Below are 288,358 nucleotides of genomic sequence, written 5' to 3' on the forward strand. Positions count from 1 at the left end.
TACGCGTCTGTGACGTGACGCGCGCAGGCGTTTCCATCAACACGGGTGCATGTTCATCATACACGTCCAAAAACTGCACGTCCGAGTGTCAGCTCGTGTAATTGGAGGAAAGGGCCTTAGCGCGTACACGCGTAAGTGATGCTGTACGTATGGGCCGCTTTAAAAGGTACGTGTAGGACCCCATTTCCTTGTATGTGCTTTTTGTGGAAAACGAGTGGGTGAATTCTGTACTTCTTGTCGGTTCACACGCGATTACTTCACAGCGTTTCAAGTTCGTACTTTTTTGTTGGGCCTGTTTCCTCAAACAGCGTACAATTCTTCTTTTGGTGGGGCTGTTGCCAACGCGCACACGCGCGTTTTTTCATGTTCTTTTTCCAGGCAGACGGTGAGTCGTGCACGCATTTACCAACTGTGCTTGCCCCGTGTGTCGCGTACCCCTTCAGAGGTCATTGTAGGCTGCGTGTAACAGGCGTACGCTTATTTTTGTGTTCCTGTGTGCCACAGCGTAGTGCGGGTTCATTTTTCCACGCACGTGGTCTACAAGGGGTTGCGTGCATGTTATTTTTTGTTTTTGGGGTGCCTGTGCATTGCGTGACCCGTCATCTTCCCCCAGGGGTCACAGACAGCCTTTCTAGAGCACTAGGGTATGAATTCCATCTAGAACCCTACCCCTTTCACCCCCAATTGCTCAGGACAATCGTTTACTGCTACTCCCATACGCACAACAACCTCAGTGCCATGGGCGACCAAGCGGTAAGGGAGGCAAAGGTGGCCAACCTCCAAAAGGTGGGCGTGGTGGGCGCGGTAGGGGACGTGGCCAGGATTTGCAGGGTGCCCCTAGACCCCCATGTGTGGAGGACCAATCAGGGACACCCATGCCCCCCCCATGGTTGTGGGAAACGTAGCTGACACGATCCCAGCTCGGCCCTATTTGGACCAGCCCATTGTGGCACCTGACCCGGCACATGATGACTCCCAGGCTGACTTCCAGGTCAGCAAGTCTAAGCCACGTGTGGTGGTGCAAGTTGGTGTCACCAGGCCACATGGATCTGGGGCAGCGATGTCATCTGCTGCCCCAAGTAGGCAGGGTGGGGAGGCTGCAGGGGCAGCTTCAGCTCTGTCAACCCCAGCTCTGAGTCTCCCAGTCGGGACAGTGTCGGTCCAGGTCCATCAAACCGACATTGCCGCTGCCAACATCACACTTCAGCCAATGCCTGCACCAAGACCTATGGTCATTGTGCCTTCGCACACTCGTAGTACCCAGTCCACCGGCGCTTCTGCCCCTACTGACCAGGGTGGCGTAAGCCACTCAGGCTCCGCTCCACCTTTGAAAAAGAGGAAGAAGGGTGCTCTGGCACTACAGGCTGAGACCCCAGATACGGCTACACACTCTGGCACGTCAAGGAAGCCTAGCTTTAATGATGCCGAACTTGATGCACTTGTGACCTATGTGTCGGCACATAGCCGCGAAATGGTGGTGACTGAAGAGTACAAGACCACACCTGGTCAACGTAGGGCACACTGGCAGACCATCGCGGACCGCATAAGTGCCCTTGGATTTGTGAGGCGCACAGCTGATGATTGCTACAAGCGTGGAATGACCTGAAACGCAGAGCAAAGAACAAGCTAGCCTCAAATCATGCCTCTACTCTGGTGACTGGCGGTGGGTCTCCACCAGAGGACAACAAACTCACTGAACATGAGTCTGTTGCTGGGACCTTCGTCACAGAGGAACAGATCCAAGGCGTGGGAGACGTACCTGATTACGACGCATTGTCCGGTGAGTGCCCATGCATGTGTGTGTAATCCATGTGTATGTTGTTTGGGTGACGGATGCTGATTGAGTGCCAGGTGAGGGTGTGTACTCCTGAGTGTTATGGGTCACCCATGTGCTTCCTCCAATACATTCACGTGCCTTTGATTTGGGTATGACAGTATCCCTTCTGCCCACAATAGCCAATTAGCCCCACATTACTGCTGTTGCCCTTGTACTATCATCTTGCAACAACATTGTTCTGATTCTTTCTGTGTTCATTCAGGCTGATTGTTTAGATCATCCCATTTTTTATATGCTTTTTTCATCCTTAATGCCACATATGTGACATGCTTCTGTCATTGTTTACACCCCACATTGTGCCACTTTAGTTACCTGGTTGTGTGAATGATTAGACCATTCAGGGCGAGGGAGTATTGGCCTGCTGAAATTTATTTTTAGGGCATGTTTGCATGTGGAACATGATAGTTGTTTCCTGTCATGTTGAAGTGACCAATCATTGATGTGTACATCTGCCTACAATCACTGTCTTATTGTACACTGGATGTGTTGCAGTGTGTGGCACATGCATATTTTGCAAAACTGTTCTGCATTAATCTTCTCATCATGTCCATGTGACATGGATGTGTGACAGTACTCATTCACTGACATATCACTGTAGTTGTCTAATTTACCATGGGTATGCTACATGACATCTGTGTGCTGGTATGTGTCATGTATGTGTATTGGACATGCCACTCAAAGGCTGATGTGTGATGCCAGTGCTACACAACATGCTGCAAATGTGTTGCTTTTCCATCTTGGTGTCCTCATTGTCTGCCTTTTTGACTCCCCTTCAAACTCATTGACAGTGCATGCATGCCAGGGTTATAGTCATGTGGGACATGTGTAAACCATGTACAAGATCTCTGTCTTGTCAGGCCTAAGTGTTGGTGTGCTATGGTGCTCATGTCTGTTTCCATTTCTTGTATTTCATGTTTTTGCAGGTGACGATGCACTTGATGCTGGTGAGATTCAGGAGATGGTGCAGACCCAGGAGGATTCTCAGCCACGACCAGGCACCAGTGGGGGACGTGGTGTGGTGGTGGGTGAAAACACTTTGGTACTGTAGACCATACTGTCGAGGGGTGTCTCTGGGTGCAGCTCCCCAGACCTCTATTCAGGTGCTGAGTCGGATGATGAGACTTATGTGCTGTCGCAGGTCAGTGCTTCTGACAGGGATTCTGTTCTGTCCAACCCACCTGCACCAGGGGTAGAACCATCAATGGGGATGGCAGTGTTGGTAGGTCCACCTTTGGTGGTTACAGATGCAAGGTCACGCTCCACAGCATCTGATCTTGTTCCTGAGCCAGCAGATCAGAGGGGGAATGCAGTCCTGCAGCCTCAGGCAGTGCCAGCACAGCAAGGTGCAGATTGCCTTCCCCCGAACAGGTGTGGTGCCCGCCGAAGCGGTGGCCGTGCGCCACCAGGCAATACTGTATGTACGGTATGGCAACCCAACAGGCAGCATCAGTAGAAATGATGGCTCAGGCAATGGAGAGGGTGGCCACTTCCATTATCCCCCCTGAAAGGCAGATGGAGCAACAACAGCAGGCAACAGACTCCATTTGCCAATCACACAGGGAAGACATGTTGGCGTCCAACAGGGACCGATGGGCGGCACTGGAGACTCTGCGGGAATCCATATCAATAGAGTCACAGGGCCACAGGGAAGCCCTGAGGATAGAACTCCATAACCTCAGGCAGAGTCTGCTTGAACTTGAGGCTTCCTGAAATGTTAGGGCAGAACAGCAGTTGGAGCAGCTCACACGTTCGCTCTCAGCTGAGCTGCAGGCAACACGTGAGGAGATCCGGGCATCCCGCGAGGCCATGAGTGCAGAAGTGCAGGTAACCCGTGAGGTGCTGCATGGGGATCTCCACACTTTAATCCTCCAGAATCAGACCTTCCAGACCTGCATGCTTGCTGCCATGGAGGACCATACCAGGGCTTTGCGTGGGCTGCCTCCCATAGTGCCACCACCTCCTGATGCAGCAGCAGAGGGTGAAGAGAGCGACAGCAGTTCTTCCACACTGGCATAGCCGTGCAGGCCATGAGCCCATGGAGGTATTTTTTTTCTCGCAACATCCACGCAAGTGGGTGTTGGTGTGCACCCTGTCCTCGAACCTCCTGGGTGGCCCCCACATGGCCATTTTTGATATTTTTTTTTACAGTGTGTTGCCTTGTGTGGCTCCCGTGGGCATCCACTGTATTCCGGCTGGGCAAATGTAGGCTTGTCTTGAGTTTGGGTTAGATGATTGGGTTCGTGACACACACACCCCTCCTGCTTCCCGTTTCCATGGGCTTGCAAAGGGTGTGACCAGGTGACAGTGACTTACCCAGTCACATTGGGCTCCCATGAGCTGTGTGGGCAGTCTGTAGTCAATACTATGTGGACATCCCTAGTGGGTATTGTTGTATTGTACACTGCATGGTGTATTGATATGTGCTTGTGCATCCATGTCTTCCTCATAATTTACAGGTTCCTTCCTCATGTCTTCACAAGGCCATCTCCTTTGCAGATGGAGTTCATGTTGTATGCAGTGCACTGACACATTTGCGTGGCAGCAACACTCTACAGTTGGAAGGGGTTGATGTGCTGGCTTATTCAGGTTGTAAGACTACCACTACTTTGACTTAGTACTGTCATGTTTTTGCAATGTTTCATGGTGTGTTGCTCTATTGTGTTGGTGGTAAGTATTTTTTCATGTGTGCTCTTTGTTATTGATTACTGGGAGCATATTGTCTGTGGGCAGTTTCCATTTGGGACAGTGCACTTTGTGACACTTGTGTCAGGTCTTGTGCATTGCTTTGTTTGCTTTCACATTGCATGACATGCCATGGTGTGTTGGGTGGTGGAGCTGGGGAGGGGTTGGGTGAAATGGTGCTGTTTTCATGTTGTATTTTGCAAGGGGGTTATCAATTTAGCAGCATAGATGTATGTCTTATAATGAGACTGCATTGGTGGTGTTTCGGTAGGTAGGGATGCACACAATGTAACACTTCCAGGTGACCAATCTCAGGCTGAGATGGTTGTGACAGTTGACTGTCCCTTATGTCATCATCATTGATTGTCAGCTGGTATGTGCCAGGGCTGTGTGCACTCCACAGGGGTGTGATTTTAGGTGAAGTAATTAGCCACCAGCTGCGTACGGGCTGCCTCACCACATGCCCTTTCCCCTCCCATGCGCAGCGGGCGTGCATGTGGTTGGGGATGTGGGGGCACCACCATGTCCACCGGTAGGCCCCAGCGTGTTGCAACGTTGTGCAGGACACATGCTGCCACTATGATCCTGCACACTACTGGGGGAGCATGTAGCAGCTTCCCACCAGAGCAGTCAAGGGAGCGAAAGCGTGACTTGAGCACTCTGAATGTGCGCTCCACTATGCCCCGGGTTGCAATATGGGCTGTGTTGTATCTTACCTCGGGTAGTGTGGTGGGGTTCCTAATTGGCGTCATCATGTGGGTGCTCAGAGGGTAGGCACTGTCCCCTGGGGAGGTGGTGATGGGTATCATTAGTGGGTTTGTGACATTACTCAGTATCTGACATGCATGCATGCATGTGCAGTGGCATTATTATTATTATTATTATTATTATTATTTATACTCACCAAGCAGCCATGTATCGCCATGCCGCCCAGCTTCTAGGTCCCGGTTTAGGGTTGACATTCTGTAAATGAAACTGTCATGGGTGGACTCTGGATAGTTAGCATATACTGAGGTGATGATTCCCTTGGCATCGCATACTACCTGCAAGTTGATGGAATGCCAGTGCTTGCGGTTTCTATAGATGTGCTCCGTTGCCCTGGGGGGACGTAGAGCCACATGGGTGCAATCAAAGGCACCTAGCACTTTGGGGAATTGTGCCACCCCATAGAAATCCTGGACAGCAGCCTGCCTTTCTGCAGTTGTTCTGGGCAGGTATATGTGCCTGCAGACTGATGGGCGTGCAGTCATGATGGCCAACACCTGGTGTAGGCAGCCTGACTGCGTGGCCTGTGACACCCCCCACTATAGCACTTGTCTGCTGAAATGATCCATTGGCCAAGAAGTGCAGTACATTAAGCACCTTTTCAAGGGGGCTCTAGCTTGGGAGCACAGGGTGGGTGATGTGAGGTCATCCTCTCACTCACTCACCAGGTCGAGTATTATGTGAGGAGGAAACCTGTACCTCCCATACACCTGGTCATCAGGCATCCCAAAAAGGCTGGTTCTGGTTGTAAAAATTCTGGGCCTGACTATTCTCCTCCTCCTCCTGCGGTATCCCACGACCATTGCTGCAAGGAACGGTATATTCATCTTAGCGTCTGAGCTTGTTTGTTGTTTGCGCACACTTTTATGCTGCGCGGGTCCACATATGCCTGCTTCCTGCTGGCGTACGTGTTTCAGGATTAGCGCGTCTTTTTTGGTGCACGCATTAGCCCCGTTCGATTCCATGAATACGTGTTGTAGGTGCGCGTGTGGGCGCTCCGCGTATTTGCCTCCTGTACTTCCCCCGTGACACCCACATTTTTACGCGTTGTTCCCCATTCCGCGTGTTACGCCCCGTGTCACGCCAACTTTTGTTGTGTGCGCTGCGCTATGTGCGCTATCGCTGTGCGCGTAGCGCACGCTGTTTGAAGACGTGTGCGCCAGCGTTCGCCACACAGGATTTTAGCGCACATCCATGGATTTACACGCGCACGGACTTCCATGAATCGCTGTGCGTGGGTTTCGCTGCGATTTTCGCACTTGCCCTGCGATTCGCACGCTTTCGCACGCTTGCGCAGAAATTTTCAGCGCACATTAATTCCATGAATCGGCTTGTCAATTTGGCAAACTGATAATAGATCTAGATATAAATGTTTTTGCGAAGTTTGGTTGGCTTTTGTCAAGAGGGAGCAGAGTTAGAGGGGGGTCCCAAAATATTGTAAAGTCTTATAAATGTGGTGCCATTTGACAAATATATACAAAGGTTTGCAAAAAGATTATAGATCTAGATATAAATGTTTTCGTTAAGTCTGAATGGATTTTGTCAAATGGGGGCTAGGTTATATCACGATTGTATGTGCATCCATCCAACACTTTTGAAAAAATAAAACATGGGTGGGTTTCCAGCAAACTTGTGTAAGGAGCATTGGCAAGGACCTGAAAGCATGGCTGCAAATGTGCCAGTGTTTTATTTTTTGACAAGTTTCATAATGTAGGATCAAAAAAATAATGATATATCTTTGGTGACTGAGGTGTAGCCTGTGGCCATGGGCAGCGGTCAGATTGTCCAGGTCATGGAATAAGGTCATGATCCGGACAATCTGGCTAGGCCATGACCACGAGGGACAACATATGGGATTAAAGTGGCCATGTCCACCTGGGACTGCCTTTGTGGTGAAGTTATTCGAAATTGGGATAGATTTGAAAGGGAAGAAAAATGTGCTTGTGGTAATAAGGTCATAGGGTTCTCTTTTCACCTTCTACAGGCTTCCATGGAAAGCGAAGAGGGGTCCTGAGTGGAACTCTGCCTTCCCTTTCCATGGTGGCCATCTTGGAAAAGGATTTTCCTTCCCGGTGTAGGAAGAAAAATCCTTTTTTTCAGTACCCCTGGTTCCCGCTTTGGGAACCTTGGGTGCTAATGGCATTCATCCCCCATTACAGGGGCTGGAATGGGGGGATAATGGTCCACAAACCTCATTATCCCCCCTTCTTTGCTTGGGCTGATAACTTGGGCTGCCGGGCCGGTATCCACCGTTACAGCACTGGAATGGAGGATGCACGCCACAATATTCCCATTACCATAACACAAAATGCAAATGGAAATGTTGGAAAATCTTATTGAGTCTATGTACTTTACTGAGAAATATATAGTAGATGGAGTCTATGGGCCTCATTACGACCCTGGCGCTAAGTGACAAACGATGGCGGTAAATGCTTACCGCCATCGTTTTCCGCCAGGTCCGATCATGACTCCTGACCGTAAACTACGATGCCAATAGCGGCATCGTAGTTAACGCTGCCGCTAACTGCGCTAAGGGTGCGCGCACGCGACCGCCCACACCGTACTTAGCGCCATGGCGGAAAGGCACGCAAATGCCGACCCAAGCGGACATGCACCTAACGCCATCACCGAGGCCGCAAAGTACCTTACCGCCATGGTGCAAATAACGCCATCGCGAACCAACCGTAAAGGGCCAATTCAAGTGAATGCAGCTGCCACAGGTGCACAGAAACAGCACAGGTGAAGGCAATACAGACTCAGGGGAGTACAAAAAGAGCACACCCCACCCCTACCCACACCCAGTCACACTCCACAATGATGCCAATACGACTAGCAATGTTGGGGCTGGAGGACCTGATAGCAATGCATGTGCTACTACAACAGCAACAACAACAACAACAACAGGCAGCACAGAGGAGACGCAGGAGGAGAAGGAGGGCAAGGCAGGCCCAGCAAGCCCCACCAGCACAGCCAGTGCCACCACGCAGGCAGCCCCCAATCCCACGCATCAGAGCCAATCCAAACAACCTCACAGCTGAGCAGATCCACACCCTGTACCGTTTGGACCGGGACACCATCACCGCCATCGTAGACATGATACACGACGACATCGTCAGCATGATAGAAAGTCCAACCGCCATCCCCCCCCTACTGAAGGTAGTGGCTGTACTCCACTTCCTGGCCACAGGCACCTACCAGCACACAGTGGGGCACCTGCATGGCATTTCACAACCATTATTCTCACGAACACTCATCCAAGTGCTCGATGCCCTCCTCAAGCACACAGACGACCACATCTCATTACCACGGACTGCCCAGGAGATTGCAAACACCAAAGTGGGTTTCCATGCACTAGCCAGCATACCCGGTTGCATTGGTGCCATCGACTGCACCCATGTGGAATTGGTGGTTCCACGTGCCATGGAGGTACCGTACCGCAACCGGAAACAGTTCCACTCTATCAACGTGCAAATGGTCTGTGACTCCAACAAGATCATCACACATTGTTGTGCCCGATTCCCCGGATCAACCCATGATTCCATGATCCTGAGGAACTCCACAATACCACGCTACATGGAGCGACATGCAGGCCCAAGATCCTGGCTACTCGGTGAGTGCTATGTCATGGAAGTGGGCATGGGAATGACGTACCAGTGCATACTCCACCTGGCAGAAAGGGGGGGGGGGGATGATGCATACTCCACCTGGCAGAAAGGGGGGGGGGGATGATGCATACTCCACCTGGCAGAAAGGGGGGGGGGATGATGCATACTCCACTGGCCTGTGAGTAACACAGAGAACGGATACAGAGGAAGGGCACTCACAATGCACAAAACCCCTCTGCATACATAGGGTGATGGCATGCAAAACAGGCCATGGCAGCAATGAGCATATACTGGTTGCATAGTGTGAATCAATTAGTGCATGTAGAAGTGAGCCAAGGTAACAGTTCCATGCCAGCCATGGTGGAACATCATGTTCCTGATCAGACAACATGACTGACACATACATTCTCGCCTACATACAGGTGATGCAGCCTACCCCCTGAAGAGGTGGCTCCTCACGCCAGTCCGGAACCCGCAGAACCAGCACGAGGAGGACTTCAACCGTGCACATACACGTACTCGTGTGGTCATAGAGCAGACATTCGGCCTCCTGAAGGCACGGTTCCGAAGCCTCAGCAGGTCTGGTGGGGCACTCCTGTATGGCCATGAGAAGGTGGCAAAGATCGTCATGGCATGTGTCATGCTGCACAATATGTGCGTCAGACGGAATGTGCCCCTGCCCCCTGACGCAGAACTGCAACCACCTGACGATGAGGATGAGGATGAGGAGGGTGCAGATGGGGCGCCACCACATGGAGGAGGCGATGTACAGGAGGGGCGTGCCATGCGCCAAAGTATCATCAACCACTGCTTCTAGCACACACGGCTGGTGTTCATCGCATGGAGACTGCACTTGGGGCACTGTGTGTCTCTGGGGCATGCACACTGTGGACTGTACACCAATAAAGCACACATACGCAATGAAAATGTCCACACATTTCCTTTTTTTGAAAGAAAAAAGTGTATTGGAACCATGAACTGTCGTGTCACACCCCCTCCCCCCTCCCCCCTGCACACCCCAACACACCCCCTCCCACCTCCCACCTCCCCCCTGCACACCCCAACACACCCCCTCCCACCTCCCACCTCCCCCCTGCACACCCCAACACACCCCCTCCCACCTCCCCCCTGCACACCCCAACACACCCCCTCCCACCTCCCACCTCCCCCCTGCACACCCCAACACACCCCAAGTAGCTGTCAACAGATGCCTGTGACAGTGTCCACAGGCCGTCACAAGCCCCCTCTCCCGGCACCCGGGGCACCCCTGGCTGTGGAGCGCAGGTTGCGTCCGGAACGGCGCACGGGGCTGCTCTGCGCAGAACTGGCAGTGGAGGATGTCCCTGGCTGCTCCTGTGCATGCACGTCCTGTCGTGTGTGGGTGAGGCCAATGACCGCACGACGCAAGGCCGCAAGTTCTGCACAGATGTCCCTGGACATGGCCTGCATGGCATCCCTGAGGGTGGCTGTGCTCTGCGCCACTTCCGCCCTTAGTGTCTCCGTGGCCTGTTCAATGCTACACCTAGCCCCCACACATTCCGCTGCATGCTCATCCAGCATTGCGGACAGTTGATGCTGCCGTTGAGTGATGTCCTCGAGGGACGGCTGGCCGTGCTGGCCCATGGCCAGTGCAGGTGGAGTGATGGAGGGGCTGGTCCCCTCCTGTGGAGTGTGGACAGGGCATGGGGTGGAAGGCCACTCCTCTGCCTCAGTGTGCCCCTGTGTGTCGCCCTCATGGGGGCTGGCGTCTGAGAAACAGGGGGAATGTAGTTGGTCAGTGGGGCTTCTGACCTCCTGCTCCATGTCCGAGTCAGAACATGCAGCTGTTGCAGCTGTCTCCCCGATGTTGCTGCTGGCCGCTGACCCCCTGCCTTCTGTGGCAGGCAATGTCGGTGGAGGTGGAGCAGCAGCTGCTGGCCTGCTGCCAACAGGGGTGCTTGCCGGTGGGACCTCCGGTATGCCTGCAGTGGGACCTGCTTGTCGTGGGGTCTGCCTCACTGCAGCTGAGGTTGAGGGTGCAGGGAGGTTGTTGGTGGACTTCGCCCTCTTCGGCGCAGGGGTCTCCTGGTCCTCTGGGTGTGATTCAGTGCCTGTGGTGGAGCAAAGGTGGGAGGGCGTTATTGATGGGTATACGGACTTTTGAATGACAATGGTTGACATTATTTTGGCCAGTGGATGAGGCAGATTTCAGGCAGTGCCATGCAGGTTGTCTCCTTTTGGTGTGGCATGTGGATGCAGGTATGCGGGTGCCAGCAGTGTATGCAGGGTGGTGCTCGCATGTGGCTATGGGCAGTATTGATTTGTGTTGCATTTACACTCTAGGGCAACCTTGTGCTACACATGATTGGACTGCTGTGTCTTGTATGAGGCACCTACCTTCATCGCCTGATGTCGGGGCTCCCCTTTCCATCCCTCCAACGCCTTCGATGGATTCCATGCCGATGGTGGCAGCACAGATCTCCTCCCACGGTTGGAGTTTCAGGGGGGATTCTGACCCTCCACCGGTTCCCTGGGCAAGGTTGCGGTTTGCCGAGATGACGGCTCTGACCCGTATGCGCAGGTCATCCCAGCGTTTCCGGCACTGCTGTGGGGTGCGGGGTACGGTCCCCACCGCGCTGACGCGCTCAGCCACCAGGGCCCAGATGGCCTTCTTCTTCCCGATTGCTGTCCGGCTCATTTCAGGGGAGAAAACAACACCTGCGTTGTCCTGCAGGGTCTCCGCTAGCATGCAGAGTTCCTCCCGGCTGAATCGCTCCTGGCGCAGGCGGTCACAGGCCTTTTTCACGCATTTCGGCATTTTCGGGAACTTGGGTGGGTGGGTGTTTTGTCGGGACAGGTGTCAGGGTTGGGTCTGGTGTTGTTTGGTAGGATGGCGATGGATTGTGTTTTTAAAGATGGCCGACAGGCTGCTTCCCGTTCCGGCGCGATGACGCTATTTCCGGTTTGGCCTTTTACGGCCACCGTAAATTACGGTGGCCGTAAATTACGCTGGCCGTAAATTACGGTGGCCGCTACTTACGCTGGCGGATGGGCACCTTGCTCGCTTAGCGATGGCGGTAGGGGCCTTTTCCGCCATGGCGTTATTTGCATTACCGCCATGGCGTAATGCTCGTGCGCGATGGGTCGTGATGTGGCGCTCTTTACGCCATCGTCCCACGGCGTAAACGCTCATTACGCCATGGCGTTAATGACGGGCGCTTACCGCCAGGGTCGTAATGAGGCCCTATATGTTTTTTTTTTTTAGTTCTATTTTTTAACTGTGAAAGGTGGTTCCGAAAGGAACATTTCTTTTGTTTTTTTTTGATGTATTTATTTTTTTGGCAGGAAAGTTAAGAACGAAATTTGGGGAGGAAATGAGGGAAGAGGCACCAAACACTAATATGGAGGGGTGGGTAGACAGGGGAAAAGGTTGAGTGTGTTTATTTCTAAGGTAAGGGGCAGTGTTTCTCATGCTCCTTGATGAAAGCAGTGGTGGTGGCTCTTGGGGAGAAGGGATGGCAACAACTGATGCCATTTTAAGATAAATAGCGGTTTTGCTAAAAGTATGTACTGTGTACTAGATTGCTAATAGATAATGAGTAGGAAGAGGTGTTAGAGATGTGCAAGGGACATTTTTAAGTTGAAAGTTCCTAGATCAGGAGAAAAGGCAGTTCCGAACTGTCCGCGAAGCACGGATCTTATCATGAAGTTCAGACGGGTGCTCGGACAAGTCATCATGTCGCGGGCCAGCGTATGGACATGTGGCACTGTCCGGAAGTTCCGCAATGAAGTCAGATGTTCATAGACGTCCCCGGATGCAAAACTAGTTGAAATAGTTGCAAAAAGTGTATAGAAGTGTTAAAAATGATTCTAGAAGGTGGGAAATGGCAGAGTTTTAAGGTGACACTTTGTAAATTGGACACAAATATTGCTATATTGGGTAAGTATGATATTAGTAAGTTGTAGGAAAATAGCACGCACTGGTAAAAACCCATGAAATTCAATGAAAAAACTTTGTTAAAGGGACGTTATGGTTAAGGTGCGCTGATAAAAACCTATGAAATTCAATAAAAAAACTTTGTTAAGGGTATGTTATGGTTAAGTTGCACTAATAAAAACCTTTGAAATTCACTGAAAAAACTTTGTTAAAGGGACGTTATGGTTAAGTTGCAGTAATAAAAACCTATGACATTCAATGAAAAAACGTTGTTAAAAGGATGTTATGGTTACAAGTAAAATCGAAAAACCCCTGAAATTCGTCAGTTATGGTAAGCTAAGCAACCATAACTCGCGCCACCACCGTGCACTGCTAAGACTAACACCCAGGACATCAGGGCAAATGTCCAGGAAAGCAAATAAGGTAATGGATGCTCTGCGAGTTTGGGAGGGTACATGTGATATGACATCCGGATATTAGGTATGAGGAATTTAGCTTGCTTAGGGAAGACTGGGTACAACACATTATTATTAAGACTACCAAACAGGTATCCACACGCTTGTGTAACACCCCCGTCCCCTGCTCACCTATAATAAATGTATTCCAATTAACATTTTAAAACTTAGTTTGTAGTCTATTATAATCAAAAGAATCGCTCAAAAGTTTTTTTTTTTAGAAAACAATCTTGATTGTTTATAAAGTTCAATGATGTACAAAATGTATTTTACAAACATGTTTTACAAGACAATGTTACATTTTTACACATAAACAAGTCATAAATCATTTGCTCTAAGCGTTTCGGGAAATCTTTTCCCTTCCTCAGGAGCTTTTCTTCATACTTTTTGTTGGCCAAGCCGCATACTGATCTACAAAACTTAAAATAGAGAACACACTTTTTTTTAAGAGGGGGTGAGGTATATACATCCGTTTTATTTATTACATCAGTTAGCTGTTTATTATGGTCTATGGTAATTATTTTTTGGCGGTGGATATGGCCCCGGATATGCTGACCCCTCAGGCAGCCTGTTTAGCTGAAGTGGCACACAGTTAAAGGGTTACATGCAGTTGTCAGCATTTCGAATTAGAAAAAAGAAGAGGCATCAATGCCTATGCTTTGTTCTAATCAGAAGTGCCAACACCTGCAGGTAGCCCTTTAATGGTCCAGTGTTTCAGCTAAATGGCCTGCTTTTGGGTGTTGGCTCTTTACTCAGAAATGAAAGGAGAGGCAGGGCAACCCAGCCCTCCTTCTGTTTCTGTGTAAAGAGCCAACACCCAGCAGGCAGTACTTTCATTCAAGGTGCTGTGTGGTTAAAGGGTTGCCTGCAGGGCTAAGTGACCTCCCTCGGCCTCCCCCCCAGAGGCAGCCCTTTAACCATGTGGCTCCTTGAATTAAAGGGCTGCTTGCTGGGTTTTGGCTCTTAATTAAGACACACAGGGAGAGCTGGAGCGCACAGGTGTCATACCTTTGGTGCTCCCGGCCTCTCCTTTTGTTTCTTAATCACAGGCTCATGATTTGGAATATAAAGGAGGGGCTGGGCTCTCCTGATCCTATGAGCCCTCCCCCAATAAGTAAGTGGGGACCCTTGTTAGGGGGCATGCCTGAGTACACCCACCCATACTTAGGCCACACCCTCTAACTAGAGCCTCGCCTCGATTAAGCCTCCCACTAAACACTGCATACAATGATTTAGGTGGTTTAGCTACATCCTTACCACTATCTTGTACCATCAATAAATAATTCAGCCACTCTCCAAACTCAGGACAGCCTGGTTTCCTGTCATAATTTATGAGATATCTGGCTTGTCAAGAGAGGCAGAACCATAGTCTTGGTGTCAGGGTTTTTTGCCAAATGCAAATTCACAGCATGTTTGAATAAATCGGCTGCCTAGGGGAGATACATTTCAATTTCGCTGGAAAAACTCTTTGAGCGTTCAAGCTTCCTCCATCATTTTGGTACATGTCACCTGGATATATCAGTTTTTAGTGTTAATTAGTCTCCCTTAGTGAGGGAGCATATGCTCATAAATTGGTCCTTTGCACGCTGCATCATAGAGAACTGAGCTCTGCCTCATTGATGAAGCCCAATAAGGCCAAAATGTGTTTACATTGCTTGTTCTTCTGCGTAGATGGGAGATGACTTTCAAGTTTGGGCTGGTCTGCTGCAATTGGTGACAGGACCAAGACTAATTTGCACATGGTTGGTCACCTCTTATGATGGTACATATAGGCTGAAAACTGTACTAGCGGTCACAATTAATTCAAAATCATCCATCCATCACTTTTTGATTTGACATGATTCCCTTGCTCTCTGCACTATTGGGACTCAAGCTGGGCCTGAAGGTCAGAACATAGCTATAGCTGCTTGAGGTCCCATATTTATTTATTTTTGCGTTTGTTAAGCGCTCTAAACCCAAGGGCATCAAGGAGCTGGTTATGGGCAGTGGTATCAATTGTGACGCTTATAGAAGAGTAGGTACATGTGAACAATTCAGACAATAGGCCTCTTCGAGGAGAAGAGTAGAGTTAAGATGTTTCCAGTAAGATTGTTCGCATTTCAATGTCAGAAGTAAGGAGTTCCAATTCTTGGAGGCAATGACCGAGAAGCTAGCCCCCCACCGCCCAATCTCTTTCTCCTGAATCTCGGGATGGTAAGCTGGTGGGAGTAAGGGGAGTGGGTGCGTCTTGATGATTCAGCTGTAACAGGGGTCCTCTGATCCTATCATACAAAAAAAACGTAATCCGAAAAGGAGCACACACCGGCCAAGAATCAACGCTGTTTATTACTGCTGGTTGAGCACAAATCAAACAGAACAGTGGACTAGAATTGATTGATGAGAGCTGACATCTGTGCATGCAGCGAACATTAGTTTTATACTTCAAATACAATGGTCAAGGCATTAGAAACAGTTGCAGCTCAAATGTTAATATTTTTCACCGTTCCTATGAAACTCATTGGCTTACCGTAAGAGCTAAGCGTATGTTAGTGGAGCATGATTGGAGCAAGCAGGTCAACAGTATGCCAAAGCATTGCCTCCCCATGTGGTGCCACATCATTTCTCACACCTACTGAAGACAATTTGCAATTAGCAAAATAACATTTTGCTGGCTGCTGGGATTTTTATTATTCTGCCAGGGGTCAGCACCATTGTGGAAGAAACATGAGACGCCCTGCTTCTGGTGGTAAGGGAGACATTCACACGGCACCTGCTCGATACTGGCATTCGCAGACCTTGTGCTGGATATTCTGGAGGTCGACCACTTCTCAGGGACACAGAAACGTCCCGTCTGATTGGTCCTCCCAGGCATGCCACTCTGTGCAGCTTCCCCATTCCCATATCCACCTGCCAAAAGGCATTTGTAGCTATGTGAACAGTTCTCTGGCTCAGGTCCACTTCCCCTCCACCCCCAAGTGCCCATGGGATTGTCTTGCCACTGCGTCATTACATCGTCCAGTGCTGTCTCCGCTGCTTCGGTCTGCCTGTAACATGCAGCCTGAGCTTCGTCTCCCTCCTCCCCAATCCGTGGTGAGTTGATCATGTATTCAGGGCAGGTTTTCCGGGTGAGACCCAACCTGGGGGAATCCCTGCTACCTGTGTTTACCTGGGATTTTCCCTATCTCGTAGTAATATGCATAAGCTCCCTGGGCCGATGGCATACACAGTGCAACCCTATATCTGCATTTGCCTAGGAGGCCTTCATTCATGGCTTTACTGCAGATAGTTTGTGTACTTGTGTTTTCCCCCCTAGGAGGTGCCCCATCCCCTCTTATTTACTCCCTCAGTGTTAGGTGCGCCCCAAAATCTTGTGCTGAAGTAGCACCTTTAATACAGAGCGTTGGTGAATTTTTGCAAAAGGTACCTCGGGGCAGAGTTAGAGAGGCATTTGTGAGTAATGGCTAGGGTCTTGAACATAATACACTCACAAATAGGTAACCAGTGTGCATTTCTTCCTGCCGCTGAGATGTGTTCCCTCTTTGGTATATTCACTGCCACTCGGAGGGAATTATTTTGAATCAGTTGGATCGTATTGATGTTGCTCTCAGAGGTCCCAGCAAATAAGACATTGCAGTAGTCCAGTCTTGAGCTAATAAGTGCTCTGGCAATGGTGAGGCAGCTGTTGGCAGTAAGGAAGGGTCTACAGGCATACATTCATTTGGTAGTATAGGCCATGGAGGAGGCGATATCATTGACCTGCCTTGAAAAGGGCTGTGTGGCATCTAGGTAAATGCCCAGAGTCTTGACATCATTGGAAACATGGATTGTGATACCACCAATGGTGAAAGAGCTGTAGGCTTGGTCAGGTTTACTAAGTGAGGGTTGCGAGCCAATCAAAATAATTTCTGTCTTTTCATCATTTAGGCAGGTCTGGATGGTGTGGAAGTCTGACGGCAGGCTGTTGGAGTCTGTAAGGCAGTTTCCAGTGAGAGGGAGAAGGATCTGTGTGTCATTGCCGGAGTTGGTGTAGGGAATTCCCTGGTCATCTAGTAGGTCGAATAGCGGCTTAGTAAAAACGTTGTAGAGGGTCAGAGGAACACAAGATCCTTGCGGGATGCCACAGGTGACAGGGGCAGGCAGTGCCGACGCATTGGATGAGAACACGTTCATGGATCTGTCTGAGAGGAAGGAGGAGATCCAGGAGATAGCTTCAGGAGAGACGTGCGCTGCTAATTTAAGGTGATAACACAGGATTTGGTGGTCGACAAGATCAGAGGCTTCAGATAAGTCTAGAGAAGGAGGAGGGCAGAGTTACTTGCATTCTTAATCTCATCCATTTCTTTTTTTAGGTCCAGCAAACTGATTCCATGCCATAGTCTGTTTAGAAGCCAGATTGACGCAGGCCGAGGAGGTTGTGAAATTCCAGATGAAGCTGTCCGCTCTGTCCAGTATTCTAAGGAGGAAGGGAACAGTGGTGATGGGACGGTAATTTGTAGGTATGGCTGGGTCAAGTGTAGTTTTTTTTTAGAAGGGGCAGAACTCAGGCATCATTGAGGCTATTGGGAAAAGAACAATGGGAGAAAAGCATTAATAAGGGAAGTAATGAAAGGTGTGAGGGGTTCTGCACAGTCCTTAGTGACTGCAGCTGGGCAGATATCCCCCTGGGACACTTTAAGGCATTTGATAATCTGAATGAATTCAGTTGCTGAGACCGGTTTAAAGTTAAATAATGGTGATTTATGGGGGTGGCTTGAAGCTCGCTAGACACAGGCACATTTGTGCTCAAGGATATCTTTTTTGTGAGGATTTTATTCTGGAGTGAATAGATTTTATCTATACAGGCATTTTGGATATTCTCAAACCAGATGCTGTATTGATGGCCTTTAGAAGGTGGTGGAATATGAGATTCCAGCTTGCGCAGTATGCTTAAGGGCTCCCTGGCACTGGAGTTTGCATTCCTAAATCTAGTGTTGTAGGGAGGGCTTTTTTCCTGTAGGATTGCTTTTTTGTAAACGATTGCTGCCAGTGTGAAGCACGATTTGTTAGGTTCAGTGGGGTCATTCTTCATTTTGTTTCCGCCTCACATTTGAGGAGGCGGAGGGCTTTCAGGTCAGCATAGAACTAGATATTCAGATGCAAAGCAGCTTGGGCTTTTTGCTGGGTGAGGGGAGCCACTGTATTGATAACCTGTGTGAGAGTTAGGTTGTACAGGTCTACCAGGTTAGCAGGGTTGTTGACAAGTGACTGAGAAACAAAGAGCTCATCCAACAAAGGTAGAATGCCCATTTTGGTAATGTTACGTGTTCTCTGCATTGAGAGAGGGGTAAGGGTGAACCCATAGTTGGAGGGAGGCTGGTCACTGGCATATTAAATCAAATAATGCTATGATCAGTCCTGGGGCAGGGCAGGTCGGAGGAGATGTCAGTTTTGCAGTTAAGGTAAGCTAGCCAGTCCAGGAATCTGCCTTTAGATTGCATAGGGTTAAGGATGCATTGCGCAACGGCAAGTGCTTCGCGGGAACAAGCTAGGGAAGAGAAATTTGTGTCAGCCTTGTTGCTGAGACCTAGATTAAAATCACCCAGTAGGATAGACTTGGAGGAAGGTTTGTAAGAGGAGAGAAGGTGCAGAATGTCCTCTTCGAAGGAGTGGAGGTGGCCAGGAGCACAGTACACAACGTGGATGTTAGCTGTGGAGGTTGCGAGAAAGGCTGAGTTTAGTCAACAGGTGTTCTCCAGATGAAATGGAGGTGTTGCAGATTTCTTTGAGAGGTAGAGATTCTCTTACTATAAGCCGCAACTCCACATCCTCTGGACTCTACTCTGTCTTTTCGATAGATAGTGCATTTAAGCAGTATTGCCAGAGCTAAAGAGGGGCAAGAGGCCTTGTAAAGCCATGTTTCAGATATGCAAGTAGGTCAAGGTTGTTGGTTGTGATTAGGTTGGCAATATCCAAGGAGTGGGCAGTGATTGATCTTGCATTGGTCAAAGCTCCTTTTAAAGGTAATGCGGTAGGCTTAGATGAAGGTTTATGACATTTGACAAGTGTGCTAGAAGGAGAGAGGGCAATTTTGTGGCTCTGCATAGCAGTGTGAGAGATCTGGCTAGGAGTGGGAAGAGCACATGGAGGTGCAGCGCTGTTGCAAGCTTGGGATTAGGTTATTTATAGTCCTCATCATATTTAATCATTATGCTGGTGTTGTCATGACTCTGGCAGTTGGTGTGAGTAATCATAGTAAAACAATGCGGCAGGAATGATGTATTAGATCCAGGGAAGACCCTGTTTGATGGCAGAGGTGGGTGCACTGGCATTTGTTCATTTTCTACTAAGCTAGGGGATCAGGTTGCTTTAGGTTGCATGCCCATAATAGGGCTAGGTGACTGGCTTTTATCAGTGAAGTTTGAAAGGCCCAAAAATGTGTTGGCCAGGGTCTTGGTCTCCAAGAAAGGGATAGTAGGGCACAGTCACCCAAACATTGCAAAGTGTGGTGGAATTATATAGCTACTGTTGTGTGTAGCCTGAAGAGTGGCGCGAGAGCCTGGCAAGTCCTAGGCAATACATCAATGTTCAGCAGGCAGTGTTGCTTAAGCTGATAAAGACATTGTAACACTGCAGCTTGGGGTGAGATGGATAGAAGTATCAAAGCCTGGAGTCAGAACGACACTATAGCAGAATGGAGTGATCCTGACAGGGACTGCATGGGGGTCGGCTAGCTTAGAGGAAGATGCATATAGGGTTCAATGGGCAGGCATAGCAAAGCAAGGTGGTATGAAGGAGGACAGGGGATTTCGTCATGGAGTGGCAGATTTTGCGGCACAATGAGGTTAACAATAGATCCTGTGGGGCATATAAGGACACACCTTAGAGCAGGGATCTCCCAGGGGTCATCATGCAAGGCCTTATAATTTGACCTTTAAAGGGGGCCGGCTTCGCCTGCTGGCTCTCAGGAGGAAGTGGAATTTCAACACTAGGCAGCCTATTGGTGGCTGGCAAAGGCAGGCATTCAGGCAGACCTTCTTCTGGAGGGCTGGTCATCCGCATCAAGTATTAAGTGAAAGCCCAATTGGGCCTACCTAAAATGTAAAAAGAATGTGTCATAACTGTTCGATCCAGACTACTACCATTTCTACTGACTAAAAACAATGTCATGGAAGATGGTACATCACGTTTTGGTTTTCCCTTTGTCACACCTTCATTGGAGTAACTCTTGCAGGCCTTGTCCATCCTCCACTTATGTGGCCGAAAGGATAATGGATTGAATTCATGGAGACAAATGTTTGACAAACAAGTACCACAACTTTCATGTACAGTTATACAGTGTCACAGACAGTCAGGAGTGGTTGTCTGATGGCACGCCCTACACAAATAATCTTGTGCAAAGATAGATCTGGATTCACGATAAAACAGGGAATCTTCAAACCAGCGACTGGTATTCTGCTGACATCGAAGCCCATATAAATCCTGACAAGTATACCATAATTCAATAAATCAATCAGGATAAAATGTCAAAAGTGTTCATTTATCGAGGGTAAACTGGTATATTATGTCACAGCTTTTAAACAGGATTTATATATAAAAGTAAAATATGAGGATATTGAACACAGACCTAGTTATCATCCTGTACAGGAGGGCTGGGTGACCTCTGAACGGGCCCTGAGATTCAGAGCTCGCCCTCCAGTAACTTAAGACGACATAGCTGCACCTTGAGGAAGATGGGGTGCAGGATCCTCTTACTCCAACCCCAATCAATAAGGACAAGTCAATGGGTTGGCAAAGGGAAGTCCGTTTAATGACAAGTAGAAAAAACGGGGAAACAAATGGAAACCATCAGAGCTGCGATTGCCTGTCTCGCTTCAACTTCCAAATTCTTCATTCAAGCAGCAATAGTTATAGTGCATTCTAATCATCGTTGATGTGTTACACTCATAAGTTTATCATGCACTTCTATTGGTTAAAAAGATAACTTAAGTATAGGTACTATATCTGTATATGGTAACAGAGTGTGGGGATTTATTAACTCTTATCGGGTGGGCGTCTACGCCCATCCCTCTACATCACTCGTGATAGACGTCACTACAAGTACGACGTTTCCTTGGTTCTACTAGCTATAGGACCCTAGATTATTTGGTTCGTTGTGATTGGGTCGGTTACAGCCCTAGACATAAATCTCCACTTTAATTAGCAGCATGCAGAACGGTCGCACAGGTGCGGGATGGCCCAAGATTCACCCTGCCTCCCTTCCATCAATCAATACCCTTAGGCCTATGTGTCAGTTAGTTGGCTGAGAGTGGCCTCGAACTGTAGCTTCTTATCCAGAAAAGGTATGGCATCCTCTGAGTTTGGATGACATCTGTCACGCTCACCTGAATCTCTGCAGCAGCGATGGATTCCTTCGACCTCTGCTCTGCTCTCCCCTCACCTGGAAACCAGCTCTTACTTCCTTCACTGCGGTTCTATCTGTGAGACAAAGAATGGGTTTAGAATAGTTCCCAGACCCAGAGACCCTCCCTTGAGACTCCCCATTGGTTCAAGTGCAGCGTCTAACGGGGAGGGCCCACCTCTTGTTTTAGGAAGGTGGGCTCTCCGTCCTGGCTCTGCAGGGGCGCTATGTTGCGGGCCGGATGGTTGCAGTGCTGACTAGAAGCTGTTCTCCTTGCTTGTTCTGGTGATGCTGTTGAAAAGAATGGCTCAGCCGTTCCCTTTATGTGTGGCTGGAAAACGTTCAAAAGTCCCGAATAAAGTTCCAGGGGCAGTTACCTCACTGACCCTTAGTGCGTATAATGTCCAATGTCCTCGGATTTCCCAGTTGCTTCACTGGGTTTTGGGTTTGAAAGAAAGATGTGCAGGTTTGTATTGTCTTTGTGATTCCTGCTCACCGATTATCTATAAAGACTAACCTGTCTTTCTCTGGTGTTTTCTTTTCCTTGCAGATTGCCAAAGGAAGGTCCAAAGGGCGGTGAAGATCTGAAGACCCATAACCCGGACGGGCGTTGACGATCAGAAGGACCGCAAGTGAAGAATGAAGCTGCCGACGCCGTCGGAAAGCCGCGGAAAGGTGAGTAGAGACTGGCGCTGTACTAATGCTTCTGTTTCTGTCTCTTTCAGATGTGGAGCTCATAGTAGCGAAGATGGAGGCCCAAACCGGACACCGGATCAGGTAAGCGTGTGCTTGATGCAACAGAGGAATACACGAAGCAAGTCTTGTTATTTGGGCGTGGCTTTTATAGGGAGCCTCGCCCAAAGACTAGAGCGTTGCCTTTGTTTTGGATTGGCCAAAAAGGGGTCCATGCTAGTGGAACAGGAAGTCTCATGTTATTCTATGGCCGCAGGGGTTTTCATTGGCTGACATGGATATTAACCCTGTTTCTGCTCTCCATGCTTTCACCCACAATACACCTGCCTGTCTTCCCTTCTGCCTACCATGAACTGGATATGAGGGCGACTTGATAATGTCCCCTAGTCTGGTGCCCATGACAACATCAGATGTGGGTACCTCTCCGTGCCATGCAGGTCACGTGTCAGTACACTGTGAATAGGCTTCATTTTCCCTCTATTTGTGTATTTGATTTTTTGTTCGGCCTCGCCACCTTCTTGGGCCTCCTTATCTCGACCTTCATGGGGCAGGCTTCTATGCTCTTAAGTTTCGATTCTTCGGAGTTGCTGCTCTCCTCCCTTCCTTGGGTTGACCTCGAATTCCTGGCCATGAGCTGCTTCTTACTGAGTTTCGATTCCGCTCTTTCGTCTGACTTTGATCTAGTTTATGAATCCTGGCCTATTTGTCCTCTATCATCCTAGGCTTAATTCTGTTTTTGTAAAATGGAGTCACACTTGTATAATGTGCTTCTTGAGGTAGATGTATAGTTGGCGCTTGCCGCTCTATCCTTCTACTAAGCATTGCAAGCAGTACCGTTTCCTTTGCTTCTTGCGTTCAAAGCCTATTTACAGGTATTTAGCCAGTTACATGTTTCCATCCTGCTTTCAATGGTTAAGTTTCTTTAAAGTTCAGCATTGTTTCTTCTTCTATGTCCATTACATCATTATTCGCAACATTTCGTCTTTGTTTATCACCTTTTTGGTTGTCATTTCTTTCATCTGAATGTCTGTCTGGGCCATTGTGTCGTCACCATTCGCCTCCGATTAGGGCCCTTTGGGTCTCTTCAGGGACAGTTTATAAGTATTCTTCATTTTGCGTCAGCTGCTGGTATGGTTGTCTCAATGGGTACCATGCTGCCCATGGTTGTCTGGTTATTGGCACTTCAATAGGTATACAAGTCCTTCTGATGGGTACTGGACAGAGCCCCACTGTGGCTCTCTGATGGTTTATTTGCTCCTTATACGTCACATATCTTGGTGAGTATGCTTCTGGTATTTCAAAATGGGTGGCTGGAGTGGAGGCCATATTTGGGGCCTCCTCTACAATCCTCTACAATCCCACCGCATCTTACACATGGGCATCTCTGTACCATAGATCATGAAACTGCCAGACCTGGAGCTGAGCTGTAGAGTCAGATTTTGGTAACATAGGCATGGCACTGTAACTGACAGGAAAGCACTGACCTAAACTGAACTTGCAATGTGTAAAGTCAACTTGAAGTAGAGCCAAAGCCTCACTGCATCTAGGTGCTTTACCTCTCCACGCAATGTTTCCAGGCACATCACAAATAGTGTTCCTTCAGTGATTCTCCCTGGGAAATTAGCAATTGCATCACTCTGCAAAACCTTTCTCAAGAAAAATGCCTTTTTCTTCCAAGAACTGCAAGCGCGTGAATCTGGTGTGGAGTCCAACTCAAGACTCATGAATCAGGTGAGCATATTTATTTAGATATTGCTTTTTTTCCTATTAATGAACTGCACTTATGGTAAAAGCTTTGTTGAGCCTGGCGAGCAATTAACACTTAAATGCATTGGAAACAAATAACACCCCGTAAAACGGTTCCAACTCTGCACTTAAAGCCAGTGTAAACGTTATTTAATTCCAAATGACGTCAGTGGTACATAAGGTACCTGCCAAGACTGTCTCAGGACAGCAAATATCCTTTCCTAGGCTGTGAGTGATGGTTCTACATCTTTGCTCCAGCTGCATTCCCGGCAGCGTGCTGACGCTCTTCACCCATTGGAGAAGAGGGACCCTGTGGAGCACGTGACACCCGTTGTTCCCCGGTGGAGATTTGGGTGCTGCACCCCAGACCAGTGAGCCGCAACAGGGAGCAGAGTGCCCCCTTACTCTATATATAGTATTGCCGGCAAAGGTTCAGTAACAGTGGGCGGTTGACACTGTTTTATGTTCCCCGTCCACCCACCCTGGTAGTTTTGGCTTAGGGGTAGTTTTGTCGGGTTGGTGTACTGAGAAGGGGAGGAGAGTATTAAGGGAGAGAGGGTGGCTTTTTGTGACAGGTCAGGGCGGCAAGGGGTGGGGTAAACTTTGTATTTCGGTGTTCCTTTGTTGCTGAGGTTGCAGGTCAGCCAGGCTTACAGGCGAGAGGTAGTGAGTTGGAGGGACTGAGAATATTGGGGAGAGTGTATATGTTTGAGCAGGTAGCCAGGGACACAGTCAGTTAAATGAGGGTTGGTTGGAGCCGAAGGATTATTATTGCGGTAAGGAGGGTGGTTAGTACTGTTTGGACAGACCTCCTAGCCCAGGGTTACAAGATAGGGCAAGAGGTAGGGAAGAAGGACGGGCGGTGGACTGGGGAGAGGACATGGATAAAGTTGGGAAAGATGTTGGGGAGTTGAAGGGGGAAGGAATATTTGGAGGGAGGGAATGGGGAAGAGGAAGCAGGTTTACCTACTTGTTTAACGTTTTGGTTAGTGTGTAAGGCAGAGGGCCCAGGTTAGCGTAGTTTGTAAGCTGTGGCCTGCTACAGTAAAGCAACCTTTTTCCATTAATGGCGAGTCTGGGTATTTTGTGCAGTTTAGCCCAAAAGGGAAGTATACCCATGCTCTTATGGATATACAGGGCCACCTCAGAAATCAATTCAGAAAAACAACCGACAGTTTCACTAAAATCCCACTATTCTATGGTTTTTCCTCTTCCCTTATAACTAAAGATCATCTAAAAATGTAAAATATGATAACGCATCGTTTGGCTATTAGGTAGTAGTGTATACCTGTGGGGCAGAAGGCCTGTATTCTGTGCAGGGAGAGCCAACATAATGCTTAAAGAGTGATTGCACCATCAGGACACAACAAATGGATGCACCGGAATGCACAACAAAAGAAAACTGCACATACTCCGCTACTTTTGAATTTAAGCGTTGGTGTCAGGGAACTGAGCTTAACAAGCGTGGTATTATTTCTAGTTCCACATCTGCTCAAAGGTCTAGATCTGCTTCCACACGTTGTTAGTTAAAGCTACACATAGCAGCATTTCAAAGAAGAAGACGGCCCCAGAAAATTATTGTGAAAAGCCCCTGATATTGTCGCTGCTAATCAGTGGCGTGTCTAGAATATTTTGAGTGGGTTGGCCCAAGTGAGGCACTGACTTATGCAGGCGTGGCATGAAGTACAAGCGCACGCGCGCACGCACGCACACACACAAGATAATGGGGTGGCACCTGGGGTCGCCAATCAGATTCCAGGATTAGCATGTGCTCTGCAACTAAGAGACATGCAGACACGCCAGTCACAAGGGTCTGGTGATCGTAGGTCCCTTCCCTGTAATACCATTTCTAAGTCTTCTGAATTCACCATGAGGCAGCCCTGGCACCTCTTACCTGATTGTCGCTCATGGGTATTGTATGCACAGATGTAACACAGACACTCCTTGAGGCTGGTTCCAGGGAAACGGGTTTGAACCATGTCCGTGAGAAAGGGGATGTGTTTTCTAAGAATCCCACTACCTAGAGGCTGCCAAAATGCCAGACGTCATGCTATACAAGACCAAGTTACTTTACTTTAGCCAACGCCATCTCTTACTGAAAAACAACATTACCCGTGAAACTCATAATCTCTGTTTGGCATGTGGCAGAGGCCATCATACCTACTAATTGAAATAAAATTGTCCTTTTACGCAGACTTAACGGTCCAAAACTCCCTGTTTGCTATGTGCAGTGCCCTCTGAACCTATTCATTCATATAAAGTGGTCCTCAAACACAGGCTTAACACTACAAAACTGCCTTGCTGCTTCACTTGGCTCTCATTTGATTCTGATGCTTTTCCGTGAACCTGATCTCTTCGGCCATTCTCTGGATTTCCCTTGGATTTCCCTTGACCAGTTCCTCTGTACTTTGATATCAAACTCTCCTCCTGCACCTGTCCTTCAAAATCCTGGCAATCATCAGAAACTTTTCCTCGTACCATCAGGACAGGATTTGGCAAAATCATGCCATCTGGCACGGTTGTAACCAAGTGCCATCAGATGGGATTTTGCCTATCCTTTGGAACACAAATAGCACATCTGGCAGTGATGCTGCCTCTTCTTTGTCTACTTTCCACCTTCCTTCCTGTCCTTTTGTAACCTCTTCCAGGATTCTCAGGTATATTTCCTTCTGTTCAGTTTGTTAATAGTCTAATAATATTATTGCCATATTGATTTCTATTTTTCTCCCTTTTACAGCCCGGGTGAGCCGCAATCGCGAAAACAAATCCCAGGTGTTTAGATGCCGATATTGTTTTTATGTCTGAAAAAGGCACTTTGATTTGGATATGTGTGCGTACGTGGTTTGTTCTTCACATAAATGAAGGCACCACAGAGTAAGAGCAAATTGCAGGATGCTGCAAGGAACTAAAAGTTCTAGGAAATCCCCAGCCATATAGATTAAGTAATGCATACCTGTGTATTTAATATGTGATTTATTTATTTATTTATTTATTCACATTTGTTAAGCGCACATCAGCCCGAAGGCATCGTGGCGCTGGTTACAGTGTTTCTTAAACTTAGTTACAAACAGTTGAGCCCTTGGTTACATTGGGCAATGGTTATGCTTAAATACATGTACATGGTGAATACGTGAGTAGTCAGGTGCACTTGTTAGTTGAAGAGAGCACTTTTAAGTTGTTTCCGGAAAGAGAGGAGGGATGTTCTGCTCTGAGGTTGGTGGGCAGAGTGTTCCAGAGCTTTGGTGCCAGGTAGGGGAAGCCTATACCTCCTGCTTTGGATCTATTAATGTGTGGTATGGTGAGATGGTTGCTGTATGTAGTTCTGGTTGGTCTTGTGGACTGGGATCTAGACAGGGTGTCGGATAGGTAAGATGGTGCTGTATGGTTGATGCATTTGTGCGTCGTGGTGAGGATTTTGAAAGTAATCCTATCCTTAACTGGGAGCCAATGGACAGCTTTCCTAGCTGTGGTGATGTGCTCTCTTTTTGGTATGCTGAGTGTTGCTCTGAGCGCGTTATTTTGGGTGGTTTGGAGCCGTACTAGGTTGTTCTTGGATGTGCCGGCTAGGAGCGCGTTGCAGTAATCTAGTTTAGCTCCAATGGTGGCTCTTGCAATGGATAAGCAGTTATCTTTTGTTAGGAATGGTTTTATTGCATTGATGAGTTTGGTGCTCAGTGCCGAGGCCGAGACTATTGCACTTACTTGTTTATCCATAGATAGGGTGGCATCTATGTGAACTCCTAGTGTTTTGACTGATGATAGGACTGGGATAGCACAGTTGTCAATGTTAAAGTTAATGTAAAGTGGGTTGAGATTGGCGAGGGTGGGCTTCTCGCCTAAGATGAGGATTTCAGTTTTGTCCCCATTCAAGCAGAGGCCGTTAGTGGCCATCCAGGCTTGTATGGTGGAGTAGATTAGTTGGAGGGAGGTGGAGTCTTGATGATAGTTACCAGTCATGGGCAGGAGTACCTGTGTGTCGTCAGCGTAATTTGTGTAGGTGATCCCCATAGAGTCCAGTTTGTCGAATAGGGGCTTGGTAAAGAGGTTGTATAGCGTTGGGGCCGTGCAAGAGCCTTGAGGAACCCCGCAGTGGATGATAGATGTAGCTGCATGAGCTGTGTTGGAGAAGACTTTCATCGCTCTTCTCCAACACAATCAATCAATCCTATCACAAGTTCCGTCAAAGCATCACTAGTTGGCTCAAAGTTGCAGACATCTAGGCATATACCTTGCTGACTTTGCCCGGCACCTCTCTCTACACCGCATGCACCAACCACTGTGCAAAACTATGCATGCCATCAATGTACCCGCCTGTATATATCGTAACTTCATTGTGCCAACATGTAACCAAGCGGCACTTGCACATAATTGTATTTTACATGTTGTAACCAAGCTTTGAATATCCTTATGCCTTGCGCCTGACTACCCTCGGGTCTGGAGCGCAATACAAATAATAAACTAAACTAAACTAAACTAAGCTCTGCCTTGTAGGAAGGAGGTTACCCATGAGGCAGCGTCTTTGGAAAAGTGTGCTTCATGTGTTAGATGGTTGGTGAGAGTGTTGTGATCTACTAGGTCGAATGCTGCAGATAGGTCGAGGAGGAGGAGGAGAGCGGGCTTGCCTTTGTCGAGGATGTTGGTGATTTCGTTTTTTAGGTCTAGAAGGGCGGTTTCAGTTCCGTGTCCCTTAAGGAATCCAGATTGCCTTTTACCTAAGATTGCGTTGGATTCCAGGTAGTTATGGATCTGTACATGGGCGGCTTTGTCAAGTAATTTTAGAAGGAATGGAACTGTGGTTATTGGACGGTAGTTGTTGGGGTTCGCGGGGTCTAGTGTAGGTTTCTTTAGGAGGGGGCGCACCCAGGCCTCTTTGAGGGTGTCTGGGACTATGCCTGACCTAAATGATGCGTTAATGAACGCAGTGAGGAGAGGTGCGAGCTGCTCAGCACATTCTTTGATGATTTTTGGGGGGCATATGTCACCCTTGCAAAGTGAGGGTTTGAGATGTTTAAGGATGTTGATGACCTCAGTTATGGAGATTTCAGTGAAAGTGAACTTGGGTATGTTGTTGGCTTTGACACTATGTTTCATGTGTGCGTGTGAACTTTGCTTGGGTAGGGAGTTGTAGTGGTGTGATATCTTTTTTTGGAGGAGGTTTATTTTTTCTAGCATGGCTGTTTGTATGCCTGTGCACCAGGCCTCGTCCTTGATGATCTCGTCTGGGCAAGTGGGAGGAATGGTTAGTTCTTTAAAGATACAAAATAGCTCTTTAGATTGAGAGTTAGCTGCAGTGATGCGTTGGTTGTAGGCTTTGGATTTAGCTAGGAAGATGGCCTCTTTGTATTTTTTGGCTATAGTTTTGAATATAGCTTTTGTGTTGTTGCAGGGATTGCATTGGCAGTTCTTAAGCGCTTGGTGTTTGTCTGTGCGCATTGATTGGAGATCCTCTGAGAACCAGGAGTTGGAGTGGAAGGATTTTTTTTCCTTTTTACTTTCTAGGGGGGCGGCAGTGTTGACTGCCTTTGTGATAGAGTCTTTAAATATTTCAGCAAGAGTATTAGGGTCTGATGAAAAAGGGGGCTTTAGACAGGGCACGTTAAGTAGTGCGCTGATATTGGCTGCTGTGAGTTTTTTGGCACTTCTAGCTAGAGTGGCCGCAGCTTTGGTGGGCACTCTGCTGCTCGTAGTTCTGGGGATATCGAATAGGATGAGGTTATGGTCTGTCCACGGGAGGCTGGTGTTGGTGGTGATTGCTATGTTACAGTTGTGGTCAGAGATCCAATCTAGGGTGCGTCCTTTAGCGTGTGTGGGCGCTACGATTCTTTGAGAGAATCCTATGTTGTGGAGGTCCTTGGCTAGAGATAGGGCAGCTTTGTCCTTGGGGTCGTTGAGTCCTAGGTTTAAGTCACCTAAGAGGAGTGATTTCGTGGATTTTTTAATGTTGTTTCCTACGAGGTGGTTAATTTGGCCTTGGAAGTTGGTGGCGGGGCCAGGTGGCCGGTAGATAGTATGAATATTGATAGTACAGTTAGGCGATGGTGCTAGTTTGATAGATAGGATGTCAACATTTCCCTCCTCTAGGTGCGGTACGGTTCTTATGGGTAGGGTTTCTTTGTGTATAAGGGCAACCCCCCCTCCTGTTTTGGTGATTCTGTCTTGTCTGATGATGGCATACCCTGGAGGTAGGGCTAGAGCGATGGCAGGGCCAGACGCTTGGTGAAGCCAGGTCTCGGTAATGGCCAGCATGTCTAGGTCATTGGAGGTTAGTAGGTCATGTACTTCTATGGCGTGAGCATTGAGAGATCTGACATTGAGGAGAGCGCACTTGTATGGGGTATGGCTGGCGTTCTGTGGTCCTTGGGTAAGAGGGTTTGGTGTAGCGGTGGGGTTAATTGGGGCGCAGGGATTACTGCTGGGTATATTGACTGTAGACTTACTACTGTGATATGGGGTAGTGTTCCTTTGAGAGTGTGATGTATTAGCTTTCATGGTACGTGAACTAAGTCTGTAGTTTCTGAGTGTTATGTGTGCAGTATTGGCCTGGTGTAGGAAAGGAGCTGTGCGGGCTCTGAGTCTGCCTGATCTGAGGTTCGTGTCTGGTGTCAGTGCCTTGAGTTGTAGTGGTGGTGTGGGCGTACGCATATGGTCCATTATATTAGGGTGTCTCTGTGATTGTTGGTCGTGAGAGTGGTGCTCTCTGTTGTTGCTGAGTTGTGTGAACATGAGGATTAGTAACGCACTCAATAGGCAGGTGTGGAGGAGCGAGGAGAACACACTGAGCGTGAGTTAGATTGAGGGGCAGACTATCGCAGTACTGGCAGGCTATCACAATGCTGGCGGACTATCACAGTGCTGGCGGACTAACACAATGCTGGACTATCACAGTGCTGGCGGACTAACACAATGCTGGACTATCACAGTGCTGGCAGGCTATCACAATGCTTGCAGATTATCACAATGCTGGCGGACTAACACAATGCTGGCGGACTAACACAATGCTGGCTTGGGCAGCGCTAGGCATTAACATTAGCAGGCAGCGGATGTGACTTACGATTGCTCTGCATTCCGTGTGGTAAGACTGTGCGCATTGTATCCAATGGTTATTGGTTCAAATGCCAGAGTTCAACGATGAGTGGCTTCGTTAGAGGAGTGCAGGACTGCAAGAGGATGCTAAGTAAAATGCATTAAGACATATGCCAAAATCGTTTATGATGGGATTATCAATTGGTTTGATTGCTCTTATTTATTTATTCACATTTATAAAGCGTGCAGCAGCCCGGAGGCATCGTGGTGCTGTTACAGATATGGTTGCTGGTTACAGGGTAAAAACTTGGTTACAAGACAGAGCAAAAAGAAAGATAAGATAACAGTGGAACAGGAGGAGAGGGACATGCTGGAGAGAAGATGGGCGAGAGGAGGAGGGAGGAGGGGGATGGTTTAGTTGAGGAGAGTGGTTGTGAGTGTTTTTGGAAGGTGGAGAGGGAGGATTCTGCTCTGAGTGCATTGGGTAGGGCGTTCCATAGTTTGGGCGCTAGGTAAGGAAAGCTGATTCCCCCTGCTTTGGCTCTTTTGATTGTAGCAGTGTGGCTTAGTGACTTCTGTTTGGGCAGGAGGAGGTGTCTCTAGAGATGGTTTCGGAGAGGTATGAGGGGGCGGAAAGGCTGAGGCATTTGTGGGTAAGAGTGAGGGTTTTGAAGTTGATCCTGTCCTTAACTGGGAGCCAGTGGGCACCCTGTCTAGCCGGAGAGATATGGTCTCGTTTGGGGATGCTGAGTGCTGCTCGAAGCGCGTTGTTTTGGACTATTTGTATCCTGTATAAATTTTTGGCTGAGGTGCCGGCAAGGAGAGCATGGCAATAATCTAATTTGGCTTCAATGGTGGCACGAGCGATGGAAAGGCAGTTTTGGCTAGTTAGGAAGGGTTTAATGGCATTTATTAGTTTGGTGGTGAGTGCAGCGGCGGAAGCATTGGCACTGACTTGTCTATTGATGGAGAGGGTGGAGTCTAGGAAGACTCAGAGGGTCTTGACTGATGGGGAGACAGTTATGATGGTGTTGTCGGTGGTAAAGTTGCCGTATTTTAGGTCGAGCTTGGGTAGTATTTCTTTGGGGCCTATGAAGATTATCTGTTTTGTCCCCATTTAGGCAAAGTTCATTGTCTGCCATCCATTCTTGGATGGCTGTGTAGATTTGCAGGAGGGCTGCTGCATCTTGGTTGTAGGATCCCGTGAGAGGGAGGAGTACTTGAGTATCGTCAGCATAGTTTGTGTAAGCTATGCCGAGAGAACAAGTTTGTCGAAGAGAGGCTTAGTAAATAGGTTGTAAAGGGTAGGCGCTGTGCAGGGTCCTTGAGGAACTCTGCAGTGGATGGTGGTGGGGGCTGCATTGGCTTGGTCTGATTATACTTTCATGGCTCAGTCTTCTAGGAAGGAGGTGATCCATGAAGAGGCCTGTTTAGAGAAGTGGGCTGCATTGGAGAGGTGGGCGGTAAGGATGTTGTGATCAGCGAGGTCAAATGCGGCCGAGAAGTCCAGAAGCAGCAGGAGGGCTGGTTTGCCGTTGTCCATTATCTTAGTGATTTGGTTTTTCAGGTCCAGGAGGGCGGTTTCTGTGCTGTGACCTTTGCGGAACCATGACTGCCTCTTCCCAAGGATGGCATTGGATTCCAAGTAGTGTTGTATTTGTGTGTGGGTTGCTTTATCTAGGATCTTGAAGAGGAAAGGGACAGTGGTGACAGGGCAGTAGTTGCTGGGGCATGTGGGGTTAAGGGCAGGATTTTTTAGAAGGGGCGGACCTATGCTTCTTTAAGGCTGTGAAGTACAGTTCCTTTGGCAAACAAGGCAATGCTAAATGCTGTGATGATCAGGGTTAGTGAATGTGTGCAACCTTTGATGATGTCAGGTGGGCAGATGTCTCCTTTGCAAGGGGAGGGTTTGAGGCGCTGGATGAGATCTGAAACCTCTGCTTCAGTGACATCTCTGAATGAGAAGAGAGGGCTGCATGGATTGTAAAGAGGGGTGTTAGGTAGGCTATGTTGGTTGGACTTTGGTAGTGCATTTCGTTGTGCTTTGATTTTGTCCCATAGAAGTTTGATTTTGTTCAGGGGTGTTGCCTGTATGCCAGCGCACCATGTTCGTCTTTAGTAATATCATCAGGAGTGGAAGAGGGTGTGATGAGATTTTTAAATATGGGAAACATTTCTTTGGATTTGGAGTTGACATTTTTTAATCCGTTGATTGAAAGATTCGGATTTTGCTTGGAAGATAGCTTTTTTGTATTGCAATGAGAGTCTTTTAAATTCTTCTAGTGTGGAGTCGTTGGGCTTCGACTGCCATTTGGCTAGGGCAAGACGTTTGCAGGAGCAGAGAGCTGATAGCTCTTCCGTAAACCATGAGTTGGTGTGCATGGTTTTATTTCCCTTTTTGTCTTCCAGTAGGGCTATGGCATCTATAGCTTTGGAGAGGGTGAGGGAGTATATGTCGGCGAGGGAGGAGGGGTTGCTTAGGAATGGCGGTTTGAGTTCTGGGATATCCAGGAATGGAAGGAGGTTTTGTTTGGTTAATTTCTTCAAGCTTCTAACCTTAGCTGGTGGGGCGGATGTAGGTACTTTGGAGATGGGTTTGGTGGGGAGAGTGAATTGGATGCAATTGTAATCCATCCATGGGAGGGCAGTGATGGTGGTGATAGATGAGGAGCAGTTGTGGTCAGCAACTCAGTCAAGGGTGCAGCCTTTGCAATGGGAGAATCCTAAGTCAGCAAATTCCTTGTCAAGGGCTGAAGCTGCTTTCTCTTTGGGGTCATGGAGACCTAGGTTGATGTCTCAGAGTAAGATAGTTTTAGTGGTGCTTTTTAGGTTGTTTCCTAGTGTGTGGAGGAGGTGTCCTTGGAAGTCAGGGGCTGTGCCAGGCGGTCTGTAGGTGATAAAGATATTAATGGTGCTTGTGGGGGATAGGGACAGTTTGGCTGCAAGGAGGTCAGCCTTGCTATCCCAGAGGTGGTTACATGGCCTAATGGAGAGTGCTTCCCTGGAAATGAGAGCAACTCCTCCACCTTTATATAGTTTACGGTCTTGGTGCAGGATGGAGTAACCGTGGGGGAGTGCAAGAGAGATGGCTGGGCCTGATGCTTCATGGAGCCATGTTTCCATGATGGCAAGTAGGTCGAGATCTAAGGTGGTGATGAGGTCGTTGATTTCGATGGCGTGGGTGGGAAGTCAACGCACATTGACTAGGACACATTTAAGGTTGATGTGGGGGATGTTCTGTTTGATAGTGGAGGTGTGGGGAGGGCAGTTAGCAGGACTGTGCGGGTGAGTGGGTGAGCGTGAGCGGGGGAAGGTGGGTTTGGTTTGGGGGGGGTAGCTAAGTAAGGGAGAGTGGTGTGTAGGGCCTGGGGGCTTGGCTGGTGACCAGATGCTCATTGGTGGTGCAAGGGCATGGACTGGATGAAGCCAGTAGGGTTTGGAATGATTGGTGTGCGGGAGCGTAGTCTGGGAGTTCTCTTATCTGTAGGGATGGGGAATCTGGGGAGCGCATGGGGCTTAGTGCGTGTCCTGAGCCTGGGGAGCCTGGCGTGTAGGAGTGGAGGAGTGCAGGGCCAGACCGTATGGTCGTTGGAGTGAGCAACATCAGCTGGGGACGTGGGGTGATGGCCGGACTGTGTGGAGAGAAGTGCGCTTGTGGGCGGCATGGTTTCGGGGTAACAGAGGGTGGTAGTGATGAACGCTATTATGATTAGGAGGTGCCGTGAGGAGGTGGTGACGGGTGTGCAATGTTGAGTGAGCGTGTGGGTAGGAGGATACATTGGTGAGTGAGGGAGGGGTATGGGGAAGGTGGAAATCGAGGTGGGCGATGTTCTGGATTTCAAAGGCGAGAGCAGATACAATTGGTGCAGCTAATCAATATTATTGTGTACACTCGAGCAAGTGCCCTTTGCAAATTAACCCATATGGATTAATGCACCTAAAAATCATAATTAATCTAGGTTCTAATGCAGTTAAGTCACAGTAGTGTAATAATAGATGCAGCATTGCTTGAACTATGTTCAAACAGAATATACAGTGGGTTCAAAATGGATGTCTCTTACCTTGTAGATGTTGTAGCCCAAATATCAAGGCCTGCCTTGGGCACCCAGGGTGAACAGGCGCGAAAAGGCAATGGAGGTTTCCTCAGGAGGTGCACTTTGCCTTGCGGCCCTTAGCCAGCTGCTTGGGCAAGGCTGCCCTGGGGTTCTCAGTCCTGGAAGAAACCGCCTGTCAGGGAGGGGGTGGGCATAGGAAGGGAGGAGGAGGGATGAGCTGGGGGAAGGCCAGATAGGCACTGATGCCAATGAAAGCTAGCATTGTGTACTCTAGTGAGCCTACCAGCATGCTAAACTGTAAGTATAAGCAATGCCTGTTTATGGCATGGTGGCTACTGGGATCACAGTTATACACCCACAGGAGTGGGGCACCATTAGTGTCAGCATGGAAAGGTAACACAGTCATGACAGGGGTGATGGGCATTAGCTGTTTGCCTGGGTGTCTCCATAACAACCATGTAGGATCCAGATTTAAAAAACTCGTCTCTTTGATAATCACTGCCCACCCAACCCAAAGGGGGACATCGTCCTCCAGATCTCAAGTCAAAGGAATGCAAACAAATGGAGAGTGTGATTGGGGCGGCCAGTCACTCGTCTGACTAATGAAAATAAATCTGAATGAGCCAGGAGACCTATGCAAATCAATTTCACAAATGACAATGTGAGGGGACATAGACTCACTAGGTGGCCATGGTGCAGTCCTACATACATGAAACAAATGCTAGGAGCCAGGTTCTATTTTCACAATGGAAAATACCAAAATATTGTTTAGCCACCCAAAGGCCAGTCATGCACAGTGACACTTATTCGCCATGTACGGCAAACAAAGCTGGTCTGCAGTACAAGTCAAATGAAAGGTCCAAAAACCCTCATACTCGCCAGCAAAGTAGAGTTCCATGCAAATGGCTCTTACTCTTCATAAAGTCTTGCTAATACAAGTGGTCCAATAGATTTTGAAAACACTTATTACATATTCATTGCACAGCCATGTATACTTTAATTCCAGTTCCTCGCGTGGAAAAAACCAACAAGGTGTCTGGTGCATTTGGATTTGCGTAACATCAAATAAACCTTGGGGCCCAGTTTCCCAAGACGACCACAGGCATGTCATTAGCCCATTGAGGTCTTTCTGCTTTGTACAGTGCCGGCGGACATACCGGAGGGGTGTCATTTGGCAAACCACAATGCCTGAATAGATGGTGCTCGCGTGTGGCACTCTACTACTCCAGGGTAACGCAGGCTTACTCTGCTGTGTATGCCACCTATCGTAGTCCTTGTGACCAAGCCTCTGGTGGTTCAGGCGTGTAATCTGGCTAAGAGGATGAAGGCCCTCCTTTGCATGCTTCGTTTGATTGGAAACTGATCCTGCCAGATTGATAGAAATTATGACAATTGCCGAGTAGCTGTGACAGGAATATCCCATGTGTGGGATTTTAACCCAAAGAACTTCACATCAGTTGGGCACATCCAGGCAATGCATCCCTCTGATAAATTTGAATAGACCATGGGTTTGGCCACAAACAGGATTTCGTAATGCCCACAAACATCTTTTTGTTTAACCTTTACCACCTCTCCAATTACACCACATTCTTGTCCCTTTCATTTAACAGTTGACATGGCAGGCCCGGGCCATTTCCCATGTCCGTGCTAAGGCCAACCCAAATACATTTTTGCTGTATGTGAAAGCCTTCCACATTATAAAAAGGCATGCACAAGTACTTCTTATGTCCATCACACAAACATGACATGACTTTATAATGACTTTATAATTTGTTGTACCACTTTCCAATGTACTAGAAACCACCATCACTGGTCAAGCAAACTGTCAGTGTATGTGATAGGATGCGGAAAATGGGTGGGACTCAACATCTCAGGCTAACAGCTATCATGACATACATGGACTCATTATGACTGTGCAGGTCCAGAAAGAAATGCTGGAAAGAATGCCGATAATTCCGGCTCTGGCATTTATTTTTGGACCGGCACAGTTCAAGTTTGTCGGTGGGGGCCACGGATCTCCTGGCAGCGCTGACCTGCCAGTAGGTCAGGCCCCCACTGGCAGAGAAATGCCTCAATCACTGGCATCATTAACAGCAGTTCCGATGATTCAGGATATCCCATCCCATATAGTCCTATTGCACTCCATTGGAATGGGAACTTACTGGCACTCTTCTGCCCGTAATATCCCAGTAATATCCCCGTAATCCCAGAGACGGTAAGGCAAGTTTGCTGGTATGCCTCTGGTAATACCGCGGGATACCGGTAAACCTGTAATGAGACCCTTTGAAAGATACTGGACAAATGGAAAGGGTTATGGAAAAAGTCAAAGAGTAAACACATGGGAAACACAAAAGCTTTCGAGCAAGGACTAAAAACATGGCATCAAAGCCAGAATAGGAAATAGGACTGGGACAATCGGTCATGCTAAAGTCTTGAAAGGCGACTTCGGAAAACTCATATTCATTTGGAAATGAATATGAGTTTTACGAAGTCGCCTTTCAAGACTGCCAAAATCAGCCATAAAATTCCATTGGGGGGGTGAGCAGATTTTCCCAAAGGAACCTGGAAACAGAGAAGTGGGAGAAATGCCGATTTTTCCTTCTAGCTTTTGGGGCAGAACACCAACCAGCCATCTAGATTGTAGGTTTTCCAGTAGTCATGGCACCTACTTCTGCTTTTTCCAGCCAGCTGCTTATTTCCATCTTCAGTCAGCTCCTGTTGATGGGAACTGTTGTTTCTCTCTGGTCTTCTCTCTGCTCCAATCTGTTGCACCCGAAAGCATCATACTAGTCTAACCTACTTGGATCCATTCTTCAAGATAAACCTATCTGGATCTATTGATTCTGCATTTTTGGATTGGTTTTTTTTATGCCATTGCTTGGCTTTTCCCCCAGGAGGCTATTCTTTCAGCGGTCCGTTCTGCCTAGCCTTGACTCTACATAGGCAGGCGCTGTGGCCTCTAACAGATCTATGTCGGAATCAACCTGCCAGGATCAAGGTGAGCCAATTACTGACAGTCCTGAGATAAGACCACTACCGTGGTGATCGGCGTTTTATCCCTATTGTATAAAATAACATAAATGGCAGACCATATTTGTGGATAAAACGAACCCAAATACCATTAGTGCAAATAGTAAAAGCGTGCATGTTTAAGATTCACCTTGCCATAATGTATCCACGTGTGCTGGATGCATATTCACACTTTGTGGTTTGCATGCTTCAAGTCGTTGCTGAATTGGCTCTGTTGGATGCAGTAGCGCGCCTCCTTCAGAAATGAAAATAATAGTGGTCTATATAGAGGCGCAAATGCTTTTCCTACAAGGTTCTGAGTGTATGCATGGCTGAGATGTATAGATTTGCATGTATAGATTGGAAAGGGGTGTGTGTTCTCGTTGGGTGCTCAAATAATAGGACTATGTCATCAGTGAACTCTCACTAAATTACTGGTGTAGAACATGAGTGTAGGACATACACACACACCTATTGAAAATGTATATTTTTATTAGAACTTTCCCCCACAGTTTATCCTCTCTGGAACTCTTCCCCTAAACAAATATATTCAAACGGAACTGTGGTGAGTCTTTGCATTGTTCTAGGTTCCAGCCCTCATCCTGAGCCTGTGCATTTCCCCCCTCCTGCGGCTGTGTGCTGTTCCCTTCCTTAACCAGTGAGCAGCTCCCCCAAACGACCCTGTGCCTTGTACCTCTCCTGAGCCTATGCAGTGCCACCAGTAGCAGAAGCTGCTTATGGTGCAGGGGAGAGGGAGGCAGCTAGCAGAGCACCAAACGGGAGGCTGTGGGGCACACTGGGCACCAGGTGGGTGCCGGGGCAGTCACCCCTCCTTACGAGCCACTGAGTGCTAAAACCCTTTCCTAATGCATTCATTCTGTCCTTCTCAACCCAGCCTGTCTGCTATTCTCCATCAAAGCCAAAGCAGCTGATAAAGCAGCTTAGGCCTTATCTTATACAACCGTCGACTTATAAAAAGCGTATGCACACTGGGAAGTGCTGCTGCTCTAAAAACTGCACCAAGAACACTGACAACAGTAGGGCGTATTTATCCAACATCATTAACACCTTCAGATCCCTGACAATGATATCCTTTGTTTGGACTACCCTTTGTGATAGTGCAACTAACATTCACAGTAATCTCTCATAATCCTTCCAATCATAAGGGGTTTATGTTGCCTAAATCAACACACGGGTTTGATTGTTTGATTGTTTATTTGCATTTTATCATTAGCTGTCTCTTGCCTACATTGGTCATCACTTGTGCTAGATCTTCTACTTCCACTATGCAAGGGACCCCACTAGTGAACAACTCCTGATGGTTTCCATCTGACAACTCTTTACATGAAACTGAAGTTCCACTGCTCTTATGGTAGTATGCTCAATCTAATGTCTCAACTATAGCCTCAACAGTCTTTAGAGACTGCTGATCATCAGCGACCCTTCACGCCAGAGATTTCCACTTGGACTCCACTGAGGGAATCGTGTGTGTTATTTCAGCTCTAGTGGTGAGGTCAGCATGCATTGCATTGGTAGATTACATGAGGACTAACACACCTCTGGGCATGTATTCCTCCACAAAGGAATCTGGCTGAAGGCCACTCAAGGCACGGGTTGCCGAGAACCAACTGGCATTGTAAAGAAGCTATCTGTAGCGTCATTATATGGTTCTGTGCCCTGATGATCAAATACTACCAGTGCCGTCACCAGCTAGTCAACAGTAGAAGGAGCAGCTTCACCATGGAATCCTCCAAGCATCCCGAACGAATGTCAGCCTCCCATACCTTTCAATTAACTCTGTTGTGGAAGCTCGGCGGGCAGGACCTGCCAGTACATTCAAACGAGTCTCTCACTCTACCAGTGTGCACCACATTTCTTTCAGTATCTCCATACAAGCACCTAACTGTCCCCCACATCATCATCCAGCCCAGCGCCACTCCAGTCTAGTCGCAGTACACATGCATTCTGCACAGTCTCTGCCCAGGCCCACCTCCATCCATGTTGCAGTGCTAGCGCACGAGGTGCCTCCTCATTCCAGTTCAGCATCTGTGCATGCGTGCGCCACCTGCCATATGAGGTCTCTGGAATGGTGCGGTGGAGGGGGCAGCCCAGGTCATCTGTAAGCCACAACAGCTAGCAGAATGCTGGGCCTTCACCCTCTATCTTCTCAGCAGAGCCTTCAATACCCCCAAAACATTGAGTCTGTGCATTAGGGATCCCCTGCAATGTCAGTGAAGTGAAACTTGTACTGGGAGTAAAAGCGCCAAGGGAGTCTTCTCTAGGATTGGCAAGCTCTGTCATGTCCGCATTATCTTCACACTTGAAAGCATTGCAAGAACTTTGCAACCAACCCTTCTTTATAAAGTTGAGACCATTTACAACATTACACCTCACAATGTGCATTTAACCATCATTTATGAAATACTGTGAAACCTGGATATCTGTCTTCTGATCAATACATCAACCTGATTAGAACCAATCAAAGCTCTGGATAGATCTCAGATTAATTCCCACCCACAACAAGTCAGGCGTTAAGGGTTTAACGGCGCCGTCGGCGCCGTTAACCCTTAACGCCTGATTCACACTTTAACGCCTGCTTTTTGCAGGCGATAAAGTCCAAGGCGCTAAGCGACCTTGGTGCTAATTACGGCACCATAATTTACGATGCTGTAATTAGCGCCTTCCCCATCCCCATTATGCCCTATGGGGCAAAAATGGGAATGGGGAAGGGCAAATGGTGAATGGGGAATTACCGCCCACTCACCTTGGAATGGGGCGGTAATTCCGCCATCCACCATGGCAGAATCCGGCATGGACCATGGTGCTAATAGCACCATGGTCCACCGCCTGACTTGTAATGAGGGCCATAGCACTTTATCAGGTCCTAGCCTTTCTCCTACAGGCCATAATCAACAGATTTCACACAGGGTACAGTCACACAATTTAAAACAAGACGTAGCCCATCCTTCCTCTCCTAAAAATGACTAATACAAATATAGAACACGTGGCCAACAAACAGGCTGATTTCTGATTTTAATCTTAAACTTATTAACATCCTGGAAAAACGACATGTTGGCTTTACTCCTTCTCGCGGCACTGAGGCAGTACTTCTTTTCTTAGACACGCTAAAATGACGCACAGAAAGCTGACCGTTTTGCTTCAGTATTACGTACGGTGGGCCATGTAACTTTACTCCAGAAGCTCAGGCAGATCACAGGGTCCAGCCAAGAATTGGAATAAATCACCTCTTTGGGAAAAACATAGATACTCTGCTATCCCTCTTTCAGCATTCCAGTCTGTATTTCACCAGTTGACCTACGGACTCCCCCAGATGTTGGCATTATCACCCCTCTTGAAAATATACATTACCCTTCTGATGTCTCTCAGGAGCTTCAGCATTGAATTTACTATGCAACTGTTCTATTCCAGGGCCTTCAAGTAGTCCAGTTCCAGGGTTTACAAAAAGCAGTGCTTAGAATTGTTCTTTGAGTTAAAGAGAGAAAATACATTATACCCTCTCAGCGCGTATTGTATTGATTACCGGTAGCTTCAGAAGCTGGACTTTCTATGGCAAAGGCCCCACTTTCACCTATGAAAAAAGTAAACCTTCGGTCTCCTTTAGAGCCCTCAGACCGTATAAATCAGTCTTAATACCAACACCAAAATGCATCCCCTGCGTATTCAATGCACCCCTTTGCACCTGGGAAAATGAAGTATTAAACCTTTCTACCCATGCACCAGCGGTGAGAGGCCACAAATCATGATTCATAACAGAAGAAACATAAACATGTGTGCTGTGTTTTAGTGTGTGTGTTTTTGCATGCAAGGTGTGGAAAGTGCGTTGTGGCTTGTGAGTTGTGTTGTGCAATCATATTTTGTAGTATTAGTATTTGTTTGTTTGGGTGACACTTCTACCAACAGCGCTGTACACAAAGCAAAGATACAGAGAGTGGAGGCAGTCCCTTCTCAGGGTACCTTTAGAATCTTTCACTGATCATATTGGTGCAGGTGGGCCAGATAGTGGAGGGGAATATCGTTCGTGCATAATGAAGGGGCCATTTGTCACCATGAGACATGCATACATGTAGTGTACATTTTGGCCATGAGACAGTATTTGCATGAATAGAGATTGCATATGATGAGCGGGTTTGCATCGGGGTAGGGCGGTTGGGGGAGGACAATGGGATGCAGAGGATGCCCCTTCTGTGGTAGGCGGTAGCTCTTAAGACTAGTCTTAAACAGTTATACCGTTTGAACTGATTTCATGTCAGGACAAGAACCTTCTAATGATGAGGAACCAGCAAAGAAAAAGGAGCTAAAGTGGGTGGCAGCACTAGAGCCGTGGGGGAACAGAGATGTTGAAATTTAAAGAATGGAGAGCTTGAGTTGAAGAGTAGAGGGAGATGCAGACTGCTACGGAGGATGAGAGCTACTCCATGGATAGGCTGGAAGACAATAAGAAGACACTTGAAGAGGGAGTGATTTTGTTTTGAGAGGCACTGAGCATGCTGTTAATAAGCGGAAGTGAGAGGATTTTGGTAGGTTCTAGAGGGTACTGGTAGTAAAGGTGAGTACTTTGTTGAGGGGAGCGAAGAAGTAGGGGGGAGGCAAGGGAGCAGGATTGGACAGTATTCAAGTTTGCTGAAGGCCAGGGTGGAGGTTAGAGTTTTAGAAGAGTCATTGGAGAGTTGTGTGTGGATTTCCTTACAAAAGTGGAGGTGATAGGGTGATTTTATTGAAATTTACAGTCAAGCAGCACAACAGACATCCACCTGGATGAAGGAGTGATGTGGTCTAGATAAAAGGAGATATGGGGTCAGAGAGTGGGGTTGACATTAGAGGCTGCAAAGAAGATAACATCCATTTTACAGGAGTTTAACATTAGGCAGCTTAGGAGCATCCAGTGGCAGATGGTGGCGAGGCAGCTGGTGATGAACTCCGAGATGTCAGATGAGGAGGGAAAAGTGCAAAATATTTGGGTGCCATCAGCAAAGTGGGCTCTGGACAATTCCTTTCGGGGCACACACAAGAAGAAGGGCGTGGAGGAGGTGTTGGAATTCCAGGTGATGGAAAAAAAACAGTATGAGAGACAAGACACCACCCAGTCAAGTACAGTGTCCTTGAAGCCTAAGGATGAGGAAGTTCAAAGGATGAAGAGACGATCTAGAGTGACAAAGGTGGCAGAGAGATTCAGTAGAATGAGGATGGAGTATTGGTAGGCAGTAGTATGAAAGTTGAAACGGTCAGAGGTAGTTATTTTCAAGGTGAGGGAACACACATCTGCCGACTCCAGAATAAATGGTTTTTATTAAGAAAACATAAAACATTAAAATAACACATTGAATAGGAATTTGTTCAAGGTGGCTGTAATATAAAGGTTCTTGGGAAAGGTAGTTCTTGGAAGCAAGATTATATTTGTAGGACGGCAAAAAGAAAAGGTGTATAGAAAGTTCAAGGCCGGAAGGTCTAATGCATAGTGATATTTAGAGCTCAGTTCTTATACTTTCTTTTGGGGGCCACAAGGTCTCTCCACAGCTCTCTCGATTTTAGGCCTTTGTTCCTTCCCAAAGTGTCCCACAAACCCACCCACTCATGGGGCTCTCCTTCTCTCCATTACTTACTCCCCACTTCTGGAATCAACTTGCAATCCACCTCTGTTACAAAGCCCTTCTCTTGGCGATCAAAGTCACTCTCCCTTTCTCTCTTTGCTGTAGCATATCCCTCTCCTGGACTCATGGGGCTCTAGTCCCTCACACTGGAGCACATCCCTCCACTCGGGTTCAAAGGGATTTTCATTTCTTGTACACATTCCTGCCTTCTCTTGGGTCAGGGAGCCATTTCTTCTGTTCTCAGTGGGCTCTCCACCCACACTTATTTATGTATTTGCATTTCTAAAGCGCACTAAGCCCTGAGGCATCAAGGCGCTCGTTACAGGTTTCATAGAGACATTTACAGAAATAACAGATTATAGAGTACAAAAGGCAATCTCTCTTAAGTAGTAACTAGCAAAGTCTTGAGGTGTTTCTTGAAGGTCCAGTATGAATGTTCAGATCTGAGGTGGGGAGGGAGAGCATTCCAGTTTTTTGCAGCAGGGACTGGGAAGCTGGAACCTCCAGCATTGGTTCTCCTGATTCTCGGGATGGTCAGCAGGTTAGTATATGCTGAGCGAGTGGGTCTGGACACTTGTGATTTTGAGAATTTTGCTGAAAGTTACTTAGGAGCTGAGTTGGATAAGCACTTGTGCGTGATGGCTAGTGTCTTGAAGATAATGCATTCCTTAATGGGTAGACAGCTTGCGTCTCTACTGACTGAGAAATATGTTCCCGCTTAGATATGTTAAGTGCTGCTCTGAGGGCATTGTTCGGAATGATTTGACGTTATTTGATGTTGCGACAGTAAGTCTCCACAAAAAGGGCATTGCAATAATCAAGCCTCGAACATATAAGTGCTCTGGCGCTCGTGATACAGTTTGTCACTGACAAGAATGGTCTACATGCATTGAGTAATTTAGAGTTGTGTGCTGCAGAGGAGGCGATTGCGTTAAACTGTCTTGTGAGGCATAGGGAAGCATCCAAGTAGACTCCTAGTGTCTTTACTCTGCTAGAGACCTGAATACAGTTACCCTTAATGGTAAATGATTTGTAGGCTGGGATTAGTTTCTTAAGTGTAGTGTCTGATCCGACTAAAAGGAGTTTTTTCATCATTAAGATTTAGATTGTGAGAAGACATCCACATCTGGATGGTGTGGTAGATGGTAATTAGATTGTAAGAGTTCATAACATAGTTGCATGTGAGGGGGAGGAGGATCTGCGTGTCATCTGCATATTTCGTATAGGTAATTCCTTTGTCATCAAGCAAGTCGAATAAAGGTTTGTTGAATATGTTATAGAGTGTTTGGGAAAGAAGCACAAGCCTTGAGGCACACCGCACAGGACAGGGGCCGGTGGGGCTGCAGCGCTATATCAGAAGACCCTCATATTTCTCTTGAACCGGAAGGATGAAATCCAGGCAATAGCCCCAGGGGAAAAGTGGGCTGCTGAGGCAAGGTGTTGGCACAAGATTTGGTGATCCACCAAGTCAAATGCCACAAACAGATCGAGAAGTAAGAGGAGGGCTGTCTTGCCCACATCTTTTATATAATGTAGTTGAATCTTTAAGTCCAGAAAGGCTTATTCAGTACTGTGGCCTGGGCAGAAACGAGATTAACAAGGGCCCAGAAGCTTGTGTGTTTCTAGGAATCTCTGGATCTTAAGATAAGCCGTTCTATCCAAGATGTTTAGCAAGAATGTCACTGTGGTGATAGGACAGCAGTTAGTGGGTAAGTTAGGATCTGGTGTAGGTGTTTTTAGGGGAGAGAGGACCCAGGCATTCTTGTGACTCGTAGGCACAGGGCAAGCGGTAAAGGAGGAGCTGATATGAGTAGTGAGGAAGGGAGCAACGTCTTCTGCACAGTCGATAATGACAGCTGCTGGTCAGATCTTTCCCCGGCAGCGAGAAGGTTTGAGGCCATTGACAATTTGGGTGGCCTCCAAAATAGAGATCGATTTAAAACTGAAAGAGGCAACATCAAGGGAGAGGGCTTGTGGTCTGGCGGAACTGAGAGCAGGGGTTGCCAGGACATGCCTTTTATCACTGATCTTCTTGTGTAGTGTGTCAATTTTGTGAAAGAGGGCATTTTGGATATTGCATCACCAGGTACTGTCTTGGGTGCAATTGGGGGACATTGGTACTGGAGAATCAAGCTCTTACATGATGGCAAAGAGCTCCCTAAAGCTGGATTTTGCTTTCTCAAACCTAGTGTTGTAGGCTATTTTTTTCTCTAGAATTATTGCTTTTTTAAAGGTGTTAGCTGCCAGAGTAAAGCTGGTTTTGTTTTCATCCATGGGTAAATTGTTCCACTTAGCTTCTGCCTGTCGTTTAAGAAGGTGAAGGGCTTTAAATTCTTGGGTGAACCATGGGTTGTGGTGCAGGATCGCTTTAGCTTTACTTTGGGTGAGGGGTGCTACAGTGTTAATGGCACAGGTGAGATTGGTATTGGAGCTATGCACAAGGTAGTGTCAAAGATCCCATAGGGGCGTTGATTAGCTCTCCAAGCAAAAACAGGAAGTGAGCTTTAGAGATGTTTTTGGAGCTGCAGGTAGCCGTAGGAAGGAGTGTGGGTATGGCTGAAGGCGGCGGGTTAGTGTGAGGTATCGTGAAGGAGATGATATAGTGCTCCGCCCACGAGCAGGGCTGGATGGAAGTAACTGTAATGCTGCAGTTCATGTCAGCTAGCCAGTCAATAATTCTGCCTTTGGTGTGGATTGGAATGAGAATGAGCTGAACCCATACCCATGTCTATCAGTGAATTGGCAAGAGAGAGTGCTCCAGAGTCATCAGGACCATTTAGACCAAGACCATTTAGGCCATTTAGGCCAGGAGCACAGTTTTAGATGTGGTTTTGGAGTTGGAAAGGAGATGGAGGATTTTCCTCTTCAAAGGCAAGGATATGGCCAGGGACCCAGTAGACCAGGTGGATGGTCACCGTGCAGGTATGCAAGATACTGAGCTTGGTGGTGAGCAGTTCGCAACAGGGTAGTGAGGGAGGTAGCGATTTCTCTGAGTGAGAGGGCACTTTTAGCAATTAGGGCCACCCCCTCTGGCATCAAGCCTATCTTTGCGAAGGATAGTATAGTTAGGTAGAATAGCCAGAGAAAGTGTAGGGCCAGAGGCAGAGTGGAACCAGGTCTCAGAGATGGCTAGTAAATCAAGGTTGTTGTGGGTAATAAGGTCTGTAAATTCTAAAGCATTCCCCACTAGCGATCTAGCATTACTAAGGCACATTTGAGTTGTATCTTCATAAGGTGGCTTGTAGGGGAGTTGAGGTTGTTTTGGAGAGGGTTAGATGGAGGGTTTTCATCGGGTTAAGTGAGGTGGCAAGGCAGTGAATCCCTGGGTGCTGCGGGTGGTGCAGGGGGCTGCCAAGCTGTGAGTTACTAGGAGGTTATCTCTGTAGAGCTGGTTTCCATATCAACAGGACAGATATGCTCCTGTGAGGTAAAGGGCAGTGCAGACAATGAGCAGTCAGTGATGCGCACTTCATGAAGTGTAGAAAGGGTGGTGGGCAGGGAGCATGGAGTAGTGATGGTGGTCTTAACCCTGTTAAGGGAGTCAATGGTTGAGCAGGAGACAAGGGAATTTGCAGCGTTGGTTAAGTTGCAGGCAGTGTTTTCTGGAAGGGTCTCAACATTGTTGCACATGGGAGATAGGCCTTGCTTTTGCACTGTAGTGTGGGTGCACATTTTTAATCATAGTGTGAGTTGATTGTCGCCAGCACCTTTTGAGGCATTAGCATGGGCGCGTGAGAGGGTGGAAGGCATAATCCTGTTTTGGGAGTCTGCAAGGCCCTATTGCGCTCAGCAGTGACCCTTGGACACAGTGTGTGCGTGTGGATAAGCAGAGTCTCCGTGCATCACCTGTGCAGGCCTCTGTGATACAGTATGGGTAGAGTGTTTGTTGCGCTAGGGCAGGTGGTTGGGTGGCAGTGTTGAATGTGGAAGGTTTACATACCTCCGATGGTTGTGTGGTTTGGCGTGGGGTGGGCTGGTTTTAGAAGTGCTGGGGGCAGTGGGCGGCAATAGGGGCGAGTGGTGGAGTTGGACTGCGGGTAGTGATACAATAGGAATCGGGACCTGGAACATATTGGGAAGTGATGGGGAAGGAGGGATTGCACTATGGGCCGGCAGGCAGGGAGACATTGTGAGGTTAACTGTAACAATAGGTGAGGGCCGACTCACATATCTTTTGTTTTGTTGCTTCTTTGGACCATCCCAGGCCGGACAGGGCCAGACAGGAAATGGCTTGAGAGTGGGCCTTTGGAGGGGATCAGCTTTGCCTGCCGGCTCCCCAGGATTGGGCTACAAATATCCTGATGCAGCCACCCCTAGCTGCAGTCTGTGGGCAAGTTATCACTCTATGCTTCCAAACTTATGACGGCAGCCATTTTTAAGAGGTGCAGGGTCCCTGGGGTCAATGGATATAGTCCAGCACAGCACTTGATCACTCCCCTCATCTGGGGTCCCACGGACTCACCTATCCCACACAGGAGCACACCCTTCTTCTGCAGTTCAGGGGGCACTTCTCCCCCTTCTTCGGAGGAATACCCTCTTCTGTGGTTCAAGGAGCTATTTTCCACCTTACTGGAGGGCCCCCTCTTCTTTTTTTACTTTAATGTTTATTGGTATTCAAAGAAGATAAGCAAAAACATATCAGTAGAAAATGGAACAGCCACTGTTTTCCCCGTATCCCCTCCGCCACCTCAATACCAACCCCCTTCAATGCAGACACAATAAACATTCCAGGAGACTTGTTGAAGTGGTCACATCCACAGGCAAGGTTGCCCTTTCAGGCCTAGGCAAGGGTTCCACCCGTTAGTCACTGAGATCATTGCCAAACTGCCCTAGTAAAGCGCTCCCTGGGAGACAAAGCAAGTAGTTCCAGGGGTCACTTCAAAAGCTAACGTTACCACAACCCCATTTCAACATAGAGGGTCCCCACTCCAGGGCGAACACCTTCACACGATCATTGGCCATAGCTGCCCATGATGACCCAGAATTTCGCCATCAGCTGTTCCCTGGTAGGGGTACCTCTGTCCTTCCAGTTTTGGGCCAGGGCTACTCTCCCTTATCTCAGCATTGAATCTATAAGTTTCGGGAGACTGAACTCTCCATTTCTACTGTCGGGGGTGCCCAGCAGGACTTGGAGGGGGTCCAGATTTGGGGCAATTCCTGCAGTGTTCCTGATCTCAGCCCACATGTGGAACCATGGCCCCACCTGACCACATTCCCTAGGACAAAGGGGGGAAGATCCCAGGAACATCTTTGAGAGTCTCAGGTTTGGGTAAGTGCCAGCAATGAAGGCGTTTAAAGTTGTGTTCCATCGCTGCGGTGTATAAATTACCCGAAAACATCAATTTGAAAATAAGTTTCCAAGTGGAGCCTGGGATTTCCTCTCCGGATTTTTCCACTCAGAATTGTTGGAAATCTCTGCCTCCCATCAAGCTCTGCAGTTACCAGCACCTTGCATAACCTGGATAACATACCCTTCCTCCCAGGGGCTTCACTAAGGGTATTCTCAAATGGGTTGAGGGGACGAGAGATCTCCTGGAGGCATTTAGGGTAAGACATGAGGCCTTTTAAGCACCAGTAGTCAAACACGGTTAGGGAGCTCTTGCCCAGGATTTCTTTAGGAGAGTCATACTCTAAAAAGGATCCACCCAGGAAGAATTGGCCAGCCATTGCCAGGATCATATCAGATCACGTTTGTGTAGAGCGGAAACCTCTGTGACCCAAGACAAAGGGCCCCCCCATACTGAGCTCAAGGGGGAAAGCCAGGAAGAGAGAGATAGGTTGGCTTTGTTTTTTTTCCATAGAAGTTTCCCATAGAAGCCACAGCACGGCTAAACCCGGGTGGGTTTTAAACTGGCTTAGGATCGGTTCTTTTTGGGACCACAAGGGGTCTCTTACTTTTTTCATGTGGGTAACTGTAAAGGACCGTAGGGGGGGTGTCTGTACTTCTGCTCTCTATGTGGCAGAGGAGAGGCACAGAGGACCTCAGCCAAGATTCTCTATTATTGGTACGTGGTCAAGCAATCAGGTTCTTAAGTACAGTGTAGTTCCCAAGCACCCACAAAGGAATGTCCGCACACTGTATTAGTTAAAACACAGTCTTTGTATAATTAATATTCAAGGTTATGTACAATATCATGATAACTCACTTTGTACTCGGTTATCTATAATGGCAAATATACAGTTCTACGTGGTACCACAATTACTACTAGATCTCTTTAAAGTGCATCAACTGTACGGTTAAATGGCACACAAATCAATTTGTAACGGAAACCAACAATAGAGGTAGGAGGAAAGCAGTTGGTGAGGACAATTGGCAGAAATACTGGTCACTACCGTTAAACACAGTTCTGTGTGGAGATCCCCCCACCTGGGCAACCTGTAGAATAAATATACAAGCCCAGTCCATATATTGTTCACAAGAGACTTCCCAATAGTTCTGCAACCCCAAAGTACCTGGCGTTGTAGCGTTCCTCGTCAGGGAATCGACGGCCCTTCTTGAGTGTCCTCCCTTTAAGGCAGGAGTCACGGGTCGTCGAACTGTCAAACTAGAAATTATATCGTGCCTCCTATTGCTATGAATATATGTATATTGGCCTATGCCAAGCTGCTAACAAGCTGCTTATAAACTACATGTGAATAAACTCGCATTGCAAGATCCTGACCTTAGAAACCATGTAAACTGTCATTTTGGGTCAAGCCGCCATTTTAGGTTTTCTTGCTCTTTAAAGTCACCATGTGAGCTAAAATGGTAGCCTATGTTATTCAGAACAGAACTCGATTGTCATGACCTCTGTACAGCTAATGTATAACTTGCCTGCAGGCCACTTGTTAGGGTCATGAGCTGAGACGTTGTCCTTCTGCTGACCTGTGTGCAATGGACTACCTGTATCACCGAAACTGATCTATAATTGAATGAGAACACCTGCTTAACTATATTGTATAAATTAAGTCCTGCATTGTAATGTTAGGCCTAGAGCATACATTATTACCATTTCTTCTCGTTAATGTATAAACCTAAGATGAACTAGATTTGACTTGGCAAGGGACCCTAGAGCAGTAACTTATTTATGGAATGGTTAACCCAAAGGAGGGCTGAACAGCAGGCTTGAAATGTATAAAAGCCTGGCTGTTTCAATGAATATTTGCACTCACTGAGCACACCAAACCACGCCGGAGTTCGCTGTGTTGTACTGAGGGTCGATAGCTATCTGAATTTTGTTCTGTTCTTTTGTAACTGGATTCAGTATAAAATAAAGTGCTTTGTATGTTCCTTTGTAACCTGTGTTTGGTGTGTTTCCTTTTTGGTTACCCTGCCTCATATTATTTCCTTGTTTTCACAGAACGTCCGACGGAGAACAGGGTGAGCTACGACAGTGAAGTGGCAGCTACGTTCCAAGCGGTGCTCATTGACGGGGAAGCGTAAACGTCCGGCAAGGAAGGGGCGTGCGGGCACCTCGGTGTCGATAGTTCTGGACCGCAAAGAGTTTGAAGAACGGTGGCCCAGCAAGGGCGTTGAGTCGTCGGCGTCTCTGTGGTCTTTGGGTGGCGGGAAACCCACCGGTGGATGCTCCTCAGCGCGTCGACGGTCAGGCCTTCTCCAGCAGGATACAGCGGCGATGATGCGGACGAGAGCGTCCTTGGATTCGAAAGTTCTTAGGCAAATGGGAGCATGGCGGTTCCAGTCAGCGACGGCGGTCGTTGACAGTGGTGGACAACAGTCTGGGCGCTTCTCCTTGGGATTCCGCAGCAGTCCCCGTCTCGGGTCGGCAGCCTTTCGTAGGTCTGTCTACCAGGAAGCTTTGGCAAAGATCAGCTGTGCACAATGGTCCCTCGTAGCTCGGGAAGAGGGCGCCTTACCAGGTCCTCTCTGGGTCAGTCCTTGGAGACACAGCAGCTTTCAGATTGTGAAGGAGAGCAACAGCAATTCTTCTCTTCCAGCAGGGCTTCAAGGTCAAGCGTCAGTTTCACTCCAGTTACTCTTCCTAGTTTGGTCTTCAGCTCTGAACAATTCCGAACATGATTCCTAGCAGTGAGAGGTCCCCAGATATACTGTTGATCTCCCATTCATTCCGCTGGGTCACACTTAAACATCCAATCACTATGAATGGCATTCATGCAGGCAGGCAACCAATCAGGTGCATAGTGCATTCAGGCCATTCACTTCTCTCCAGACACAACAAGTTATGTATATTGGGACAAGTACCCAGCCATTCAACACTCCACACTGCATTCATACCAGTTTCTGGTAGGGCTGTCTCAGTCATTGTGTCAAAAACCAGATACTAGACAACCACAACTCAGAATGTGTATTCATCACACATTCTATTCACCCAGGTCCCACCCACAGGCGTACCCACAACATACGGTCGTTGAGAAGGCTCCACCCAGTGTGGTCGGCACTTCTCCACACTACCATATAAGGAACTTCCACCCAACAGGCAGTCAGGGGGAAGGGACAGAGTCAGGGCTTCCTGGGACTTCGGGAAGATCAAGGTAACAGGTGATGGAAGGCAAGGGGCCACAGGGGCCAATTTCTACCGATTCCAGTGACAGGGCCTGGGCATCCCAAAATGGAGGACGCTCAGGGCACCAGTCAATTCAGCACGGGGCTGCCACCAGCCCGTACCCTGCTCTGTGGGTAACACACAGGTGCCCAAAAACATACCCTAGGGGCACAGGGTTGTATCCCCACCCATAGGTGCCGTAAGGGTATCCCATGGGTTTCTTCACCAAACCAAAAGAGAGAGCTGCACTGCCAGGAGTCCCACACGAACTCCTGCGTGGAAAACACAACAGAACACACGATAAAAAGCAATAAAGGACAAGGATACGGAGGCCCTATCCCTCCGATGCATTTCCAGCATCACAGTCGCCCCCCCCAGACTGAGGTTAGGGTGCCTTATCTCCCACGAGATAGACAACCTCATCCAGACACTCAACATACCTTCTGGAAAAGCCATTTGCATTATCGTGACTCTTCCCTGGTCTGTGCTCTATGGTGAAGTCTAGCCCTTGAGAACTAATGGACCACCTGAGCAGTTTCGGGTTTTCACCCTTCATCTGCATAAGCCACTTAAGGGGCTTATGATCGGTTTGGACCTTGAAGGTAGACCCGGTAAGGTAGGGTTTAAAACGCCTAAGGCTCCAAACTATGCTAAAACATTCCTTTTCAACAGTAGCCCACCTAAGTTCTCTACCCTTGAGTTGTCTACTGATGAATATGATGGGATGTTCCCTCCCTTTGTCATCTAACTGGGACAAGACAGCTCCAATTCCGGTGTCTAAGGCGTCAGTTTGAACGATAAAGGGCTTGCTGTAATCAGGCGCACACAACACAGGTGCCCTACACAGACTTTCTTTCAAGCCATCAAAGGCCCTCTGACAGTCTTCAGTCCAATTAACCTTCCTAGGATGTTTGGGGGAAGTCAGAGCTGTCAGTGTTGCAGCTATGGTTCCATAGTCTGCCATGAAATTGCGATAATACCCAGTGAGGCCCAAAAAGGCTCTCACCTGGGTTTGATTAGTGGGAGTCTCCCAGTCATGTACATCCTGTACCTTACTGGGAGAGGTTGGATTTGACCCCCTCCTACCTCATGACCAAGATATGTGACTTTCCCCTGAGCTATCTGGCACTTGGTGGCCTTAATAGTGAGGTTAGCGTTTTCAAGGCCTGCAACACCTTATCCAGATGCGTCAAATGCTCTTCCCAGGTGGAACTGTAGATGGCAATGTCGTCTAAGTAAGCCACACAAAAGGCCTCAAGCCCACTGAGCGCATGATTGACCAATCTATGGAAGGTGGCAGGGGCATTCTTCAACCCAAAAGGCATGACCCTAAACTGGTAGAGCCCCTCTGGTGTTGAGAACGCCATCTTTTCCTTGGCATGGTCCGTCAGAGCTATTTGCCAATAGCCTGAGGTAAGGTCAAGGGTGCTCACAAATTTGGCAGCAGCTATGGTGTCCACGAGCTCATCAGCCCAGGGCAATGGGTGCACGTCAGTTTTGGTGACGACATTGACTCCTCGGTAGTCCACACAGAACCTCCAATCCTTGGTACCTGCCTGGGAACTTGCCTTGGGGACAAGGACAACGGGACTGGACCAGGGACTGGTTGAGGGTTCAATAGCACCCAGATCCAACATCTTGGCGACCTCAGCCTGGATGTGATTCTTAACTGTATCTGACATATGGTAGCAGCTGCTTTTGACAGGCACACAGCCACCAGTGTCAATCTCGTGCCTGCACCACGGTGTAAGGCCTGGTGTCAGTGAGAACAGAGAGGCATACTGCCGGAGCAAAGCCCTGCAGGCCTCCTGCTGCTCTGTCGTCAGATCGGTAGAGAGATGTACTCCCTCCAATGAACCATCCTGAGGGTTGCTATGCAGCAAGTCAGGACAGGGCTCACTCTCATCCTCTTCTTGCTCTGAAGCTAGCAAGAGACATGAGACTTCGGCCCGCCTGTGGAAAGGCTTGATCCTGTTAACATGGAATACCTGAGGGGCTACCCCAGAGGCTCCCATGTCAACCAGATAATTGACCTTGCCTATCTTGGAGATTACCCTGAAGGGTCCAGTCCATTTATCTGCCAAAGCCCGAGGCTTGGTAGGCTCCATCACGAGGACCTCCTGTCCCGGAGTCCAATCCACTTGCAAGGCTTTAAGGTCATGCCAGTACTTATTCAATTCCTGGCTGGCCTTGAGATTCGCTGTTGCCTGACCCATCATCTGTGTCATCCTCCGTCTGAGGCCTAACACATAGTCCCCCACTTGCTTGGAGGGCCCGGGAGGGGTGGCTTCCAAACCTTCTCTGATTAAGGCAAGGGGCCCCCTCACGGGATGTCCAAAGAGTAACTCAAAGGGGCTGAAACCAATACCCTCTTGAGGTACCTCTCTGTAAGAAAACAGCAGGCATGGCAGGAGGAGATCCCATTTCCTCCTTAGGGGCTCTTCCAAAGCGCCTAGCATACCTTTGAGAGTTTTATCAAATCTCTCAACCAGACCATTGGTCTGGGGATGGTAAGAGGTGGAGAACATTGTAGGTTACCCCGCACTCTTTCCACATGGTTTTCATGTAACTAGACATGAAGTTCGATCCTCTGTCAGAGACAACCTCCTTAGAGAATCCAACATGGGTGAAAATGCCCAGGAAAGCCCTGGCACCCACCTTGGCAGTTACAGTGCGAAGGGGTATAGCCTCAGGGTACCTGGTGGCATGATCTACCAAGACCAGGATGAACCGATGTCCACCTGAAGTGGGAGGGTCAAGGGGACCGACAATGTCGATGCCCACCCTCTCAAACGGTGTGGCAACCACTGGCAATGGTTGCAGTGGGGCAATGACACTGCCTCCAGTCTTGCCAGACAACTGACAAGTGGGCCAGGTCCTGCAGTGGGACTCCACTTCTACTCCCATCCGTGGCCAGTAGAAATGGGCAGAGAGCCTCTGCTTAGTCTTCTTGGTCCCAAGATGACCAGCCAAGGGCACCTCATGTGCCAACTGCAGCAGGAAGGGCCTGTAAACCTGGGGTACCACCAACCTCTTGAGGGCACCAGGTTCAGGCTTAGTGAGTTCACTAACAAGGAGCCCACCCTCCCAATAAATTTGGAATGTCCTAGGCACTTCTCCTTGTGCCTGGGACAGGGCCTGTTTCCTCAGACCCTTGAGAGAGTGGCACTCTCTTTGTCCCATACAGAAGTCTGCCCGGGAGGGTCCCCCTTCAGCTAACAAGCATTGAAGGTCAGGATGATCCTCCGGGTTGAAAACATCTCCCACGGGAGAGTCTTCTGGCCCTTCTTCCACAGGAGTTAAGACAGGGTTTATCACTGGATCAAGCCCGTCCGGAGCATAGATCCCAATGGGTGCTAACGGAACAGCAGGAAGAGCAGGGGCTCCCTCCACAGAGGTGGCCTTCTTGTTCTTCCGTTTCCTTCGTGCCTTGGGTTTCCCCGTCGTCGAGGGTACCGGGCTCACAGCCGGACCCTGTGTGACCTGCGATTGGTTGACCGCCACAGCAGCCTTGGGTAGACCATCCGTGATCCTCCCCAACTCGACCAAATCCTTACCTAACAAGATGTTCGCAGGCACGTTGTCCTGAACCAGGACCGGAAGATTCGCTGTCTTGTCTCCATTCGTAATGTTGACTAAGGCTACAGGCGATAATTTGGGAGGCCCACCAGCTAACCTGGTGGCTCTCAGAGGAGCACCTACATAGTCCTCTGGCTTGAGCAGGGTGCTGTCCACCACTGTCATGCTTGCCTCAGTGTCTCTCAAACCAGTAGAAGGCTGGCCATTCAAGAGGACACTTCTCAAAAACATACGAGTGTTTTGTGGGATAGTCGCCAGTTCTTCTGCATACTGGTCCCAGGCCCCAAGGGACACTAAGGAATTCTCTACAGGAGCACCGAAGGTGATCCCAGTAGAGGAGGGGAGGACAGTGGCCTCCACCTCAGATCCAGAGTAGGGGTAGGTCAGGCTGACAGCCTGGACTCCAAGTGCCTTACCCTTAGACTTGGGGTCACCCCTTCGGTGATCCAGAGCCCCACAATCCCAACAAGTGCCGGGCGTGCGGGGTACGGTACTGGAACCACTGGGATCCTGCTTTGCAGCAGGCGGACCACTACTCTTACTCCCACCCACAACAGACTTATCCCCACTAGGTTTTTGGGTCTTCGGAGAGGAAGGTTTTGGTTTTACCCGACTGTGAGTGCTTTTGGGACTCCTCAGCTTTCTGAGGGTACCCTTTTCTTTTTCCTTGTCCTTCCCACTGGAGTCCTTAGGGGACACCCGGTGGGAGACCCACTTGTCAGCCAACCTAGCTAGCTTAAAGGGATCCAAAATGTTCTGGTCAGCAACATACTGACGCAGCTCTCGTGAACAGGATTCTGAAAAATGCTAAAAAAACAAGAGGTGGGACAATTCAACAAAAGTTTTCACTTTGTAACCATCAATCCACCCCATCATGTTCATGTGCGCAGCACTCACCCAGTCAATCCAAGACACATTCTCTCGTTTCTTAAAATCCCTGAACCTTTTAAGGTATTGGGTAGGCGTCTTGCCAAACTTGGCAATTAAAGCAGACTTCATGCACTCATACTGATCCCTTTCTTTCACACTCAGTTTCAGAATACAGTCATATCCAGTTTGAAGCACTCTGCTTAACAAACAATTAGCCCAATCTCTTCTATCAACATTGTGAATTGCACAAGCTATTTCAAACGCTTCAATCCATTGGAGGATATCGGAACCCTCTGCATACACACCAACCAAATCTTTCATAAACTTGGTTGCTGGGGACGTGACACTCTCAACTGGTTTAGCTGAAGTCTCCACTCAAGCTTTCTCTAACTGGATTCGCTGATATTCAGTGTCCTTGTCTTTGAGTTCAAGATCCCTATTTTTGAGTTCCACTTGCTGTGCCAACTCTTCTTTCTTAAGCTCAGCATCTATTTCCAACTTGCGATTTTCAAAGGCCAATTTCATCCTTAATAACTCAAGCTCCAAGGAAGTGCTGGGGTTCGAAACAGAGGCAGCAGGAATGGTGGCATTCCCAGAATCAGATTCAGCAACAACCCTCGGGGTAGAGTGCTCATTGGTTGCATCCCCCCCTTCAAGAGTTTCACAATCAGTCTGGTAGTCCACCAGGGCAGCTATCAGCTCAGCCCTAGACTTGTCCACAAAGTCTAACTCCCTGGCTTCACAAGCACTCTGGAGAGCCTCTAAGCTCATCCGAGTCAATTTACCATTAGCAATAGATTCCATTGCTTGTAATGCAGTTATCTTGTACACAACTAAACCTTAATTTATCAAAGTGCAGATATCCTTCATAAGTGGCACGGTTATACACTGATTCTTAAAACCATAAGCATCCCACCTTTGCCACCAGTGTAAAGGACCGGAGGGGGGTGTCTGTACTTCTGCTCTCTATATGGCAGAGGAGAGGCACAGAGGACCGCAGCCAAGATTCTCTATTATTGGTACGTGGTCGAGCAATCAAGACCTAGCTTCTCAGGAGGTGATGCGGGCTGGTTCTTAAGTACAGTGTAGTCCCCAAGCACCCACAAAGGAATGTCCGCACACTGTATTAGTTAAAACACAGTCTTTATATAATTAATATTCAAGGTTATGTACAATATCACGATAACTCACTTTCTACTCGGTTATCTATAATGGCAAATATACAGTTCTACGTGGTACCACAATTACTACTAGATCTCTTTAAAGTGCATCAACTGTACGGTTAAATTGCACACAAATCAATTTGTAACGGAAATAAAACAATCGAGGTAGGAGGAAAGCAGTTGGTGAGGACAATTGGCAGAAATACTGGTCACTACCGTTAAACACAGTTCTGTGTGGAGATCCCCCCACCTGGGCAACTTGTAGAATAAAGATACAAGCCCAGTCCATATATTGTTCACAAGAGACTTCCCAATAGTTCTGCAACCCCAAAGTACCTGGCGTTGTAGCGTTCCTCGTCGGGGAATCGACGGCCCTTCTTGAGTGTCCTCCCTTTAAGGCAGGAGTCACGGGTCGTCGAACGTCTGACGGAGAACAGGGTGAGCTAAGACGGTGAAGTGGCAGCTTCATTCCTAGCAGTGCTCATTGACGGGAAAGTGTAAAAATCCTGCAAGGCAGGGGCGTGCAGGGCACCTCGGTGTTGATAGTTCTGGACCGCAAAGAGTTTGAAGAATGGTGGCCCAGCAAGGGTGTCGAGTCATCTGCGTCTCTGGTCTTTGGCTGGCGGGAAACCCACCGGCAGATGCTCCTTAGCTAGTCGACGGTCAAGCCTTCTCCAGCAGGATACAGCGGCGACGATGCAGACGAGAGCATCCTTGGATTCGAAAGTTCTTAAGCAAACGGGAGCACAGCGGCTGCAGTCGGCGACGGCGGTCGTCAACAGTGGCGGACAACAGTCCGGGCGCTTCTCCTTGGGATTCCGCAGCAGTCCCCGTCTCGGGTCGGCAGCCTTTCGTAGGTCTGTCTACCAGGGAGCTTTGGCAAAGATCAGCTGTGCTCGATGGTCCCTCGTAGCTCGGGAAGAGGGTGAGGGCGCCTTACCAGGTCCTCTCTGGGTCAGTCCTTGGAGACACAGCAGCTTTCAGATTGTGTAGGAGAGCAACAGCAATTCTTCTCTTCCAGCAGGGCTTCAAGGTCAAGCGTCAGTTTTCCTCCAGTTACTCTTTGTAGTTTGGACTTCAGCTCTGAACAATTCTGAACATGATTCCTAACAGTGAGCAGTCCCCAGATATACTGTTGATCTCCCATTCATTCCGCTGGGTCACACTTAAGCAACCAATCACTACGAAGGGCATTCATGCAGTCAGGCAACCAATCAGGTGCATAGTGCATTCAGGCCATTCACTTCTCTCCAGACACTCACAACAAGTTATGTGTATTGGGACAAGTACCCAGCCATTCAACACTCCACACTGCATTCATACCAATTTCGGGTAGGGCTGTCTCAGTCATTGTGTCAAACACCAGATACTAGACAATCACAACTCAGAATGCGCATTCGTCACACATTCTATTCACCCAGGTCCCACCCACAGGCGTACCCACAACTAGGGGTGTACCGAAATTCGGCTTCGAGTAATTAATCGGCCGAATTCCGGCTGAAATTAGCTATTCGGCTTTCGGCCGAATAATTAATTAATTATTACTCGAAGCCGAATGCTATATCATAAATCAACTCTGGGGAATCTGACCCTATGGTAACATAGCCGCCGAAAGCAAGTGTGGCGCATTAAAAAATAATACAGACCGCAGGCTTTAAATGCAAAGCAGTTAAGCAGTGCTTGCGGCGCTGTCATGTTTCTGGCAATTCAAGATTGAGGCGAGCTGACCCATCACCCAGCGTTCTGGCGTGTTAAATAAGAGGAATGCCTTGGAGCTGCACAGCGCATGCCTTGAAAGACTGCCGTTTCACATAACAGAAACTTGAAACGCCGTGCATCCGATCTTGCCTCCATTGGCAATGTCAGGTTAGCAGATCCTACTGAGAGCGAGGTGTGTGACCGGGCCACACACCTCCTATACACTTACCAGACATTTTCATTCCACGCTGCTGGAGAGATGCTTAACTCTGCCTTGAAAACAATAGGGAACAAAGGCCTGTGCGTTCTCGGCTGCAAAGGCTCTCTCTGTATTGTGCTGCATATTCCAATGACCTCTGTTGTTACTTTAAATATTCAGAGGGCCTTTTGTTGCCCACCTGCAGCAATAATTGAAATGCTAATGAGTGGGTCAGCCTCTCTTTGCATCACGTGTTAAGGGAGGCTGGTCCCGACATTTGTAGCAGTATTTATCACCGCTGGCCGCGCACCTTATTGTACATGTAAATAGATGTTTTCCCATCAATGGCTCACACCCTTGGCTGTCTGCTTCTAAGAGTGGACTTGGGTGGGGGTTTCGCTGAATGCAGAGCTGAGCTGGAGGTACCAGCACACGAGAGCAGCAGCCACACGCCCACACACCCCATGAATTATTGATGGCCATCTCTGCACTACTGCCTGGATCTGGACGGGACAGCCTTGCAGTGCTTTGGGTGAAACAGGCACATTTCAGGAGCCTGCATATTTGTTTATTTTGTATTTCTGTGTTGCTGGCAGTAAATCACACAGGCCAACTGGGATGTTCAAGTTGAAAGTGGATGAGGAGGCAGAGCCACGTTGCTCTGTGGATTTGCACTGCCCCCCACCGTCATCATCCATCCCGCAGCCTCTGCCAACATATGAAGCATTCATGCCTGATACTCACTCTTGCCGGTCTGTGTGCATTGATCCTGGTATCGTGTCACTCGATGCCACAGCCCCCCCTGTCTGTCTCGTGGCAGCCTGTAGCAGGGCACCCGAAGGGACCCTTCTGGACTGTGCAAGCATGCAAAGCTTGGGTTTTTGCAGCATGCACGTGGGATATGGGACTGGAGTACGGGTGGGTATGGCATTTGCCGCTCATTTTGCCGATGCATAGAGTAAAATGCCAATGTCGCTGTTTTAGGAGAGGGGTGTGTCTCCTGGATACCCACGAGTGGGTTGATATGCACAATTGGTGGCCGCAGGCTCAATGCATAGTGTAGGAATGGATGGGTGTGTGTGTGTTTTCCTTAATACACACACATCCACCATTGCACAGAAGCTGGGGTAGAGGAGGCACGTTCATACTTTTTGGCAGCCACTGGGCTTTGCTTACACCTGGCACCAGTTCTTCTCCATGAAACAGCTCAGTTGCCTCCATTTTAAAATGGCAGAGTGGGTGCAGCCCCAACCAGCAGTGATTTCCAATGTGCTGCGCTCTCACCGCGGCACTGTTATGCATATCTTTTTTTTAATTTTTTTTATTTTTATATGTTTATATAGCGCTGCAGCCCGCAGGCATCAGAGCGCTTCACAAATAGACAGACTGGAGTATAAAAACGGGACAGTCAAAATCACATGTAGCAGACACTAGAACAGAGATGGGCTAGTGTAATCTACTATTCGGTCACTATTCGGCTCCGGCAGAATACTTTTCTCAACTATTCGGTATTCGGCCGAATAGTAAATTTACTATTCGGTACACCCCTACCAACAACATACGGTCGTTGAGAATGCTCCAGCCAGTCTGGTCGGCACTTCCCCACACTACCATGTAAGGAACTTCAACCCAACAGCCAGTCAGGGGGAAGGGACAGAGTCAGGGCTTCCCGGGACTTAGGGAAGATCAAGGTAACATGTGATGGAAGGCAAGAGGCCACGGGGGCCATTTTGTCTCCATCAGGAATCTACCGATTCCAGTGAAAGGGCCTGGGCATCCCAAAATGGACGACGCTCAGGGCACCAGTCAATTCAGCACGGGGCTGCCACCAGCGCGTACCCTGCTCTGTGGATCACACACAGGTGCCCAAAAACATACCATAGGGGCACAGGGTTGTACTCCCACCCATGGGTGCCGTAAGGGTATCCCATGGGTTTGTTCACCAAACCAAACGAGAGAGCTGCACTGCCAGGAGTCCCACACAAACACCTGCATGGAAAACACGACAGAACACACGATAAAAAGCAGTAAAGGACAAGGATACAGAGGACCTGTCCCTCTGATGCATTTCCAGCATCACAGTAACCACGTCCTCCAAGTAGGTCCAGCACATGCCCTGATCATCTCTCAGATGCTCCAGGACAACCCGTAGCTGGGCCACCTTGTAATAAAGCCAAAAGTCAGGGAAGCCAAACCCGCCCTCGCCTCTTGGGAGGGTGAAATTAGTATATTTAATTCTCTGTCTTTTGCCCTGCCATACAAATATTACCATCATGGACTTCAGTTTATCGATGAAAGATTGCAGAAGGGGTAACGGGAGCACAGTAAAAAGGTAGACCAGGTGGGGGAGGACATTCATTTTAACCGTCACCATACGTCCGAACCATGACAGTGTAAGGGTGGCCCACCGTTCCAGATCCAACCTTATCTTTTCTGTTAGGGGAGGACATTTACCTCCTCAAGTTGTGAAGATGGACCCCCAAATATTGAGTGGCAGAGCTTTCGCCTCTCATCACCCAAAAGGTCTTTCTACCTGATGGTGGGGTCAATCTCGCCTATGGGCATGATATTGGATTTGGAAATATTTATTTTAAGGCCTGATGACACACCAAATGCATTCATCTGGTTGAGGAGTTCGGGGAGGGCCACTTCCACCTTCGTTAAGTAGCAAAGGTATCATCTGCAAACAGGGAGAGCTTGAATTCTGTTGCCTCACACCGGATCCCCGAGATGTCTGGGTTCCCTCTAATCATGATAGCCAGGTGTTCCATCGATAGGGCATAAAGGAGGAGTGAAATGGGACAGCCCTGCCTCGTACCTCTGGAGAGGTGGAGTGGGGCGGAGATCATACCATTACTGCCACTCTTGCTGCAGGGCCATCGTAGAGGGCCACGATCCACCACCTAAAGTAATTAATTACCCAAGCCCATATTTTAGAGGACTTTACCCATATAATCCCACTCAACCCAATCAAATGCTTTCTCTGAGTCAATGGAGATGAGGTAGGCCTTTGATCGTTGGCGGCGGGCTTCATGCATCAAGTCAATTGTCTTACGCATGTTATCCTTGCCTTGGCACCCCAGGATGAACCCCACCTGGTCCCTGTGAACAAGGGAAGTCATAAGGTGACTAAGCCTGTTGGCCAGTATCTTAGCCAAGATCTTAATGTCTGTGTTGAGCAGGGAAATGGGACAGTAGGACTGGCATTGAGCAGGATCTTTCCCCTCCTTGGGAATGACTACTACGAGGGCCAAGAGCATAGTCCTAGGGTGGGAACCCAATATCAGCATTTCGTTAAATAATTTGGCCATAAAATGGGCCAACGTGGATCGAAATTGTTTGTAAAAATAAACTGTGAAACCATCCTCCCCCGGTGTAGTGCCCCCTTTCATGTTAGATATAATTACAATGATCTCCTGTTCAGATATAGGTGCTCCAAGGGTTGCTGCCTTGTCTGGCAGCAGCCTGGGTATTGGCAGTGCATCTAGGAACCCGTCTACGTGGGATCCGTCGCAAGCATATTCAGACTGATAGAGGCTCTCGTAGTAAACTCTAAACTCTTCTGGGATGTGAGCATCATCCAGGAGCCGCTTACCCATATCAACCCTTCTGTTGTTTCTTTGTTCCCGTAGTCGCCAGGCCAGAATTCTATCAGCCCTCTCCCCCATCTCCATATATTTCTGTTTGAGTTGAGGAAAGCAAGCTTACTTCCGTTTGCCCAATCAGTAAGGCTTTAAGTTGGGCCTTGTGCTCCTGGAGTTTTCACAGGTCACCTGGGAACATCTGTGTTTTCAATTCGTATCCAGGTATAGGAGTCCACCACCCCCAATTCTGTGTTAACCTGCTGGAATCAAGCTGCTCTTCTAAGCTGAGACTGTGAGGCTGTGTGCTGGGTTGCTTTCTTCCTGTCGAGGGCGGGGCCTAGGACCATATTAAAATCACCCTCTATTATTAGGGTCCCCTCCACACTCCCCTAGATCTTGCTCCTGATTGACTCCCAGTACTGCTCCTCGTCCTCGTTGGGGCAGTATATAAAGACTATAGTTAGAGATCGACATCTCACAACTCCTTTCACCATCACAAAGCTGCCATTGGGGTCCCTCAGTAGTGCTTTGGGGACAAAGTTGAACTTGCTAGCAACTACCACCGCCGGCCCTTTTTTTTGGATAAGCAGGAAGCGTGGATCACATCCCCTATGGATTTTGCCTTCATGGAAGGTGCACTCTCCCTCCGCCAGTGAGTCTCTTGAAGAAACATAATATCTAACATCAGGCGGTTCAATTCATGAATGTTTAGTGATATTTTGTGGGAGGAGTTCAGACATCTTACATTTAGAGAACCCAGAACCGCATTGCCTATTGGATCGTACCAGCCCATTTTTGCTAGGACAGTCTCCTGGTGAATGGTTTGGAATGTAATGAACATGACAACCCTGAAAAATCCCTTAAACAGAACTAACTAACTAACCCCCCAACCTCGCCCCCTCCTCTCCCTCTGGTGCCCGGATTCCATACGAAATTAATGATGTCGCTAAACCGGACCACTTTCTACTCCGCCACCTTTGGGCTATGAAGCACAAATTAACACCTCTGAGCCCCCCTCCAAGCCCAACTCTTCAGGTGATCTCCACATTATTCCTATCACAACACAACCAACCACTGAAACCGGTGAAATAAAGATCTGGAGTTAGGTCTCAGGTTCTTTACATTTTAGGCCCCCAACCACCCCCAGAGTAATTAGCCACTTCTCCCTGTTAAACGTTGATGGGGGCAGAGGAGTCCCCATTTCCTGCGCAATTTCCTCTAACTCTTCTTAGAAAGCAAAGTGCAAGCGGACTGCCCCTCAAAGTTGCAGAGGGGACTCTGGGCTCAGTTTCTTAAATTTGCGATGACCCTTAACTCATTGCCTGTCGACAAAGCCTCTGGTTGCCGCTGCGACCCCATGGGTTTCTGCAGGGGTGGGAGGTTAGGGCTGTGTCTCCGAGGAGTTCCTGCGAAACTCTACGTATGTCATCCTCCGACACCAGGTGGTATTTGTAGCCATCGAGTTCTAAGGAGAGAGAGAAGCCGGAAACCCCATCTGTTTATGACTCCTTTGGAGCAAAGCCACTTTGTGAGAGTCTTATACAGCCTACTTCTAGAAAGGGTAAGGGCAGAGAGATCTTGGAACACGGTTATCTGCGAGGCCTCCCATTCCACTGGGCCCTTCTTTCTTGCCATTTCCAGGATTTTCTCTTTTCCGTATAGTATTGGAACTTGGCAAGGAATGTCCTTGGACCACGGGAGCCCCCACCCGCTCTGTGGGCCCTGTCGATTGCAGGTTCATTGGTATTTCATTGGTATTTCCCTGATTATTTCCCTCATTATAGAGCTTCCTAACAACGTCCTTGATGTCGGTCTGCGTTTCGCCTTCTCGGAAAGCCAAAGAACGGAAGATTGTTTCTTATCTTACATTTTTCTAAGTCGTCCATTTTTAATGTGCACTTATCCGCTCTTCTTCCAATTCAGAGAGGCACATGTCAATTGGAGACTCCAGAATGTCCACTGAGGATTGGTTAGCTTCGAGACCATGGATGTGGTCTTCCATGCTGTCCACTTTTTTGTAGAGCCCATCTAGTCTTTTTGTGATGTCTGCTCTGAAGCCCCTTATTTCTTCTAGGAGCGCCGTCATGCCCTTGCTCACTAAAATGGCCTCCTCCGGGGCTTGTGCAGCAGAATCAGACATGGAGACCTGTGCAGGGTGAGGAGACTGGTCATATTTGAATTGCTGAAGTGCTGAATGCCCAGCTCATGAATGTTCCTGTGGGGTCGGGCGGTCTGCGCTGAAGCCTCCCGGTTCTGGCTCTTTCAAGCTATAGCAATAGAAGAGAGGGAGTCCCCAGGGGCCCACTTGTCTCGCGGAGAAGAGGGCAGCAAGTGTCTCTCCACTCCCAAGGGGGCTTCATGAGAGAATGGCAACTTAAGTAGCTAGGCTAATGCTTGGTTTAACCTCTGCAGGATAGCCCACAATGTCATCAGGGGAACGCATCCCCCAAGTCTTCCCCACCTTGGCACCACTTGAGCCAACATAGCTGCATGCAGACAATGTCCTATGAGGTCAATCTGCTGGGAAAAACGACCACCAGTGGGGGTCCTGGGGTGCAGGTCTGGGGGCCCCCTCCGAGAACAACAAGCACTGAAGGGCAGAGTACTCCAAAGCTGGTGCTGATCGATGGGGCCAGTGTGCCTTGCAGCTGGCGTGAATGGTCTTGTAACTAGGCCCCATGTGGAAGGGCAGTCCAAGGGGTCTTGTCACCACTAACAGAGTGCGGGCCCCCGCTCTGTGGATCCTTCATGCTGTTTAGTGAGTTTGGAGCTCCCCAGGGGGGTCAACACACTATAGACATGTGTGGGCTCTGTGCAAAAGGGCAGCCCAAGGGGCCTTGTTGCTGCAGTAAGGCTGCAGTGTTCAGCTACGCAGCCCCTTTAAGTTTGTTTGCAAATTCAGGACTCCTCGGGGTGGGGACAACGCACAGCAGTCTCAAGGGGAGCCAGGAGCACCGTTCCTGACGGAGGCTGGGACGCCCCTCGCCCACTCTCAAGCTGGCACCGCCGCAAAGATCTGGAGCTCAGTGTGGGAGGGGGATCTCCGTCCTCAACTCACCTGCAATCAGTTTTTATGGGCACTGGCACCACTCCACTCAGGCCGGAGGGGGTGGAGAGGTAGCCTCTGGGGGTCCAGGGTCAGAGGGGTTCTGACCGGCCTGCTAATCGTTGGCCTCTGGTGGATGCAGGCTCCTACTGCTCCGGTGTTGCGTTTTGCTGTGCAGGCTTTCCGTGTGGTTCCCAGGGCCAGCGCTGGAGGTGGGCTCACACTGCTGCGAGAGCTCAGGGGTGAATCTTCCTTGTGCAGAGGGCTCTGGATGACGTGGTTTCTCGTGGAGACACCCCACATTGTGGCGCTCCCGGGACGGGTGTTGGGCTCCTCACTTTGGGGCTTTCAGTGGGGGCTCTGGTCCTGTTACTGATCCACTGGTGAGGAGCGATGCAGAGACCTGTCTACATCTCTGTGTCCCTAGTGGCCATCCGAGGGCACCCTCTTCTGGGGTTAAAGGGATTCTCCTCTCTCTCACAGGAGCACACCCCTCTTTCACGGGGCTGTTTTCTCCCTCACTGGAGAACACCCCTCTTCTTGTTAAGTGCTAATGTGTATTGTGAAGCATGCATCAGCGTGTAGCCAAGGGCTGGACTGGAAGTATGGAGTGCATGTTAGAATAGTGAAAAAAGGGATCTGAATATGAAAGGAAGGGATGTTCTTGTGAGTACCATATGGAGTGTGAGGGGTGAGGACAGTAGGAGTTGCCTCTTCAAGACATATGAGAAGCTGAACTAAAGAGATTGGAAAGTGGAGGAATCATATAACTTGCTGAGGCGTTGGAATGGTTCACCCCAATTGTTGTTGTTAGGAAATCCATGGGTTCTGTGAGGATATGCATCAACCTCAGAGAATTGAATAAAAATGTGGTGGCTTAGAAGTTCCCATTGCCAAAGATTGATGAATTACTGGTGGAAGTTTCTAGTGCACAGATGTTCTCATTGCTGGATTTCAGATCGGCATACCACCAGGATTAGCTGAATGCAGAGTCGATGGGCCTAACATCATTCATAATGCCTTTTGGGCTTTTCCACTGCAGGTGGATGCCATTTGAGCTGGTGTCTATCGCAAGTATGTTTCAAAGAGTAATGCACAAGTTATTGGGACGTGAAAAAGGAGTGATGTACTACCAAGATGATGTACTGATTTGGAGATTGTGTGAGTGGGAGCATGGTGAGAGAAAAACAGAGAGGCAGGACTTACTATAGTGTTGGAAACATTTAAATATAAGAAACCCAAGGTTAACAACATAGGATATGAAATGTCAGTTCAAGGCATTAAACCCAAGCATTATACGATTGTAGCCATCGCAGATATAGCTGAGCCAAGTAACAAAGTAGAGGTGGCCCCATTTTTAGGGCTAATTGAATTTTATGCTAAATTCATTAGAACCCTGTCTGCTAATACTAGGAACATGAGGCATTTCACGAAGAAGGGTGTGCAGTTTCTGTGGTCAGAGGAGTTTAGGAAGGAGTTTGTGGGAGTTAAAGTTGTAGGAGTTGGATACACTCATATTGACCGGATTCAGAGTGGAACATGAAACATTGGTATATAATGATGCAAGTGAGTCCGGGATGGGGGCAGAGCTGATGAAATTTGAAGATTGAGCGAAATACACAATAGAGTTTGCTTCAAGAACACTTAAGAATCCTTAAAGATGGTATTCGATAATCAAAAGGAGGCATTAGCACAAGCTAATGCCTCCTTTTGATTACCGAATACCATGGGCAATAGCAAAGTTAAAGACATATCTTTGACGAAGACCCTTGTGTTGAAAACTAATCATAGGTCTTTAGTTTGCATTGCCAATAAGGGTGGTTAGGACGAGTGTCTAGGTGAATAAAGAATACATACTACTATGGGTTTTGATTCACAAGAGTGCAAATGTTACAAAGTTCCAAAAGTAAGAACAGTTTACACAATCACTATTAAATGTGGGTAGCAAAAAAATCATCGTCCCTGCAACTAAAGTTTTTTCATTGAATTTTAAATGTTTTGTTACAATGTATTGCTCACCTAAAGTCCTTGCAACTAAAGTTTTTTGCTTGAATTTCAAGGGTTTTGTTATTCCATAGATTTGGCCATCCCCACCGTCCATTTTAAAACGCTACCAGACCACTAGCCATGGCCTTCGGATTTCAGGCTTTGAGAACTCACTATGTTTTTAGGTAATGCGCAGTGAGATTATATTGTTTGCCATGGAGCACACACTTTGGTTAAGCATCATGCTCCAAGCACTATACCCCTTTTCACTGCCATCATTTTGGCTCAGGCCGATTTGGTGTGCCCATTCCTCCACAAAAACCCATTTTGGCGCACGCTTTTCAGTGCCAAAGCCATTCCGGTGCTGTTATTTTGGTGCAAGGGATGTTTGGATGTGGCTGACATTACTGCCACGTCTAAACGTCCTCATGCCAAATAAGAGGACAGTAATGCCCTGCAACGAACCTCGCCACCTCCCAGTTGCGTTGCTTTTCTTTTAATTAAATTAAATGAGTTACATTTTTTTAAAATCATATAGCCTTAAACCCTGGTCTGCCATAGTTTAAGGCCTAGCATTTAACCACTAGGCCATAATGGGTTGAAACTTCATGGGGCATACATTTCATTTTTAGCCTATAATTTAAGATGTTCAATGATAAAAGGCTAAGTATGAAACTTGGGAAAATCCAAACAATAATATCATTGTAGCATAATGATTACGTGCTGTGTCTGAAACTCCTTCTGGCAAGGGTTCTCTGATTTCAGCATGAATGTTATTTTATTTTTCTGTTTTATAATGTTGCCCAGAGACGGTGTAGTCCTCTTTTTGAATATATGTGCAATTTCAGGGGGAATGTGTGGTGTGAGGGTGGGCATGTCATCTGAGAGTGTGGGCATGCAATGTGTGTGTGTTTGATGTCAGCGTGTGTGTGTCTACGTGGTGTGAAGTTGTTTGTGAGGGATTGTGCGTGCAGTGTGCATTTGCTCCATGAAGGCGAGTGTTAGTGTGTGAGCACGCGTGTGCACCCATGTATGTATGTGAGCATTGTGACATGTCGAGTGTGAGTTTTCAGTGTCAGTGTGTGTGTGTGTGTGCGGGTCTGCAAGCGATCCCAGGCTTTCTGGGGCCTGGGACCGCTCTGCCTCCAACATTCTCTTCCAAAACATCTTCCTTCTCGGGCTCTCCTCTCATCCACCTCCAACTCTCTGAGGGTCAGACGCTTCTCCAAGCAGAGAGTTGTGGGCAGATCTATCTCCTCGGCTGGGGCCTCCCTCTGGAACAGCCTCCCTGCCTCTCTCAAACTTGAGCAGAACCACCTCTGTTTCCGGAAGCAACTCAATACCTTCCTTTTCGCTTCTGCTTTCTGTCTTCCTCTCCGCTGCTGATGCACCTGACTGCTCCGCACACTGGTCATCTGGTAACCCTCTGAATTTGCGCACAGGCAGCTGCCGTGTGTTCTGAGATATTTAAAACTAAGCAAACACACTGCATTCAGGACTGTGGACTGTCTGTCATCCACGCAGTAACCAGGACTAACCCTGCTTAGTTTCAAAATGAGGAATGATCCAGTTCCCATAGGCCATGTTTCTATAAATGGTCTTGTAAGGTAGGCTCAAATATTAGGCAACGTGGCCTTAGGGAGATAAACCTTCCTCACTTTGAAGTTAAGCAGGGTCCGTCTCAGTTACTGCTGGGTTGAGAAACCAACTGTTGCTGTAAAAATATCTATATTTTTAATCATTATTGACTGGGAGACTACAAATACCAAAATGCAATTCAGCAAAAGGCAGAAAATGGTCTCTAAGTGCAAAACTTTCAAGGACTGATAGTAGCATGGTTTAAAAAAAAAAATTCAGATGCCCATCCATGCAGCATCGTGCTGCTTCTGCTTAGCTTCAAAGCAAGGAAAGGGCCGGCCCCCTCTGAGTGGTCTTGTAACTTTGGCTTATTTATCCTGCTGCATAGCCTGACGTGGCTGGCCCTTTCCTCACTATGAAATTAAGCAGAGTCTGTTCTGGTTACTGCATGGATGGGAGACCTGGATGGCAATCGAGTCGCTGTCCGTGGCCAGTGATTTTTCTCCCCCAACGTCACTATAGCTCTGTAAATATCTTTTTTAAAATGTAACAGCGGTGACTGAACTACATATACCCGCGGTTATACCTAGTCCTTTGTAACCTCGAATATAGTCGCGAATATCTGCAAAATAGCCCCAAAAAATGCTTTCATTCCCCCAGCACCTCACCAAGTGTCCCGCTCATCTGTGCCAGCTCCCCCACTCCACAGATGGCCTTCTCACCTCCCCTGCCCTCTCCCATTCCCCCACAACACATGCTGTTTCTGTGACACAGTTTGCTTTCAGATGTCGGCCATTAACGGTTATAGCCGAGGCTACGGAAGTCTTTGTGCTACAAACCCCCCTTCAACTCCACAATTTCACTTGGCGTTCTCTAGCCTCCCCCCCTACCTCTAGCCTGCTGGCATTTCCATGTTTATTGACCTGCATTTTCCCATATCCTCGGCCAATAGCCGGAATATCTATTGCATCGGGCGGTCATTTAATTTCTGAAAACCTTAATCCGGCAATAAACAATGGGAGATATCTCTATTTTTTGGGGGCACCCCCTTCTCCGTCTAATATTTAAATTACTACTGCACAGAATAAACCCAAAACAAGCAAAGCACTCTTTTGAATGCTTCATGACCAAGTTGTTTCAGACCTGGTCCAAATCCGTCCAGCGGTTCAGGCTGTGTGCTTTGGCAAAAATGTACCTTTTTTGTTTACGGGAAAATTAACGGGAAGTAGGCCGCACTTTTTGAAAGAAATTATTTTTTGGGACGCTTAATGATATGATGATATGATATTATATGATATGATATGGCATTTATAACGCGCCTATACACAAGTGTTTCAAGGCGCGACAAGGCAGGAGAGGGAAAACAGTGGAAAGACAGACAACGATCCTACTAGGCCAAGTGTCATTCTGATCGCACAAGTGCAAGGGTAGGGAGAGAGGAAAAAGTGCCTGGGGGAAGGGAGAGGGGGAAGTGCAGTACATGTACATATATAAATGCAAAATAACATAACAGCATACAGGAATAAATACGATGGTAAAGCGGCCTGTTGGTGGCAAGTGCAGAGTAGAGCAGACAAGTGCTGGTGGGGGGGGGCTGTAGGGATACAGAAAACAGTCCCTAAGTGCAGGGGTTTGCAGGGAGGCAGGGCAAGAGTCAAAGGGTGGGACCTGGCACCAAGGTCAGAAGAGTGTCCAGGTAACCAGCGCAGATTTGGCAGGGAATTTCAGCAGGGGAGAGAGGCAGAGAAAGCAGAAGCAAAGAGGAAGGTTTTGAGGTGTTTCCGGAACCGGAGATGGTTCTCCTCAAGTTTCAGGGAGGCAGGAAGGCTGTTCCAGAGGGAGGCCCCTGCCGAAGAGAGAGATCGACCACCAACTCGTTGCTTGGCGAAGCGGCTGACCAAGAGGGAGTTGGAGGCAGATGAGCGAAGAGCCCGAGAAGGAAGGTATTTAGGAAGAGAGAGTTGAAGGTAAAGCGGCCCCAGACCCCAGAAGGCCTTGTGGATAATGTAGAGGGTTTTGAACTTAATCCTTGCAGCCACTGGGAGCCAGTGCAGAGATTTCAGTCCTGGAGAGATACGATCCCAGGGCTTGAGGCCAAGGACAAGTCTCGCAGTCCTGTTTTGGATAAGTTGCAGAGGGCGGAGAGTAGAGGCAGGCAAGTTTAGATAGAGGCTGTTGCAGTAGTCCAGCTTAGAGAGAACCAGGGCTCTAGAGACGGTGAGCTTCAGAGGGAAGGAGAGGAGAGGAAGAATACCTCTGAGGAGGTGCAGCTGGTAGTGTGACTTCTTAGAGACGTCGGAGATGTGAGGAGAGAAGGAGAGTGTGGAGTCGAAGATGACCCTAAGGTTTTTAGCCTTGCAGGTAGGAGCAGTAAGAGGGCCAGGAGAGGCCGGCCAGAGAGCTGCAGGGAAGGAGGGAGGGGGTGTGCCGATGAGTAGAATCTTGGTCTTACTGGCATTAAGGCAGAGGTCATTTGCGGCACACCACTCCTGGATAGCAGACAGACAATCAGCGATGAGAGAAGGAGAAGAGGAGGCCGTGGGTTGCCTAAGGATGAGCTGGGTATCATCCGCATAGCACTGAAAGTAGGGGCAGAGAGCGGCGATGCGGTGGGCAAGGCGTGCCAGGTATTGGTTGAACAGCCAATTTAGCCTTGCAGGTAGGAGCAGGAAGAGGGCAAAAGGGGCCGGCCAGAGAGCTGCAGGGAAGGAGGGAGGGGGTGTGCCTTATTCATTAACAAATCTTTACGAAATTTTGCAGTCTTTTAATCACTTTTGAAATGTCTGTCAAATGCATTACTCAAATCAAAAGTTATTAACAATAGAATTTTGAGGGGTTCCTATTTGTCTCTGACTTACCTTAACTATTGCAGCCCTATAATATATATATATATATTGGTGCGATCATTCAGAACCTTGTCCCTGCTGTATCCTGTCTGAACTTTTCACACATTGTAAGTGATTTCAACCCAGCACTCCACCTAAGTCAATGCCTAGTGTGTGATGCCCAAATAGAACCCTTAATTATATATTTGTGTCTATAAGTTCTTTTATTTCTGAATGATGTACCCTTATATCACGCCCCTCTCTATGTATCCCACCCGGTCTCACTGAACCAAGAAGTAGGTTGTTTTGCAAAGTTAAAAGATTTATTTTATGAATTGAACAATATATATATCACACTTTTATGAATTTGAACAATATCTAGATATCACACTATTAATATTTATACAATGATCAGCGATTGGTGATATTACAATCAACAATCCCTTTAATCAATAGGTGTATGGGTGAGAAGAATACTGTAGCATAGAATAAAACTTTGTGTGGGTTCAATAAAATGCAATGATGGGAAATTAATGCAGCACAGAAATAATACTTTTGTGTGTTCAATCAAATGCAATGTAATCACTCTTTCCCCCTGATACTACTCAATCCCCCCTAATATGCAATATAGAGATGGAAGGAGAGAAAACAGGTTTCAGGAATATACAATCTTAACCAATATAGTTTCAATCCCAATTCCCCCCAGGAATCATAGAGAGAAACAGGAATGATTTCAAAACAGGTCAATTGCTTTTAAATGTGGCTTGTAATGAATGGGAAAAATGCTAAAAATGGATTTAATTCTCTAAATGGGATTCAAAACTAGTGGGAGCCGCTTTGGATAGTTCCAGGTAGACACTATCAATGATGGTTGAATGACTAGCAGGTTGGAAACTGAATTCAGCGGTTGAATGCAAAGAATAGCTGTTTTACATGGGATGAAATTGAGCCAAATACAGATTCACGGCAAACTTTTATGGAGTTGGAATGCGGTTAGTTCGTTTGAAAGCTGAGGATGTTAGCTTCAATTTGACACTTGAATTTCGCTTCTAGCATGTACGGTTCAGAAGTTATGAAGGTTTTAGTAAAGGTCGATTTTTCTCAAAAAGAGTTGAGATTTCAAATGAAAGATGCGCTTTTGAATATTACAAACAAGGATTGGCTTTACACTAAGGGGCTATGAAGATGCGAGATACCAACGGTACTGCCCGCCGTGACACTTGCTTTTCTTCAGCAACTATATTAGCGCAAAGATGATTGTCACTACAATTATCACTGGACTATATGGATGAGAGAAGGATTCAGGACAGACAAAAGAGGTTCTACAATGCAGTTCTGGAAATGATAGAATGGGTTGGATTGGATTACTTAAGGATAAGATTGGCTATGGACAGTTCTATGCTAAATACTCACAACTATGGTTTTGGAATAGGCCTGTCAGGATCTGGTCAAAGGGTTTTGGACTGGAATCTGCTAGCCACCGGACAGGATTCAGGCACTTGGTTCTGCACTCAGCAAGGCACTCTGGTCTCTGCACGGCCTCTAGTTCTGGATGTGATGGGTTGGTTCTGGGTTACAGCTCTGCTCTACTGGTTTGGATCTCTGGGGTCTAGCAAGAGCTTTTGGCAAGAAGCAGAAAAACAGCACAGCCAGCCTGTTCAATTTGTTGTGCCCCTTAGAAGTCTGGGGGTTAAAATCAGGTTGCAAGATTTTAAAGGCCAGCTGAGAAGGGTTCAGCTTTGGAATGGGCCTTCTGCTTTCAGAGTTCTGGAGTCTGGATCTGAATTCTCCTGCAGAGCGCTTCGCCAGTAAATCAGTTGATGGGCGAATCTGTGTGTGTCTCTAGGTCCTCAACAGTCCCTATTTATGTACTTCCCAAGTGGGTGGATAGGCTGATTATACTAAGCCCACCCTCTAGGAAACTGATTGGTCAAAGTATTCCCTCTCTCCTGATTTAAGAAGCAAACCAGAGTGTTATGATGTGTCATGATGATGCTGTGTTTATGGTCCAGGGAAAAACCTCCCCTTTGTTTCCACACAGCAAATATATTTTTCATATAAAGCATATTAACAATATCACCAACTTGCTAATAATACATAATCACATCACATATTTAATAGAACACGTATCCGTCCAAGTCCCATCTTCTTAAGAGTTTTGGTTCACAATTGACAGTTTTTTACGCTTTTGGTTGGTTACCCAGTGCCAGATCTGTACACATTTTTCCACATACATGCGCATAACATCTGGGCATAATCCTGTAAATTTTCATATTCCTAGCATTATCACAATTGCTACAATATCAATATTTTTAGTGGTCCGGTCTCTTGACATCGCACAAATTCCAGAGTACTTTCAAACTGTGAGCAACATTTTCATTTTAACAACCTATACATTCCAGATTTTTACCAGTTTGGCACAGTTTTCTATAAGTGTTTTTCTCAAAAATATATTTTCTCCAGTTCCAGATACACATTTCAGTCTAGTGCCGCCCCCAAGGTTTGGCTGAGCCTATAGCAACCTGAGCCTCTTCCTGCCAGCAGCTGGTTTCTGTTGATGCCCAAATTTGCAATTCCTTTCAGTCAAGGGAATCCTTTATCTCCTGTCAGAGCAACAGGCCAAAGTCCTCCTCCCACCTCCTTTCACAACTCCCTGCCAGTTCCTCAGCAGAGAGCAGGGGGGGAGATTCCTTTGTTTGGGAGAAGCTGTGGAATGTCTTTGAAGCCCAGTGTGGCTGGCTTTAGCTCACTTTTAAAACATTGTTTAAAATGGTCTTTTTCTAAAATACAATGTACATTCTTAACAAATATACCCACAAATCTCTTCATTTCAGTCTTTTTCAAACATAGAGATTGAATTGTAACAACCCATATTTTTTTTGATGGGAAGTCTCTTCTTTTCCATACTTTGATTTTAAGACACAAGTTTTAAATGACAGTATCAGTAAATGCCAGCTTCTGACACGGGCGAGCGGCTGTACTGCGCCCATTTCTGACATATTTTTCCCCTGCAAGCACCTTTGAATGTGGATTTTCTTATGATGAAATGTGCTTCTGCTGACATTGTGCTAAGGTGGATTCTTTAAATAAAGTGATGTTTAACACCCAACAAGGATGTTGGATCTTTTCTGATGTTTGGGAACCATGATTTTGCACTTTCCACAGCCAAGGAAAAACAGATTTCAAGCAGTTCTGGGTTTCCCTTGCAATGCAGCACTGCTTTTTCAAGTAGTTTCATTTTACTCTGTGGGCAGCCCAATGATAGGTTTTGGCAGTGGTCTCTTGTGTTACCACTGACATAGGCAAAATGGATTAACGGCCTATTTTTCAGGTTTCCCTGCGCACTTCTCAGAGATTTTTAGCGTATAGATCTTTTTAGCGGCCATCCTGTTGTGTTTGATGAAAACAGCACACAGTGATGTTGCAGGGCATAGACTAGTGGGTTAGAACATCCCACAACATCGATATACAGATATCACATTAGAAGTTTAAGAACCTTTAAAAAGTAGAGATAAGAGACATATTAATAAATACAACATTTCTTAAAATACAAATACAACACATGCTTAAAAACATAAGACTATTATGTCTTGATCTAGGAGTAACCTTTCAAGAATTTATCAATTGGAGGGACACGTGGCAGAGATAGCCTCACTAATACTCATTTGGTTATTGATACTCTGAGCACAACAAATTGCTCGTCTTCGTTCTTCTAAAGTTAGGAAGGTCGGTACCATGGGCCCCTCAGGAGATAGGTTAACAGCAGGGCAGTTTTCTATTATTTGTTTAACCACAGCACTCTCTCCCTGCAATTCCTGTTGACTAACCAGAAGTCATTTTATGAATCCCACCCAATTTATTTGCCCCTGAGTCACCAGGTCAGATTGCGTCAACAAACATACTGTGTATACCAATTGGGTCATCAATGGAAGTGTCCCTCCTGGTGTCGACCAATTCAGAGAAGAGCGCAGGCTTCCTGATACCACAATGGTCTGTGGACGACCGTGGGGTTGAAGATCTCTATCCCCACAAGAATGTGTAGCTGGAAGCTGGACGTCAACTGCTCTAGTAGGGGCAGGTAGGGTAGTCATATTTTGTACACAATTTGAAGACCCATTTGAGGTGTTCTGCCTATACGCATTTTTATTTTTCAGTTCCTTTGTCTTGTTTTGGACCGCTTTCCGTCCCTTTTTTGGTTTTCTTTGATAAAATATTAGAAATGATTTGCCTCTACTGGCAACTCCTCCACCACCACTATGTTACTTTCACCATTTTAAGACATTAACTCCTCAGCCACTCGCACAACACTTGCACTTGGTGGAGACAAAACGATTGGAGTCAATTGGTGATCTTCAAAAAAGCTTCAGTTTACAAGTGGAAGAGAAGTTAAAAACCTTTCTGGTCCCTTAATCTCCTCCTCTATCTCTACGGAAATGTTACCCCTATTCTAACATTCATCCGTTTGTTTTGGTACGTCCACCCCCACAATGACTGGCTTGGAGACTTCTTTAGTACCAATAATAAAACCTTCAATAAAATATCATACTTTCACCTAAACCTTCCAACTGCCAGGGTGATCTCTGGCCAGCCCAGCTTATCAAGGATGCAGCAAGGGACCTAGCTTCTTCGTATCCAAGCTTGTTAACGCATCATTTGCATCTGGCACCATCCCGACAAACCTCAAAGAATCTTGGGTGCTCCCATTACTAAAAAAAAAACACTTGATCCACTGATACCAACCAATTACCAGCCTATCACGACGGTACCTTTTCTTCTACAAATCTTAGATAAGGTCGCCTACACACAAATTCAAAAGTACCTGGAACTATACCACCGCCTAGGACACGCCAATCCGGTTTCTGTCCACAACACGGAACAGAAACTGCCCATATTAACCTGAAGACCCAAGTCGATGAGCTAAGGGATGAAGGGAAATCAGCCCTCCCTCTCCTCCTTGATCTCTCGGCTGCATTTGACTTTGTGGACCACAAGGTCTTATGCAGCCACCTAGATTCAGCAGCTCACTTTTCCAAGGAGGCCATAGTCTGGATTGAGTCATTTCTAAGTGACAGGACTATGTGGGTATTCTCCCCTAAAGCATCTGCAGACCCTATCCCCATCACCTGTGGGGTACCCCAGGGATCTTGTGTTTCTCCCACATTGTATAATATATTCATCAAGCCCCTCTTCGATGATCTGGACAATCTCGGTATCACCTACACTAATTATGCGGATGATACACAGATTCTCCTATCATTTTCAGGGGATTATGTAGAGGATTTGGCCTTGGTGAAATAGAGTCTATCTCATCATCCAGGCATGGATGGCAACTCATGGTCTATGCCTGAGTGATGACAAAACAGAGATCACCATTCTGGGTACCCCCACCAACCTCAAAAAACTAGGTCATGAATACTCTTGACTCATTACCGATGGCAACCTTATCAAAGTGGCCAGCGAGGTAAAAACCCTAGGATTCTACCTCGACTAAACCCTCTCATTCAACAAACAAGTCAATACCCTGGCCTCTACTACAGCTTACACCTGTAAACTGATTAGAACTGGCAAACCCTTTCTCTCTGACAACAACAGCATCATCTTGGTCAGAGCCCTCATTGTGGCTAGGCTTGATTATTGTAACGCCCTTTACATTGGCTCCAACAAAGCAATCATCAGCAAAATCCAAACACTCCAAAATAATGCCCTTAGAGCGGCCCTTGGAGTGGCTAGGAGAGACCATATCTCTGAGATCAGGCGACAAAACAACTGGCTTTCCACCAATGATAAAATCAAGTTGAAAACTTTGTCTCTCACTCATAAGTCTTTGAACAACGCTGCTCCTAGTTACCTCTCAGAGAGATTCCTTAGAAGAACCTCAATTAGACCCACCAGATTAGTCAATACCAACTGCCTCCGCATCCCCAGATTTAAACTATCTAAGGTGGGAGGTAGTAGCTTTCCGATCAAAGCGGCCCAGCTCTGGAACTCTCTACCAACCTCACTCCGAGAAGACCAATCGTACCAGAAGTTCAGGTCCAACTAGATTAACTGGCTGAAGTCCAATGATAACTAGGACCTCCTGGCTCTCGGTCCACCCTGTTGGCCACCTTGTTCCAACCTAGTACACCCTGCGGACGCTACCTCTCTTTGCCCACTAATCTTGCAACCCTCACCCTGACCTAGCCTCACCTCATCTCTGCTTACCATAGGATTGTTCACACAGTGTTTGTTTCATTTACTGCCTTGTATCCACTCTATACCTATATGTGTAATGTTTTTTGTATTTATTTATCTGTGTAATTAAGCTGAGAATTACCTCATAACCCCCTGCACCCTGATACCCTCCGGTCTGGAGCGCATTACAAATAATAAACAAACAAACAGGCAAATAAATGTGTTAGTCAGACAAGCTATCATTGAGCTTTGCTGACTTACAGCAATGCCTTTCTTGTCATAATATTTAAGCAGAGCAGAGAGAGCCAAACTCAAAGTATGACCCACTGAGGTCACCTCCTGAAATTCACCCGATTGTAGAGGTTTAACTCTACCCCCTCCCTCTTGTTTCGGGGGCTCGTCGTCTACCAAAGAGGAAGAACCACTGCAAGAGTTCCCTTGCCCACCCAACATATGCGACAAGGACACAATACTTGCCAAGGGCAACTGCGTTGTTCAAGATAGTTGGGAGGGGTAGAGTCACAAAGGCAGAGGCCAATAAAAGAGGACCAATACAGCCCCCTCCCAAAGTCACTGCAGCTCCTGTATCCATAGGCATCATCACTGAAGTTGAGGCCCCTACCCCTGCTACCGCAAAGCAATTTCTCCCCAAAAAATGTAGGGTTCAAGTTCGGCAAATAGGCTGGAAGAACCTGGGTTGCAGACTGTGGTGGCACATAGGCTGTGAAAGTAAACATTTTCGGTGTAGAGGCAAACTGCTGCACCGCATTGTTGGTAATCACAGGTGGAGCAGTCAGAGCCGGGGAAGAAACAAGGGTGGATCAAGAACCTCACCCGTACGTGGTCCTCCATTCAGATAAAATGGGCTACGTGTGTCATTCTGTCGGGCAAAACCACAGCGGGAAGAACTCTGAATAGTTGACACTGTGCACCCTTTACTTCGTAGCCCATAGTGAGGCATACTGCTGGTGTTCTCAGGGAATTTCAAGTCAATTAAGAAACAGAAATGAGCGATAACCTACCAGAGGCACAATGTTACTCTACAGTGGTGCACAATAAAATCCATTCACCCGCAGTGCCCGTAGCTGGAAAGAATAACACTGCTCAACATTGCGAAGACTGCAGAGACAATCTGGCACTCTGTGTTCTCTTCACGGGAAATACTGTTTTTTAACCCTTGTGCAACAGACAATGCAGTCCGTGCACCAAGGACAGAATCAGCTGGTTCTGCAAAGACACTCCAGCATAGAGAATCGAGCACTCAGCAATGCAGTAAATATCAGCATGGGGAAATTCATACAGTATACAGCTAGGTATAATCAGGCAACCACAAACGGCTTTTAAGGGGCTCTGAGGAAAGAACCAGCACAGAAAATGAGCTTACAGAGCAGCTCTGTGTGTATATATGTATGAAGGAAATAACTCCAGTTTAAAGTTGCTGTCTGCGCTGCCACCCTCCATGGACCACCGCAAACCGCACTGGTCTGCACATCCACCTCCGTGTGGAACCCCTGGCCGGATCAAGGTGAGTAACGAGTAGTGCAAGTTGCAGGGAAAATGCAACCCCTGTACACACGTAGCAGAACCATCACAGCACTTACCACAGATGTGCACAAGAGGCCCCCATACGTCCCCTGACCAGGGCGCATGGAGATTACTACCATGCCACTTTTTCCCATGTCAATAACCAAGTGACAGAATGACTCAAGTGAGAAATGGGCACCCCACACAAGAGAGCAAACACAAGGCCGACACCCGTCCGACACAAACTCACACTAGAAGAAAGAACATTTCTTCAGTGCCAAGCCGCACCGACCGCATTCTCATAATACTTTGTGAGTAACCTGAAGGTGTTATACCCGCTGTCCCCAGGGATTTGTCATTCAGATGGCAGGACATGGCCATCGCTATTGGAACCATTTCCTGGGGCTGGAAGTGGGACACCGAAGGGTGAGACGCGGCATTCCCTTTTCTGTAACACCTTTTCCTCATCCTACCAGGTAGAATACCTCGAATCTCAATCCCCCCCTTTCCAGACACAAACACTTTCTCACAGACAGTTCATTGTGAGCGACAACAGACTAATACCAGAGCCGTATACCTAACATGTCCCAACAACCTGTTAAGGCAAGGTCAGGAAATTACTAATCATTACACACACCTGACTCCCATCACACTTACCCACACACATAAAAGGAGAGTACGAAAGCACACTCTGAGGTAGGAAAAGCACACAAGGAAGCAGCAGTTCCAAGGTGGTGACTTAACACAAGGGGAAAGGCACCGAGACCGGAGAGGGTTCTAAGGAGGGAAGTTCCCTTGACCTCTACAAACCACTACTTTCACAAACATTGGAAAGTGAGAAGCCTAAGACTGGGTACTGAAGCTCATCAAACCTACACTGTGCATCAGAAGTATTCGGGGGGTGCTCCCATGTCGATAACCCAGGCCAGGAGGAGTGATTGCCGCCATGGTACTGTTCTTGGCTCCTGCAAGAAATCTGCGCCAGTAGAGGAAGCACAGCTGGTGAGTCAGAGAAACTGATGCAAAATAAGCTTGTGTTTGAACAAAGGTTGCAAGAGGCAACATTTTATGAAGAAATCCAAAAAGGACAGTGTTTGAAGCACATGTGATGAGAGGTGTGGACAGGTGGAAACTAAAGGAGTGAATATAATTTGAGAAGCCAAGTCAGATACCGTGTACAGAGTGGTCCGCCCCACGTGGATGCTCATTCGAAGGTCCCTGTTAAGTATCCAACTGAATGGCAACTGCATTATAAAAAAAGGAACTTTGTATCGAAGAGAACCTGCGACGGTTCAAGCTAAACCCTTTGCCGATTCAAAAGTCTTCAATAAGTATAACGTGAACTGCAATTAGTCCGAGTACGGCTGAGGGAGACAAATTGAATGTGAAGAAGGGATCTGAACCGTGAGTCACCCGAGAAGGAATAAAGGGATCTGAGCCTGGCTGAGGGGAATCCGGCATGAACCGTGAGTTATCTGCGAAGGAATATTTTGGGAATTGTAAAATAAAGAGATCTGAGCCTGGCTGAGGGGGCTCCAGGCAGAGACACCCAAATAATATAGTGCTTTTTGTTTTGTACATCAAGCATTCTGAATCAAGAGACTTTGACAGAAAAGAGACTTGAGCACAGAAGGCCCTGATGCTGGAATTGGAACTGTATCCTTGTGTCAAGGAAGCCAGAGTGTGTGCTTAGCTCGGGTGAACCGCCTTGCCCCGTGCTGAAAACGTGGGCAAGGGAGACCAAAGGCCCGAACATCCTGACTTATCATTTTGTGAACACTTCTTTCTTTTTTGGGAAAATTACCCCACACTATTTGTAAAGTAGCAGTTAGGATTGGCAATAGGTTTTTTAGTATAGGCCCTTTTATTTTGACAAGACTCCACTAGGACTGCATTATTATTATTTGATGGTCGTAGCTTGCTCCCATTTGTAGATTTAGGCTTAGATAGGGGTTTTTCACCCCCTTGTGAAAGTTAAATAAACACCCTTGAACCGTGGTCACTTGTGGCTGTCTTACTTCGATGCCATGCCTTCCTTAAAACGATCAGCTGCTTCCGACATTGAGACATTTGGAGATTTAAACAAAGGATGACTGTAGGGGATCTGGTCAGGACTCGATGGATACGTACTTCATCTCGGAGTAGAGAGGCCTCTCTTCAGGAGTCAAATGAATATTACATCAGTTCCAACCATCCAGACTAACTCCATTCCCACCCAATTCCTGCCCCTCCCAAACACGTCCTCATGGGAACTCTTTGAGCTTGCTTTAATCAAGACTTACTATCAAAGTTTGCTCTTAAAGTGCCTGCCATTGTTTTTCAACACTGGCGTAACAGGGCCCCCCGCACCACCTGTGGTGCGGGGGCCCCACAACCACATGTCCTGGGAGGGGGCCCCACTTGGAGTTTTAGAAAAAAAATGGTTTTACATTTTTTTTCTTTTTCTTTTTGAATACACTCTGCTTTTTTAAAGAAATTAGTTCTGTAACAGAAATTATTTATTTATGAAGGCAGAGTGAATACAAAAAGAAACTTTCTTTTTGAAGTGTGGGGGCTACCCCACCCCAGGCTGGAGGTCTCCATGTCATGGGGTGGGGGAAGCCCTATGACTTCAAAAAGAAAGTTTTATACTTTATTTTTTAAGTCACTCTGCCTTCATATAAATACATTATTTCCATTATGGTCCTTAACGGAAATAATGTCTTTATGAAGTCAGAGTGACTTCAAAAAGAAACAATTTATTTTTGAAGTATTATGGCTCCCCTCAACCCCATGACATGTGCTTGTGTGAGTGTATGGTGAAAGGATGCACACTTAAATGTATGGTTGGCTGCCTGGGTGTGCCTGTATGGAGAAAGGGTACACACTTAAATGTATAGGTGGCTGCCTGTGTGAGTGTATGGTGAAAGGGTGCACACAAATATATGGGTGGCTGGGTGTGTTTGTACGGTGAAAGGATGCACACTTAAATGTATGGGTGGCTGCCTGGGTGCGCTTGTATGGTGAAAGGGTGCACACTTAAATGTTTGGGTGGGTGCCTTGGTGTGTGTGCATGTATGGTGAAAGGTTGCACACTTAAATGTATGGGTGGCTAGCTGGCTGTGCCTGTATGGTGAAAGAGTGCACACTTAAATGTATGGATGGCTGGGTGTGTGTGTGTATATATGGTAAATGGTGTGTGTGCTTGTGTTCAGGGGTGAAACAAAACCTACATTTCAGGGGGGAGAATCCTTCAAATGTTGGGAGAGGCGCTAACTTCATGCGTGGTGGGGAGGAGCAAACTTATTTGTGTGAGGGTATCTAACTTCTTTAAGAATTTTAGTGAGACTATTCTAGTGCAGCTTCAATGTTATAAGCAGTTAACTCTCTCCTTTAAGTCTGAAAGCACCCACGTATGGACTGCTGTGAGAATCACTGGTCTCCTGTTCCCTCTCTACCCTTCCAATCACTCCCCTGGCATGCAAGTACTAAACCCACATCACAATTTCAATTGCTTAACAAATTTGGCATTTGAATGCAGGTACTAACAGTGAAATGCTGTACATTAGTAATTGTTGGGCCGGGCCCTTGTTAACAGCGAAACCCAGATTGCACAATAAATCATAATGATCGTCCATGTCCATGCTAAGCAGGCATGATATGTGGTATTAGTGGCTAGAGAGGCATTTTGTTACAGCCAGTCTAGTCATTCCTCAGTTTGGTATGACTTTTTTTAACTGGGCGTTTCTGATAAAGCAGTCCTGCTAAGTGTAATTACCTAGCTAGACTGGCATTTGGGTTCTGCCAATCTAGCCATTTCTTACTGCGGCACTGTATATTTTTCTGGACATCTGTAATAAAATTATATGATATGATATGTCATATATAAAGCGCCTATACACAAGTATTTTTAGGCAAGACAAGATAAGGGAAGGAAAACAGAGGGAGGACAAGACAAATGATCTTACTAAGCCTTTTGTCATTCAGATCGTGCAAGTGCGAGAATGAGAAGTGCAAGGGGAAAGGGAGGGGGGAAGTGCAAGGGAGAGGTGAGTGGAAACAGGGCAGCAATGCTCTGAGTAAGTACAGACAGGGCAGTGCGGGTCTGGGTAGTGCAAGTAGAACAAGTGACTGTAGGGTTACAGTTACAGCCCCTAACTGCGTGGTAGGCCCGGAGGCAGTGTAAGGTTGACTGATCAAGAAGGAGCCTGGACTCAGTAAGACTGAGGGCAGCCAAGCAACCTGTTGGTACAGCAGACAGGTAGGTCAGCACAGGAGGGAGAGAGAGAAAGCAGAGGAGAAGAGGAACGTTTTGAGCTGCTTACGTAACTTCAGGTGGTCCGGCTCATGTTTTGGAGGGGCAGAGAGGCCATTCCAGAGGGAGGCACCTGCAGGGGAGAGGGATCTACCCCCCCCCCAATCTCTGTCTGGAAAAGCATCTAACCTTTAGGGCTCGAGAAGGAAGGTATTTTGGAAGAGAGCTTTGGATGTTGTGCAGATCCCAGCCCCAGAAAGCCTTGCCGACAATGCAAAGGGTCTTGAACCGCCTTGCCCCGTGCTGAAAACGTGGGGAAGGGAGGCCAAAGGCCCGAACATCCTGACTTATCATTTTGTGAACACTTCTTTCTTTTTCGTAAAAATTACCCCACACTATCTGTAAAGTAGCAGTTAGGATTGGCAATAGGTTTTTTACTATAGGCCCTTTTATTTTGACAAGACTCCACTAGGACTGCATTATTATTATTTGATGGTCGTAGCATGATCCCATTTGTAGATTTAGACTTAGATAGGCGTTTTTCACCCCCTTGTGAAAGTTAAATAAACACCCTTGAATCGTGGTCACTTGTGTCTGTCTTACTTCAATGCCATGCCTTTCTTAAAACGGTCAGCTGCTTCCGACATTGGGACATTTGGAGATTTCAACAAAGGATGACTGTAGGGGATCTGACCAAGGGTCAGGACTCGATGGATACGTGCTTCATCTCGGAGTAGAGATGCCTCTCTTCAGGAGTCAAATGAATATTACATCAGTTCCAACCATCCAGACTAACTCCATTCCCACACAGTTCCTGCCCCTCCCGAAACACGTCCTCATGGGAACTCTTTGAGCTTGCTTTAATCAATACTTACTATCAAAGTTTGCTCTTAAAGTGCCTGCCATTGTTTTTCAACACTAACGTAACAGGGGCCCCCGCAGCCCCTGTAGTGTGGGGGCCCCGGGTCCACATGTCCTGGGAGGGGGCCCCACTTGGAGTTTAAAAAAAATGGTTTTAAATTTTTTTTCTTTTTCTTTTTGAATTCACTCTGCATTTTTAAAGAAATTAGTTCTGTAACAGAAATTATTTATTTATGAAGGCAGAGTGAATACAAAAAGAAACTTTCTTTTTGAAGTGAGGGGGCTACCCCACCCCATGACATGAAGACCCCAGGCTGGAGGTCTCCATGTGATGGGATGGGGGAAGCCCTATGACTTCAAAAATAAATAGTTTATTTTTGAAGTCACTCTGCCTTCATACATACATTATTTCCATTATGGTTCAGTCCTTAATGGAAATAATGTCTTTATGAAGTCAGAGTGACTTCAAAAAGAAACAATTTATTTTTGAAGTATTATGGCTCCCCTCAACCCCATGACATGTGCTTGTGTGAGTGTATGGTGAATGAATTTACACTTAAATGTATGGGTGGCTGCCTGGGTGTGCCTGTATGGTGAAAGGGTGCACACTTAAATGTATAGGTGGCTGCCTGTGTGAGTGTATGATGAAAGGGTGCACACAAATATATGGGTGGCTGGGTGTGTGTGTGTGTGTACGGTGAAAGGATGCACACTTAAATGTATGGGTGGCTGCCTGGGTGTGCCTGTATGGTGAAAGAGTGCACACTTAAATGTATGGATGGCTGGGTGTGCATGTGTATATATGGTAAATGGTGTGTGTGCTTGTGTTCAGGGGTGAAACAAAACCTACATTTCAGGGGGCGAATCCTTCAAATGTTGGGAGAGGCGCTAACTTCACGTGTGGTGGGGAGGAGCAAACTTATTTATGTGAGGGTATCTAATAACTTCTTTACGCATTTTAGTGAGACTATTCTAGTGCAGCTTCAATGTTACAAGCAGTTAACTCTGTCCTTTAAGTCTGAAAGCACCGACTTATGGACTGCTGTGAGAATCACTGGTCTCCTGTTCCCTCTCTACCCTTCCAATCACTCCCCTGGCATGCAAGTACTAAACCCACATCGCAATTTCAATTGCTTAACAAATTTGACATTTGAATGCAGGTACTAACAGTGAAAGGCTGTACATTAGTAATTGTTGGGCCGGGCCCTTATTAACAGCGAAACCCAGATTGTGCAATAAATCATAATGATCGTCCATGTCCATGCTAAGCAGGCATGATATGTGGTATTAGTGGCTAGAGAGGCATTTTGTTCCAGCCAGTCTAGTCATTCCTCAGTTTGGTATGACTTTTTTTAACTGGGCATTTCTGATAAAGCAGTCCTGCTAAGTGTAATTACCTAGCTAGACTGGCATTTGGGTTCTGCCAATCTAGCCATTTCTTACTGCGGCACTGTATGTTTTTCTGGGCATCTGTGATAAAATTATATGATATGATATGTCATATATAAAGCTCCTGCACACAAGTATTTTTAGGCACAACAAGATAAGGGAAGGAAAACAGAGGGAGGACAAGACAAATGATCTTACTAAGCCTTGTGTCATTCAGATCGTGCAAGTGCGAGAACGAGATGTGTAAGGGGAAATGGAGGGGGGAAGTGCAAGGGAGAGGTGAGGGGAAAACAGGGCAGCAATGCTCTGAGTAAGTGCAGCCAGGGCAGCGTGGGTCTGGGTAGTGCAAGTAGAACAAGTGACTGTAGGGTTACAGTTACAGCCCCTAACTTCGTGGTAGGCCCAGAGGCAGTGTAAGGTTGACTGATCAAGAAGGAGCATGGACTCAGTGAGACTGAGGGCAGCCAAGCAACCTGTTGGTACAGCAGACAGGTAGGTCAGCACAGGAGGGATAGAGAGAAAGCAGAGGAGAAGAGGAACGTTTTGAGCTGCTTCCGTAACTTCAGGTGGTCCGGCTCAAGTTTTGGAGGGGCAGAGAGGCCATTCCAGAGGGAGGCACCTGCAGGGGAGAGGGATCTACCCCCCCACTCTCTGTCTGGAAAAGCATCTAACCTTTAGGGCTCAAGAAGGAAGGTATTTTGGAAGAGAGCGTTGGATGTAGTGCAGATCCCAGCCCCAGAAAGCCTTGCAGACAATGCAAAGGGTCTTGAACTTGATCCTTGCAGCCACCTGGAGCCAGTGGAGAGATTTCATGGCTGGAGAGATATGGTCCCTGGGCTTGAGGCCAAGGATAAGTCTTGCAGTCCTGTTCTGTATTAGTTGTAGAGGGCAGAGAGTAGAGGAAGGGAGATTGAGAAAGTGACTGGTGCAGTAGGCCAGCCTAGAGAGAGCCAGGGCTCTGGAGACAGTGAGCTTCTGGGGGAAAGTGAGAAAGGGAAAAGTCCCTCTGAGGAGGTGCAGCTGGTAGTGGGACTTCTTGGCGACGTCCGAGATGTGAGGAGAGAAAGAGAGAGTGGAGTTGAAGATGACACCAGGAATACGCGATAGAGTAGAGCATGCTAAGGGGAGCATAACACTGAAAGTTAGAGGAGAAGGTAGAGATCAGGTGGGCCAAAGGGGCCAAGTAGAGGTTGAAAACCCATGGTGAGAGGATAGAGCCCTGGGGAATGGCACAGGTACAGAGAGGTGGCAGAGTGAAAGGGACCAAGTTGGACCTGGGAGGGGCGGTCCAAGAGGAGGGAGGTCAGCCACTCCAGGGCCTGATCCATGATGCCAAGGGTCTCACGAAATCGATTGATCAGGATGGCGTGGTTGACCGTTTCGAAAGCAGAGGAAGGTTCAAGGAGGATGAGGACAGAAGGAATGCTGGAATCAAGGTTAGAGATCAGATCTTCACAGGTGTTCAGGAGAGCAGTTTCCGTGCCTCTGGCAGCTCTTAAGCCAGACTGATGGTCATGGAGACAGATTCAGTGTAGAGAGTAAGCTGGTAGATGGCCAGCTTTTCCAAGAGATTGGGAGAGGGGATAGTTCCAGTGGCAAAAAAATGATTACAGAAATCGGCCAAGGCTGGAGCAAGGGTGTCAATGTTGTCCTTGATTGTTCTGGAGGAGCAGGCGAGCACCTGTTTCAACAACACTTTCATAGATGGGACTTGTCTAGAAACCTTGTCAGGTGTTAGAGAGAAAGAGGAGAAAGGAGGAGGAGAGGGAGAGATGGACAAAGGGGGCCGAGAGAGGAAGAGGGAGAGGAAGAGGAGATAGTGTACAGGATGTCCTGAGTTTTTGCTGAGAAGTGAGAGGCCAAAGCCGTACAGAGGGCCTGTTGAGTGAACAGGAGAGTAGAGACCGCAACAGGATTGGCCAGTTCCTTGCAGATTTTAAAGAGTTTGGCTGTGTTGTTAGAGGCCGCAGAGACGGAGGCTTGAATATGTGCTTCTTCCTGATGAGTCTTATTGCTTCGACTGGCATTTTGGTGCAACCATTCTCAGTATGTCTAAATGTGGCCTGGCATGCTTTACTGTAATGTTATTATGTGTCTACACTTGTCTGCATTGTGCAGCCAGTTGGACATGTTTTCATTGTGGCATGGCCTTTTTAATAGCAAAATATTAATGTTCATGTGCACTGTTAGTGACTTGCAGTATTGGATTGGTGTTACCCTACAAAACAATAGCAAACCCTGTGGTTTTTTTAGCCAATTTTTCTCATAAAGTGTGCTGGATACTGTATTAAAATACATATTTATATCTTTTTCTTAGTGCAGTGTGCGGCATACCCCTTCTGCAGCACGTTTGTGCATATTGCGCAAAGGTGGTTTTCTAGGCCCGCCCAGAGTGTGGCGCGACTCGTGATTTGTTGCCTAGTTGGGGCGGCCCTCTCAGTATGGCTCGCGGGCGGCCTCCAGATCTTGTGTTATGCCACTGTTTTTCAAAGCAGTCTTCTTAGAGATAATGGGCCTCATTACGACCCTGGCGGAAAGTGACTGACCGGACCGCAACAGCGTAAATAGCGTTTCCGCCATTGCACGAAGGAGCAAAGTGCGGCTAATTACGACCCATCGGGCACGAGCATTACGCCATGGCGGAATCCGAAAGGCTGCGATGGCGGAAATGACCCCAAAACGGCCCTTACCGCCGCCGTACGCTGCACCAGGTGCAATACCGCCACCCATCTTAGCGGTCACCGTAATGAGCGGTCACCGTAACGAGCGGGCACCGCAAATTACGGGCACCGTAAATATACGGAAACGGAAGTAAAAGCATGTGGCCGGAACGGGAAACAGCACGCCGCACAACTATAAAATCCGAATCCCAACACAACCATTAAAAATCCGACCCTGACACACATCCCAACCCGTTAGCAACCCCAGTTAAAAAAATAAATATGGGAAAGGTAGCCAAGAAAGCGTGTGATCGCAAGCGGCAGGTACACTTCTCCCGAGAGGAACTGACCGTGCTCACCGAGACCCTCCAGGAAAATGCCGCCGTCGTCTTCTCCAGTCAAATGACCAGGACGGCCCTTGCCAACAAGAAGGCCATATGGGCCCTGGTGGCACAGCGCGTAAGTGCGGTGGGGACAACACCCCGCACGCCACAGCAATGTCGCAAGCGGTGGGACGACCTGCGGATCCGCGTACGCAGCATACTTTCTGCGAACAGGAACATCGCCACAGCTACCGGGGGGGGTTCAGAGTCGCCCATCAAGTTGACCCCCTGGGAGGATATCTGCGCCTCCACCATAGGAATGGAGAGCATAGAGGGAGTCGGAGGGATGGAGAAAGGAGTGCCGACATCCGGAGAATCAGGTAGGTTGGCCAAGAGAAACAATGCGAAATCCACAAAACACGAACATGTGCAGTACCATGTGACCCCATAGTGCAATACATACTTTGCCCTGACAGCGCCCTCTAAAAGTCAGAATGAATAAACAAATCAATCAAGATGCCATAAACAACCCCTACATGTGCAGCATGCACCCCCTAACTGCAGGCAGCCAAATGAATGCATCCTCAATCCACACGAAAATGAGACCACCTCCAACGCCCAGTCCCAAATCAGCCTCATGTACCACCCCAATGCATTTGATACGTTGCCATTCCAAATCCGACAGACCCATAACTAACGCTCGCCCCTCTTTACTCCACCACAGGGTCCGATACCAACGACGAGCTGCAGGACACCCCTACCAGCACGCCTGCAAAGAGGGCCAGGACCAACGTCCCAAGAGCCTCCACCTCAGGTGCAAGGATCAAGACACGGCAGCAGCAGGAATCAAGTGGCAGCACACTGGAGGGGACTGCAACAGGCACCCCAGCAGCCAGCAAGTCCACAACCCCAGCACCACAGGTCCCCCCAAAGAACGTATCTGATGGCACTGCCTCTGGTGGTAGCAGCACCATAGGTGACACAGCTGTCATGCCAGCATGCTCCGACACGGAAAACAGTGCTGGCGACGTAGGTACCATCCATGACCTTTCCCAATCCCCCTGCATGTTCCATCCCCTACACCATGACGAAACCACGCAGGGGCACCCTGAAGACGACGACTGGCCAACCCCCACAAGTCCTGTGCCAAGGCAACATGTGTTGAGCAGCCCCCCTGTCACACCACCGCAAATGTCCATGGCCCAGCAGAGGCAACAGTCCCTCGACCTGCTGATCGAGCAACAGCAGGAAGTGTCCACGCTACTCAAGGACCATGCAAATGAATGCGGGGGTTCCAGGGCAGCCATGGAAACATCCACCGAGACACTCAGGGCACAAATAGAGAAAAGTAGTGAGAGCCTCAGGGGAGAAATGGAGAGAAGCACCGAGAGCCTGAGAGCACAAATGGAGAAAAGCACCGAGAGCCTGAGGGGGGAACTGCATGCGACGTCCAAAGACGTTTGTGCTGAACTTGCTGCTGTGCGCCGTGTGCTCTCGGAGCTCTCACAAACCCTCAGAGACATGCATGGACGCGAGCAGGCAGAGACATCATCCGTGGCAAGTTCCGTCCAGGGCAGCCCCCAACGCAGATCTGGCAGGAACCTGCGCTCCACGGGCAGGGGTGCCCCTGATATCCGTAGAGGGGGCTTGCAATAGCGTCTACCCACGGACAGCATGCATATTTGGACACTGGTGTTGGGGGGGGAGGTAGTAGGGTGGAGGGGGTGTGTTGGGCTTCACTGGGTGGCGGGTCCATAGGGTGTATAAATCAAATCACATTAACAATACAGCACCTCATTATCATCCAATGACATGTGTGGACATTGATATTTGCGTACGAGGCCTTCATAGGCGTACAGTCCACAATGTGCCTGTACTACACACACACAGTGCCACAGGTCCCCTTTCCGTGTAATAGGCACCATGCGTGGTTGCTAGAAGCATGCATCTATGATGCTCTGTCGGATTGCACGTGCATCCTGTGCCTCATGGACTCCTTGAGGTGCCTCCACATCCCCACCCTCATCATCATCATCATCTTCAGGTGCATGCAGTACAGCGTCAGGGGGCATGGGCACATTCCTACGTATGCACATGTTGTGCAGCATGACACATGCCATGACCATCTTAGAAACCTTCTCATGGCTGTACATGAGTGCCCCGCCAGACCTGCTGAGGCTGCGGAAACGAGCCTTCAGTAGGCCGAATGCCTGTTCAATGACCACACGGGTACGTGAGTGGGCATGGTTGTAGTCCTCCTCATGCTCGTTCTGTGGGTTCCGGATTGGTGTAAGGAGCCATCTCTTCAGTGGATACCCGGCATCACCTGTATGAGACGAATAAAGGGTGTCAGTGGAATGATAGTGCTAAGTAGCCCCCCCCCCCCTCCTGCAAGGTCATTGACGCATCAAATGGGCCACGATGTCATGCATGGAATGAGACTCACCGAGTAGCCAGGATCTGTGCCCTGCGTGTCGCTCCATGTAGCGTGGTATTCTTGTGTTCCTCAGGACCATAGAATCATGGGTAGATCCTGGAAATCTGGCACAACAATGCGTAAAGATCTTGTTGGAGTCACACACCATTTGCACATTGATTGAATGAAATTGTTTCCGGTTGCGGTACTGGACCTCCATGGCATGTGGGACAACCAATTCAACATGGGTGCAGTCGATGGCACCAATGCAACCCGGGATGCCGCCAAGTGCATGGAATCCCACTTTTGCGTTGGTAATCTCCTGGTACGTGCGTGGTAGTGTGATGTGGTCGTCGGCGTGCTTCAGGAGGGCATCGTGCACTTGGAAGAGTGTCCGTGAGAACAGTGGCTGTGAAATGCCATGCAACTGTCCCACTGTGTGCTGGTAGGTGCCTGTGGCCAGGAAGTGGAGTACAGACACCACCTTCAGTAGGGGTGGGATGGCGGTTGGGCTATCTATCATGCTCACGAGGTCAGCATGTGTCATGTCCACAATGGCGATTATGGTGTCCCGGTCCAAACGGTAGAGGGTGTGGATCTGCTCAGCAGTGAGGTTGAACGGATCAGCTCGGAGGCGTGGGATTGCGGGCCGCCTGCGTGGTGGTAGTGGCAGTGCTTGTGGGCCTTGCTGACCCTGCCTTGCCCTCCTCCTCCTCCTTCTCCTCCGTCTCCCCTGTGCGCCCGGTTGTTGTACCTGTTGTTGTTCGTCGTCTTCTTGTAGTTGTAGCACTTGCAGTGCTATCTGGTCCCCCAGGCCCAACATCGCTAGTCCTGCCGGTAGCATTTTGGAGTGGGAGTGGTTGTGGGAGGGGTTTGGGTCTGCTATATATGTGCTGTCGGCCTGTATGGCCTCCACCTGTGCTGATTGAATGAATCTGTGGCAGATGCAATCCCTTCTGGCCGAGCACGTCCCGCACGTAAGGCTGCATTTGGCCGCATGGCATCTTGGGATTGGAATCATGTATCAAATCCCGATGGCAGTGTGATGTACTTTGACTGATTTTCATGCTATGCTCCCATTGTTACACATGCTATAATTGCAGCCGCTTACATACCTGTGAAGAGTCAGTGGTATGTAGGGCTCGATCGATGGCCGACCCTCATGCAGCACAGTAACGTACTTCACCGACGGGCGTGGCATCCCATTTGTGATTGCAGCCAGTTAGCATTATGACACACAGCCGCACTACATTGATGTAATTGTGAATGCAAGCGTTCACAGAAGCCTTTTCGACGTAATGTTGCAAGTGAGGAATTCGAAGGCCAGCATTTTTGGTTTTGAAGTAGCGGCGAGGATACGCCCACAGGTCTGGCTGGAAATGTAACGTTCTATTGTAGAATGTCCTTGGGACATGGCCCATAACGAGCAAGCAATGAATGATATGAATTGAATGGGATGCGCAATAGCGTAGTGGACGATAAGGCAGGACGTTCCCAAATCCATCTTGCTTCACAACACTACAGATCCGGCCAGGAGCACAGTGGTTTTTGCAGACTGCATTACGCACAGACGCGATGGAAGTTTCACATATTATGTGAGTGAATATTCATGCGTTTTCATTGCGGGATGAGGGAATGATGAATGGATGCATGGACAGATGATTCCATTTAGGGTCTGCCATGTACATGGGTTTTTTGAATCACTCCCCTTCCCCTGCGCTATGTGATGCAAGGCTGCCATAGTGGGACTTACGTCTATCTGCCCTTGTCGGATCCTCCCTGTCTCGACGCGCCTTCATACACTTGTGTCTAGGCACGTTACTAATCCCATGTCATGGGTTCTATCTTGACGGACGCATGCACAGTAACCGACGTTGCCAATGGTGTATTTACCTCGATTGATTTCGTTATGATTCGATACTGATTTAGGGGTGTGTATATTCCTTTGGAGTGGGCTAGCATGCATATGGGTGTGGATTTGGTGTGTTGAATGAAGATTGTAATGCATCATGAGTCCCGTAATGCAATCGGTTAATTTGTGTTTCATTTGGGTGACAGGTATCTCCTGCCCTATTGCAGATGCCATCTCTACGCCACTCCTCCCGATGGGTTTTACTCTCGACACCTGCAGCTTCGGGTGAATCAGTGGAGCACCATTTCGATCTTATGGGACGATCGCCAATGGGCCACGTGCCCTTACGCTGTACTGGTGGCTAGGTGCAACATTTCGGCCTTTCAGCTCGACTAGTGCCTGCCTCATGGGACGGACCTGCGGTTCTTGCCGCTTCCATGTTGCCTTTTGGAACGTTGATGTAGGCCCTGTGTGCCATGATGGTACAGGGCGTCACACAAGTGGAAGCTGGTCAATTATTGCAGATGCAGCCCTCGGTGATGATGGATGTTTTGGTGTTATTTTGCAAATTGCTGTGGGGCCTTTGTCATTTGGATGTGCATTTAAATTGTATTCCGATATTTGTCGTGTTGCGTTATTCTTTGCAGGTGATGTGGCGATTTTCGATTTGTGGCGGTATGTATTGCGAGATGATCTGCATTGTGTTCCGCCTTCTGAGTTGAGTTGTGTGGTACAGTACTGGCCGCGTTTGCCTACGTAGCACAGTATGGTCACGGATAGGGGCTGCCATTGTGACTGTTTACATGATGTGCTGTTCAGGGGCGGGGGATTGGCTTTTGGCCGACTGGTGCCTGTCAGCCAGGTCGATTGGTGGAATGATGGGATGTTCAGAATGTGGCTGGTCACAGGTGCCTGTGTTTGCGTGCGTTTGTTGGAGGGGGACTGGGGTCATGTCCATTGGAATGGCTTCTGTATTCATGCCATCTGTGCCCTGCAGCTCCCATCGGCCCCTCTTGGGATGAGCCTGGCTGCTCAGTCACTCTGCCAACTTGTGTGGTACATGCTTCTGCTGATGGTTGGTTTGTTTACTGGCAAGAGTACAGGGCTGGTGCAATCCCCCTCAGGATGCTGTTTTGGATGTTGCCTTGCGCTGGTGGCAAGCGATGGGGGACTACTGTTGTTTTGTGTCATGTGTTCTTGATTTTCATTTTGATGTATTGTACCTTCACATGCCTGTGCTGCATCAGTACGGCTATGGTGACATGCCGTACATGGATGCCCACTCACGGGGCGCTTTGAGCCCCTGCATGCATTTCTACGTTGGCATGCATGGGTGAATTGTAGATTTCACTGGTTGCATAGTGTGAGTACATTGCGCCTGCCAGGAGTTGTGCAATGTGGCCAGGGAGTGGAGTACAGGCACTCAGTGGGCCATTTACGGTTGGTTCACGATGCCGTATTTCTCGCCATGGCGGAATGGTACTTTACGACGTGCTTGATGGCGTTCAGTACATGTCCGCTAGGGTCAGAATTCGCGTACCGTTGCGCCATGGCGGTGATTCCGGTTTTGCAAGGCGCGCGTGCGCGTACTTGGTGCAGTTAGCGTTGCCGTTCACTGCGGTGTCGCTAATGGCATCGTACTTTACGGTGACGGGTCATAATCGCAACGAGCGGTGTTCGATGGCGGTATTGCATTTCCGCCATCATTTTTCCATTTCCGCCAGGGTCGTAATGAGGCCCAATGTCTTATTCGGAGTTGTATACCCGCTACTGGGGTAATAGAAATGTCTTAACCAAGTCTAGATTTATAAGCACCATGCGTGTCTTCACTAAAGTCTTTTTAAAAATAAGCATTGGCAAAGCTAGCAGTTTTGGCTTGTTTATAAGTATTAGGCATTTTTCAGGCACTGCTATTAGATGCCCAGGTACAAGCATGATTTTGCACCTGCTACCTTTAATGGTCAGTTAATACCACTACTGCAGTACCTGGCAAATGCCTACACAAAAGCCCAAACTGTTGGCATTGCCAGTGCTTGTTGATTTATGGATCTGGGCCGGTTCCACAAATTTGACACCATATCACAAATGTTTTTAGATAAACTTAACTATAATCTTCATTTAACCAAAGGTGTTTTCAATAAATATATAAATCACACATATGTTAAACAAGCAATAGCACATTTAAAATTGATGCATTTTCTCAATTCACTAAATCAGATACATTTTGCAGTGAAATACGTGTGTACAAACACTGTCGAAAAGCTTTGAAGACCACATGATTCCTGTTATGTTATGGTTTTGTGATTAATACCATGCACCGCTGCCATTTTCATGGTCTCCTTGTGCTATAGCGGATCTGAAAAGGAAGGATGTTGAGGTTTAATGGGATTGAGAGGCAGAAGCGCAAGAGAGCTTTGATGTGCTGTTGGTAGCTTCAAAAAGACATTCATGTGTGCTGGTTTCCTTTTGGTTGGTCGACATTTTGTGGTGTTTGGTGCAAGGTTGTATATGGGTGGTTTATGGTTGTTTGGTTTAGTTTCCTGTTGGGTATTGTGGGGTGTCAGTAGAATGTCGGTAGGTTCCTGTGGTTTTTGTTTTTTGCGGCAGAGGTATTTCGGTTTGGCTTGTTCAGTTTTGGAGGGTGGGTATGCAGAGTATTAGAGGGTTTTTAGTAGGGTAACCCAACTGTCCTCCACATCTGTTTATGCAGGTTGGGTTGATCCGTTGAGTTAATATGTTTTGGGGTCAGATGCTTTATTTCTTTGGGTGGTCCTGGTTCATCGAATCAGGTTTTCTGTATTTTTATTGTGCTGTGTTGACAGTTTCCCATTACTGATGTTTCCTCTTTAGTTTGGTGTGCTGAAGAGCCATGTTTTAACAGTTATCTGAATGGTGTTGTTCTTATTTCCTTGGGGAGCAAATTCTGAAGTCTCACCGCTATGCAGGAGAATGCTGATTCCCAAATGTGTTCTTTGTGCATTGTTTCAGTTCCAGGCGAATGTCATTGCTGGACCTTAATGTTCGTTTTGGTTTGTAGATAAAGATGTTTCCCTGTATGAATTCCGCTCATTGGTCGTGGGTTGCTCTGTGTGTTATGTAGAGTGTTTTGAAGAAAATGTGTTTTTGATCCGGTAGCCAATGTCGTGTTCTCAGTGCTGTTGTAATGTGCTATCTCTTAGTGAGTCTGCAGAACAGTGTTGCTGCTGCATTCCATATTTGTTGTAGTTTTCTGAGAAGGTATTCTGGCATTCCAAGATAGATGCTGTTGGTCTAGCCTACTCTTGACATGACGAGAGAGATGACAGTGAGTGGTCTGTGTGAGACGGTGAAGAAGGTGAGTATCCTCTTGATTCTATGGCAAGACAAGAGGCTCCTATCATACATTTTAATCTTTACTCCTGAACCACAGCAGCAAAGAAAACATCTGTAACAAAAAAGTTGCAAATATAAAAAACTTATAACACAGTTCCAAACAGTGTAAGGGAATCCCCACAGTCCTAAATGGAGGGCAGGTCATGCCCTGGGGGTAACCAATGTGCTGAGAGCCAACCCCATAAAGGTCCATTCTTCTAGCACCAACTCCTCTTTCTTTGCTGCTGACGCCACAGCTAAGTCACACCTTCTAGTTGTTTCCTTAGGGATGCTAGTCAGTGTTTGTTGGGTTACTTTGGTGCAAGTGAATAATTCTACAGTGCTGTTTGCTCTGTGATGCAGTCGTTTTGTTCCGCGTTTCAGTTGAAAGTGGTGTTGTTTTTTTCTTTGAAGTATTTTCTTTCTGACGTACTCAATTGTACTTTCGTTTTCTTTGTGTCTATAGCCGAGCTGCTTTCCTTTCATGCGCTGGCTTTTTCAGGCTCGCATTCTAAGCTGAGCGGCGCCGGCGGTTTCCTGTCAGTAATTACTTAATTGCTTCTTGGGTAAATGCACGCGAGCCCAGGCTGAGCCACCGTGCGTTCACAGTTTCCCTGTTGCTTGTGACGCGTGCAGCCCCTGCAGGAAGGTTCTCGTTTCGGCCTGCCGCGTGTCTTCGCTGTTTTTCATGGCGCATTCTTGTTTTCTTTCTAAATTCATTGTAAGCTGCTCGCATATGCCCCAAATTCATTTGTATAAGTTGTACGCGGCTTGCTTCATTAACCTGTTACTGTTATATAATTATACACTGCTCGCGTATTTAACAGAATTGTTTAACTTTCTCATGCGCTGCTCGTGTGCTTAGCCTGTTAGGCTTCAGGCACTGCCTGTCAACTGGTCAGAGGTTTACATCCTCGTGGAGCTGCTACTTCTCACATCCTGCTTGGGTGCGCAGCTACAATATAAGCCTGCTCGGCTGTTTTACATACAGTAAAGCTTTATAGCTATCTTTTTTGCCTGTCATTAGTGCTCTTCACTGTTTTATTACAAACATACATTATTATTGTTTTTTTTCTTGAGTTTTGGTAATAAGAGGTTTAGTGCTGTCATGGAGCATAAAAGGCTGGAGGCTCCCTTATCTGCAGACGCCAGGTGCGCCCTGCTAAAAAAAGTGAAAGGTTGGGGGAGGGTGCGGGAGACCAGTCCCATCTTAACCAGTCCCTTCATAGCCTGCCTTCAGTGGCCCGGGCAATTCAGTCATCATTGGACATGGCCTTATCTGACCTCAATAGTACCCTTGCTTCAGCCTTTGGCAGGCTTATTGATAGGATTGCTGATTTTCACCGTTCCCAAGAAGCTGGTCCCTCTGTCGATGCTCCAGCTGCTAAAAAATGTACGAGTAAGACCAAGCACATTCAAGGACAACTGTCTGTCCCCTGTCCCGTCTCCGGTTTCTTCCCCATGGAGGGGTCAGAAACGCAGGTTAGAGGAGCTGCTTCCGTAACTTCAGGTGGTCCAGCTCAAGTTTTGGACGGGCAGAGAGGCCATTCCATACCCCTTGACCAGCCCTCTCACAACTTCCCGCTGCTCTGCCCACAATTCCTATTTCCACCTCTAATAGCTCGGAAGATCCCAATCTGCCTCGTAAGAGGCGCAAGAGGAAGGTGGCTCCTGCCCCTCCACAAAAAGGTCCGGTCCTAGAAGTTAATGGAGTCCTGTTTTTCGATCCTGCCTTTATCCAACACCCCAGGTCTGCCGAGTGGCATCCTTCAGAGGAGGTTTCCTCGTTTCTGGAGTTTTGGGTCAGGCGCCCCTTGCCTAAGGATGACAGGAATAAATTATGCTCAGAATGCCCTAGACCGGTGCTTCCCGACAAGGTGGCCCTTACACCTGAAATCAACCAGTCCATGGCCGCTTTTCTCTCTCAAAAGGGAAAGGACCCCAAGAAAGGGGTAGACAAAGCTTGGCGTAGCTGCCAGGATAAACTGTTGGACGTCTTGGGTCCAGTCACACAAATGTTTGAATTGGCTGAGGAGGCAGCGTCCTCTAATACTCCGGTGGACATTCAAGTCTTGAGGGGGAGGAGCCAACGAACGGTTTGCCTGCTCGGCAATGCAAATGCCTCCATCTCCAAGGAGAGGCGTAAATCCTTACTCATGAGGTTGGATCCTAAGCTGGAGGAAATGTCAGTGATGGAAGGGGGTCCTTCAGCCCAGTGCAATGTGTTCAGAGATCGGTTTTTGAAGGATCTCTCCGCCTATGTCCACACATTGACTGCTCTGGATAAGGCCCATGCAAACATCAAGAAAGTGTTTACCCCTAAGGTTTCCACAAGGCTGGGCGAGGTAGAGCCTGCTCCTCTGACCGTTTTTCCCAGGGCTCCTCCCGTCCCCGCCAGTACGCTTCTAGAGGCGCGCACAATTCCTCCTCTGCTCGGGGAGCGAATACCCCGTTTTACTCTCAGCAAAATTCAAATTGGAGAGGACGTGCTGGCAGAGGGGGTGGGAGATCAAGAGGAACATCAGGTACTGTCTCATGTGTTAAACGTTTTTTCCCACAGAAGTTTAGGGCGCAGACTGGACAGGCTCCTTCCACAGTGGGAGGCCCTCACCTCGGACCTGTGGGTGTTGCAGACAGTTCAGGGCTTTCGCATAGAGTTTTACTCCGCCCTTGCCAGTTCTCATATCCCCTTCCCATGGTGTTCGACATGGTCAAACAGTCTCTGATAGATGTGGAGGTCAGGGACCGCATTTCCAAGGGAGCGGTAGTCCCAGCCTCCTATACAGCCTCTCAATTTCTGATTACCATTTTCCTAGTTCTGAAGTCAGAACAAGGGTTTCGCCCGGTCATAAACCTGAGGGCCCTCAACGTTTTTGTGGTATACAACCAGTTCAAGGTGGAAGGGATCCATCTTCTCAGGGACATCCTTTTTCCGGCAGACTGGATGGTGAAATTGGACCTCAAGGATGCGTACCTAGTGGTTCCTGTGATCCCTCCTCACCAAGAGTTTCTTCAGTTCCAGTGGGGAGGTCGAGTTTGGCAGTTTGCCTCCCTTCCATTTGCCCTGTCATCCACCAAGTGGTGTTTCGCCAAGTTAATGGCTCTCCTCATGTCCAAGGGGATTCGGATCATAATATACCTGGATGATATGCTCCTTTTAGCCCAGAGCTCTCAGACTGTTGTCACGGCTCGCTCCCTTCGCTCCCGTTCCCGCCACTTGGGGGCATGTTTTGGGGTTTCTTCCCTACTGGACATTTCCTCCAAACCTTATGCTACAGTGTCCTGATGAATTGGGAGCGCTAAAACCTTATTTCCCAAATTACTTCCCTTCCGGATCCATTCCAGGTTTTTGGCAGCCAGCATGCTACTGCTACTTTAATCAAATGACTATGCTTCCCAGAATGCCTGGCTCACTGCCTCACCTCCTCCCTTGCAGGACAAGGCTGGGTGGAGGATAGGCAACACCTGTGGCTGCAGGTGCAGCAGGCGACACGCCTGAGGGGTGTGCTCGTTAAGCAGCTTTAAAAGCCTCAGTTTGCTTCAGTCCAGCGCTCGTCATTGTTGCAGCGTTCCTGTCGTGACTGGTCCCTTGTTCCTAGTTTTTGTGCCCAGTTTCTAGTTAGTGTTTCTTGTTCATTGTCCTGGAATTCGTATTTGTATGCCTAATTGATTTCTGCCTTTTGGAAATCCCTTTCTCCCTTTCTCTGTCTGCAGGCAGCCTTTCTCTGAGCTTTCCTTTTGCTGTAGCCCAATTGCCTGTGTTCACTGTTTCCTAGAAATTGTCCTTTGCTACTGAAAGACTTGTTGCATTAATCTTTCCTTTACAGGTTTAGTTTCCTGCCTTTTCACCTTGGATGGGTGGGAAGGTTTCCCTTTTGATATCGTTTTCACTGCTCCTGATCCTTGCCTTCTATTGGGATCCATGCCATGTTTTCCTTTACACTTTTACATTTATTTCCTATTTTATTATTAGGTGTGGGAAGCTGTTGTAACTAGCTCCTGTGTGATTATCTTTTGTTTTCCACACTGTACTATTCCTTCTTGCCTCTTGACTTGGGTTTAGGTATTTAGTTATCCTCACTCTTTGCCTTTACTGCCTTCTGGGTTCTTGTTTGATTTACAGGGTTGTGGGTTAGTACTGACTTTTGAGTGGTCTTTCCGGTCCTCGTGAATACGGACATCCAAGTGGTCTTTCCGGTCTTCGTGAGTACTGGCATTCATGTGGTCATTCCGGTCCTTGTGAGTACTGTTTCCAAATTCTTTATTCAGTACCGTCTAGAGTGTCAGCTTACAGATTCTGTCCCTGCTTGCCCTCTACGTGGGCTTAGCGCTGTCAGTATCTGTAATAGCATAGTGGGTAAGGAATTTGCCGACTTTCCTTTCATTCATAAGGAGGTTCTAAGTGCTTACCCTACATTCCTTTTCATATAGTGGTATACACGAGTCTTGGGTATTGAATGCACGTTGTTAGATTCAAGGTTGCTTACTGTGTATTTTGTGCACATTTCCCCTGCCATATCCATCGCCTTCTTCCTTTCCTGACAACTGTTCGCGCTCATCTGGAGTTTACAGTGGCACTTCTACAGAGCTTAGGTTTTGTCTTAAATGTCAAAAAGTCCATATTGAAGCCTACGCAGTGTATCCAGTTTCTGGGCTTCAATCATTTGGGGGGCACCAGGTCCAAGGCCCTAGCGGATCTGGCGAGGGAGTTTTGACATTTTTGCCTGGAGCGGAATATTGTGTTGAAAGCGGAGTATCTTACAGGGGTCAGCAGCGAGGTTGCGGATTGGAACTCCAGGCATCTGCAGGACAGAAGCGACTGGATGTTAGACAGGGCACTTTTTGCCTGCCAGGATAGAATCTCTCTGGGGTCTGTTTGAAGTGGATCTGTTTTCTTCGAGGCTAAACTGTCAGGTTCCCATGATTTATAGCTGGAGACCGGGTCCCTGTGCTCTGGCTACCAATGCGTTCCTCCAGGATTGGTCGGGTCTGCTGGCGTATGTCTTCCCTCCTTTTGCCATGATAGCCAGGGTGCTGGTTCAAGTACGCAGACAGGCGGCAACTCTGGTGCTGATTGCCCCCTTTTGGTCTTTTCAGGTGTGGTTCCCAGCCCTTCTGGAGTTGGTGATGGACGTTCCTCATCTTCTTCCTCTCTATCCCCAGTTGCTGGTAGATCCGGGTGGTCTCCCTCACGAGCTGGTCCTTCAGGGGCACCTCTCTCTTATGGCTTGGAAGATTTCAGCTCTTCCTGGTGCTTCCAAGGACTTTGCAAGATTCTGTGTCAGTCATCAGGGACTCCTAGGTGGCCTCTACTAAGTTTGGATACTCTTCAGCATGGAACCGCTGGGTTAGCTGGGGTGTGGCTAGACACCTCGATCCTGTTTCTGCCCCTCCAGTAGAGGTGGTTACATTTCTGGTGGAGTTGTTTAATGAAAGGAACGCTTATAAGGCCCATAAATGGTTTCAGATCTGCTATTTCAGCGGGACACCTTTTGGTTAAGGGGGAGCCCGTGAGTAGACAATTTTTGGTGCATAGGGCCCTAAAATGCATTCGTATTAAGGTCCCACCAAAACCGAGGTATTCGGTTCTTTGGGATTTTAATATGGCGTTGGATCTCTTCAGAGCCTGGCCTCCTAATGAAATCCTGTCCTTGCAACAGTTATTTTCCTAACTGGCAATGTTATGTCTGGTGTCTATTAAGAGAGTTTGTGATATCAGAGCATTGGATGTGGACAATTAGATGTTTACCCCTCAAGGGGTTACCTACTTTATTTCCCGGAGGACTAAATGCTTGACTTCATCAATATCCTATCCAGCCTTTCCAGAAGATTGTAAACTATGTGTTATCAAATGTTTGAAATGTTTTGAGTTGAAAACGGAATGTCTTAGGCCGCCAAATACCTCTCAGCTGCTGATTTCCTACACAAAGCCCCATCAACCGGAAATCCCCTTCCACTTTGGCTAGATGGATTAGGTGGGTTATGCGGGAGATGGGGGTTGACACATCCTCCTTTGGCCCCCGTTCGGTTCGGGGCGCTACGGCCTCTAAAGCCACTTTCCTCAGGGGTAGTTTAGAACAAATTCTGAAAGCAGCTGATTGGTCAAAGGAGTCAACTTTCAAAACAGTATATCATAAGTGTATTGCTCATGTTGCAATTGATGTAATGCAAGGGCTTTGAACTTGCATAATTTTTTTCTTTTTTGCATTTTTAAAGCACTCACACAGCCTGCGGGCATCGAGGCACTGTTACAGGATTTGTTTGTTTTTTAGTTGCGTAATTGTTTTTTGTCTTAGTTGCGTATTTTTAACGCGCTTAAATACCCAGAAGTTTCTAAGCACGGACTCGGGATCGAACCTGTGTTGCTTCGTATCGCTGCTGAGCTATCCTCCCGGGACATAATAGAGCCTCCTGTCTTGCCATAGAATGACTAATCCCCCACACTATCATGAGAAGGGGATTTAGATTCTATTAAAGACAAGCAGGGGAGTATTATCCCTCCCGCCTGCCCTTGTCTGTTTTTTGGTTCTTCTTTCAGCTTTCAGGTGAGAAGTCCTGGTCAAAGAGAAGCTTTGGTACAGTTTCAAGTGGCAGAGATTTCAGATTCTGCCTGTTTTTCATTGGACCCTTACTCTTCATGCTACACGGTTGGATTGTGCAGTGGGCGTTTGAGGAAGGACAGCTACAGAAAGAGCAGTTGGTGCTAGAGGAATGGACCTTTATGGGATTGGCACTCAGCCCACTGTTTACTCCCAGGGCATGACCTGCCCTCCATTTTGGACTGGGGTGATTCCCTTACACTGTTTGGAACTGTGTTATAAGTTTTTTATATTTGCAACTTTTTTGTTACAAAGGTTTTCTTTGCTGCTGTGGTTCAGGAGTAAAGATTGAAATGCATAATACTCGCCTCCTTGTCTTTAATAGAATCTAAACCCCCTTCACACTATAGTGTGGGGGATTAGTCATTGTGTGTAAGTGGAAGACACATTTCTTCTGTGTTGACTTGGCTGTTAGCACGCCACATTATCATGGAACTGCGTTGTTAAGGGACGTTTCAAACTCACAGGATCTCTGTAAAATGTCCTTCCCTGTAAAATAAAAATCTATGTATGCATTTGTTCTACCATGGCCAGCTGTACGCAAGATTCGTATCAGAAAGGTCAAGGGCTACAAGGCACGTTGTGAGAAAGAAACCCAGCCAACCTCCATTTCAGTTGTGTGGGCGGTAATAACTGTGAATGCAATTGTAACCAAGCACCGATGTTGTTCCCGGTTGCTCGCCCTTTCCACTTTCTGTCAGAGCCGATATCAGATAAGCAAGGCCACGGCGAGGCCGCCAAACAAAAGACATGCGTGCCCAAGCAATCAGGCCCACATTAAAGCGCAGGGAGAACTGGCTCGTTTAAATGCAAAGCGTGCTTAAGTGCTGCCATTGCTCCATGTAGAACAGTGGGAAGTCCATTTGGAAGGCTTTCTGCAGCTGGAGATAAAAATCCCCAGTGATCATTCTGTAATTCTCCGCTTGCTTCCTCGGGTTCTGCCTATTGTTCCAGCTGCAATTGATGTAAGTATTTAACGCATGGTTAGGCCGCAAACAGGCACCTGTGCTCCCCTCGCCAGCAGCCGGCACACCACATAGAGAAAGCTAGCATTCCGTGCACGCCTCTTCCCAAACCACAATCAGGCGCCACACATGGGCACCAATTAGAAGCTCTATTTTTAGAGCCAGTGCTTGAACCTAAGAAAAATGTTTAAGTCTGCAGAGGGCATTTATGACGTTTATATGTGCAATGGTTCATGATGTATTCCCATACATATTCTTAAAGATTGAATCTGCGTTGAAAGTAATGTGCATTCTGTATTTGGAGCTTTGAACGTTCCCTCTCCCCTGCAAGAGAAAACAATGGGGATTGCAGGTTAGCTTATTGGGAAACTCGGTTTACCGATTGCGCCAGGATATTACAGGCGGCGGAGTAACGGAAACGTCCCATTCCCATGGTGTCCAATACGATTTAACGCATGGCTAGTCCAAAAGGACTCCATGGGATAGGAGCCACTGAATATCCAGCACTGCTGTTAACGGTGCCAGCACTTCAGTGAATTATCTGCCAGTAGGGGCCTCAACTGCTGGCAGACTCGTAGTATGCTGGTCCAGAAAAGAAGCCGGTAGATTTACTGGCATCTTATTTCGGGACCGGCATACTCGTAATGACCCTCAATGTGTATGAAAGAATATACACAGTGTTAAACATTAATAATCTGATATAGGTAACATATTTAAATATGGAAGCACATTGAGAAGGATTGACATAAAGGGAAGCAGAGGGAGGAAAAAGAAGAAAAGACACATAGCATTTAGGCAGGGAGGTTGTGTTCTCCCTCTATTGCCACATATCAGGATTTTCTTCAGGGTGCCCATCTCCATCTTGTTGAAAACCTCTCTCTCCAGCCTGAGTTGCTCACCATTTCAAAGTTCTTACTCATGTATTTTTTCCTCAGGCTCCACACCTCCCATAAAAACTAGGCAACTTTATGGGTGGTCTCCTGCTGTATGTCACTCAGGAGAGAGACCATAATTCCTCATCAGCATTTACATTCACAGATATGTCTCCTTTACCAAAATCCCACCATATTGAGGACAGCTCGGAATAACACCTCTGCGAGGGCTTCTTCATGTGCCGGTCGGCAGCTGCACATGCTGCTTTTACAATAGTGACATCTATTCTAACATGCCCATGCTATGTCAGGGGCTTGAGGGTGGGGATGTGCCCCCAAAGCACAGGTGGAAAAAGTGCCCATCAGATAGGAGTGTAAGGATTACTGCAGTCAAGGAAGGACAGGCAATAACTGCAAAGGCAGTGAACAGAATGGGGGGGGGGGATAAAATCAAGATAGTCACGGTAGGTTCTTGTGAGGAATCACCATCTAGCAAAGGTGCAAAGCCCTGGCCTTTTTAAATTTGATTAAATAATTAAATGATGCAGGTCATTCCATCTCTGAGAGGGCAATCTGCACAAACTCCATGCCAAAAGTATTGTCTGTATATGTGACCTGCTACATCAGTATCCTGATTTGCAGCACCTTCTCTGCTGGTGACACCGAGCTGGTTCAGAAGTCACAGCTGCCCAATTAACAACTGCAGTGACAGCCAAATCTCTGCTGTGCGGAGCTGCATTTAATATATGCCCCCCTGTTCAAAAACAACAATGATCATAAACCCATGAAAGTGGAGGGATAATCTCTAAAATAAAGCTATACCTGAGTTTAGGGATAGTTCATAGCACTACTTATGATCATGACCGCCACATCGAAATTGATATTATACATGTGTCAGCTCCTGTCAGTCAGCTCTGCTCTGGAATGTGATGTGTATTCTGGTCAGCCGGGCATAGCTTGACAATTGGTATGACAGGAACCTGGAGGGCTGGGCCTCCTCGTTCATCTCTTAGTGAGGGCACGTAGCACCGTCCGCCCAAGACAGACACACAGCAGGCAGCTGTCCTGCGCACGTGCATCAAAAGAGCACACCCATTCAAGACGTGTAGCTGCACACCAGGGAGCTGCATATCTAAGGCCTTTGTTCATAGTAAGAAGGAAAGGGTGCGGCACTCTGATAGGCAGGAGGGCTTTGGTCAATGGAAAGAGACTTCCACCATTTTGATTCTCGCTGTCCCTCTTTCTCTTTCCTGTACCATCCATTTTCTCTGGAGAAAAGCATTATGGTTGTGACATGAGAAGGGCAACGCTCACTCCGTTCAAGAGCAGGGATTGACCCACGAAGGCAGGCTAGCTTTAGTCCAATCACCTGAGGACCTTTGCCTTTAAAAGAAGGGGTCTCCGGTCATTTGGTCGAAAATGAATGGTCGAATGACCATTTGATCGAATCAAAATGGTTGAAAAAAAAGGTCGAATTTATTTATTTATTTATTTATTTATATATTTTTAGTTTTGGTTGCTTAAAAAATATTTTTTAATAAAGAAAAAGGGGGGTTGGGGGAAACCCCCATAAAAGAAAATAATAAAAATTCAACCTTTTTTTCCAGACCATTTTACTTCGATCAAATGGTCATTCGACCATTTGGTTTTCGACCAAATGACTGGTAACCGGGGTCTCCCACAAGATTTTCTCTGTTCCTCTTGGATCCTTTCATGCTGTAGATTTGTTCTGAAGAACTCAATGGACTTCCTTTGGGAAAGTTTTACTTTGCAAAGCCCTCAGCCTGAGGTGAAGAAGGAGCTGTCCAAGACAGAAGGAAGATTTGTCTCCTATCCTTTCCCAGGGCACATCGGGAATGACCTCTGATGTGGACCAGGACCTACCACTCTGCAGCACCGGAATCTGCTAGAGCCTGGAGACCAGACCCTGAATGAAACTATCCTGTCATCTAGTCCCCCTGATTGTGCCTCACAGACATCAGAGGGTCAGACTAGCCAAAGCTCTCTATTCTACTACACCGAACCAGTCACCCCATGTTCACTGCACCTGTAAAAAGAGGGACGTCTCTGGTGCTGGTTGTTGTGCTCCTCCACCACTTTAAACTTGCTTGCAGTTTAAACCAGCTCAACACTGCCTTGTGTCCTAGCCAGAGCTTGTCACCTGCTAGACCCAAAGCGACTGCCCAATGCTGACACCCAAACCGAATCATTGGTGAGTCACATGCCGACCCTGAATAGGGGTTACAACCATGGCTTGACCCAGCAAGCTGTTGAAACGCAGCCACATCGACCTGCACATCAACACAGCCAGGATCACCACTTTGATGACTGTTGCCCAATGACTTAAACCACTGGAGCCCCATTCATCAACCCCTCTTGCCAACTAAAGCCTGACTTGGCCTGGACAACTGCAAAGTGATCCTCTGACCGACTGCTGACCTGAGTCTTTGAGAGCCGCCCTTCTACCACGCAGAGTGACCGCATTCACCCCTGTCCGATGCCCACTTGCTGCTTTGTCCTACACGATCCAATGTGCCTCAAGTGAGTTTGAATCACTCACATCTACATTCAACACTGGGTGGGACTATGTCATCCCACCAAGATTTGAATCCAGGTACTGTTAACTCTGAATGGCCTCCTCAGTCCACTCTGCCCTAGATACTGGATAGTTCATGATTGCTCCTGTTTTCACCAACAACAGATCCTTTGTGTGGGTAGTGATCTACCTACCACCCCAGGAACCATGCTCAGAGTGCCACTTTCAGCAGTCTGTTGCATCTTCTCTCTTCTTTCTTCGAGGTGGGTTTTTGTACAGTATTTTCTATTTGTTCTATTTGCAGATGATATGTTTTATTAAAGTAAATATATTTTAATAGAACCTTGTTTGGACATTCCCCGTATTTTTCACAGTGATACTCTGTTGTTGGGTCACTTCTGGTTCACCTTCACACCCCTCTTAAGAGCATAGCGTTCCCTTTGCCCACATTACCACAACAGGCAAAGGAGTTGTATCTCTTAACTCTCCCTGTTTTATCTTTATGATTGCATTGGGCCTCATTACGACCCTGGCGGAAATGGAAAAATGATGGCGGAAATGCAATACCGCCATCGAACACCGCTCGTTGCGATTATGACCCGTCACCGTAAAGTACGATGCCATTAGCGACACCGCAGTGAACGGCAACGCTAACTGCACCAAGTACGCGCACGCGCGCCTTGCAAAACCGGAATCACCGCCATGGCGCAACGGTACGCGAATTCTGACCCTAGCGGACATGTACTGAACGCCATCAAGCACGTCGTAAAGTACCATTCCGCCATGGCGAGAAATACGGCATCGTGAACCAACCGTAAATGGCCCACTGAGTGCCTGTACTCCACTCCCTGGCCACATTGCACAACTCCTGGCAGGCGCAATGTACTCACACTATGCAACCAGTGAAATCTACAATTCACCCATGCATGCCAACGTAGAAATGCATGCAGGGGCTCAAAGCGCCCCGTGAGTGGGCATCCATGTACGGCATGTCACCATAGCCGTACTGATGCAGCACAGGCATGTGAAGGTACAATACATCAAAATGAAAATCAAGAACACATGACACAAAACAACAGTAGTCCCCCATCGCTTGCCACCAGCGCAAGGCAACATCCAAAACAGCATCCTGAGGGGGATTGCACCAGCCCTGTACTCTTGCCAGTAAACAAACCAACCATCAGCAGAAGCATGTACCACACAAGTTGGCAGAGTGACTGAGCAGCCAGGCTCATCCCAAGAGGGGCCGATGGGAGCTGCAGGGCACAGATGGCATGAATACAGAAGCTATTCCAATGGACATGACCCCAGTCCCCCTCCAACAAACGCACGCAAACACAGGCACCTGTGACCAGCCACATTCTGAACATCCCATCATTCCACCAATCGACCTGGCTGACAGGCACCAGTCGGCCAAAAGCCAATCCCCCGCCCCTGAACAGCACATCATGTAAACAGTCACAATGGCAGCCCCTATCCGTGACCATACTGTGCTACGTAGGCAAACGCGGCCAGTACTGTACCACACAACTCAACTCAGAAGGCGGAACACAATGCAGATCATCTCGCAATACATACCGCCACAAATCGAAAATCGCCACATCACCTGCAAAGAATAACGCAACACGACAAATATCGGAATACAATTTAAATGCACATCCAAATGACAAAGGCCCCACAGCAATTTGCAAAATAACACCAAAACATCCATCATCACCGAGGGCTGCATCTGCAATAATTGACCAGCTTCCACTTGTGTGACGCCCTGTACCATCATGGCACACAGGGCCTACATCAACGTTCCAAAAGGCAACATGGAAGCGGCAAGAACCGCAGGTCCGTCCCATGAGGCAGGCACTAGTCGAGCTGAAAGGCCGAAATGTTGCACCTAGCCACCAGTACAGCGTAAGGGCATGTGGCCCATTGGCGATCGTCCCATAAGATCGAAATGGTGCTCCACTGATTCACCCGAAGCTGCAGGTGTCGAGAGTAAAACCCATCTGGAGGAGTGGCGTAGAGATGGCATCTGCAATAGGGCAGGAGATACCTGTCACCCAAATGAAACACAAATTAACCGATTGCATTACGGGACTCATGATGCATTACAATCTTCATTCAACACACCAAATCCACACCCATATGCATGCTAGCCCACTCCAAAGGAATATACACACCCCTAAATCAGTATCGATTCATAACGAAATCAATCGAGGTAAATACACCATTGGCAACGTCGGTTACTGTGCATGCGTCCGTCAAGATAGAACCCATGACATGGGATTAGTAACGTGCCTAGACACAAGTGTATGAAGGCGCGTCGAGACAGGGAGGATCCGACAAGGGCAGATAGACGTAAGTCCCACTATGGCAGCCTTGCATCACATAGCGCAGGGGAAGGGGAGTGATTCAAAAAACCCATGTACATGGCAGACCCTAAATGGAATCATCTGTCCATGCATCCATTCATCATTCCCTCATCCCGCAATGAAAACGCATGAATATTCACTCACATAATATGTGAAACTTCCATCGCGTCTGTGCGTAATGCAGTCTGCAAAAACCACTGTGCTCCTGGCCGGATCTGTAGTGTTGTGAAGCAAGATGGATTTGGGAACGTCCTGCCTTATCGTCCACTACGCTATTGCGCATCCCATTCAATTCATATCATTCATTGCTTGCTCGTTATGGGCCATGTCCCAAGGACATTCTACAATAGAACGTTACATTTCCAGCCAGACCTGTGGGCGTATCCTCGCCGCTACTTCAAAACCAAAAATGCTGGCCTTCGAATTCCTCACTTGCAACATTACGTCGAAAAGGCTTCTGTGAACGCTTGCATTCACAATTACATCAATGTAGTGCGGCTGTGTGTCATAATGCTAACTGGCTGCAATCACAAATGGGACGCCACGCCCGTCGGTGAAGTACGTTACTGTGCTGCATGAGGGTCGGCCATCGATCGAGCCCTACATACCACTGACTCTTCACAGGTATGTAAGCGGCTGCAATTATAGCATGTGTAACAATGGGAGCATAGCATGAAAATCAGTCAAAGTACATCACACTGCCATCGGGATTTGATACATGATTCCAATCCCAAGATGCCATGCGGCCAAATGCAGCCTTACGTGCGGGACGTGCTCGGCCAGAAGGGATTGCATCTGCCACAGATTCATTCAATCAGCACAGGTGGAGGCCATACAGGCCGACAGCACATATATAGCAGACCCAAACCCCTCCCACAACCACTCCCACTCCAAAATGCTACCGGCAGGACTAGCGATGTTGGGCCTGGGGGACCAGATAGCACTGCAAGTGCTACAACTACAAGAAGACGACGAACAACAACAGGTACAACAACCGGGCGCACAGGGGAGACGGAGGAGAAGGAGGAGGAGGAGGGCAAGGCAGGGTCAGCAAGGCCCACAAGCACTGCCACTACCACCACGCAGGCGGCCCGCAATCCCACGCCTCCGAGCTGATCCGTTCAACCTCACTGCTGAGCAGATCCACACCCTCTACCGTTTGGACCGGGACACCATAATCGCCATTGTGGACATGACACATGCTGACCTCGTGAGCATGATAGATAGCCCAACCGCCATCCCACCCCTACTGAAGGTGGTGTCTGTACTCCACTTCCTGGCCACAGGCACCTACCAGCACACAGTGGGACAGTTGCATGGCATTTCACAGCCACTGTTCTCACGGACACTCTTCCAAGTGCACGATGCCCTCCTGAAGCACGCCGACGACCACATCACACTACCACGCACGTACCAGGAGATTACCAACGCAAAAGTGGGATTCCATGCACTTGGCGGCATCCCGGGTTGCATTGGTGCCATCGACTGCACCCATGTTGAATTGGTTGTCCCACATGCCATGGAGGTCCAGTACCGCAACCGGAAACAATTTCATTCAATCAATGTGCAAATGGTCTGTGACTCCAACAAGATCTTTACGCATTGTTGTGCCAGATTTCCAGGATCTACCCATGATTCTATGGTCCTGAGGAACACAAGAATACCACGCTACATGGAGCGACACGCAGGGCACAGATCCTGGCTACTCGGTGAGTCTCATTCCATGCATGACATCGTGGCCCATTTGATGCGTCAATGACCTTGCAGGAGGGGGGGGGGCTACTTAGCACTATCATTCCACTGACACCCTTTATTCGTCTCATACAGGTGATGCCGGGTATCCACTGAAGAGATGGCTCCTTACACCAATCCGGAACCCACAGAACGAGCATGAGGAGGACTACAACCATGCCCACTCACGTACCCGTGTGGTCATTGAACAGGCATTCGGCCTACTGAAGGCTCGTTTCCGCAGCCTCAGCAGGTCTGGCGGGGCACTCATGTACAGCCATGAGAAGGTTTCTAAGATGGTCATGGCATGTGTCATGCTGCACAACATGTGCATACGTAGGAATGTGCCCATGCCCCCTGACGCTGTACTGCATGCACCTGAAGATGATGATGATGATGAGGGTGGGGATGTGGAGGCACCTCAAGGAGTCCATGAGGCACAGGATGCACGTGCAATCCGACAGAGCATCATAGATGCATGCTTCTAGCAACCACGCATGGTGCCTATTACACGGAAAGGGGACCTGTGGCACTGTGTGTGTGTAGTACAGGCACATTGTGGACTGTACGCCTATGAAGGCCTCGTACGCAAATATCAATGTCCACACATGTCATTGGATGATAATGAGGTGCTGTATTGTTAATGTGATTTGATTTATACACCCTATGGACCCGCCACCCAGTGAAGCCCAACACACCCCCTCCACCCTACTACCTCCCCCCCCAACACCAGTGTCCAAATATGCATGCTGTCCGTGGGTAGACGCTATTGCAAGCCCCCTCTACGGGTATCAGGGGCACCCCTGCCCGTGGAGCGCAGGTTCCTGCCAGATCTGCGTTGGGGGCTGCCCTGGACGGAACTTGCCACGGATGATGTCTCTGCCTGCTCGCGTCCATGCATGTCTCTGAGGGTTTGTGAGAGCTCCGAGAGCACACGGCGCACAGCAGCAAGTTCAGCACAAACGTCTTTGGACGTCGCATGCAGTTCCCCCCTCAGGCTCTCGGTGCTTTTCTCCATTTGTGCTCTCAGGCTCTCGGTGCTTCTCTCCATTTCTCCCCTGAGGCTCTCACTACTTTTCTCTATTTGTGCCCTGAGTGTCTCGGTGGATGTTTCCATGGCTGCCCTGGAACCCCCGCATTCATTTGCATGGTCCTTGAGTAGCGTGGACACTTCCTGCTGTTGCTCGATCAGCAGGTCGAGGGACTGTTGCCTCTGCTGGGCCATGGACATTTGCGGTGGTGTGACAGGGGGGCTGCTCAACACATGTTGCCTTGGCACAGGACTTGTGGGGGTTGGCCAGTCGTCGTCTTCAGGGTGCCCCTGCGTGGTTTCGTCATGGTGTAGGGGATGGAACATGCAGGGGGATTGGGAAAGGTCATGGATGGTACCTACGTCGCCAGCACTGTTTTCCGTGTCGGAGCATGCTGGCATGACAGCTGTGTCACCTATGGTGCTGCTACCACCAGAGGCAGTGCCATCAGATACGTTCTTTGGGGGGACCTGTGGTGCTGGGGTTGTGGACTTGCTGGCTGCTGGGGTGCCTGTTGCAGTCCCCTCCAGTGTGCTGCCACTTGATTCCTGCTGCTGCCGTGTCTTGATCCTTGCACCTGAGGTGGAGGCTCTTGGGACGTTGGTCCTGGCCCTCTTTGCAGGCGTGCTGGTAGGGGTGTCCTGAAGCTCGTCGTTGGTATCGGACCCTGTGGTGGAGTAAAGAGGGGTGAGCGTTAGTTATGGGTCTGTCGGATTTGGAATGGCAACGTATCAAATGCATTGGGGTGGTACATGAGGCTGATTTGGGACTGGGCCTTGGAGGTGGTCTCATTTTCGTGTGGATTGAGGATGCATTCATTTGGCTGCCTGCAGTTAGGGGGTGCATGCTGCACATGTAGGGGTTGTTTATGGCATCTTGATTGATTTGTTTATTCATTCTGACTTTTAGAGGGCGCTGTCAGGGCAAAGTATGTATTGCACTATGGGGTCACATGGTACTGCACATGTTCGTGTTTTGTGGATTTCGCATTGTTTCTCTTGGCCAACCTACCTGATTCTCCGGATGTCGGCACTCCTTTCTCCATCCCTCCGACTCCCTCTATGCTCTCCATTCCTATGGTGGAGGCGCAGATATCCTCCCAGGGGGTCAACTTGATGGGCGACTCTGAACCCCCCCCGGTAGCTGTGGCGATGTTCCTGTTCGCAGAAAGTATGCTGCGTACGCGGATCCGCAGGTCGTCCCACCGCTTGCGACATTGCTGTGGCGTGCGGGGTGTTGTCCCCACCGCACTTACGCGCTGTGCCACCAGGGCCCATATGGCCTTCTTGTTGGCAAGGGCCGTCCTGGTCATTTGACTGGAGAAGACGACGGCGGCATTTTCCTGGAGGGTCTCGGTGAGCACGGTCAGTTCCTCTCGGGAGAAGTGTACCTGCCGCTTGCGATCACACGCTTTCTTGGCTACCTTTCCCATATTTATTTTTTTAACTGGGGTTGCTAACGGGTTGGGATGTGTGTCAGGGTCGGATTTTTAATGGTTGTGTTGGGATTCGGATTTTATAGTTGTGCGGCGTGCTGTTTCCCGTTCCGGCCACATGCTTTTACTTCCGTTTCCGTATATTTACGGTGCCCGTAATTTGCGGTGCCCGCTCGTTACGGTGACCGCTCATTACGGTGACCGCTAAGATGGGTGGCGGTATTGCACCTGGTGCAGCGTACGGCGGCGGTAAGGGCCGTTTTGGGGTCATTTCCGCCATCGCAGCCTTTCGGATTCCGCCATGGCGTAATGCTCGTGCCCGATGGGTCGTAATTAGCCGCACTTTGCTCCTTCGTGCAATGGCGGAAACGCTATTTACGCTGTTGCGGTCCGGTCAGTCACTTTCCGCCAGGGTCGTAATGAGGCCCATTGTGTTTTGGTTTGTAGAAGTGTGAGGGCTTAGTGGCCCATTTTACCTCTACTCATTCATGTACACCTGCAGAGCAGAATCCATTTTTCGTCACACTGGTGGCAGAAGTGGGATTTGAAAAAAGACTGTGCCTACAGCCCAGCCTGGTGGCAGAAGTGGGATTTGAAAAAGACTGTGCCTACAGCCCAGCCAGTCAAAATAAAAGTGTGCAGTTAACATTAGTTTTTACTGCCAAGGTATTTTTACAACTATTTTACGACTATGGAACTTGACATGTGCACAGTGTAGACCTTGATGGGAAGTGTTTTGCGTGGCCTCTGTCGAGCAAGTGGTCTCCCTCATGGCCGTGTTGGTAAGAAGGCTATCTGCTAAAAAGCCTCCAATCTTTTGTGGGAGCTAGGGGGATGGAGGGTTCTCAGGGAATCAGCTGTGAGTTGGATACCTAACGCTGCCGTCCATGCACCTGTGGGTGTGTGGAAACCGTACAGGAGAGCAATATTGATAGCGCTTCACAGCATGTCTCCCACCGGGCAGGCATGGTGGTATCCCAAGGGTTGCTAGTCTCCCACAATTTGCAGTCTTCGGGTATATGCCGCACTTCAGTGAGGCCATGAGCGACCATTGCGGCACTCAACGCTGACAGTCTCTACCTCCGAGAGGAAAGGAGGATGACTCTGGAAGAACAGAAGCAAAGGGACCATCTGCAAGGAACTGGACAATCCTACTGCAGTCTCCACCTCTCCTGTTCCCTCCCATGTCCTCTGTACGGCTCTGGCTTCTCATTTCATCACTACAACTCAGGACATCCTGTCCTCGCTCCCCTTTTCCTCTCCCTCTACCTCTCCAAGGCACTGCACTGAATGCTCCCTTAAACAGCAGATGCATTTGTTGAGGGGTTTGTATGGCGCGTGGGACGGGCGTGGTGATGGGATATGTGGGGACTGGGGACAGGCCAGCAGGGAACATAGTTCCACTACTTCTTTTTGTAAACCTCGACCATTGTGTGACAGTAGAAGGATGTCAGGAATGTAATCAAAGGATTTAACATCACATATATATATTAGGTGGATTTAATCTCACTTTTAGAAATCTGGTGCATATGAGCATGATGATTATTGATGTATGAACACAAATAACCACTGAGACAGGGGCATGCCAATGCTGCATTGCACTAGCTGAAGGCCTGCACTCTTTTTGCACAGTTTATCAAAAAAACATTTTTTATTCATATTTCCAGAGTGTATATCTTTCATATTATTAATATTTTGCTCATTTCATCTCATTAACACGCAACTGATTCAAAAAAGAGTAAATGAACCAAGGAGACTACAAAATAAACTCTTCAATTAGAATCCTGTCAAATAAAAACAAATAACCACTACAATAATCAGGTAATACATTTAATTCTCACATAAGTGTTAACAAAAAGGAAGGTGGTCAATATCTATCCACTGTTCATTTCTATTTTGCACATTTTATTTTGTATTCACAAGCGCTCACTTCACAAGCCTTCAATGACCCACGCATTGTGCGAATGAGTGCATAGACATTGTGGTGGAGACATACATAGCTAGGTATGTTGGCAAGGGGCTTAATTGTGCCGATATGTGCATGCGCAATCATCTATCTAATTGGGAACAGCAAATTCACAAAGTCACTGAAAAAAGTTGTGTGTCACGCACAGTTGGTCAGCCGCCCCTTTAATGTGTCTGTCCAAACATCATTACACGTGGGTTGTGTAAAAAAGACACACACCATCGAACACTGCCTGAAAAAAGCATGCATCATCAGATTGTGTGTGGAAAACCTACACATAAATTGACGTTGCGTGGAAAACAAGAGCTTCATCAGAAGTTGCAGGCGAAACATGCTCACCATCATGGACATAATCAGCAGTACATGATAAATGTGCATATGCTGATAAAAGAGTGTAGGATGTGGGTCTGCGTAGGAAATAAATTCAACACTCCACGATAAAGATAATTGAATGAGACCTGAGATACTGTAAGATGAGTTTTGCAGAGGCTCAAGTAAGTAGTGGTCCTCACATCTTTCATGGAGGATTGCAAACAGTGAATTTTCCATCTACACGGGAGAGGCACCAGCATGGCGCAGTCCGCAAGGCCCTCTGCGAGAAGGTGATCACGATTATCATTTGGTGAGTCATGGTCCCCCCTACTGCAAATATTTTCAAGAAGTGCTGGATATCGTGAATTAAAAAATGAAAGAAATGTTGGCCCAGCTACTGTCACGTGCCAGTGGGGGAGGCCCAAACCCACGGACAACCAGGAGACCAGCAGAGGAGTTAGCAGCCACAAGACCAGATACAACTGCTGTTGTCCGAACCTGAGACTAAAATACTGCAGTGGAGCAGCCAGTTGACCTGTCCCCTGCACAGCATTGCCCAATTTCCTGGGTTACATTAAAATGGCGATTTCCAATAAAGGGAACATGAAAACGAAAATGTGTCGATTGGGAGACATGAAAACGGATTCATGTGTGGAGGCAGTGGTGAACACATTTGGAGTGGACAGAGAGATTGATGGTGTAGAAGGGTTGTGGGTGATGGTGGGGTAGAGGTTGATGGTAGGCATCATGTTTATGAAGAACTGAAATGTGTACCCACACCTAGCCCAAATGGCAGTCTTGACAAATCTACCTTTACATTCTGGCAGACAGTGACAAGTACAAACTCAATCTCCAGTGATCAATTCTAAATTATTTTCACCAATCAAGGGACAGAGCGAAGAATGTGAAATTGATGTAGGGTAGCCAATGAGGATGCAAATGTTGGGGCAACTGGCTTATGCATACCTGCTTATAATCCAACAAAGAATACCTTCAGGAACTTCGCACTGGCAACACCTTTCAAGAACACCACCTCCCCAACACACCATGCCGTGGCACTGTGGTGCAGAGACAGTCTGCCAGCGCATCCCCAGGGCAGACAGGGCATGTCCTCTGGGAGTAATTATGATACTGTGCCAAATTATGATCAGGACCCGCTGTGCAAAATGTAACAACTTCGAAGGAAGAGACGCACGATGTTCAAGCAGAATAGGTCCTGGACAGATGCTGCCTCCCTGGCCGTGCACACAGTCACAACATGCCAGGAGCATGGTGGTTGGGCTCCATGTAGCTGTGGCCCCACGTCACTGCACCAGCACACAGCAATACTCCCCCTGTGCTTTGGGCCCTAAAGCCACCCATTCTGCCATCAGAGCCACCCACTGCCGCAAAGGGCCAATAGAGCAGGGTGGAGCAGAAGAGGAAATACACTGAAGATGTGGCCTTCCTAACATTCAACAATTATGTGCCTTTCACAAAAGTGTTTCATTGTGTCTTGTCATGTTTTCTTGCTCGGCAGTGGCCCAGGGGTGTTGCTAGGTCTGGAAAAGATCTGGGGCTATGCTAATGTCAGGACTGTCGGGACTCAGGGCTATCTATAGCCTTTTGTTTGTAGACCCTGAGATTCTATCCGGGGCTACAACCAAAAGACCTGGGGCTATACCCCGTAAGACCCCTCCCACCCCCCTTAAAAACGCCCGACACAAGGTTTGTGTATTCATGTGCATATCATTTTCTGGTTGCATCACATTGCAATATTTACACATACCTTCTGTCAGATCAGAAAACTCTCATGTATGACCTTTTCATTTCCATTGCTGTGTATGTGGACGCATTTGTTGCACACACATGTTTACCCTGCTTTTGACACAATAGTGACATCTCAAGGTATGTCACGCTTCCTTGTGGCTTTGCAAATTCTCATCATACATCGTTGTGCATCGATGCGTATAAGAATTATGTACATTGGAATTTTGAAATGTACAATTGTATTATGTTACACACGACTATTGGAAATGAATTGTGCAAATACATGTGTAAGGGTTTAATGTACAACCGAATCATCATAATAAAAAAAATAAAAAAATTGTAATCATAAATGGACACTCTGAAAACATTGATCCATACAATAAGTTAATTCCTTACTTCCCCTCCCGTATTCCACAAGCTAAATTCAGCTGTATGTAGGATCCGTGCCTCTAGGTACAAATCAGGCAAAATATGCACCCGCAGGCCACACCTATGTGCTTTCCAGTTCAGCTCACTGCTGACCACTATGATGTGTGATGTGGTGTGTTCGTACTGGAGAACGCCCCCCACGATGGGCTAGGCAGGAGAAACTGGGTATGAGGATGCCAGCTATAGGCTCACTGGGTTCAAGGATGTGGATTTGGGGAATTGTGTAACATTTTAGGCCTCTGCGGTTACCTGAATGGTACCGCATGTTTTATAAAGGGGGATAGCCACGGTCATCTGTTGCAGAACGAAATGGCATGTCACCAGTAGTCTCTAGAAGTTTCGTGAAGATGTGCTTTTTGTGTGCGCAAAATAATTAAACAGAACATTCTTCTGACGTATTTGCCACCCTCAAATTAGCAAGCTGGCCCTCATCCCTACAAATAAGTGATTCAAAAACAACTTTTACGCTCTAAAAACAGGCACATACACCTCTAAAAAAAAGAAATAGGGGGTAAACATACTCCCCAAAAATAGAAAACAATGGAGACAAGGGTGCTTGGCCCTGCTTCCACACACACAGCTCCTCAGATGTGTTGGTGCCTGGCCCTGCCTTCACACACACAACTCCACAGATGTGTTGGTGCCTGGCCCTGCCTTCACACCCACACAGCTCCACAGATGTGTTGGTGCCTGGCCCTGCCTTCACACCCACACAGCTCCACAGATGTGTTGGTGCCTGGCCCTGCCTTCACACCCACACAGCTCCACAGATGTGTCGGTGCCTGGCCTTGCTTCCACCAACAAAGCTCCACAGATGTGTTGGTGCCTGGCCCTGCCTTCACACACACAACTCCACAGATGTGTTGGTGCCTGGCCCTGCCTTCACACCCACACAGCTCCACAGATGTGTTGTTTCCTAGCCCTGCCTTCACACACACATCTCTACAGATGTGTCGGTGCCTGGCCCTGTCTACACATATACACAGCTCCACAGATGCCAGTAGAGACCCATTGGCATACTAGTGTCGCCTGCTGCAATACAGCGACTCAGTGGCCTGTGGGGATCTCAGTGCTACAAGTGTCCATCCAATGGAATCAGAAGCACCATGGAATAATTCCTTCACAAATCATACCCGTAAAAGAGCTTTAATGAGTGTCATGATTGGTTGAGCTACTTATGAAACAACAGCACTTGGCACCTAGCGTAAGAGCTGTGTAAAACTAGCGGTTATGCCAGTGGTTCTCTGAAAAGTCCCAGCTCCAAATAAATGGGGCGCAAAAAGCAACTTCAGGTATTCTTTCTGGGTACATCGTTTGCTCAATTTTGATTAATACATTTTATTTATCTTCCCAGCACAGTGAGGTGGTGGTTCCTGCGTGTAGGAGGTATTTGCATATATGTTTCAAACTTGCATCACTCATTTCCTACATCTACCACCCTTTGCGAGCCTTCTTTGTTCAACAACTTTTGCCGACTTTTTCGCTTTGCATTAAGGCACTTTTTTTGGAATACTGCTCATTTTGCGCTTGCTCATATTTCTTTTAATGTGCAAACACTTTATTAACCTACACACACACGTTTCCTGAATCAGGCTCAGCAAACAGTTTCAGTACTTACATATACTCATTTCCAAAAATATATCTTCTTTGTATCGTTCCCTTGGTGTGGGCATGGGTTCCGTGGCATTGGCCAGCAGGGAAAGCAATGCTCCTTCTCAGCGCTTTATTCAATATTTGTATATAATGAATCGTCCACATGCTGTGTATTACTGCTGATTTAATATATTTCAAAACTATTCTACTAAATAGAATCATGGCAAATAAATACCTGTAAAATTGGCACTTAAAAAATTGTTTTACTGTGAAATGTAATCCGTGCAGGGCACGGTAATGTAAGGGTTTCTGGAGCTATTCCAATTGCTTAGCTTAAAATAAACATTAATGCTGGAAATAGCTCCATTCCATCTGCCGCCTCTCTTGTGGTTACACATTTCAAAAGCGGGGAATGTCCGGGGCGGGAAACAGCCCAGTGTACAGTGCAAATCAAAAGGAAGGGGGAACACATGTCTAGCTTCCAGCCAAGTCTGCATGCAATTTCTCTTTTTAAATAGCAAATCTTAACATTGCGTCCCAATATGTTCCCTAGACCAGTAGCACATCTGTTGTCATGACCCAGAGAAACACGTGCATTGGCAGGTTACCCTGTGCATTCATTATATTGCTCTCTCACGGAGCAGCAGTTGCCCCTCTGAAATTCTAAGTTAAATGTGATTGCTATCAATGATGACTTTGAGGGGACTAGAAGCATTTTTCTTAAATAGATGTGTACCCCGATAATACTATATCGATCAAAAAATAACCGTGTCCCCTTTTCCACAGTGAAGCCTGAGATTTCCACAATTCTTTATTCCATTATGATTTCTGGCTTGCTGCAGATATTGAAGGATTGCATATGTATACTGCCCCAGAACTTTCTAATTTCGGTAGGCAGGATTCTAAATAAACTCATTTAGGGCTCTACCTAATCCGCATGCATTAAGCAGTATTTTCACCAGGCAGCCGCTCCACCGCCTGGTTGCTAGGAGAACCCCCGACCCACTTTAGAGTGCAGGCCAACAAGGAGGACCCAATGGGAGAATTACACACGATGGAAAAGCTTCTGTCAAGCTGAATCTCCCACCACCAAGCTGGCTGCTAGGCCCGCTTACTGTGCCAAGGATGCCAACCTACCTGCTTGGGTCTGTAGTGGACAGTACTCCTCTAATATCCCTGCATGGGATCAGGGACCTTCTGCTGACTGACCACACATGCAAACATAATGTCCCAGGAATGGGAAGTGAGAGGGCATTACAGCCAGCCCTGAGGTGACTGTCGCATTTCTACTGCCACCTGACAGTTCTCCCCACCCAACCCTAAACCACCACTTTATTTAGAGGTGCCAGGAAAGTAGCAGAGGTAGTGAAGGGCACAAGCTTAAGCTGCTCGAAATGTGTGTAGGGGAGGTAAAAGTATCCATCTGCCACACTCTAATGCCCTCATTAATATTTTGCAGAATGTGTTGAAACCGGTATAAGCAGTTTTACCACATATAAAACTACTAAACCCATTTATATACTGAGCTGAGAGAACATGCCTGGTCATTCTCAATCAAGGTGTTACAGATGTGGACGCATCAGACATTATAATGGTGAAAAGGAGTGCCTAGCTGTCAATGCAGAATGGTTTAGATGTGGTATGTTGGGGCACTATGGCATGGCCTGCAAATCCCAAGGTCAAAGGGCTCCACAGCATAACATCCCTTGAAGAGATTGGTGGGCCCAGCAGCCTCCTCACTATTACAGACTGAGAAGAAGAAGGGATGATATGCATCCTTACTCTAAATACCTCAGAGAAGAAAGGCCCTTGGGAACAGATGGAGATAGCCAAGATCCTGCAAGATGTGATGATGCACACTGGGTCACCCTACACTATGATGGATGTTCTTAATTAGTTAGGTGGGCATCTTCCAGATTTGAAGCCTACCAATGTGAGAGCCACAGGGTATTGCAAGAGTCCCATAAGCATTCTTGCAGACACATGGGTGTACCTCAAGGTCAGAGAAAGATAAACATTCTGCAAGTTATATGTGGCCGAGAATGGATCATCCATTATGGCGTGGGATGAGCAGGCTGCCTTACAACTCAAATTACATTCATAATTTTTTGAGAAATTGCCCCCATTATTCTGGGGTCAACTGCTGCTGTTTAACATATGTTTGTCATCCCACAAAATCATTAATCATATGTCAAACTCTACTGCCATAATTTCTTGTGTGTCCATGTTCAGCTTAGAAGAACTCTGACTTCTTTGTTGCTATGGCATATGTGCATTTGGTTACTGTTCTTGTGGTTGCTTTTACTGGATGGTGCAGGTGTCTACTGTAAGTATGCCCTGACCATGCGGCTTTGTCAGCTGTCCAAATGCAAGAACATACACTAAAACGGAAACTTTACTGCTACATGGGACATGTATTTCTTTGTTTCTGTGACTTTGGTACATGTTTTTGCCTGGGTTTTGGAGTGGTGCTTGGTATCTCTCAGTCCTCTCTTAACAACGACCCTTCATCCTTTGGCTACATTGTGTTTGTGGTTCCTGGGTGATGGATGCATCCTCTGTAAATGCACCTAGTCATGTGATTCTTTTAGTCACCGGTGGGAGCAGATCCATTACCTTTTACCTTTTTACCTGGAGTAGGACAGTGTGCCCGACATGTGCACGTCCATTTAAGAAACGCAGGTAAAGGGTGCTGTTGTGCCTGTTTAATGCCTTTTGGGCACTGGCAGGCATAACATCTTATAAGATGTGCACACCTTACATTAAACTGACTGAATAGACCTCCGACTGCTAGTAAAAGTCACACCCCGTTGCCTACATGAATCTATTGTGAGGAAGGCTGTGAACACATTGTGTATAGGCGCTATATAAATAAACAATCATAACACGAAGAACATAATCTCTGTTTAAGATCTCCTCTGTTGGACACTGGTGTAATTGTATTCTTCCACTGCTGTAAATGGCTTATTATTACATGCTAACTTCACTGTTCCTTCTATTGCCAATTTAATTGTTGCAGTGCTGATTTGTCATGTTTTACAGAGACATGGTTCTTGATATCATTGTTCCTTCACCACACTCTGTTTTTCATGCTCACGGGGTGGGTAGTGATGGAGGGGAGCGTGTTGACAATTGTTAAAAATGCCCTGTCCTGCTCACAGTACTCATTTACCTTTCTCAAAACATTTGAACATGTTGCGAATCCATTATCTGCTTCCTTGACAATTCATATCTACCCACTTCATCATGCTTCAGTCAATAACGCTGCTTCAGAAATTAACTGATGTATTTCATTAACTTCTCCAGGTTGTAATCAACCACTTAATCCTTTGAGGGGGATTTTAAAATGAATTGGGGTAATCCTGATTTGTGTTCTAGAGTCAGCTACTTTCTGTCTCTGAACAGTTGTATGCTTCTACTTCTCCTATGCATTTAAAGATAATGCCCGGGATATTGCATTTGCCCCCACATCCTTTCACATTTCTGTACCTATAAAACATGTTGGTCTGATTATTAGATCATCTTGTTCTTATCTTCTTTTGTTTTCCATGTGTTCTCCTAAAGAAAAAAGGTCAGGAACAAAACAACTGTTAATTCTATAGAGTACCACTTCCACTGATTGCATGGTCCAGGGTCTATCCCAAAAGCCTCTTCTTTAGGACTTCAACTCTACTGTAATCTCTGTGATGGATCTTTACAATTCTCAAAAATTGTTTCCTATCATGCCTCTTCAATCAAAGTGCTCCTGCCAAAGCCCTAGAACCAGCTCAGTTCTTATCATCCTTGTATGGGTGACATTCAGCTGTTATGAATTTCAAAAGAAGATGGCATCACTGTCCATTTGATGATGCTTTCAATTGAAGGTGTACAAACCTCGCAAAAAGTGTCCCACGTTCTAAATGCCTGTGAATCACCTTGAATTTCATTCAAATTCTTGAACCTCCTTGTATTTTCGGAGACTTGAGGTGCTAAAGGCTTTGTAAAAAATTGTAAATGATAAAAGATAACTAATATTTTTAATATATAAAAAAGTCTAATGAAATGAAATATATATATTTTTAATTAACTCTTTAAAAATGAAAATATTACATTTTAAAATTGAAAAGTGAATGTATTCAAGTGCTTGTTCAGTAAAACGTCACATGATATATTACAATTTGTACAAATACATTATACTTTAATTTGTTTTTGAGAAACATGTAAAAAAATGTTTTAATTACATCTATAAATCATTCATAAAGACTTATGTTATCAGATTCAATAAAAACCCTGTTTAACTAAAAAATGAAAATATACAGAATATTAAACATGTCATAATCCATGGTTTATGAATTGTAATAAGCGTTTAAATAAAAACATTCAAATAATTTTCCAAAAATAGTGACATTACACTCAAGTTGAATCTCTTCACAGTTTTAAAGATAACATTATGCATACACATATTGCACATATTACAATATTACAAATACTTTGATATATTTTTAAAGACTGTTTAGAAGATTATATAGTACTTTAAATAATATATAGCTCATTCACAATGTATGTTATAATATATTTAGAGGTTCTAGACCTGGTAATGAAAATATATACATCTATATGTGTGTGTTTGTGTGTGTGTGTGTGAGGTAGCTGCATGAAAAATAATGAAATCAGCAATATGTAGGGCTGAAAATAAGATAGAACTGGTTTCAGCATTTTAGTGCCATCAATGTTTATTAAAAAACCATTTGTCTTCCATGTATTAAAGTTGATCAGAGCTATAGTGGTCCTAAAGCAATAACAGCAATATGAGTAAGACATTGATAAGTGTACATACAATCAGTAATTACTAAAGGGAAATGCACAGTTAAGGACATTAAAAGTGAGAGACTGTTGATTTGGTCATGTTGTGAAAAAGTATTTGATATAGGTAAAAAGAATAGGCTATCTTTGAATAGGAGTATGGTTGATTTACAACTGGTGGAAACACATTTTAAATGCTGTGCTATGTGAACTATGTTTTGAATTAGCACCTTTGAATGTACACTGGTCCGTTATATTTTCATAAGAAATTAAATAAAAGATATGTATTTTTGTAGAAAATGTTATGAAAAATGTTATTTATATATCTGAGGTTTAAACTCAAACATTGTTTTTAAGATCTACTGAAGGCCTAAGGTTGGTTTATGTTTTAAAATAAGAATCAACTCAAAAATAGTGTTGCTGTAGATGCATTCACACCAATACACACTTTTGTTATAAGATAATCTACATTTTTCTTTTTGCCTTATTCTTATTTAATGAATTCGAAAATATACATAATATATAACCACACACATGCAGTAATATGACATTTTAAGGCATTGTTTTTCTATGCCAAAATAACACTATGTTTTGTAATTATTGATTGGTAGGGGATGATGAGATGAGAAATTAACAAGACCACATTGATGAGTGTACCCTTTATAGGTATTCATAAAAAAGAAAGTTGTATGTTTGAAGTGGAACAAGGTGCAAATACAATTTATAAAAATGGAATTGTAATGATGAACACCATTTCAAGATGATACTCTGTTTGACAAATTATATTATTTGTTCTAAGCAGAGCTAATTGAAACAATCCAAGGACAATGACGAATTGTGGTGTTTTAAGTTTTGGCGAATTACATGTATTCAACTGTGACAAAGCTTAAGTAACAGTGAAACATGTGTTGTTTCCAATATTAATATCAGTTGAACCTCATTTTGTGAAACTCCAAAAAGTTAAAACATATTCACCTGGCTAGAACCATCCCAAAATCTGGGTGGTTTGAGTTTTGGCCAAACCAGTTCACACACCCCTACTTTTGATGTACCGTTAATTCAGCATTTTATCTACCACCAACACATATTTCAGGGTCCTCACATACTAACTTGGTAGAATCTCCTCCTAACAAACCAGAGCAACAGTAAACATTACACATTTTAAAGAACTCTTCACAAGTGGCTCGGTGTAATGATGGCAAGGCTTTTCTTTCCTTATTTTCCAAACAAAGCTTTAGATATCAGGGTGTCTGCCTCTTCAGCTGGCTTTGGTACTAGTTCACTTTGATAGCGATGGCACCGGGAATCCCCTGCCTCTTGGAGACCTAGCGCTCCTTTATAATTTTTCTATCCTCGTGTGGTCTATGAAACTCTTTTTCAGATGATCCTTGCTCAATACCTCTTGCAAAACATTTTACCTCATTTGGACCTGCTTGGTCTTACACCTCTATTTTGTCTTATTGCAGCTCTGTTTCACAGATGCTTTGAAAATAGGCATGTAACTCCTTTATTCAAGATGCTTGTTCCTCACCCGCTCTCTTTTAATCTACCATCTTCTGGCAGCATTGACGTTTTGGGTACCTACTTGTAAAAGTAATTTCTGTGCATCTCAATCACTTTATTAATGCAAATAACTTCCGCCAAGATGGCTACACTTCAGGGCTTTTATGATGTTTAGCACACATTTTGATTCTGGTGGCCATGTTTGCTGCTTTTACTTACTCTCTCTGCTGAGTACATCATTAGGTCGGCAGGGGTGGGCAGGGGCAAATCAGTTGGACTACTTCCGACGTTTCCTGGCTGATCAGTTTCAACTGATTCAGATAGTACTTTTCAGATAGAATCAGTAGCTATATGATAAACAACTGTACCTGCAGTTGCCCCTGAAACATTATATAACCTATCTCAAGACTTTATTTAGGAGATCTGGAAGTGGATGTCTTCTTTCTTCTTAAAATGTAACAATTCAAATACTGAATTTATTTTCTTTAGTCCAGCTATTCCTACATGTTGTTTTCTGTGTTGTTAACTCAAGTGTATGCACCCCTGGCCCTCTGCAGTAAAATCTTTGGGATTCGCGGTTGATGCATCTCATTCCAAATTTTGGGTGAGGCCTGCTCATTTGCACATGTTTTCTTAGAACACTGTCAAGACTTTTGTTTCGAGTTCACACTTTCTGCCCATGGTCTTGACTTTGGTGCTCTGTCACATGATTTGGGAAATTCACTGCTTTCATGTCTCCCCTTTCCAACGTTATTCCACTGAATGCAGTCCTTCTTTACACACCAAGGCTAGACAGTGACACCTGAAAGTTTGTGATCATATCCCGCCTGTTCTCAGGGGCCCTCACAGGCAGGTAAAGATGGCTTGTCTTGCATGCACCATGTTATTTGTAAACCAAGTATATTTCGGGTGAATCCAAGGGTAGAAAAATTTGAGAGTATTTCTTTCTCAAGGTACTGAGGTTCCTACAAGACATATACTGGAAAATTGTCATTTACTATTGCTTCTGTTACATGCTGGAATACATTGTCAATTAATCTGAGACACTGAATACCGGGTTGTGATCCTGAGACATTTGAGCCACTGCAATGAAGTTTCAAGGTATTGGGGATTCCACAAGTGTGGAAGATGTTCTATGTGCCAATATATTTGAAAAAAGACTACAGTTTCCCAAAATGTAACTTTCCGTAAGATCAAGATTGAGGATTTTATCAGTTGCAGATGTACTTGCAATTAAGAATCTGTATCAGGGAACATCTCATTTGTATCCACAGGAATGACGCTAGATAGCTGCTAGCACGACATTTCTGGGAAAATAATCAGACGGATAATAAGGACATCAGGGGAGTTGGAATTGTAGTTACACCAGAAAAAATCAAGCAGTACTTTGACCCTTTACATTGACTCATATTGATCTAAACACAGTTCATGAGATTAACGGTTTGCGAAGAATCTATGTAAAGTCTTAGTAACTAACACAGCCCCTTTTTTAGGGGTATCCTTTCATGTGCAGCCTCACAAGATGTTCATAAAATCTCAATTGGGTTACAATTACTGCCTAAGTGTACACTCACTAGCATGTGAGTCATTTCATACCGGCACTGCTATATGTACACAGATATAACTGCTCTGGGTACTTGCAGTAACCCTGATTTTAATCCATTTGATTATGTGTTTAATGCATATTATTACCCGGCGAGAGTCAAGCAGAATGCAACACGCATTCTGATTGGTTCTCACCGGGTCCTTACCCGGCCGGAAAATCCTTCCATTCTCGGCCGGGATTCCAGCCGCCTTGTCCTCGGCGGAGGGCGTGGCAGCCCTCAGCCAATGAGGAGGCTGGAAGCGGGGCCATCCCTGCTCCGAGCCTCCCCGCGGCTGAGAGGCTGCCTTCGCCCCCTGCCGGGGACTCGGGTAGGGCTTTTTTTTTTATTCCCTTTCTTCCCTCCTCCCTCCTCCCCCTACTTACCTTCTTGTTCCTGCTTCCCCGGTGAGGGACGAGGGAAATCTCCAGCCGTGTGGGGACTCGGAGCGGGGCCATCCCTCTCCGCACCTCCACACGGCTGGAGGCTTCCCTCGTCCCTCGCCAGGGTCGCAGGTATGCTTTTTTAAAACTTTTTAAAAACTTTTTTTCTTTAATCCACTCTCGCCCTCCCAACCCCACTTACCTTCTTTTTGATCCTTTTTCGGGAGCGGACGCGCTGGGAACACTTGTGTTACCAGCGAGTCCGCTCCCGATGGCCGCCATGGAAAGGGAAAACGGACTCCGTTTTCCCTTTCCATGGCAGGCATTTTCTTGGTCGTTTCTTTTTTTTTTTTGATGTCCCGAAACGCTGCAGCGTTTCGGGACAGAAAAAATGCTTTTAATGCCCCGGTCACGCACATAATGTGGGCCGGGGTACTAATAGCAATATGACCCTCGCACCAGGGGCATTACCGACTCAGGTAATGCCCCGGGGCCTCCATTAAGGCCCTCGCTTCGCTCAGGCCTGTAACTATGGGCTCCAAGGCATTACCTTAGTCGGTAATGCCCTTGCCGCTCGGGTCATATTGCTTAATTCCAAACCTTCTAGGGTGCAAAAATTGTTTGATCCTCCTGTTGCATTATGCCACTTTGAAAACAACTATGCGTATACACAGGAACACAATGGCCGACCTTTCCAGGACATCCACAAATGTCAATGTTCATATTGACATTTTTTTAATATTGTGCCTCTATCATTTTCTTCAATATTTGTCTAGGGTTATAGATACAAGTTAACTGAAAAGGATATCCCCTTGGACAAATATGTCAGCATTATCTGATAAAATGCTGTTCCTCTTTTATGTTTATGCTTGAGACCAGGTGAACACAATGACTAACCAAATACTGTCCCTTTAAATCAAGATGCACATTAACACATTGGTGTGATTTTCAGAATTGATATCCTAGTCTACTTTAGAAGATCAGTCATTTTTCATGCTCTTTAGTTTAATACACATTCAGTGCAGAGTAAAAAAAACTGCATAGGTCAATATAGCCACACCTTTCCCCTCATGGTTGTCTTTCCTTTACTTTCATGCCTGGGACCATCTGAGGTCAATGACCAAACAATCACTGCTCCCCTATTACCACATGGCTGTCTGCCAAGACACTGAAGTAAGCTGCACATCAGAATCAATGCATCTTTATAATGGAAAATCCATCTGTATCCATGAATGTAATCCACTTTTCCACCTTTTAACATTTCAACCTTTATGTCTGTGAACAATTCCCAGATAACTAACATTCTCTGTTGAAGTCCGGTACTGAAATACCTTAACTTATTACTGTAGGGGAAATGAACAATTAGTAACACAAATGCCATAGGCCCCTCAAAACCCTGACTGGTAAATTTGGAAAGCGTTTTTTTAAAAATGAAAAAGTTGTTAAGAAAGCAAAGAAACACTGTTTTCGGCCTACACCTATTAATTTCCTCATAGAGAAAAAGTCACATTTCTGCGCAGCACACAGCAAAAAACGCGGCAAGGAATTGGTCCAGGTTCGAAACAACTTGGGCACAAAGCATTGACTTGATTCCCGGGAGGGGTCTAGGGTTATTATGTCCATTAGTTGTTAAAATATTTCACTGGTAAGGGAATGGGTGTAATTTTAGGGGGGACGGGGTGTTTGTCCCCCCCAACTTTCATGGCATACCATTTTGTCCCCATTCATTTGGCTGGGGCACCTTTTCTTCAGATACCATGCTCCCCCCCCCCCCAACATTTTCAGCAAAGTTATTCCACTGGGGAAGGGTGTGCCCCCTTCAAGAATTATAGCTATATATATGTCACACAATGCATCAGCAAGGCTTTTCAGAAGTGAAAAAAGACCCCATTGTTGTTTGCTCGATATACAGCAAGTATAACCGGGGTTAGCTGAAAATGAAAAGTGGAAAAAATGCCATTCAGAGGAAGAAAAAGGGTGAAATTGCATCTGGCTAGAGGCGGGGAGGGGGAACACCATGTGAAATTGTGGAGTTGGAGGGGAGCTGGGGACCAAGTTCAGGGATTGAGCCTTTTCGCATAACCGCAGTTATCCCATGGGATAACTGCGGTTATAATAGAAAACATGATTGGTAATGAAAGTGTGTCACACAGAAACGAGTGTTGGGAGTGAATGGAAGAGAGCTAAGGGGGAGAAATAACTTGATGGGGTGGATAAGCATGGCAAGAGGAGGGGGACACTTAGTGAGTGCTTTTTACAGATTTCCACGGTTAATTGCGGGCGTTTACGGATAACCATGGTTATTTGTAGTACAATGCTATTATCGGGGGTATACTAACCGCGGTTATGGTGAAACCTTTTTTTTAAACAAAAGGAGGGAGTTAAAAAAATGAGATTAATACAAAAAAGTGGAATTTTACAGCTACACTGAGGTGGGAGGTAATGGGTGTGGCCGAAGGCTATGGCTATTGGGATGGATACTTTAAGGAGCTGGATAGCGCAATATGGAAAGTGGACACGCCCGAAGGCCATGGCTAGTGGGCTACAACAAAAGGCTCTAGCCACTGGGCATGACCAAAGGACATAGCTAGTGTGCCCAAAAGAAACCTAGTGGTGTGACCTGTAGGCCTGTTTAGGAAACCATTTGAGCAATATCTAGAGTGGCCACAGCCAAAGGACATGGCCAGGTAGTGTTTTAAAATATACAGTGAGCATGGCCGAAGGCTGTGCTTACTGGCTAGGGCCAAATGCCCTGGCTAGTTGGTCCAGACACCATGTATAGTGGCCACGTTCGAAGGCCGTGCCTATCTAGGGGATCTAAAAGAAACATATTGTGGGGAAATGTACAGTAGACATGGCTGAAGGCTAGTGGCTCGTTAGTGTTTAAACATACATAGTGGGCATGGCCGAAGGCTGTGCTCACTGGCTAGGGCCGAAGGCCCTGGCTATTGGGCCCAAAAGACAGTGTATCCAAAAGAAACATATTGGGGGAGCATGTACAGTGTAAACGGCCAAATATTAAGTTAAATTGTGTATCAAGTTCCCAATAACCAACCTTTTGACTTGCATGACGGATTTGGCTGACATTTTTCACCACAAAGGTTTGTCATGTCTCCCCCAGACTAGAACTTTCGGAAAAGATTCATTTAAAAATGAAAACGCTATTTTGAAAGCAAACAAACGCTGTCTTCAACCTACTCTTATTAATTCCCCATAGAGAAAAAGTCCAAACTTCTGCGCAGCGCACGGCAAAATCTGCAGGACGGAATTGCAGGTATGAAACAACTTGGGCATGAACCTTTGTCTCAATTTCCAGAAGGAGTCTGGGGTTATTCCATCCAATATTTGTTAAAATATTTGACGGGGAAAGGGGTGCTCCATCTTTCAAAATTATAGCAATATACATGTCTCACAATGAATCTCACAATGAATCAGCGAGGCTTTTCAGAAATGCAAAAATGCCACCATTTATTTTGGTCGATATAACCGGTATAACTGGTATAACTGGGGTTAGCCAAAAACGGTGGGGCCGGGTTAGAGGACACCATGTGAAATTGTGGAATTGGGGGGCTAGGGACCAAGGTCAGAGCACAACCGTATTTGTATAAATGGAGTTAGAATAGAAAATGTAATTGGGAATGAAAGTGCGTCACACAGAAACGAAGAGGGTTGGGGGTGAATGGAAGAGGGCTAAGGAGGGAAAAAGAACTTGAGGAGAGTGTGGGAGCATGGCAAGAAGAGGGGGGCACTTGGTGAGTTGCCTGGGAGGGCATGCAAAAGTTTTGGATTTTGCACACTTTTTATGGATAAAACATGGTTATTTGCTGGCATTTACAGATAGCAGTGGTTGTTTGTAGTACATTGCTATTGTCTGATGATATGGGAAAAGATTTTTTTAAAAGAGAGAGGTAAAAAATAAAATTAAGATTAAAAGAGGGGAATTTTACAGCTACAGTGAAGTGGGTGGTATTGGGTGTGGCCGAAGGCTATTGCTATTGGATTCCTTAAAGGAACCAAACAGTGCAATGTGGAAAGTGGCCCCCAATGAAACCTAGTGGGCAATATGTCAAGGGGCCACGGCGAAAGGCCATGGTTAGACTGCCAATTTAGGAAACCTATTGGAGCAACATGGGCATGGCTGGAGGCAATGGCTAGTGCGACTGGAAGAAAGCTATTGGGGTAGCAGGTAAAGGGGCCACGGCCCAAGTCAAGGACCAATGGTCATGGGCGAAGGCCATGGCAAGTGGGTGGGAAAGAAAGGTACTGTTTTAAAAGATAGGCCCTGGCTAGTAGGCCTGAAAGACATGAATAGTTGGCCACGACCACCTAGTGGGTCCAAAAGGAAGATATTGGTGGAACAGGTACCGTGGACACTGCACCTAGTGGGCAACATGTCAATGGGATGGTCATGGCCAAAGGCCATGCCTAGTGTGCCCAAAAAGAAAACCTAGTGATTTGGACCTGGCCGAAGGCCCGGGCTAGTGGGCCCTGTTAGGAAACGTATTGGAGCAATATGTAGAGTGGGAATGGCCAAAGGTCATGACTCTAACGCCATGACTAGTGAGATGGAAAGAAAGGTAGTGTTTTAAAAGATACAGAGGTCACGGCCGGCGTCCGGGCTCACTGGCCAGGGCCGAAAGACATGTATAGTGGCCATTGTCAAATCCTGGGGCCACCTTGTGGGTCCAAACGAAAGATATTGGCGGAACACGTTCAGTGGACATGGCCTTTGGCCATGGCTAGCAGCCTGTAAAAAAACTTTGTTCTAAACAAAACCTTGAAATTCACTGAAAAAACTTTAATTTAAGTGTAGTTAAGTGGAGCAGGTTTAACTCAACAAAATCCTTGAATTTCAGTGGATATGGAAAGTCATGACAAGCTTAACTCGGCACATTCCCGTTGATGTCCCCATAATGCTATGTCCCCCATAATGCGATTTTGGATGCCATTGTGACTCCCTTCTCTTATAATATGTATGTTCTCATGGGTTTTGCAACAGGAACTCTCTGAGTTAAGCTGGTCATGACTTCCCATATCCACTGAATTTCAAAGGGTTTTGTTGCGCTAAATCTGATCAATTTATCTGAACTTTAACTTAAGATTTTTCAGTGAATACATATATATATTATCTATGCCTCTTTCGAAATGATCTTTACTCCCAAGAGTTAACCAAATCTGGAGCCAAAATTGAATTAATTGTCCATCAGACACGGAATTACATTCCTTAATGATAAGTGACAGTTTATGGGCACATTTTCCTTTATACTGCTCTGTCCAGCAGACGTTTCAAGAGCACAAGTTTGCCTTAAGTACTATTTTGAATGCAGCACACAGGAATACTTTGGATGCTGATGGGGCCCATCTTAACCACATTAATAATATGATTATGTTCTGAAGAATTATGGCACTTTAGAGTAGTACTATTTCTTTGCCTAATAATCAATAAGACCAATATTGATTTTCTTTTTCCTCTCTCTTTTATTGAGAACAGTAATTACAAACAAGTACAATTTCAATAGCGTGCATCAGTGGTTGACAAACAGCTTAATCAGACATGAGGGTTATATGCTTAGGGATTACAAACCAACTTCAAACACAGAAGATCTTATGACATTTAAGGGGATAGCAAAATCAGTATACACCATCATTAATAGATTCTGAAAACTGATCAAGAAGTCCCATTGTCTGTTAGTCAACTTGAAGGATACAGTGCCACTTGTTTTGTGCAGATAGATGTTTGAATTTAAAGCATTTCTCTCGTTTCAATCTATCTTTCTACCTGCAGGGATAACAACCCACTCTACATGTAAAACTGATTCAGTTCACGCATTGCATTCTATTCAGACATGCGTCATCTGAAGTGCAGCATTTGAAACCTTTATTGAAATGTGCTTGTTGGATTACAAAAAGTACATTTACTACTCGCACGTCAGCCCTGCGGACGCTCTTGTGAGCATGACACGTATTCGCATGGACATTGCGATTTTTTTTCTTTTAACATATGTTAAAACTACACAGGATACTGTTATTTTATGCAAGTGTTACACACTCTATACTTATATTAAATATATTAATTCGTGGCTAGGGCACAGTTAAGGGACACAGGCAAATGTTCTCATTCTTGTTTATGTTTTGTAGGGCATGTTGTGGCATGCTCCTTACCTGAACACAGCATGCAGCACCACAGCACACGAAAACACAGGTAAGGCCAAGTGCAGAAAATGTCATCACCTGTTTTTTATATAGTATTTTTTACTCATAATGTTTCAGCTTTAGTTGTTTGTTGATGTAATTGTTCAGTACTTATTGTGTGTGCTGTTTTTGTAAAGTGCTCTGATAAACCTAGGTGTCTTGCCAGGGTGCATATGAATTTAAAAGAAACATATTCAGATCTGGCCATGGTTTGTTTGGCCAAACTACCAAATGCTTGATTTTCTAATAGATGAGTGAAAGATATGTTTTGCTGCCAAATTTCTTTGGTGTTCACAATGAATATTTCAGCACAGCTTTTGAGGCAGTGGTAGGAGACCACACCAATGTTGGTGGTTATCGCTCGGAATGTGCGCCACAGAGCAATCATAATTTGATGATATCCAAGCACTGGAGCCAAGATACAGGTTTCTTAAGTGGGAGAAGGGTGTGCTTACACTCTTGAACACTCTTACACTCTTGAGGGGCTGCTTCAATGCACTGCTCCCATCTGCTTGAAGTGGATGATTAATGTATCTATATATATATATTCAGTGAAAAAACTTTGTTAAAGGGACGTTATGGTTAAGTTGCGCTACTAAAAACCTATGAAATTCAGTGAAAAAACATTGTTAAAGGGACGTTATGGTTCCAAGTAAAACCGAAAAACCCTTGAAATGTGCCAGTTATGGTAAGCTAAGCAACCATAACTCGCGCCACCACCGTGCACTGCTAAGACTAACACCCAGGACATCAAAGATAACATGAAGAAGAACGAAGCCACATTTGTCTCTGTGCAATCCGTGAAAATATTACTTGAGAATTAAGAAACATGTCCATGACCTTCCCAAGTTCTTCCTTCATAGAAAATTGCAAAGAAATTCCAGACACTTGTCCTAAACTCTTCCCTCCACAATGAATTACAATTATGTCTGGATGTTGCTCTGTCTCCAAAGTAGCACAAAGAGGACCACTTCATTCCACGTACTCCATGCCAGTGTACTTCCACATGTGGAAATCCAAGATCTACAGCTACTCCACAGCTTTCTGCATGCACCTTCAACCAATGTATCCATGAACCTCCCAAAATCAAAACAATCTGTTTTCTGAAACACACAGCCATAGCTATCTGTTGTTCTCTCAGCAAAAAGAGTATCTGAGAAACTCTCTCCTGGCACAACACACCCACTTAACTTTCCTGACCAATCCCTTTCAGTGCTCATTCTCATGTGCATGACTTCTGAACCCAAAAATCCCTGGATGTAACACCCGATGTCTGCAAACTACCGCCATGTCCGCGGACATATCGTAACATGAACAGTCCTTCTACCATTTCCACTTCACTTTCTGTGCCATTCCCTCATTGGATGTAGCTAAGAAGTCACATGACCATCCACCAATCACATTCAAGACCTCTACATCTAACTGCATCATCATAGATCAGCACTGAAAATGTACTGTGAATCTCTCTGAGTACAAGTGTCATATCATTGGCAAGCACCATCTACAACAAATACTGTACAGTCTTCAAGATTTCTTCTTGCAGCTCCATGCATATCCAAATGCATGAACACAAACTACAGGTATGCATATTTTCTGTGCAATACATGAACACATTTTCAAACTGACTTAATATTTTTGTTTTATTTCTTTATTTATTCAATTACTTTAATTTAAGCATGACATTGAGGCACTATTACCTGGAAGAGCTTACTTACAGAAATAGTGGTATTCAGTGGTACATTATGAGTTTCACAAACATAGTAAAGATATTTTGTTTGCTAAAGTTAGTCATTACAATACAATTTGTTCATTAAGAACATATCATATGCATTGAACTTGTGCGACGTATCTTATATAAATAAGATAGTTTTAATGGTTTTGAGGAAAGCGCTGAGGATTTCAATTAAAAAAATCAATGTCTAAATTAAAAACAGTCCTATATACAAACAAAAGTACTAATTTGTTTCTTTTACAATTACAGTGAAGACCATTCTCCTGAAAAGAAGCAACCGAATTTGAAGAACAAAGAACTAAGAATTAACCTGTTCATTTTAGAAAAAAAGCAAGTAGAATATCACAATAATATTTGTATTATTACTGAAACACACTGTAAAGTTAATTCATGCTATTTCTGTGCCTAAAAATAGACATTGTGCACGATTCTGTCCAAAAATCCCCATGTCTTAAACAACGATTTACAGAAAGAATGGCCCACAAATTCCTATTTTTGGACACACAAATTACCCAACTCAACCGCTACAATTTGGATATTATAGAGCAAACAACTGTTTTAATTGTATACATTAGATTTACTATTTGTACTTCTCCACACCACTAGCTTACTTTTTTCTGTCATCTGAACCCCAGTTTAGTAGCATATAAATTCAAGAATACTCATCCCTACTAGTTGTAGTTCCCAATGCACAATCACACACCATTACATACATCTTTATCATCTTACTCAAACACTCATGTACACAGCACACATACATTGCAGAACACCCTAACCCATACCTTCTTTATTTTTTTCAACAGACCCTAAAGAATGCTAACCAAAAGTCAAGTCCGTAGAAAGCAATGCAGAAGTAGAGCAAATGACAATAAAAGTGTCCAACATAAGCATCCATATCTAGTGCAATTTGTAAAAAAAAGTTGAAAACAAACAGCTAATACAGTCATGTAGTGAAACAACAGAAGTGTCAAGTGGAAAAACTTTGCCTCCTCTATCAAAATGTAAAACAAACCAGAAAACAATTAACAAAAAATCAGCTATCACTACAGATAAAATTGCTTCTATAAATCTTGATAAAGTTCAAAGTAAGCATACCAAGAAAAGTATTTTAGCCAAAATGTTCCGTCACAGAGTCCTTGAAAATCTTATAAAAACAGGAGAGAAACCAGGTACAACCCTTAAAACCTATAGTAGGAAATTAATCTTCGAAGCGTTGATAGACAGTGCAATTCTTCTCAAAAGAAAGTTATTTATTTAAGTGTTAAACAAAATGAAACCACTAACAAAACTAATAACTAAATTACAAAAAAGACTTCTCAATAAATGAAATGTCAACAGAAAGAACTTCTTAAGTATCTGCGGAGGTGAATGGAATCACACTACGAGCACAGAACCATACTTTAATGAAGAAGCGTACAAACAAAAGCAAACAAATACAATTGCCACACATAGCAGTGGTCACGGTTATGAAAAAGTAAATAATACCATAATGGAACAAGAAGTACTCCTTACAAAAATATGCCCTGAAAACTTAGAATTATCCCTCAATTCAACTGAATCAGAACATCTAGTGTACAAATGGCCATGCACGTCAATGTGTAACATTCCCAAACAATTTTTCAAGTCTTTACGCCAATTCCTCAATCAATTTGTAAAAAGCAAAGACAAAATCAAAATGAAACTACTGCAAAATATGGATACCTGTCCAATGCGCAAGTACACAGGACTACAAGGACGTTCATTGGCCTGCATTACAGGACCTACTTGTAAAACCACCTTCCATGATATCAAAAGGATATCAACACATCATTCAACGATAAGAAATCTAGTTTATAAACTGTACTATGCTAAAAGTCCTGCTTTAGCACTAGCCAATTTAAATAACATTCTTCTACATGGTACAGCAAAAAGACCTACTTGAAGAAATTGACTATATCCAGAAAAAATATTTTGGAAGTGAAAGCCACTTACAGAATGAAATGGATTTAAACCAAATTAGCAACAATTCTACACATGGCAACCTTTTACTACACACATACAAAAAAGAAATACTCAAATTTAAAAGTACATCAGCTGAAGTACCAAACCATGTGTGTGTATGTTGCCGCAGAACTTTTTATAAAAGTAACACAAAAACTGTAGACCTATCATACAAAATAGAAGACAATGAAGATTCTAAATGGTTTGAATTAGCTCTCTACCTTGTAGCAGAAAACAAATATGAAATAACTGACCCCTTAATACTTTGCAGTTTCTGCACTACAAAACTTGACAACAACCAAACTCCATCACATGTTATCACAAATAATTTGGAATTATACCCACTACCAAAACCCCTAGAACAACTTAATTTACATGAGAGCATCATAATTCAAACAGTGCACCCATTTCAAGCAATAATACGCCTTCAACCAAAAACAGCAAAATTACCTCCCTCTGAATTGGTAAAAGGCATTCGTGGAAAAGTAGTTTATTTACCATTGGATTTAAAAGAAAATGTGCATACTCTAGGAGTGCAACGTCCAATGCAGCAATCTTTAATTATCTTAATAAATGGAGTAAATACAAAAGACAAAAAAATCTGGCAACAGCTGGTAGATTTACATAAAGTTAGACATGCCTTGCAATATCTTAAAGAGAATAATGAATATTACAAAGAAATTAATATTGAAGAAAACTTGAAGGATACAACTGAAATAATTCAAGAAACACCAGAAGCTGGTCAATTTGAGCTCCTAAATCCTGCTACAATATCAAATACTTTAGACCATTATACAATTCATCCTTTGCACTCTAATGACACCATAGAAGATGCACTGGAAACATACCAAATGCATCAAACAAAAGGATCACCAATCGGCATATGGGAAAAAAGTATAGAAGCACATGCTTTTCCTCTACTCTTTCCTACTGGCAAAGGAGGAAGGTACGATGATAGACCTATTCAAATATCAGCTTCAGAATACCGCTCATTACGATTGTATTCTGAAGATCCCAGATTTAGACAAAATGTGGAATACATATTCCACCTACTCTTTGAAAGTGAGCTAGCAACTTTATGTTACGGAGTTGCACACATATTAAAATCAGGATCACACTTTCAAAATATGACAGCTACACAATTATTACAAAAAGTGCAACAAAAGGATGAGGTTTTACAATCAAATATTACAAATCTATTAGCAAATATGCGTGGTACTAAAGAGTACTGGTTTCGACGTCATGGAGATGTATGTTGTATGATCAGAAACCTTGGCCCACCCACTTGTTTTGTTACATTAAGTTGTGCAGAATATGCATGGGAAGATTTACATGATTTCCTACGCATATCAAATAAAAACAAAACAAACATAGATATACTAACACCAGGAGAACTTTGTTCTTTGGATCCTGTTAATGTTTCAAGATATTTTCACCATAGCTTCATTGCTATGCTATATTTTATTTGTAATAAAACTGTTCCTCCCCTTGGAGAAGTGCAACACTTCTTTTGGAGAAAAGAATACCAAGCCAGAGGAGCACCACATATCCACATGCTTTTATGGATTAAAGATGCTCCTAAATTTGGTCAAGACAGTGATGCCACTGTTTTACAGTTTATTGAAAAATATGTCACTTGTGAAATTCCATCAGAATCCACGAATAGTGATCTTCATGCACACATTTTACAATTTCAAAGACATAAATGTGGCAAATATTGTCGTCGCAAATACAAAAACAAAGGGAAATACTACACCAAATGCCGAATTGGTTTCCCTAGACCAGTTACAAATACAGGTCAAGTGAACAACCTCATGTCTTCAGTTAGGCATAGTGTTAAAGGTAAGTCACCTAAAAATACATATTACATAAAAAGAAAAGAATAAGAAAAATATATCAATGTATTTCAGGGGTGCGCGGGAAGTTTCACACGCGATAGGCCCTGTGCGAGTGGGGTACATGTATAACTGGGGTTCGCAGGAAGTTTTACCCGCAATCTCAGCAGGGTACATGTATAACTGGGGTTCGCGTGAAGTTTCACACGCGATAGCCCCTGTGCGAGTGGGATATGTGTATTACTGGGGTTTGCGGGAAGTTTCACACGCGATAGGCCCTGTACGAGTGGGGTACGTGTATTACTGGGGTTCGCGGGAAGTTTCACACGCGATAGGCCCTGTACGAGTGGGGTACGTGTATTACTGGGGTTCGCGTGAAGTTTCACATGCGATAGGCCCTGTGCGAGTGGGGTACGTGTATTACTGGGGTTCGCGGGATGTTTCACACGTGATAGGCCCTGTACGAGTGGGGTATGTGTATTACTGGGGTTCGTGGGAAGTTTCACACGCGATAGGCCTTATACGAGTGGGGTTTGTGTATTACTGGGGTTCGCGGGAAGTTTCACACGCGATAGGCCCTGTGCGAGTGGGGTACGTGTATTACTGGGGTCTGCCGGAAGTTTCACATGCGATAGGCCCTGTGCGAGTGGGTTACGTGTATTTCAGGGGTTCGCGGGAAGTTTCACACGCGATTTAACTGTCAGAGCGGGGTACGTGAATTTCGGGGGTGCGCGGGGAGTCCTACACGTGAATTGGCAGTGTGGGTCCTCCCAGGTGTTCCCTCTACACCCTCCACGGCCCCTGCAGGCAGACCACACCACAGGGGACTACCCCGCACCCCTGGTCATGTCCCGCAGGCAGCCCATCCACCATGGGCATGCACCCCAGCCAAGCCACCTGTCCGCTTGCACCACTGATCACCAACTCATGTCCCCCTGCACCCCCAACCCCCAGCCAGTGCAGGGCACCTGCCAGCAGGCCTCCACTCATGTCCCCTTGCACCCCCACCCCCCAGCAGTGCAGGGCACCTGCCAGCAGGCCCCGACACATGTCCCTCAGCCAACACGTCATCACAATCTAGATCCCTGACCCTTATGGCCAGCCTCCACATGCCAAAGACCCACCCAAGTATTGCATCCACCCACATAGAAATGCCAATTACATGATACAACCCCAATAGCAAGTCGGTAAATGAACACATGTCCGTCACACACACACAATGGGTGCAAGTGAATGTCAAAACCCATATCATGACATGCATGAAACCCATGAGATAATACCACAAATGGAAGTATAAAAAAATATATATTAAAGATAACATGTACGTAAATCAAATTAAACACACAACAATGGGAATTACAAAAGAAATGGTCCATGTCCGATAAATAATGAAAAACAAGAAAACATAAGCAAAAGAAATCCAAAAAGAAATGTTGTCCAAAGTCACAGTCCAAAAAATCAAATACAAGGGAAAATAAAAACCATTGCTCCATGGTGAACACAAATAAAATATTAAAAAAGATGAATCCAGTGTAGAACTATGTACAATTGAAGAATCCAGGGTCCATGAGCCCAACTTAAGAAATGAAACCTACCAAAAACCACTACCTAATAAAAAAAAACTATATACAAAAATGTGGTGCATTGTCCAAGCGGTCCAAAATAAAGAGAAAACGAAAGGAAACCTAATACTAACTAACTAACTATTTACAAGGGCAGCGGGCAAGTCCAACGGCTCACTTGTTGATGTCCCGGGCCAGGGCATCATCGAACTCCTGCTCGATGTCCCGGAGGCGGTCCTCTTCCATGACCCCGAGGGTTCGCAGGGACGATGACATCTGGACCTCCAGGTCCCTGCGAATGGCCTCAAGGCACTCGGCCCACCAGGGCCCTACGCATGGAGTTCTCCACCCTGACCATCGTGAGCCGTGCCTCTTCCGCCCGCTGCCGCTCCGCATCTATCGCATGGCCCAACCGCTGCCACATGGAAGACACTTCCCTTCCAGGGTCCTCCTGCCCTCCGGCCGATGCCTGCCCCTCCGATGATGAAGGCCCCGAGCCATCATGGCTCCCACCTTGTTGCTGCTGCTGCTGTGCCGCTGCCTGTGCCCTGGCTCCAGCTGCCTGGTGCAGTTGTTGAGGTGGCCACCCCTACTGGACGTCCGACTCCCGACTGTGGCAGGGATGTGTCCTCCACCAGCCTGGCCGCAGGGTCAGAGGCAGCTCCACAGGGCACCCATGTAACACATGGGTGGGAAGATGGCACGGAAGACGACTGGAGCATAGGGGGTTCAGTTGAGGAGGGGGTCGGAACAAGGTCCAGAAAACGGAGGAATCCGGCCCTGGTGAGCTGTCTCAGTGGGTCAACGAGCCATGCGAAAAGACATGCAGTCTCCTCATGAAAAGACTGCAGGTCAGCTCGCATGGCACGTTGACGCAATGCCACCCCACCCAGGACAGGCTCAACCCGGTGCTGGATAGCCACATCCGCAGGGAGAGGAAGGCCAGTTGGTGTAAGCCGATCCCCTCCCTGAGAACGGGTCTGGGCGTAGGTATCCCTGCTGGTGAAAGATGATGCAGTCACAGGATCGGGGACAGGATTACACACAGGCACCTCCGTGGCGGCATGTGCTGCCTCCTGTCCCTGCCCCTGCACTGCACCGCTAGCACCAGTGGAATCCCCACCTCCAGACCCCGTCTCTGTCACTTGCATGGCCTCCTCCTCCACCAAACCCCCTACCAACCTGGATGACTCCGTGCCATCTTCCTCCGTCGGGCACTGTGGGGTCTCAGCTGCCCCTTCGGCTGCCGAGGAGTCCAACTCCAACCTCCGCCTCTTGGACCTCCCCTTGGCAGCTGCGACCTGGGATGCGGCACCGGACTCCTCACTCCCCGACGAGATGACAACCTGGGAGTGGAGTCGGGCCTTGCGTCTCCGGCTGGCAGTGCGATCCCTGCCGCTGTGCTCCACAGCTCCCTCTCCGCCCTCTTCATCAGTCGACGCTGCAGGCAGGGAGAGATAGGACACAGGCATCAGGGCACTGTACAATGGACTCATACACACATGACAGTTGCACACAAGTGTCATTGTCAAACTTCAGACATGGCATCACAATCCCCAACACACATGTCATTTCAAATCACACACATGAGCTATTCCACAGCCATATCGCAACAGCCAGCACCATCCATACACATACAACAGCATGAGCAGGCAAAGGTGAGCCAGACATCACATGAGACACAGGGAGTGCACTAGACATGCACACACACCACCACACTTATATGCATGTGCACACCTCCACCAGTGATGAGATTGGCATCCATGTCACATCTGGCAATCAGTCTTCTACATATCAGTCTCACATGCATCCATGTTGCATGACAGTTGCACATTTGTCAGATACACATACATGCACATGTACACAGTGCAGATACATGCAGCTGGAACCAACATCCATGTGTGACACCACAACCTTGACAACTGACATACACAGTCATTCAAACATGTGTGCTCACACATCTGCATTTGGCCTGCATGCTTACCCACAAATACACCATCCATGTGTCTCACACATGAAAGGACTCGCATGTGTCAGCCTTACGGCCCTGTACATACACATCCATACATGGCCCTACAAAACCACATGTGTAACCTGCACACTACTGGCACACCACCACACGCACAGCTTCCAATCAGTATGCATGTACACTTACCGCTCGACTCCAGACGGGTCTGCCTTTCAAGGACCTGGACGTGGAGCGCTGGGCGATACGCGTTCCAGGACCCTCATTTGGTCTTGATACGGAGTGATTTGGCACGTGAAAATCTTGCACGTCAGCGTGTAATTCGAGGAAAGACCCTTAGCGCGTGAGCACGTCAGCGATTTCATTGGACCAAAGGCCCTTCGCGTGTAAGCACTTCTGTGACGTGAGGTGCAGGGGCGTGCGCGGGCGTTTCCCCCGTGACATGGGCATAGTGGTTTAGCGCGCGCACGAAAAAAATGCACGTCCCCGTGTGAATGCGTGTAAACCGAGGAAAGGGCCTACGCATGTAAGTGCCGTGACACGCGCGGGCGTTTCCCTCAGCATGGGTTAAAGGTGAGTGGGGCCAGCAGTTCACTGTACGTGCCTTTCGTGGAGACCGACGTGTGTTGCTGCTTCCTGTTGTTTCGCGTGCCATCACAACTTCACAGCTATCAAGGACGTATATCTTCTTTTGGCGGGGGGATTGGCTACGCGTGTTTTTCTGCATCGCGCTAGTCAGACGGTGAGTCGCGCACGCTATTCTTCCCACTGCGGGTGCCCCTGTGTATCGCACCGTTTTTGATGTCATAGTAGCCTGCGTGTCCCACGCGTACGCGATTTTCGTGTTACTGGGTGTCACCGCGTACTGCGGGAGGTTGATTCCACGCACCTAGGCTGCAGGGTTGCGTGCACAGTTTTCCAGCAGTTTTGGGGTGCCTGAGCATTGCATGACCCGTCACTACATCACCGGGGTCACATAAAGCCTTGCAGGTGCAGGGGGGCTGTTAACATCTTACTTCCCACCCCCTTCACCCCAATTGCCCAGGTCAATTGTGGTGTACACCTCCCATTGGCACAACTCCATCTGTGCCGGCACTACTACATCTGTGCCATGGTTGGGAGGCCACAAAGGTGAGGGGCACCTCAGCTGGGCGTACTCCTCCTGGCGGGCGTGGTCAGGGACGTGGCTGGGGTGACCAGGGAGTAGGGGGACTCCAGGGTGTCCAGGGCAGCCGCAGAGGGGGAAGAGGCAGGGGTGTGCCACTTGAGCACGATGTCGTGCCATGTGTCGGTGCAGTCATGCCACCACCCCCTGTGGTTCCGGGAGATGCAGCTTCTGCATCTGGCACTGGCGCCCGTGTGACCCGACAGTCCATCGACTGCCACGGGCCCAAGGGTAGTGGTAGCTGCAGGTGCAGCTGTGGACACCGCCACCCAGGCTCAGGGTCTGCCAGCGCAGCCTGCGTTGGCACTGGAGGAGCCTTTGGAAGATTTCCAACAGGCCAGGAGGAAAACCGTAGGGGCACGCAGGGCTGCCCTGACCAAGACACATGTCCCTGGGGCTTTTATGTCATCTGCTGCCCCAAACAGCCGGGTGTTGGCAAGTGCAGGGGCAGATGCACCCAACAACACCCCGGTTGTGAGTCTGCCAACCAGGACAGTTGCGGTCAATGACCCTGCCACAGCGGATGTTGCTGCGCAGGGTCCATTAGAGGGCACCCAGCTGCCACTGACAGAAGTCAGGCCTTTGGTTGTCCCTCCACCTGCCACTCCCTTGGCTCAATCCACCGAGCCCACTGGCCATACTGGTCAGGGCGGCATTAGCCTGCCAGGGTCTGAGCCACATTCCAAGAGGAGGAAGGTTGCACCTGCAGCACAGGCTGGGACCTCACACACAGCCACGACCTCCTGCACGTCGAGGAAGAAGCCTTTCTGCAACCAGGAACTGGACTTCCTCGTGGGCTACCTGTGGGGCCACAGCCGTGACATGCTAGTGGGTGCCAATAGTCAGACTACGGCTGCCCAACGTGATACCCACTGAAGCATGTTGCGGAAAATGTCAGTGCATTCGGCCATGAGGTGCGCACGGCACAAGAGTGCAAAAAGCGTTGGAATAACATCAAACGCAGCGCTAAGGCTAAGCGTGCCTCTAATTACAACTTGACTCTGGTGACTGGCGGTGGGCCTGCACCAGAGGAGGAAGTCCTCACTCCGCATGAGTCATTTGTTGTGGAGTTCATACCATCTGAATCGGTCAAAGGAGTGGGAGAGATGCCGGACTTTGATGCCCAGTCCAGTGAGTGTTGATGCGTGTTTGTTGAGGACGTGTGTGTTTTATTTGTGGGATGTGTTGTGTATGATTGCCACTACATGTGAGGTGTACATGGTTCGGATGTGCAAGTAATGCAATGCTTCCGTGATGCATGTCTGCTCTGCTGGATGGTTGACAGATGGAGCAGAGTGGGACTGTCGGCAAAAAAACTATTGCATCCTACTCACATGCTGGTTACCAGGATGCCCCTCCGGTCCATGTCCCAGCTCACTGGCCCTTCTGCATGTAGCGTGGGGTGACCTTCCTCTCAGCCCAGGCACGATGTCATAGCATGACTGATGTGCATGTGTCCTCTGCCTGCATGCGGGTACTCCATGTAGGCATGCTCCCTTGCCCCTCCACCCCCCGCTCTGCACCCCACTTCCACCTTTGCACTGGTCTGCTTCAATATTGCCGTTGGGTACTTCCCTGTTAATGCTTCCTGTGTACATGCTAACTTCCCGCAACCAATCTTCCAGACATATGTTGTGTGGTACAGCCTTAGTTCTTGATGCAGGGTATCTCACTTGTACTGTGCAGAGGTCAGATGCCCCGCATGGACATGAGTGGCCATTCATGCTCCATGTGCATTGCACGAATGCCCTTATGTGTCCTTGACTGGATGATCACTGTAATACAAGTCCTGGGTGACATTCAGCGCCTTCAGACCATACCAATGGTATATAAGGCGCTATATAAATGCAAAATAACATAACATAACATAACATAACATACATTGCATGGCATTTCATCAGCCTTCCCATGTCTACTGTGGGTCACAGGCCTCAGCCTGTTTAATGGCCAATGACTCTGTACAACTGGTGTAGTGTTCTCTTCACATGTGGGTGGCCTCCAGGCGTTTCATCATGTGTTCTGCTTACTGTCCCATCATCATTTGCAGTGTTGTCACTTGACTCACATGAAGCTGTTGATGCTAGTCAACACTGTCTGTCAATACACAGGTCTATGGTCAGCCTTTTGATACCATGCTAGGCATCCCTGCTTTTGCACTTGGGTGGAGGGGTGCTTTGCTTGTAGATATGCTACCCATTGAATGCACATTGCACGTGATGCCTGAAGTTGACCTTGAACTGCCTTCACATTTTCTGACACACACCATGGAGTCCTTGTACATGTAGGTAGTGAGTAACATACATATTTGCTGCACTGCATAGACCCACTTCAATGCAGACTGCCACCTTTCAACAGGTCTGATCACAGAAGCAATTCCAAGTTGAACCAGCATGAATGCCTGGTTCTATTTTGTGTGTCACATGTCTGCCTGATGTTGTCGGTGTGTGTGTGTGTTGTGTGCTTCTGACATGTGTAGTGACCTTTTTTCTCTCAATTTTTCAGATGATGACGCAATGGAGCCGGAGGAGGGTGTTGTCATGCCAGGCACAGGGTTGGTATCACTACATCAACCCGGCACAAGTGGGGGTCGTGGGGTGGCAGGCCACGAAAACCCCCAAGTGCTACAGGCCATCTTGTCTCTGGCTGCCTATGAGTCCAGCCCTGATGACGACTCTGACGTCCATGTCGAGTTGGATGAGCATCAGGTCCATGTGTCAGGGGTGAGTGATTCTGATGTGGACACTCCTCTGTCTGCGACACCTGCACTGAGGGGTCAGACAGTCTTGGAACCTCCGCCCGTGGTGGATCGGGACACAGGGTCACCCTCCACACCAGTCACTGATGTGCCTGGGACATCACGTCGACGGGGGCATGTAGTCGTGCAGCCACGGGCGGTGCCAACACGAAGAGGACAACCGGTCCTTGGGTCCCGCAGAGGTCTAGCCCAGCAAAGCGGTCGCCGCACGCAACCGCTGTATACTAAGTGGGAGCAAGACATGACTGCCAATTCAGAACGGCAGGGGGCAGTAATGGAGAACATCGCTGAGAGCATGGAGCGTGTGGCCCGATCCATGCTCCCCCCTGCTAGGCAGGTGCTTCTCCAGCAGCAGGCGGCACGGTCCACAGCCCGCTCGCTCAGGCTGGGCATGGCAGCCTCAGACAGGGCACGCCAGGCTGAAATGTCGTCTCTGCGTCAAGCAATTGCTGCTCACGCAGAGGCACACATGGAGGCCCTGAGGGAGGAGTATGCTTCCCTCAGATCCACTCTGGGTGTCCTTCTGATGTCCCAGAGGGAGCGGTCATAAGAGAGGTTTGCACAGCTTGAGCGTACCATCTCGGCTGAGCTACAGGCTTGCCAGGAGGTGCAGCGGTTGTCAAGCCAGGCCTTGCAGGAGGAACTCTGTGTTACACGTGCTACCTTACAAGAGGAAGCACGTGTATCACGGGAGGTTCTGCATGCAGACCTACGTCTCATCGCCACACAGAACCAGGCTCACCCGTCCGGCAGACTTGCTGCCGACGAGGGGCAAGCTGCGGCTAGGCGTGGCCAGGCTACTGTGCCACGTCCTCCTTTCCAGGATGAGCCAGACTCGGACGACCATCTATCTCCCACATAGGTCGGGCTGTGCAGGCGTTGAGCCCATGGAGGTTTTTTTTTTTGGCTCAGCATCATCGCATGTGGGATTTGAGCAGCACCCTGTACCTCCCCCCTCCTGGGTGCCCCCCCCCCCCAGGTCATATGTGGCCATTTTTGATTTTTCTTTTAGTTTAGTTAGTTAAGTTTCTGTTTACTAGTTAGTTTAATTAGGTAAAGTAGGTTTTTCGTAGTTAGTGTAATTAGTTAATATAGTTTAAAATTGCTTGTCTATTGTACTTTCATGTGACAGTGTGGTGCTTTGTAGCTTTTGAAAGCATCCACTGCCTGTTCCAGCTGGGCCCTTCAGGCTTGTCTTGTGTATGTGTTTGCTGCTTGGGGTCCTTGACTCACATATGCCACTCCTGCTTCCCTTATCCATGGGCTCGCAAGGATGGTTCGGTGTAACAAGGGCTTTGGACTGTCATATCTGTGGCATGTCTGATGCTGTGGAACTTGTGTTAACACCCTAGTGGGGATGATTGGGGTGTTATTGACCACTGTTCTGCTTTTGCTAGATGGGGTGTTTCATGATTCATGTGTACATTCATTGCCATGCATTGTGTAGTATGTTTCTTATCTTTACTGTACATGTGCTTGCTGCAATTCATGCCGTAGATAGTGTGTTCCACACTTTGGCTGTGAGAGACGGTTTGTGGTGTGATTTCTGATGTACATCTCTGACATGGTCCAGTGATGTGATGCCTGAAGAGACACACACAGATGAATCTAATGCATTAATCATGTGTTTCATGCCCTTTCTGCAGGGGGATGAGCCTCCAGACCACCTTTGCCAGCAGACATGGGCCATTGGACGTCTGGAATCTGGACACGTTTGGTGGTGCCCACATGCACATGTGTGCGCAAGCAGAGGCACAGGGATTGCAATCATACATCCGAAAACTGCTGACGTGTTTCAAGGGACTCCAGGCAAGCTGAGCAGCACAGGGGGGCCACAACACAGCAAACCTTCCACCAGGCCAGTTGCACATGCATGCTTAGTGGCAGCACTGAGGGTGAGCTTGGACGAATATTGGTGTTGAAAAGCACAATACAGCTCAGATGTGTTGGTGGACTCATGGCTAGTTGATTGTAAGGTTGTCTGGGGCACCTGCAGGGGCAGTGGCACATTCCCTCCGGTCCACCATGGTCATTGAGGCACTTGTATCACCCAAGTAGTGTTCCGAGACATGGAAAGAAGCAGCTGACAGGGACAGACGGCAAGGGACAGACTCGGGTTCAGTGCATTTCATTTCCATGTAGAATTTGAAACATGCACTGCCTAATTTATTTGGGTCATGGGGAACACGACTTGTTTTGAAGTCATACCTTGCTATATGCGTCTGTCTGCTTACCCAGGGAACATTGCATGTTGTGTGATTCATGACACATTGGTGTTCCATTTGCCACGCACCCACCGGCGCCTGACTTACTGCATTGACTGTGTATGAACCATCACAGGGGTAATGTTACGTATGGGTACGAAGCATCCACACCAGATTGTCTGCTTGTAGAGTAGTTTGTTACTTTGGGGCATATTTGGTGGTGTGTTTGGGTGTTATGGGCACGCACAGATTTTTAACTGTGGCTCTCTTTGCAGCATTGAGGTGCTCCTGTTACAGGACCTGAGAGTGCGCAGGCAGGAGGCCAGGACTCACCCCAGATTTAAGTTTATCTTTGACTTCCATTTCAGTGAATTGCTGCTATGTTTATGATGAACAAGTTTGGTATGATTGTGTATGTGTTAATGTGAGTACTACATTCTTGGCCATTCGCTACTTTCCTGTGTCAATCCTACTCCCCTCTCCTGCCCCTCATTCCGGTTATCCAGTATGCCAACGCCTGTCCCGACTCCATATACCTGACCCTCCTTCCCCACCAGGGTCTCAGAGGCCTGTGTGAGTTTGACCTTGCAGCCACCAAGACCACGGTGGGGGTGGTTGGTTCGTGCCACTCCTGCACCTGTACACAGGAGCAGTGACAGTACACATCCGTTTGTGGTGCCTCATTCTATGTTATGTACCACACATGGTAGACATCCTGTTGTGACATTGTTTTACTGTGCTACCTTGGTTGTTACGTCATTGTGGTAGTACTTGGCCTTTGTGAGGTACTGCTACTTCAAGTCATCTACTGGAGGCTGTTCTGGTTAGTTTTTCTGCCTGCAAGCTTTTTGCTTGGCTTCTGTGTTGGCCTGCTATGAGTTCTCTTGGATGTAGTGTTTTTGCAAATCAAGGTGGACTCTGAGGATGCAGGCAACTTTTTACACACAAGGTGGGATATGGTGACAAAGGGGAAGGGTGATCCTATGGCCCGGTGAAATTCAAGAATGTAGGCTCCATAACCCCGGTGCAGTTGTTCAGTGGGTCATGGTGATTTGTGAGGGAGCGGTGGTGCTTGGTTGGTGATAGTTGCCTTGTCCTGCAGTGTGATGGGCACCCTGCCATTGTAATTGTGGTATCCTATGTACATGATGTTTTCTGCTGATCAATGCCTGTTCATGTGTTGTGTTTACCTTTCAGGTGTGAGGGGATAGTTGTGGTTTGACATGCTGGGGTGTACACACAGTGAATGTTCACATGTGATGTGTAGAGGACACTGATGGTCACTTGATTGCACATGCATATGTTGCGTGCATGTCCCTACTGATCCACACACTCGCACTATAATGCACTACATGTACAACCACCCTTCCATGTCCACATGTACACTCTGTTTTCCTTCTGGTGCCCACTGTGTCCCTGCAGCACATGTCCTATGACCAATTGGGGATCCTGTACATGCCTAATTTGCTTTTTGATGTGGTTTGTCGCTTAGATGTGATGCTCAGGGTGTGCATCACATGCAATGGCTGTTAACTGTGCTGTGCACTGAGCAGTGTGTTGCAGGAGGTGGACACGGCACACAGAAGCTGCAGTGTTGATTTTTCAATGCACAATGTGCATGTAGACTTTTGGAATGCATTTGGGTATGACTTCTTTTGGGTGGGAGGTTGTTGGTCAGTCATTTCATCTGATTCCATGTCAGGCATCATTGTCTGATGCCAATTTACATTTTTCACATGGCAATGTGTACCTTATTGGTACTGTGTTGGTGTATGGCTATTGCTTGCCATGTCATGTTGTGCTTTGGGAGGGTTTGAGTGACATGCCAGTGATAGTCATGGCCTGTTTTGCAGGTGTGTGTGATTCACACCTTGCATGTGTGCCTTTTGGTCACACAGGATTGCTCGTGTTTAAGTAGCTAGGGATGCACACAATGTGGCACTTCCATGGCAACAATCTCAGGGTGGTAAGGTTGTGACAGTTGACTGTCTCTTTGTCATCATCGATTGTCACCTGGTATGTGCCAGGCCTGTGTGCACTCCGCAGGGGTGGAAGTTTAGGTGAAAAATGTGTCCACAAGCTGGGTCCGGGCATCCTCGCCACGTGCCCTATCCCCACCCATGGGCAGCGCCTGTGCCTGTGGTTGGGGATGTGGGGGCACCACCATGTCCACCGGTACGCCCTGCCGTGTTGCAACATTGTGCAGGACACATGCTGCCACAATGATCCTGCACACTACTGGGGGTGCATAGAGTAGCTGCCCACCAGAGCGGTCAAGGGAGCGGAAGCGTGACTTGAGCACTCCGAATGTGTGCTCTACTATGGCCCTGGTTGCAATATGGGCCGCATTGTATCTTACCTGGGGTGGTGTGGTGGGGTTCCGGATTGGCGTCATCATGTGGTTGCTCAGAGGGTAGGCACTGTCCCCTGGAGAGGTGATAATGGTTGTTATTATTGGGATTTGTGTATTTGTGTGTGTGTGTGTGTGACATGCATGCATGTGCAAGGGCATTTGTACTCACCTAGAAGCCATGTGTTGCCATGCTGCCCAGCTTCCAGGGCCCGGCTCAGGGCAGACATTCTGTATATGAAACTGTCATGGGTGGAGCCAGGGTAGTTTGCATAGACAGAGGTGATGATTCCCTTTGCATCGCACACCACCTGTACATTGATGGAATGCCAGTGCTTGCGGTTTCGGTAGATGTGCTCAGTGGCCCTAGGTGGACGTAGGGCCACATGGGTGCAATCTATGGCACCGAGCACTTTGGTGAAGTGTGCCACCCTGTACAACGGCCTGCCTTTCTGCGGGTGTTCTGGGCATGTATATGTGCCTGCGGACTGAGGGGCGTGCAGTCATGATTGCCAACACCTGGTGTAGGCAGCGTGACTGCGTGGCCTGTGAGACCCCCCCCACTATGGCAGTAGTCCGCTGAAATGACCCAGTGGCCAAAAAAAGCAGGGCATTGAGCACCTTCTCCAAAGGGCTCAATGCTTGGGAGCAAAGGGTGGGGGATGTAAGGTCATCTTCCCACTCCCTGACCAGGTCTAGGATGATACGAGGTGGAAACCTATACCTGCAGTAGACCTGGTCGTCAGGCATCCCAAAAAGGCTTGTCCGTGGTGAAAAAATGCATGCCCTGGCTATTCTCCTCCTCCTGCGGTGTCCCACAATCAGTGCTGCGACAAATGGGGCATTCATCGTAGCTGTATATGCGTGTTTGTTGTTTGCGCGCACTTTTATACTGTGCGCGGGGACTCTTCCGCCTGCCTTCGTGTGGCGGACGCATTCACGCCTGTGTGCGTCTTTTGCCGTGCGCGGGTTTCCCGTATTCGTATCTATGAATAAGGGTTGTTTGTGTGCTTGTGGGCGTTCCGTGTAGTTCCCTGCAGTACTTCCCCAGTTACGCCTTCTTTTTCACACCTTATTCCCCATTCTGCATGTTACGCCCACTGTTCCGCCTACTTTTGTTGTGTGCGCTGCGCTATGTGCGCTTTTGCTGTGCGTGTAGCGCACGCTGTTTGATGACGTGTGTGCCCGCGTGCGACATGCACCAATTTGGCGCACAACCAGTGGGAAACAAGCGCAGCGCCTTGCTTGAATCGCACGTGTGCGCGCCACCTTGCGCCTGCTTGCGCTGGGATTTTCGGCACACTTTTGTTCCATGAATCGGCCCCCATGTGTCAGTGTGAAGATAAAGAAGACTTAACTATACTACAATAAAAACTAAACAACGAACAACGTAGCATTTTTGAAGAAGTAACAAAACAAATTGCACATGGTGTACAACATGAAAATAAAGAATGTTCCTGCCATAATGATAAACCTATACTACTGTACGTCAGTGGTGAAGCTGGTTCTGGCAAAACATTCCTAATCAAAATCATCAGTAAGTTCCTTCAACAATTGACAAACAACAAACTGTCAGCTGTTGTCACTGCCCCAACAGGTTTAGCTGCCTACAACATAGGTGGTGTCACGTTACACTGATTACTACTATTGCCAGTAGAACACCAGAACAAATTAGACTATTACAAACTTTCTGCCGAAGCTGAACTATGCAGAGTATTGAAACAAATGAAAATGCTACTAATAGATGAAGTGAGCATGGTCTCCAACCTAATGTTGGCTTTGATTCATCTCAGATTACAAGAAGTACTCAAAACAAACTATTAAGAGCTCTTTGCAGGAAAACACATTATTGTTTTCGGAGATCTTCTTCAATTGACACCAGTAAAAGGTGAGCCTATTTTTAAAACATTAGGACACAAACTCTGCCGTAAAACTGTGGGCAGCATTGGAAATGTTAACCTTTGCAACATTTCCAATACAGAGAATTAACAGAAAACATGCGGCAATCTGCAGATCTCAATTATGCCAACATCTTAAAAAGTATCAGAGTTGGTATACTTTCTAAAGAAGAAGAAGCAATATTGAAAACCCGGCACATTAATGCACTTCATGGCGATAATGCATGTGCTACAGATGTTATGGAACAATTAGCCCACAAAAATGTCAATTGTATGGCCTTAATGCCAACTCTTGCAAGCTGTTTCAAATTCAATGAAATAATGTTAAGTAAAGAAATTCAACCAGTAATGGAAATTAGCGCCACAGACAAACTAGATGTACGTGGTATGACACTACCTATGTGTGACCAAGCCACAACAAGACTAAATAGTTTTGAAAAATCAATCTCAAACACAGCAGGCTTAGAAAAGATATTAAAATTATCCTTAAATTGCAGAGTAATGCTTAAACGTAACCTTGATGTGGACCAAGGAGTAGTTAATGGAGCACTTGGTACAGTTAATGGCTTTCAAACATACCCACGTGACAACAAAATTCATTTTGTCAATATTCTCTTTGACAAACTTTCAGAAGTAAAAAGGATAGGAGGCTCAACAGCTCGATTCCTCCTCTTCAAAGACATGTATGTACGCAGAGAACAATTTTCTCTAACTCTTGCATACGCAGTCACGAATCATAAATCACAAGGTCATACCCGAGACAAAGCAATGACAGATATTGGTAACACAGTCTTTAAAGACGGCATGAGCTACGTAGCACTATCACGCTTACGTACACTTGACAGTCTATTTCTAATCAACTTTGATGCAAGTAAAGTAAACGCTGATATTCCTTGCATTTTAGAATACAATAGACTTCGCTCACTATACACCCCCCATCTAAACACATATTCTGTTCCACAAAAAGTAAAACATTATAAAAGAAAAATAAATCAAACAGAAATGCAACAGGATGTCACTGCAAATCCTCCAAAGAGAGTAAAAGAAAGTAATACTTCATCAAGTACCACAAGCAAAAAATAATCAATTAGGGAAAGTAAACCAAGTACTTCTTCAAAGAAGGAAGACAAACTCCAAAAAAAGCAGTCAGATACAGAACTACCTGGACCATTTAAACTCTCAAATATAGTTGGTGTAAGTTGCTACGCAAATGTAGCAAGGAATATTCTATTTAAATTACCACCAATTGTTGACAACATTTACTTACACAGTACAGACCCATTGTGTATGCAAATGTTAGTACGTCACAGAAATGCAGCAAACAATCCTGATAACACATATAGTGTTTATGGAATAAGACAACAATTGGACTACTGTGCTGGAATCGTGAAATTCACTATAAACTCACAGGAAGAGCCACAAGAATTTCTAATGTACTTACTACAAGTACTGGAAAACAAAAACATACCTATAAATGAAATCTTCCAGATTTCATACATGTGGAAACATACATGCACTCTGCAACAATGTGACAGAAGAACAAATCCCCAATGAACGCTTTGTATATATATCAATACCTAATTGTGAATCCATTCCATTTCAGCAACTTGTACAAAATGCAAACCATGGTAGATTATGTTCTACCTGCAATTCAGATAATCGCTCCACGTTACTAATACAAACACATAGTAAGTAGTTAATACTAATGCTTCTCCGTTACAATGCAGATGGTACCAAAAACAACTGCAAGCTGACTGGATTCACACATGGTCAAATATCACTTGGTAAGAAGACCTTCACAACAAGAGGTATAATCTACCACGCAGGAGCCACAACCAATTCAGGGCACTACACTGCATATATAAAAAAGAAATGTGGATGGTTTCAATGTAATGATAGTACCGTTATTCTAAAGCAGAGATTACCAGCAAATCTTACAAACACTTATTTCATGTTCTTAAAACCATAATTTGATAACTAAACTGTACTTAAACCCTAAGTAAACTTGTAGTAAAAAAATGTCAACTTTTAGAATATTCCAAAAGCTATCTAACTGCCCAAAGATTCTACAACTAATCAGATAAATGAATACCCACAAATTATAGCAAAAAAAAGACAGTTTGAATACGCCAATTGGTATCTAACTGTCCCAAAATTTAACAATATCCAAACAGATAAATCAATACCACTAAAATATATCAGAAAATAGACAGTTAGAATACGCCAATTGGTATCTAACTGTCCCAAAATTTAACAATATCCCAACAGATACATCAATACCACTAAAATATATAAAAAAAATAGACAGTTAGAATACACCTACTGGTATCTAACTGCTCCAGAATTTTATAATATCCAAACAAATAAATAATATGTTACTGCTCCAAAGAAATGCACAAGCCTATGTATAAAACATTAGCCAGAAACAACAAGTGAACACTGAAAACAAACAAACAAATAAACTGTAGCATAACAGAAAAGGTTTTTTTTTTTAATCCAACATGGATTTTTTTTTCTCCCACAGACCCAATGATTTTAGCAACAAACACATAAACTGAGCAAATTGCACAGTACTCTGGGTTGTAATCTACTAAATATGAGGGTCCAAAAAAAAAGAATTTGATTATACAATGTAATAAGTCCTTACAAAATACTAATACTAACATGCTATTTTCTTTTATCACAGAAATGAACAAGAAATACATGTACTCCAGTTACTAAACCAAACAGTAAGTATATTATACACTCTATGCCCTGGCCACAACCATCGCAGCATATCACACCCATAGTATCTTATAACTTTGTTCCGTATACATTTTTTTTTTACCCAAAGTTATAAGCAACTATAAGTGTGATATGCTGCGGTGGTTGTGGCCAGGGCATAGAGTGTTGGGTGCATGGCCAAATGGCCATGCACCCAACACTCTATGACCTGGCCACAACCACCGCAGCATATCACACCCATAGAGTAAAACATTTCAACTATGGCCTATGGAAACTTTTAATGTCCGCGGACATTATGAGTATTCTTAGAACACTTTTGAACTTGACAACGAACAATATGGACAGCGTCCTCAGAACACCCCATTTTGTTTATTTACGAACATTTCAGGACACAGCAAGAGTTCTTAGAACATTTTCAACTTGACAATGAACAATACAGACAGCGTCTTTAGGACACCCCCAACGAACATTTCAGGACACCACAAGTGTTCTCAGAACACATTCAACTTACCTTCGAACAATACGGACAGAGTCCTAAGAACACCCCCATTTTGTTTATTTACGAACATTTCAGGACACCACGAGTGTTCTTAGAACACAATCAACTTGACAAAGAACACTACGGACAGCGTCCTCAGAACACCCCCATTTTGTTTATTTGCGAACATTTCAGGACACCGCGGGAGTTCTTAGAACACATTCAACTTGCCAGAGAACAATACGGACAGCGTCCTCAGAACACCCCCCTTTTGTTTATTTACGAACATTTCAGGACACCGCGAGTGTTCTCAGAACACATTCAACTTGCCAGAGAACAATATGGACAGCGTCCTCAGGACGGACAGCGTCATCAGAACACCCCTACGAACATTTCAGGACAACGCGAGAGTTCTTCGAACACTTTCAACTTCACAACGAACAATACGGACAGCGTCCTCAGAACACCCCCATTTTGTTTATTTGCAAACATTTCAGGACACCACGTGTGTTCTTAGAACACAATCAACTTGACAAAGAACACTATGGACAGCGTCCTCAGAACACCCCCATTTTCTTTATTTGCGAACATTTCAGGACACCGCGGGAGTTCTTAGAACACATTCAACTTGCCAGAGAACAATACGGACAGCGTACTCAGAACACCCCCATTTTGTTTATTTGCAAACATTTCAGGACACCACATGTGTTCTTAGAACACAATCAACTTGACAAAGAACACTACGGACAGCGTCCTCCGAACACCCCCATTTTCTTTATTTGCGAACATTTCAGGACACCGCGGGAGTTCTTAGAACACATTCAACTTGCCAGAGAACAATACGGACAGCGTCCTCAGAACACCCCCATTTTGTTTATTTACGAACATTTCAGGACACCGCGAGTGTTCTCAGAACACATTCAACTTGCCAGAGAACAATACGGACAGCGTCCTCAGGACGGACAGCGTCCTCAGAACACCCCCTACGAATATTTCAGGACACCACGCGTGTTCTTAGAACACATTCAACTTGCTATCGAAGAATACAGACAGTGTCTTCAGAACACCCCCTACGAACAATTCAGGACACCGCGAGTGTTCTTAGAACACATTCAACTTGCCATCGAACAATACGGACAGCGTCTTCAGGACACCCCCTACAAACATTTCAGGACAACACAAGAGTTCTTCGAACACTTGCAACTTCACAACGAACAATACGGACAGCGTCCTCAGGACACCCCCATTTTGTTTATTTGCGAACATTTCAGGACACTGCGAGTGTCCTTAGAACACATTCAACTTGCCAGAGAACGATACGGACAGGGTCCTCAGAACACCCCCATTTTGTTTATTTACGAACATTTCAGGACACCGCAAGTGTTCTCAGAACACATTTAACTTGCCATCGAACAATACGGACAGCGTCCTCAGGACGGACACCATCATCAGAACACCCCCTACAAAAATTTCAGGACACCACGAGTGTTCTTAGAACACATTCAACTTGCTATCGAACAATACGGACAGCGTCTTCAGAACACCCCCTACGAACATTTCAGGACACCGCGAGTGTTCTTAGAACACATTCAACTTGCCAGAGAACAATACGAACAGCGTCCTCAGGACACCCCCTACGAACATTTCAGGACAACGCGAGAGTTCTTAGAACATTTTCAACTTGACAACGAACAAACATTGTCCTCAGAACACCCCCATTTTGTTTATTTACGAACATTTAAGGACACCGCAAGAGTTCTTAGAACATTTTCAACTTGACAATGAACAATACGGACAGCGTCTTCAGGACACCCCCTACGAACATTTCCGGACACCGCAAGTGTTCTTAGAACAGTTTGAGCTTGCTTCCGAACAAAATGGACACATATTGAGTCCTCAGAACACCCCCCATTCAGTTTATTTAGAACATTTCAGAACACCCGTGATGTTCGCAGACAAATCGAACACAACAAGAACGTCTACCACATGAAAAAACACAACTTTCAATCTATCTCATACTCTCGCATCCTCCCCAAACACTCCTACACACCAACACACTCTACTAAATACAAATTTTGAATCAAGTTTCACCGCGCTGTCCGCGAACGTCCGCGAATCCAAGATGGTGGGCGCCACCGAAAATCTGACGCACTTCACGCTCCACACCGTCCAATCAGCGAACACGTCGCATGTCCGCGGCCATGACGTAAGCTGATTGGCCAATCAGGACACTGTCCGCGGAGCGAACAGGGAAGTGTGTCCGCGGACCGAACACAGATATCACTAATTTTTTATGACCCACTTTTTGATCATTTTTTAAAAAACTACTGGACGGATTTTCACCAAATCTGCAAAAGCACGCTTTCGGGACCAAGCCGCTGCTCCTGGTCCAAATTGGGTGAAAATCTGTCCAGCGGTTCGGGCTGTAGGCGCGAGCAAATGGGAAAAAAAGAAATTTTGGGACCCCCCCTATAACTTTTTCCCCCCTGAACGAATCCTCATCAAACTTTGCAAAAACAATTCAGACTGGGCCATATACTTTTTTTTTGCAAAGTTTGGTGAGGATTCGTCCAGGGGGAGCGAAGTTATAAGCCGCCAAAAAAGTGCTCTTCCTATGGAAACACCAACTTAACCATAACTACATGGCCATTACCGTGGCCATGTAATATATTTATTTTTATTTTTATTTGGTTTCGAAAAACCTTTAAAAAAGTTCACTCGCAGTTACATCACATCATACGAACCCACACCGTCTCTCAGAGATTTCACAACTATTTCATAATGTATATTAGCCACTGAGCAGATCTTGCTGGGAGTAGAGTGCAAAGAATAGCACCCTGATATTTTCGGAGGTTCAGGACCCCTCCATTCACAACTGCTAAATCAGGGCAAGAAGCTGAAAATCCCCTCCGGGCAGCAGCCATAGCCTCACCGCCACTTGTGCACATCTTTGTGTACAGTGCTTACTTGCAGGCAGCTTCTACCTTTTATGTTGTTTCATACACACTTCTTTGGTTCTCTAATATACAAGCCATTACAACTGTCACCATTTTGCACCAAAAATAACGGATAACTATTGTTATTGATTTCTGAACATTCTAACTTCAAAAGTAGACAGGGAAACCAGAGTGCAATTTCCAGACAAGTGTTTTTTCAATAAGACATGTCCTTTCTAGGAGGACCGTTTTTTCATGGCAATATCCTATTTAGCACCCCAGAGATGAAGCTAAAACATACTAATATGCTTTCACTTAGCAATAAAGCATTTACTTTTACCTGACATCTAATGCATGCTCATGTTAAACACACTCAGGTTTAACCAGTTTTGTGATTAAAATACTTACAGGGTAATTCATAGAATTTCGCAGAAAAGTGTCGCAAGCGGCTGGCGCAGAGTGTCCGCGTGCGATTGTCTGCGCCAGGCACGTGCGCTAAAACCGATTTCCGCGCACAGCGTATTCATGGATTTTAGGCTCCCAAACCAGCCGTGGCGCAGAGTATCGCAGCGACCCTGCAGCAGCGCCAGTAACGCCCCCAAGAACGCCCTCGCGCAAGGAAAAGCCATCAAAATAGCAAAATCATCGCAAAGGGCTGCGCTAACCCTGGACCAGTTTACAGGGCTGCCAAACAAGGAATGCAAAGCGGGTAACGTGCATATCAGGGGTACGCGTGAAGTTTTACACGCGATTAGCCAGGGCACGTGTATCACAGGGGTACGCGGGAATTATCACACGCGATTTGGCTGGGTACGTGTATTACAGGGGTACACGGGAAGTTTTACACGCGATTTGGCTGGGTACGTGTATTACAGGGGTGCGCGGGAATTCTCACATGCGATTTCGCTTGGTACGTGTATTACAGGGGTGCGCGGGAAGTTCCACACGCGATTACAGCAGGGTACGTGTATTCCAGGGGTGCGCGCGATTTCATCAGGGTACGTGTATTTCAGGGGTGCGCGGGAAGTTCCACACGCGATTGGGCCAGTGCGAGCAGGGTATGTGGATTTCAGGGCTGCGCGGGAAGTTCCACACGCGATTAGCCCCGTGCGAGCAGGGTACGTGTATTCCAGGGGTGCGCGGGAAGTTCCACACGCGATTTCATCAGGGTACGTGTATTTCAGGGGTGCGCTGGAAGTTCCACACGCGATTGGGCCCGTGCGAGCAGGGTACGTGTATTGCAGGGGTGCGCGGGAAGTTCCACACGCGATTTCATCAGGGACGTGTATTTCAGGGGTGCGCAGGAAGTTCCACACGCGATTGGGCCAGTGCGAGCAGGGTACGTGTATTTCAGGGGTGCGCGGGAAGTTCCACACGCGATTGGCCCCGTGCGAGCAGGGTACGTGTATTCCAGGGGTGCGCGGGAAGTTCCACACGCGATTTCATCAGGGTACGTGTATTTCAGGGGTGCGCTGGAAGTTCCACACGCGATTGGGCCCGTGCGAGCAGAGTACGTGTATTGCAGGGGTGCGCGGGAAGTTCCACACGCGATTTCATCAGGGGACGTGTATTTCAGGGGTGCGCAGGAAGTTCCACACGCGATTGGGCCAGTGCGAGCAGGGTACGTGTATTTCAGGGGTGCGCGGGAAGTTCCACACGCGATTGGCCCCGTGCGAGCAGGGTACGTGTATTCCAGGGGTGCGCGGGAAGTTCCACACGCGATTTCATCAGGGTACGTGTATTTCAGGGGTGCGCGGGAAGTTCCACACGCGATTGGGCCAGTGCGAGCAGGGTACGTGGATTTCAGGGCTGCGCGGGAAGTTCCACACGCGATTGGCCCCGTGCGAGCAGGGTACGTGTATTCCAGGGGTTCGCGGGAAGTTCCACACTCGATTTCATCAGGGTACGTGTATTTCAGGGGTGCGCGGGAAGTTCCACACGCGATTGGGCCAGTGCGAGCAGGGTACGTGCATTTCAGGGGTGCGCGGGAAGTTCCACACGCGATTGGCCCCATGCGAGCAGGGTACGTGTATTCCAGGGGTGCGCGGGAAGTTCCACACGCGATTTCATCAGGGTACGTGTATTCCAGGGGTGCGCGGGAAGTTCCACACGCGATTTCATCAGGGTATGTGTATTTCAGGGGTGCGCGGGAAGTTCCACACGCGATTGGGCCAGTGCGAGCAGGGTACGTGTATTCCAGGGATGCGCGGGAAGTTCCACACGCGATTTCAGCAGGGTATGTGAATTCCAGGGGTTCTGGGGAGTACTACACGTGAATTGGCCGTGTGGGTCCTCCCAGGTGTACGCTCGACAACCTCCACGGCCCCTGCAGGCAGCCCACACCACGGGGGACTACCCTGCACCCCTGCTCATGTCCCGCAGGCAGCCCATCCACCATGGGCATGTCCCGCAGCCAACCCACATGTCACCTTGCACTACTGATCAACAATGCATGTCTCTCACCACCCCCACCCCCCAGCAGTGCAGGGGCAGCACCACCAGGCCCCCACTCATGTCCCCCTGCACCCCCACCCCCCAGCATCCAGGGGCACCCTCCACCAGGCCCCCACCCATGTCTCCCACCACCCCCACCCCCCAGCAGTGTGGGGCACCCTCCACCAGGCCCCCACTCATGGCCCCTATCACCCCCACCCCCCAGCATCCAGGGGCACCCCCCAACCAGGCCCCCACTCATGTCTCCCACCACCCCCACCCCCCAGCAGTGCAGGGGCACCCTCCACCAGGCCCCCACCCATGTCTCCCAGCACCCCCACCCCCCAGCAGTGTGGGGCACCCTCCACCAGGCCCCCACTCATGTCTCCCACCACCCCCACCCCCCAGCAGTGCAGGGGCACCCTCCACCAGGCCCCCACTCATGTCCAACTCATGTCTCCCACCACCCCCACCCCCCAGCAGTGCAGGGGCAGCACCACCAGGCCCCCACTCATGTCTCCCACCCACCCCCACCCCCCAGCCACCATGGGCATCCCCCACCAGGCCCCCCTCATGTCTCCCACCACCCCCACCCTCCAGCAGTGCAGGGGCACCCTCCACCAGGCCCCCACTCATGTCCAACTCATGTCTCCCACCACCCCACCCCCCAGCAGTGCAGGGGCAGCACCACCAGGCCCCCACTCATGTCTCCCACCACCCCCACCCCCCAGCAGTGCAGGGGCACCCTCCACCAGGCCCCCACTCATGTCTCCCACCACCCCCACCCCCCAGCAGTGTGGGGCACCCTCCACCAGGCCCCCACTCATGGCCCCTATCACCCCCACCCCCCAGCATCCAGGGGCACCCTCCACCAGGCCCCCACTCATGTCTCCCCCCCCCCCACCCCCCAGCAGTGCAGGGGCAGCACCACCAGGCCCCCACTCATGTCCCCCTGCACCCCCACCCCCCAGCATCCAGGGGCACCCTCCACCAGGCCCCCCTCATGTCTCCCACCACCCCCACCCCCCAGCAGTGCAGGGGCAGCACCACCAGGCCCCCACTCATGTCTCCCACCCACCCCCACCCCCCAGCCACCATGGGCATCCCCCACCAGGCCCCCCTCATGTCTCCCACCACCCCCACCCCCCAGCATTGCGGGGCACCCTCCACCAGGCCCTCGCCCATGTCCCATCCATGCCCCCCTGCACCTGGGTCCCAACAATCCCCAATCATGTCCGTAATGGCCATCCTCCCCTGCCAAAAGGCCCAACCAATTATCACATCCACCCACATATCAAAGGCAATTACATGTTACACACCCAATGTAAATAATGCAAATGAACACATGTCTGTCACACACAATGGCTGCAAGTGAATGTTAAAACACCCAACATGACATGCATGAAAGCAATGAGATGATACGACACATTGAAGGATGAAAGTAAAAATGTATTGAAAATCAACTAGAATGGAAATGAAATGAGAAAAATCACAAAGCAAAACAACAAAAAGAAGATGAATGTCCATGAAAAAAATCAAAAAAATCAAAAAATCCATAGAAGAACTATTTACAAGACAATCCCGGGTCCATGAGCCCAACCAAATGAAACCTAACTATGTCAACTAACTAAAAACTGAACTATATACAAAAAAGTGGTGCATTGTCCAATCGCAACCAAAAAAAAAAATAATAATTTAAAGGAAACCTACCACTAACTATATAACTATATACAATGGCAGATGTCCTGGAGGCGGGACTCTGTCCTGGCCCCGAGGTCTCGCAGGGATAACCCCATGTTCACCTCAAACTCCCTGCGAGCTTCCTCGAGGCACTCAGCCCGCCTCAACGCCCGACGCATGGAGAACTCCGCCCTGACCATGGTGAGCCGCTCCTCTTCCGCCCGCTGCCGCTCCGCACCTATCCGCTGGACCAACTGCTCCCACACGGAAGACACTACCATCCCAGGGTTCTCCTGCCCTCCGGCCGATGCCTGCCCCTCTGATCTTGATGGCCCCGAGCCATGATGCCTCCCACGTCGAGCCTGCTGCTGCCTCCGACGCCACTGCCTCTGCCAGCACGACGGCATCCAGGATGATGGAAACCACCGACGCCGTCGTGCACGTGCCCTGCCCGATGATGCCGTCACATCCTCCATCTGCTGGGGTCCAGTTGCTGTGTTGTCCACCCCTGCTGGACCTCTGACTCCCGACTGTGGCAGGGATGGGATCCCCACCGAGCTGGCTGCATTGGTCAGGGCAGGTCCACAGAGGGCCCTGGTGGCATCTGGGCCGGAAGACGGCAAGGAGAACGACTGGCGTATAGTCTCCACAGAGGAGAAGAGGGCCGCCAGATTGGCCGACACATGCAGGAAACCCCCGAACATGGCCGATCCCAATTGGGCCACGTCGGCACGGTGCTCTTCGTGATGACGTGCGTGCTCCTCCTCGGAAGCACGCACGGCATCACGAATCACAGCCGTGCGCATCGCGACCCCAATCAGGACCTTCTCCACACGGCCAGGGGTCCCCTCGTCGGCAGGTGGAGGGGAGTCAGATGACATGGACGTCCCCTCTACCTGCGGACGGGCCTGGGACGGGGCATCCCTGCTGGTGCAAGGTGGTGCACCCACAGGTTCAGGGACAGCGACATGCACAGGCCCCTCTACAGTGACCTGTGCTGCCTCCTGCCCCTGCCCCTGGACTGCACCACTTCCACCAGCAGGGATGCCCCCAGCAGGCCCCATGTGCGCCTCAGTGGCGGCCTCCTCCTCCTCTGTGGAAACCACCAACCTGGATGGCTCCTCGCCGTCTACCGCCATAGCAGGCCCCTGTGGGGGCACACCCACCCCTTCCCCTGCAGCCGTGGGGGCATCCCCGCCGCCTTGCTCCACAGCGCCGTCTCCGCCCTCTCCTTCACTAGCCGCTGCGTAGAGGGAGACATAGAACACAAGCATCAGGGTACTGTACAATGGTCCCCTAGACAGGAAGCAATAGCAGATGAGTGCCACTGTCAAAGTACACTTCCATCATGTCACACCACAACACATGTGTCAGTCCAGGCAAAACACACACAGTGACAGTCATGGTGCGTGCCATGGACATTTCAATGCATGTCCAATGGACTCTCGAATCATACAATGTAATGGGACTCACATGCATCATGGGTCATGCCTATCACATGCACACACTTCACCTCAGTCACATCCATCTGGCCCCGTACACCCCAATCACAGTGCATACAAGGATGACTAGGCTGCATCAGTGAATCTGTACATTGTCACAGACATGTGTCATGCATCCATGGCACTCACAAGTCACAGACACGCAGGTCAGGCACACAGACATGGATACCACATATGTATCTGGCATCAGCACCCATCCCTCGCCCCCACCCATGTCCAGGAACAGAGACTGCCATGCTCTCATGTGTGCAATCTGCACAGGGCTCCCCATGTCGCATTCAAACACATGCAACAACCGTGCGGTTCACACATTACAGGTCGCACATGCATTCCCATGATGTCCCTGCACACATACAAGCGTACATGGCCTATGTCACACATGCAGGCAAGTATCAGACAACCAGCACACTGCAACATGCCCTGTCTCACACAGCAATGCTTGGCCACTTACCGCTCAACTCCAGACGGGTCTCCCTCTCAAGGACCTGGGCGTGGAGCGCTGGGTGTGCGCGTTCCAGGACCCTCAACTGGATGGAACTCATGCGGCCCCGGCCCCCCTCCACGAGGCGCCGGGCCTTCATGAGGGTCCTGGACCTCAAGTCTTCCCAGCGCTTCTTGACCTTCTGGATGGTGCGGGTTGCCACCCCTTCCGCGTTGATGGCAACCACACAGTTGGCCCAGATCCTGTCCCGTCCTTCCTTGTTGGCGCGGGACGATCCGAAGAGGGCATCATACTGCCCCAGGACTTGCTCCACCAGGACACCAACTTCGGTGGCAGTGAAGCTGGTGCCCCTCTGCCCCTCTGGCTGGGGGTTGCCACTGGGGCCAGATGTTGATGTGCCCGACATGGCAACCCCAGGGGCAGGAGTGGGTTGCCAACTGGGTCCTGGGGCTGGGCTGTGGAGCGATGTTATCCGAGTCGGGAGTCTTCTGTTCCAGCAGGGGTGGACACAGCAACTGGACACCTGCAGATGGCTGATGTGCAGGCACCAAATGGCAGGGCACGGTGGCAGCAGGCAGGCAGGCAGGCAGGCAGGCAGCAGCAGATGGCACGTGGGAGGCTGCTCGGGGCACTGGGGGGCAGTAATTCGGCCTTCTGGGCAGGAGCGTGGTCTTCCGTGTGTTTTCGCGTGGCCAGCTTGATACGGAGTGATTTGGCATGTGAAAATCCTGCACGTCAGCGTGAAAATCGAGGAAAGGCCCTTAGCGCGTAAGCGCGTCAGCACGCGTACGCGATTTCATTGGACCAAAGGCCCTTACAGCATAAGCGTGTCTGTGACGTTTTGCGCACGGGCGTTGCCCTGGCAGGGCTTGGTGATCCCGCGTGCCTTTATGTTCTGTACGTGCTTTTCGTGCGGTGCGTGTGTTTTCCATCCGTTGGGGTTCACACGCTATTACTTCACAGCGGGTGTTGGCTACGCGTTCTTCTACACGCAAGGCAGACGGTGAGTGGTACCCCGCTCCCCCAGGCCCGATCGCGTAAGAAACTTCACGCGAACCCCTGAAATACACGTAGCATGCTCCCCCAGGCCCGATCGCGTGAAAAACTTCACGCGAACCCCTGAAATACACGTAGCACGCTCCCCCAGACCCGATCGCGTGAGAAACTTCACGCGAACCCCTGAAATACACGTAGCACGCTCCCCCAGGCCCGATCGCGTGAGAAACTTCACGCGAACCCCTGAAATACACGTACCACGCTCCCCCAGGCCCGATCGCGTGAAAAACGAACCCCTGTAATACACGTAGCCCGCTCCCCCAGGCCCGATCGCGTGAAAAACTTCACGCGAACCCCTGAAATACACGTAGCCCGCTCCCCCAGGCCCGATCGCGTGAAAAACTTCACGCGAACCCCTGAAATACACGTAGCCCGCTCCCCCAGGCCCGATCGCGTGAGAAACTTCACGCGAACCCCTGTAATACACGTAGCCCGCTCCCCCAGGCCCGATCGCGTGAAAAACTTCACGCGAACCCCTGAAATACACGTAGCATGCTCCCCCAGGCCCGATCGCGTGAAAAACTTCACGCGAACCCCTGAAATACACGTAGCACGCTCCCCCAGACCCGATCGCGTGAGAAACTTCACGCGAACCCCTGAAATACACGTAGCACGCTCCCCCAGGCCCGATCGCGTGAGAAACTTCACGCGAACCCCTGAAATACACGTACCACGCTCCCCCAGGCCCGATCGCGTGAAAAACGAACCCCTGTAATACACGTAGCCCGCTCCCCCAGGCCCGATCGCGTGAAAAACTTCACGCGAACCCCTGAAATACACGTAGCCCGCTCCCCCAGGCCCGATCGCGTGAGAAACTTCACGCGAACCCCTGAAATACACGTAGCCCGCTCCCCCAGGCCCGATCGCGTGAGAAACTTCACGCGAACCCCTGAAATACACGTAGCACGCTCCCCCAGGCCCGATCGCGTGAAAAACTTCACGCGAACCCCTGAAATACACGTAGCACGTTCCCCCACCCCTGAAATACACGTAGCACGTTCCCCCAGGCCCGATCGCGTGAAAAACTTCACGCGAACCCCTGTAATACACGTACCCTGCTGAAATCGCGTGTGAGACTTCCCGCGCACCCCGGTATACACGCACACGTATTTTTTGTCAGCGGGTGTCCGTGTTTGTGGGTACCCCTTTGCACGTCATTTGTCCTGGAGGGCCACAGTATAGGACATTCATCATGGCAGTATATAGGTGCTATTTGTTGGCGCACCTTTTGGCGCACATTTCTTACAGCCGCAGAGACGCTACCGCCTGCTTTCTTGTGGCGGTCGTGTTTGTTCCTGTGCGCTGGTTTGAGCGTGCGCTTTTTTCCCCTATTCTATTCCATGAATACGTGTTGTAGGCGAGCGTGTGGGCGTTCCGCGCACTTGTGCCCTGTACTTTCCCCCGTGACGCCCACGTTTTGGCAAGTTGTTCCCCATTCCGAGTGTTACGCCCGTGTTCCGCCTACTTTTGTTGCGTGCACCGCGCTATGTGCGAATTTCGCTGTGGCCTGTGCAATTTTCGCTGTGACCTGGCGCACGCTGTTAGATGGCCTGTGCGCCAACGTGCGCCGCGCACTTTTTTATCGCACATCCGCTGGTTTTCTCGCGCACGGACTTCCATGAATCGATGTGCGCTGCTTTTCGTGCGATTTTCGCACTTGCACTGCGATTTTCGCTATTCCACTGCGATTCGCACGTTTTTGCCCACTTGCGCCGCGCTAATTATTCCATGAATCGGCCTGACAATTTATGAAGACAATCTTGCTGTTTAAACAATAACAAATAAAACACATTTACTAACTCAGTTTGTATGTTTACTTTACTCACTTTTAAAGTAACGTTTTCACTTCACCACCAAAACTCCAAAACACGTATTACTACTACGACTATTGCTAATAGCCCTGTAGACTTTGAGAGGGGATAATGAACTTTCCCCAACATATGGCCTCCGGGCAATAACTTGGTGGTAGGTCATAACACTGTGATAAGGTCCCCTCCCTATATAAGGCTATAGCATTTTACCACCAGCGATAACTACCAGTTAGTACAAGGAGTAATACCACTGCCTTTTCCGCACTGGGGCTCATTGCTGAGTCCTGAAAACAAAGATTTTGATATCAAGGAGAGACTTTTTTCAGGTTGACTCTGTATCCCACCAACATGAATCCACCTTTTCAATTTATTAAGCACATCACATGTTGTCCGGTCCAGAATGTCTCTTTTTTTAAGTAGCTTGTGCAGTACTACTAATGCTGTTCAGTAGAGCTGACTATTAGCTGATACACACCCCAGACACCCCCACCAGATTGAATCCATGTTTAAAAAAGGTTAAAATGCGCATCTCTTTGTGACCCCATAAATCAGATGGCAACATATGACGTCTCTCAGCCCTGGCATAAAATAAAGTAGATACTGAGCAATGCAGTTGGAAACTTTCGGATTGATATTAGGTCGTATTCAGCTGCCAGGATATAACACTTTCAAGGTCTGACAGAGAGGTGTAGGATGAGCTCCCAGCGCCCTGAATCCCTCCCTCCAGGGGCTCAGCACTAGTGAGTTACAAGAAGAGCCCGGGGAAAGCCTAGAATGAGCGTCATGTTATGGATGTAGGACCCAGAAGACATTTGAAACTGAATCAACCGTGCAGAGACTCATGGAAGATTAAAACGCCAGTGAACCCAGTCGGAAATAGTTTTCCAAAGCAGAGGGGTTGTAAAAAAATTATGAAAAGAACAGACACAACGAGAGAGAATGGGGCAGTTGGTCGCAGAATGCAGTGGTGAACATCTGTTTACTTATGGGTCAGGAAAGGTTACACTGGGGGAAGAGACGGGCTCAATAAATCAGCCTCGGTACACTAACACACGAGAGGTGTGTAGGAAGCTGGGCACGAACACGCAAAGATGGCTTCTCGATCTAAAATTACTTGCAACTCGATCTGGGTCCAGCTGCAGGAGAGGAACTGGAGACGATGCCCACCCCTCGGAGCTCTGGCAGCAAATGTAAACTTCTCGTGAACTGAGCAGACATGCACCGTGCACGCAGACTCTTCCAGATATTCAGGAAGCATCCGATGCATAATCAATCGACAGAACCAACTAGAGACATGATTATATCACTTTGAACTCCCCTCAAAGCATTAACATTATCCAAGATAAAACAGTAAATAACAGAAATTAAAACGCGTTCAGGAGCCTTACCCTTCAAGAAACACTGACAGAACCAAAAAATGAAGCTTTGGTGTGGTCACTGGTGAAAAGGCGGAACCCCGCACCCTGTGCTGGGGAGGAGTCCTTGATAAGCTCCATAAAGGACTCATTTCTTTCTGAAATCAGGGCGCATGAACTCCAACTTCAGAAACAAATTATTTCTTTCTAAAGTCAGAGCATTTCTTCCTGAAGTCGGAGTACTTCAGAAAGAAATGTTCAGCATACTGCGCAGGATGGAGGTAATTCGGCTCTACAATGCGCATGTCAATGTCAGTGTGGTGGAGGCTCAATAGTGGGGAGCCCAGAGACCGATGCCTGGAGAGGAGTCCCTTTGGGGAAACAGCAGTTAAGGAAACGAAAATATTTTTTGTAAGGGCATGTGCATGTGAGGGTGTTCCTTGTTTGTATGTATGTATGCTTGCGTGCATGCAAGGGTATGTTATGGATTATGTGATGCATGTGTGAGTGAGTGAGTGTATGATGTGCGGGTGATTGGGTGCATATTTGAATGAGTAAGTGAATGATGTGAGTAAATGAACAAGTGCATTTTGTGTGAATGGGTGTGCGTGCACATATGCTTCTTCTGGGCCAGTGCACATGAGCTTATTTTGGTAGGTAACAGTGAGGAGTGGAGGGGCAGAGTGGGTTGTGGTTCTGTGGCCATCCATCCATGAAAAACATCTATGATATGTGTTATTGCGTGGCAAGACTGGCATTTTGGTGCAGCTACTCTAGCCATTTCTTACTTTGGCATGACCTTTTTAATGAGCATTTCTTCAATTTTAAAGCAAGCCTGATGTGTATGATTACCTGGCTAGACTGGCATTTTGGTGAGTCAGTCTAAACATTTCTTACTATGGCATAACATTTTTTACTGGACATTTATAATAAAGCAAGCATGATAAGTGTTATTACATGAATATTATGGCATTTTGGTGCAACGAGTCTAGCCATTTCTTACAGTAGTATGATATTTGTTCTGGGCATCTATGGTAAAGTAAGCATGATATGTGTTATTACATGGCTAGACCAGAATTTTAATGCAACCACTCTGGTTAATTCCTACTGTGGCAAGAGATTTTTTTTCTGGGCATCTAAAGTAAAGTAAACATGATAAGTGTTATTATGGGGCTAGATTGGCATTTTGGTGTAGCCAGTTTGGACATATTTTCTTATTGTGGCATTACATTTTTACTGGCAAAGCCAACATGAGTATGTCCTTACCTAGGGATGCTGCCAAATATTGCCAGAGCCGGCCTGGGCATGTTTTCTTTTAGCATTATTACTGCTATTATGTGCAGATAAAACATTAGTATGTTTTTATATGGGATTAGTGGCATATGTTGGTGCAGCTATTATGGACATTTAAGGGCACAGCCAGTGTGAACATGTTTTATTGCTGGCATATATTGTGGGCAAAGGCATCTGAAAACATGTTGGGAAATGTGCCTGTGCACTGTTGGTGATTTGATTATACCAGATTGGAGTTACCCTACAAAACCAATTGCAAATTGTCTGGCTTTTTACCCAATCTTTCACAGAAAGTGTGCTGTTTATTGCACCATTTTAACCCATTTATAAAAACAAATTCTCAGGAAGCTTTTGGTTTGTTCTGGTCCCTTGCTACGTTCGGTCAAACTGGTATATTTGTGGGAAATGTTTATGCCCTTCCAATTAAAGAAATCACCATCCGCCACTAGGTAAGTGGCTGATGGGTGAATGGGTGTGTGCAAAGGGGCATTGGAGTATGTCCCTCCTAGAGGTGGGCAAGCAGTGATTGATAGGCCCTGATTGATCCATGATGTTAGGTGCTGCAATCACATGTCCTTTGACCCCTTCTTCTTAATGCATGAGGTAGCCCCTTAAGTGCCTTCATTATTGCCGGTGGACTGTTAGTTCCCTGACACCAACAACTGTTCTTCCAGATATAGTAAACAAAGGAGGTATCCCACTTGCCTAAATAATATCCAGCATTAACATCCCTCCAGCTTTCTGGGCTAAACAGCAGTGACACGTGCATTCTCACTTTTAAAATTAAAAGGGCTCGTCACAATTATAAAGCATATATTACCCTACTTTTCAGCGCGCCAAAAATACTGTGGACTGCAAGCTCTGCCCCAACCTGCTTTCTTATTTGTTCAACTTGATTAGAGCCACTCACTGCTCAGGAGCCTGCAAGAATCGCCACTCTGTGAGGGTGCCACTGCTCGAATGGTAGCTAGCCAAAAAAGCGGCCAGCCTAAAATGACGTCCCCACATCACCCTTCAGCCCCTTCATGCAATTCAATGTATGAATGCACTCGCAGGGCCTGTGCATCTAATGAAAAGCCATCCACACAGACACACCAGCATACGCAGCAAACAAACGTCTTCCACATAGTAAAACGCACACAAGTAGAACGTGCACCTGATGCCACACTTGATCACCAAGCACAGTCTCCCCATATCTGGAGGTTGCTCCTTCATGCTGTCAACCCCTGCATCTCCATCACTTTAAGCCCCCATATCTGAAGCCGTGCATTCTTATGTTTACTTTGGGAACACCTAAAACAATATCTCTTTTCATAATGATTCATTCTGCCTGTAGTGGCAATGTGCCCCCATCAGGCAGCCCCACAAGGATCCCTTGAAGAATTCCAACTTTCTAAAATGTTTACATTTCCATAGCTGACATCAAACAACTTCTGTCCTCACTGATGGCTAACATATTAAATCACTGTGAACTACGCACGTGGGTTACTATTTCAATGACAAACAAATTGAACACCAAGGCACACAAATGATCAAATACATGTTTCACTTGTTTCTGCTTTTGTAACAAAGAGGGGAAACAGGGCTGGTTTGAAAACTGACACTAGAGTGATTGATGCCACAATCACCTAACTCTACACCCACATTGATTTGGAAACCACACTGACACGCATACATCACAAAACAAACAAGCTTAGTCTGGTAGTAGATGTGGATGGCCTATGAGTAGCTACACCACTGTCAAGCCATGTTATTGTTAATGTTAAAGGTAACTTGTACCGCGCATTATCACCACTGGAGTGGTCCCCCGGCGCTCTGGCGGATCTGAAAAAGGACGTTGTGAAACAGGCAGGCTGTGGGAGTAGGGTGCACTGTGAATAGGAAAGTGAGATATGATGTTCTGTTGGCAGCTTCAGTTCGGTTTGCACTGTTCGCTGAGTTTAGGTGCGATTTTCAAGTGTGAGCGATTCCCATGTGCTGTTGTGCCTGGTTATGTGTTGTTTGTATGTTGTTGCAGTGTGGTGAAGTACGTGTGGTTTGCTGTGCAGAGATGTGGTCGTCTGAGTTTCTGTAGAAGAGTTTGCCGCAAAATTCGGTTTTAGTATAGGTTTTTTTTTTTTTTTTCATTACATCTTTGCTTTGGTTTCTGTGGTCGGCATCTATGACCATCCTGTGTGCTTTGATATTGTTTGGCATCCTAGTCTGTATGTATGTTGCAGTGTGGTAATTATCTTCTGTAGAAGTCTAGCGGTATGTGGACATGGGTCGTGGAGGTGTATTCTCCCCCGCCCTTGGGTTATAGATGGTTAGGTTAGGAAGGTTATGGGTCGCTTCCTTGACTTCTAGTGGGGGGTCCCTGCCTACTGTGGAGTTCCTCTGTAAGCTTGACTGTGTGTGTGCATGAGAGGTCCAAAATGTTCTCCCTATGCCCACCAGTTAGGGATGGTTAGGCAATGGATAGTAGGCCCCTCTCTGGGCTTCCTGTTTCTGCCGGAATGTATAATTCCTACTCGTTATCTTCTGATTCTGGGCTGAAGAGGGTGAGACTCCTCGACAGTGGGAGAAAGTCCTGGGTTTCACAAAAAGGCAGATATAAACACAGCTGAAATTGAGATTCCTAGATAGTGGGAGAAAGGCCTAGTTTTCACAGAGTAGCAGATATGAACACACCTACGTTTGAGATTCCTAGATAGTGGGAGAAAGACCTAGTTTCCACAGAGTGCCAGATATGAAAGGTTTGAGATTCCTAGATAGTGGGAGAAAGGCCTAGATTTCACAGAATGGCAGATATAAACACCCCTACGTTTGAGATTCCTAGATAGTGGGAGAAAGGCCTAGATTTCACAGAATGGCAGATATAAACACCCCTACGTTTGAGATTCCTAGATAGTGGGAGAAAGGCCTAGTTTTCTCAAAGTGGCAGATCTAAATACAGCTAAGTTTGAGATTCCTAGACAGGGGGAAAAGGCCTAGATTTCAAAGAATGGCAGATATAAACGGTACAACCTCCTTTCATCGGGGGATGTTGTTTCGCAGGGTTTTTTACCGCAAATCTTTTAACGAAAAAACCTATCAAATCTTTTTAGGGGCGGTTAGAAAATTATATATGTGGGGTGTGGGTGTTTAGGAATACACAAAACATGTAAGGGAATAGGGGTCTGTGGGGTAACCCCCAAAAATTATTTTTAAATGACATGACATGGAACCATATAAACACACCTACATTTTAGATTCCTAGACAGCGGGAGAAAAGCCTAGTTTTCATAGAATGGTAGATATAAACACAGCGAAGTTTGAGATTCCTAGACAGTGGGAGAAATGCCTAGTTTTCACAGAATGGCAGACATGAACACAGCTAAGCTTGATATTCGTAGACAGCGGGGGAAAGGCCTAGGCTTCAAAATATGAAGGTCATTTAAGTTCACTTGGATTCCAACTGGTCTTCCCAGAAGATGTCACAAGCGGGTGTGATTGGTGCAATTATTGCATGTTTTTGGCTGATTTTGGTATGCATATGTTGTGTAAGTAGTAAGAGAGGCAGGGCTTTTTGGAATACAGTGATTGCTGTACTCCCCACCCTGACCAAACTTATCTTGTCAGCCGCTGCTGTTTGATGGCTGGCTATTGGCTTCTCAGGTGAACACGGGCAAACACAGTCTGGAGCTGCTTCTTTGGGAGCTGCCCTTTGCCTTGCCGTCCTTAGCTGAATGGGCTGCACATGCGTGTTTAGGGATCATGGTTAATCTCTTTTATAACTCTAGCAGGGGCTTTGAGAAGTATGGTGAGGTGGAGCAGAGCCTGCTAAACTCTTGCAGAGCATTGGGATGGCGTGGCAATGATAACATAACTAATATAGATCTTGGATTAAAAGGTCTGTGCAGAAATGTGGTTCTTTTGGTAATTTCTACTTTTTTTGCGATTCTGTTACTGACCAAGTTTTGGCTGATGATGGCAAGTGGGGAGGTATATCCTTTATTTCGAAACTTATAAAAGCATCATAAAGTGTAGTAAGCATAATACAAAATAGCACTACTTAATAATACCAAAAGGGACATTAACATAAAAACACTAAAAAGAGTAAATGAATTAAGAGCACAGTTGTTCAGAATCAATTGTTCTCTTTCAATGTAAGAATATGCGGTATACAGCATGTGCTTATGAGGTACAGAACACACATATTTTATTGCATCAATGATTGTTTTACAATTGATCTACCTTAATAATGGCATTAAATACGCTTTCCTCAAAGCACTTAATAGCAGACACTAATCAGGAAGAGTGTAAGATCACCCTATCACCAGCCATCTGAGAAAGAGAATGCAGTCAGCTGATGTACATTTGTGCAGGTACGTTTGCCCAAGACTAAAGAGATCAGAAGGTTAGCCACAGTGGGCCTCATTACGAGGTGGGCATTAAGGGATAACCGGCACCGGTAAGGGCACCGGTAATCCCTTACCGCCCTACTACGAGTTCCCTTTGTGGGTCCTCCTTTAACACCTGGTTTTTCCAGGCGTTAACGACGGGACCCTCAAAGGGACTCTAGAGCTAATAACGGTACCACAATTTGCGGTACCGTTATTAGCACCTTCCCCATTCCCATTGAGCCCTATGGGCGCTCAAATGGGAATGGGGAAGGGCCCTGGTGAATGAGGAGTTACCGGTCCCGCCAACCTTGGAATGGACCAGTAATTGCTTCATTCACCAGGGCGGAGTCGGAACGGGTTTGGAGGTAGCCATGGCGCTAAAAGCGCCATGGCTACCTCCAACCTTTTAATGAGGCCCAGTGTTTGCGTAGTCTCTTCAACCTGTGCATATATAGCTTTTGCAAGATACAAATCAAATGTAAAATAGTATGCAACCAAGATCTTTTGTATCTCATTGCAATAATGCTGTTTTCTTCTTCTGGAACATAGTATTTTAGTGTACATTTTAGCTGCTTTAAAGGAGGGCACAAACAGTTTAGAAAGACCAAGCAGATTAAGCTCCTTTATTGGGCAGTTCAAATAAGGTAATTTAGTACAAACCACCAGATTCTGAGAAATCCTGAATAACAAAAATGAAAAAGATGCAAATTCTTATTTGACCACAATCGAACCCAATATTGTAAACGCTAAAGACTGATTACATCACGTATATAGTCTAAACTGCCTTCCATATGTAGCAGATAGGATAGAACACAATGAGCGACGTAATATTATGTTTTCATGAATTTGAATGTGGGCATATAGGTGAAGTCACATACCTCAGCACCATAGGCACATGTGGCAATTGACTTAGCATGATATATAGGTAACATTCAGTTAAAAGGGAGTCCACCCATGGCCCGATCATAGTTCAGAATAGCACCAATAGCTTAAGCAAACTTAGAGGCTGAACAGTTAACATGGTCGCCCCAGTCCATTTGCTACTTAAGACAATTCCAAGGTAGGGAAAAAGCTTGACCCACTTTAGTCTACAACCAGAAGCCAAAACAATTAGTAAATTACAAGTGAACCTGTCTACGCATATTAAGTTGGTCTTTTGGATATTCAGAACCAAGTCACACGCATCCATGAATCCAACAAAATCATTTACAGGTTTCTGTAATACTCTGGGGGCCGGAGCCAGTAGGTGAAGACTATCCATGTAGTCAGGACACAAATGTCCTGCCAGCAATTCTGGGTGTGTTCTTACAATAGCAGGGCTGACATCACAGAGCACTACATGCAGCCGTGTCTCACTCTGCCTAATGCCTTAAATAATGAGGTATTGTTGGCCTGATTATCCAGCCGAACCCTTGCAGTAAAATTACTATGTAGTGCAATAAGCAACTTTAAGTGGGGCAAGGGAGCCCAGGCTGATGCATTATCATGGAACGTTTCTGCTGATGCACACTATCAGAAACCAAGTTCAAATCCATGAACTCCCAGATACACTAGACATCTATATCCCAAGACCAAGCTTTCTACTGCGTTTGTGTGCATCTGATGAGACTAGTTGGGGTATAAGGTTGAAGAGATTCTTGATATAATCAGGACTGCTCCATGTAGTGCTCTGTGAGCGCACCGCCCTATTGGGAATGTGAACCTCTAGTCCACCGGTAGTCAGTGCTGGCTGTTAAACGGCAAGAACAATGTGTGATATTCTTAAGTAATATTCTTAAATATATTAAATACTTGATGGGGGGTATCCTGCGCAATGTCATCCACATCATTAAATGGGGATACATGATTCAACAAAGACTCACGCTTATGACTCTTTTCCAAAGAAATGTCCTTCTCTACCACAATTGTGGATAACCAACCATTCCATCCCTGAAACCCAGGCCTTACCAACCCTGTGTCCAGTGACAATACCAAGTCCTGTACAATTGCACTCTGATAAAGGCAATAAAACAACAAGATCTAATAAAGTTGCATGATCTTCAATGTAGAACACTTTTGAAAGTATCATGGCCAATGAGCTAGTTTGCTCCGCAAACTTGTTATTTTATACCTCATACAATTTATTCATGGCCAACAGAGACTTATTCATGGCACAAAGGGTTACCGCTAACATAGGGGTCACCCCCATGGCCAAACCAAATGATCATCGCAAGTTTGGTGCACAAAAGAGACCGAAGAGTTAAATGAAGAGTTCATAGATACGTACAAATTCAAAGAACCTGAAAGATTCAATCCATCCAAGTCTCGTTTGGGCTCTACCTGTGTTTCTTGTATCAATATTGAATCAATAGAGTCTATTAAAGTCAATGGTAACTCCTGCAATTGGGAATTCTTTTCCTGAGTAATTAATTCAGAGAGACCCAATCTCTTCTGTGATTCTTACCCCATAAGTGTGCCTTCCATTTCAGGGACATCCATCAAAATAGCCTTTTTCACAACAGGGGCCTTCATTTGTTCACAATGTACTTGTGCCATTGTTGTAGGCAATTTCATAATGTCAGATGTTAGTTCTAGGGTCTGATCTCTCTACAACTCATCAGTTGAAGGACAAACCCCCAATTCAATCCAATTGGTTTGACCTATCCCAACCAGTAGATCAGTGTCAATTGTTCTCGCACCAATCAATAATTCTGAGTTGGGAATGTCATCAAAAGAAATAAGTGGCAACAATGTCTTGTTCAAGGACTGCTTCAAAATGGGGCGTGATATAAATCCTGTCGGCGCACCCACCTTTTGTATTAGTGGCTTCAGAAAGCCACAAATTGGCACACCCTAGAACGTGAGTATGCAAGCTGCCAAACAAGAGTTTTTTCCATAATAATGACAGTTGTTTTGCCGGTGCTGAGAGAATCTCAGTTGTACATGCCCCCTCCTGAGCAGTAACGTTCGGCATCTTTGACTTGAATGTATATGCATATGACATGTTATAGAACGTCACTTACTCAATCCTATTATCCACAAATCTTATCAAGAGGCGTCAGCTGCAAGTTAGTTCAGGGCCTTCAAACCACCAAACAGCTAAATAGCACTCTTTTGGCACTCGTCCGTGCTGCCGGAGGATTTTAACCATTCTCAGTATGAAGAGGTCGTGGCTTCTTGTCCTCTGGTAAATTAAGTAATACTTGACCACAGTATCCAGTTAGTAAAAGCAGCAGATGATCAGCAAAGATATTAAAGAATAAAATCCAAAGAGAAACGCTCTCTAGTAATCCGCGGTTCATGAGCGTTTCACAGCTTTGCTCAGCAGGTTAAACAGAGTATCAGACAGCTAAACAGCACTCCTGAGGCACTCTGCCTATGACAGAATATCGCGGCCCTGCTCTTCTTGGAACTCACAATGCAAAGTGTGATGAATTGAGGGAATTTGCCCCTTCTCCTCAGAGGGAAGCCAACCCTATGAGGCTAGGGAGGTGAGCCCGCTCCGCAACAACCTCCCTTGGGGTTAAGGGAAGTGGGACCTCTGCGGAGAGGCTCCCCCTTTGGGGTTAAGAACTGTCTACACCAGAGAACATGAGGGCATATATGGGACTTTTAAACCATAAACCTAGGATGAGGAAGAAGCTAACAGATGCTATTATTTGGAAGAAAAAGAAACTGTCTCTTTAAACTGAAGTATCCAATCTACTGAGATGAGTGGATTGAAATATGAAGACTCACCAGACATGAAGCGAGAAGAGAGACGAGAAGAGAGAGAAGAAGTTGTTGCGAAGCAGGGGAGGTCCCCTGATTACATAACACCAAGAGGGGGCAGATCCACAACTGGACACAAGATACACATTTGCTGGTAGAATGCTGAGAAGCCAGTGTAGCCACGAGGCTGAGAAGGAACAAGCCGAGTGGGGCTTACGAAGCCGAGAGCCTAAGAAGGTGCAAGCGAGGACGGCTTGAGACATGGTGGTGGAATGGCCACAGGAGAATCATGGTAGGCAGCAGGCCAATAAAAAAAGAGCTGATTCTGCCACTGGACAGCCACAGCAAGATGCGCGGCTCCCCGCTACCCAACTGAGTTTACAAGCATACGAATGAAAAGTAAATGTGAGAGACAGCGAGGAAAGCAGAGCGGCCGTGCATTGGAGAAGCAAAGTCAATGTGAAGCTTGTGAGAAGCCCTGAGGGGTGTTCCTATAAAGAGGAAGATAACAGGAAACTGGGAAGCCATGGGAAGATCCCAAACAAACATTATTTAAACTAGCTAGCTCGCCTGAGTGTTACTGAGAAAGCTGTGAGAGGAAGTTTGTTGAAATTGAACTTTAACAGTCTGAGAAGGAAAATAATACAATTCTCTGAACAGGAGGCTAAGGGAAATGTGAATGTCTTCATAAACCTGAATTGAAGGACTGAGTCATAAAGGGAATATTTATCTACCTCGCCAAGCAAAGAGATTCAATTTCGTAGCAAAAGGAGATGAATGGGAAGTAATAAAGCGAGAATATGAAGAGTGGAAGGCTCGAATAGCTTTGAGGATAAATCAATCGGAATCAAAAACATTTAGGCCCAAAGTTGGAAACTAGTGGGCCAATTTAAGAAAAGAACTGTATGAACTGATAAAACGAATCTAGAAAGATCATCTTCGGGCCTTGGTGTGCTCTGGGTACTGCCCGTTTCCCGCCCCATCAGCAATTGCACTCCTAATATCCTCAAACTTCCTCTGGTAGTCCCCGCACCAAACAAACATTAGACCCTTTTGGCAAAGGTCCCTTGTACTCTTTCACCGATTTGCAAAATGTTTAACAAATTTAGAGTAATACTCAAATAGTTTAAAAAAGGACATAACCTCCTGCATGTTTCTTGCAGGTTCTAAATCGACTAAATCGACTATTGCTCTTACAAGTTCACCCTTAGGCTCCAGAACCTTGTCGCTAACTTTGTTCCCCAAGTCTATAGATGTCACTCTGAACTTGAATTTCTCCTTCTGAAGAGTAAGCCCCACCTCTGTCAATATTCCTAGAACTCTTGCTAACCTCTGATAGTGTTCATCAACGATCCTGCCAGTAACTAAAATGTCATTGTGGAAGTATGTTACCCCTTTAACATTCTCCAACAAGCTGTGCATCAGTCTCTGAAAAAACATAGCCGCTGACACCAGCCTTATGGCATCCTTTTAAATCTAAAGGTACCCTCACAAGTGACAAATGTGGTGAGATCCTTGAACTCAGGATGTAGCCTCATCTGATGGTATGATGAGGTTAGGTCCAATGTGCTAAACATCTCGGCTCCAGCAGCCAGGCTAACCATTTCGCCTATGTTCAGGAGTGGGAACTTGTCGACCCCCACCTCATGGTTTAATCCATTCAGGTCTATACACAACCGTTCTTGACCTTTGGCTTTATAGCACCACCACAACTGGTGACACCCACTCAGATGCCTCAACTGCCTCAATCAAACCTTACACACGAGCAAGCAAGATGCTCTGCCCTTCGTGTGTTTAATCTGCCACTTCTCTGTGTCGAAACCAGTCGCCACGGCAACTGGCAAACACTGCTTTGCTGTGGAAATCGTCATCTTTGGGGACGACGGATTGCGTTACACATCCCCAGTCGTTGGCAGGTGCTTTACTCTAGGGCCTTGCCGCAACAGAGCAATGCGTGGCATCAGGTCTAGCTGCAGCCCTTGCATCCATAGCAGCTTAGTACGGGAGGTGGGTGTGCTCCCACTGTGCTGTCGTCCGACAGTGTCTAAAACCATTAGTTGTGTATCATGTCTTCTAAGCGCTGGGTTCAGACGGTGGTCAGTGAAGATGTACCTCTTCCTCACCAGGAACATAACGAAAATCCAGTTCCACAATAAGGCACTCTCTGTCAGCAACTGCACAGATGCTGGCGGACCTACCCTTTTGTAAACATGTACGATCCCCTGCACAGTTTGTACTATGGAGCAGGAAACTCGTCCTCACAAAACCAACACCTGGGGGCCAGTGCGTACAGTTTGTCACCATTATTATGAAACAGGCCCCCGGATGCTATCTCCTCCTGCTCCCTTTGGTTAATACAATCGCTCACTTGAACACCAGCATTTCTACTCTACATTCTATCACAGAACAACCAACCTATAATGTAATAACAGGTGAGAATATATGCAATGTGCAATGCAGTAAACTTCAATTCAAGTAAGCTTTTTTCAATATAATACAATGCATATAAAACTGCACAAAATGTAAGGCTGTCATTTTTATTGTTCAGGTTACAGCCCCGTTACAGCTCCACCACCCCAGCAGAGCAGGAAATAAGTACTTCCCGAAAATCGCACAATTACTGGACTGTACATATACAATGCATATCAAAATTGGACAAAATGTTAGGAAGGTTGCTTTTGTACGCCTTCATGTTAGAATTGTGTGGCTGGAGTTCCTATTAAAGTAAGGTGGTGCCCTCTACCCACATTAGGATGAGTTAAGAGGAATACCTTAATGTTTTGTAGACACACTTGACATTATCACAGCACAGATCTTCCCCACTCAGGCCAGAACAACTGTAAAGTCTGACCCATTTCCAAAATAGAACTTGCAGAGAATGATAGAAGGCTGTTATCGTAAATTGAATCCAATGAGCAGAAGACAGCAGAGAGTAAACCTGCGACATGTCAACCCCCTTATTCAGGGAGCTAATCTCACACAGGCACCCAAAACTGCATAAAAGAAATACAGCAAAGGAACGTCAAAGTGAATGTTAATTTTTAAAACAAGTAACATTCACAAAAGATAAGGCCTACTGACTTCATTTGGATGAGTGATATGTTAGGCGGGAGAGCGTAAAAACCTATGAAAAATATCAGCATTTTTGTAAAGAAAAAAAAGAATTGTGATTCTCATATATTAATTAGGAACGTTGGCCTGGATGGGCACCACCATTTCCTCCATTATACAGTACAACACCACCACTGCATCCCTCCAGAACCTCACAGCACTTACTGATCCAGATGCTTAATTGTCCTCTTTTGTCGATGCGCGTTCACCCCTAGGCTGAAGCTGATGGCAGAGCGAGAATGGGAATCCTGAGACACTAGCGGTTCCCGGCATAACATATGCAGTTCTAGCATATCTTAAATGTCAGTAATTAAATATGATCACACCTTGATGCTGGCATGGTAGTCCTCGCTTCATCATTATGTGGATTATCAAGCTGCCAAGGATTGCTGAGGGGAGCGAGGGCTATCGTGCTCACATCTCTTCAATGGAGTGGCATTCTCTCTTATTCCTTATGGAAAAGTGTGTGGATGGAGATGGTTATAAAATCCCGAGTGATCAAAGAGTGACGAGACCAGGATGTCCCTTAAACTCATAAACGTGGCAAGCCTACAAAGTATATAAAACAAGTAACAATGTTTAAACAGCTTTGGGAGGGCCAGATTGAAATAATTGCATCAAACCTAAGGATGTCAGATTCTCAACTACTTCTTAGGCCTCTTTGTTAGTTGGTGCATCTACCTAGCGATTGAAGTTCTCCATTAGAAGGGCTTGTTTTAAACTCTGCTGCCTCTATGAATGTGCTAATATATCGGAGATTCATGTAAACCACTGACACCATAGAATGCAAATTGGGGCCGGTTTGTGTAGTGTCACGTCACACGTCACATTTCAGTCAACATGGGTACAGTGGTGATTGGAACTTTTGTTGCCTATGTATGATCGCTGCTTTAGTAAAGTTGAGAGGATATGTGATTTATCAGTGTCTTGTTTAGATGTGGTAGCTGTGAGACATACAACTATCGTATACCATTAATGTCAATTATTGTAATGTATCACTTATGTCAAGGGAGTTGATTCCGGGTGGGCTATTATTCTTTTTCAGGACCATGGACTGTGCTATACGAGTTTCCACAAGAAGTGTTGTGTTAGTAGATTTATGGTGGTAATTCCTTCTTGTGGCTATAGGAGTGTGAATTGTGTCTGGGACTGCGATGGATGTTACTTATGTATGGGCAACAATCTGACTAGGTTTAGTAGTCATTATGTGGTCTTGCCTAGACAGGCTCAGGTATCTGGCTTTTGTGACAGGATGTGGTATGGGCTTTGGGAAGGACCATTTCTGAAGACGAGAAGAGCAAGGTAAAGTTGCATGATCAGAGTGGAATGGGGCTGGTAAGTAGCCTAGGCCAGTTGCTGTCAGGGGGTTGGTGTCGCATGCTAGGTTTAGTGCAGGAGCCCAGCATAGGAACCTCATCTACAGGTGGACTGACAGGAAAGGAGGGGAATTGGGCATACATGAATGCAATCATCCACAGTCATGAAAGAGGGCATGTGAGAGCTAAATCTATAATATGTTTTCATTAAAAATCCGAGTGGAATGTTTGAGACATTGGTTTGATGAGGAATGACCCAACCATATACATTGTTCTATGTGGCAGCGGAGTGGTGCGGGTGGCAGTAGATCTGTAGTGAGTGGCTACTAGTCTGGGAGTTGGTGTGAAGATTAGTCCTAGTTTTTCCACAAAGGAACCATAAAGATGGAGAAACTAGTACAGGGCAGCAGGAAGCTGTCTTGCTATACACAGGAACACATATTCTAAAAGAGAGTTAAGACATTTGAGCTGGTAACTGTATTTACTTTCAAACTTTGTATTGAAATCAGTGAGTTCTGAGTTGGTATCTCAAGGGTTGAAATTGGAATTCCTTAGCATCCTTTAGTGTTATTTGGGTAGGGGTTGCTTTGAAGAGCACCTTATCTGTTTAGCGTCTTAATGCATAATCTGAACACATTTCTCTTTAGAGTTTCCTCGTCCTGGTGTTGCCTGTAGAAATCTTGGAAGATCCCTTCAGGGTTTGCTTCTTCGAGGGATTGACTTTGTCTAAAATGTTCATAATAGCTGAAAATCTTTGTCCTTGGTTCAGCTCTACTTCTGAAACACAAATATAACTCATTAATAAACTCCAAAGCATTCAGAACCAAGCAACTGAACTCAATCTTGAAGCAAAACCGGGGCATGGACCTTTATTTTAAAGAAGGTTAGAAAGAAAATCTAAGATTCCAAGATGTAATCATGAAAAACCTGTAGACTTGGAATATGGCCATTTGCAATTGTGTGTGGAGGATGGTGTAGAACGGCTCCCACCTCATTTGGAAGCCACTGACCTGATGAATTTAACTGCAAATTCCATTGAAGACTTTAATAGTAAAGAGGGTTCTCCTGTAATTCAACCATTGGATCGGGATCAATCTTATTTAAATTATTTACCTGGTAATCATCAGGTTACTGGTTTTTGTCAGAGGGAAGTACATCAAGCTCTAGAAACATCCGATATTTGATACCTTGGAACAAAGAAAATTGCAAATGAATAAATCTGTACTCCCTCGAAGATCCGGTGAATAGGACGACAATCAGGTGTTTCAGGACAAGCCACTTATTAGAGATTCCAAAGGGCAGAGGGATTTTGAGCCAAGAGGAGGGCCTCTGTAATTTCAGACTTCCCAAAACCAAGAGGGGTCACCTTGGCTAGGTTAACCTCGATTTTAGCCAATTTGAAATCTATAAAAACCCTCTCTATAGACCCCCTTTTTGCTACTTGCAAAACGAGACAAAAACAGAACAGATGAAGGAGAGATATGATGAGTTAAAAAAGAAAAGTGAGGAGAAGGGAGAGAGCATGCAAATGAGAACACTGAGTATCGTGCCAAAAGGCCATAGTAGATTTTGGGGACCAAAGCAAACCAGGAGCGTGCTGGATGATGCTGTTGTGTTGGAATATGGTAGGGTGTGGAATAAAGGCAGTGTTGCCAAGAGGATGGGAGAGTAAGGGGTAGTCTTAGCATTATAGAGTTTTTTCTTTGTTTGGGTTGAGAAGTGGAAGGGGGAGATGTGTTATATTGAACAATGATTACTTGCATTGGTGTTTACAGCATTGCATATTGTATATAATTTCATTTGTTATTGCATTGCAGGTTGGATTGTTCTATGATTGATTGCCGGTAGAGATGTTGGTGCTGGAATGAGAGTGGTTGGAGAACCAAAGGGAGCAGGAGGAGGAAGCATCTGGGGGCCTTTTTACCCACATATCTCTGTAAAAAATAATAAAGTGGCGTTCAAGATAACATACGGATTATGCCTGCTTTATAATATATGGCTGTGCGTGTACATTGGCATGCTCCTGCTACGTTCTAGGCTGTGACCTCTGATCTGTGATGTGAAAAAAGAGAAACATGTTCCACACGCAAAGTTGTGACTCGGGATAGACATGGACTTTGAATGCATGCTGTTCAGGAAAAGCATCATGGTTGAAAGGTTCAAGTGCATGGCTTTTCAGAGGGACAGGGGTCAGGAAGAATTCTCATAAATGGCTGATTTCCCTTACCTAATGAGTCCCTCAGCAGCTTTTCTGGATTTCTAGGGTTTATTTGTTTCACCTGGTAAGAGTGTGAGCCTTTTTCCCACTCTTACATGTGTTTTGCTGTGTATGTTTTTTACTTTTTGTGTGATCTTGGGCAATGGAGCCTCACCTACTCCATGGCATCATATGTTTCATGTGTGTTACACAGCACCTTCATTGCAGTGACACAGGGTGTCTTTGAGACTTCCCACTGACTCAATTTTCTGGGTCTGACTACTGTCCCTCAGAAAATGTAAAGTTGCCATTAACTTTATTTTAGTCTTTTTTGACACTCCGGAAGAAGCAACGACGTGGCTGGATCTGCAGTGCTGCCCGGAACAAGACACGGAAGAGACCCAAGATGGACGCGATAAGTGACAGGGATACGGTATGCATACTGTTAAGGCGGCGTGTGTGCATCCCAGGGGTGCCTAGACGAAGGCTAAGAACAATGGGCGCGGCTGTAGGAGGCTGATATTTTGATAAAATACAGCTGATTGCAATGGACTTGAAGGACTGGAATATAGTGGCGTGCACATATATTTAAATTGTATAGCAATGTGTAGTCAATCCGATGTGCCATAGGAGCGGCAGGGCAAAAGCACCCTACCCCCCGAATTATAGTTCTAGTAGTAGTAGGTTGGCCACTAGGGCGGCCTCACCCTGCGGAGCTTCGAGTACAGGCGAGAGCCAGAAAGAGCTAGATGCGGGGGAGCCTGAGATCCAGGGATGGAGCTGGGCAACAGTTGGGGGGTGTGATGTTCGGGAAGGGACGGGAGGCGGGAGGGAGGGGGAGCGGGAAGTTTGGTGTGTTTTTGGTTAAAGGGAATTTAGAATGGGATGCGAGCCTATACAGATTGGATTGGAATTCAAAGTCAAACTGCACCTGTGGGAGAGGGAATGGAACTGTAACAGGCCATGGGGGACCTTAAGATACTTACATGGAATGTGCGGGGGCTCAATAGCTACTTAAAAAGGAACAAAGTTATGTTGTACCTGTGCAGGCAGAAAATAGATATTGCATTGTTGCAGGAAAGCCATCTTACACGAGAGAGGATGTACACGATCGCAGGGAAGTGGAAAGGGGTGCTGGTTGGCTCATCGTACTCTGCCTATGCAAGAGGAGTGCTTATATGGGTGGCGCCACATGTCCCTTTTCAGCGATTGGAAGTGGTGGCTGAGACAGACGGGAGGATGGTTATGCTGAGGGTACTGGTGGAGAACAGGGAGATAAGCATTGTCAACACGTATGCCCCGAACCAGAACACAGCGGCGTACATTAGGACATTGAGTGCGAACCTGAGCGCATGTGTAGGAAGCGCAGTGATCTGGGGAGGGGACTTCAACTGCGTATTGAACCCGAGGGTGGACAGATCGGATGGGAAGTTTGATAGACCGGCTCCTGCAGCTGGGGCGTTGCAGACATTGCTGGATGACCTTGGATTGGAAGATGCATGGAGAGTGTGGCACCCCCAGGAAAGGCAATATTCACATTATTTTGCCCCACAGCAGTTATCAAGGAGGCTGGATTATGTCTTCGCATCACCTGAAATGATAGCGGAGATTGTACATATAGAGTATAAGGCCAGGGTCCTCTCGGACCACCCGCCCCTGATTCTCGCATGGCAATACTGCCCCCTGAGAGCGAGGATCCCGACATGGCACCTACGAGCGGAGGCGTTGCGGGACCCCATTTTTAGAGAGGACTTGAGGTAGGAGATCGTAAATTATTTTGAAACTAATACTGAGAACACTATGGGAGGCCTTCAAAGTGGTCATGAGGGGTGTGGCCATAGCGAAATCCAAGGGCCTACAAGGTGGGGGTTTGGCTGAACTGCAGGAGACGGAAGAAAAATTAGAAGAGGCCTTAAAGGGCGGAGACGATACAGCGGAGACGCTAGAATTGATACTTAGGGTACAGCAAAAATGTGTGGAATATTGGGAGAGATTGTGTAACCTTAATTAGAAAAAACACATAGAAAGACAGCATGCGGGAGGTGATAAACCGGGGAGACTTTTGGCGTGGTTATATAAGAGCGAGACCCCCAGAGTCACAATCAGAACTATAGAGAGAGAAGACGGTAGCGTAGAGGACACCCAGGAGGGAGTTAATCAAGCATTTGTGGATTATTATAAAGTATTATACGAAGATGATGGGGAAAGTTGACGAGCTATGATAGAAGAAATGCTTGTGGATATTGGGTTGCCCAAGATAAGCGAGGAGCAGAGAGAGGAACTAGACACCCCGATCACCTTGGAAGAATTGGGGGCGGTGGTGAGGCAGCTGCCTACTAGTAAAACCCCAGGGACAGATGGGCTCCCAAGTGAATTTTACAAAGTATACATAGAAGAGGTCCTCCCCCCGCTGCTAGAGATGATAAACAAAGCGTTCGAGATGGGACGCTTCTTGGAGTCACTGAGAGAGGCTGTCATAATACCTCTCCCCAAACCTAATAAACCTGGGCACAGCTGTGGTTGCTTTAGACCCTTGTCAATGCTGAATCAAGACGGCAAGATATTAACTGCTGTCTTAGCAAACAGACTGAAGAGGGTTATTAGCAAATTAATACATCCGGATCAAATGGGCTACGTCCCCCATAGAAACATTACCAATAATCATAGGCGACTCCAGAGAATCAATGAGTTTGGCAGAGAAAGTGATGAGGAAATGGCAATCGTGTCCTTGGATGCGATCAAGGCCTTCGACTCCGTTAAATGGCCATGGCTGCTGGCGGCCCTGAAGCACTACGGGTTAGGGCCCGGATATGTAAGGTGGGCGAAAATTTTATAAAGCGCACCGCTGGCTAGAGTTAAGACAGGATCTGTGATATCAGAGAGGTGGCAGCTCAGCAGGGGTACTAGACAGGGATGCCCGTGGTATCCCATGCTCTACATACTGGCCCTGGAACTTCTAGCAATATATCTGAGGCAGCAATATGACACCATAGGCATCGAGGGGAAAGGGGAGCGGCATTTGATCTACCTAAATGCAGATGACATGCTGCTGTACGTGCGATTCCCAGAAGAAAACCTCCAGTACATTCTGGAAGTGCTCGGGAGATATGCTGTGCTGTCTGGCATAGCAGTGAACCCCCAGAAGTCTAGCTTGTTCCCATTAGGGGGGTACATGGGGATTCCAGCGGAGCAGTTACCTGTATTGCAGGTACCGTGGACGGTTAGCACATTTAGGTACCCGGGGATAGACATATATCACACCGTGGAGGAAGAGCATAGGTGCAATACAGAAGTAGCCATCAAGAAAATCGAGAAGTGAATGCAGTTTTGGGCAAAGCTGCCTTTGGCGATGATGGGGCGGGGAGCAATGCTAAAGATGGTGGTCCTGCCGAGGCTCCTACACTACTTCGGGAACATACCGTACCTGATTCCTAAGAAGTTCTTCACCAAATTGAATAGCATGTGTAGGGACTTTTTGTGGCATGGCACGCGAAACAGAGTGGCGTTATGGAAGCTTCAGAACTTCCATGACAAAGGAGGAATAAAGCTGCCCAACTATGAGGCGTACTATGTGGCAAGCCAGTTGCAGTATGTTGCCAAATGGCTCTCTGATGAAGAGACCTCTGAACTTAGGCTTTTTGGGCGTGATTGTGCACCTTTTTATTTGAAAGAGATGATGTGGGTACCCAGGGCAGAAATGGTGGGGCGCGCTAAAATGATGCTAATGGGGTGGAAGTGTGGCGCAGGGCATGCCAAATGATGGAGGACCCGTCCCATTGCTCACCGCAGATACCATTGGTTGTATTGACGGGGGCAGACGCTCAGCTACGAATGATACTCAGGAACCACTGGGAACCGGCTGGGGTGGCAACAATGGGTGATATTTGGCAGGAGGGCTCAAGTATTACTTTTGAGGGGCTGCGGGAAGAAACTAGGTTGCACGAGGGCCAATACATTACGTATCATAGAGTGGTACAGAGGATTAAGAGAACATGACCTGAAACTGTGTTGGAGGAAGAATTATACGCCACCATAGACGTGATATATGACATAGCTGAGGGGGGGTCACAAGATTTCCAGACTGTATGAAATGTTGATGTCTAAAGTGGGGAAGGAGGTCACGCAGTTGAGACTCCACTGGGAAATGGAGGTCGGGGCCCCAAAGGGAGACGGGATGTGGGAACGGGTGCAGAGGTATCATAAGAAAGTGTCTAGAAACGCGAGGCTGAAACAGATTCAGCTGTACATAACACACAGGGCCTATATGACGCCTTGGAGGATATCGAGGTTTGAAAATGCAGGGCGGCAAGCATGCCCCAAGTGTGATGAGGAGAATGCGGGCATGGTGCGTATGTTCTGGTCATGCCCGATCATAGAGCGATTCTGGAGGGGAGTGAAAGAGAAACTGGAAGAAAAGGGGGTCAAGATAGTAGTGGATACAGTGTGGGCCTGTCTGCTAGGGGGGTTCCCCAGACCACAGAAGCTCAGGTATGTGAGTAAGCTGAGGGATCTGGCTTATGTGTTCGCAAAAAGAAGGATTGCCATGGGATGGAAGTCATGCCATGTGCCAAAGATAGAGGTGTGGTTGAAAGACTTGCAAAAATGGGCGGAAGCGAAAACCATGGCATGGCAAAAAGCGAGTAGCACGGGGGGGAGGAGGAGAATGAGCCCCTGATGGTCTGGAAATCACTGATAGCCGAACTGTTTGGGTCATTAGCTGACCCGGCTGGGCCTGTAGAGGAGGGGACCGAACCACAGGATGCGGAAACTGAAGGTTTAATGCAATAGACTCGTAAAGGGGGGTGGGTTAGGGCGAGTAGTGGTTAGAAATTAAGAAAGTGTAATGAAACTGTTGGAACATGCACTGTTTGTTTGGTTTGTATTGTTTGGTTGTTTGTAAAATTGAATAAAATCTTTTTTTAAAAACTTTATTTTAGTCACTTTAACCACAGACCCAGTACACCCCATCTTACATGGAGCACTGGAAAGGTTTAATTCTTATCTTTTCGTTGGTGTCTCTTGGAGCATTGTTTTGCTCCCTTTACACTAAGACTTGGCTGGTATATTTTTATACCCTGGTTATCTTAAATAACCATGGTATTGTTTTAGGCTACTATATTAGCCTCAAACATAAACCCGCTTGACCATATATATTTTATTACGGTTCTGGCTGGGTTTATTCTCCATTTCTTTTTGTAAATGTCTTTCTCGTGTTTTACTCTGCGCGCCAAACCAGGTTTGGTTTCTTTGTTCGCCATCCTTTCGCAGGCTTCTGCACAGAAGCCCTCCTTAACGCGCCTTAAAGTCTGGGTAGCAGGATGTGAGGGAGGGATTTTAGGACCCCTGCCATGGGTTCCCTTGGTAACCCAAGTCACACTCCTGTTGGATTGGCTGGTTGACTGTCCTTGCCAGGACAGCCACCCTGCTGTGTGAATGGGGAAAACTGAATAAAAAGCAGGTCTCTGGGACTGGAAAGGCAGAGTTGCCACTGGAACAAAAGAACCAACGAGGAGCTGATGGAAGAGGACCCCTACAACGACTAAACTGCCCGGTGAAGCCCTGCTGCAGGTCTGAATCTTCAGAATCTGATGACAGAGAAGATCCTCCAGGAAACGTCTTCCCTTGAGCTGGTGGGACCAACCAGTTTGCCAAACTGCAAGCCAGGACCCCCCCACTGGTCGAATTTGCTGTACAGAGCTACAGTGGGCCAGATAGCCAGGAAGGTCGGACCCTGCCTGGGTTTTAAGGAGCGCCCCTTTTATTTGTTGCTTTGCTCTGCTGCTAGTTTCTTCCCTGGGTAGTGCAGGACCCTCCAGTCTGACTACTTCTTGTCAGTCCGACAGTCGCTTCAGGAACCGTGAGCCTGCAGGAACTACCAGGAACGTCCGCCTCAGCTAGAGCTTCCTCTCCGTTTTAAGGTACTGTGCAAATCTGGTTGTTTGTTTCGTTCAGCTGAGATGAAAGTGGTTGAAATCTTTCTCCAAATCGAGGGCACCTCGTCCGGAATCCGTGGCACAAACTTTATCGCGAACTACCCTGAACTCTGTGATCTTGAGCAAAAGACTTTTGACCCATTGACTTTGGCCCTAAGCCTTTTCTACCTGATTCTATCACTGTAGTTCGTCTTGCTCAATTGCCATGAGTAATGAGTAACCTACCTGTTGGTGTGGTTCAATTTCTATTAACTTTGTTTTTCCCTCCCTTTCAAATTGCTAGAGTGCCATTTTGCTCCCGCCTCATTTTGTGAGCTTAAGTTGTCTGGAACTTATTGGGAGTGGTGTGGTGTATTAAGAGTGTGATTTTTAAACTGCTTATAATAGTGTAATGTTATACAACTGAAGAGTGAAATAAATGTATATTCTTTTGCTTGAAAACCTTGAGTCAGTGTTTGCCTGAATCATAGTAATTGATGTCCTTTGTGTAACTATTTGATACTGCTCACTTACTCTTGAGATAAGTCTGGATGCTCAGCCACTGCTACCACTTTCACTGTGTAGTACAGGCTTGTACCAAAGGTGAATTTGTACTGTCACTTGTAGTCTTAATTGTGTGTGGTGTTACCAAAGGGCACTGCATATAATTCTGCCTAACAACAGGCACCTGTCTAGCAAACAGCAGGGGGCACTTGATTAAAGGTCATGTCAGTGGCGGACATCTCCAAAAAAGCACAACAGTCATCTTTGAATGAATAATCGACACAGCCTTTTTCAAGGAGCATACTATCTCTGAGGTCCTAGTACCACGTGTGCATGGTTTTATCTCTAAGCTCAGGATAATAGAGAACAACTATTATTCATAAAACATGATGAACTAAACAAATATCTTATACTGCCGAAGCCCACTGTATGCTAATCTACATTTGGGTCAATTTTGTGGGGAGGTGGATGGCGCTGGGGGGATGGAGCAGGGGGACATTGTGAGGAATTTTATCCATTGAACATATTTTAGGATGCATATGCAGATGTTTTTTTGGGCTGCACAATCCACTCTCTCACGTACAGTACAGTACACAACACAAATATATCAACCATGCTTGCTATGAAACCACTGAGCTCTTTAACATGTGCAGTGAAGTGGCATAACTTAAAAGGACTGGCACAAGGACATGGGAAAACACTGTGGTGACATATTTGGCGTTTGGCTATTGCAGCTTGGACTTTTAAATAATAGAGATTATAAATGAATGGAAAGTTATTTTTAGTGGGAGTTATGTTATGGTGGGTGAGACCTTAGTTTTAGGACTTTTGGTACATTATTTGATTGGCCAGCACAGCATAGGTTTGCCTGGCAGTCGAACTTCTGAAATTGCATTTCAAAACCTTGGCACCTGGAGCCTGGTTCTGTATCAAGTGATGAGTGGGTCAAGAACAACTACGTCAGCAACAGCATGTTGTGGCCATTGAAGAAGGATTTGGTTGTGCCAACAAAGCCTTCATTGCTCTCTTTATCAATGTTTCGTTTTGAATTCATACTGATTGGGTTTTCCCTAAAAGTAGGTATATATGGGGTAGAGTGTAGGTTGCTTTCAAAAGATACAAAGGGGTTATGCTGTCTGTCTTTATTGCGCTGCAGTGCAATAAACTGTCTCTATCTTTGCAACTTTCTAAAACATATCATGTGAGGCTGGATTCTTCAACTAGACCAGTGTCTTTATTTGGGTTTCACAAAAAGGGTGCCTGAAGGTGGTAAGAAACAACTTCTCAGGGATTTAAATAATAAGTAAACTAACATGCATTCCTCTACCAAGCTACCGCTTTCTTTAAGACTAGGAGAAATCAATGGTAAGGATGCCCTATCAGTGAAAATAAAAAATCTCTCTCCAGCTTCAGATGCCTACCTAGAGAGAGATAATTCATTAAAGCTTTCCCAGGCTCCATTGGAACCTCTGTAGATTTCCCTTGTGCCATTGGGGTTCCTGTATTGTCACTGGTGTATATCTGACTACCCTGATTAAGCGGGGACGTTTTTCAATGGCGTACATGAGTATACAGTATTGTTCTTCTTCTGGTTCCCTTAAGGAAAGTCTTTGGTACCATGTACTCTCCCTCTTTATCTCTCTGCGTCTTTGCCCGGTGCATTCACAATTCTGATCCATTGGATGTCCATCTGGTTTTCAGGTGGGTTGCACTTTGTTGGTCTTGCCACTTAGGAGTTGTAGACACTCATGGTGCAGTTTCAATATTTGCTTTAGCAAGGTGATCATCATCGAATTGTGGTGTCCTTGGAGGATCTGTGGGTCCTGGATGGAGTTCTTCCTCACCTCCCTGTCCCAGGTGCCTGATACTTTGACTCAGGCCTGTCTTACTTCTGTCCTCTCATACCTGATGCTCACACATTCCTGTCAGCCTATAGGTCAAACCTATTTTTGACACTTAAATATTGTGCCCAACAAGAGTGATACATTGCCTCCTATATTTCTGGTTAAAAAGAAGGAAGTAGTTATTTAATTAGACATGGTAATCAGATGTTTGTGCTAATTGACTGCACTTATTCTTTACTTATTTCCTCTTTTTTGTTTGAATTGAGTTTAACATATGAATGTATTAATTATTTTTATACTAGTTGTAACACAATATTTGTTCATCCTTTTCTTGTTTTCGTATATTATGTCAACACCAAAGATGGCACTTTTATTTTAAAAAGCTTTTTATTTCACATTTTTTTAATAAATTAACTTTATTAATGAAGTTGTTCACGCCATAAAAGAATGCATGACTGTCTACTTAACTGGGTCCAACCAAGCGTGATATCATTTAGATAGACGCCCCTTCTGAAATCTTTTTCTAAATCCATTTTTATTAAAACCTGTACTACAGCAGGGACTTCACATACATATTTTTGATGACCCATGTGGAAACCAGATTGGTGCAGGCCTAAAAGGTTATTAGGTTCCAGAGAGTGCTGACTCTATATATAAGCCTCACAATCCAAGATTTTCCAGAGGAATGGGACTGTGGTGATGGGGCAGTAGTTTATAGGTATGACCAGGTCCAGTGATGTTTTTTTAGGACCCAAGCATCCTTCAGGCTTGATGGCACTAAGCATGAGGCAAAGGAGAAGTTTATCAAGGTGGCGATGAAAGGTGCAAGTGGGGCGGCGCAGTCTTTCATGACCGATGCAGGGCATATGTCTCCCTGGCAACGGGAGGGTTTAAGATGTTTGATACTCTGGGTTGCCTCAAGCTCTGTGTTATGTTTAAGGCTAAACAAGGGCTGTTTTTGTCAGGGAGATTGAGACTTGGTGGCAGGGACCAAAGTATCAGTGGTTTTCAGGGAGTTTTATTTTTGCTAGTAATCTTTTTTTGAAGTGTGTCAACTTTGTGAATTAGAGCATTTTCTATATTGGTGCACCAGACAAAGTCCTGGATACAGTTGGATGGCGGAGGCCAGGGCGGATCAAGTTTGCACATGATGGCAAAAAGCTCCCCGGTACAGGATTTGGCTTTCTCAATTCTCATCTTGTAGGTGGATGTTTTTTTCTTGGGGGATAGACATTTTGAAAACTTTTGCCACCTGAGAGAAGGAGGTTTTGTTGGGAAATGAAGGGTTCTGTTTCCACTTAGTTTCAGCCTGTCGTTTGAGTATACGGAGGGTGTTAAGGTCAGACGAGAACCACGCATTGTTATGCATAAAAGCTTCCAATTTGTGCAGGTTAAGAGGGGCCGCAGAGTTGATGGCCGGGGTGAGTGTGAGGTTGCAAAGGTTGAAATTGCTAGTTACCCTACTGCCACTCAAAAATCCAGGGAACACTATCCTATGCAAGGAAGCCTTCACCGATAAATTTACATAAAACAAGACCTGTCTACCCTGCTAAGGATACAGAATCCCTCACATTGATCTGTCATTTTTAGGACTTACATCTGAGTTGATCATGGCTCTTACCCACAGAGAGCTAAAATGCCAGCCTTCTTCTAAACACTTGATGACCTGATCCCCCAAATGCTGCAAAGTGACCCTTTGGTGTAATATTGGTACTATACAAATCTCTTAAACTAAGGTCAATACATGAATAGGAACATGAACCCAGGTGCCTGACAACATACAGATTAACGCCCTGTTTGTGCAAGATAGGGAGGTTATAACTTAAATATTCAATTATGCGTCTAAAAAGACACATAACAGAGACCTCTGTAATCGATGGACTAAACTTAGATACTGTTCTTATACTGCACATACCTCTCATTCCATCTGAACAAATATGCCTTTCAAATTCAAAAGAAGACAGTTTCCCAACACATTGGGAGGGGGGATCCTGGAAGGACTAACCATACCACTACCTGAAGTGCGCTCTCCAGTTAACCACCCGCATATTTACTGACTGGTAAACACAGAACACAGGCCTGCGGCACAGACAGTATGGTGTTTGCATCGATGGGTGCCGGGATCAAATCCCTGCATGCAAATGTTTTATAGTGTTTTTTGACTACACGGCCACATTCACAATTTGGTCTTGCTACATCCAAACGAGGCAGATAAGGCAGTGTATGGATAACTTTATATTGTCGATTCTGCTGAAGCAACAAGGGGCAATCTTATTTAATTACTGACCTTTAAGATATGCTATAACGGCGTGTGTTACGGCGGGAAGAGCTAGTGTTTTGAAAATGCTCTTTGGTACTGCTGGTGTCCTGGTGTCATCGGATTTATTCAAGCCTTACTCAACAATACCAACTGCAAACTTTGTTGCTTTTTACCCAATTTTTCACAGAAAGTGTGCTGTAAAATGCACCATTCTAATACATTATTTGAAAAGATTTCTCAAAGGGAAGAACCCTACGAATTACCTTTTGTTGGTTGGGGCTACTTCGCTGTGCTTCATCACTCACACACATTCATGGGAAATAGTAATGCCCCTTCAATTAAAGAATTCACCTGCTGCCACTGGAAGACAGTGTGAAAGAATCTCATCAATGAGATTACTGCGGTGACCATGGGGTATGTGCATTTGCACCATGTTTGTTTTGTAGGCCCCGATGCAGTATTGTGAGTATCGCCAAGGTTCCACATCCAACTACTAGCCTTGTAAATAGGGACCACAACCTGACTAAGGAACAGTACTGTGATCTGTGAGTCACATAAAACATATGAGAATGAGCAGCTGGAGGAATGAAAGACATACCTCTAAAGAACCCAGGCCTATGGCACTTCATAAGCCAAGTAGTTGCTGTTGTGAGGCAAAATATGACAGTCACCCAAAACCGTGTGTCCTCTATGCTTACTGGGTACATAAAGTCAAGGTCCTCGCAGTCTATGGCAGTCTGCTCTCCATTTCCATTGCTGGTCAGAGGCGTGACCAATTAATTCTACAAAACCTCACTGAGCCGCGGAGCAGCCGTGGAGCTGCTCGCTAAGGTGCTCGCAGTCTACGGCAGTTTGCTCTCCATTTCCATTGCTGGTCAGAGGCGTGACCAATTCATTCTACAAAACCTCACCCAAGCCGGGGAGCGGCCGCGGTGCTCACAGTCTACGGCAGTCTGCTCTCCATTTCCATTGCTGGTCAGAGGCATGACCAATTCATTCTACAAAACCTCACTCGAGCCGCGGTGCGGCCGCGGAGCTGCTCGCTGAGGTGCTCGTAGTCTACGGCAGTCTGCTCTCCATTTCCATTGCTGGTCAGAGGCGTGACCAATTCATTCTACAAAACCTCACCTGAGCCGCAGAGTGGCCGCGGAGCTGCTCGCTGAGGTGCTCACAGTCTACGGCAGTCCGCTCCGCGGCCCACAATTAGAGGAAATGTCTGCCAGAAAGACCGGTGACGAAGGGCACTGGCTGAGAAGCCAGCAAACTCGAAGCGAAGACAGCGGCCTGGAGCGCCGGAGTCTGCTGAAATCACTGGCCCGCTCAAGAAAAGTGCCTCCAAATCCGGAAGATAAAATATGGCGCAATCGCAAACAAAGTGAACCCAAGGCTCTAGCCTTGTGCAACAAGCCCCAGACTCACAGCTTGATGGTGTCATACAAACCTGTCCCAACAACATTGGCGTCGCCTAACAACTGCAATTTGTCTGTCTTGGCCGCACTAGTTATGGTGCCACTTCCAGAAGATTCCCCACTTGCCAAAGAAAAGGGACAAATACATCTGCCCCCACCTCCCAACAGTATCGTACTCGGCTCCACAAACCCTCGTGAAGCTCCCACCTCAAACATGGCTGTCCATGTACCGGATGGTGTTGTGACAGGCGAGGACGTGTTCAGGGGAGAGAGGGACGTTGAGATGCCGAACACGACCCCATCCGATCTCCTAAGTCTGTCCATCCTTGCTTCGCGTGCCCTTCCTCTGGGTCTGCGCAATGCCCAAAACCGGCAGCCCGCGGCAGAGGTGACGAGCGGTCTGGTTGAATGGGGGCGGGCAGCCGAGAAGGAGAGGGAGAGGGAGGAGTCAGGGAGGAGCGACAGGAAAGTTCCAACAAAATCACTGTCAATAATGCCGACGCAGGATTACGCGGAAGCACTCAACCCATCGGCACAGCCTGGGTCGGAGCCTGCTTTGGAGGTCAGTGCCAATCTCCCCCCGGAGCTACATCAAAAACCGGGGCATGCCCCCTCCAGTCAATGGGACTCAAAGAACATGATTGATTTACCTGAAGTGACGGTGGATCAGAAAATAACTCAATCCACACAGAAAGGACCTACAACCCCCATGCCTCCTTGGAGAACTGACTCCCTGGTTCAACAAGCTCTACTCTTAGATAAAGAAGTATTCAAGGTAGACATCCATCAGGTCCCTAGCCACGAGGAGCTAGCCAGCCCCCCTAACAACAGCGCCATGGACCCGGCAATCGATGATAGCTCATACTCTACCATAGAGTACTCAGAGAACGAACTCGAAGCATCCTTGGCCACCTTGAATCTTCAAGTTACCCCCCCCAAAGGCAAACCAATGCCAAGGGGCACCATTCTACGCCGACAGAAAGCGTACCCACAAATCACCATAAGCCAACCATGGCTAAAGTGGACCATCCTCAATTCCATGTAAAATCAGACTTTAAATTTGGCAATCAGCAAGCCCGTAAAAAAACTTTAATGAAAGATAAAACGCAACCACGTCCCTTAAAAGCCCAAAAAACAACAGCGACGGGATCTATTGGCGAATTCTTCTCTACGAAAAAAAAAAACAATCCCAGGCCGAAAGGACAGCTGAGATGTCAGACGCAGACCTATTAGAAGGAACACGCCTGAAGCTGACACAGGAGACCGAGAATGACTCATTGCGCAAATTAGCATTTCTGAAAAGATGGCGTCTAAAGTCAGAGAGGTCGAAGGAAATGGGAATCCTCTCACAAGAGAAAGAGTCAAAACCCATGTCTAACCAAACAAAAACCTCGACACATCAAGAAATAACACATCCTTCTCCCACTTCGAACATGATAGTAGAAGATTCTATGTCAGGAGGCACAGAAAACCCCAAGAAGAAGCCAAACTCAGCAGAACTTCCGGGTCGGGAACCGGAGAACTTGACTGGCCCTAAGGCTTCGAAAGGTACCACACCAGCAGATCCCACGCCTCCAAAGAACTCAATAAGCGAGACGCCCATCAACCCACCTCGAGCTTCAAGTGGAAATACCACGATTACAGGAGATGCTCAACCTATTCCAATTACGTCCAATATCCCGAGGAAATCATCAAGATCAACCGACTCTTTGAGTGATATGGGCCCCCCTACTCCATCAAAAAAGCCGGACCTCTTTTCCACTATGTCATGTCTAACAATAGCACTGGTCCCTTTTACCAAGCTTTACGGAGCTCTCAACGACACAGCAAAAGACCAAGTAACATTAATGGCATACATGCAAACAAGACTTTCCTTCATAGAAGGATACATTACAGCAAAAGACAGAAACAAACCCCTAGTGTTAGAGGCCTCCTCGCAATCGGATCAGCTAGAACGTGTAACAAAACGTACAATGGCTACACAAACAGAAGAGACCCCTATCAGAACTTTTCTATTTACAGGAAGAACCATGAATGAGTCTAAAAATACCACAGCTAACATAGCCACACACGTCCGAGCCAACCCAAATCAAAAGATGCTAATCCTGCCAATTCGCTTTCAACAAAATCAAAAGAAAATGGCCTATCTAACACCAGCAAGCCTCACCTTTCGGCCACTGAGCACAATTTATTGCCTTAATAGGGATAGAGCCTGAAATTAAAGCTGAAGGGACAATGCCCAAAAAGTACTCTGAAGGCATCGCAATTGCGGTTAAAGCTGGTTAAATGCGCATTGATTTCTTCAGTCTGTCTAAACAGCCGACCAGCTTTAACCGCAATTGCGAAGCCTTCAGAGTACTTTTTGGGCATTGTCCCTTCAGCTTTAATTTCAGGCTCTATCTCTATTAAGCCTCAGATGAAGAGCCGTGGAAGGCTCAAAACAGTTGTTAGGTTGTTGCTTGTACTCAACCTTGGACTTTAAAGGCTGTTCTTTCATACAAATCACTTGGACTCCCGATTTTTATTTTGCTGTACTTGGCGCAGTGAAACTGGGACCTGTTTGTGTTGCATTGGGAGATTCATCCCCCAACTCCTCCTGTGGCCGATTAGCCACTTCCTGTTGGCGGCCGGTCGCGCCCGCCGTCCATGTGCAGCGAACCACTGCTACAACGACCCCACTCGGCATGACGGCCCAGGTGACTGCTCGTCATGATAAGGGGCGAGACGTAGAGCCGTCTCGGTTAGAATAGAAATAAAAGACGGACACAGGAAGAAATGTATAACAGTACACACGCAGACAAATGCAGCGTACCAAAGACATCCAAGATGATGGATGAATGTGAATAGAGTTTACAAGGGGCATACACAGTATCAGCAGCAGCAGTGGCTGTTCTCTATCAACAGCAGTCCTAGGGACCACTCCTTCATCAGGGGCCCCATGTTCAAAGGATGACACCCATTTTGCTGGTGCAGACGAAGGAGGGGTAGGGGGAGAGGAAATAAGAAGCATGACAAGCAGATCACAACCAGAAGAAAAAGGTATCAAAGGAATCCTCGGCATGGTGGACAACGTGGTTGATCACGAAGGGGCACTGCAAGCTATAGGTAAAGTACAATTTCTAAGAAAACCATGCCAATTCAATCTTCAACCAAAGCAGGACAAAGGCCCAATGTGGACTGAATGGGTCAAAGAATTTGTTGACTTCATCAAGGCCGCAAGAGAAGAGAAGTCACCAGTCCTAAAAGATATCTTCATGGACCGGGCTGGTAAAGAAATAAAGAGCAGTATCAAGACGATTATAGCAGGAGAAAGGACTACCTATGACAAACTTGTTGCTCCCTTGAGCAAGAAGCTAGTAAAACAACCAAAAAGAGACTACAAAAGGAATGTGTTTAGCCAGTGCCACTAGTCCTCCCAGGAAACTGTAGAGGAGTTCATCACTCGACAACGTCAGAAGCTAGTCCACTGTCAATTTTCAGCTTTCTCGGACAACCAAGCGATCCAGCTTCATGTAATCATAGGGTGCCTGTCATCTGCACTGAGGAAACCGATTTTGAAGAAACCCCTCACTATTGACAAGGTCATTGAACTGGTGAGAGTTCATGAAAGAGTCAAAATCCAAGTATCCACTGTGGAAATGCTAAAGAAGAGAAACAAGAGCGAAAAATCAGTAGCGCCATTCACGAGTGTTAAGGACACAGAAAGAGGACGACATGATAGCCCAAATCCATCAAGAGGACCATCAAGGGAAGGACACACACACAGACGGATCGGTCCCTGTCCTCAGAGGCTCTGCTACCAATGTGGCCAGATCTTCCGACACTCAGGGGTATGCACAGCCCTGAGCCAAAGCTGCACGAGGTGCAGCAGTGAAGGACACTTTCTGATGGTTTGTCGGGAAGGAAGCCCATTCCTAATAGGGTGTATCCGCAAACGATGCCCACATGCTGGTGGCCACCACCTAGACCAAGCCTGCAACATCTGCAGTGGAAACAGCCTCAGTTCTATCCACAACAGCCAAGAAGGATGGTCAGAGCCATGGAACAGGTCTTGGTCTACGGAGAGCTCCAGGGTGAAGAACGACCACCACAAGCAGAATACTACCCAGACCAATATTAATACCCAAGTGACCATTATGCCAACTGTGATGAGTACTTGCATGAACAAGTCCCTGAATATGTGGATGAGTTTGTTAACCTACTGTATGGGTAGCAAAGCCCCAAAAGTCATGGTTCGAATGGGTGAAGTGATGTATTGCTTCTTGATAGACACTGGAGCCAGCGTTAACATCCAGGGTGAACAGGAGGTTCTACAAACAGAAAACAAAGGAGACCTAGCACCTTGCAGAGTGTGATTCTTCTAATGGGGAGCCATCATACCACAACCATCCCTGGGACAATTTCGAAGGATGTTTTCATACAAGGGGAGGACGACTGACAGCATTATGCACATGCTCAGGAACCCATCAGTGGCAAATGATTACTCACTTACTTTACAGCAAAATAACTTGTTTTGATAGACGTCCACTTCCAGGACAACAACGTGGTGCGGTGAAGTTGGGGAAAAGGAGGACACCAGAACATCTGCCACATGTGTGGTGAGTGCGGGTAGAGAAAGAGATGATCAAGAGAACATTTCCCGAACTGTTCCCGAACTTTTTCAAGGTTTGGGGAAACTAAAAGACTAAGTAATTAGGCTACACATCAATGAGAATATTAAGCTGGGCCCGCAACGCCCACAAAGTATAGGCTTCCACTTACAAGAAGCAATAACTCGAAAACTACAACAGTTACTGTCGAACGACATCATAGAAAGAGCAACCAGCCTTTGCCATGGATTTTGCCCCTAGCCATCGTGCCGAAGGAAAGAAACAAAATTAGACTGTGTGTTGACATGAGGGTGGCCAATACAGCCATAGAGAGAGACACCCAGGTCTGAAGATAGAGGACATGATTACACATTAAACTGTCCAACTACATTTTCCAAACTAGACCTCAATCTGGGGTACAACCAGTTGGAATTGCATCCTGAGTTCAGAGTGATCACCATGTTCAGAGATTTTTCTGGAGACTGTTTGACACATGTTAACCCCAGTAAAATCGCCATTCAACTACTCACACTGAACTATGAGAAATGCAATATCAACATGATGCGTTTTTATGGACACATATTTTCTAGCCAGGGATTGCAGCCTGACCCAGAGAAGTTGCGCACCATCAGCGAGCTGCAGGAGCATACCCATGTGGCTGATGTTAGGTCGTTCCGAGGGATGTCCGGGTACTGCACCTGATACCTCCCGAGATATGCCATCATCACGAACCACTGAGGAATCTGGTCACAAAACTGCCAGAGAGCGTTCAATACCATAAAAGTGGAGCTTGCGAGTGCAATGCACCTCGCCTATTTCAATCCAGCATGGCACTCAGAAATGCCATCCTGGCACCATCCTGTGGTCCGCCCTGGTACAATGTAAGAGGCCAGAGGTGCCAGCGTGCTTTGACGTGCCTTATGCCAACAGATCCTTATCCCAGACAGAGATTGCATGCTCACAAGCTTAGAAAGAGAGTTTGGCCATGGTGTGGGCTTGTGAATACAAGGCAAGTCCCTGTTATGCTCACGCCAGAGAATATACAACCCTCTAGGGAAAAACGGCCAAGCGATTGCTTCCAAGGATAACAAGGTTTAATTTTACAAAAGGTAAAGGTGTCAGCAGAGGACTCTGCTGCTCGAGAATGTTCTGGTTCTGTCATCATGTACCATGTATTTTAAAAGTTCACAGCATCACTAATGTCCTCTATAGGGTCAAAACGTGCACAGTTGATTGGTAAGACAGTATACATGGTCCTGCTCCATAGGGGATGCCAGGCTATGATTGGTTCTCATCTTTGCTGTCTGTCTCTCCCCACGTGGGTCAGCAGGGCTCATCTCTTCAGGGACTCAAGGTCAGGCACTTCACATGTTTCTGTTCCAAGGCTACCCTTTGTGAGCTAATGCTAAGACTACATCATTATGGCATGCACCTGGAGGCTTATGAACTGGCACCAGGAAAGAGGTACTAAAAACAATCATGCTGGCCCACACATTCTGTACTCTGTCTATATCACACTCCTTGCACCCAAGGCTTTCACCCTCGTTTTGATCTATAATGTATCCCTCCCTGTACCTCGTACTCCAAAGGGTGTTTTATGGGACAATGTGAAATGGTTGCACGTGTTCAGTTCTTTTATGACCATTTGTTTTATGGCTGATGGGCTGGGGTCACTCACTATCGTGGAATGCAGGGATTCTTGAACTAGGTTAGTGGTGGGTGCATCATTCCTGGTAGGCTGGCTGAGGGTTAGAGGTCTGCTGTTGGCCTGGTTGTGATGAATGGGCACTGTGTGATGCCTGGTGCTGTCTCATGGCCTTTCAGGGCACATTCCTCTCTATGATACTAAATAATTGCAACAGTCAGGGAACAAAGGGAATTTCTCGGGAATTAGCAGCAGAGGATCATCTGTCCTCAGCCTTTGGGCCTGTACATGTTTCTTCGTCAGGCCTACATTTACCATGCAGCCATGTAGGGCTGCATGTGTCTTCCATAACTATAAAATGGCGTATCTTTATATGTGCGCACTAAGTCTATGCATCTATAATATCAGCGGTATTGTATTTGTGTCGGGGTTCTTAACACAGTCCTTTTCCCCCAAGCACAGTTGCCTATTAGATTCACCTTACTCTAAAGCACCTAAGGGGTTGGGACAGACTCATTTCTATCCCAATATTACCCCCTTTCTTTGCTTCTACAGTAACTCATTCTTCCCCTCATTTGCACTTGTTTTCCTTCTTCATGCAGCTTCATAGGGAGTTGTTCCCTTTACTCCCATCCATGCCCTACACACATGTTGTAAGCTTTCTCTTTCTCCTGCTCGCGTATAATCTTCAGGTGTACATGTCATGTAAATGCAGCCCCATCACCTTCCAAATCTACCCATGCTACCTTATAATGTTTGAGGTCTGGGGGGGACAATGGTAGTGTTGTACAGACGGTCTACCTCATCTCCGTGGTGAATAGTGACCATGTGGGGAATGGCGTGGTCAGTTTGTACTTCTTTTTCCCTTGTGCTACCAGGTACTTTTTGAATGCCAATCGACACCATCATCATTGCACTGTTAGGCACTGCTTTGGCACAACACCGGAGACCCAATTGGCACGTGCAAAAGATGACCAAAACAAACACGATGATGGGCACCAGCATCTTCACCAATGTTCCAAGCCCGGATGGAGGCCCAACTAAAAGCAAATGCAAACCAGTCATCTTCCTAGATACCAGCCTCCTATTTCATCTTAGCCGCTAGATCATGTACTGCAGCAAAGACGTGCAACAATGTCCCATTCTCAGTATCTTCAGATGGTACGAATGTGCAACATGAACTCACAATCTTTTTGCCCACACCACCTTCCATTAACGTCAGCATATTGGGGATGTAGCGGTTCTGCATCGTTATCAGCCTTAGGGTGCGCAGCTCGACCCTCATGACGTTGAACCCCTGTTTGGTGTCCTTTGCCAACTGGACTAGTACCCAGAGTACAATCTGGAGCCATTTGGCATTAACTTGTGCCTGTACACTGGGTAGCAATAGGGATGAGACAAATTTCTCTGCTGACATGAACAGCTTATATTCCTCAGGTATTTGTGCAAGCATTTATGATGAGTCTTTGGATAGATAGTTTGAGGTTCTCTTTTGTCTCTGCAGCTGGACATACAGTTCTTTCTCAGGGAGGATGCGAAAGTCTGCGGGTGGCAGAGTATGGTGTGCTGCGATCGTCTGGGGCACTGTGGGTGCTTCATCGAGCAGTGGCCCTCCTTTCAAGTGTTCTTATGGGACTACTAACAGGGCTGAGTGTAGCATAGCTAACAAACGATAGCCCCTACATGAGGGCGGGAGGTGCAATTACGCTTGTTGGCCACATACCCAGTAGTAGTCCATCAGTGCTGCTGTGCCCTTTTTTTTTATATCTGGAATAAACACTGTTATCTTGCATCGTTCATTTGAGCCAACAAAGAAAGTTCCTTCACTGGTCCCTCCGAATGCCACACCAGAGCCCTAAAATCTGAAACAACCAGTCTACCTCACATCACTCAGCTTAATGCCAACAATATAAGTGCATGTAAAAAGAGAGTTGAACATTCACTGAAAAAGCACAGTTCTTAAGGCCATCACAGTAGGGCCATAGTTTTTTCTGGAAACCGTAGTGCTTCGGCTCTGCAAGTGAGGGTTGTTTCTTGACACTTGTTAACATATTTTGCTCCTTCGATCACCAAATAGGGCTGTTTTAGACAGTTGGTGTTGGTCAGACTGGTTTTGCATTTCTAGGCAGTTGAATCAACAAGTTGTAGAAGTACGTTGGGTGCCTGGAAAGTGCCTTTGAGCCTACATAGCACAGGATGAATCAGGCATTGTGCCTCTATAATTGGTACTTCCTGTGGAACTAGAACCTTGGGTGCCCCCAATGCATGCGGTATTAACGAGCACACCTAACAACTGCTATTAGCTGCTCACCTACCCACTGCACTCATGTCAGAGAACCAACTGGTTGATTTCTTGGCATGACGGATATCTTCAACCGAATCCAGGCCTAGGCCATGGTATGTGTCATATTTAAGTCTATCCACTTTTCTTTTCATTCTGTCATGGCACAATATATATCGTCTTGGTACTATATTCCTGCTAATCATGGTGTTACCACTACTATTTGTGCTACAAAAGAGGTTTAAAATAGTTGGAAGAACCATCTCGAACATTCTACTCATGCATATGGCTATTTGCTTGGGATGTACTATATATATTTACAGTCATATTTACACGTTCAGTTAAATTAAAGGGTGTGCTTTCATTCAGTCTTTCATTCAGGTTCAGGCTCGGGCTCGGGTTCCCCCCCCTCCTCTTTTAGATGGCTCCCCCAGATAAAAGATGACCCCCAATATATTACAAACAAAAACATGAGGTAAACAAAATGGCCTTAAACAATGTAGGCCACACTGATACAAATACATCCTAGTAGAACTAATAACATTTCTATCACTATTCAGTGAACAATTAGATGTTGAACTCTTCATCTTCTTTTCACCTGTAAAAGAAACAAGAACGGGTTCAGCAAGGGAGGCGAGGACGAGGGATGGGAAGAAAGAGGAGAGAGAGAGGGAAAGAGATAGAGGCTGGAGAGAGTCTTGTTTAGTTGACTGAGCTTATGCTTTCAGCAGCAATGCATGTTTAACTCTCTTTTTACATGCACTTATATTGTTGGCATTAAGCTGAGTGATGAGAGGTAGACTGGTTGTATCAGATTTGAGGATTCTGGTGTGGCATTCGGTGGGGCCCTGCGAATCTCTGAGAGCTGTATCCAATATCGAAGCCCTTTCACCTTTACTGCGAGAGGGGTGGACGGCATCACTTCGTAGGGCTCATGGAACCTGGGGTTGTTCCATTTTCTCACAAAACCTCTGACATACACCAGCTCTCCCGGCAACAGTGGTTGGGTGGGAGCTGTGCCATCTGGTGAATCCGTAACGTTTTGGGCATCATCTGAGTGAGGTGGTGCGATTTTTCGTGAGATGCATTTGAATGCACGTGTTAGATTTGTTAAGTATGCCTTGAATTCTTCCCCCAGAATTGTCGCAGCCCCATAGGCATCTGATGCTCACCTCATAGGGGAAATGGGCATCTGCATGCGTCTGCCAGTCACTATCTCATGGGGTGAGAGGGGATGGTCTTTGATGGACTGACTGCACAAATTGAACAGGGCCAGTGGCAGCAGTGTACCCAGTTCTTTTTCAGGGTGTTACACACCTTAGAGAGCCTATTCTTGAGGAGGCTGTTTACTTGTTCCACAACACCATTTGCTTGGGGGGTGATAAATGGAACACATGCAGTGTTTAATGCCCAATAGTGCTATGATGTCCTTAAGGAGTTCATTGAAAACATGAGTGCCATTGTCTGATCCCAGAATTTCATATACCCCCCATCAAGGAATACCTCACATACAAGGAATGATGCTGCATACTTGGCGTCTGGGTGGGCACATGGACCGGCCTCGACCCATCATAAGAATGGGCACACCACCACAATGAGATATCAAGCTTTGTTGCATCGCTCACCCGTGTCTGCATAGTCAATATGGAGCTCGCGGAATTGGCCTGATGAGGTGGAGCAGGATACCTCAAAATGTATGGAGTATCATCCATGTACTGAACACTTGACATGTGGTGCATTGCATGACCATCGTTGAGAGGTGTTCCTGGAGATTAGGTATAAAACAATCTTCCCGTATGACTGCTGCAATGTGCTGTTTGGATCTGTGAGAGGGGTCATGCAACTATTATGCAACTGCTCAAAAGCTGTGCATAATAGTTCCACAGGCATTGCTACCTTCCCAGTGAATTGTTGCCTCCATCAGAGGTAATTTGGAAACTGCACTCACCCACGTTGAGCCAAATTTCCCATTCTTCCTGCAGTGCCTTACACTGAAGCTCTATTATCTGTACTATGGGCAAGGCTGTGTACGTGGCTATGTCTGGCCTCATAGTGATGGCTGCGATGACATACTCATCAGGTGTGGGCACTGGGAGATATGCAGCTGCCTTTACTGCTACATCGGTGGATGCATTTCCTAATGAGATTTTGTCAGTATTATTTGTGTGGGCTGTGCATTTGACGACCACCACCACAGATGGTTCTGCAAGGGCGGAAATCAGGGTATTATGTAGCGCTGCATGTTGCACTGGTGATCCGTCTGCCTGCCTGAAACCCCTCCTTCTCCAGCGTGAAAGACCTGCATGCACCGTTGTGGTGATATAGGCAGAGTCTTATTAAATAGTAGCATAAAACCCCTTTGATGTCTGAAGCGCTTCAATAAGGGCTATGCGTTCTGCTGCTTGTGCACAGTAATGCATTGGCAATCTTTTCATTACTAATGTCTCATTGTCACCTACTTCTAGGCGCACCACTGCCACCCCAACATGTCTTTGCCCTGTGTCCTGATCAATTGTTGCTGACCCATCAACACAAAGTACCTCGGCCTCCTCCAAAGGGCTGTCTTTGGCTTTGGGAATATCCTCCTCCTCACCCTTATAGATAGTACAGTCATGCTGCTTCAAGTCTTTGTCCGTGCATGGTTCCATCAGGAACATGGCAAGGTTCACTGTTTTACCCCTTACAACATGGATATGTGGGCTAGAGAGAATAATCGTGTACGCTGATGCCTGCTGGATGGTGAGAGTGGACTTGGATCATTCTAAGAAAGCAAATACTGAGTGTTCCACATACAAAGTCGCTGAGCACCCCATCACAATTGTAGAACTCTTCTCGATTGCAAAGGCAGCTGCAGCGAGAGCTTGTTTGCATGCAAATTGACCCTACATTACCAAGTCTAATGTACTGCTGTAGTAGGCCAGTGGCTTGTGGCCCATTGTGTGCTTCTGCGTTAGCACCGCTGTCATAAGTGTACCATTTGAGTGTGAGAGTATGTAAAACTCCTGCATGTAGTCTGGGGTGGCAAGAACAGGGACTGTTGAAATCACTTCCTTTAGATCATTGAATCTCTGAATTATGTTTACAGTCCACTCTATTTTACTGTTTTCTTTTTGTGCTTTCTTGAGGCCCTGTAAGAGTGGCCTTGTGTATACTGCATAATCAAGAATCCAAGCCCTTCAACAGTTACACAAACCCAAAATATTTGCATGTCCTTTACAGTAACTGGCCTGGGCGTGGCACATGTTGCTGCCATGTCAGGGATAATTTTTTTGCCATCTGCAGAAATGAGCTGCCCTAAATGGAGCACTTCATGTTGACAATATTGGAGTTTGGCCTTGTTGACTTTATACCCCTTGTGGGCTAACAATTGTATTAAGACAATGCAGTGTCCCTACCACAGTTCTGTTTGCTGTCGCTGCATCCAATAAATCATCTACATATTGAATTACTGTGCTGGGTACCTGAATGTTGCCCAAGTCTTTGTGCAGTATCCTGTTAAATATGCTGGGACTCTTACAGTACCATTGGGGCAAACACGTATGTTCATAGCGCTTTCCGCCATGTGTAAATGCTGTGAGGTACTGTCAGTGTGGGTGCAGGGGTATTGAGAAAAAGGTATTCTTTAAATCAACTACTGTAAAATGGGTTGCTTCCTTGGGGATACTGCACAAAATGGATGCCGGGTTTGGAACAAGAGGAAATTCTTTCTGTACTATGTCATTGAGGGGGCGGAGATCCTGGATCATCCTCCAACTGCCCCCCAATGCCTTTTTGATAGGGTATATGGCCATATTGCATGGCAAGGTAGGGGGTACTATGATCCCTTGGTGTAGTAAGGCTTGTATTGTGTATCTGATCCCCTCTTCTGACTGCCTGGATAATGGCTATTGTTTCAACCAGGGCAACACTACTCCGTTCCTTAATGTGACTTTTATTGGGCTTACTTCTTTTAGCATTGCTACATTGTGTGGTTTGGTTGTCCATAATTGTGTGGAGACCTGTTGGAAGTCTGCTTGGCTGAATGGGGATGGCATGACAACAACGATGAGGGGGCTCTGTACCCTTTGGTACTGTACCATGAGCTCACGGGGGATGCATATTTTGAGTATTATTTCCTTGTCATCATTCTAGGCCTCAAAAAGTTCGGCATCTGTCAACTGGGACTGAAGATCAGGCGCTTCACATGTTGCTGTTCCAAGGCTACTCTTTGTGAGCTAATGCTACAACTACATCATTATGGCATGCACCTGGGAGGCTTATGAACTGGAACCATGGGGAGGGAAGAAATACAATCATGCTGACCCACACATTCTTTGCTCTGTCTATATCGCACTCCTTGCACCCAAGGCTTACACCCTCATTTTGATCTACAATGTATCACTCCCTGTACCTCGTACTACAAAGGGTATTTTTATGGGACAAGGTGAAATGATTGCACATGTTCAGTTCTTTTATGACCATTGGTTTTATGGCTGATTGGCTGGGGTCACTCACTATCGTGGAATGCAGGAATTCTTGGACTGGGTCAGGGGTGGGTGCTATCATTCCTGGTAGGCTGGGTGGGGGGGTTACAGATCTGCTGTTGGCCTGGTTGTGATGAATGAGCACTGCACAGAGCCTGGTGCTGTCTCACGGCCTTGCAGGACACCTTCCACTCTGTGATACTAAATAATTGCAACAGTCAGGGAACAAAGGGAAGATTCTGTGGGAATTAGCAGTATTGGCTCATCTGTCCTCAGCGTCTGGGCCTCTTCATGTTTCTCTGTCAGGCGTACGGTTACCAAGCAACCATGTAAGGTTGCATGTGCCTTCCATAACCAGTGATATTGTATCTGTGTTGGGGTTCTTTAGGCAGTCCATTCCCCCCTAGCACCTTACACAGCTACCTATGGGATACACCTTACTGTAAAGTGCATGGGGCGGGGGAGGGCAGACTAATTTCCTTCCAATGCTATTTCCATAACTACATCATAGGGAAGAGATTCACCCTCGTCACTGAGCACCAAGCCCTCCTTTCGCTATTTGGAAATACAAGAACCAAGATGTTGCCTAGGATCGAGAGATGGGGTATTCACCGCCAGGAGTATGACTATGCAATCATATACAGGGCTGGTGGGAAAACAACCCTGCAGAGTACATTTCGTGACACCCAACTACAAAGATACATCCACCAACTGAAGGAGAGGCAGAATACCTCTGCTACGTCACTGAACTGGGCATGCCGCTGACTCTCACCATTAAGGACCATTAAGGACCTGGCACAAACGTCACACGCAGACCCATCCATCAGCTGGGTCAAAAAGCTAACCCTCTCCAACATGGGGAGTGAATATAGGAGACTATTGCACCGACACAGCGGCGCAAACAGACATGAGATGGTGCGCTTGCCGAAAGTATGCATGGAACTCGTGGTTTCAGAACAGGGGCTATTGTTGAGAGGATGCCACATTGTCATTCCAGCATCCTTGCGCTGGTGATGCTTGCACATGAAGAACACTGAGGGGTGGAGGCAACCAAGGAACTGCTCAGACAGTGTGGTTCCTGCTCATGGACGTCATGGTAGAAGAGGCGGTGGTTTTCCATGCCAATGCGCAGGCAAAAGTGACCCACCACTCCCGATACAGCCAACACACATTCCTGAGAAGGTATGGCAAGCTGTTGCAATGGACCTTTATGGGCCATTATATACAGGATGATTACCTATTAATGATTGTGGCCAAATTCTCGAGATTCCCATTCATAAAGAAGACACCATCCATGGAATTCACTTAGGTAGTAGGAGTCATTGATGAAGTTTTTAGTGAGTGGGGAATTCCTACCACAGTAAAGACAGATAATGGGCCGCCACTCAATGTCCATGATTTCCAAAGATTCGCAAAGTACCTGGGGCTCGCACACCAGAAGATAACTCCACTGTGGCCCCAGGCAAATGGCATGGCAACACGGTTCATGACATCCATGAAAAGGACTATCCTGAAAACAAAAATCAAGGGTATGCCAATGCAGCAGGCCCTGTGCCGAATGCTGTGGCACTTTAGGAACACACCGCACTCCGTGAAGGGAGTGCCACCCGGCGATCTGATGAGAGCATACCACGCTAGGGCACGACTCCCCCGGGGAGAAGCGACATCTAGGAGTCATTCGGAAGAGAGAGACATCCTGGAGGCAGAGGTGAGAGAGAGTGATGCCAGAGTAAAGGAAGTAACCAAAGTAAGGACAGACTGGTCCAGGTAGGCAACAATAAAAGAATTTGAAGAAAGAGATGAAGTACTTGTGAAACAGCAAATACAAAGGAAGACAAACAGCAGATATGAGAACATGTCGCTAACAGTGACTGAAGTAAAAGGGACACTGATCACAGCCAATAACCCACAAAAGGAAGTTACCAGAATTGCATCCTTCTTCAAGCACCTTATACATGACGAGGACTCACCCAAGCCCGGGAACAGAGGATGCAGGAAATGGAGGGGGAGAAGGAGTAGAAGTGCAGCAAGCGCAGGCTGAATAGAGAGAAGACACCAAGCCAGGAGATCGCCCCCGGCAGACCATCAAAAGATTTATGACATGGACATAAGGAGAGGCATGAGGGGGAGGTGATGTGAGGGAAAACATGGCAGTGCCCTTTAAGAGGCACCTTAAGGAAAGAGGAAGAGTAGGAGCCTCAGGGAGGAAGTAAAATAAAGTAAGAGTTTGAGTAACACGATCCTGTGTGTCCTCTGTGTTTATTGGGTACATAAAGTCAAGTTAACAGTCGCCTTATCAAATTTGGGCTGGTAGAGACACAGAAGCCCATGAGCAGTGCTTATGCTTCCAGGCCTGGTGCCCACTCACCTCAGCCCATCGGCACCCATGACCTTTGGGAAACAGACAGGAAACATTTCCAAAAGAAAAGGTAAGTGGAGGGTCTGGAGGACCTTGTGGAGACTCAGGCAATCTGGATTTTCAGGGCAATTATTTCCAAGTCTGCAGGCACCCATTTCTTAACTTCTATTCACAGATCCATTTGGTCATCCACCATAGAACCTAGAGCTCCTGTGGAACCTGTAGTTCACACAGTTTTCCCCAGTTACTGTATACGTTCACCATGCTCGCAAAGTTTACACCAATCGGCAACCTATACAGCCAAGCCCTGCTATCACATTTAAGGTGTGTACAAAAATTGAAGGATGAGGTGTTAAACGTTGAAGTGCAGAGGTACAGGTACAAAGTAGAGCCTTTACAAGTGGCAAGGAGATGTAGTGGAGTGCTAGCGAGAGGAGGCTGTTGAGTGGAGCAGTAGAGAGAGGGCAGAGATAAGGTGCAGGAGAGGAAAAGAGAGCGAGAAGACGGGGAGGTGGAGAGGTAAAGGAGAGGGAGAGGAATGGTGAGGTAGGAAGGAGAAAGAGAAAGCGAGGAGAAGTTGTGATGGAGAGGTGAAACAGAGACAAAGGAGTAGAAGAGGAATCAGTGAGGTGAAGGAGAATGAGTGTAGGAGGCAGTGAGTCTAACAAGTGTAAAGGAGAAGATGAAGAAAAGAGCAAGGAGAAGGTGGAGAGAAGAAGGAGAGGAAGATGCAGATAGGAGAAGGGCAAGAGCATAAGAAATCGAGCAGAAAGAGAGGAAGCACAGAGAATACAGGAGGAGGCAAAAATGAAAAGAAGTGGAAGGCAGCAAATTGACAATGTCAGAACAGAAAAGCAAAGATGAAAAACCATGGTGTTCAACAGCTGCATCATTGTCCATTGCCTGACCCTTCTTGGAAGACCTAATGTTACTGGTGTGAGAGTGAGGGAGGACCAACATGTAAACTTGACAACACCAGTCCAAATCAAGAGAAATACAGAATCTAGAAAGAAGGTAAGGACAATATAAATCCCAGAGAATGTACCTGTTTCAACTGCCAGCATGGTAACACCACCCTAAGGGAGATCGGGAAGAAGTCAGAACCACAGACCTGAGAGAAATGAATGACTGGGGAAAAACAACTTGCGCTACTTGTGCCATTAATGACCCCCAACCTGTAAACTCAGTGAAATCTATTCCCCTGACTGTTTGTTACCTGAATAAAGCTAACTTTGGACTTGCTAGGTTTCATATTGCCTGTTGATTCATTAGCTACAACAACTGACAGACTGAAGTTCTGCCTGGATATGAATGAATAGAGGCTGAAAGTGGCTCTCAGGCTGAGGGGAGACAGGCTGAGGTGGCTGTGGAACTGAAGAATGGTGTTTAAGAGGCTCGGGCACCTACAATATGCATTTCAGAGGAGGGTCTGAGGTTAAAGGCCTGCATTCTAGTAGATTTGGTGCTTAAGGAATATGCCATAGGCTCTGAGCTGATGAAAAGCTCACTTGATGGTCACATGTTCGTTCAAAGCAGACAGCATGGCATCTCAGGAGCCAAAGAAAGACTCACAAGACATTGGAGAACACAAGGCACCTCCTGGACAATAGACTCCTTCTTGTCAGCAGCCAATGACGTAGAGGTACCTTCACAGTTTCTTCCCACAGTGAATAACGCTTAGGGCCTTATTCACAGAGCGTTCATTCTTTAGGATGGCCAAGATTTAATAGAGGCAGTACACTGTTAGAGTCTCTGGTGACTGCCCCAGTCCAAAGGGAGGTTCACTTCCCGGAAATTCTTCTTCACTGGCAAAGTGTATTTCTGGACAAACTTTACCAGTTCCTCTCTGCTGGCATTTTTTTCCAATACCTTCTTATGACCTTGCACACGCCATCCGAAATGACACCATCAATGAAAATGCATATACAATCACACATCCATCACCAATGACATAATTGATGACATGATATCGTACGATATCATGTGCCATTTATAACACGTCTGTGCACATGTGTTTCTAGGCGTGACAAGACAAGGAGGGAGAAACAAGGGAGGACAAAATAATGATCTTATTAGGCCTTGTGTCATTCAGATCGTGCAAGCGCGTGGAAGAGGGAAGCGGAGAAGTGGCCGTGGGGAGAGGAAAAGGGAAGTGCAGTCAACTCACAAGTGCAGCCAGCGAGTGGCTCATAAGTGCAGAGAGAAGGGACTGCAGGGTTGCATATACAGACCCTTAAGTGCGTGGGGAGCACAGAGGCAGAGCGAGCGCAAGTAGACATGCAGGAGCCTGGACCTGAGTTCCGAGGGTGACCAGGTGACCAGTTCGTGGAGCAGTCAGGGGCATCAGCAGGGGAGAGGAAGAGAGAAAGCAGAAGTGAAAAGGAAGGTCTTGAGTTGCTTCCGGAACTGGAAGTGGTTCTTCACAAGTTTGAGAGAGGCAGGGAGGCTGTTCCAGGGGGAGTCCCCAGATGAGGATACAGATCTGCCTGCAACTCTCTGCTTGGAGAAGCGTCTGACCCTCAGATTGTTGGAGGTGGATGAGCGGAGAGCTTGAGAAGGAAGATGTTTTGGAAGAGAAAGTTGGACGTAGAGCAGTTCCAGGCCCCTGAAAGCCTTGTGTACAATGCAGAGAGTCTTGAAGTTGATCATTGCAGCCACAGGAGCCATTGAAGAGATTTCAGAGCTAGAGAAATATGATCCCTGTGCTTGAGGCCAAGAAAAAGTCTTGCAGTCCTGTTCTGGATAAGTTGTAAGGGTCAAAGAGTAGAGGCGGGAATATTTAGAAAGAGGCTGTTGCAATAGTCCAGCCTAGAGAGGACCAGAGCTATTGAGACAGTGAGCTTCTGGGGAAAAGTGAGAAAAGGAAGAATACCTCTGAGGAGGTGCAGCTGATAGTTTGGCTTCTTAGAGACATCAAAGATGTGAGGCGAGAAGGATAGGATGGAGTCAAAGATGACACCAAGGTTCTTAGCCTCACAGGAAGGAGCAGGAAGAAGGCCCAAAGTGACCAGCCAGAGAGAGAAAAAAAAGGAGGGAACGGGTGTCCCAATGAGGAGGATCTCAGTCTTACTGGCCTTAAGGCAGAGATCATTGGTGTTTCACCACTCCTGAATTGCGGCCAGACAGTCTGGTATGAGAGGAGAAGCAGAGGTGGCTGAGGGGAGCCTAATAGAGAGCTGAGTGTCATCCACATAACATTGAAAATTGGAGCAGAAAGTTGCAACGCAGTGGGCAAGAGGTGCCAGGTAATGGTTGGAGATCCAGTGAGAGAGGTTAGACCGCTGGGAAACACCACAAGTAGAGAGATAGGTAGAAGAGAGGAAAGAGCCCAGTTGGACGTGAGAGGGTTGAAGATCCAGGGAGAGAGGTTAGACCCCTGGGAAACACCACAAGTAGAAAGATAGGTAGAAGAGAGGAAGGACCCCAGTTGGACCTGAGAGGGTTGGTCGGTGAGAAAGGAGGTCAACCCGGCCAGGGCCTGATCAGTTATACTCAGGTTCTCCCGGAGACAATTGAGCAGGATGGCATGGTTGGCCGTGTCAAAAGCAGAGGATAGATCAAGGAAAATGGACAGAAGGGAGATTAGTGTCAAGATTGGAGAGCAAGTCTTCACAGGTGTTCAGTAGAGCAGTTTCTGTGCTTTTGGCAGCTCCAAAAGGATCACCAATTTCTGCATATGCATTTAACGTTGACTTCAAGTTCTACTTTTTTCACCCAATTGAGCTCTTCAGAAGCTTGAGTCTGTAATGATTAAAAGATTGGTTGCTTTAAATATTTCTGTTTTTTTCCATCATCTTAATACTCTGTATAAAAGTTGTTCCTCTCTATTTGCTTTTTCACTATCTGGTTTTGAAGGTTTGTGTGTAATAAAAATAAGACTAATAAAATGTGTGTAATAAAAATGCAACCACCTCCCTTACACATCTCACTTCTCTCCGGAAGACACAGCCTGGATCACATAATTTCTAAGCAACAGATTAATGAGAGTGTTTTCAGCATCTGCGGCTGCAGATCCGATCCCCATTACAGGTGGAGTCCCACAAGGCTCATGTGTCTCTCCAACCATGTACAAAGCCTTTACCAAACTATTGTTTGATGACCTGGATCACATGGGTGTCACCTACGCAAACTATGCGGATGACACCCAGATCCTCATTCCCCTGACAGGTGACTATGCCAAAGACCTAGCCCGATCAACAAAATCTACCTTATCATTCAGGCATGGATGGCCACACACGGTCTCTGCCTGAATGATGATAAAACAGAACTCCTCATCCTAGCCACCCCCAACAATATTACCAAATTAGGCAATCAATATCTCTCATTTAACATTGATGGCAGCACCATAAAAGTCGCCAGCGAAGTTAAAACATTAGGCTTTTACCTAGACTCCACCCTAAATCTGAGAAAACAGGTCAGTGCGACAGCCTCGGCAAGTGCCTGCACCTGCAAGCTCATCCGAGCTTGTAAACCCTACCTCTCCACTAAAAACTGCATCACTCTGTCCAGAGCCCTAATACTTTCAAAAATTGACTATTGTAACAGACTATGGGCCTCATCACGAGTTTGGCGTTAACCCTTAAATCCGGCGGTCGCGCTATTATCGCCGGATTTAAGGGTCCGCCAAATCAGGGCTTTGGCGGATTTCTCCCCAGCTCTGAGCTGGGGGGAAATCCGCCGAAAATTTGCGCTATTACCGCTGGCAGGAAATCCGCCGGCGGTAAGAGCGCGAAAATTCCCCATTGAGCCCAATGGGAAATGGGGCATTCCCGAATGGTCTCAGTGGGGAATGGGGAATTCCATCACCGCCAAACCCGTGATCCGGTGCTAATAGCGCCGGGGGTTTGGTGGTAGGGCTAATACCGCTGGTGGTAATACCGCCGGCGTTACCGCCCAACTCGTGATGAGGCCCTATACCTTGGGGGCAACAAATACATCACAAACAAATTACAGATCCTGCAAAATAACGCTCTTAGGACAGCCCCGATCATCCCGCGTAAACAACATATTTCCTCCATTAGAAGAGACCACAACTGGCTCTCTGTTAAAGAAAGAATACAACTTAAAACTGCATCTCTTACCCATAAATGCCTCAATAATGCAGCTCCCCAATATCTTGTTGACAAGTTTGCTCCAAAACAATACACCAGACTCACCAGATCATCCAGTCTGGGACTCCTACAAGTGCCTAGATACAAATTCCAAAAAGCAGTAGGTAATAGCTTCCCAGTACTGGCGGCCCAACTTCGGAATTCTTTCTCCGACCAACTTCAGATCTAGCCAATCCCTCTCCTGTTTCAGACATAACATGAAGAATTGGCTCATCTCTAACAATGACCCTTAAGAATGCACCAGCCTTATCATGTATATTTGTAATATTCCCTCTCTCATGCTCCACCTGTAATGTATCCTCGCTTTTCCTTAATACCTTGCCTCACTACTGTGAATACTTCTTTCTTTTCAGATTCTTGCTATATAATGTACTGTATTGACTACTCTGCGTCTGTTACTAAATTATTTGCACTGTTTAAAATGTATCTCTGTAAATGAAGAATTTGCATTATCTTCTACTGCGCCCGGATACCCACGGGTGAGATTTGCATATAAATAAATAAACAAACAAACAAACAAACAAAACAAACAAGACAATGGCCAATGTTAGAAACTGTTATTTCCAAGAGTGTTGTTTTTTTTAAATTGGAAAATGTAGACTTTTTTTTAGTAGTTTTCTATCGTCTCTGAATAGAATGAGGATGCAATTGGGGACATCATTTATTCTGCCATCCGTGATGCCACTGATGATGTCAGTTGATATATGTGTGAAATATTGGGACTGGCACAGCGATCTGTGTGTAACACGAGGGACACTGCTCCCTCAATTCACTCGCTCCCAAATTCAGTCCACCTTCCAAAATGTTTCTTTATTAAAAAATACATGTTAAAAACATTACATCAAAGGCACGTCTTAAGAAATCTGAGGGTTTCCTTCCAACAGTGATTTGGGGCATTCTGTAATTGGGTGGTCTTAGTATGTCAATCTGACGCATTGGTGTTTCAGTCGCTCCAGGAATTGCAGTATGTGGCATGTCGTTACGCAGCAGAGCCAGCGCGTCAGGCATGGTTGCGGGTGGAGGGGCCTGCACATGGAAGGGCAGTCACTACTGGGGTTGCTGTTAGTACTCTTGTTCAGAGGAGAATTTCCTAGTATTTCGGTGCTAGACTGCCCCAGGGCAGGACAAAGTCTGATATGTTTTGGATATTTGTCCTCTGTGAACGATAGTGAGCTAAATAATCTGGGCGAGGCTCTTATAACCAGGGCTAATGTCTGACAGAGGGACTCCCAGGACCCTCTTGTTAATTTGCATAATTTAAGTAACTTTGGGTCTCACCCTAAATTACCAGGCAAATCCAGACGTGGACCCCTTGCTCACTACTCTTAGAGAGGCACAGCTCCACCCTACTGAGGTCCAACCAGACCGAAATACGTGTCTGGGGGTGGAGGGGCCTGCACATGGAAGGGCAGTCACTACTGGTGTTTCTGTTGGTACTCTTGTTTAGAGGAGAATTGCCTAGCATTTCAGTGCTAGACTGCCCCAGGGCAGGACAAAAACGGATATATTTTGGATGTTTCTCCTCTGTGAAAGATAGTGAACTAACGAATCTGGGTAAGGCTCTTATAACCAGGACTAATGTCTGGCAGAGGGGATCCCAGGACCCCTCCCCTTGTTAATTTGCACCACAGCATCACCTACACTCAGGGAAGACCCCACTAACAAAATTTGGCAATGCCTGTGTATGCCTCAGGATGGTTGAAATCTCAGCGTCCTGCATTACATTTTTCCAAGAAGCTCCTTCATTTTGTGTTGGAGCACTCACGCCTGCCAGAGCCCCATCTCAAAGGCAAATTGGAAACCCTGTTGCGATATGGGGGCAGGCACATTGACAGCCCACATAATTCCATGTGCATTCATGTGTTTGTATGTTAAATATGTGTGTTATCACATGGCAGTGTCTGCTGTGGTAGTGTATTGGGCAGGGTTAGACATCCTCAGATCAACCCGCCAGAGCAGCCAGGGGAGGGTGGAAACCAGCTTGGGAGGCTTTATTTTGCAAATAGAAGAAGGATGCCATGAGGTTGTGGTTTCTGGAGCAAGACCACACTGCCATTTAGCGACTTCTGGTGGGTGGAGGAGTCAGATATCACGTTTATTCTTTCTCTGGGGTGTGGGATCGGCAATGGGGTGAGGGGACACCAAAGCTGGGAGGGGACTTGATGTTCCAGAGTAAAGATGAAACATTATGACTCTGGCGGTAGCTATGCTGGTAAAAACGGCACGGCTACCCCCGGAGTCGTTTATTTTCCGTCGCCTGGCAATGGGGACTTACCGGGGCAGTACAGCCCCAGTGGTCCCGGTAACTCCCCATTGCCGGGCATCGGAAAATATTACTCCCCATTCCCATTCGAGTCCAATTTGACTAAATGGGAATGGGGAGGACGGAAGCACTGGCACTGTGTGCAACAGTGCCAGTGCTTCCGTCGGAGTCTACGGCCAGGTGCCGTTCCTCCTGACAGGTCAGACCTGGCAGGAGGAAAGGCACCCAGCCGCAGTACTCGGAGTATGCCGGTCCGGTAGCAACGGTGCGGGTAGCTTAACAGCACCGTTGTTACCGGACCAGCATACGCGCCAGGGGACCACTTCGGTGGTGATAGTGCACGGTACAAATATCCTTTAACATTAACATTAACATACTTGTAATGACCACTGTCTCCTAAAGGGGCGGCTGACTTTAAGGTAAGTGAGGGCACTTTGCCCTGGGGTGACAGAGGAGAGTCGGCTAGGAACTGGAAACAGAGTACAGGAGGACGAGGAAGAATAAAGTGAAGTTGAGATTGTCAATGGCTCACTTTCGTTTGTAGCGTTGGGGGAGCACCAAACCGCAAAACACTTGGGTTGAGCGTTAGAGCTCAACAGAGGGCCCACGCCTTTACCGTGGAGCCTTTTGTGCATAATATATGAGAAAGTTCCTTACTCATGAATTAGGCAAAATAAATTCTGTTGTCTTCAGGAAAGGAGGCGGGAGAATTACCTAGGAAGCAATAAACCCATCACAGACAGAATTGCTGAATACTTAAGGAAAGACAGCACTTAGATAATCCCCCCTGTATAATCCCCCCCGGGTATTTTACCAATGTGTTAGTCTGGTTGTCGCTTTCCTAGTCCCACTTCTCCTTTCCCCTTTTCCTTTTCCTCCACAGTCTCAGGTCTGGTCACCCTGGGTGGGGACACAATGCACCAATTTCGGACAACATCCTAGTGCTGTCGGACCACTTCGGCGGTGCTGGGTGCAGTACAAAAGCTCAATAACTTAACATATTACATTAAAAACGACTCCTATATTTTACCAAACCATTTCACAACATTCCGAAAATTAATTGCTGCTTGATTAAAACCCTCCACATGCGTGAGTACATTTGAATTCATTTTCAACCATTTTAACAAGCAGCACTGTAAATTGGAGCTTCTGGAACATGTATTCGAAGGTAGTCTTTTAAGGGTTAAAACATGCAGGGACATCCAAATGTTAATAATGATTGAGGAGGCTGCATTGATCGGATATGCAAATGAAAACGAAGATCAATATATTATTACTCTATTCAAATCCCTGTGCAACGCATTTCCGTTGCACGGCCACCGACGTCTACACAGGTCAATGCAGTAGCCCCACATCCCAGACGACCGCAACACAGCCTGTATCGGGTTCAATCCCTGATGAATAATCAATTTGACCTGTAGATCCGGCCCCTACGCAATTAAACGGAGGTCCCCCTACAGATCAAACAGGCTTTGGTTCCTAAGCCTCGTTTTACACAGCATCTCACGGTCTCGTCTGATGACAGTTTTACTGGCTGTTATTAATATCCATTGATGAGTCGTCCACGATCCCTCCTCGCCCCGCCACCCATTTCTTTATAACACCCTGACCTGGATCTCTGGTCTTTAGATAAGGGAAGCACAAGGAAGCCATTCAGCTCGGCAGGCACACAATAACTGTCCAGACTCGCTCCAAACAAACCACAACAGCGCGTCTCGCTCGGCGATGGCGGGTAGACAAAGCTATAATCTCTTTAATCGCCGCGTGCACTGCGTGTATTTGACCCCTGCGCGAGGGAAATAGTTCACGGTTTTGTTTCTCACTTTCTTCCACTTCCTCCCGAGTCTGCGCTTCCCGCCTCCCCAGAGATAAGGCTTTTGAACAGTCACAGCCCATAACGTCTTGGGTTTTCATCTGCCAGGCGTTCGTTTTGGAAAGAGGATACGAGTAGGAGGTGAACGGGGTGCAGCAGCAAGCTGCCAGTGTGGTGTAAAGGCGGCTTGGCTACATCACATATAATGCCAAATATATGTATTTATTTACTTTTTACATTTGTAAATCGCACTACACCCATGGCCATCAATGCGTTGATTACAGTACAGGTATCAATGTAGTCGTTACCGTGCTCATGTAGATAGAAGGGCGTTACAGGGAGGCCATCTCCGATGGAGCCCCAGGTGAAGAGCCTGGTTTTCAGTTGTTTGCGGAATGAACAGTATAGGGTGACCAGACGTCCAGGTTTTCTCGGGACAGTCTGGGGAAATCACCTGATGTCCCGGGGTCCTGGGAGTTTTTTTATTTTATAAACCCCGTCCAGGGTTTTGCCTACGGTCCCTTTTTTTGCCAGGACCCGATTTTGAATTCCCGAAATCGGGTTCCGGCTCAACTCTTCCTGTGCGAAAGGGGGCGTGAAATGCTTTTCACGCACCCATTTCCTTCCACTTCCCCTTCCCGGCGCTCTCCTCCAATGAGAGGAGTGTGCCTGTTGGCACACCCCCATCCCGCCCGGCGCAACGGGCCAGCGACATAGAAGTAGGATTAAAGTTGTATGTGTATTTACTTTAGTCCTACTTCAATGTCCACTATTTTTTTTTTTTATCTGGTCACCGTAGAGCAGTATGATTGCTCGGCCCTCAGTACAGGTGGTAAAGAGTTCCAGAGATTCTATGTCAAGACCGGAGGCTCGGATTATGCTTACTCTTCAACTTTACTGTTCAGCAGCAAAGAAAAACATTGCCAAAGAACATGAATACAAATCTGATAAAAACTACAATAACCATGTTTTTCTGAGCATTTGTAGTTCATTTCTATTGGTCCTCAACTGACCATGTGATAATTCCATAAACCAATAAACAAGTCCTCAATGAAACAAAACTCCTGTCCTCTTTCCCTTCCTCCTCTTTCTTTGCTGCTCGGCAGCGAGTTAAGTACTTTTCTTTTATTAATCTATTGTGAATGTTGGTGTGCATGATAACTTTCACCTGCGTGTGACGAGCGTGTTTATTTTATAAGGCGGAACATTCCGCAACGGTTAGGCGGTTCTAAGGGGCGGCGACCGCAACGGGGCTGGTGCTCCGGCGGCCGCAGCTCTTACGAACCGTCAAAGAGGGCACTACATAACGGAAGGGAGAGCGCGACGGGACCACGTAGTTCCGGCGATCTCTCCTTCGTTTTTCATTGCGAAAGTTTGTACGTTGGGAGTTGGACACGAGTGATATTGAGCCGAAAGAAAGATTCTTTTTATACTGATAAGGGCTTAACAGCACGCATCGCACGAGCGTAGCTTCCTGTTTTACGAGCTCAGCAGCGCCCCTGCAGGCAATCTTCTGACACCGCACCTAAAACGGGCACAGTCCCAGGTAAAACCTGTGAATTGAAAATACTGTTATATCTTTGATATAAACAGAACCAGGGAAGACTTATAAATTATAATTTAAAACAATATCTGAACCTCTTTACTGAGAGAACCCTGGTATATGGCTCAGACTCTCTCAGGGCCTGGAGAAGGGCAAGAGCCTTAAGGCACGGATGAAGACAAAAGGGGGCAGTAAATTGGCCCGTAGGGCGGATGAAGCCCACACCCCCCCGGGCTCTCCACCAAAAAAGAAAGGTGGTAAAAGAAAGAGAAAGGGTAAAACGGTGCCTAGCAGGGGACGAGAGTCATCCTCTGATTCCTCAGATGAGGGTGAGAATGATTGGGAGGAGGAATACCCCGAGGAAGAGGAAGTGTTATCAATATCCTCATCAGAGGATGAGAGCCATGAAGCGTTAAAGAAAAGGAAGAAGGAGGAGGAGGATTTTGCCGATGAGGAGGATTTTGATCCAGAAGCACTGATCCATCCCAGATCATCAGAATGGGAACCCCCCAGAAGAATTTCGGCATACTTAAAGAAACGCCTGAGGGCGCCATTAGCCAAAGAGACTAGAAGCAAGATGAGGGCGGAATGCCCCAGACCACTCCTCCCTGAGGGGGCGGCAGACACGCCGGTAATGGATGAAAAAATTATAACTTTTATGAGCAAGTTTACTAAAGATGTGAGGAAGGGCCTTGATAGATCCTGGCGTTCGTGTCAGGACAAGATGCTTGATATGACGGGACCCCTCACAAAGATTCTCCAGATGGGAGAAGAAGCGAAGATGAAAGGGGAGCCGATAGACCCGGCAATCCTTATCGGATGGGCCCAAAGGGCGATATGCATGTTAGGGAATGCTAATCATGCTATAACTACAGAAAGGAGGAGATCTTTACTAGTAAAGATCGACCTAAAATTGAGCGAGTTAGCCTCCTCAGAATCCGCCACTTCGGCGAAGGGAAAGTTGTTTGGGGACTCCTTTATCAAGGAGCTCACCAAATTTGTAAACTCCTATGCAGCTTTGGATAAGGCTCAAGCTTCTCTTAAGAGGGTTTTCGGAAGGCAGATTTTTAGACGGGCCAGCAGTTGAAGGGGTCGTTCGGCTGGCCGGTTCCAATACAATCGATCCTACCAAGACAGGACACAATGGAGAGATTATGAGGAGCGCAAACAAACACCTTTTTTCCCATCGAGAGGTAGAGGAAGAGGAAGAAACTGGCGAGGTGAACGTCAGCAAAACAACCCAGGTGAGATTATCAATCCCACATCTAAATATCATAGAAGTAGGTGGGAGAACTGCTCAGTTTTTAAAGAATTGGTTGAACATATCAGGGGATTCCTGGGTGATTCAGACAGCGCAAGGCTTCTATATAGATTTTCTAGATACACCTCAGCAGGAGAAACCACCAAGAGGGATAGTATTGAGCAGGGAAGACAAGATCTTACTGGAAAGAGAGTTGAGAGGTCTGGAAAGCAAAAAAGCTATACGCCCCGCATCAGATCAGTCAGGAGGTTACATAAGCAATATGTTCCTAGTAAAAGGGAAACACAAGACAAGACCAATAATCAATCTAAGAGGTCTAAACGGTTACGTAGTGTACAGACACTTAAAAATGGAAGGGATACACCTACTAAGGGATATTCTAATTCAAGGAGACTGGCTAGCCAGGATAGATTTGAAAGATGCATACCTGACTATCCCCATAGCAGAGGAACACTGCAGATTTCTGAGATTCATCTGGGGGGAAGCGACATGGGAGTTTCGATGTCTACCATTCGGCCTAGCATCGGCACCATGGTGTTTCACCAAGATGATGAAGCCAGTTGTATCACACCTCAGGGCTCAAGGATAAGACTCATAATATATCTAGACGATACATGTCTGATGTGCCAAGAGAAGGAGACATTGGTAGAACAAGTACAGTTAACAATAGACTTATTAGAAAGCCTGGGCTTTATTATAAATTGGGAGAAATCCAGCTTAGTTCCAATTCAAGCAATGGAATTCCTAGGTTTCATAGTGGACTCGAATCAGGGAACCCTCAGCCTACCCATTCACAAAGTGAACGAGATCAAGAAACAGCTGAGACACACACTAGAGAAGGAAGAAATATCGCTGAGGGACATTGCCAGATTAGTAGGGCGCCTAGCGGCATCAATACAAGCGATTTTTCCAGGGCCACTTCATTACAGAGCACGCCAGAGGTTGAAGATTTATCACCTCAGGAAGGGCGCTTCATACGAATCAAAGGTGAACATTTCCCAAGAAGTGAGGGAAGAGTTGAAATAGTGGCTCATTCATATGGATGCATGGAACGGGAGAGCCATATTTGGTTCATCCCCGACCTGATCATAGAATCCGACGCAAGCAGATGGAGCTGGGGAGCCCGTTGCGGAAACCTGTCGACAGGGGGCAGGTGGTCGGATCAAGAGACGAGTCTCCACATCAACTGCCTGGAATTACTAGTAGGGTCTTTTGCAGTGAAATGCTGGACCCAGGAGAAAGTTCAATGTTGCGTTCTGCTCAAAATGGACAATGTCTCGGCAGTCAGATATATCAACAGACTGGGAGGGAAAAGATCCAGAATTCTTGCAGAACTGGCAAAGGAATTCTGGGAACTTTGTCTGGAAAGGAGAGTTTCAGTGAGGGCAGAGTACCTGCCGGGCCAACAGAACGAAGTGGCCGACTGGAACTCCAGATACCTCAGAGACACCAGCGATTGGAAGCTGGACAAAGGGGTGTTCCAGGAACTAATGTCTCGGTGGGGTCCATGCCAGATCGACCTATTTGCATCGAGATTGAACAGACAATTACCCCGGTTCTTCAGCTGGAGACCGGACCCGGAAGCAGAAGCGATGGATGCTTTTCTGCAATACTGGGGTCATCAGAGGAACTACGCGTTTCCTCCTTTCTCCATGATAACGAGGACGTTTGCTCAGGTGAGACGTCAGAGTGCATCCCTAATCCTAGTCACACCGGATTGGAGAGGTCAGGTGTGGTTTCCCAGTCTACTGGAATTGACTTACCAGAACCCACTGGCTTTACCCAACAGGGAATTAATCATTCGAGATCCCAGAGGCCTCAGTCACCCTTTGGTGAAGTCAGGAGGACTCAATCTCTTAGCGTGGGCGATTTCAGGGGATCTTGGATTAGGCCAGGACTAGCGGACGAAGCTGAGAACATCATTAATGAATCGTGGGCCCCAGGGACACATAGGGCTTATAGATCAGCATGGATTAGATGGAGTAGCTGGTGTTTGGAGAGAAACATACATCCCGACAGAACGGATGTAGTGCATGTAGCAATTTTTTAGCGCAGATGGCAGCGCAAGGTAAGGCATATAGGACCATTAACACGGCCAGATCTGCGATATCGGCTGGGCATCCTAGAGTTGATGGCTTAGCGATTGGGGAACACCCATTAATTTGTAGACTACTAAGAGGAGTAAAGATGATTAAACCTCCTAGCGAAAAATATAGTCAATTATGGGATGTAGATAAGGTCCTGAGATTATTTTTGACATGGCCAGATAATCAGGATTTGACTCGTAAAGCAATTTCAGGAAAGTTAGCTATGCTCTTATGTCTTTTAGCATGTAAGAGATCTTCTGATGTTAGAGCTCTGGAAGTTAATAGGAAAAGTACGTCCCCTAACGGAGTGACTTTTCTCATTTCAAAGAGGACCAAAACAGGATTGAGATCTATTTCATATGAATCGTTTCCAAACCAACCAAAATTATGTCCAGTCAGATGCCTAGCGGCATACGAAGATATGACGAGGGAAGTAAGGCCTCAAGGGATAACTCAATTATTGATAGCAATTTGTAAACCTTTTAAAGCGGTTAGACCGGCTACCATAGCCAGATGGCTTAGGTGGGTGATGGCAGAAGCAGACATAAATATTGAGAGGTATGGCGCCCACTCAACTAGAGGAGCGATGGCTACTAAAGCATATAACATAGGTGCTAGAGTGGAAGACATTATGAGGTCTGCGGATTGGTCGAATTAATCGACTTTTAAAACTTTCTATTTTAAAACCATGGAAAGTGCAACATCGTTAGTGGTAAGTAAGCTTTGAACAAGCATAATCCGAGCCTCCGGTCTTGACATAGAATTCAGATTTTCCACACATTCGTTACAGAAAGTCATAATTCTATTAAAGACACGGAGACGAAGGATTATCCCACCCGATCAATCGTAAGAATGAGATGTTTACATAGCATGTTTCTGTGGTTATTTATGTAATGAATCATACAAGAGGTATAATAACTATGAAGATGTTGCTAATGATCAATGATTATACAGGTTATTACTAGATGTGGAATTTACGATTGACCCACCCTGTATCGGTTTATAGTCACCTTTCTAATTTATGTTTCTTTAGGGACGACGTCAGATAGCAAACAAGCAGGAAATTGAGAATGGAAGAGAATATCAAAGACGTACAGAACTCATCCTCGCAAGGACAAAGAAAGAGGAGGAAGGGAAAGAGGACAGGAGTTTTGTTTCATTGAGGACTTGTTTATTGGTTTATGGAATTATCACATGGTCAGTTGAGGACCAATAGAAATGAACTACAAATGCTCAGAAAAACATGGTTATTGTAGTTTTTATCAGCTTTATATTCATGTTCTTTGGTAATGTTTTTCTTTGCTGCTGAACAGTAAAGTTGAAAAGTAAGCGTAATCCTGCGACTCCGTGTCTTTAATAGAATTATGACTTTCTGTAACGAATGTGTGGAAAATCTGAATTCGCTACACCAACCAGGAAACTTGAGTCTGAACCTTGGTGTGATGAGACGGTGAGCGTATAGGTTGTAAACTGTCCTGTATTTTGCGGGATTGTCCCGTAATTGGGGACTCTGTCCTGCAGTTTGCAGAGTGTCTGTGGGGGACGCAGGTCAGGACAACCTGCCTCCAGCACAGCCACTCTGCAAACTGAAGTGGCCATTTACACAGCACGGTGCTGCCGCTTGCTGCTTTCTTTCTCTGGGCGGCTACGCAGCCCCGGCTCCATTAGAGCCAGCAGGTGGAGCTGCTATTGCTGTGATACCTGACTTCATTCAAATGCTAATGGTTTGTTACTGGGTTCCTGATGGTCATGTTTGCAGTTAAAAAAACGTGACCATCACCTCCCAAGGACAAACCATTTGCATTTCTTTTTTAAATTTATTTCGTTTTTTAAAACATATTTTTATTGTTTTCAGTGTACATTGTAAGTATTTAACCCAAGAACAATACCAATCCCCCCACCCCCCTGCCCATGACCAGGGTAATCTCCGTCTATATAAGTCTTCTCTGGGAAGTTCCATTTGCCTTTCACATAAATACGTCCAGTATCCTTATTTTGTGTGGACACCATTGTTCTTTATAGTCCGATTGGAGGAAATTCAGTACTAGCCCCCAGTCATTTCTAAACCTTTCGTGCTCTCCTTGGATGTTATAGGTTAATAGTTCCATAGTTAGATGTGTCCTGATCATTCTCGTCCAGTCCACTGCTAGTGGTGGGGATTTATGTTTCCAATTGTATGCAATTTCCAGCTATGCCCCTATTAATAATCCCATGAAGTTCCACTTTTGTGTGGTGTTTAGGCATTTGTCCCTGGGGTCCCACAGGCCCCCTAGCCACACCTCATCCCCTAAATGTTCTGTACCCGGAAACATTTTATGCATTTTATTTTTCATCTCCTCCCAGTAGGAATTTATCTTTGGGCATTCCCACCACATATGCCGCCAGTCCCCCTTCCCGCCACATTCCCCCCAGCATGTATTCGGGGAGTTGGTGAACATCGTGTGCAAGCTCTCTGGGGTATAGTGCCATTGCATCATTATTTTCACCCACATTTCTCTAATTTGGATGGCTCTCGTTAGTTTTGGTATTAGTCGCCATATGTATCCCCATCATTCCCTGGGGAGTGAGTAGCCCAGGGTTTTCTCCCACCTTTTCATGTATTGCCAAGTGACTGGTTTTGCTTGTGCATTTAAGTATTTGTAAGTATTAGAGACAAACTTGCGGGTGCATGTATGCGTCATAATGTAAGATTCGAAGGGGGTCAAGTCCCTAGACGCTGCTTCTTTTATGCGCTGTGTGCTCAGCCAGTGATGGGAGTTGTTCATATTTGTATCAGTCTTTGGGTGTTAAATTCAATAATGCTGTGCAGTCCTCATATGATCTGGTCTGCTGATCTTGTTGCATGTCTCCCACCATCTTGCACCCCGCCTCCTCCCATTTTTGGAAGGCTGCCTTTTCCATTCCTGGTGGGAATTCCGGATTCCCAAACATTGGCATAAACAGGGCTGGATCTTTAGTTAGGGTTTCTTTCTTTGTGGCGTCATCCCACACCCCCAGTATTGTCTTCATTATCTCACTTATGTGCGTGTTAATATGTCTAAACCGTCTGTTAAGCCATAGTAGATATCTGGTGGAGGTTGTAGCTACTGCCCTATCCTGTGTCTCCCAGATTTCCCCCTCCCTGTTCCAGTATTCATTCCCCCAGCACCCAAAGCTGGGCAGCTTCATAGTATTTCTTAAAGTGTGGCATGGCACACCCCCTCCCTTCTGTGTGCTGTCAGGACCGCGTTTGAAACTCTGGGGGTTTTATTCTGCCAAACATAGTTAGTGACCATCTTCCTGAGTGCCTTAAAGAACGCTGGGGGGCGTCTTATCGGGAGGGCCTGGAATATGTACATTAGCTTGGGGAGAATCGTCATTTTTATCGCTGTAATTCTACCCCACCAAGAGATTGTCAGTGCGTTCCATTTTAGGGGTTCTTTTTTAATTTTTGCTAGGAGTTGCGGGTAATTTTGGGTGTACAGTTCATCCATTTTCCCGGTGAGCGTAATTCCCAGATATTTAATTTCTGTGGTCGCTATTTTCAGTTGGCATGCCATTGCGGTTGCTCGGATTGCTTCTCTATTACCTGCCAGGATCAATATCTCCGATTTCTGCCGAATTATTTTTAGCCCCGAGATCCCTCCAAACGTTTCTATGACTTCCATTAAATGCGGGAGCGACTTCCCCAGGTCCCCTATTGCCACTAGCATATCATCTGCATACGCAATCGCTTTGTGAGCCTGTCCTGCCATCTCTATGCCTCTTACCTCTGGTTGGTCCCTAATTTTTGCCAACACAGGTTCTAAATAAATTGCATATAGGAGGGGGGAGAGCAGGCACCCTGGTTTCGTCCCTCTTTCTAGATGTACCATTTCCGATAGGCCTCCATTTACCGCTATCCTTATTGACGGGGAATTCTAATTGGCCCGGACAATGTCTAAGTATCCCTTGCCCATCCCCATTTTCTTTAGTACCTGAAATAGAAATGACCATTCTACTCGGTCGAACGTTTTTTCCGCGTCAAAAGCTACCAATGCTGCTGGGGACTGTTTGATTCCGATCTTTTCAATTAGATGTAATACCCTACGTATGTTGTCGTAAATTTGTCTATTAGGGACAAATCCTGATTGATCTTGGTGGATCAGTTTGGGGAGAAGTGGTGCCAGTCTTGCTGCTAGAATCTTAGTGTACAGCTTCGCATCTATGTTGATTAAGGCTATGGGATGGTATGCGGTAGGAGATTGTTCTTCTTTCCCCTTCTTATGGAACACTAGCACTTTTGCCTCGTTCATGGTTTGATTCAGGCTTCCCCTTCCCCCAAATGTGTTAAACAAGGCTGTGAGTGGTGAAGCAAGGATGTCTTTGTACGTCTTATAAAATAGGGCAGTATATCCGTCGGGGCCTGGGGCTTTGTTTTTCGGGAGGGATTGAATAGCAGCATGGACTTCTTCTATCGTGATTTCCCTATCTAGAGTTAGCTTGTCTTCCTCTTCTAGTAAGGGAAGCTGTATCCCCACGAGAAAGGCATCTTGTTGCTCCTTTCTCGGGAGATCCGTGGAGTACAGTTTTTGATTGAATCTTTGGAATATCTGTGCTATTTCGGAAGTCTGGGTCTTAAGCTGGCCTGCCTCATCTTTTAAAGCCCTTATTGTCTATGCCTGCTGCTTGCCTTTCAGTTGTCTCACTAACAATTTATCAGCTTTGTTCGCCTTCACGTAGTACCAGTGAATTGTCTGGAGGAGTGCTCTCTCCGCTTTTTTTGTGCAGAGTGTTTCCAGCTGCCCTTTGAAGTGTCTTAAAGCTGGCGTGAGTTTATTGGTTGGAGTCTGGATCAGTTCTGCTTGGATCGCACCTATTTTTTCTTCTAGTTCCCTTTCCCATTGACAATTCATTTTCTCTCTCTGTGCTTTGTGTGCTATTAGGTGTCCCCTAGTTACCGCCTTTAGGCCCTCCCATAATGTGCCCTTATTTATTTCCGGGAGGTCATTGCTAGCCAAGTAGCCTATAATGTGTTCTCTTAGCGTCTGTCCCAATACCTGATCCCTGATTATGCCCTCTGGGAGGCGCCAGGTCCAAAGCCGGGGGTAGTTTTTGGACCATTTTATGGATGCCCATGGGGGGCATGGTCTGAGAATGTGATGGGATCTATCTTTGCCTGTTTTATTTTCCCCAGGAGGCCCACCGAGACCCCTAGATAATTTATTCTTGAGGCCAAGTTGTGTACATGCGAGTAGTATATGTATTTTTTCTGTTCACCGTTGACATTGCGCAATGCGTCCGCCAGCCCGAGGTATGCCATTTTCTGTTTTACATTTTTGGACGGGGCGCCCTGATCCTGCTGCCTGGGTCCAGATCTGTCTAGGGATGGGTCCCATGCTATATTGAAATCCCCCCCATTATAATATCCCCTGTGGCTTGCTGCTCCAGTTTGTCAAGCATATCCCTTAGGAAGCCGTCTTGACCAGTGTTAGGGGCATATACTGTGGCCAGTGTCAGGGGCCTATCTTCGATTGTTATTGTCACTATCAGAAATCTCTCTTGTTTGTTTCCCCATGTAGACTTTACCTGCGCATGCAAGGATTCTCTGATCGCTATGAGTACCCATGCCTTTTTTTCTTGTGCGTTCGCTTGATGGATTTGATTGAACCCCTTAAAGCGGAGTTTATGTTTGTCTTGAGCTCTTATGTGCGTCTCCTGCAGCATTGCGATATCGTATGCATCCTGTCTGAGGGTTTGCTCCACCTTTTTACCCTTGACTGGGTAGTTCAATCCCTTTACATTGTGTGTCAGGATCTTTAACCCCATCCCTGGTTCTGTAGGAGGTGTCTTTTTCTTGGATCATTTCCCCATTTTGATCATTCAGAGTTATTCCCGCTCTTCCCCTGTCCCCAACTCACCCTCCCCCCACTTTGTAACATGCAACCCCCAACTGGTGCGTTTCCCCCCTTACCCGCAACTGCCCTGAGTATGGCATGATTCTCTACTGTGGCTCAGGCGTATCCCCTTGTGCTTCACGCCCTCAAACACTCTCAGGGATAACTTTGAAGGGATTCCTAAACCCTTCCCCATGACTTCAGTGGCAACAGGGTATGCACCCGGCACCCTCCCGGCACCTGTTAATTGGTCTCTCTATACTTCTTTTGGCGTTGTTTGGTCCCGTTTGTTTGCTTCTGCGCCTTCTTCTGCTGCTCCTTTCGGGGCAGATCTCTGATCTTTATTTCTTTCTGCTAGGACGTCTTACCCTTCTATTCCTCATTTTCCATTCCCACTGGCTCCTTCTGGCCGAGAAGTCTGTGCTACTCGCTTGTGGGGGATCGTCTTCCTGATCCTGTAAATTCAGGAGTCTCTGACCTTCTTCCTTTGAAGTTGTTCATTTTTGGGTCCCCTCCCACGTGAATAGCAGTCCAAATGGGAATGTGCACTTATATCTTATTTGCCGTGTGACCAGTTCCTTTGTTATTTGGGCCATTTCTCTTATTTTCTGGAGCGTCGACTGTGCTAAATCCTGAAACAGCTGAATGTCTTCCCCATTCATTCGTATGGGGTCCGATGTCCTGGCCTTCCTGAGGATCTGTTCCTTTTGTGCGTATCTGGTGAGGGCCACCAAAACATCTCTTGGGTGGGCTCCTTGGGAGGCCGATCTCTTTGGTCCTACTCTGTGGATTTGGTCCATCGGAATTTCTTCCTCCTCCTCCTGGTCTAGAATTTCTTTGAAGACCTGCTTTACTGCCGATTTGAGATCTTTGCCCTCGACTGTCTCTGGCATATTTTTAATCCTAATGTTTGATCTTCATGATCTGTTTTCTAAGTCTCTGCACTGAAGTTCCAGATTGTGCGTTAGACGGACCAGATGTTCCTGCGTTTCTGCCGCTTGCTGCGTCTCTTCCTCCATGTTCTGGACTATCTTTTCAAGAGTGTCTCTTCTCTCTCCTATCCCTGCCACTTCTGTCTTAATTTCCTCCAGTGCTTGCTTGAATTCACTCTTCATGGAATCCAGGTGCGTGTTCATTGAGTCCATGAATTGCACCTGGAACTCCCCGAACCACGTCTTCTTTCGTGGCCTTCTCTTCATGGGGGTATCTATGTCCGGGCTGCCTTTAGGTCCTTTACTCATTTTTACCTTGTCTGTGGTCCCTTTATCTCCTCCCCAGAGGTGGACCAGGTTCACGTCTTGCTTTGTTTGTTGGGTCAGAGGGTTTGTTTGTCCTTGCTTACCTCTTGATTTTTGCTTTTGGCCCAGTTCGTGGTTACTTCCCGTTGAGGTCTTGTGGTTGGGGGGTTGGTGTCCCGTGTTGAGCCTCTCTTGGTCCGCTCTCTTTGTTAAAATTCAAGGATGTGGCCATCAGGGGCCCGTTTTTCCTGGCCCAAAATTTCTTCGGCTATTTACCCTAAGGGGGGGGGTAAGTCTGGGGTAGCTGTGTGGGTCCTCCCTTCTGCGTTGTCTCCACCCTAGGGAGGGAGAGGGTGGCCCGCCATCCGCGCGTTCGTATAATGAGTGGGGGGGTGGTCCGATGTGATCTGTAATTACGGGCCAGGGAGCCCATTCTTTTAGCGGCTCCTCGCGGCCCCTTCTCCCCTGAGCCGATTATGTACAGCTGCTGGGCTGTGTTGAGCTCCCCCCATAACGCATGCTTTACGGGAATTCTTTCCGGCAGCTTGTCTCCACTCCAGCGGCCCCGGGGGGGAGGGGCCACTCTCCGTTCCCCACCTTCCCCTGCCAAGTCCCAGTGAGGCTCACCTTCTGCGGTGCCCCTGAGTCACTTGCTGTCGCCGTCCCTGATTACGCGAGTCTCCCCCTTGCCCGCGGGGCCGCCATGTAGGTTCCTGCCGGCCCTGCTCGCCGCTGGGGGAGTGTCTCTCCCGGCTTCTCCTCTTGCTGGGTCCGCTCCGCTGTACTCTTGGTGCTGGTATGTCGCTCCGGAGGCGCGGGGGGGCTGTCCCCTATATCTCTCCTCACCGAAGGGCGGTCTCCTCGCCAGGTCGCCTCTGGGTTCCTCCACCGTGCGGGTTACCCTAAGCAGGAACCGCTGCCATTTCATGCCTTCCTCCTCCCTCACTTCGTCGGATCCACTTTTCTGGTGTCTGCCGATCCGCTCCACTCTGTGCTGGGGGGTCCGTCGGGTTCGCCTGCAAAGTCAGGGGATCATTTCTCGCCACAATCTCATCGAGAGTTCCGCATTATTAGCTTGTTTCTACTGCTGCACGGGAGGGGAGACGGAGCCCAGCTCATGCACGTCCTCCCTCCACGGTGGCCATCTTGGAGTCCAAACCAATTGCATTTCAATTAAGGTAGGTGTTAAGAGTGAAAATGGGGCGGGCCAAACGTGAATTACGCTGTGACATCATCACTGCCCTGTGGGCAAGTGTCCCACAAAAGCATATCAAAAAGTTGGCCATCCAATGAGCGTATGCGGATGTCGTCTGTCTTGATGACTGGGCTCTGCTGAATTTCTTTGAGAGGTAAGGGGAGTAGTGTTAGAAAGGCACCTGTGGGTGATCGACAGCGCTAGTTTGAAGGTGATCTGTTCTCGTATATACTTTCCTCAGTCTTCGCAGCACCATTCCATACCTAGTCTTATTGGCCAATCCATTCATACGCGCTTACAAATGGCTCTGCTGTCCCTCAAACATTGGAGTCAGGAGGGTGCGCAGTCTGAGCACATTGCAATGTGTGTCCTACAGACTGGAGTAATGTGAAAGTGCTACCCTTTGTTCGCAAGTGATCAGTCGGTGCATGCCACTCTTGGCACTGTTGGAACCTGTCAACCGTGGTTCCAGAACTTGGTGTAGTAACTATTGCATGCCCCACTTCATGAGCATGCCTGAGCATTCCACCTTTTCACCTGGAGAATAACCACAGAACAGGAAGTCCATTATCAGCCTTAATTTAGCTACGGGCCATGTAGTAACATCTCATCATGACATGTGTGGAAGAAACCTTGCAATGGGTGCGTGCTCAAGTGAGCTGGGCACCTGGAAGGCCCAATAGTTGGCTGTTACTGCAATTTTAACCTTCAGTTTCATGGACTTCGGCCACGGACACAACACCATAGCCATATCAACATTTTGCCAACCGGCCACGGACACAACACCATAGCCATATCAACATTTTGCCAACCACCCCCGGGGTCACATTTCGTGCCTGTAACGGAAATCACATGCTCCTGCTGAAGGCACATTAAATGACTGCCTAGAACTTCCTTGACGTATAACTACACATATCCACATAACCTTTTTTCCAGCCACCCCGCCCATCACATTTTGTGCCAGTAAGGGAAATCCCAGGCCCCTGCTGGAGGCACATTAAATTTAATTTGATTTGATTAATTTATTTATAGAGTGCTTTACACCAAGGCACTGTACAATGGAACAACAAAATACAAAGAACCGACAACATTTAACAATGGGAGCAAATTTACATCTTGAATCATTCAACAAAACAGTGTAAAGAGCAATTAACTGAGGGGGGGTGGAAAAGGGGAGAGGGAGGAGGTGGGGGGGAGTAGGAGTAGGACAGTGCAAGGGAAATGGAAGAGAGAGGAGTAGGAGAGGGGGAGAGAGGAATAGGGTGAGAGGGGAATTTTTCAAGGAGGAGAATGGAGGAGGAGGGATTTAAGGGAAGTGCGAAATGAGGCGAAGGTCGTGGAAGAGCGGATTGTGAGAGGGAGTGAGTTCCAGTGCAAAGGTGCAAGGAGCTGGAATGAGCGGAAACGGGAGGAAGCGCAGGGGGAAGGGGCAACAGTGAGGAGGAAATGGTCAGCGGAGCGGAGGGAGCGAGAAGGGGAGTAGAAGGAGAGAATTAAGGAGAGATAAGGAGGAGCAAGATCATGGAGGGATTTGAAGACAAGGCAAAGAAAGTAGAATTTAAGCTGTGAATGGAAAGGTAGCCAACCAATGGTTGCCTAGAACTTCCTTGACATATAATATAGCTTTAACGGCCGATCCGGCGGGCCGGATTGCGTGTTATTGACCCAGGGCCCGAGTTAAAGGCCTGAGCGGAGCTAAGGGCTTTAAAGAGGGTCCCCGTGCCAATAACACCCAATTCAGTATGCCAGAGTGGGTGTTAAGGTTATTAGCACCCCAGGTTTTCGATCCGAAAACCCAGAGTTTAAAAAAAAGTATTTTCATTCAATGAATGAAAATACTGGCACAAAATGGCTGCAATGGATCTCGAAGGAGGGGCTCCATAAGGAGCCATTCTTCCACTTCCACGGCAGCTGGCAAAGGGAGACAGAGTGAAGTTGCAGCAGCGGCAGGCATTTCCGCTGCCACAATCAGGTAAGTGGGACTGGGAGGGGATTTGGGGTTTCTAAAATAATGAAGGGAATGGGAGGCTGGGAAGAAGATGGCGCTGTGGGGCGGGGGAAGCAGCCATTGGGTTCCATGGAACGCAGGCTCAGATCAGCAGTTTTGGCTAGTGATCCAAGAAACCTGACTGGCTGCGCCCACCTCCCCGGGCACCAATTACCCACAGCCATATCAGCATTTTGCCAACTACCCCAGGGTTCACATTTCGTGCATGTAAGGGAAATCACATGCTCCTGCTGGAGGCACATTAAATGGTTGCCTAGAATTTCCTTGACATACAATTACCCATGCCTGTGATCCAGGACAACACTGTTGCAAGAGTGAAAAATAGTAAGTTCACTGCATGCAATCTTTAGGAAGCACTTGCACGCTACAGGATGGAAAGCACATCATACGATAGGAAACACCATTACAAAATATCATATTTACTCATGTAGTTTACACATCAAATGAGCTCAAGAAAAAATTAGAAAATGTGTGAGAGGAAGTTTAAATCAGTGAGTTAGCGCTGCCTTGTGTCTCAGTCCCAGTAGTGATATGACAATACTACTGCTATTAAAAAAGAGATAATAATAATAATAATAATAATAATAATAATAATAATAATAATAATAATAATAATAATAATAACCATAATAATACTAATAATAATAATAATAGGTGTTATCAGCCCATTTTGAATGGTACTTGATTAATCTGTGTGGTACTTAGGGATGGCACGCAGTAAGTGCAGAATGTGAAGGTTTGAACCATATGACATAATATTGTCTTTATGTGTAGCATGCACATGAGGAACAGGTCATACTGGGGCGTGAAGGTAGCCACGGCCTGTGTAGTGTGTTTGTTCTGGTAGAGAGAGCTAGAACATAGATCTGACCATTGAAATCCAAATGGTTATGTGAAGAAGGGAGGTGTGTTACTCTTCTGATTTCTATTGTTGCTATTCTCCTGTATCTGGAAAACATTTAGGTTCCGATTCATGGAATCATTTGCGTGGAAAATAGGGTACCTGTGTGCAAATCCCTGTTCATTGATTCATGGAATCGAATGCGCAGTATTTTTCTTGGACTTGCGTAGAGTTCGCACAGGCTTAGCACGTTTCTGTGAGCCGTCGAGGGCCTTGTGTGAGACTCCATGCGGAGCATGGGCGTAGCTTGCGCAGGAGGCTGGGAAGGGGTGGAACACAAAAAATGGGGAAGAACTTGCTCGAAAATGGATGTTCCGAGGTCACACCCTCACAAATGTGCGGCACAAGACATATTTATGGATTCGATTGCGCAACCTCTCGGCCTGGAAATGGGCACTCAATTCCTTAATAGTATCCTCCACCCAAAGGCAGGAATAAGTACATTGCACGTAGGATTCGCAGCGCGGAGATGGGGTTGCTTGTTGGATTTCGGGATGTGTGTACTCAACTGGGGTTCCGATCTAACTTAGGGGTACACATACACAGTTTAGCACGGTGCAGGAATCGTTTACTGGGATTCACATGCACATTTCTCGAGTAATTAGTGAGTTATGATTTTTATATGCATGTTGTCGGGGTGCCGCATACAGTTAGAGGGGACCCCACACATGGATCCCGAGATGCAGGCCTGCTTGCATGGGAACCCACGCACTGTTTGAACGGTGCGTGTATTTGCGCCCAGGGAAACGTGCAAAGGTAGCTGTCCTGGCTGTTTATGCTTTGCGTGTGGGCATTTCAGGGGCGTTCTGGCCACGACCTACGATTACGGTTACTTTGTACCGTAAATTCCATGAATGCACAGGGTGCACATTTTTCATTCTTCGTGCAGTGTCCTTCTCGGCATGCGGCCCCTGCAGGATTTCTGCACACATTTCCATGAATCAAGCCCTTAGACATGTGCCTATTTAAAAGATTAGCAATTTTACTAGCGGAAGAGCCCAAAGTTGTGTCAGGATGGAAGAAACAGCCAGGATCGAATTGCCAAGTTGTATGGCAATAGGCTGCCTGGGCTTTATTTGTGAACCAGTGTGGGATCGTTTTTTCACTTAGTTCACTGTGCATCTGGCATTTAGAACCAATATCACTACCCTAAATGCTTTAAAAGTCGCAGCTTGCCATGTTTTACCCCAACAATATGCAGTAGGTAATAGACAAACAATTTCTCAAAACAGGTCACAAATTGCGATTTACAAATGTCGCTCACTTTTATTCTTGAATTTCATTTTTGTCACAGTCCAGCTGTTGAGGCAGCTCTCTCGGAACGATGGGAAAGTGGTGGCCCAGAGTAGTGAAATGCCCTGCTTCACTACGAGTAACTGACAATGCCAGGAGACATGCCAAGACACCCTTATGTTCATGTTCGTGGCCGTGTTCCTGTTCAAAGACTCACATAGAGCCACAGGTCAGAAGGAACCAAGTATTCTCCAAAGTTAATGACATGCATACAGTAACCCATGTTCAAAACAAAGGAATTTTACAGTAGTGGGCCAAAAACCTTATGACCTAAGATTTAGAGACATAAAGTGCCACAATGGAGATGCAAAAACTTTCCTGACCTAAGAGTCAGTGACATGTAACTCCAAAGTCACAGTGACAGTCCACTCATGCCCTACGTTTCAGAGGCATGGAGTTTCATAGTTGCAATGCAAATACCCTCATGAGCTAAGCATCAGAGGGATGTAATTCCACAGTCACATGGACAGTCCACTCATGCCCTACGTTTCAGAGGCATGGAGTTCCTTAGTTACAAAGAAAATATCCTCATGAGCTAAGGCACAGAGGCTTGCAATTCCACATTCACATGGCCAGTCCACCACAGGGACAGTCCACTCATACCCTAAGCATCAGAGGCAGGGACTTCCATACTTGACAATGAAAAAACCCTCATGACCTAAGGGTCAGAGGGATGTAATTCCACAGTCTTTCAGATAAGGTTCCAGGACATGTCGTTTCACAGTCATAGGCTAAAACACTAATGAGTAAAGGTTCTAGGGCATGACATTTCCCAGTCATAGCCTAATTCCCTAATGACTAAAGGTGCAGAGGCATTCAGTCCCACTGTTGCACGTCTAATAACCCAACTACCTCAAATTTAGAAGCAAGTGATTTCACAGTGACGAGGCCAATATCCTCATAACCTAAGGGCCAGAGGCATGTAGTTCCACAGTCTCTGGGGCAATGCACCCATGCCCTAAGCTTGCGAGGCATGGAGCTACACAGTCAAGCAGATAATACCATCATGACTTAAGGTTCCAGGGGCATGTAATTTATCAGTCATAGGCTAATACGCTAACCACCAAAGGTTCAGAGACATTGAATTCCACAGTCACACCTCCAATTCCCTTGTGACCTTGTACTCTAGCACATTGAAGGATCTGTGTGCTAGATGGAATTAACAATAAAATATCTCAGACCAAATAACTGGACAGACTCAAAGGAGATGGTAAAATACTGCTTTAATCTCAAAGAAGTAAAGCAGATAACAATGTCTTTCCGGTTATTCTTAGTTTATATAATGCTAGATGCGTCATCTATGATGTCATCCTATGTGGCAAACTGCAAAAACCTATTGAGGGGTGGTTTTGGATTAGGGGATCATGTCTACCTATAGAAAGTATACATTTTAGTCCCTCATTGGTGGTCTCTTATCAGTGAGATACACCCTGAGCTACTTCTATACACATGGTGCAAGGCCCTCATCTTAGCAGAGAATGTGACAGCGGAATAATACTTTGCAACATTGTATGTAAAAGTGCACAGTAGGCAGTTCTAATTGGTTGGCAACCCAAATTCAACCTTGGACATTCGACTTGGTAGCAGCACGTACATAAAAACAAAACCCAGACACTTGGAGATACGTCAGCTTTCCCCTTGTTTTTCCCAATTAGTCTACCCTCTCTCATCGGTAGGTTTCATGCCAGTGTCTTTTGTTTGAAGGTTGTCCTTGCAAGTCTCGGGACATTCAAAGGAGTGTAGGGACATCACTATCTTAGCTTTAGATTTAATTAATAGCCCTTGTTTGAGAGCTCTTCATCATATGTTACAGGACCATGAAATTGTCCATATTGATGGTGCACTTAACACCATTTATAATTGGTTATTTATGATGCTCTTAATATCAAAGAGGTTTCTAAGCGCAAACTCAGGATTCAAACCTATGTTTCTCTGCGTCATCTTGCTTCCAAGATGAGCACGTTGCAACTGAGCTATACTACCCATGCTCAATTTGATTCAGTTATGCTGGGGGCAGTTGCTCCTCTTGGCCTTTACAGGCTAGCTCACTATATGCCCTTTTAATTGTCCAATATTTGGCATCCATAAATATTCTTGTTCCTCCTAATCTTTGGCAAAGTCACATAAACTTGTGCATGGGTTCCCAATTTGTGGCTCCTCGTCTGTCATTCCAATAGGATGAGGGTGAGGGGGCGGTGACTAGGGAGAATGCGTCCACTTTCTCCTCTAGATTCCCCTCTGGTCATATTCTCGAACAGACTCTTCACCTCCTCTTCTTCAATTCCTGCTTCATCTTCTTTGATCATCTCATCATATTTTCTTTTCTTTGGAACCCATATTTTTCTCAGCCCCCACAGGTGGTCAGCATTTTTTATATGTTCATCCATACTCAAGGTCATCAGATGATAATCTTCTGTCGGTGCAAAAAGTATCCATCGCCCCATATATTTCCTCTGATCCTAGGAAAATAGAAATTAATTCCTGGAGGTGCAAGAGAACTCCTCCTTATATGCTCGCAAGTACTTTCTTCTGTCTGCATCTTTTTTCCAATATGCCTGTTAATGTCAATCATAATCTTCATTCCAATAGCTTTCTTGGCTGTTATTTGGCATTGTCCCCAGACGATCCTTATGAGACACAATCCCAGTATTACTAATAGTAATATTGCTCCAAGTAGTGTAGTGTAAAAGCATTTTCCAACCAAGATAGAATCCATCCAAACAAAGATGAGAACCAATCGTCTCCTGCCGTTTCATCAGCTTCATCTTCCATCTTTGTGTGCTAGGGTCATTAACATTATTATTGCCTCTGTCAGGGTCCCATGTTCTGCATCATGAGAAGGTGTGAATGTAAAGCAGGAAGGTCTGACCTTGGCGTACATGCCTCCTTCCATTGCTGTGATCAAATCCAGAACACACCTATTCTGGAGAGTCATCAGCCTGATTGCTCTCAACTCTTACTTTATTGCATTGAATCCTTTCATTTTTGCATTGATCTGCTGCAGAAGCTCCCATCTTGTAATGTGGAGCCACTTGGCACTCACTGCAGCTTTTGTATAAATATAGATGTCATTATCATGGAAGTCTTGCTGAATACTTTGTACTCATCAGGAATGTCATTGTAAGCCTTTATTGATTTTGATGAGAAATAGTTATCTCTCTTCAGTCGGCGAAGATGAAATGATCTCTTCTTTCTGTTGTATTAATTCATTTTGGGGAACTCTTCAATGTGGAGGTATCTTTGGAGAATTGCTAGTGCTGGGACATGTACATTTACGATGGAGCACATTCCTCCCCAATCTTCAGGCAACTGCATGTAGGCTCTGGATCCGCAGGCCCAACATCGATCCATCAGAACTGCAGTTCCTCCATTGATTCCTGGTACTTCAATTGTTTCTCCGCAACCTTTGTTCTTTCCCACATAGACCTTGCCATCATTCTTGAAGCAGGTTGTTGCATTCTTTATTTGTAGTATATGCACAGGTCCTGTCTCGTTGTAAACCCGAGTTAGCAGCTTTACATTTTTACCCCATGATTCGAAGCATTCATCGTTCACATTTTGCACTCGATTGACACAGTCTAGTAATGGAGGTGCTGAAATGAAGATGGGGTACCAACAACTGAATGCAGTAGGGGGCAGACCCCCCACTTAAAGCCAGGCAGAGAAATTTGCATGGAATGATTTAGTATGGTAAATATGTGAAAATAGACTCACAGGGCTACAAGACATTAGTACCTTTAATAGTGGTATGTGTATAAGGTCGAAAATGCGTTTATCATGGTTTAGTAAGTAGGCAAGGTACAGAATGCATAGCATAAAAATTGAGTAGGAAAATGATATAAGTTTTTTTCCTATACCCAGACAGAAAAGAACTCTGCCATTTATGTAACCAACAAGGCCTTTAACTGACAATGCCTTTATACAAGTAAAATAATATATTTGACTCGCTACAGACAGTGGCAGCATAGTCAACCCAGAGTTGAACAATTTAAGGTTGCAGTGGCCTGTGAAAAACCAGATAAGTGCAGAAACTAGACAGTTAATTGGGCTGTGTCTGAAAATGTAGCTAAGGGAAACAGTTGCATGACAATATTTGGGGTATAGTGACCGGGAAAGTCCTAAAATGGGTGCCAGAATGTATTTCATTTTGAAGGTTTAAACAGATAAGAAAAAATTCCCTTGTGCGTGAATGTAGTGGGCAGAGAACTTTGCCTAGACATGTTTAGAAAAGGTGGGGGTTTGAGTCCTCTTTTTCTGACAGATATAAAAGGGAGCTCTGTTTTCAGTTGGTAGAGGGGTTTGTGTACTGACAACGATGCTATTTGTGGTCTATGTCAGCTGGCATGAAATAAAACCTTATAAACCTGACTCTGCCTCATTGCCTGCTGCTTGAATTGATTTTGCTGAGATGCCAGAGGGTCTCAGAGGGTAACAGAGAGCGCCAGAGAGGAACAGAGGGCCCCAGAATGTCCAGGAGAACCAGACAGAATGGAAGAGTTGAAGAAGAGCATGATTAAGGTCTTAGCACTTCGAGAACACTTGGTGAGCCAACCCAAGATGGATTCGATGATGAACAGAATACGGAACATCTCTTCAAGCCGTAAAAGAACCTGGACAATCAAGACTGAGAGACTAAAGTGAGCCATACTGTTCTGTCCAAGATAAGAGTGAAGTAAAGGGGATAGAAAATAAGATAGGGATGGGGCAGACTGCAGCTGCCCTAGCCGACAGAAAAGAAGGGACAGGGACACGGGGAGGGAGAACAGTATGGCAGAAAGTGGAATTACATGGCCACGGTTGTGGCCATGTAGTTATGGTTAACTTGGTATTTCCATAGGAAGAGCACTTTTTGGGCAGCTTATAACTTCGCTCCCCCCTGGACGAATCCTCACCAAAATTTGCAAATAAAAGTATATGGCCCAATCTGAATTTTGTTGCAGAGTTTGGTGAGGATTCGTCCAGGGGGGGCAAAGTTATAAGGGGGGTCCCAAAACTTTTTTTTCCCATAGACTGAATGGGGAAAAAACTTTACTTGCGCCTACAGCCCAAACCGCTGGACGGATTTTCACCAAATTTGGACCAGGAGTAGCGGCTTGGTCCTGAAAGCGTGCTTTTGCCGGTGAAAATCTGTCCAGTATTTTTTTTTTAAAATGACCAAAAAGTAGGTCATAAAAAATTAGTGATATCTGTGTTCGGTCCGCGGACACACTTCCCTGTTCGATCCATGGACAGTGTTCTGATTGGCCAATCAGTTTGCATGGTGTCCGCTGACAGGCGACGTGTTCGTTGATTGGACGGTGTGGAGCGTGAAGCGTGTCAGATTTTCGGTAGTGTCCGACATCTTGGATTTCCGGACGTCCGCGGACAGCGCAGTGAAACTTGGTTCAAAATTTGTATTTAGAGTGTGTTGGTGTGTAGGAGTGTTTGGGGAGCGTGGGAGAGTATGAGATAGGTTGAAAGTTGTGTTTTTTTATGTGGTAGATGTTCTTGTTGTGTTCGATTTGTCTGCGGACATCACGGGTGTTCTGAAATGTCCTAAATAAACTGAATGGGGGGTGTTCCTAGGACTCAATATGTGTCCGTTTTGTTCGCAAGCAAGCTGAAACTGTTCTAAGAATACTTGCGGTGTCCGGAAATGTTCGTAAATAAACAAAATGGGGGTGTCCTGAGGACGCTGTCTGTATTGTTCGTTGTCAAGTTGAAAGTGTTTTAAGAACTCTCGCGTTGTCCTGAAATGTTCGTACGGGGTGTCCTGAAGACGCTGTCTGTATTGTTCGATGGCAAGTTGAATGTGTTCTAAGAACACTTGCGGTGTCCTGAAATGTTCATAAATAAACAAAATGGGGGTGTTCTGAGGACGCTGTCCGTATTGTTCGATGGCAAGTTGAAAGTGTTCTAAGAACTCTCGCGTTGTCCTGAAATGTTCGTAGGGGGTGTCCTGAAGACCTTCTCTGTATTGTTCTCTGGCAAGTTGAATGTGTTCTAAAAACACTCGCGGTGTCCTGAAATGTTCGCAAATAAACAAAATTAGTGTTCTGAGGACGCTGTCTGTATTGTTCAATGGCAAGTTGAAAGTGTTCTAAGAACTCTCGCGTTGTCCTGAAAGGTTTGTAAATAAACAAAATGGGGGTGTCCTGAGGACGCTGTCCGTATTGTTCTCTGGCAGGTTGAATGTGTTCTGAGAACACTCGCTGTCATGATGCCTACCTCCAAGGAGCCAGGTCCGACCCAGCAACCCCAGAGGCAGGCATCATTTCCCCCAGGGAAGTGCCAGCGGGCCCAAGCTGGGGCCCTTTGGACACAGTCCTGGCGCCTTAGGCGCCAGGCTCATGTTGGACCCCTGTCCTGGCGCCTTAGGCGCCAGGCTCATAAAGTTAGACATGTGTTCAAGTGTTTTAATGTGCACTTACCTGATGCAGACCATGCTGCTACATCCAGGCCCTCTTGAAGCCTGAATGGAACTACTTTACCTGTGGGACTACTTTCCCTGGGTGTGGTCGGGGAAGGATACATACCTGATCGGTGGAAGGATACATTCCTGGAACTTCTTCCAAAGCTATTTAAACCACGCCCGATCAGCAACTCATGCTTCGCGTTGTTCTGCTCCTCGCAGCTGGACGCTCACCGTGTCAGCTCCTGCATCTGGACTTCAGCCACACCTGTCAGCATCCTGGGTCACCTGCTAAGAGAGAATTGGTGAGAAAGAAGACCTTACCTGCTAAAGCTGCATCACGGAAACATCACACCGACAATCCGGAAAGGGAAGACATCATTTTAAAAGCATTTCGCTTCGATCGCTGCAGCGCTGCATTTCACTCACCTTTCCTGGGCACCTCCATCTTCAGCAGCGATCATCCAGATCCGCAGCCACTTCCCAGAGCCTAGAGAGAAAAAGACAAGAACACAAGGTGAGAGAAGAAAGGGAATAGGAAAAGCTCAGTTTCCTTCTAAGACTTACCATTTTGGGTCCTGCCGCTTCCTGGCATTCTGGACCCCGGCCCCTATGGGGAAAAAAGACAAAGACATTGAATGAGCGAATGCAAAGACATTACCCGAACGCTCATCCAGAACTTACCTGTCATTTACTGGAACTGCACGTTTCACTTCGGGTCGGCGCCATATCTCCGGCATTCCGAACCCCGGCCCCTAAGGGGAAAAAGACATAAGCGTTAGCGCTTGCTGCAATAAGACAATGAACATTATTAAGCTTGAACTTTTGAACTTGCTACAGAACTCTTACAGCGCCTTACCTGAATAGTCAAGCTTATTTGAACTCCCATCAAACCTCAATCCAGTGAAGCAACTGGGTTTCAACGCGCCCCTGCATCAGAAGCAGGATGGAGAACTCATCCTTCCAGACCCTAAAGTGAGACTTCACAGGGAATCGAGGAAGGGTATCGTGGAGGGTTGGAAGGGAGTGGGAGGCTTGAGCATTATACCGTCAGTAGGTAATACTCCCTTTTCACGCACAGGGGAATATTCCTGCGAGCCAGTGAGTCCATCTTCAGAGTCCTGCGCTTCACCATTGAAGAAGCATCAGCACTCGAAGCCAGACCTGCGCCTCCGTGGGAATCAGGTGAGCGTGACAGAACGCGAAGCCTACCCACAATCTCCCACCCGGGCGCTATGGAGACTTCCGAGACAGATCAGCTGGCCCAGCTTTTGGGGGAATTACGGGCAGAAGTGCACTCAGCCCGCCAGGAGACTAACGCTCTCAAAAGAGAACTGATCCTACCAAAGGAAAGAACAGATGACCTGGCCAAAAGCTTATTGCAGGCACACTCCTTTACCTAAATCCGGAGGTACTTCCACATCAATGGGTTTGAATAACCCGGTACAAATCAATCTACCTGGACACATGCCTTTGGCCCCGCCTGAACGTTTTGCGGGGGATCCCAAGAAATATGCTGTCTTTATGAACCAATGTCGTTTACACTTTCTATGCAGACCCGGGGCCTTCCCTAACGACCAGACCAAGGTAGCCTTTATACTATCTTACCTCAGTGGCAGTGCTGCCGATTGGTCTATTCCATTGGTAAATCAGGATGATCCCATTCTCCAGAATTTTCAGGGTTTCCAGGCCAGCATGGAAAGATTGTTTGATCGACACTCTCAAGGACAGGCCCTTGATAACGAACTGCTATCCTTACGACAAGGTAATCAGGATCTCCTGTCCTACGTTGCCACTTTTAATAGACTGGTTGTGGAAACTGGATGGCCAGAAAACAAAAGGATCACATTGTTTCATCGAGGCCTGCGCGGAGAGCTTAAGGATGTTCTAGCTCAAATAGTAGATCCACCCCAGGTCTGCGCAGACTACATAGACTTGGTGGTTCAACTTGATCACAGACTTCAAAATAGAAAAGCAGATCGGTTCAAGTACGAAACCCGAGTACCGATCAAAACCCACGCTAACTCCAAGAGTACTGACGTATCCGAACCTATGCAAATCGGCGGTGTTAAAGGACCATTAACGCAGAAGGAACGAGAGAGAAGGCGGCAAAAGCAACTTTTCCTGTATTGCGGGACTTCCGGTCACTTTCTTCGAAATTGTCCGGTTAAACCACCTAAGAAGGTGGTTGGAGCCACTGATAATGATTTATTGACACCTGATTCGGGAAACGACCTAGCCCGACAAGCGTAGGGGTCCGCTTGCCGAGCTTGAAAACAAACTCTTTGACCTCGCATTTTGTCATGCCAATGGTGCTCGTGGACCCAAAACAGCCTCAGCTGTTGCATGCTATAAAAGCATACATTGACAGTGGAGCTATTGGAAATTACATAGACCGTGAATTGGCTTCCAGGATTAAGCTCCCTCTCCGCCCGAAAGTAACCCAAGATGTCATTACTACAGTAGATGGAACCGAAATAGCCTCAGGGCCTGTAACGCATTCCACTGTTGAAATGACACTGGTGGGTCATGATGGACATTGGGAAGCAATCGTGTTTGATGTGATAAAGGCCCCACAATTTCAAGTAATTCTTGGAATTCCTTGGTTAGAAACACATAATCCCAGAATTGACTGGCGAGCAAAGAAGTTAAGTTTTCCTGATTGTGAACCAACTTGTTACCCAAGAAATCCAGTTATGGGTCTAGCCTCAGCAACCTCCACCCCTGTACAGCTACCGTCAGAATACCAAGAATTCCAAGACGTTTTTCAGAAGGAACAGGCTAACACGGTACCTCCCCATCGGTCTTATAATTGCCAAATCGATCTGGTACCCAATGCTCAACTACCTTGTAGTAGGATTTATGCTCTTACAGAACCTGAGAACCTACATTTGCGTCAGTATTTAGATCAGTACCTAGCCAATGGTTTTATTCGCCCGTCCAAGTCTCCTGTCTCCTCAGCTCTGTTCTTCGTGCTGAAAAAAGAGGGCGACCTTAGAACATGTATAGACTATAGCGCCCTAAATCAAATAACGATTAAGAATCGTTACCCTCTGCCCCTGATCCCTGAGCTTATCGACCAGGTGAAAGACGCTTGTGTGTACACCAAGTTAGATCTCCGAGGAGCTTATCACCTGGTGCGTATAAAAGAAGGCGACGAATGGAAGACTGCATTCCGCACCAAATTTGGGCTCTTCGAATATCAGGTGATGCCCTTCGGTTTGTGCAATGCACCTGCCGCCTTTCAGTACTTTATGAATGATGTTCTTCGGGATCTTATCGACGTCTGTGTCATTGTTTATATTGACGACATCCTGGTGTACTCTTCTTCAGAATCCGATCACAGAAAACATGTTAGGGCAGTTCTTGAGAAATTGCGCCAGCACAGACTATTTGCAAAGCTCGAAAAATGCATTTTTCATACCACAGAAGTGGAGTTTCTCGGATTCATCCTGACACCTCAAGGAGTCCGAATGGACTCGCGAAAGGTGGACGCCATCCTCAAATGGCTATCTCCTAGCTCGGTGAAGGGAGTTCAGAGCATGCTCGGCTTTGCCAATTTCTATCGAAGATTCATCCCGGAATTTTCCCGAACAGTCCAACCCATCACAGCTCTCCTAAAGAAAAACAAACGCTTTGAATGGACTCTTGAGGCCGAACAAGCCTTTCAGGACCTGAAAACCAGATTCACCTCTGCACCTATATTGAAGCACCCGCACCCAGATCTCCCTTACATTGTGGAAACCGACGCATCCAGTTCGGCCATGGGAGCTGTCCTGTTGCAAAGAGACCCAGAAACTAATCAACTACACCCTGTGGCCTTTTGTTCCAGGAAATTTTCTCCTCCTGAAATCAACTACGCAATTACCGACAAAGAGTTACTGGCTATTAAATCTGCTTTCAAGGCCTGGCGTCACTACCTTCTCGGGGCAAGACACACCATCACCGTAATTACGGACCACAGAAATTTACAGTATTTAAAGACGGCCAAAGTTCAATCTTCACGACAACTCCAATGGGCTCTATTCTTTGCGGAATTTGATTTTGTAATTACCTATCGCCCTGGCTGCAAGAATGGTAAAGCGGACGCCTTATCCCGGATTGGCGGATGGAAGAACCCAATTCGAGTTTAGAACCTGTGCCAATCATACCTGAACAAAGAATCTTAGGCCTAACTTCATTGCAAACCATTGAGGACATCCAAACGCAAGTAAAACAACTTCTAGACTCTTCAGCCTTACTGGAATGGAGTCAAAAGGGTCCTCATTACACCGTTAAGGATGACTTACCCTACTTCCAGGAGCGGTTGTTTCTGCCTAGTAAAGAATTGCAAGAACTTGTTATTGCCCATCATCATGAATCATTAATGGAAGGACACCCTGGTATCGCTAAAACGGAGGAAAAAATCAAACGCCACTTCTGGTGGCCTTCTTGGAGAAAAGACATAAAGTCTTTTGTATTGTCTTGCGGAATTTGCACCCAAAACAAGGGTCAAAAGAAAAGGCCAGCCGGCCTACTTCAACCCTTGGATATTCCACCGGCACCATGGCACACCTTTTCAATGGACTTTATAACTGACCTGCCTCCTTGTGCTGGTTACAACACTATCCTTGTAATTGTGGATCTATTCTCCAAAATGGCCCTCTTTATCCCTTTAAAAGGTTTGCCTTCAGCTTCCACCTCGGCCAAGGAATTTCTGGAGAATATAGTTTGCATACATGGTTTCCCTTCCATATTAGTCTCGGATTGTGGAAGTCAATTTATCTCCCATTTTTGGAAGAAGTGTTGCCAACTAGCACAAATAAATGTGCGGCTATCCACCAGCCACCACCCCCAGACCGACGGACAAACCGAGAGAACCAATCAGACTCTCGAGCAATATCTTCGGTGCATGTTACACCAATCCGAGTTAAATTGGAAAGACATCCTTTGGATCGCAGAATATGCATACGACAATTCAGTGCATTCTGGAACCGGACAAACTCCTTTTTATACTTTGTATGGTCACCATCCTCGGACCTCTGATCTAGATCCACCTCTGACCCTGGAAATGCCTGCAGTAAATCATCTGCATTCCACAATAACCCGAGCCTTCAAAGAAGCTGCAACTCATTTACAGCAAGCCAAGAAAAAGTATAAAGAAAACGCTGATCTGCACCAAAGTAAAACTCCTCCTTACCAAGTAGGAGATCAGGTATGGCTAGCAACGAAACATTTACCCCTCAAGGGCCCGCGAACCTTCAATCCCAGATTCCTAGGACCTTATCCCATCAAGGCTATAATCAATCCCGTGTCCTTTAAACTGGATTTACCGTCTAACATGCGTATTCATCCAGTTTTTCATGCATCACTTTTGAAGCCAGTACAACCAGGGACCCGACTGTCCAAGCCTCCAGACCCAGTTCAAATTGAAGGGGAATTAGAATTCGAAGTTAAAGACATTTTAGACTCCAAGGTGTTAAAGTCCAAACTCTTCTATCTTGTTGACTGGAAGGGATATGGACCTCAGGAGAGATCGTGGGAGCCTAGTAACCATGTTCACGCACCTCGATTAATACAAAGGTTCCACCCGAGATTTCCGAACAAGCCAAAACCCCCGGAGGGAACAACCTTAGGAGGGGCCTTGAGGGGGGGGTACTGTCATGATGCCTACCTCCAAGGAGCCAGGTCCGACCCAGCAACCCCAGAGGCAGGCATCATTTCCCCCAGGGAAGTGCCAGCGGGCCCAAGCTGGGGCCCTTTGGACACAGTCCTGGTGCCTTAGGCGCCAGGCTCATGTTGGACCCCTGTCCTGGCGCCTTAGGCGCCAGGTTCATAAAGCTAGACATGTGTTCAAGTGTTTTAATGTGCACTTACCTGATGCAGACCATGCTGCTACATCCACGCCCTCTTGAGGCCTGAATGGAACTACTTTACCTGTGGGACTACTTTGCCTGGGTGTGGTCGGGGAAGGATACATACCTGATTGGTGGAAGGATACATTCCGGACATTCTTCCAAAGCTATTTAAACTACGCCCGATCAGCAACTCACGCTTCACGTTGATCTGCTCCTCGCAGCTGGACGCTCACTGTGTCAGCTCCTGCATCTGGACTTCAGCCACGCCTGTCAGCATCCTGGGTCACCTGCTAAGAGAGAATTGGAGAGAAAGAAGACCTTACCTGCTAAAGCTGCATCACGGAGACATCACACCGACAATCCTGAAAGGGAAGATATCATTTTAAGAGCATTTTGCTTCGATCGCTGCAGCGCTGCATTTCACTCACCTTTCCTGGGCACCTCCATCTTCAGCAGCGATCATCCAGATCCGCAGCCACTTCCCAGAGCCTAGGGAGAAAAAGACAAGAACACAAGGTGAAAGAAGGAAGGGAATAGGAAAAGCTCAGTTTCCTTCTAAGACTTACCATTTCGGGTCCTGCCGCTTCCTGGCATTCTGGACCCCGGCCCCTATGGGGAAAAAAGACAAAGACATTGAATGAGCGAATGCAAAGACATTACCCGAACGCTCATCCAGAACTTACCTGTCATTTACTGGAACTGCACGTTTCACTTCGGGTCGGCGCCATATCTCCGGCATTCCGAACCCCGGCCCCTAAGGGGAAAAAGACATAAGCGTTAGCGCTTGCTGCAATAAGACAATGAACATTATTAAGCTTGAACTTTTGAACTTGCTACAGAACTCTTACAGCGCCTTACCTGAATAGTCAAGCTTATTTGAACTCCCATCAAACCTCAATCCAGTGAAGTAACTGGGTTTCAACGCGCCCCTGCATCAGAAGCAGGATGGAGAACTCATCCTTCCAGACCCTAAGGTGAGACTTCACGGGGAATCGAGGAAGGGTATCGTGGAGGGTTGGAAGGGAGTGGGAGGCTTGAGCATTATTCCGTCAGTAGGTAATACTCCCTTTTCACGCACAGGGGAATATTCCTGTGAGCCAGTGAGTCCATCTTCAGAGTCCTGCGCTTCCCCATTGAAGAAGCATCATCACTCGAAGCCAGACCTGCACCTCCGTGGGAATCATGTGAGCGTGACACTCGCGGTGTCCTGAAATGTATGCAAATAAACAAAATGTGGGTGTCCTGAGGACGCTGTCCGTATTGTTCTCTGGCAAGTTGAATGTGTTCTAAGAACTGACGCAGTGTCCTGAAATGTTCGTTGAAAAAAACAAAATTGGGGTGTTCTGAGGACACTGTCCGTATTTTTCGTTGTCAAGTTGAATGTGTTGTAAGAACATTCGCGGTGTCTGGAAATGTTCAGAAATAAACAAAATGGGGGTGTTCTGAGGACGCTGTCTGTATTGGTCGTTGTCAAGTTGAAAGTGTTCTAAGAACTCTCACGGTGTCCTGAAATTTTCGTAAATAAAGAAAATGGGGGTGTTCAGTGTTCTAAGAACACTCGCGGTGTCCTGAAATGTTTGTAAATAAACAAAATGGGGGTGTTCTGAGGACGCTGCCGTATTGTTCGTTGTCAAGTTGAAAGTGTTCTAAGAACACTCGCGGTGTCCGGAAATGTTCGTAAATAAACAAAATGGGGGTGTTCTGAGGACGCTGTATGTATTGTTCGTTGTCAAGTTGAAAGTGTTCTAAGAACTCTCGCGGTGTCTTGAAATGTTCGTAAATAAAGAAAATGGGTGTGTTCTGAGGACGCTGCCGTATTGTTCGTTGTCAAGTTGAAAGTGTTCTAAGAACTCTTGCGTTGTCCTGAAATGTTCGCAGGGGGTTTCCTGAAGACGCTGTCCGTATTGTTCGCTGGCAAGTTGAATGTGTTCTAAGAACACTCGCGGTGGCCTGAAATGTTTGCAAATAAAGAAAATGGGGGTGTTCTGAGGACGTTGTCCGTATTGTTCGTAGTCAAGTTGAAAGTGTTCTTAGAACTCTCGGGTTGTCCTGAAATGTTCGTAGGGGGTGTCCTGAAGATGCTGTCCATATTGTTCGCTGGCAAGTTGAAAGTGTTCTAAGAACACTCATAATGTCCGCGGACATTAAAAGTTTCCATAGGCCATAGTTGATATATTTGACTCTATGGGTGTGATATGCTGCGGTGGTTGTGGCCCTGGCATAGAGTGTTGGGTGCATAGCCATTTGGCCATGCGCCCAACACTCTATGCCCTGGCAACAACCACCGCAGCATATCACTCTTATAGTTGCTTATAACTTTGGGTCAAAAACAAATTTATAAGGAACAAAGTTATAAGATACTATGGGTGTGATATGCTGCGATGGTTGTGGCCATGACATAGAGTTTATAATATACTTACTGTTTGGTTTAGTAACTGGAGTACATGTATTTCTTGTTCATTTCTGTGATAAAAGAAAATAGCATGTTACTATTAGTATTTTGTAATGACTTATTACATTGTATAATCAACATTTATTTTTTTGACCCACATATTTAGTAGATTACAAACCAGACTACTGTGCAATTTGCTCAGTTTCTGTGTTTGTTGCTAAAATCATTGGGTCTGTGGGAGAAAAAAAAATCCATGTTGGATTAAAAAAAAACCTTTTTCTGTTATGCTACAGTTTATTTGTTTGTTTGTTTTCATTGTTCACTTGTTGCTTCTGGCTAATGCTTTATACTTTGGCTTGTTGCATTTATTTGGAGCAGTAACATATTATTTATCTGTTTGGACACTGTTAAATTTTGGGACAGTTAGATACCAATTGGCGTATTCTAACTGTCTATATTTTGATATATTTTAGTGGTATTGATTTATCTGTTTGGATATTGTTAAATTTTGGGACAGTTAGATACCAATTGGCGTATTCTAACTGTCTATTTTTTGCTCTAATTTAGTGGTATTCATTTATCTGATTAGTTGTCAAATCTTTGGGCAGCTAGATAGCTTTCGGAATATTCTAACAGTTTATATTTTTTTTACTACAAGTTTAGTTATCAAATTTTGGTTTTAAGAACATTAAATAAGCGTTTGTAAGATTTGCTGGTAATCTCTGCTTTAGAGTAATGGTACTATTATTACATTCAAACCATCCACATTTTTTTTTATATATGCAGTGTGGTGCCTTGAATTGGTTGTGGCTCCTCCGTGGTAGATTATACCTATTGTTGTGAAGGTTTTCTTACCAAGTGATATTTGACCATGTGTGAATCCAGTCAGCTTGCAGTTGTTTTTGGTACCATCTACATTGTAACGTAGAAGCATTAGTATTACGTATTTACTATGTGTTTGTATTACTAACGTGGAGCGATTATCTGAATTGCAGGTAGAACATAATCTACCATGGTTTGCATTTTGTACAAGTTGCTGAAATGGAATGGATTCACAATTAGGTATTGATATATATATACGAAGCGTTCATTGGGGATTTGTTCTTGTGTCACATTGTTGCAGAGAGTGCATGTATGTTTCCACATGTATGAAATCTGGAAGATTTCATTTATAGGTATGTTTTTGTTTTCCAGTACTTGTAGTAAGTACATTAAAAATCTTGTGGCTCTTCCTGTGAGTTTATAGTAAATTTCACCATTCCAGCACAGTGGTCCAATTGTTGTCTTATTCCATAAACACTATACGTGTTGTCAGGATTATTTGTTGCGTTTCTATGAAGTACTAACATTTGCAAACACAATGGGGCTGTACTGTGTAAGTAAATGTTGTCAACAATTGGTGGTAATTGAAATAGAATATTCATTGCTACATTTGCGTAGCAACTTACACCAACTATATTTGAGAGTTTAAATGGATCTGGTTGTTCTGTATCTGACTTCTTTTTTTGGAGTATGTCTTCCTTCTTTGAAGAAGTACCTGGTTTCCTTTCGCTAATTGATTCTTTTTTGCTTGTTGATGAAGTATTACTTTCTTTTACTCTCTTTGGAGGATATGCAGTGACATCCTGTTGCATTTCTGTTTGATTTATTTTTCTTTTATAATGTTTTACTTTTTGTGGAACAGAATATGTGTTTAGATGGGGGGTGTATAGTGAGCGAAGTCTATTGTAATCTAAAATGCAAGGAATATCAGCGTTTGCTTTACTTGCGTCAAAGTTGATTAGAAATAGACCGTCAAGTGTACGTAAGCGTGATAGTGCTACGTAGCTCATGCCTTCTTTAAAGACTGTGTTGCCAATATCTATCATTGCTTTGTCTAGGGTAAGACCTTGTAATTTATGAATAGTGACTGCGTATGCAAGAGTTAGAGAAAATTGTTCTCTGCGTACATACATGTCTTTGAAGAGAAGGAATCGAGCTGTTGAGCGTCCTATCCTTTTTAATTCTGAAAGTTTGTCAAAGAGAATATTGACAAACTGAATTTTGTTGTCATGTGGGTATGTTTGAAAGCCAACAACTGTACCCAGTGCTCCATTAACTAGTCCTTGGTCCATGTCAAGGTTACTTTTAAGCATTACTCTGCAATTTAAGGATAGTTTTAACATCTTTTCTAAGCCTGCTGTGTTTGAGATTGATTTTTCTAAACTGTTTAGTCTTGTAGTGGCTTGCTCACACATGGGTAGTGTCATACCATGTACATCTAGTTTGTCTGTGGCACTAATTTCCATTATTGGTTGCATTTCTTTACTTAACATTATTTCATTGAATTTGAAACAGCTTGCAAGAGTTGGCATTAAGGCCATACAATTGACATTTTTGTGGGCTAATTGTTCCATAACATCTGTAGCACATGCATTATCGCCATAAAGTTCATGAATGTGCCGGGTTTTCAATATTGCTTCTTCTTCTTTAGAAAGTATACCAACCCTGATACTTTTTAAGATGTTGGCATAAGTGAGATCGGCAGATTGCCGTATGTTTTCTGTTAATTCTTGACATTTCCAATGCTGCCAACAGTTTTACGGCAGAGTTTGTGTCCTAATGTTTTAAAAATAGGCTCACCTTTTACTGGTGTCAATTGAAGAAGATCTCCGAAAACAATAATGTGTTGTCCTGCAAAGAGCTCTTCATAGTTTGCTTTGAATACTTCTTGTAATCTGAGATGAGTCAAAGCCAACATTAGGTTGAAGACCATGCTCACTTCATCTATTAGTAGCATTTTCATTTGTTTCAATATTCTGCATAGTTTGTAATAGCCTAATTTGTTTTGGTTTTCTACTGGCAATAGTAGTAATCGGTGTAACGTGACACCACCTATGTTGTAGGCAGCTAAACCAGTGGGGGCAGTGACAACAGCTGACAGTTTGTTGTTTGTCAATTTTTGAAGGAACTTACTGATGATTTTGATTAGGAATGTTTTGCCAGAACCAGCTTCACCACTGACGTACAGTAGTATAGGTTTATAATTATGGCAGGAACATTCTTTACTTTCATGTTGTACACCATGTGAAGTTTGTTTTGTTACTTCTTGAAAAATTCTACGTTGCTCGTTGTTTAGTTTTGATTGTAGTATAGTTAAATCCTCTTTATCTTCATACTGACACATGGTGTTTTCTACTTCTATCATAGCTAATTCTGCCTCATTTATTATTAGTGGTACTCCCATTGGTTCTTGGCTTCCTGTTACAGAAGGTTGACTACTGTCAGGAGTTTCTTTATCTAGTCGGGCCTGGAGTTCTTCTTCGTGTTGCTGTTCATTGTGCAACATTGTTTTGTACTGTGTAAAGTTTACATCAGTTATAGTGCTTTCATTTGCTTTGAAAGAATCTTCGTAAGAGTCTTAGTTATCTAGTATTTCTTCTTCTTTTCTCCATGTTTTAAAGAGTTGTAGCAGGGACATGTAATATACTTCTTTATGTTGAGGAGTCTTTAATGACAATTTGATATGATTAATTAAATTTGGTTTGGTGAGTTTAACTAAGCTGCCTTCACAGTTTGTCACTCTGTATTTACCTTTTTTTCACCAGGTTTTATATTATTTTTGTACGTATAATTTTGGGCTATGTGGTATAGACACATGGTTTCCAAAGTATTACTTCTGTTTGGCTAGTATGTGTCCAATAAAATGTCTTGGATGTTGAGATCACGTTTGGCTATTGTTTCTATATCTTCGTATGATTTTAGAACTCTTTTTCTAGATTTAGCTGGACCAAGACTTAGCCATACTATATTTTCAGATTTACCATACAATGCAGTACCAGTTAAACATTAAGCTGCTTCATATGATCCACATTCTCTATGGGAGAGCATTTTTATGCCCAAGCTGTATAATTCCTGAGACACTGTTTTATCTAATGACAGGTCATTCCACAGGTCTTGGAGCTCTGTCATTTCTGCTTTGGTTAAGTATGCTGTGACATATCGTGCAACTGCAGTAGAATTGTCTGCAATGTACTGCACATCTATGTTTGCATTCCATAAGTGGGCAATGATTGCATTGCAATCATTGATATATTTTTCTTCTTCTTTTCATTTTATGTAATATGTATTTTTAGGTGACTTATCTTTAACACTGTGTCTAACTGAAGACATGAGGTTGTTCACCTGACCTGTATTTGTAACTGGTCTAGGGAAACCAAATCTGCATTTGGTGTAGTATTTCCCTTTGTTTTTGTATTTGCGACAACAATATTTTCCACATTTGTGTCTTTGAAATTGTAAGATTTGTGCATGAAGATCACTATTTGTTGCTTCCAATGGAATTTCACAAGTGACATATTTTTCAATAAACTGTAAAACAGTGGCATCACTGTCTTGACCAAATTTAGGAGCATCTTTAATCCATAAAAGCATGTGGATATGTGGGGCCTCTTCTGGCTTGGTATTCTTTTCTCCAAAAGAAGTGTTGCACTTCTCCAAAGGGAGGAACAGTTTTATTACAAATAAAATGTAGCATAGCAATGAAGCGATGGTGAAAATATCTTGAAATATTAACAGGATCCAAAGAACAAAGTTCTCCAGGTGTTAGTATGTCTATGTTTGTTTTGTTTTTGTTTGATATGCATAGGAAATCATGTAAATCTTCCCAAGCATATTCTGCACAACTTAATGTAACAAACCAAGTGGGTGGGCCAAGGTTTCTGATAATACAACGTACATCTCCATGACGTCGAAACCAGTACTCTTTAGTACCATGCATATTTGCTAATAGATTTGTAATATTTGATTGTAAAACCTCATCCTTTTGTTGCACTTTTTGTAATAATTGTGTAGCTGTCATATTTTGAAAGTGTGATCCTGATTTTAATATGTGTGCAACTCCGTAACATAAAGTTTCTAGTTCACTTTCAAAGAGTAGGTGGAATATGTATTCCACATTTTGTCTAAATCTGGGATCTTCAGAATACATCCGTAATGAGCAAAATTCTGATGCTGATATTTCAATAGGTCTATCATCGTACCTTCCTCCTTTGCCAGTAGGAAAAAGTAGAGGAAACGCATGTGCTTCTATACTTTTTCCCATATGCTGATTGGTGATCCTTTTGTTTGACGCATTTGGTATGTTTCCAGTGCATCTTCTATGGTGTCATAAGACTGCAAAGGATGAATTGTATAATGGTCTAAAGTATTTGATATTGAAGCAGGATCTAGGAGCTCAAATTGACCAGTTTTTTGTGTTTCTTGAATTATTTCAGTTGTATCCTTCAAGTTTTCTTCAATATTAATTTCTTTGTAATATTCATTATTCTCATTAAGATATTGCAAGGCTTGTCTAACTTTATGTAAATCTACCAGCTGTTGCCACATTTTCTTGTCTTTTGTAGGTACTCCATTTACTAAGATAATTAAAGATTGCTGCATTGGACGTTGCACTCCTAGAGTATGCACATTTTCTTTTAGATCTAATGGTAACTAAACTACTTTTCCACAAATGCCTTTTACCAATTCAGAGGGAGGTTATTTTGCTGTTTTTGGTTGAAGGCGTATTATTGCTTGAAATGGGTGCACTGTTTGAATTATGATGCTCTCATATAAATTAAGTTATTGTAGGGGTTTTGGTAGTGGGTATAATTCCAAATTATTTGTGATAGCACATGAAGGAGTTGTGTTGTTGTCAAGTTTTGTAGTGCAGTAACTGCAAAGTATTAAGGGGTCAGTTTCGTATTTGTTTTCTGCTAAAAGGTAGAGAGCTAATTCAAACCATTTAGAATCGCCATTGTCTTCTATTTTGTATGATACGTCTGCAGTTTTTGTGTTACTTTTATAAAAAGTTCTGCGGCAACATACACATGGTTTGGTATTTCAGCTGTACTTTTACATTTTATTATTTCTTTTTTATATGTGTTTAGTAAAAGGTTGCCATGTGTAGAATTGTTGCTAATTTGGTTTAAAGCTATTTCATTTTGTAAGTGGCTTTCACTTCCAAAATATTTTTTCTGGATATAGTCAATTTCTTCAAGTAGGTCTTTGCTATACCATGTAGAAGAATGTTATTTAAATTTGCTAGTGCTAAAGCAGGACTTTTAGCATAGTACAGTTTATAGACAAGATTTGTTATAGTTGAATGATGTGTTGATATCCTTTTAATATCATGGAAGGTGGTTTTACAAGTAGGTCCTGTAATGCAGGCCAATGAATGTCCTTGTAGTCCTGTGTACTTGCGCACAGGACAGGTATCCATATTTTGCAGTAATTTAATTTTGATTTTGTCTTTGCTTTTTACATATTGATTGAGGAATTGGCGCAAAGACTTGAAAAATAGTTTGGGAATGTTACACATTGACGTGCATGGCCATTTGTACACTAGATGTTCTGATTCAGTTGAATGGAGGGGTAATTCTAAGTTTTCAGGGCATATTTTTATAAGGAGTACTTCTTGTTCCATTATGGTATTATTCACTTTTCATAACCTCGACCACTGTATGGCAATTGTACTTGTTTGCTTTTGTTTGTATGCTTCTTCATTAAAGTATGGTTCTGTGCTCGTAGTGTGATTCCATTCACCTCAGCAGATACTTAAGAAGTTCTTTCTGTTGACATTTTGTTTATTGAGAAGTCTTTTTTGTAATTTAGTTATTATTTTTGTTAGTGGTTTCATTTTGTTTAACACTAAAATAAATCACTTTCTTTTGAGAAGAATTGCACTGTCTATCAACGCGTCTAAGATTAATTTCCTACGATAGGTTTTAAGCATTGAACCTGATTTCTCTCCTGTTTTTATAAGATTTTGAAGGACTTTGTGACAGTACATTTTGGCTAAAATACTTTTCCTGGTATGTTTACTTTGCACTATATCAAAATTTAAAGAAGCAGTTTTATCTGTAGTGATAGCTGATTTTCTGTTAATTGTTTTTTGGTTTATTTTACATTTTGATAGAGGAGGCAAAGTTTCTGTACTTGAAACTTCTTGTGTTTCGCTAAATGACTGTATTAGCTGTTTTGTTTCAACTTTTTTTTACAAATTCTGCTAGAGATGGATGCTTATGTTGGACACTTTTATTTTCATTTGCTCTACTTCTGCGTTGCTTTCTACGGATTTGACTTTTGGTAGGCATTATTTAGGGTCTGTTGAAAAAAATAAAGAAGGTATGGGTTGGGGTGTTCTGCAATGATAGTGTGCTGTGTGCATGAGTGATTGAGTAAGATGATAAAGATGTGTGTAATGGTGTGTGATTGTGCATTGGGAACTACAACAAGTAGGGATGGGTATTCTTGAATTTATGTGCTACTAAACTGGGGTTCAGATGACAGAAAAAGTAAGCTAGTGGTGTGGAGAAGTACAAATAGTAAATCTAATGTATACAATTGAAACAGTTTTTTGTTCCATAATATCAAAATTCTAGCGGTTGAGTTGGGTAATTTGTGTGTCCAAAAATAGGAATTTGTGGGCCATTCTGGCTGTAAATCGGGGATTTTTGGACAGAATGGTGCACAATCTCTATTTTTAGGCACAGAAATAGCATTAATTAACTTTACAGTGTGTTTGAGTAATAATACAAATATTATGGTGATATTCTACTTACTTTTTTTCTAAAATGAACAGGTTACTTCTTAGTTCTTCTTTGTTCTTCAAATTCGGCTGCTTCTTTTCAGGAGAATGGTCTTCACTGTAATTGTAAAAGAAACAAATTAGTAATTTTGTTTGTATATAGCACTGTTTTTAATTTAGACATTGATTTCTTTAATTGAAATCCTCAGCGCCTTCCTCAAAACCATTAAAACTATCTTATTTACATAAGATACGTCGCACCAGTTCAATACATATGATATTTTCTTAATGAACACATTGTATTGCAATGACTAACTGTAGCAAACAAAATATCTTTACTATGTCTTGTGAAATTCATAATGTACCACTGAATACCACTATTTCTGTAACTAAGCTCTTTCAGGTAATAGTGCCTCAATGTCACACTTAAATTAAAGTAATTAAATAAATAAAGAAATAAAAAAAATATGTAATTGTATAAGTATTATTTTGTAAGATTTGAACATAGAGTGTGCATGCATGCAATTTTGTTTGAATATATGTAGTCTATATATTTTATTTAAAAAATGTTAGTTTAACATGATTTGAGTGTGTGTGTGTATAAAGAAAGTAAATAGTATAAAGGTTTATAAGTGACAGTTGATTTTAGGAGATTGAAAAAAAAACAGTAGATTCATTTTACAGATTACACAAGCTAAAAGTCAGTTTGAAAATGTGTTCATGTACTGTACAGAAAATATGCATACCTGTAGTTTGTGTTCATGCATATGGATGTGCACGGAGCTGCAAGTAGACATCTTGGAGACTTGCACAGTATTTTTTGTAGATGGTGCTTGCCAATGATATGACACTTGTACTCAGATAGATTCACAGTACATTTGCAGTGCTGATCTAGGATGATGCAGTTAGAGGTAGAGGTCTTGAATGTGATTGGTGGATGGTCATGTGACTTCTTAGCTACATCCAATGAGGGAATGGCACAGAGATTGAAGTGGAAATGGTAGAAGGGCTGTTCATGTTACAATATGTCCACAGACATGGCGGTAGTTCGCGGACATCGGGTGTTACATCCGGGGATTTTTGGGTTCAGAAGTCATGCAAATGAGAATGAGCACTGAAAGGGATTGGTCAGGAAAGTTTAGTGGGTGTGTTGTGCCAGGGGAGAGTTTCTCAGATACTCTTTTTGCTGAGAGAACAGCAGATAGATATGGCTTTGTGTTTCAGAAAACAGATTGTTTGGATTTTGGGAGATTCATGGATACGTTGGTTGAAGGTGCATGCAGAAAGCTGTGGAGTAGCTGTAGATCCTGGGTTTCCACATGTGGAAGTACACTGGCATGGAGTACGTGGAATGAAGTGGTTGGACTTGCTACCTCTCTGTGCTACTTTGGAGACAGAGCAACTTCCAGACATCATTGTAATTCATTGTGGAGGGAACAGTTTAGGACATGTGTCTGGAATTTCTTTAAAATTTGCTATGAAAGAAGGACTTGGGAAGGTCATGGACATGTTTCCTAATTCTCAAGTAATATTTTCACGTATTGCGCAGAGACAAATTTGGCTTTGTTCTTCTTCATTTGGTCCATAAATGGAAAAAGCAAGGTGCAATGTTAATAAGGCTGTTTGTGCATTTCTAAGAGATTTTGGCATGTCCTCTTTTCACAATGAAAATATTATGTTTCGTAGTACATACATTTTTCGCAGAGATGGAGTCCATCTTACTTATGCTGGCAATCAGATTTTTCTGAGAAATGTACAAAATGCATTGCGACCTTTTTTAGAATTACAGCACCCATTTTGAAGTAGGTGTTGAGTATTTATAATTTTTGACATACAAACACCTCCCAAAGGCTCTTTTCAGAGCCACCACTTCCTCCTAGAGAAAATTACAATGGTTATGATAGGGTAGCACCCCAAATTTTTAGCTGTCCGCGGACCGTCCGCAGACTTCTAAAAAATACAAAGGGCCCTGCTTCATTTATTTTCACTTCTATTTTTTAACTGTGAAAGGCGGCTCTGAAAAGAACCTTATTTTTTTGGGGTTTTTTGTTATTTTGTATTTTGTTGGGTTTTTTATACACGACGCAATAGGAGAGGAGGGGAAAGGAGGGTAAAGGGGGGGACACCAACCACAGGGATAAGAAAGGGCGAGCTGAGAGAGGAAGATGTAGAGTGGGTTTTATTTGGGTAGTGAGCAGGTCTTCTCATGCTCTGAGACGATAGTCTCAAAAGCACTGCGTAGTCGCTCCCGCCTGCAGAGTACTGTGTCACAGTACATACATACAACTGTGACCCTCGAAAGGTAAGGGTCATCAGAATTCTGTATGGCTTGTGAGGCAGCTTGAGGAAGACGCTGTCTCACAGAGGTGGTCCTTGTGGTGACAGGATCAGAAACGGAGGATGAAGTAGAGGAAATCAACCTACTACGCTCCTCGCAAGGTACAACCTTGCGAATGGCCCCAGAGTGAAATGACCTCAGGTGTCGCTTCATGGTAGTGGTCCCAAAGCTGTACAAACCATGCCTTCCGCCACTGAGTACCATATTGCACTCATTGCAGGTGACATGGTTCGCACAAGCCTTAGGAACATTCCCATGAATGGTAAACAACCGCCACACCCAAGACTCACGCCTAGTGCGGGTAGTAGGGATTTCCTCTACCTCATTCTCGTCATCCTCTTCTTCCTCCTCTGCATCCTCACTCCTGTTCCCCTCTTCAGGCCCTTGGGAAGGTGGTGGTGGTGGAGGGGGTGGGGGTGGTGCTGAAGCAGGTGCAGCACCAGGTGGCAGTAGTGCAGCCATGGATGCCATCTCGATGATGGTGTAATCTGCAAGTTGCAGGAAAAATAGCTGTGCTCTGAAGAATAGCCAGAAACACAATGAGAATAAGCTCTAGGGCGTGATCTTTTATAGGGGTACTTTTACGCGGTTCACAGACATGCGCGCTGTCCGCGGACAGATCAAACACAAAAAAAGGTTAAAAAACGTTCAAAAAGTATGTAGAAACTCAGGATTAGTATGTGGGACTTGTGCTATGGTGAATTTTTATTGAGAAATATTGTGGATTACTTGAAAATGAAACATTTAAATTGTTCGGGGACACGAACAGTGTCCGCATTCAGAACATGCGATCAGCATGGGCGCGGTCACATGATCGCTTCGCGAACATGTTCACGAAGGAAGCGACTGTCCGCAGGACGCCAAATGCACGGACATCGGTTTGCGCATGCGTGTTGATGTTCTACGGACACTGTTCGGGTCCTGAAGTAATTAAAAGTGCGTCACACGTCAAACAAACATTTCTGGACACTGCATGTGTTCTAGAACAGTTTGAAATTGGTAGCGAACAGTACGAACAGGTAGAGTGTTCTTCAGGACACCTCCATTTTCGTTTCTTTACGAACATTTCAGGACACTACTTGTGTTCTTAGAACAGTTTCAACTTGCTAGCAAACAGTACGGACAGGTATAGGGCCTCATTACGACCCTGGCGGTAAGGGGTTAACGCCAGCGTTAGCTGCGCCGACCCCTTACCGCCAATTCCGAGTTCCCCTAGCGCCATGGAGGTTTTAACACCCGATTTTAGCGGGTGTTAAAATCCATGGCGCTAAGGGACCATGGAGTTAATTACGCCACCGTAATTTACGGTGGCGTAATTAACGCCTTCCCCACTCCCATTATGCCCTATGGGGCAAAAATGGGAATGGGGAAGGGTAAATGGGGATTGGGGACTTACCGCCCCGCCAAGGTCGGAATGGGGCGGTAAGTCCGCCAACCACCATGGTGTAAACGTAGTTTACACCATGGTGGTAAAGTCACGGCCCAGGCGGTAACTTACCGCCTAGGTCGTAATGAGGCCCATAGTGTTCTTCAGGACACCTCCATTTTCATTTATTTACGAACATTTCAAAACGCCAATTGTGTTCTTAGAACAGTTTCAACTTGCTAGCGAATACTACGGACAGGTGTAATGTTCTTCCGGACACGTCAATTTTCGTTCATTTATGAACATTTGAGGACACCGATTCTGTTCTCAGAACAGTTTCAAATTGCTAGCGAACAGTACGGACACATATAGTGTTCTTCAGGGCACCTCCATTTTCGTTTATTTATGAACATTTCAGGACATCAATTGTGTTCTTAGAACAGTTTCAACTTGCTAGCGAACACTACGGACAGGTATAGTGTTCTTCAGGACACTTTAATTTCCGTTTCTTTACAAACATTTCAGGACATCGCGTGTGTTCTTAGAACAGTTTCAACTTGCTCGCGAACAGTACGGACAGGTATAGTGTTCTTCAGGACACCTCCATTTTCATTTATTTACGAACATTTCAGGACACCAATTGTGTTCTTAGAACAGTTTCAACTTGCTAGCGAACACTACGGACATGTATAGTGTTCTTCAGTGCACTTTAATTTTCGTTTCTTTACAAACATTTCAGGACACCGCGTATGTTCTTAGAACAGTTTCAACTTGCTAGCGAACAGTACGGACAGGTATAGTGGTCTTCAGGACACCTCCATTTTTGTTTATTTACAAACATTTCAGAACACCCGCGCTGTCCGCGGACACCTACATTGTTTTTTTTTTAAACGGAAAATAATTACAACACAATATAAAAATTTAACTTTATTTAACATATATTAATAATTTATGATAGAGAAGGTGGGGCAGAAACGGAAACAAAAACAGGAGAATTAGGGGTTTCAGCATGATTGGTATCAAGTGAAGAAGGGATGGAAGTCTCATCAAAACGTTTTGGGTTATGGAAAGGGTTTGGGATAATTGACTGGGATATGGTGAGGGGGACAAGTACATGTGGGACAATGGTATGAGGTTTTTGTTTTAAAATGATCTTCAACAAAAGTTTTCAGATTATTAAAATTGGTCAACAATAAATCCATTTTTTCTTTTATGCTCTCAAGAGTGTTATCCATAACAGTTTCTTCAGAGGTATTTTCTATTTTGGTATTCTCTGTACAAAAATATATATATATGTTAAATGTATATAAAATAATAATAATTAAAAGGTTTATATTGTAAAGTGTTTACCATTAGTTTCACTATCTTCGTACATCATATGGGAAATGCTCCTCTAGCCATTCCAGTGAGAAAAAAAAGATAATATATTTTTTTTTTATCTAATACAGAAAGTTTATAAATATATGAGTAAAATGAAGTACACTTACTATTTCAGGTAAGATATGTTCTAAGTACTCTGTAGGTCTGGTCTTGCTCTTAGTTCTGTAGTGTCTGTGAGGTAATTATGTTGGAAGCCAATTTATCTTCTTTTGGTATATTCCATTTTAGAACATATTGTATTTAAATGAATGGTTAGTGTGTTACATATATGGGTTACATTTCTTATGTATTACTACATATAATGTGTATGTGTGCTGCTTTTTGAATTTGTTAAATGTTCCTATGTTATGATGTAACAATCAAACATACCCCCACAGAGTTTTTAGGTGGTGGTACTGTTCTCCGAACATGTCCGCGGACATTAAAAGAGTTCGCGGACATCAAGTTCAGTAGAAGGGGTTCAGTATGTTCCATATTACATGTACATAAAGTCAAAGTTATTATTGTTAAGTTGCGCTACTAAAAACCTATGAAATTCAGTGAAAAAACGTTGTTAAAGGAACATTATGGTTAAGTTGCGCTACTAAAAACCTATGAAATTCAGTAAAAAAACGTTGTTAAAGGGACGTTATGGTTAAGTTGCTCTACTAAAAACCTATGAAATTCAGTGAAAAAACTTGGTTAAAGGGACGTTATGGTTCCAAGTAAAACCAAAAAACACTTAAAATTTGCCAGTTATGGTAAGCTAAGCAACCATAACTCGCGCCACCACCGTGCACTGCTAAGACTAACACCCAGGACATCAAAGATGACTTCAGTAACAGTCAGGAATGCTGAGAGTTGCACACAGCATCACTCTGCACTTTTTAGAGCCTGTGAAGATTTTTGCTAGGATGCCTGCAAGGATGGCAGTGTAGTAATCCAATTAACTCTGATAATGACATGGGAAATTAATGAACAGTCTTTTCAAGCATTGTGGGGAAAAGAAAGGGCCGATGGCATTAGTGAATATGGTAGTGAAGCGGAAGCAATGGCCCTCAAATGATAAGTGCAACAGAACAGATAGTAGCATGTAATCTGGCATGCCATGGACAAGGGTGAGTGGAGCAAGGGTTGTTTCACAGATGCAGAAATAGTGTTGGGATTGAAGGAGGTATTGGTAAACGTCATGATATGTGGAGAAAGTGATTTTACACAGGATTTTTAAACTAACGTGCGGGCAGGCATCGCCTTGCAGCTGAATGGTCTAATGTTATTCATGTTCTCTAGTATTTCCAGGGGTGTACTGGGAACTAAAAGAGGCCCTGGAAATAATTACTGGGGACCAAAAGAGGCCCTTGAAATAAAGTTCAAAGTGGCCCCATATGACACATTTTTTGCAAGCCCACTGCTTTTCCTATGAGAAAATTTGGAAATACCAAAGAAAAGAGGCCCAGGGCCTACCCCTGAGTATTTCTGACCTAGAAAGCCCTCTGAAGTTGAGGGGGGCTATTGGGTCCTCTGTGACCTGCTTTTTGGGGAATTTTGAGTATAGCATAATGTACTGAATGGGGGGATATGGGGTGCTCCTAAAGGTCTTTTTTCAGGAGCTCCACCGTGCATGATAGGACAGCCTGAATGGTGTTATACCAGGGGTGGTATTTTACAATTTTTGAGGCCTTGGTGGCTGGCGTGGAGAAAACATTTTGAAAAAATAGTGAAAATCCTTTTTGATTCAGGACAATCAGTTGAGATTCTAGCATTAGAGGATGGATGAAGAAAGGATGAAGATGTATTCAGATGGATGAAGAAAGGATTGAATGACAAAGCATGAAAGCATGATGATGATGTTTAGGATATCAAGGAAAGCATGTTTGTGTATCTGGGACATACACCATTTAGACACAAGCATAATTTTGAGGGCAGGAAAACGACAGAAGGCCAATGAGATTGTTTGGGTAAAAAAACTAAAGGATTTTATTATTTTGGCAACATGGTAATATAGCCAGCTGTATGATCTGGTTGAGAAATAATGAAAATATGTTATAAATTCAGGCATAGGCCATGAACATTTATGAACAAGAGGAGGAGCCAGATGACCTCCAGGAAATTAGAGGCAGCCATAACGTAGGGAAACACGGCAAATGAGTAAGAAGCAAACAGAATCAAATAAGAATCATGAAGGACAGTAATGGTTCAGATAAAAGGATTTAGGTTAAAAAACATCATAGATAACAATGCAGCCATATAGGGCTTAATGGAGTATGAAATGGTACTTTCCTTACAGCATCACGCAGAAAAGAAAAGGAAGTGTGTTTCAGTATACATGAAGACAAAAAAAATAATAATAATGAAATAAATGGGCAACATAAATAAGAGATTATTAGAATAAATGATTAAAAACGTTAGGGAGACTCTGGGCCTCTGTTACACAGGATCACAAAAAATAAATAGGGAAAAGATGAAAATGATTGATTATCTTAAATATAAAATGAATAAAAGAAAAATTGAGGAAGGGAACAATTGGGCAAATGAATAAAAGGACAGGGAATAAACTCAAAAGCATAAAATAGACAAGAAATCAAAAAATTGGAAAACCAATAGCACTTATGAGGTTTCCTGGCCAACAGCAAAAAAGGAGCATAGGGCAATACAAAGCATCAGTGACCACGAAGAGCGAGAAAAGAAGTATGTCTGACACAAAATTGGGTCAACCAAACAAGGGAAAATCACACACCAGCCATTTTAAGAAAATATAGGGAGGTAAGTAAAAAACAATTTTCAGTGCCTGTAACGATTTTGATTTATTTTACAGATAAAAGTTATTGAGCTTTGCGTGGAAGCACAAGAAATGTCTACAAGGCCTTATATTAGGGAGAAAAAGAAAAAGGTAAGTACTAGCCCCTGCTAAAAGGGTGTGGACACACAATTGATCAGCACTAAAAGTAAGAGGATCCAGGTGAGTAACAGGAAAAGAGGTAGTAAGAGACACAGGGGGTAATTCATAGAATTCAGCGCAGAAGTGGCGCATGCGGCTGGCGCACAGAGGGAGCGTGCGCCAGTCTGCGCCAGCCGCATGCGCCAAAACCTATTTTCACACACAGCGTATTCATGGATACTAAATTCCATAATCAGGCGTGGAGCAGAGTGGCGCAGTGACCCTGCAGCAGCGCCAGTTATGCCCCCAACCCCGCCCCATGCACCAAAACATTGCACAAATCCCGTACATGGCGCAAAGGCCAGTGGACCAGCATACTGCCCCAACCACAAAAACACGCAAAAAACTCCACACAGCACTCATGCGCCAGTGAAATTGTGTGGAAAACTCCCCGTGCACCCCTCAAAATACACGCACCCGGCTCGTGCCAGCAAAATCACGTGGAAAACTCCCAGCGCACCCCTCAGAATATGCGTACCCTGATCGCGCCAGCGAAATCACATGGAAAACTCCCCGCACACCCCTCGGAATACACGTACCCCACTCGCACCAGCGTAATTGCGCAGAAAACTCCCCGCGCACCCCTCGGAATACGCATACCCCGCTCGCATCAGCAACATTGCGTGGAAAACTCCACGCGCTCCACTCGGAATATGCACACCTCACTCGCGCCAGCAAAATCGCGTGGAAAAGTCCCTGGGCACCCCTCGGAATACGCGTACCCCGCTCGTGCCAGCAAAATAACATGGAAAACTCCCTGCGCACCCCTCGGAATACACATACCCCACTCGTACCAGCGAAATTGCATGGAAAACCCTGTGCACCCCTTGGAATATGCGTACCCCACTTGCAAAGTCCCCCCTGTGGTGTGGGCTGCCTGTGGGGCATCGACTGGGGTGAAAGGGTGCCTGTGGGGCATGCCCAGGGGTGAAGGGCTGCCTGCGGTGCATGCCCAGGTGTGATGGGTGTCCTGCAGGGCATGTCAAGGGGTGCAGGGCTGCCTGTGGGTCATGCCCAGGGGTGAAAGGCTGCCTGTGGGGCGTGCCCATCACCCATGGGCATGCACCGCAGGTAGTCCATCACCTCTAGGCATGCCCCGCAAGCAGCCCATCATGCCTGGCCATGCCCCGCAGGCAGCCCTTCACCCTGGGCATGCCCCGCAGGCAGGCCACATGTGACCATGCACTTGGGAGCCCCCAATCATGGTCCCCCACCGACCCCCCATTGACGGGCACCTGCCAGCAGGCCCTGACTCATGCCCCTCCACCCCCCATTGACGGGCACCTGCCAGCAGGCCCCGACTCATGCCCTCCTACTCCCCATTGACAGGCACCTGCCAGCAGGCCCCGAATCATGCCGCCACCCCCCGCCCCCCATTGACGGGCCCCTGCCAGCAGGCCCCGACTCATACCCCCGCTCCCCACCCCCCATTGACGGGCACCTGCCAGCAGGCCCTGACTCATGCCCCCCCATTGACGGGCACCTGCCAGCAGGCCCCGACTCATGCCCCCCCACCCCACATTGACGGGCACCTGCCAGCAGGCCCCGAGTCATGCCTCCCCCCACCCCCATTGACAGGCACCTGCCAGCAGTCCCCGACTCATGTCCCCCCAGCCCCCATTGATTGGCACCTACCAGCAGGCCCTGACTCATGCCACCCATTGACGGGCACCTGCCAGCAGGCCTCGACTCATGCCCCCCCACCCAGCATGTCTATTTAATCCAGAGCCATGGCCCTTATGGCCACCCAAATCCCACCCATCCCAGTCCAAACACCCAACCTAGCATTCCATCCACTCCACATAGAATTCCCTATGTCATGATAGAAAACAAATAACCAGCATGCCCATAAATACATGTCCCTCAGACCCACACAATGGCGACACATGACTGAGAAAACCTAAATTGTGACATGCACAAAATGAATGAGAGAAGCCCACACAAGTAAAGTAGATAAAAACAATGTATTAAATCGTAAACTAAATGAATAAAACAAAAGCACACAATAAGAAAAAAACATAAACAAAGTCCGGAAATCCCAAAATGATAACGAAAAATGAATGCTGTAAGCAATAAAATCCAAAGTAAAATGGCTCCAATGGGTCCGTCCATTAAACAAAATCCAAAGTAATAAAAAAATAAAAGTATTCCAATAGAACATCCAAGGGTCCATGAGCCCAAGAATCCAAAGGAAACCTAACAAAAATCCTACCTAATAAATAACTGTACACAAAAAGGCGGGGCATAGTCCATGCGCCCCAAATAAAAAAAAGAAAACTAAAAGGAAACCTACACCTACATAACTATTTACAAAGGCGGTGGGCTAGTCCGATGGCTCACTCATTGATGTCCTGGGTCAGGGCATCATCAAACTCCACTTCAGTGCCCCGGAGGCGGGCCTCAAGATCTCGCAGGGATGCAGCCATGGCCTCCGCCAACTCCCTGTGAGTCACCTCGAGGCACGCAGCCCGCCTCAACGCCCGTCGCATGGAGTTCTCCGCCCTGACCATAGTGAGCCATGCCCTCTCCGCCCACGCCGCTCCGCATCTATCTGCCGGCCCACCGCTGCCACATGGAAGAAACTCCCATATCCTGATGCCTGCCCCTGTGATGTTGATAGCCCCAAGCCATGATCGCTCCCATGCTGAGCGTGCTGATGCGTCCAATGCAACTGCCTCTGGCATCACAATGGCCTCCAGGCTGATGGAATCCTCTGGAGCCACCGTGCACGTGCCCTGCTTGCTGATGCCTGCACGTTCTCCATCTGCTGGGGTCCAGTTGGTGGGGTGGCCACCCCTGCTGGATCTCCGACTCCCGACTGTGGCTGGGATGTGTACTCCACCAGCCTGGCCGCTGGCTCAGGGGCTGCTCCACAGGGGGCCCAGGTCAAACTGGGCGGGAAGATGGCATGGAGGAAGACTGACACATAGGGGGATCAGTTGAGGAGGGGCTTGCAAGAAGTTCGAGCACACGGATGAACCCAGTGCCGACGACCTGTCCTAGTAGGTCGACGCGGCCAAAGAGGGATTTGAAATTACATGCATTCTCCAGACGAGAACCCTGCACATCATCCCGAATCCCACGTTGGGGCAACGCCACCCCAGATAGGACAGGCTCAATCCGGTCACGGATTGCAACGTCCGCAGGGAGATGAAGGCCAGTTGTTGTATGTGCATCCCCTCCCTGAAAACGGGTCTGGACGGAGGCATCCCTGCTGGTGCTGGATGATGCAGTCACAGGATCAGGGATAGGATTACACACAGGCACCTCCGCGGCGGCCTGCGCTGCCTCCTGTTCCTGCCTCCTGTACTGCACCACTAGCACCAGTGTAATCCCCCCATCCAGGCCCCGTGCGTGGGCCTTCCGCGGCCTCCTCCTCAACCAAACCCCCCACCAACCTGGATGACTCCGTGCCATCTTCCTCTATAGGCCCCTCTGGGGGCTCAGCTGCCCCTTCTGCGGTCATGGACATGGCACCAGACTCCTCACTCCCCGAAGAGATGACTACCTGGGAGGGGAGTTTGGCCTTGCGTCTCTGGCTGGCGGTGGGATCCCTGCCGCTGTGCTCCACAGCACCGTCTCCGCCCTCTTCATCAGTCGACTCTACAGACAGGGAGAGACAGAACACAGGCATCAGGGCACTGTACAATAGTTGTATACACACATGACAGTTGCACATGTGTGGCAGTGTCAAACTTCAGAGATGGCATCACACCCCCCACCACACATATCATTTGAACCCACACACATGCACAAATTAACAGGAATGGTGCAGCAGGCAGCAGCATCCATACACACACAGCAGCATGAACATCCGAAGGTCAGCCTGACGTCACAAGCAACACGGAGAGTCCCAAACACATGCACACATGCCACCAGACAGACATGCATCTGTACATCTCCACCACCTGTCACAGTGCAATCACCGGCAACTATGTCACATCTGCCAATCGGCTCCCTATATGTCTGTGTCACATGCATCCATGGCATATCACAGTCACACACATGTCAAACACACACACACACGCACATGTACATCGTGACGTACATGAAGGTGGAACCAGCATCCATGTGTCACACCCCAACCATGGCATAGTACATACACAGAAATGCTGACATGTGTGGGTCTCCACATGCATTTGTGCATCATGCTTTGGAACACATGCACCATTGATGTGCATCACACATGACTGTACTCACATGCGGCAGGCTCATGTCCTTGCACCTACACATCCATACATGGGCCTTTCCAGACATATGTCCAAGCTGCACACTCCTGACACACCTCAACATGCACTGCATCCAATCAGTACACATGGACACTTACCGCTCGACTCCGGACGGGTTTGCCTCTTAAGGACCTGGAGGTGAAGCGCTGGGCGTATGCGTTGCAGGACCCGCATCCAAGAGGCACTGGGCCTTCCTGAGGGTCCTGGACCTGAAGTCCTCCCAGCGCTTGTGGACGTGTGGTAGGTCGCGGGTTGCCACCCCTTCTGTGTTGATGGCAACTACGATGTCCTTCCAGATCCTTCTCCATCCATCTTTTTCGGCGCGTGTTCTTCTGAAGAGGGCATCATAATGCACCAGGACTTGCTCCACCTGGATGCCAACCTCTCCTGCAGTGAAGCTGGCAGCCCTCTGTCTCTCTGGCTGGGGGTTGCCAGTGGTCTCTGATGGTGTTTCCCCCAACATGGCAACCCTGAGTCAGGTGTAGGTGGGCAACTGGGTCCTGGTGCTGGGATGTGGAGCGATGGAACTGCAGTTGGGAGTCTTCTGTTCCAGCAGGGGTGGTCGCAGTAACTGGACCCCTGCAGATGGCTGACGTGCAGGCACCAAATAGCAGGGCACGTGGCCAGCAGGCAGGCAGGCAGGAGCAGATGGCTGGTGGGAGTCGGCTCGGGGCTCTGGGGGGCAGGAAAATGGCCTTATGGGCAGGAGCGTGGTCTTCCGTGTGTTGTCGGGTGGCCAGCTTGATATGGAGTGATTTTGCACCTGAAAAAAACAGCACGTCAGCGTGTAATTCGAGGAGAGGCCCTTAGCACGTAAGCACGCATGCGACACAACACGCATGGGCGTTTCCTTCGGCACGGGTGTATACTGATTCAGAACGTGAAAAAACAGCATGTCCGTGTGTTGAAGCGTGTAATTGTAGGAAAGGTCCTAAGCGCGTAAGTGACGTGATGCGCGCAGGCGTTACCCTCAGCACTGGTTAAAGGTGAGCGGGGCCAGCAGTTCGTTGTACGTGCTTTTCGTGGAGACCGACGCGTGTGTTGCTACTTCTGGTTGTTTCATGCGCCATCAATACTTCACAGCGGATCAAGGACGTATCTCTTCTTTTGGCGGGGGTATTGGCTACGTGTGTTTTTCATTACCACGTTAGTCAGACGGTGAGTCGCGCACACTAGTTTTCCCACTGCGGTCCCCCTGTGTATCGCGTACCCGTTTTTAAGGTCATAGTAGCCTGCGTGCCCCACACGTATCTGTTTTTCATGTCCCTGGGTGCCACTGCGTGCTACGGGAGGTTAATTCCACACACGTGGGCTACCGGGGTTGCGTGCACGCTTTTACTAAAGTTTTGGGGTGCCTGGGCGTTGCGTGACCTGTGACTTTATCACCGGGGTCACATACAGCCTTGCAGGCTCACAGGGGTGCTTTTAACATCTAGTACCCCACCCCCTTCACCCCAATTGCCCAGGAAAATGGTTGTGTACACCTCCCATTGGCAGTGCTATATCTGTGCCGGTACCACTACATTTGTGCCATGGTTGGGAGGCCACGAAAGGTGATGGGCACATCAGCTGGGCAAACTCCACGTGGCGGGCATGGTCAGGGACGTGGCTGGGGTAACCAGGGAGTAGGGGGACTTCAGGGGGTCCAGGGTTGCTGCAGAGGGGGATGAGGCAGGGTTGCACCACTTCAGCAGGATGCTGTGCCACGTGTTGTTTCAGTCATGTCACCAACCCCTGTGGTTCCGGGAGATGCAGCTCTTGCATCTGGCACTGGTGCTCAGGTGACCCGGCAGTCTGTTTCATCGACTGCCAAGGGCTCAAGGGTAGTGGTAGCTGCAGGTGCAGCTGTGGCTACCACCACCCAGACTCACAGTCTGCCAGAACAATGCTGCATTGGCACCTGAAGAGTCTCAGGATGATTTCCAGGTGTTCAGGAGGCACGTGGTAAGTGCACGCAGGGCTGCCCTGACCGAGGCACATGTCCCTGGGGTAGTATTGTCATCTGCTGCCCCGAGCAGCCGGGTGTTGTCAACTGCATGGGCAGATGCAGCCGACACCACCACGCTGTGAGTCTGCCATCCAGGGCAGTCTCGGTCATTGACCATGGCACAGTGGATGTTGCTGCGCAGGGTCCAGTCAAGGGCACCCAGCAGCCATTGACGCAAGTCAGGGCTTCCGTCCTAGTTCCACCTGCCGCTCCCTCGGTTCAATCCACTAGTGCCACTGCCCCTACTGATCAGGGTGGCATTTGCCAGTCAGGGTCTGGATCACTTCCCAAGAGGAGGAAGGTTGCACCTGCAGAAGAGGCTGGGACCCCAGACATGGCTCCAGCCTCCGGCACGTTGAGGATGAAGCCTTTCTGCAAGCAGGAACTGGACTTCCTTGTGGACTACATGTCGGGACACGACCGTGATATGCTAGTGGGCCCAAATTATCACCCTACGGCTGCCCAGCGTTTGGACCACTGGAAGCATGTTGAGGAGTGTGTCAGTGCATTCGGACATGATGTGCGTACAGCTCAGTAGTGCAAAAAGCATTGGGATGACCTCCGACACTGTGCTAAGCTAAAGCGTGCCTCCAAATATGCCATGACTCGGGTGACTGGCAGTGGGCCACCACCTGAGGAGCAAGATCTCACTTCGCTTGAGTTCATCGCTGCAGAGTTCATACCGGCAGAATTGTACGAAGGAGTGGGAGAGATGCTGGATTTTGATGCCCCGTCCAGTGAGTGTTGTTGCGTGTTTGTCCAGCCCATGTGTGGTTTTCTTGTGTGATGTGTTGTGCCTGACTGCCACTACATGCTATGTGTACATGGTTTGCATGTGCGAGTCATGCAATGCTTCACTGATGCGTGCCTGCTGTGCAGCATGCTGGACATGTAGAGCAGACGGGGACTGTCCTCTTCACCACACTTGTACCCTACTCACATGTTAGTCACCAGTCTGCCCCTCCGGTCCATGTTCCAGCTCACTGGCCCTTCTGCATGTAGCCTGGTGTGTCTTTCCACTCAGCATTCGGACTATGTCATTGCATGACTGACGTGCATGTGTGTTTCCACGTAGGCATGCGCCTTCGCCCCTCCACCCCCCTGGACCGCAATTTCACCATGGCACTGGTGCGTATCATGTTAGACTACTGCAATGGCCTGTTCAACGCTCCTGTGTACATGCACACTTCCCCCTGCTAACCTGCCAGACGCATACTGTGGGGTACATCCTTTGTCCTTGATCCAGGATGACATACATTTAATGGCATTTGATCATCTATTCCATGCCCACTCTGGCTCAGTCCTGCATCACACACATGTTTAGGGTGTCATTGTCTGTGTGGGGCACAGGCCTCCCCCTGTTTCAGGCCCCCTGACTCTGTTTAACTGGTGTAGTGGCTTCTGCACAAATGGGTGTACTACTGAGGGATCATCATGTGTCCTGCTTACTGTCCCATGCTCATCTGCTGTGTTGTCAGTTGACTCAGATGATGCAATTGACGCTAGTCAACACTGTCTGCCAATACACAGTTCTCTGGTCAACCTTTCACTGCCATGCAATGTCTCCCTGCATTTTCACTAAGGGTGGGGTGTTGCCTGTAGCCAAGCAACCCATTGCTTGCACATTGCACATGGTGCCTGAACTTGCCCTTACACTGCCTTCATGTTTATTGATTGGCATCATGATGTACTTGTTGATGTAGATAGTTGGTAACGTACACATGTTTTCCACTGCACCAACCCACTTCTGAGCCATGTTACACCGTTCTACATGCCTACTCACTGCTGCAATGTCAAAGTAACCTGGCATGTATGGTCAGATTGTCATCCCTTCACTGTCATGAAAGGCACGGGCATAGGTGCATCCTGTGACCCATGTACTCAGTATTGGAACACCCTAGTGGGTGTTTAGCAAAGTTGCTTGGTCAATCTGCGGCCTATACCAACTGGTATAGGCCGCATATTGATTATAGCCTGACATTTGGGTTGTAATGACGGTGGAGCTGCCTTCATGTGTGTATGTGCACACTTTCACATACATCGAAGCAAGCAGCATTGTAGCTGCTTGCTTTGCTGTATAGGTTGCTGTTCATAATCACCATACGGGTGTATATGAACACGGGTGTTCTTGAACACTTTCAGATGTACATATGCAAGCAGCTTCAATGTTATGTAGTGCAACATTGCAGCTACTCACTTATGTGTGTGTGAAGGTGTTCATTTACACATGTGTTCTCTGCAGCTTTTTTGTTGAATTACTAAAATGTAGTTGATTAACGTTAATGCTGCTGCAATTTCAGCATTCCGCCTGTTATGTTCAACTGGCACAATCCTGAAGGTGCACTATGGTGCAGTATGTGTATGCCCAGGCCCACTTAGTTAATCTGGTGGGGCCTGGCCGTGATGATTTGACACACTGAATAATGTTTTAGGGCTCAATCAATGCACAATGTGCTTAATCAGGCCCTGAGGGGTGTTCTGGAGGCTTCATGGCCGGCAGCTCAGACCGTTCCGGGCATTATGGTCCCTCATGCCTGGTTACAGGTCCTCGCTTTGCTTGTGACATTCACTGTGTCTACATGGCCCATGATGCCCGGTACGGGACGAGCTCCAGATGGATGAAGCTATATTGGTGATGATGGTTTAGTGATGGATGTGTACATGCATATTACGTGTCATGGTGTGTTTGGATTCACTTGCAGCTGTGGCCATTTTGCAGTTAAGACATGCTTATGGTATGTGCCATCTCTTTGTTGCCATCTGATATTTCTGACTGTGACAAGTGGCTGACAGAGGTGGTGTGTGATGGGTTCCATGTAATAATGTCGCCACAAAAATATCGCCATACAAAAATATCGCAGAAAAATGGTTGTTTTTTGTGGCGACATTATTGCATGGAACATGCGGGGGACACCCCCGCAACCCCCAATTTTTTTTTGCCCCTGTTGCCATATATATGGTCACCCAAATAATATCGCCACAACATTTTCCCAGCGATATTATTTACGGCGACCATATATGTGGCGATATTATTACCTGATACCGTGTGATGGAGGTGATATACTACATTCTGTACATGTGTAGGCTTTGCTATTTAAACACATCCATGTCTGCTTTTGGGATGTGTTTGCATATCAATGCCACTGGATGCATGCTGGAATTTAATTTGTGTGTGACATGCCTGCTTCATGTGTTAGCAGTTGATGTGCTGTCTATGTGTGTGTGGGTTATGTGCTTCTGACATGTGTGCTCATGTTTGTTTTTTCCACATTACAGATGATGACGCAATGGAGTCAGCAGAGGATGGTGATGTCAATCCTGACACGGTTTGCTATCACATCAGCAACCCGGCACAAGTGGGGGTCGTGGGGTGGTACGTCACGAGAACGCACTTGTGCTCCAGACCATCGTGTCCAGGGCTGGCAATGAGTCTAGCTCGGATGATCACTCTGTTGAGTTGGATGCGTGTCATGTCCATTTGTCGACGGTGAGTGATACTGATGTGGACAATCTTCTGTTCGTAACACCTGCACTGAGGGGCCAGACGGTGTTGGAACCTCCACCTGTGGTGGATCGGGACGCACAGTCACACTCCACACAAGTTGATGATGTGCCTGCGGCATCATGTCGATGGAGTGATGGAGTCCTGCAGCTGCGGGCGGTGCCAACCCAGCGAGGACCACAGCTCCTTGTGCCCCACGGGTGTCAAGCCTGGCAATGCGATAATGAGTGGGAGCAATTCATGTGTGCCAATTCAGAACCACAGGGGGCAGCAATTGATAAGATCGCTAAGATCATTGAACGTGTGGCCCAATCCGTGCTCCCCCCTGCTAGGCAGGTGGAGCTCCAGCAGCGGGCAGCACAGTCCATGCACCACTCACTCAGACTGGGCATGGCGGCCTCAGACAGGACACGCCGGGTTGAAATGGTGTCTCTGCGTCAAGCACTTGCTGCTCACGCAGAGGCACACAGGGAGGCCCTAAGGGATGACCATAAATCCCTCAGATCAACTCTGAGTATGCTCATGCTATGTGCATGCTCGGAGGTGCTCCGGATGTCATGCAAGGCCATGCAGGAAGAACTCTGTGTTACTCGTGCTACCTTGCAAGAGGAAGCACACATATCGCATGAGGTTCTGCATGCTGAACTACGTGTCATTGCCGCACAGGGCCAGGCTTAGCAGTCCCGCAGACTTGCTGCCGACGAGGGGCATGCTGCGCATAGGTGTGGTCAGGGTACTGTGCCATGTCCACTTTCTGCTTTCCATCCAGAGGGTGACTCGGACGACGACTTATCTCCCACACAGGTCGGGCCGTGCAGGCGTTGAGCCCATGGATTTTTTTTTGTTGCTGATCTCAACATCATTGCACATGGGTCTTGAGGTGCACCCTGTACCTCCCCCCTCCTTGGTGCCCCCCCAGGTCGTATGCGGCCATTTTTGTTTTATTAGTTAGTTTAATTAGTTAATATAGTTTAAAATTGTTTGTCTATTGTGCATTCATGTGATGGTGTGGTGCTTTGTGGCTTTGAAAGCATCCACTGTCTGTCCCAGCTGGGCCCATTCAAGCTTGTCTCGTGTATGTGTTTGCGGCTTGGGGTCCTGACACATATGCCACTTCTGCTTCCCCTATCCCCTATCCAAGGATGGTTAGGTATGACAACCATTTACACAAGGGCATTGGACTTTCGTCATATCTGTGGCCTCTCTGCTGCTGTACTACTTGTGTTAACACCCCTAGTGGGGATTATTGATGTTTTCTCCACGGTATGTCTGTAATCAATTTTGGTGAGTACAATTATTGAACTGTCCATTTATTGATGTTGATTGAGATGTATGTTCTTTTCTTGCCTGTATACGTGCTTGATGCACTTCATGCTGTAGACGGTAGCCGACACCCTTTGGCTGTCAAAGTCACAGTGATGGTGGGAGGGGGCCAGGGGGTGACAATGGGCCTCATTACGAGGTGGGCAGTAAGGGATTACCGGCACCGGTAAGGGCACCGGTGCCGGTAATCCCTCACCACCCTACTACAAGGTCCCTTAGCGGCTCCCTTCATGTTCAACAGCATCTCTCTGTCGCCCCTCCTGTCTTTCATCTATTACATCAAGTCTTTATGTTGACTGTGGGATTTTACCAATGCTATTCAACTGTTGTGGCTCTTGACTTGCTGTCAGCTGTTTCCAGCTATCTCGCATTCTCTGTGCCTTTCCAGACTTGTGCTGTCTCTGCCTTTCTTTGTTCACGCTATCAAGGATTGATTGGGTTTCAGCTCAACCATCCAGTTATGCAAGCCTCCTTGGTTATTTTCTACTCAAGTTCCCGCACTACCTGCTCAGGGTACAGAATCTGGGGTTGTGTGGGAGGAGGTCAGATGTAGGTCTCTGACATGGCCTAGTAACAAGCAGCATTAAGCAGAATAGTAACTCACGCTCTCTTTGCAGCGTTGAACTGCTCCTGTTACCAGACCTGAGGGTGCGCAGGCAGGAGGCCAGCACTCACCCCAGAGATAAGTCTCTCTGTTGCTCACCTTTGAGCCATTTTGTACAATGTGCATGAAGTACGTGGTTTCTCTGATTGAGTGTGTGTCATTTTTAATATTTGTATTTTGTATTTTCACTACTTTCCCTTGCCCACCCACCTCCCCTCTCCTGACCCTCTTTCCGGTTATCCTAAATACTGATGCCTATCCAACCAACGGATCCCTAACCCTCTTTCCCCCCGGGTTCTCGGAGGCCTGTGTAAGTTTCACCTTGCAGGTACTCAGACCACAGAGGGGGTGGTTGGTTCGTGCCACTCCTGTGCCTGGAGACCGGAGCTGTGACACTACCCATCAGTTGTTGCATCCTCATTGATTATTGTGTACAGAAATTGTTACCCATCCTGTTGAACCATTGTTCAACTGTGCTACCTTGGTAGTTATTCTATCATTATGCTTGGACATGTTCTTGGCCATATTCAGTGACTTCAAGTCATCTACTGGAGACTCTTGCAGGGTCTTTTGGTGGCTACAGGCTTTTTCCCTTGTTTGGGGGTTTGGCTCCTTGGAGTTCTCTGCAATTTGGTATTTTTACCAGTCAAGGTGGCCTCTGAGGGAGCTGGACCCTATTTACACTAAAGGTAGAACAAGGAAACCAAGAGGTAGGGGGATCGTGAAGCCAGGTGGACTAGAAGAAAGAAGCCAACGGACCTCAGACACAGTTCTTCTGAAGGTGATGGTGATGAGTAAATGAGGGAGGGCCTTTTGTTGTCGGACAGTACACTTGGGCTACAGTGTTTGGGCACTCTCTGACATTCTCATTGTGGGGTACTGTGTACATGATGTGTTCTGCTGGTCAATGGCTGTTCCTGTGTTAGGTTTCCTTTTCAGGTGTCAGGGGATTGTTGTGGTTTGATATACTGGGGTGTACACATGGCCAATGTTCACATGTGATGTGTACAGGACACTGAGGGTCACTTGATTTTGCATGCATGTATTGAGTGCATGTCCCTACTGACACACACACTTACACAATGCTCCACCACACATACAACCACCCTTCCATGCCCACACGTGCGCACAGATTGCCTTCTCTGGCATGCTGTGTCCTTGCAGCACATACTCACTTACCATTTGGGGATCGTGTAGATGCATCAGTAGGTTATTTTTGTTGCTTGTCATTTTTATATGATGCTCAAGGTGTATCCCCAACAAAATGGCTGTTCACTGTGCTGTGTGTTGAGCGATGTGTTGCAGGAGACACACACAGCACACGGGTTTGGGATTTGCGGATTTGGATTGGCCAATGTGCATGCCAACAGGCATTCTGTCTTTTGTTGATGGTACTGCTGGTGGCATGCATTTGTGTATGACTTTGTATGTGTGGGAGGTTGTTGGTCAGTCATTTCATCTGATTCCATGTCAGGTGTGATTGTCTCAGGCCTCTTTCCATTTATCATGTGTCACTTTGTATCTTATTGGTTATGTGTTGTGCTTTTGGTTTGCTCCTTGCTGTTGCATGCCATGTCATGATGTGGCTGACAAAGGTGATGTGGGTTGGGAGGGTTTGTGTGACATACCACTGATTGTCATGGCCTGTTTTGGAGGGGGTGGTGTGATATACACCTTGCATGTGTTCCTTTTGGTCACACAGGATTGGTTATGTTTAAGTAGCTAGGGATGCACACAATGTAGCACTTCAATGGCAACATTCTCAGGGTGGTAAGGTTGTGACAGTTGACTGTCTCTTTGTCATCATCGATTTTCACCTGGTATGTGCCAAGCATGTGTGCACTCCGCAGTGGTGGGAGTTTAGGTGAAAAATGTGGCCACAAGCTGGATCTGGGCTGCCTCGCCACGTGCCCTTTCCCCTCCCCTGAGCAGCGCCTGTGTCTGTGGCTGGGGATGTGGGGGCACCACCATGTCCACTGGTATGCCCTGCTGTGTTGCAACATTGTACAGGACACAAGCTGCCACAATGATCCTGCACACTACTGGGTGTGCATATAGTAGCAGAGCGGTCAAGGGAGCGGAAGTGTGGCTTGAGCACTCCGAATGTGCGCTCCACTATGCCCCTGGTTGCAATATGGGCAGCGTTGTATCTTACCTGGGGTGGTGTGGTGGGGTTCCATATTGGCATCATCATGTGGTTGCTCAGAGGGTAGGCACTGTCCCCTGGGGAGGTGAGGATGGTTGTCATTAGTTGGGTTTGTATATTTGTCTGTGTGTAACATGCATGCATGTGCACAGACATTTGAACTCATCATTGAGCCATGTGTCGCCATGCTTTCCAGCTTCCAGGTCCCAGCTCAGGGCAGACATTCTGTATATGAAACTGTCATGGGTAGACCCAGGATAGTTTGTTTAGACAGAGGTGATGATTCCATGGGCGTCGCATAGAACCTGTACGTTGATGGAATGCCAGTGCTTGCGGTTTTGATAGATGTGCTCAGTGGCCCAAGGTGGACGTAGGGCCACATGGGTGCAATCTATGTCACCGAGCACTTTGGGGAAGTGTGCCACCCTGTAAAAGTCCTGGACCACGGCCTGCCTTTCTGCAGATGTTCTGAGCATGTATATGTGCCTGCGGACTGAGGGGTGCACAGTCATGATTGCCAACACCTAGTGTAGGCAGCGTGACTGCGTGGCCTGTGAGACACCCCCAACTATGGCAGTTGTTCACTGAAATGACCCAGTAGCCAAAAAATGCAGGACATTGAGCACCTTTTCCAATGGGCTCAGTGCTTGGGAGCACAAGGTGGCTGATGTGAGGTCATCCTCACACTCAGTGACCAGGTCTAGGATGATACGAGGTGGAAACCTATACCTGCCATAGACCTCGTCATCAGACATCCCAAAAAGGCTGGTCCTGGGCAAAAAAATGCGGGGCATGGCTATTCTCCTCCTCCTGCGGTGTCCCACGATCAGTGCTGCTAGAAATGGGACATTCATCGTAGCTGAATATACGTGTTTGGTGTTTGCGCTCACCTTTATACTGCGCGGGGACACTTCCGCCTGCCTTTGTGTGGTGGACGTGTTTACGCCAGTGAATGTCTTTTGGCGTGCGCGGGTTTCCTATATTCAATTCCATGAATACGTGTTGTTCGCCTGTGTGTGGGCGTTCTGTGTATTTCCCAGCAGTACTTCCCCAGTTACGCCTTCATTTTCACATGTTGTTCCCCATTCTGCGTGTTCCGCCCCCTTTTTGGTGTGTGCGCTACACATTGTGCGCTTTCCCTGTGCACATCGCGCACGGAGTTCGGGATGTTGCAGTGACATGTGCGCCCGTAGGCGCCACCCACAGATTTGACGCCCATCCCGGGGAAAACACACACAGGGCCATCCATGAACCGCACACGTGCACGTGCGCTTGTTTTTTTCACGCCTGCGCATGCTTGTGCCACGATTTTCAGCGCACATTTTTTCTATGAATCGGCCCCACAATGTCTTCAAGTGTTTAGCTGTTTTTCCCAAGATAGGTGCAATCAGGTGTGGAACGAGTAGAAAATAGATGACAACATGGCCATTTCAGACAACCACAGGAAACAGAAGTTAAATTGAAGATGAGTAATTATTTTTGTGTTTATAATGTCAAAGAAGCTTGATGTGATAGGGGTATGCAATTATTAGAAGAGGCAGACATTGTTGGGTACGATAAAATAATTGAGGCACATAGTAAGTATTGGTGCCATAGTCTCAAAAAACTGGGGTAGACTAGATTAAGTTAGGTAGCGAGGGTGTGCAGCGAAACACCTCTGTTTTGTCTCCATAGGATGAATGCAAAAGCACAAGCAAAGGCCATGGCCCAACAGACAAGAAGAAAAGAGGAAGAATGGCTGCTAAGGTCCAAGTATTTACTGCTAAGGAACAAGTATTTACTGCTAACCAGGAAGCACGTGCAACTAAGCTGAGCAAAGAACCAAGCCTAAACTAAGTATCCTGCGGGGTGGTTGGAAAATAGTTGTTTACGTGCACCAACGAATAGGGGAGAATGTTCCAGAAAGTATTTCTTGATAGTAGAAAAGGAAGAAAGTGTTGAATTTGGGAAGAAAACCTGACCCCTTACTGATGCACGAATGACTTTTATTCCTATTTTTGACTTTCTACAGACGACGGGGATTCCCAAGGACGTTTCTGTCATCTGCTACGGACGTGCCTACAAGACCAGAAAAGAAGAAGACGTCTTTCTTTAATTGTTATTTTTGTCTCCGAAAGGTTGCATGTGTCACCCTCAAGGGAAAAATGTGTCCCATGTATATTATTGAAAACAAACTCAGGTTCTAGCCAGCTGACACAGAGCTAGGGATGGGGTGTATTTTGTTTGTAAGGCAAGAATGACCCATAAAAAGGAAATGTGTAAATGAAAATGTCTTGTAGCTTTGTCTAGGAGGCAGGGTGTTCAAGAAGAGGGAATGTCTCGTGATTTTTTAGGAAGCAGGGTATGAGAACTGGAATGTGAACAAGAGGGTTTTTAAGGAAATGGCTTGGTAGGAAATGTGTTAAATAGAAGAGACATGTTTATTTTACAAAAGAAACTCATTCAGTTTTATAGCACAGGTATACATCGAGGGACCTGTAAGCCTTGGGTAATTAACGTCAAACCGCGTGAGAAAAGAGGGAGGTCGTAGAGAAACCCAGTGGAAGCCCAACAAAGATGATGGTCTGATCTGTGTCTGCAAAAGACTACCCCAACCCTGTGTCCCCATGCTGAAACGTCCCCTCTTTTGGACTCATTTGAACAATGTATTTATTGAAAGAGAGACACTCGAGTAAAAATGAACTCCTTGTTAAAAAGGAAAAAGAGACAATGGACTCCTGGTCTAAGCATCAAAATAACCTGGGAGATTGACTGTGAAAACAGCTCAAAAGAAAGGACAAAGGCGACAGGACACTAACAGTCCACCAATGCCAAACTAAAGACGAGTAAAGTGGAAGATGTGGAAGAAGAAAATGTGTGGAACAAGAGGGAAAGACACAGTTTAAAAAAAAATATATATATATATATGTATATATATATATTTTCAAAAAAAGAAAAAATGCCCTAAAACAGGGCAAGATTCGATGGATTGCACTCCCAAGAGCAGCTGAGAAACGAAATCCAGTCTCAGCAAGGAAAAGGCATGACAGCAAGTCCAGGCAGCACAAATGTTTCTTTATTGATAAAAAGGTGCAGCAAAAAGGGAAAGCCTGGATACAAAACGACGCGTTTCGCGGTACACTGACCGCTTGTTC

This window comes from Ambystoma mexicanum, chromosome 6q, assembly GCF_040938575.1.
Source record: "Ambystoma mexicanum isolate Mex_15411 chromosome 6q, UKY_AmexF1_1, whole genome shotgun sequence".
NCBI classification, from domain to species: Eukaryota; Metazoa; Chordata; class Amphibia; order Caudata; family Ambystomatidae; genus Ambystoma; species Ambystoma mexicanum.